The following is a 226,152-nucleotide window of genomic DNA, read 5'->3' as shown; positions in this document are numbered from 1 at the left end:
AAAACATGCAACCTTTTGCCTAGTTTAAAAACAGTACTTTTTATTTGCTTGCTTTTGCACAATTAACATTGGAATGTTGCAGCACTACTTGCTACTATTTCTTGCAATTTGTTTTAAGATCATGGCATTATTGTTTCTTTTAGGAAATGTGTAACATACATTTTTGGCTTAACAAAGGGATCCCCAGATAGCTTCTAAATTTAGAGTAAGGTAAATATTTGATTAAAAAAAGAAGAATATATTAAATATAAAGTAGGTCAGTAATAATGGCCTAAGAAACGACTGATTAAAAAAACACATTAAAAGTATATATTAAATAAGAAGAATGGAGTGCCACAGGGGTTCATTTTCTCTCTCCTCTTCAACATATACTGTACATGAGATTGCTGATTTGGGATTTGGTGTCATCAGTACACTGATGATATCCAATTATATCTTTTAACTGGCCTCGCCAAATTGATTGTTGAGGTGTTGTGGAGACTGTTGGTTTGGATGGAAAGGAACTATCTGACTTGATCCAAGGTCCCATAGCTGTGGGTGTATGGATCACCAAGATCTGGGATATTCCATCTTTGACTTTGAATGGTATATCATTTACCCATTCAAGAGTGGTATGCAATTTGGATATCTTCCTAGATTCAGCTCCTGCTTGATGAGCAGGTGGCAGCTTTAGCCAGAAGGTTCTTTGCACACCTTGATCTAATGGGCCAGTTGTGCCCTTTCCTAGATTGGGGACCCTTTAGATATTCATGACCTGGTCACTTCACAGCTTTACTGCAAAGTACTCCACAAATGATGGCCTTGAATGCCACCTCAAAGCTTCAACTGGTCCAGAATGCATGGCCATTTATTATTTATTTATTATTTATTATTTATTAGTTTTGTATGCCATCCACTCTCGGAAGACTCAGGGTGGCTTACAATAAAAAGGGAAGGGGGATATAAAAATAAAAACAACAGTTTAAAATTGCGACAACATAACTTAGAATGGGGTTGGATAATTCAACAGCCCCAGGCCTGCCAGAACAGCCAGGTCTTAGTCGCTTTGTGGAAGGCCGGAAGGGTAGTAAGGGTCCGGATCTCAACGGGGAGATCGTTCCATGACATACTGAGGCATGGCCGATCGATCGGCCATGCCTCAGTATGCCATGGAACATCTCTCCTTCATGAGCTGCACTGGTTTCCAATTCACTTCTGAATATGATTCAAGGTGCTGGTTGCTACCTATAAAGCTCTACATGGCTTCTGGACTGGTTTATTGAAGGACTACCTGTCTTCCATAGTACCTGCCTGGCTGATTCAATCTATCAGGGTTGGCACAGTTCAGTTTCTCTGATTAAAACAATGCAATCTATTGAGGTCACAGAAGCACATCTTCTCTGTAGCAGTATTCTGGAATTAGGTTGCTCCAGATTTGAATGACACCCACACTGTTTGGTGTTTTCAAAGAGTCTTAAAAACTTGGATTTTTGTCCAGGCAAAGTATGATTTAAGCCCTCTTTCTTCTTTTCCTTTGGTCCCATCTGGATCTGTTATTTCTGCCATTTTTGTTCCTTTTTATTTTGTGTTGTTTTCTTGTTTTTAAATGTTTTTCATAATTTATAAACCACTCAGAGTCTTTGCAAATCAGGAAGTATATAAATAACAATAATAGTGTACTGCTCTCCTAAATTTGACAGAAAGAGTAGGCGATATAATTCTAACAAAATATTACCACCTGTACCTTCCTGCAGACTTTTAAAGATGCATTACAGGGCACAGAGGCTTGGTGGTTAAATGCAGCACACAACAAATTCAGTACAGTAGGAAGTGGCCTTTCAAACCATTTGATTCCAACCCCTGCTTGGACTCAGAAGCATTATCCTAATTTAAATAAAGTATGTGAAATAGGTTCTGTTAATACTATGCAACCCAAGGATCTGAAATAGTTTTTAAGATTTATGCATAGTTATGCACATAACTGGGGCATCAAAAGCTACATACAGCAGGAGGGGCGGAGCTGACATCCGGATGAGATGACATGCAATCTTGTAGCTACAAGATTGCTGTGGATATCTCTGCTGCTGGACGGTTCTTTTGAACCTAAACTGTCCTGAAGATACAATGATAGAGAGGGGCATATTCTGTTGATCTCAGGGATATCACAAAGTCCCTTTGTGAGTAGCCGTTTCTTGCCGGCAACAGCGAGGCAGCCATATAGCTGCTCAAATCAGGACAGCTCCTAAACAGAAGAGAAACAGAAGAGAAGCGTGTCGTGTTGGTGAGATTTTTTCCCCCTATTAACATCTGAGAAAACACCCTAAAAGGCTAAGTTAAAGTTGAAGACAGAAAGTGATTAAGCAGCGAGATTTGACCAAAAAGTCAAATGGATTGTTTTTATTTTCTTCCTTTTTAAAGTGGGAATTTTTGTTGACTTACAATGCCCTTTTTCATTTTTTTCTTTTTGCAAACATCTGGAACCAATTGGATTAGGGCTCATAAGAGCCTGAAGTCCCCTACTTTTTCCTCCTATTTCTGTTTTTCTCTCCATTTTTTTTTTGGTTTTGTTTTTATTTTAGCATCATTGTGGATTACAAATACCCTCCACATAAATGGATTAAGGAATAGAAGAACCCCAAAATTTTGTACTTCCCAGCCAATAAAGCTCATTAACTTGGTGGAAATGAGTAAAAACATAACGACCACCGGCTCTTCAATACCAACTTCCTCCTCTTCACCATCCGGAGGGCAAAGATCAATCCAGACAATGTTGCAGCAGGAAAAAGACAAAGAAGGGACACTACAAATGATTTTGCAAGGGATCCAAAAGATAGAATTAAGAACCGAAAATATTGAAAAGCGAACAGAAAAAACAGATGAGAAAGTTGAGAACATCTACCAAATGATGATGAAATTTGAAGATAGAATCCAGAAAATTGAAGAAAAAGATGAACAAAGAGACAAGAAAATTGGAGATATTGATATCGATTAAGTGTGGTCGAAAAAGAGAAAAGTGGAATATTAGGATGGGAGATTGACAGATCAGAATTCTACCTCAGATTCCAAAACATAGAACAAGAAAAGGAAGAGAACTTGGCAGAGATGATAGAAATTCTCGCAGGCGCCTTGGAGATAACCAAAGAGAAGATGATGGATGGCATAGACGAGGTGTATCAAGTCTTTACAAGATATGCAATGAAAAACAAGCTCCCAAGAGAAGTCCACATAAGTTTTACTAAGAAAACAATTAGGACACAAATACTACAGATGGCAAGAGACAAAACATTGAAATACAAAGACAAAGAGATTGTGATTCTGAAACAGGTACCAAGAATACTAAGAGAGATAAGAACAGAGTTAAGAAGGAGTTAATTATAAATTGCTGATCCCAGAAGGTTTGATGTTTCTATGGCAAGAACAAAGACATAGAATAGATTCAATTGATAAAGCAGAACTATTCTATGCAGAATACTTTAGAGGGAAAGAGGGAGAGACAGGAAAAGAAGAATCATTAATTGAACTACAAGATAATAGCCAGGCTGCAACTGGAAAAGAAGAAAGCACAGTAGGTGGCACTGGGGATACTAAAGAACAACGAGAACCGAGATCTACTAGAGCAGTAAACCCTACCTGTAAAACATAAACATGGAGGAGAAAAAATGAATTTCAATAAATATAAATGGACTTAACTCAGCTATTAAAAGAAGGAAAACGTTTCATAAATTAGATAAATTAAAAGTGGACATAATTTGCCTTCAAGAAGTACACATTAAAAAACAACAGGAACAATTATTGATACAACCTAAACTAGGGAAAATATTTACTACATTGCCACAATGCAAGAAAAAAGGTGTGGTTCTGTATAATAAGGATACAATTTCAGCAGAGCAAATCCACACAGATGACGATGGAAGAATCTTAATGGTGGATATTATTATTATTATTATTATTATTTATTTATTTATTTATTTATTTATTTATTTATTTATTTATTGGTTTTGTATGCCGCCCACTCTCGGAAGACTCCGGGCGGCTTACAATAAAAAGAGAAGGGGGATATAAAAATAAAAACAACAATTTAAAATTACAACAACATACATAACATAGAATGGGGCTGGATAATTCAACAGCCCCAGACCTGCCGGAACAGCCAGGTCTTGGTCGCTTTACGGAAGGCCGGAAGGGTAGTAAGGGTCTGGATCTCGACGGGGAGATCGTTCCAGAGGGCCGGAGCAGCAACAGAGAAGGCCCTCCCCTGGGGGGGTCGCCAGCCAACATTGGCCGGCAGATAGAATCCGGAGGAGGCCTAGTCTGGGCGATCTAATAGGTCTCTGGGAGATCATTGGCAGGAGGCGGTCTCTCAGGCAGCCAGGTCCAATGCTAGGTAGGGCTTTAAAAGTAACGACTAGCACCTTGAAGCGTGTCCAGAGACCAATAGGAAGCCAGTGCAGCTCACGGAGGATAGCTGTAACGTGGGTGTACCTAGGTGCACCCACAATTGCTCGCGCGGCTGCATTCTGGACTAACTGGAGTCTTCGAACACTCTTCAAGGGCAGTCCCATGTAGAGCGTGTTACAGTAATCCAGTCTTGAGGTGATGGGGGCTTGAGAGACTATCCGAAGGGCCTCCCAGTCCAGATAGGGTCTCAATTGGTGCACCAGGCGAACCTGGGCAAAGGCCCCCCTGGTCACAGCCGACAAGTGATGTTCTAATGTCAGCTGCAGATCCAGGAGGACTCCCAAATTGCAAGCCCTCTCTGATGGGCGTAAAATTTCACCCCCCAGGCTAAGAGATGGAATAGCTGGACCATCCTTGAGAGGGAGCATCAATAGCCACTCAGTCTTGTCAGGATTGAGTGCAAGCTTGTTCGTTCCCATCCAGACCCTAACAGCCTCTAGTCACTGGCACATCACTTCTACCGCTTCACCGAGTTGGCACGGGGTGGACAGATACAATTGTGTATTGTCCACATATTGATGGTATCTAGTCTCGTGCCGGCATATGATCTCACCCAGCAGCTTCATGTAGATGTTAAATAGGAGGGGGGACAGGACCAAACCCTGTGGCACCCCATAATTGAGGGGCCTAGGGGTCAACCTCTGCCCTCCGACCAACACCGACTGCGACCTGTCCGAGAGGTAGGAGGAGAACCACTGAAGGACGATGCCTCCCACTCCCACCTCCCGCAACTGTTGCAGAAGGATACCATGGTCGATGGTATCGAAGGCTAAGAGATGGAATAGCTGGACCATCTTTGGGAGGGAGCATCAATAGCCACTCAGTCTTGTCGGGATTGAGTGCAAGCTTGTTCGTTCCCATCCAGACCCTAACAGCCTCCAGGCACTGGCACATCACTTCTACCGCTTATGGACAATTATGGACAATAATAAGAAAATACTTTTAATAGCGATTTATGCTCCTAACGAAAGCCAAGAGGAATTTTATTAAAAATTTCATATGAAAATAATTGAATTGGACATATTTGTATGATGGGAGACTTTAATGGAATTGTAGATCAGAATATGGACTATAAAACACAAAAAACAACAAAGCTAAATAGAAAGATTCTTCCTAAATCCTTTTTTAAAATGACTGATGAAATACACTTAAAAGATATATGGAGAGAAAGAAACCGCACAGAGACAATATACCTTCTACTCAAATAGACATTTATCATGGTCCAGATTAGATATGATATGGATCTCAACAGAAATGATTTGTGATATACAGGAAATTGACATAGAAACAAGTACCTGGGCAGATCACAATCCAATGACAATTAAGTGGAAAGGACAAAGGAGAAGATCTAGATGGACTTTAAATAATACTTTATTAAAAGAAAAGGATTTTGTACAGAAAATGGAGAAAGAATTGGCGTTTTTTTTCCAAAGAAAATAAAAAAGAGGCCACGTCAATGCAGAGTCTCTGGGACACAATGAAGGCCTATGCCAGAGGCTTGATAATAGACTATACAAGAAAAAGAAATATTAAGAAAAGACAAGCTTTTAAAATACTGGATGATGACTACAAGAGACTTGAAAAAGAGCTACAGAAGGCCCCACAAAAAAGGATATTAAAGTAAAAATGGACACAAGTAAACAGAAAAAGGGCCAATGGAAAATGAGGAATTAACACAAAAAATTAGAAGTGCTAAACAGAATTATTTTGAAAATGCAAATAAACCAGGGAGATGGTTAGCGTATAAATTGAAAAAAGAGAGAGACTCAAGAAAAATAATGCAACTATTAGATGACCAAGGGCAAATTGATTATGGAAACAGAATAAAAAATTATACAAGAATACTATGGGAAATTATATGAACAAGAGAAGATAGAGGAGGAAAGAATTAAACAATATGTGCAAAAAGCAAATTTACCCCAGATAATTAAAGAAACTGATGCTAGAAGGTAATATAACGATGATGGAATTAGTTGAAGTCTTTAAAAAACAAAATAATGGGAAAGCTCCAGGTCCAGATGGACTACCAGTGGAATTTTATAAGACTTTACAGGAATCGTTGTATCTCCCATTATTAGAAGTTATGAATGAAGCCATGTTAAAGATGAAGATACCCAAATTTTGGTCAGAAGCTTATATAACATTGTTGTTGGGGGCAATATGCTGACTCTGTAAACCGCTTAGAGAGGGCTGAAAGCCCTATGAAGCGGTATATAAGTCTAACTGCTATTGCTATTGCTATTGCCAAAGGAGGACACTGATCTACAGCAAATTAAGAATTATAGACCAATTTCCCTGCTAAATTCAGATTATAAAATATTTGCCTCAATACTGGCAGAAAGACTCAAAAGATACTTAAATAACTTTATTCATCCTAATCAAAATTGATTTCTGTCAAAGAGACAAATTAAAGATAATATGAGAATAATCCTGGACACTTTGGAATATTATGAGGCACATCCTGAAAATCAAATGGCATTGATATTCTTAGATGCTCAGAAGGCCTTTGATAATGTGAATTGGCGATTTATGTTGCTACAGTTGGAACAGATGGGCTTTGGCAAGAAATGTATTCAAACCATACAAACCATATACCACAAACAAACAGCAAAGATAATGATAAATGGAGAATTGACAGATTCCATTGATATTGGGAAAGGACAAGACAAGGTTGCCCACTAGTCTTAAATAGAAACATTAGAGAAGATAAAGACATAAAAGGAATGGAAATTAAAAAAGAAGAATATAAATTCCAAGCATTCGCAGATGACCTAGTCTTCATTTTAGAGGATCCATTGGAAACTGCACCTAAATTGAGGAATAGAGGAATATGGAAAAGTAGCAGGTTTGAAATAAATAAAGACAAAACGAAGATTTTGACAAAGAACATGCTAGCAAGACAAAAGGAAGCATTGGCGGAAGCTTTGAAGATGCAGGTCATGAACAAGGTTAAATATTTGGGGATATATTTGACAGCAAGATATAGTACACTTAAAGAGAACAATTGTTATAAACTTAAACAACAAATTACAACAGACCTGGCCAAATGGGAAAACTTACAACTATCGCTAATAGGGAGAATATTAACAATCAAGATGAATATACTACCCAGGATTTTATATTTGTTCCAGACAATTCCAATTAGATTAGGGAAAGATTTTTTTGAAGACCTTAATAAAATAGTATTGAAGTTCATTTGGCAGGGAAAGAAAGTGAGAATAAAATTTAAGCTGTTACAAGATGCTAGAATAAGAGAAGGATTTGGCCTATCTAACTGGGAGTTATATTACCAGGCAACAAGCTTGATGTGGGTTAAGGAATGTATAACCTTAAGAAACTCTAGATTATTGACCTTAGAAAGTCATGATTTGTTGTTGAGTTAGCATGTTTTCTTATGGTATAAGGGAACTAAAACACAGGGGTATTTCAGAAGGCATTACCTATGGGAGACCTTGTTATTAAACTGGGAGAAGATTAAAAGGCAACATTATTTAAAAATTCCAGTCTGGTTATCAACTATTGAAGCATTTTCATATTTAATAATATAAAAGAGGAACAAACAATTAGATATGGTGAAATATTGAATGCTAAGGGTGAACTTAAATCTATGCAAAAATTAGAAGAACGAGGTACAAGAATGAACTGGTTTTCATACATGCAAATGCATTCTAGATACAAAGATTTTAAAATAGAAGGTTTTTAGACTGACTTGGATAAAATTCTGACAGGTACTGATGAAAAAGTGATTAAAAAATTATATGGATACTTATTAGAGGTTAAACTAGAAGAAGAACAAGTTAAAGAATCTATGATTGCTTGAGGGAAAAATTTTGGTCATGGAATTGATTTAGAAAAATGGCAAAAATTATGGTCACAAAATTATAAAATGACAATGTCAACAGCATATAAAGAAAACTTGTATAAGATGTTTTACAGGTAGCACTTACCCCCGGCAAAAATAGCAAGAATGTTCAAGGACAAATCACAAAAATGTTGGAAATGTCATTAGATACCAGGTCATATTACCATATGTGGTGAACATGCGTAGAAGTTAAAAGATACTGGACTAAAATCCACACGGTTGGAAAAAATGACTCAGAAACATATAGACTTTAAACCTGAGATTTTTTTATTGGGAATATTACCGGAAATTTACAACAGAGACTTGAAATATTTGATTGTAAACGTGTTAATGGCAGCTAGAATTGCATTTGCAAAAAATTGGAAAAATGAGAAAATACCAACGCAAGAGAAAGTTATTCAGAAAATAATGGAAGGTGCTAAAATGAGTAAATTGACATTTGAAATTAGAGAACAAGAAGATGAACAATTTTATAAGGTATGGGATTTATTTTACCAATGGTTAGATAAAAAAACATGGAAATGAAAAACGTTGGAGAATTTTTATAATATAAGAATAATAGAATAATACATTTAGGATGATGTAATGAATTGTTATAATATAAATGAATCCAATACCTAGAATATTTCATTCAAAATGAAGGAATAATAATTATAGTCAATAAGTAAAATCTTTATTACGGTCAAATACCAGCAATACACATTAGTTTTTACACTATATTAAAAATACTAACATTAAGATATAATTAAAAAGTATTGACATTAAAAGTAGATAATAACACAATGGTCCAGAGATTATTAGAGGGATGTCCAGATAATTGGTACAAGATGGTACTATACTCCTGTAGCCAATTATAGTCAAATAAATGATGTACAATGATAATAATGAATACATATATAATAGATTGATAATTTGTGATTTTATATAAAATTGAAAGTGAGGACTATGGAAATGATGCACAAAAACTGCAACCAAACGACATGCTGTATGTGTTATGTGTTGTCTGTCTTTGTTTGTCCAAAAAAGAAAAATATTCTTTAAAAAAAAAAGAGAGAGAAAAGGAAAAGGAACAAGAAATGATATTCAACGATTTTTGGGTTTTCGGAAATACCACCCCAAGAAAATATAAATTAAGAGCTGGAAGAGACACCTGCAACAATAGAAAAAGAAAAGAAAATAGGAGGAGAGGAAATGAGAGGAAAAGGAGGGAAGGAAGAGAGAGCTGAGGAGAGGAAGATGGAAGGGAGAAAAGGAGAGTGTAGAAAGGGGTAGAGAGAAGTAGGGGAGAGGTAAGGGAAGAAGGAAAGGAGACGAGGAAAGAAGAAAGTAGAGAAGGGAGGGAGGGAGAGAAAGGAAGAGAGGAGAGGAAGAGAAGGGAAGGAAGATAGGAGAGGAAGATGGAAGGGAGAAGGAGAGAAAGAAGGAGAGAGGGTAGGAAGGGGAAGAGGAAGAGAGGAGGAGGGGAGAGGTAAGGGAAGAAGGAAGGGAAAGGGAGAAGTAAGTAAGTAGAGAAGGGGGGAGGGAGAAAAGAAATGGAGAAGAAGGTGGTGTCAAAGCAGACGAGGGATGGTAAACAAAGCAACCCAAATAGAATATTATAATTCTATAAATGGGATGACAGATATATAAGAACCATGAATGTAAAAAAGAATAATAACTATGTGAATGTATACCTATAATCTTATATAGAGAACAAAAAATTAAAAAAAGTTTTTTTTAAAAAAAGCTACATACAGCAGTCTTTATTTTCAAGCAGAAGCAGTTGTGTTTTGTTTTGTTGCAACTAATCAAATGATTTGCCAAATATTAATTTCAGTTTTTGACTAGTCATAGTTACATTAAAAACTTTGTGTCAGCGTTCCAAGTATCATGCAGAATTAAATCAGAATCAATTTCCTACCACCGTCTTCTCACTTTGTCGTAGGTTTCCACTTGTCAAGCCATGCAAGCCCCAAGATTATTTTCTCCGGCATCTCTGGAGCAACAATAAATCTGAGAAGCTCGCAGTGGTGGCCCACTTGTAACTTCACCAGTTCAGTTACTAGCGTGGGTTGGGCCCCTCCAATTAGCGTTCCATCTACCTGTTCACCCCGAATGGGACAGGCTAGAGGTCTTGTGCTTATGCCCAGTTGCTTGATAATCAACATGCTGATTAAGCATCGAGCGCAACTGGTGCTCACAACTGCTTCAACTTCCCCCTCTAACCCTGTCTTAGGCACTTGGAGGTTGACTTGGAAGGCGAAGGGGCGGATGGGTGCATTCACCATTGGGTCATCTTCAGCAATTTCCTCCTCTGAGGCCTCCCCCTTGGTAGGAATCTTTGTCACCTTAAGTTGGGGATCCTCTTCCAGAGGTTGTTGACCCTTTTCCTCCTCCGAGGCCTCCCCCTTGGTAGGACTCTTCATCACCTTAAGTTGGGGATCCTCTTCTAGAGGCTGTTGGGCCAGATGACTCTTTTGTGGTGGCATCTGGGGCCTTCTCTTTTCCGCCGTGGCGGTTGGTGCGCGCACATTTGTGGCAATGGGGCTGGAGCCAAGCACTCTGACACTTTGTGGCCAGGTTGACAGCAAAGGTGGCATTTTGTTGGGCCCCACGAGGAAAGGGACCTAGTTACATCTCTAAACTTAGGAACCGCCTCATCACATTTTTCCATCATCCATTCTGTAGCTAGCCCCTTGGTAATCCCTTCTTCCGTTGTTGAGAACCTTTCTCTGTAGGAAGGTTGGGCAAGAACCTTTTGGGGCATTGCAGAGGAGACTGGAACCGGTGGGGAGGTCAATCCCTTGGTTGGCCACTGCCCAGTTGTCTGCCATGGTGCCATCTGCTGAGGAAGGGCAGGTACCAATTGGAATCCCTTCCATCCATGACCTGGGATTAAGACCCATCCTGAGGGTGCCTGATTCACAGGTGGCAATTCACTCAATGATGGCTGGTTAGGGGGGTTTATTTGCCAAGGGCCTCTCTGCTGGCTTGGAGGGTTTCAGGCCCAAGGGCCCCTCTGCTGGCTTGGGGGACTTTCCCATGTTGATGGCCCTGGAGGTGCCCACTGGCATCTTAACCATCCACACTCTGGGAAGAAAATCCAATTTAGTGGTGGCTGGTAAGTGGAAGATGCTTGCCAAATCTCTTCTTGCTGACTGAGTTGAAAATCCCATCTTGCTAGGGATTCTGTCTTCAACTCAATTACAGGGCATTGGCTCATTTCAAATATCCCCGTTTGGAAAGAGTCAAAATCTCCACTCCAGGGTTTTTTCCAAGCCTTGGCTGGGGGGAAGGAGGGGTAGAATGCACTCACATTTAGTTGTCCGGAATGGTCCGGGATCTCCATCGGAGCTGACTGCATGAGGGTGGCTGGAATCTCCATTCCTCAGATCTGCATTGAGAATAAGTACCTCCATTCCACTTTTTTGTATCCCCCACAGGCTGAACTTCTTGCCAATGGCAATAAATTTTTAAAAGTGAAACTGCTTTTGCCTTTGCAGTCTCATCTCAGCTTCTTATCTCAAAAGGCTTTCTCCTAATTGTTCGCTGATGTTTTACGCTGACCGGTGTGGTTCAGCGTTGGAGAAACAGCAAACCTCATCAGCCCCCCGTGAGGGAGGGGTGCTGGTGATTTATTTTGAAGTGAGTTTATTTATTTTGAAGTGGGATAATGTCAGCGTTCCAAGTATCATGCAGAATTAAATCAGAGTCCAAGGCAAAACAATCCTTTTTGTTCCAATTTAATAAGACAGACATCTTAGGCACATCTGTGTTAATCCCAATACTGGAAATGACTTCAGAATTCCACCCAGTTAAAAGTTCATGATCTTGTCCCCACACCCACAATCCATCACATGGTCCAATCTTCTTCTTCCACGCTGGCGTCGATGCCCACCTTCTTCAGGTCAGGTGTGAAAGTGCGGAGACAAAGGATGACCTTGACTTCTAGCAAAGAATGAAAATAATACATTCCACAATTCTACTCCTTCTAATCCCCACTCCCATTGACTATACTTAAAGAAACAGCATAATGAAATAAGAGAAAGTGTGGCAGGCCAAAATTCTAAAAGGAATATAAATGCAGGCCTAACACATTGAGTGTCTGCACTGCACTAGGTGGATGTCATAGGTTTGATTTGCAAAACAATACTAATTGGATTGTACTTTCTTCCAAAGGATCCTTGGAAAATAGGATTACAATTATATAGTTCCTGTTTTTTTAAATACCTGCTTTTTTTTCCAGCCTTTATTTTCTATATACCTGGTTTCCCCCAAAATAAGATCTCCCGGATAATAAGCCCAATCAGGCTTTTGAGCGCATGCACTAAAATAAGCCCTCCCCTAAAATATTTAACCGCATGTACAGCCGGTCCCTGCCATTTCCTGGGGGGAGGGGATAACATGCCCCACGCATCCCACATACATCTGCCATCTACGCAGAATGTCCTCGCGGAGGCCACTTCTGCAAATCCTAGCTACCGCACCCCTTCTCTTAGTGGCAGCTGCAAAAAGAGCCGCAGGTGCAGCGAAGCTATGGCTGCCAAGAGTGCACCAGAAACAGAGACAGAACTTCCGGCTCTCTCTGGATCAGCTGATCCACGGGCAGCGGGCTAAGGTTAAGGGGTCTCCTGCACCTCAAAAATAATAAGACCTCCCCGAAAATAAGGCCAAACGCTTATTTTGGGGGTCAAAAGAAAATAATACCCTGTCTTGGAATTTTCCAAGAACTAACATTATGTAGCTACTGAGATCTTCCTCAGATGTTCTCTTCTTTGTAGTTCTTAGTATACCAGAATTGCAATAGACACAAGAGAAAGCAACAGTTTTAATGTAGTAGTACATAAATACACTATTGTAACCAACAAATAAGCTGGTTAAAAATAATTGAAGATAATAGTCTGGAAATCATTAATTTGGAAAAGATGATATAGACTGATAATAACTTTGATATATGGAAGATGGTAGAAGAAATGTTTGCTTTTTCTACTTAGTACCTTAACTGGTGTCTTTGTCAGTTGGGAAAAGATATGCAGTTTTCTTTTTTACAAGGCTGACTAGCAGCTGCATCCGGCAGTTTTACCCAGGCAGTAAACATTAACAGGGATGTGAGAAGAGCAGACAGTGAAATAGATTCCTCATCACTTTTTATTAAAAAAGATTCCTGTTAAATATTTCCTCTTGCAAAGTGAACTGGGGGAAAGGAGAAAAATGCACCAGAAGTGGGCATTTATACTACAATAATCTTTTGAGGCATTACTGTAGAGATGCAGTTTTCTTTTTAAAAACTGTTACAGGCACCATGCATGAAATATGAATAGAATAGAATAGAATTTTATTATTTGTATGCTGCCCTTCTCCGGGAGGACTCAGGGTGGCGAACAATTCAAGGGGGAAAAAGGGGAACATAAAAAACAAAATACAAATAATAAAAGTAAACAACAGTCGCACAACCATACATGTCGAGAGGGGAGGGAACTCATCACCCCCAGGCCTGCCGGCAAAGCCAGGTTTTGACGGCTTTTCGGAAGGCCTGGAGAGAGGTGAGGGTCCGAATCCCTGCGGGGAGTTCATTCCAGAGGGCCGGAGCTGCCACAGAGAAGGCCCTCCCCTGGGTAATAGCCAGGTGGCATTGGCTGGTAGATGGCACCCGGAGGAGTGAAATATTGATGCTGACATATTACCAATATGTTGATGATACTCTTCTATATATCTCTGTCCCAGGTGAAATAAACATTGGAATGTATGCATGTATAATCTTTATTGTCATTGTACTTAAATACAACGAAATTGGTTGAAATTAGTATGAAGGCTATAGGGGTCTGGGTGGGGAACAATAGACTTCAACAGAACCCCAATAACACAGAGTGGCTGTGGGTGGGTCCCTCTATACCCAAGAGTTAATTATCTTTGGTCTTGAATGTGGTTGCATTGCTCCAGCCAGACCAGGTGTGTAACTTAAGGGTCCTCTTGGATTCACAGCTCCTGCTCAAAGAACAAGTGGTGACTGTGGCCAGGCTGCCCTTTTCCCAATTCTTTGTTGTGTGCCAATTACACCCTTGCCTGGACTGGGAGTCTATATCTGGTCACTCATGCCCTGGTCATCTCCTGATTGGACTATTGCAACACTTTCTATGTGAGGCTATCCCTTAAAAGTATCCGGAAGCTTCAGTTGCTGCAGAATGTGGCTGCATCAGTCATACTGAGTGCCCAAATAAGGGCATATATAACACCCTTGCCCCGTGAATTGCATTGGGTAACAGTTTGCTTCCAAGTCTAACTCAACGTATTGGCCATCACCTATAAAGCTACAAAACTAGCTTTGCCAAATTTTATCAGCCCATCTGGCTGGTCAGCCATTAAAGGTATGCTACAAACCCCGTTAGTCAAAGAATTTCGACTGGTCTAGGAAGAGAGCCTTCTTTGCCGCTGCCACTGCTTTGCTCCCAGAAGTGAGCAAAGCCCCCAATGACAAAGGGTCAAAACATGGCATGGCCTTGCGTGGGGAGTACAGAGAACCGTACAACTATGGGGCTGGTTACTCTCTTGAGTCCCCCTTCCTGTAATAATCTTAACACCTTATGGCCATTTTAGTATTCCGCCCCCTTTTTTATGTTTGTCATTATTCTTTTTTTAATTTTTAACACTAATTTAACTTTTAATTTCTAATGTTAATTTTTACCCTACCCTGGTTTAGGGTGATGGGTCATTTAGAAATATAAAATAAATAATAATAGTCTGTTAATGGAAACAAAATTTGTTCTGTTTTTTTCTGGTGGTTTCCTGTATTAAATTGGAAGCTTTCTTCTAGCTCACTCAGTTACACATACACTACACATTGTGTCTGTGTGTAACAGTTGTGTAATACAGTATTAAATTACTCGAACGGGCCACTTGATTAAAATATGTTCTTTTGGCTAGTTCAGACCATTCTCTTTCTATTTGGTTTCAGCTCAGTGCATTATTTGAACTTGGTCAATACATAAATGTAATTTAAGCAAGCAAATGTACTTAAATGTCTTTAAATATGTGAATGAGTCATACAATCACAATTTAATCTACTCAGCATTAATTATTGCAAACTGCTTTAAAAAATTCTCGGATGGTTACCAAATAAAAGATAAGTAAGCAGCTGACGGATGTTGTCTTGTTTACCAGCCTGAGTTTTACCAATCACATCCATCTCCAGGCTACTTATAACTGATAGCTAGCACATGATTAAAAATACCGGTTTGGCCAAAAATTATTTTCCTTCTTAATTATACTCCTTAATTAAGCCAAGAGTATTAGGGACATATTTATGCATACAAGTGGATGAGCTAAGATCTAAATGTCAAAAGCGTTTACGGCCCTTCAGCTTAAACTTGCTCCTCCTTTCTTGGCTTCTCGATCCTTCCCGCCCCAAATATAATATACAATCATATTATATAACAATATAATTAAAAAGGGGAAACCAATAAAGTATAATTAAGGAGTATTAATTAAGAAGGGAAAAATAATTTTGTGGCCAAACCGGTATTTTTAATTATGTGCTAAGCCTATCAGTTATAAGTAGCCTGGAGACTGATGGGTGATAGGATCAGCGTCCCGTCCTCAATGTTGCTTCAAATTCGCTTTCTCCCCAAACTTGAGCAGAGACGATCTTCGTACGCCACTTTTATCTGTCTCTAGGGAAAAGAGGGACAGGTACAGAGATTGCAAATGGTGGGATCCACCTTCATCACAGTTTGATGCACATTAGCAGAATCACTTCTTCCTCGGAGTAAGAATTGATAACTTCAAAAGTTCAAATCGCGGCGTTAGAAAATCGATACTTTCTGCTCCCGGGCGCCGCTGCAACAAGAATAACTCAACGACGCCTACAGAGGAGAGCCGGTCGGACCTTTCCCAGGCGCTGTCCTCGGAAATTACCCGGAGCTTCATCACCGCTGCAGCCCCGTCGCGGTGAGTCACGGGAGGCCCCGCCAGCACTGAACGAAGGCGGCGCCTCCCCCCCCCCCCTCTGCGCTTCCTCCCAGGCTAGGCCACCTGTTACATCGGCCGGGGGAAGAGCAGGCCTTCCTACTTTCCAAGATCCCGGGACGGAAGGGGCTTCAAGGCTTTCTTTTCACATATAGATTCAGCCTGGAGATTGATGGATGATAGGAACGGGGTCCCATCCTCAATGTTACTGCCAATCCGCTTTCTCCCCAAAGTTGAGCAGGGACGATTTTCGTACTCCGCATGTATTTGTCGCGAGTGAAAAGAGGGACAGGGATGTGTGTGGCTTCCCACTCGCGGAGAATGAAAGCTTCAGTGTAAAGAAGGCAGCATTTTGCTTTCTCTCTGTGTCTTTCTCCGTCTCCCCCCCGCAGCCCTTCGGATAAGTGCCCTTTTTGCAGCGTGAAGACATTTTTATCGGTCACTCGCTGCCTGGGCAGTTGGCAAGCATCAACACGACCATCCACCGCAGTGCAGAGAAATACTTGAATTTAGAACATTTCCTAATTCCCCGCAGGGGCTAAAGGGTAGACTTAGTCCAATGTACATATTTGTTTATAACGTTTGGGCTCCACGTTTTTGCTGCCTCCGGAGCGGATTGTCCGGCTACCATCGTTGGGCAAAATAGTACCTCTTTGCTACTATTGATTGTTCGGATTTCAGCGCCATATGGTATCCCGAACCGATGTATCTAAATTTCTAGTAGCCATGGAAAACAGTCTTGGTTTTATTAGAGCGCTCATATATTCTAAGTTTCCTGTCCGGCAGAATTCTCGAGTAGTATATACCAAATACATTAAAACAATACCAGTGTAGCCCTCTACATGTGTACTTTGTTGGGATTTCCTGTCTATATTCTTTTTTTTTCTTCCTGATTCTTAAGACTCTGCCAGGACTCCCGCAGTTTTACTTTTATGGGTGGTTTGCAGTTGGCTCTTTCCTAGGACTGAGAAAAAGTGATTGGCCCAAGGTCACCCAGCTGGCTTTGTGCCCAATACAGTACTAGAACTCAGGGTCTTTTAGCTTGATGCCTTCCTTAATCACTACAACAGAGTGACTCTCATATTTGCATTACATCATAGTCATATCTTATTGAGTCCTATGTTCTGTGATTGCATGACTATTGGAACCATAACAAAATCCATAGATCAGGATTTTAGGACACATTGAACACTGTAATTTGCTAATAGGTCTCTACAGAGGGCCAGGACAAAGTATATAATATATGAGAAACACGGGTTTAGGTGGTTTCTGTAAGACACTACATGTGAACTACAAATGTACTTGGAATAATATTTTGCTCTTTGAATCTTGATCTCTGCAAAATCCTTCTGGCTCGGTGTTTTTTTGCCAATATAACCTTTTCCACATATGTTTGTTTGACACAGTAAAGTAGTGCTAGATGTCAGCAGTACATGATGTGGCCATTTTTTCAAGTGCACTGTCTGCTGCCTCTTTAAAGTTATTTTTCACGCATTTGCACAGAACATTTCCACTGAACAAATATCATAGCAATATGCAATACTTTCTTTTTCTCTCTCCTCTTCTCCTTAACAGGCAAGCATTTTGAAAAGAATGCTGATCAAAGATCTTTTGAAGTTTGACCTACTTGTTAGTATTTGCAGGCAGGCAAACACATAAAAAAACGCATTCAGCAGTACCATAATTTGGCAATGTTTAACTTTGAAGATAATAGCTGTCATTAAAGATTAGCAATACCAGCTGTTTTAAGTTTGGGGAGATTTTGGAAGCCAGGGAACAGCAGAGGCAACTGATTGGGTAAACTTTTGGAATTGCACTTTAAATCATCAGATTAATTATTGAAATTCTGCTGAGCCAAACAACCAAAGGTCTAGAAATTCTATATTTAGCTGCTATTGAAGTCTATAAGGCTATCCAGTTTTGGCCGATTTAAAGTAACATTTGCATTTTATCCCTTGATTGCTTTTGGAAAATAAGACAATGTCGTCTGTCAAAGTTGAATGCATTGTGCCAGTGAACTGCAAGATTGGAGAATCACCTGTATGGGAGGAAAAGGAAAATTCCCTTCTTTTTGTAGATATAACTGGCCAAAAAGTCTATCGATGGACTTCTCTCACCAAAGAACTGCAAAGTATTTCTGTGGGTAAGTGAAACAGTTTTATTTTAATAAGCCAAATGTTTACCTTTGTTCTTGAATATTTAATGTTCTAAAATTTAAGTGATAGAAAGAAGCATGTTGATAGTTGAATACCAGTAAAAACCAGCATGGTATTTACTGGATGGAGAGCAGGCTGGCTGTTGTGAAGTACTACATGATAACTTTCAAAGGAAAATTATCAAAATTGTTAGATATACAGTTACTATTTTTGTTACTACCATTTCTTCTCTCCTTAATACCTCCTATTCCCCTTAATATGGTTTCCAGATGCCCCAGTGAGCACTGTATCACTTCGTAAATCTGGTGGCTACATTATTACACAGGGAACCCAGTTTGCAGCTCTTGACTGGAAAAAGAAGTCCATTACCACCATTATTGATGTGGAGAAGGATAAACCCAACAACCGATTCAATGATGGGAAAGTGGATCCTGCAGGAAGATTAGTTGCAGGTAACTAGGTCTTAATTCAATCTATTAAAAATTATTCTTTTTTTTCTCAAGAAATTGTATCCTTTGTAAGATGGTAGTTTCTAGTTCCATGCAGTAGAATCTTTATCTCTGCTGCTCCTTCCATGGGGAGGGCTGACTTGCTGAGGAGAAAACGAGGTCCTACATTTACACTTCCATACTATTAATCATGCGGGTTATTTGAGGGATGGAATGGGCAAATGATGAAGTATGTATGCCAATGTCTAAGTCAAATGTTGTGGCTTATGTATTTGCATCAGACTATAAGACTCAGTCATATAATGGTAGCAATGTCTTTGTGGGACATCATTTTGGTGTCACTGGTTTGCTGCAAATTTCATTGACCATCACACTCATGTTCAGGAGTTGTATCAATCCTGCCCCTATTATAGTTACTTGCTGTTTTGTATGCATATGATCCTATCCAGTTCCAAATGCTGGATATGTGTACATTTTTCTTTTGTCCATAAAAATGTATTTTTAACTGGGATAGCTTGTATTTTGAAATCAGTTGTTTTAATTTTAAAATCTTCCCAGGACATTTTTTCTCAACAAGGGACTATATCCAATCCAGAAAATTTCAGCAAACAACATTTGTTAGGGCATTAAATTGTTAATTTGCAAAGTATTTGTAATTTGTCCCATAGGTAATCTATCTCTGCATAACAAACCCATCTTCCCTTCTCCCCACCATCATCCTGGTTTAAATCCTGTAGTTTATCCAATCCCTGCATATGAGTAAATGAGTTACCATCCATGGGAGCTTAGTTCTTTTAATAAAACATGTCACAGTTCGAAAAAGTATTACAAGACTCCTCTTGTATTTGTGGAATTTAAAATATGTCTCCCAATTTGATTAGGATTAGTTTAATAGCACCATTCCTTGTCTAACAGCTGAATTTTATATATGAATTTTCTTGCTACAGTTATTAAGAGAATCACTGCAGTTGTTAAGGTAGGAACATGGTTGTTCAGTGAATCTGGCTTCCCCATTCATTTTGTTTGTCAGAAGATCATAAAAGATGGTCACATTGCACTGGGACACTGCAACCATCATAAATATGAGTCAGTAGCCAAGTATCTGAATTTTGATCATATGACCGTGGGGATCTTGCAATGTTATGTGAAAAATAGTCATACATCACTTTTTTCCATGCCATTGTAACATCAAACGGTCGCTAAATGAACTGCTGTAAGTCGTGGACTACTTGTATTTGTATTATGGAGAGGCCACTGAGAAGAAAATAAGCTAACTGGTCTCTGTGGTGCTTTGTTATCTTTCCCTGCTAACTCTCTGGTTCTCATAGGTACAATGTCTCAGGAGATTCGTCCTGCGGTGGTTGAGCGGCACCAGGGCTCACTCTACACTCTCTTTCCCGACCATTCTGTGGTGAAACATTTTGACAAGGTGGACATCTCCAATGGTTTGGATTGGTCTCTGGATCACAGAACCTTCTTCTACATCGACAGCCTTTCGTACCACATTGATGCCTTTGATTATGACCTGCCAACTGGGAAGCTTTGTATGCCTACTTTCCATGTTTTGAAATGCTTATCAAAGTTATTTTTCACACATTCACTCACTCACTTTGGAAGACTATGAGTTCTAGCCTTAGGCCCATAGCCACCAGGTGACTTTGGCCCAGTCATTCTCCATTCTAGGAAGAAGGTGGGAGTGGCAAGGCACTTCTGAAATGTTGCCAATAAAATTGTAGGGGCTAATCCAGGCTGTTGACAGGAATCAACATTGACTTGAAGAGGTTTGCACACATAACACACGCATTCTACTGTAGTAGAATGCCTAGAGTGACAAGTCGTTTTATGTAAAATTCCAATTGATTTTACATGTTTAAAGCACAGCTTTAATATTTATTGGGCATATTAGAAATGACTGTAGTTTCAGCAACATAGTTGTCTGTTTTCACAAGGAGAGGGGATGAGATATAATCTGTGTGTATTAAGACACACCACAATGCACAACACACAAAACACAACATTAACATAAAGCACAACATAACACACATCGGTTTGCAACTCCTTAACCCCAGAAGTATGAGGTGAGGTTTCCCCAGCTGTGGTCATCTGGTTGTTAATGCACACAATGGCTTCACTTCACTGGTATCTACAGTAGAGTGTTTTATTCTGTAGTATAAAAGTAAAAAATCTGTACTAGAAAAGTAAAAATGTAAAGTAAAAAAATCAAAACATGTACCAGTATAAACTATTCTGGAAAAAAAATCAAAACATGGAAAACATACGCCCCTTCCTCCAATCCTCTTTTAGGTGGATGGATTGGTACTCTACTGTATGAGCCAGGTATCATGTCTGTAAGCCACCCAGAGTCACTTTATAGGGGAGATGGGCAGCATCAGAATTAAACAAACAAACAAACAAGTAACATGGTTTATGAGGAGAAAACATTCATCTAGATTTCCCCATCTCTGGCCCTGCACAGCTCAATGGATCCACTTTCATAGATACAGCATATCCATGCTAAATTGAACTTGATATCCAAAAATATGTTTCTTATCCATATTTGCTTTCCCAACTATGTAGTTCAGTTAATCTTACCCATTTAAGATAAATATACATGCTGGAAGACAATGTCAGTAATTTGGAGTTGACCTCTAGACATCCTTTTGCTACAATATTAAATTACAAATAAAAGCTAGGTTCCCTAAGACTCCGATTTACAGTTTAGAATATTTTCCAGCATGAACCCAAGGGCTCCTTACAAGATAAATAAATTCATGATGTTTCCCTTTGAATTTCTTCTTGTAAAAATATTACTTGCGAAAAGTGTGGCTTAGCTTGTAATATGTTTCAATGGCTTTTTTCAGGCAACCGGAGGAGCATATACAAATTGGAAAAGGAAGAATCCATTCCTGATGGGATGTGTATTGATACAGAGGGGAAGCTTTGGGTGGCCTGTTATGGTGGAGGACGGGTACTCTGTATAGATCCTGAAACAGGTTAGCAATTGTGAGGAGTAGGCTGGGGAATCCACTTATAGTCCACATTTCTTTCCTGAGATCAAGCTGTTTGGTGTAAGGGATCTGGAGCAAACACAATATGTGTGTTTTATTAGTTCCAGAATTCCTTTGCTCGTGTAGAGATGCTTATACACAGGGGTGGGCTTCAAAAATCTCAGCAACAGGTTCTATGCCCAGTTGCTGGGTGGGCGTGGCCATGGTGGGCGTGGCTGTTGGTCTCCTGCACCATGCCTGGGGGGGGCATATTTGCCTTTTCCAGCTCCAGAGGCTTTCATCGAGCCTCTGGGAGGGCGGAAACTGCTTCCCCCATGCAACGGAGGCCCTCCGGAACTTCCGGGAGGTTCATTTTTCCCTGTCCTCGAGTCCCCACGTGGGCCTGCACTTACCTCGCATCCAAAATGGGCCGTGTGGAGACTCCAGGGAGGGGGTGGGTGGGATTTGGAGGTTCTCTGAACCAGCCATAACATTAACTACAGGTTCTCCCAAACCCGAGTGAATCCATAGTAGCCCAACCCTGCTTATACATTATAATGTATAATGTATAATAATAAGGCCTTATCTTATCTGCATAGCAGCCCATGCTTTAGTTCACTTGTTAATGTAAATGGAAAACCTTCTGTGATTGGTGAAACCTCTGTGATAATGTCATCCCACAAATGGCAGGCCTTCCTGCGTGTGATCCAGAAGCTAGATTTAGGTGCAAAAAGCCCTGGGTTCAATCCCCGACATCGCCAGGTAAAAGGATCAAAGAATTTGAAAGTCATCTCTGTGCCCAATGAAATTCTGTAGACTTTGCCAGATAGGTAAAATACTTTGTCTGTAGGTCTATGACAATTCGTCGTGGCTAATTCACCATGGCCAACTCACTGCAGACAACTAGCCCCCGCCAACACACTATGAAACAACTCACTGTGGGACAAGAGTTACACTAATATCAAATAAATGATGGAGTGGAATCATTAAAGGAAGGATGCAAAAGGAAGGACAGAATAAAATGTTAATGGCAAAAATTAGAATATTTTTTTATTTATTTTAAATAATTAAATCAAATTGTTACATTGTCCTGTGGCAAGTTGTCCATGATGAATTGTCCCATGATGAGTTGGTCACGAGTTGGCTGTGGCGAGTTATTCCATTCTGTCATCTGACATACAGCATACAATATTCCTAGCTTCCATAGTGAAAGAATAATCAGACAACTGGTTCAAAGGTCCTGTTTCTTACAAATGGATCACGTTCATGCACAATGTATCCAATCAGTATTTTGCCTTTGAAAAATTGCATCTAAGACTATGAAGCTCTTTTTTCCAACATTAGGTCCTACCTTTTGTTTCTTTAGGGTGGAGAGTGTAACCTGCAGATTTGCATGCAGACTCCAGCCCGTTATTTGCAGCCCTCACACTCTCATTTTTGGATGACGTGTGTTTACTTTTTTCCAAATTTAAGGAGGGAAATGTACTGGTTCCACTCTGCAGGTCTGTTGCCCTTTGTTAAGGAAACAACCTGATTTATTTTAACAGGAAAAAGAATTCAGACAGTGAAGCTGCCTGTAGACAATACAACTTCTTGTTCTTTTGGTGGATATGATTATTCAGAACTGTATGTCACTTCTGCTGGACTGGATGAGTCGTCTCTCATACAACAACCCCAAGCTGGTGGCGTTTTCAAGGTAATCAGAGAACTGCAGTGCATTTGAAATCATGATATGAATGATACAGTGGTTGGGGGCAGCATTTGATTAATTTAACCTAGGGGATCTGGGGGTCAATAAAGTCAAGATGGCATCTATTCTAATAATTCCCCCTCCCCCAGCATTTTTGATTTAATATGAGGTCCTTAGTGCTCTGAGTTTGGTTGTTTTGTTGCAGACATTTCATTGCGCAATGAGGTGTCATCAGTACATCGATGCAGAGGGCAGAAGGGAGAGCACTAATCATGTTACTAGTTGGGTACTGAATGTTTGCAAGAAAACAACCAAGATCAAAGTTCCAAAGACCTCACAGTTCAACCCTGACTTCCAAATATTTTCTTCTATTGATCTCTGTTTTAACTGCCCGATTTAAGAGCTAAAATTTCACTAACATCTTTAAAAAAAAATCAGCATTCATTTAAAAAAAAAACATACTTTAACAAAAGTAAGGTTCCGATATGATTTTTTTTAAAAATGCATGTAAAATAGAAACAGATAGCAGATTCAATGCTATGTGTTTAAATACCTAACTTGGCTTTCGGGGTTAGGATTAGAATGGCTGGTGGTTACTTTGTTGGAGTTTTAGGGTGTTTTGTGTGGTTCTTTTTTGTTTTCTTTTCTTTTTACTATTTTATTATATGGTGTTAAGCCATATAATGTCATCTGGGAGTCAGAAACTCCAAATCTAATTAAACGAATGAACATATGCAGGCAAATGTTTATTTTTCAAATAAATGCTTATTATTAGGAAAGATGAGACAATTTTGGAAGTATCATGTTCATATCCTCATTTTTTAAAAACAGATTACTGGCCTTGGGGTGAAAGGAATCCCACCATATTCATATACAGGTTAATACATACTCTTGAAGACACAAATATCAAAACAAGGACGGAAGGAAGACAGCATTGCATCACTGCAGAGTTTATCTATCTTGTTTTTTAGAAGCTATAAAAGGATGGTAGACCAACAAGTACAGGAAGCATTTCCCAAGCCTTGAATTCAGATTTGAATTGTGTCCAATTTGCTTTTTTATTATAGCTGACTGAAAAAATGTTTTTACTTTCTATTAAATCAATATTTTAAATAAAGTTTCAAATATATAAATATTGTTTATGTGTGAATTTATCAATCTGCTGATTGAAAATCAAATGAATATTTAGCTATAACATGAGACACATGCTGCCTGTTTTCCCAACTCTGCTCCGTTCTTTTCTATTTCATCCACAAGTCTTTCTCTGCACACTTACAAACTTTTATCTTTCCATCTTATCATCTGCCCCTTTCACTCTGGCACTCAAAAGTGTTTATGTGCAGAGAATGTGTAACCCCAAATAGGTCTCCTGCTGACCATTTACAGAAGAGAGGTAAGAACATGCTGGCGGTAGGGATTCCACAATTCACAAGTCTTCCCCTACATCGTTTTTTGCTTATGTTCTAGCACAGCGATGGCGAACCCTTTTTGGCTCACGTGCCATAAGTGGGGGGAGCACAGGGGGTTGTGTGCAGGCATGCCGCACCCATAATGCAATGTGCAACTCCCTCATGCACACACTAAAAGCGCTCCCCCAATTTTCTGCATGCTTTTTTCACCCTCCCCAGGCTCCAGAGGCTTTATAGGAGCCTGGGGAGGGCGAAAACAGCCTCCCCCCCCGGAAGCCCTCCAGAGGCTTCAGGGACCTTCAGGAGGTTTCCTGAAGCCTCTGGAGCAGTCAAAACAACCCTCCAAGCAAACCGCAAGTCTGTTCCCAAACTTCCAGTTTGCCTGTGGGGCGGGTTTTTGCGCTCTGGAGGCTTCAGGGAAGCTTATGAAACCTTTGGAGGGCAGGCAGGGGGCTCTTTTCACCCTCACTAGGTTCCTATAAAGCCTTGAGCCTGGGGAGGGTGAAAAATGGCTTTAAAAAAGGATGAACTCAGCTGGCGAGCACGCGCATGTGCACTGGCCAGCTGACAGTGCAGCGCCTCACGTGCCCTGACAAATGGCTCCACGTGCCATAGGTTCGCCATCCCGGTTCTAGCAGCTACTATCTATGGTTAGACAGTATCTCCTACGCTGGGGAACCACAGGAATAAAAATTTGAGCTTTCCTGGCTCATTTCTAAAAGGGATGATTATTCACTGGGGACTCAGTGGGGGAGTTCCATGGTGGTGGTGGCTGTTAGGTTGATGTCAGAGTCCACCTCTCCCCTTGTTCTCTGCTCTTCAACCATCCTTTTTGATTATCATATTTATGTATTCTCATTTTCGTTTTCATTGTTTATTTTATTGTTTATTATTTTACTTCTGCTTTATTTGCACTCTTTTCATTTCTTCCTTTTTATGGTTGTAAACTGCCTAAAGCAGCCCCATACATAGTGAGAAAGGGGGCAAATAAATTTAACAATACATAAATACATACCTATACATAAAGCATAGTACATAGTGTGTCCCACTTATTCTTAATTTACTTATCATTTTATTCTATATATAACAATCTTGATGCTATGTTTATCACATTTATATTTCTTACACAAAAAATACAGGAGTATTTTTTATCCATCTCTTGATATTCCCACTCATCTAGATCAGGGGTATCCAACCTTGGCAACTTTAAGATTTGTGGACTTTGACCCCCAGAATTCCCCTCATGTTGGCTGGGGAATTCTGGGAACTGAAGTCCACAGTCTTAAAATTGCCAAGGTTGGACACCTCTGAATTAGATAATAGAATTGAAATATTCCTATTCATAGTTGATAAGGACAGCAGCGTTGAAGTGCAGAGGGCAAGGTGGGAGAAGGAAAGCAAAAGAGATGGTGTTTGTGGCAGCACAATCAAGTTCCATCCTTTATACATACATTGATGTTGCATGCACATAAAAACCCTACTTTATTACCACTCCTAGAAATGCCAAATTACCAGCTTAGATATTCTACATTAGATACTCCCATTTGCCTATGTCTGAATAAAAACACTTCCCCTATCCTATTATAAGTAAGTATAAATACAGATCACTTAATGAAGATATTATTTTAAGTTCTAACAATTATTAACCAATAATTTAAGGAGATTATTAATGTTGAAAAAATCAGTATATCTTATTTTCTTTGAGATTTATACCACTGCAGTAAACTTACGTTGAAAAGAGTCTGACCAAGAATTATAGTACTGTATTACCAAACCTTTTTTTAAATGTCTATTTGCACACCATATCACAAATTACTCAATCACATTTTAGCCTATGATTAGTTTATGGTTCAGTGTATTATTCAATGTATTAACCACATAATTATGAATCAATCATTATTTAAATCATTGAGTAAATCAGAATTATGTTAACCAAACCAACCACTGGCTTGAATTTAAATTACTCATGGCTACTTTATTATTATTTTCTGTTAGTTATCTTAGGTCTTATGTTTTGATATGTTGAATGTGTGACTTTTTGAATATTCTTAAATGTTACTTGTTTATTTATATTAATAAGCTGTTTGTTCTCACAATATCTAAGACTGAGATTATTTTTGGTACCTAAGAGAAACTGTAACATGTATCTCTCTTTTCCCTGGCAGTGCATACAAGACAATAATTACAGTATGGCATATTAAAAACTCATAATTTTCTACCATTTCATTTTTTTTGAAGGAAAGAGTAAAAAGATTGAAGAAACAATGGGAAATCAATTTTAAATAGGGGATTCCCTTAAAATTCCATGAAAGAAGTACTGCAGGACAATTACACATTAACAATTTTGCATGGAATCAACCTTTCTTTTTAGCTCTGTTCTTGAAGGGTTGTATCTAGACTCAGTCTATGGTAGCAAGTTTCCATAGACTAAGTATGCCTAAATAATTTTGGGAAATTTTAATGTTGATTAACATGCATAACTTTACAATCATGGCCTTTCCTTTGAGAAGCGCAATATGTAATTACTATTAACAGCTAAAAACAATATATTGATCTAAACTAGTAAGGGTTTTGTCAGAACCTGACAAAAGTTTCTTCAATGTGCAGTTTTACTTTCAAATTCTTATTGGCAACATAACAATAATCTAAGAGAAACAAGTGATTACAATTTGGTTTTAAAATGGAATCGAATTTTGCTCAATTGAAAAGTCATTTAACAAAAAATATAATTCTATTCTGATTGAAAAGAATTCTGAAGCACTCAAAAGCTTTTGCTTTAATATTTTGATTACATTATATATAATTCTGAGCTAACTGTGGATTTTGGAATGCTCACCTAGGGTCATTTTTAACTAACATGAACTATATGTAAATTTTGTAAATAAATAAGGTTTAGGAAAACTCCCACGGGCCAGATCTAAGCACCCCGCAGACCGGATCCAACCCCCGGACCTTGAGTTTGATACCCCTGATTTAGCATGATCAACCTATAAAATCCTGCACAAATGCTCCAGGTCGAAGCAACTCCCTTTACAAGGTAGACTCGGGATATTCTCTTGAAGAATACGAACAGTAAGACTTTATCAGTAAAACACTTCTTCTCATTTAAGTATGACAGTCATCTTGCAATCTACTGAAGTGGGTGTGGCTCTTGTACAGTGCAACACATTCTAAATCGTCTCCCTCTTAAGCTAGGAACAGAGAGTAATAGACCATTTGGCACATTCCCATTGAATGTTATGCCATCAAGAGGATTTTCTTTCTCTGGATCTATATAATAGGTTTCCACATTGCACAAAGCCAGTATTTGTTTAACTATGCTCACTGGGTGAACTGAGTGGTTGAGCTTCATATCCTGCTGAGCCATAACCCAACAGATCGCATTACCATTTTGTGCAAAGACAATGTATTCCAAAAGTGATATTGGAGAAGTTATATAACAATCTAGCTAATTTAATTTGCTAAAACAATTTGCACACAAACAAAAATCAAGTGTGCACTTCCTCATTTTTTAACCTTTAAATAATTTTGCTCATCAGCATTTTCATAACTGCTTCCGTCTTGTTTTTGATGCTTGTGAAATTAATGTTTGCAACTTTTTCAAATCATTATTTTGCTACCGGAAACCTTAATTCAGAAAGCATTTTGCTTTCTCTTTTCATTTCTTTGGATATACACTTGAAATTGCTAGATAATATCACTTCCGCTAAAGCATTCATAATTATAGCTCAGTCTCAGTGACGTGCGGTGAGCTTCATGGCCAGTGAGGCAAGCGTGAAAGCCCCGCCGAAGCCCCGGTGCCGCGTCCGCCATAGAGCGGGACCTGCTCTATGGCGGACGCGGCACCGGGTCTTTAAAGCCCTGCCGCCGGGGCCCTGCCACGATTTTAAAGCCCTGCCCCGGGGCCCTGCCGCCACTTTAAAGCCCTGCTGCCCGGGACGCGGTGGCAGGGCTTTAAAGTGGTGGCATGGCCCCGGCGGCAGGGCTTTAAAGTTCCGTCCCCGTCCTGCTCTATGGCGGACGCGGCGCCGGGACTTTAAAGTCCTGCCGCCGGGCCCCTGCTGCCACTTTAAAGCCCTGCTGCCAGGGCCTGAGCGGTCATGATTCCCCCCTCCCCAGCCAGCCAGCCCACCGAGCCCATTCCTCCCCAGGTGCGGTGAGCTCCAGCGGGCTGGACGCGGGTGCGAGGGGCCTGGCAAAAGAAAGCAAGTGCCAGCCTGCCACCGCTGTGTCCAACAGGCCAGGCGTCTTGCATTTATGGCAGACATAAATGCGAGATGCCTGGCCTGTTGGACACAGCGACGAGAACGTCCCTGCTGCTGCCGCACTCCACCGCCTCGCCCCCCTCCTCCTCTGACCCCACTGCTGTGAAGAAAGAAACACACGCACGCACACACACACACACAAATTCCTCACAATAAAAAATTACAAATCAAATTACAATATTACCCCCTCCCTCTGTCCGATCCACATACTTTTTCCAGCTGTGGATTTCAACTCTTCTCTTGTCCGCCCGCCATGATGAAAATGTAAAAAATTAAATAAAAAAGCAACTTACTTAGGCAAGGCACGATTTGCTGCTCCCAGATCAGGAGGCGGGAGAATCACGTGCCTCCTTTGCATAAGGAATTTTTCGCCTTATAACCCTTGCTTAACTCTGAGCAATGGTTAAAAGGCGGAAAATTCCTTCTGCAAAGGAGGCCCATAGTTCTCTTGCCTCCCCCTACAGTTAGCACTAAGCAGACTCAGAGTCTCTGTGACTCTGGAGTCTGGCAGCAACTACCTTAGCCTTTTTAATTATTTTAAAAATCCTTTTTTTCCCTCATGACACTGGTGAGGCCCCGCCTCCCCTGCCTCCCCTGCCTGCATGTTCCTGCTCAGTCTGATGGAATTAACCTGAGGTCACCTTATATCTTATTATTTTATTTTATGGTAGAGCATGTTACTCCTGCTGCTACTATTAGCATTTATGTCCAAAATAGACATTCATACAATTCATTGAACCGTAATCTGCATAATCATGGTTTATCAAATCATAATCGGCTTAACCAGGAATTACAGACCATGAAATGTTAACAAGCAAGGTTTATAGTAAAACTGCAATTAATTTCTAAGGCACAAGATTTTTTTTTTCATTTTGCAAAAATGAATCAATGCAATCTTTCTCCTTAATATACCATTTACATTCAGATTTTCTAAATGCTTCTACCTCTCCCAGTCCTATTACTTTAGATACCTTTCTACTAATCTGCTTAATATCATACTTGGGGAAGACTGGCCTAGGGTTGAGAGTTGTAGCACACTCTACTAATGTATAGAGGAACATTTTCTTCCCTAAAATTCTACTTTGACCAGAGTCACCCAGTGAGTTAATGACTTTACAGTTAATTGTCTTGACTATTATGGGTCATTTGTTTCCTGTAATTCTAGCTCTTTAATGGCCTTCTACAGTTTTATAGCATAATATAGATGCTAGTCAGGAAGTTTTGTTGACCATGGCATGACAAGGAAGAGGTTTCTTAATAGCTCTGTGCTGACAACACTCACACCTTGAGAAACCAGTTATTGAGCTGCAGGCAGTTTTAGTATGATTATCATGGCTGTTCTGAATTCTTGTGGGTAAGGAGGCCAGGTTCTTTCCCCCCAGCATCACATCATGAGTTTGTGATTAAAAATCATGAGCATTGAAATTTTTGTCTTCTTTTTCAGGGATAGTTGTGATTCAGCCCTTGTTCCATTCCAGCAGCTTAGAGCTAATGCTAATTTGAATCTTTGCCAGCTCTTCCCCAAAGTCACTTTACTGATTTGTGCCCTCCAGACAGGTGATCCTGGATGATGTAGTACATACTTGTTTTGTGACAGACTGCATTGCTCTCTACTTTTATGGCTTTCTAAAGAACACCAGCTTTACACCTACATTTTTCTCATAAGCGCTGCATGTAGCTTATAGCTCAATAATTCAAACTAGAAATGATGTATGACCGTACAATTTGTTCAATACAATGGAAGTAGGTTCACCAACAGCAGTTTGGAATAGATGCCAATCTAATCTACTGTTTTGGGAAAAGATTGAGGTAGAGGAAATGGCACATTAAAAATGAAGAACCACATCATCGCCCAAGCTCTTCCCACTGTTCCTCAATTCCATCTATTTATAGATCCTTCCACTAGATCTGTCATATCAATTATGATCTCTAAGTTGACCTGCCATGAACTATGTATATAAAAGAGCCATGGTGGCGCAGTGGTTAGAATGCAGCATTGCAGGCTAATTCTGCTGACTGCTAGCAGTTCAGTTCTGACCGGCTCAAGGTTAACTCAGCCTTCCATCCTTCCAAGGTCAGTAAAATGAGGACCCAGATTGTTGGGGGCAATATGCTGACTTTCGAAACCATTCAGAGAATGCTGTAAAGCACCATGGAGCAGTATATACTAAGTCTAAGTGCTGTTGCTACTGCTATTGCTTGTGTCATCAAGTAAAGCATGGGGTGCCTCCCAAGGTCTTCCCACCCCCAAAACACTGCAAGCTCCACTTACCACCCCTTGTGTCCCCACAGATCTTTTCCCCTTCCTACCAGATCCCCTCTGTCCATTGCCTTCCCAACTGGATCTTTGCAGGTCTTTTTGCATTTCTGATATATCAAGTTTGGTTGGTTTTCCAGAGGAAGAGACAGACGATCTGTGTTCACTGCATAAATGCTACCAGGATAAGGCACAGATAATTTTTTAAACTGATTACATGCTATCAAGTTGTTGTTGACTCCTAGCAACCACCTAGATAATGACATGACAATCTCCATGACAATCTCTAACATGGTATTTCAGGTCATTCAATAGTGGAGACATACTGGATGACGTCCAAATGACTTTCAAGCCAATGCTCTTGTCTTCTTGAAGTAGGATACACATTACATACGCAAGAACTCCCCGCCCAGAGGAAAACCTTAAATAATGTGCCAAACTTTAACACACTTTTATAAAGATTTATATACTCCTACTGGGAAAGATTTCAAACCAGACAGTATTTCTCAACCGTGTCAACTTTAACATGCTGGCTGTGGAATTCTGGGAACTGACAGTGCTGTCTGACTCAGATATTTCTAACCAATCTTTGATACGGAATGTAGATTCCATGTTCATGCAAACCATTCAGCCACACTATTACCTTAGAGCATTGCTCAACCAGTAATTTCTTTCGGATTCGGGTCTCAAGCGCATCCCCCAAAATGAGGTCAATTGAAGTGTACCTTGCAAATACAAGCCCTGCCCATTCATATACTATACAAGCCTTGCCTGAAGCTTTGTCAGTAATGGCTCTATGAACTGGCTCTTTCTCCCTCTCTCTCTCTCCCCCCCCCCTCTGTCCCGGAGAGGTTTTCTGTACTTTTCATATACGATCCTTCAGATGATTTCAGCACATTGATTTAGGAGACAGTAACAGTTGCAATGTATGGTTGTGAAAGTTGGACCATAACAAAGGCTGAGCGCCAAAGAATTGAGGCCTTTGAACTCTGGCGCTGGAGAAAACTCCTGCAAGTCTCTTGGACTGCAAGGTGATCAAACTGGTCAGTCCTAGAGGAGATCAACCCTGGCTGCTCTTTATAAGGCCAGATCCTGAAGATGAAACTCAAATACTTTGGCCACCTAATGAGAAGGAAGGACTCACAGGAGAAGAGCCTAATACTGGGAAAGACTGAGGGCAAAAGAAGAAGGGCTGGATGGAGTCACTGAAGCAGTAGGTGAGCTTAAATGGATTCCAGGGGATGGTAGAGGACAGGAAGGCCTGGAGAAACGTTGTACATGCGGTAGTGATGGGTCGGACATAACTTGGCAACTAACAACAACAACAGGTACCGAATCAGCCCCGAAAACACATCCCGAACCGGATCTTCGTGTGTCCCGTTATTCGGAAATCAGCGCGGGATGCTCCCTGCCTGACTTTTTTTTTTTTTGCACTGCAGACGTGCATCCCGACTCATGCGCTCCGCATTTACCCTATTTAGACACACCGTAAACTCACCCCTCCCGATTCTCGCCCAGCATTTCAACCTCCGCTTCGGCCGGCATTTCCCGCCTGGTCCGAGGCGAGGAGGAGGAGGAGGAGCTGCGCTGTCGGAGCAGACCAATGGCGCGGCTGGTATGCAAAGAAGCTCAAGATTCGCGGCCGCGCTGCGGCAGGAGATCCGAGCCGACTCCTCTGGAGGGACTGCGGATCCACTCGGGTCGGACGCTCGCTCGCTCGCTCTTTTTGCTCAGGGTCAGTGACAAACCAAAACAAATCCCAAAGCGCTGCGCTCATGTTGGGGAGGAAAACAAAGATTTGAGGACTCCGGATCCCCGAGGGCATCGTGAGATCTGTTTTGAAAGGAGCGGGTTTTAAAACTCTTCAGGCTGTTTCCTGGAACGGAGTGGCTTTGATTGATTGGTCCCCTCGCTTATTCGCTGTCAGTAAGTAACAGAATGGAGTTTCTTTTTTCCTCTTTTGTTTTAATGATGGTAAGATGAATGAGAAGAGTTGTGGGTCCTATTATCCCCGATGACTCGGAATTAAATTCTTATTGTGGTTTATGAAATGTGTGAATAGGTTTGCCGCTTTATTTTTACAAGGGGAAATCGGACTCTGTATTCTGGGATATTTCACTTTGGCATTGAAGCATTAATATGGCAAGATGATAATAATAGCAAGAATCGGAATACATTACTTAATATTTTCTTTGCAATTTGATGCTTTTATTGGGTTACTCCAAATGTGTAGTGATTCTGTTGAATAGTGTTCAACTTGCCCCTTCTTAGCAAACTTTCTTTGGGGGGCGAGGAGAGCCTGAATGGGCAAAGATTCAGAGAGGGAGGCTGTATACGAGATGCTCTTTGTTAGGGCAACTGCACCATAAAAGACCCCTTGCCATGACCTTATTCAAATTAGCGATTAGAAGCCTCAGATTCTTTGGGTGCTTTCTGAGAAACTTAACTTGAGTTTGATCTGGTTCTCAAATTCTGCTGAGCTGTGATGGTATATTTGATTTTAGCTTAAGCAATTTATTGAAGTGGGTTAAAAATTCATAGTGGTTTATTATGGTTTAATGTATGAACCTCATCCTAAAGCCTATAGCTTTGCCCTGCCATTTGACAGCACTCAGCTGACCCTGGACCTAGCTAACAGTTGAATTAACTAGTAATATGGGTAGCCCTTGACTTGTGACCACAGTAGTACCATAAAATGTATTGTTAAGTGATGCAGTCATTAAGTGTGGCATCAGGGGACTGTACACAATTTTATAAAAAATTTTTTCCATAGTTGTTAAGCAAGATTTCACATTACTGTGACTTGCAGCCTTCCCCACTGGTTTTCCCATTGACTTGGCTTGTTGGAAGCCAGAGGGGAGGGTCACAAATGGCGATTCCATGACCATGGGATATTGTAGCCGTCACAAATGTGTGACAGCTGCTAAGGATCTGAATGATGATCATGTGATTGCTGGGACACTGCAACAGTTGTAAGTCATTTTCTTCAGTTCTATTGTAACTTTGAATGGTCAATAAATGAATAGTAGTAAGTTAAGGACTGCCTGTACTAAACATCTGTCAAAAATAATGGCTATGAATAAACTACCAGGGAGAAAACATTACTCCCATTTACAGTGAAAGGGCAAGCAAGTTTATATAAAGAAAGTGAACCCAAATATGTTCCAGTACCGAAGATGCTACCTATTCAAGCAATGAAACATCTGCATCAAAACAATTCAGCTCAGAGGACTCCACAGTTCAATTCTGAGTTGCATATATTCTCTTCCTTGACAGCTCCCCGCTGACATTGGGGTTCCCCATATAGGCATCAAATGCTTCAGAAAGCATACAAATGAGAGAAATTTGAAAGTAGGCAAACCTCCACCCAGGAACAGTTTTTTTTCCCCCTGCATGAATGCCTACAATAGCATGCCCTGTCCACGAGTGTCAGATACAGACTCCAATAAATGGCACAACTGGATGGAAAATAGCAAAGTGGGCAAAAATAATTATTATAATGATCATGGATGTGCATCATATTAAAACATAATACCAGCACACCATAGATAACACCAAGGACTATGTCCCAGAACATACAATGTTGACAACTGCGATCAAGACTACAATTCTAAGAGCAGCTGGAATAAAGAAAATGAAGCTTCAAGGCAACTGTTCAAACTAAACCCCAGGAAGAAAAAGACACCTGAACTTGACTGAGTTGTCCACTTCTCCAGCTGCTCACTGTCATGACAGAATACCACATCCTACACAAAGGCTTCAACTATAATATACCGTAAATGATGTCAATTAGAACTTTTTGCAGCCTTGGAGGCAGCATTTAAAACCACAGGACTTAGCAAAGAAACCTAAGAGAATGTAAGACAGATGTTCATATCAGAGACCATAAGAGCACAGATCTAGAGCCAATTCAAAGCAGAGGACAGAGCAGCACGCAAAAACCCAAAGCTGGACCAAACCATCATCATCCTCCCAGCAGACAAAGACAGTACCAGTTATCATGGTCAGATCACAAAGGAAACTGCATCTGTATAAATACTAATCCTGTGCAGAAACTAGACAAACTGATCAAGAGAACCCCTAATGAGGTAAATACAAAAGGTCAAATCACAAAAAGAATTTGTGGCGGATGAAAAGCAGTGAATTCATTCTTCCACGCTTCCATGAACACCCAAAAATACACTAGCCCAACATACCTCTTTTGAGGTATCCTTGGTGCTCTCTGAGCTTGGTAATTTTCTTACAGAAGTTTCATTACTCATACTAGGTAGCCTTGCACTGATGATGTTGCCTAGTTTGGGTAATAAAACATCTGCAAGAAAACTACCAAGTTCAGAGAGCATCAAGCACCTCTCATTTCAACCCTGAGCTACAAATCTCCTTTATTGATGCCTCTTTATCCAAGTGTATTGTTATCAGGGTCGCCAAAGTACAACACTGGTAAATAATGGCTTGAACACTTCACAGAAGGGAGTGAATAGTCTATCAAATTCTCACTACAGACTTCCAGACCTCAAATGATGGAGGAAAATGAGATTATGGTTTCATTCAGTGTCATAATACTCTTTACATCTATACACCCAGAACTAATGAAAGAATCTATGGCAGCAGTACTAAACAGCACACCTAGCCTTCAATTAAGGTTGGAATACCACAAACATGGACCTTATCAACATCTGCCTCATTACCTACTTTCAGTTTGATGGGCAAATATGCCAACAAATCAGAGGAACACCCAGGGGCCATAGCAGAGACTATAATGCAGCATCTAGAAACTATGGTACTCCTACACAAACAATAAAAACAATGGGTCTGGAATGTAGATGACACCTTTATCATAATAAAAATGAGACAATTAGAGAAGACACATGAAACCATCAACAACATCTTCAAAAGGATAAAATTTACAAGGGAAGAAGACGAGAAACACACACTCCTTTTTGACATCTCCATCAGCAAAGAGAATGGTGGCAAATTAGAAACACAAGCCTATCAAACAACCACCTCATTAAACAAGTACTCTACCACTAAAATAATAACCCAGCTTTGTAAGAACATTATTCAGAGGACCACAAGCACACTGCAGCAAGTCAGAACACCAGAAGGAGAAAACAGACTACCTACACAACATTTTCCAACAAAATGTATACTCATGCAACTTTATCGAAAAGTCCCTGACTACCCAACCTACTACAGCACAACTAATATAGGCTGTGGAAAAGATAACACTGCCATATATCAGAAACATCTGGGAAACAATCAACAGATTATAACCACAAATCTGTAGCTCACAAACCAACTAAAATCCTCTGAAACATCTTAAGTAATTCAAAAGACCCAATAGCTCAAGAAGAAAAAACACAAGTTATCTACAACATACAGTGTAAGGACTATAACAGCCTCTATGTAGGACAGACAAGCAGAAGACTAGCAGAGTGCATCCATGAACACCCACTAGTAGTCAGAAAACATGATGAAAAGTCTTGAATTTCACAACACAACAGACTCAACCATAGTGTCAACTGGGAAACACTGAGTATTTTAGACTAAACAAAATCAAAAATGCTTGGGGATTCCTAAAGTCTTGGCCTCAGACAAATCAGCGATAAGCAAGTACACAGAATTAAACAATATTTACATACCATTCAAAATAGACAATAAAAAGCTAAAATGGAAAGAATACAAAATAAAAAATCACAACACCATCTGGTCAGTAATCAAGATCCAGACAAGCAGAGATTAACAACAGGATTAACACCACCCAATCAATCAAACAATAAATAACAGCCCAATCAAGGGAAAAAAATCAAGATTATCAAGGAAAAAAACATCACCCCTACCAAAACTGCCAAGTGCAAGCTACTGTATATAACAGGGAGTAAACCCTAATCTCTTCCAGCACTGAAGATGTTATCTAATGGGACAATGAAATATCTGCATGAAAACAACCATGCTCAGAGACCACTTGAGACTCCACATGTGAAAATTGCTTATTTCAGAGAAGAGGATTCATCAGATTACTTGAACTGGGTCATCAGTAACCTGGAAACTGCTGGTTAAGAGGGTTTAGGTGGAAGAGCATCTCCAATACTAGGCATGTTTTTTTTTTTAGAGACCCACAGTAATTCCTCTGTGTTTATGGAAATAGGAAAATAGCTGCTAAGGGTTTAAACAGAATTAGGGGTATACAGAACTGTGTTGACAGGCCACTATAATGCTAATCTAGAATGATCACATTGATTTCACTGGCACACAGGAGAGAAAACCACTATCAATAATCAGAATAAGGTTTGAGAAGCTTTTTTTTAATGGTAAATCTTTTTCCTCTCTTGGGTTGGTATCTCAGACTGATTTGAAAATCTGAAGGCAAGATTAGAGATTGTATTAAATGGCCTTGTATCTGCATATCTATATGGAGAAATAACAGAAGTATATTTCTGATCAGGAATATAACACCCAGTAAATACAAACTTTAAGGTTTCACTAATGCTGCAGGTTGCATCAATATAAATAATGTCTTGAATGTACAGATAAAAAATAAATATGTTTTTCCATATTTAACTATTTTAATTAGTCAAAGTTTCTGCCAATTTGGGAATAGGACTGTTAGCTCTTTGCTAGAAGAGCATTGACTCTTGATCGCTGGGGTGATGGAAGCTGTTGGTCAGCACATCTGGGAGCTGCCAGTTTGCAAAAAACAGTTGTAGAAATTGCTTGGATTCAACTTCTTTGTTTTTTTAAAAACATCATTTTTACAGCTGACAGTTCCAATTGCTGGATCCTCCATACTGAGGATCTGAATACTGAATACTGACATATTGCATGCATGCAAGTGTTTTTGAATGCAGAGTATTTCTTTCTTTTTTTTACATGTTTGGATCCATATTGAGGTGATGTATTTCCAAATAAAACAGTTTTTAGTAATGATTATTATTTCTAGATCAAATTAATTGCATGTGCTCTTATAGTTGTGAATCAAATTGATAACGTTCTTACTGCTTTAACTTAGGTCTCAGTGGAAGAGATTGTCTAGAGTGGAGTTATTTCTTTGGCTCAAAAATTTCATCTAGGTCAACTTTTGGTGCCCACCAAATCTGGTAGATTTTTCTTTAATCTGCAAACAGATGATTCCGTGAGAGTGTATGATAACAGGAATGTGGCACGTTGAGATAATTTCAAGATCAAGGAGGCTGTGCCTCTGTGACGCACTCCTCTAACAATTGTATTTTTAACTGACAGTTTATGGGGGCAGGAAAATGACCCATTTAAGAAACAACAAGCAACACTCAAGAGGATTATATAAAAATAGGTCAATAGAGGAAGGACTTGCATTAAATAATCAGGCTGCATCTGTTTATATCTTGTAGAATCTGATGGCAAAGCCATAAAATATCTATGTGGCATAAGGTTAGATTCAAGTGAGCTTGTTGAACAAAGTGCATGACATAAATTAGACTGCACTGAACAACAGGATGCCTTCTAATCAATTTTCCCCAAATTACAAATATTTAATCATATTGGAGTTTTTAGTATTTAGATGTGAAAATATACAATATTATACAATGTTTTTATTTTGACCTTGGACAACATAAAGTAAAAACATCAACAATATGAAATTAACAATTGCAATATATAGTAATAGAATTTCTACTGAAGGTTGTGACAGATATGAACATCTGTTTAATTTAGATTATTCTGTAATCCTTGGGGATGGTATGTTCAAATCACAGAACCAATTAGTTAAAAGAAAAATCCTAGTATCTTGATTAAGAAACCAAGTCTAGTAGTAGAAAATTGGCTGTGCTTAAGTGAACTACTTTGGTGGCGGGGGTGGGTGGAGTTGTCCTTAGTTTATCATAGAAACCCATCAGTTCACAGAAACCCACCATTTGGAAAACCAATTGAAAATGATTGTCGAAATCTTTTGTTAGAAATAACTCTGTTTTCACTGGATAGCTTATTAGTGTGAATTGGCTTTGGAGACAGCGATACAAATATTGATCCTGATTATGTGGGTTCAGCTTATCGTGATCTATTAGATTGTCACTGAAGGTTATGTCCCCATGTGTATCAGTTATATAAAGAAGTTGGGCCAATGATGTTATTGGGATGATTTGGGATGATGATATTACTTATTCCTTAGTACTCAATTGCTTTGAAAGTCATTGAATTTGGTATTCAACACATTTTGACTTGAAAATTTTGTCCCGGCACTCATCATTTGTTTGGTACTCAACATACAAACTAGAAATTGTCAATGTCACCTGCTTTGTGATTCATTACATTATTCCTTATGGAAAAATGTGTTTGGTACTGATTGTTTTTGGTACTTATCATGCCTCCTGGAACCAATTAATGATGAGTACCGAGGTACCACTGTATTACTTTTTATCACAGCCCACAGGGCAATCCTCTCTACATTTTGTGATACAACTCTCAGAAAATCTAAGGAACAGAGCATCCATGACCATCTGTGTATGTATGTAAAAATCTGCAAGATGGTAAGTGTGGCATCACAATCCACATTCTGCCCCTTTTGGACCTGTATTACACATATAACAAAATAGAAAGGGCTTGAGGCTCATGAGGCTCCCTTACCTGTTTTCACCCCTCCCTTGCACACACACAGCATGGACATCATTGATGCTGAGCCAGAATTGTGTAAAGAGTGGGAAATCTATGGGTTATAGATCTAAAACTGGGAGCAAGGCACCAGAATGAGAGTTGTATAAATGAGCTCCCAAGGTTGCAATTATTGTCCAGTATTACAGAATAGAACCAGTTCGGGGGCATGGCTGGCCTGGGTCACTGCCAGTTCCAGCGGCCACCAAGTTACTATCTATTTGGCCGAACTGGTCTGAACCGGTAGGAACCCACCTCTGATGTGTATGTGCAGTCATTGTAATTTTGAAAATAGGTTGTAAGTACTCTAGGCAGGTTTGTTATAACTTCAATCTCTCTCCTCCCCCCTCTTCCCTTCCCTCCTTCCCTCCCTCTCTCTCTCTGTATCTCTGTCTTTCTCTCTCTCTCTTCCTCCCTCCCTCTATCTCCATTCACACACACACATACACACACACTCCAAACTATTAGTAGCTTGCACATGAAAAACAAGAAACAAAGAACTGGGGAATGTTATATACACCCAGAAGAGAAAGACATGCATAGCAAAAAACCAACAACACATTATTCCCCTTCAAGACCCTTGGAGAATAGCTAGGTTTTGTATAAGGTGACCAGATGTCCCGATTTTGGCGGGACAATCATGATTTCTAACAATTTGTCCCATGTCCCGGGGCGTTTTTAAAAAGTCCCGATTTTCTGGCTTCATGTTGAAAGCCCAGTGGATTTGCTTAAGAAATCCTAACCGGGGCAAGACAAAAGACACTCTGTCTAACCTCTCTCTCTGTCTCAGTATTTTCATTGAAGATATTAAAATGTTAAAGCAAGAAAACTGTGGTGGTCTCTCATGAGGAATAAGACATGCAGGCAAGATGTCTCGGGATGAGAGCTCAGAACAGAGTCCGAATCTCCCTTTTATTCTTATTACACTCATTAGCATACAATGTTATCACTTAGGGCCAGAGCTGGCTTTGGCCAGTTACTTTTATGAGTCATTTATCCTGTTTTCCACATCCCATGCGCTTTCATTGTTTCATGTGCACTACGGCACATCCCGTGGGAGCAGGTCTCTGCAATTATTCCCACATTTCCTCCTTTTTAATATTATCAACGGAGACCTCCTTTAAGTTCAGATGGACCTCGGTTTCCATGGCCAGAGCGTCTGCCCTATTAGAGGGAAGGAGGGTTTTCCACGTTCGTAGCAGGGATGGGAGGCATTGAATACAACAACAAAGTAATACCAGCAATACAATGATGGTTATTATCACAGGAATCAGTGATCTCAGCCAGGAGCCATCAGGTAGCCATGACCACAGAGCCCCCCTATAAGTCGATGGTACCAGAGCCATCACTATGCAGGGGATTGTTACGTACCAAGGACTCCATTTTTTCCACTGTGGCAGAAATATTAGGTTGATTATCATGAATGTGCATGCAACAATGTGAATGAATCAAAGCACAAACACCACCTTTTGCAGCCAAAATAATATCCAAAGCAAAACGATTCTGCAATGTTACACTACGTATTTCCCCCAGTTCCTGATTAATTAATTTTAGAGCAGTAATAGTTTCATTAAACATAACAACAGTCCAATTATTTAACTTATGCAAATCTCTATAATTCATTGCAACACCTAGTGGAGGGAGAATACCTCTAGAAAATTGAGTCCAGGATGATCCTCCCAACGTTAGGGGGGATTTGGAGAAGGTGTCTCATTTATTTCGAATTCTTCCACTAGGTAATTCTTTCATAGCATATATACCCGGGACCAACAATCCCAACGTACATACGCCTTGCCAATTTCGTGGAGTCTGTCGGTAAGCCCTTCTACCACATATGAGCCACATATTAGGTATGTCATAAGTTCCTTTTTTGAGGAGTTGGCAAACTGTACCATGATCTGCATTTGACTGCAAGCCCAGTATTTATTGACTCCATCTGGCGCTGTTGTATTAATGGCATCACAACAAGTAGCCAATCCATTCCATGGAATCAGAGTCTCACAATTAGTGTAGGTGCCAAGATATGTTGCATTCGTCTATCGGCCTGTGCTGGAAAAACAGTAATGAGCAGGTTCCTGCACATGGGTGGCTACAGCATATGTGATGTCGAGCAAACTTTGCGTTCTAGGCCAGGTAGTTTGTTTCCATCCTGTTTCATTAAAGGGAATAGCGTGTAACACCATGCCACCTTTGCTATCAGCCGGGATATGTAAGCAAATCCAACAATTAGTTAAATTAAAAAGGTGTGAAACCTTCTTCAAGTCCTGTAAATAAGAATTGGGCCCCCAGGCCCCCAAGTCATGTGTACTACACCGAGGGAACATCAGCGGGCACCATGTAAGGCTGAACACAGTGAGCAGGTGTCCAGATAATTTCACCATGGTCTTCAACTGCGGTGTAACCACGGCCCCAAGTAATGAGGGAGGCAGAACCTTTCCAGGACAGGTCCGGCAGACGTCGGTAGTACACTTGTGGACGTGGAGTGTCTGCAGGAGAAGCAGAAAAATGCCTGCTGACGGACATGAGACCCGGGGTGCCGGTAACATTAAGAAAGTTGAGAGTGTAAAGAGTAAGATTTAAAACATTTTGTATTCCAGGTAAGCCAGGGTTATTTTCCCCTTTATTTTTGGAGTGTGCAGCAAGAGCAGTTTTCAAAGTTTGATTAGCTCATTCCACAATGGCTTGACCAGTGGAGTTATAAGGAATACCAAATTTATGGATAATGGACCAGCGATGGCAAAACGCCGCAAAGGCGGAACTAGTGTAAGCCGGGCCATTATCAGTTTTCAACTCTGTTGGGTTACCCAAAATACAGAAAGTCTGAATACAATGATTAATAACATGTTTGGTGGCCTCACCCCATTGGGGGGTGGTGGCCATAATAAAACCTGAATGGGTGTCAATAGAAACATGTAAATATTTCCAAGGGGCAAATGGCAAATATTGAGTCACGTCCATTTGCCACAATTGACAACTTTGCGTCCCCCGAGGGTTGACACCTTGGGGAACTGCATGTGCTTGAAGGCTACAGGTAGGACATTGTTGAATAATGGCTGAAGCCTCCTGAGCTGAAAGAGAAAATTGTTTCATAAGAGCTTTTTTATTCTGATGAAAATATGCATGACTATCCCATGGAGTAACCGGGGAAAGGACTAAAATGGAGGAGGCTGCAGAAGCAGCTCCATCTGCCCGGGCATTGCCCTCTTGAAGCATGCCCAGAAAAGACAAGTGGCTACGAATATGGGCGGGGAAGAAGGGACAAACACAACGTTTGCAAAAGGAGTTGAAGGGTAAGAAAAAGGCTTAGGAGAGAGTCATCCAAAGAGGGAGAAACATAGGAATTAGGTAAAGAAATAAGAACACAATACACATAAAGGCTATCCAAAATCAAATTAAAAGGTAAATGGGGAAAAGTCTGAAAAGCCAAAATCGTAGCGGCAAGTTCAGCACGTTGAGCAGAGGATTGAGGCGGGGTGATTTTTGTGTGCCAGGATCCATCCTGTTGCCACACACAAGAACCATATGTTTTTCCCCCATCCACAAAAAGCGTCAACGTATCTGAGAGAGGGGAGGTTACCAAGGAAGTAGACAGGGAAAGGGGAACATTGAGGAAAAGTTGAAAACGGGGATCAGAAGGTAAATGACAAGACACAAAACCCGACCAATCGGCCAAGGAAAGTTGTAAGACATCAGATGTGGCCAAGAGGGGTTCCCAAACAGTAAGAGAAATGGCGACATGCAAACCAGCAAGATCAAAACCAGTAAGGCATTTAGCTCGAAAGCGAGCCTTATTTATTAAAAGAGCCATTAAATGAGGCTGGGAACTGATGGACTTATGAGGGAGGTGTAACCATTCTACAACGTAAACTTTTTTGTCATGGCATTGTATAAGCGCCCCAGTGGGTAACGGAGGAGTAGCAAAGATTGCCAATGAAAGTGGGTGGTTTGGTAGAGCTCGATCCACCCAACGGGTGGTCATTGCCTCATTTATTAAACTAAACGCTTGCTCCTGGGCCGGAGTAAGAATTACAATAGAAGAGGGGCCTAAAGGTCCCTTTAATGCCATAAATAATGGGGCTAGTTGCATGGTGGTAAGAGCCAAAAAGAGTCTTACAAAATTTATGGTGCCTAAAATTTGCTGCAAGGCAACCAAGTCAAAGATGAGGGTATTTTGATGGAGGGTACTACCGGAGATGAGTACGAGGCCAAAACCTTATGGCCTAAGTAGGTAAAAGGTTCATGGGTCTGAATCTAGTCTGGGGCTACTTGAAGACCAAACGTGGCTAATAATGTAACAAGCTCCGATAGCACAAGTTGTACTGTACCCTTTGGGCCAGGGGCCGCAACCAAAATGTCATCCATATAATGGTAAACCAAAAAAGTAGGATGAGATTTACGGAAAGGTTGTAATGCAAAATCCACAAAAGCCTGACACATAGTAGGGCTATTAAGCATTCCCTTTTGTACTTGAATCAAACACCACATACTGGGTTCCATTAAGCAACATCCGAGCCAAATTTTTCCAATCCTGCAGTAGCAGTTGATAGGCACCCGCTAGAGAATTAAGTCCTCTGGAGTAGTGACTGGTAATTCCATAATCCTTTACCGCAGTTTTTAATTCTTTAATCATTACCAGAGGCATGGGTTCCCAGTCAAAAATAATACCTGCTTGTGTATTTTGGTATGTGACTGGAAACAGCTCAGTATCCTGCAAATCGGAGGCGTCTAAACCTCCTTCTTTTATTGCTTTTTGATAAGTTCCTCTAATAATTCCTGGCTGTTGAGCATGGCCAGAGGGGCTGTCAGCAGTAGTCTGACAGCACGTGGGTTGGGAAAAACCCTCAGGAGCCATGGGTTGGCAAACCCGTATGTCTAGAGCAGGAGTTGTTAACATAACAGACGTTGTTGGATAAGGAGGTGGATCCAACAACGGCTGAAGAGGGGATTCAGCATGTGTCTGAATCAATATATAGGCAATTTCCCACAGACAAAGAACATCTGGGGGAGCCCTCGGAACTTGGTGGAGGACTGCACCAATTTTCCTCCATGTGTCGGCTTTTAAGGAGCCATGTTCCGGATAAGATGGACAGTTAGCCCAAACGTAAGCAAGCAATTTGACAGCCTCTGATTTAGAGAGAGGCTTGGTAGTTTTTTGGTCTTGGGTGCTTAAATATTTTTTCCTGCCTAATTGCCTAAGCTCTTCAACATGAACTTTCTGAGCTGCAGACATTCCACCACCCATACTTACGAATTAGAGTCAGTCGCCAGCAACGTCATCGGGTGCACCGAGCCTATTCCAGGTGGTAAGCAGAGGGTTAGCAGGGACGTATCCGTCAGCACAGGATCACGTCGGGGTCACCACGTGTGGTGGTCTCTCATGAGGAATAAGACACGCAGGCAAGATGTCTCGGGATGAGAGCTCAGAACAGAGTCCGAAACTCCCTTTTATTCTTATTACACTCATTAGCATACAATGTTATCACTTAGGGCCCGAGCTGGCTATGGCCAGTTACTTTTATGAGTCATTTATCCTGTTTTCCACATCCCATGCGCTTTCATTGTTTCATGTGCACTACGGCACATCCTGTGGGAGCAATTCTCTACAATTATTCCCACAAAACGGACCCCCCTGCCCTTTTACCTCCTTTTATAAGAAAAAATGACCCAGTACCATAGAGCTCCAGGAAATACTTAGGCTAGAGAAGTAGCGACTGTTCCTTCCTCGATTTCCTGGATGGGAGGGGCATGGAGGTTGGAGGTCGGCTCATGTGGGAAAAAATGGTGGCTCCTCATTTTTCTTTGAAAAATATTTCTCTGGGACTAATTTCACTATTTTAATTTGCTCAGTTCTTTGTATTAACATCTACATCATTCTGGATTGACTTGGAGTGCCTGCCTGCTGGTAAGTGAGCTGGGTTTTTTTCTTTTATTTTTTTAATGTATTTTAAAATAATATTTTGTTTATTGTGCATATGATTTTTTAAAATAGTTTTATTCTGTGTGGATTCTTTTTTTAAATTGTCTTAGACTATTTAAAAAAAGATTCTATCCAAAATAAATTGAAGTGAAACCATTTTGAAAAATTCTATGCACAATACTTTGAAATATATTCAAATTATTCAATTTATTCGGTGTGGAATAGTTTGAAATGTTTTACTTCAATTTATTCTGTGTGGATTCTTTTAAAAAAATTTTTTATTTTCAAAACAAACATACAACTCCTCCTTCTTTACATACTGTAGAAAGTGTATCAGCTGGTTACAAAAGGCTTTTGTGCATCTCTTCCACCGTCATCAAATATAATTCATATTAATTCAAATATCTTAACTCAAATATTTATTATATTAACATCAACATACCTCCACTTTTATTTGACTATAGTTATAGTTATTTAAACATCCTTCATCCTTAAATATACCAAGATTTAATACATAACCACATGCTGGCATTTCATTTGCTTATTTGTAAAATCCTCCATTAACATTAAATCCTCATATCCTGTTTTAGCTAAACATCCATAATATTTAATACCAAAATTACATTTTTCCCCTATTAGTTAAAACTTGACTGTATCTAGTTTTGTTTTTTATTATTATTGTTATTAATAATCTTTATATATAGTCCAAAATATTTCTAACCTTCCCTTCTCATATCGAATTATTACTTATCATAACAGCTCAACATTGTATACATTACTATCATTATCAATTTTTATTTAACTATACCTATTACCACTGGATTTAACTAAGTTTAGCTAATTTTGAATTATACTCTTCCATCTATCAACCTGTATCTCTCCAATAACAAAACAATCTTATATCTACTGCCATTTGTGGATCCGATTCTCTAAACATCTTTTTAAACAAGTCTGTACGAAGTGATCTTTGCACCTTCTTGTTTGTAATATCTCTCATATAGTGTTTACGCCCTCCTTTTGTTTCCTTTATCAGCTTGTCTTCAATTCTCAGCAGTTATCAAATATTTTGCAAATAGTATTTCATAGTCCATAAGTTTTTTAATGTTTTCTTCTCCTTCTATGTCCTGTCCTTTGAAATAAATTTTCTCTCCATTTAATTCCTCTTCAAATATTCCCATCTTTCCTCCCTCAAAATAAACCAATTGCCACAAATATCAACAAGCTCAAACTCTTCCATTTCAATTTTTTGAATTTCCATCTTCTTATTTTGTATTTAATGAACATCCTCAGTTTTTTTCATCACGATTTGTGGACCAAATAGTCCAATTTTCTCTCAATTCTTTCCTCTGTATCAAACACCCTCTTCAAAGCTAAAGTATCGCTTGAAGAGACGCTTGAAGAGACGCCATGTTTATACGCAGTTGTATTTTTTTTAAAAGCTCAGCAAGATTGAAACACTTGCAAGTGAAAGCAAACTACAAAGGAACAGCTGTACAATCTTATCAGATCTTAAGCCAGAACAACCAAGCAATAAAAGTGTTGAGATGAAAACAGTCAATTTGTAGCTTATCGAGAGTCAGAAGAAATGTTAGGGTAATCCATCCATTTGAAAAGGTTTACTTAGAATCAATCCATGTAAATAACATTTAAAAAGTAAGATAACCACTGTACAGAACCGTTACAAAGATCAAAATTGCCACTAAGTTCTTCTATTCTTTGATTTAAGTTAGTTTTAAAATTTTATAGACAGTCCATTTTTTTTAAACAATAAAAGTTTTTCACCAGCTTAACACTTCTCCTCCATATTGCCCTGACTTTGTCAGCCTTGATAGACTGGAATTTTTACTGCCAGCAGAAGACTTTAGCCCTGCTTTTCTCGGAGATTTTGCGATATCCCCGAGATCAGCAAGATGTAATCTTCCTGTTCACCATCTCTTCAGGATGATTTAGGTCCGTTAGAACCCCCCAGCAATAAAAGTATTGAGTGTGATCTCAGAGTTTTGAGATCGCACATCGTCTCGTCATGGCATCCAGGCTCCGCCCCCTGGATTCTTTTTTTAAATTGTCTTAGACTATTTAAAAAAAGATTCTATCCAAAATACAAAATACCAGCTGCAGTTATTCACTTAAGAACTGTGGCAAGAAAGGTGGTATAGTGACCAAAGTTACAATGGCATTGAAAAAAGTGACTGATAACCATTTTTCACACTTAGCGACCGTTGCAGCATCCTCATGGTCACAAGATCAAAATTTTGATGTTTGGCAACAGATTCATATTTATGATGGTTTCAGTGTCCTGGGGTCATGTAATTGCCTTTTGTGACCTTTTGACAAAGTCAAATGGGGAAACCAGATTCACACATATTACTAACTTATCAGCTGCTGTTATTCACTTAAGAACTGTGGCAAGAAAGGTGGTATAGTGACCAAAGTTACAATGGCATTGAAAAAAGTGACTGATGACCATTTTTCACACTTAGCGACCATTTTCAACCATTGCAGCATCCTCATGGTCACGTGATCAAACTTTTGATGTTTGGCAACAATTACAATTTATATTTGTAAATTGTAGTTATGTTGAAATAAAAAAAATATGACAATACTATTTTTGCGTTGTATGAAAATTTTTGTTGCTCCGTATAAAATTTTTAATCACCCCCCCCCCCCCGGTCAAAGGTGTCCCTCTTTACCAATCTGAAAATCTGGTCACCTTAGTTTTGTAGGATATTGAGAATGTCATCAGGATCAGAGACGTGTGAGGATACTGGATGAATTAAATTTGCACCTGCAGACAGTTAAAACCTATTTTTTGTTTAGACCTTTTTCTAGAACATTTTTTAAAATGGGGAAAAGGAAGAAAGAGTCAAAAAAGAAATCCATTAACCTGGGCAGTGAAGCTGATAAGTGGATGTCTGATTTACCCGAAAGTCTTTGGGCTGTACCTCTCTCTAATCTGTCATTACCAGGTAAGTAATGCATTTTGAAACAACATTTGGATAATTGGAAAGAACACAACACAACATAATACAATACAACATAACACAACGCAGCACAACACAACATCATAAAAGCATAATTAGCATTACCTTTTTGAATTCTTAATATCTTTGCAACACATCTCTTCAAAAAATGTAGAAATAAAGGGTAGATTTGCTATATCTGCATGCACTTTAGAGCTTTAGAACATTATATTGTGTTCTGTGCATCTTGTTAAAATGTATCTAAAATAAAAGGATGTTAGTGAAAACCAAGGTTTAAACCACCCATTGAAGAAGAAGAAATCACCAGGGCCACACAAGGGTTTTTTGCAGTTTAGTTTCCCAACCTCTGTAAACCCTGATTTAAATAAATGCATAAGATTTCCCAGGATAGCTTTAATTGAACCCTATGAACTAGAAGTTGCTCTAATGGCTATGCCAACCAAGTTCCATCAATGTCTAAATTAAGGTGTGATGAAAATCATCCCCATTTGGATGATGCTTCAAAAAATACATTAAAGAAGAACCCAGAAAGATCACACTGAAACAAATTCCTGCACCATACAGCCCCCCCCCCCCCCAAGGATGACTGGTGCCAGAAGTACAGCATATCTAATCCATCCGGGGTGGGGTCTTAGGTAGCATTTACCATATTTGATACAGAGATGAAGGAAGGATTGTTTTAATGAAGAGAAGTGTGTTTTACCTTACTTTAAAAAAGAAGTCATCTTTTCTTGATGATTACCTGATCATGTCACCCCTTTGCTCTCAGGTGAGATTTATTACTTGTATTTATTACGTATAATATTTGATGGTTTGCTGGGAATTATAAAAAAACTCAAAGAGCAGACTTTGAGGGACCACTAGGTCTGTTTCTGCAGTCAGTTTTCTCTGGTTTTACATTAGAGTAAGAAGAGTCTTAGAGTGAACTCTGGTGCAGTGGTAAGATTTGAAAAGGCTGACAAATGATTAGGATTAGGTTGACTTTGTCTTTAATCCTATATAGGTAGTCATGATGCAATGACATATTGTCTGGATAAGAAGTCAGAAGTCAGCGCAAATGGATCCAAATTGTTGCAGTTACTTGATAAACATATGCATTGGATAGTGCACCCTATTATTTTGAGATGGTCAATAACACAGGTAAATATTTTTGGACTTCCCACTTTGCATTTTTGGAGCTCTGTTTTTACAAAATTAAATTTGCTTATGCATTTTTTTAAATTTCTGCAATACATAGAATAATACAATATCATAAGAAAGAGCAAAATCATTGGATGAAAGTGGTCTATGTTCCATTTATTTTGTGTTAGAAACATTGTGGGTTTTACCCAAGACTTGTAATCTGCAGTCCAAAACTGTTCTCTTCCTAAAACTGTTTAAAATTTAGGAAATGTATATCATTGATAATTAAATATATCTTTCTTGCAAACATTTTAGAAACTTTTGATTTTTTAAAAAATGTTTCAGGATCTGACTGTGTTGGAACAATTGGATGCTGGAATTAGGTATTTCGATTTTAGAATAGCTCACAAACCTGATGACCCTTCCATGAAATTATACTTCGTTCATATGTTATATACAACAGTGGAAGTAGAGGTACATTTTCTTAACTGAATTCTATTGAAATCATGTGTTGTGAAGTCTGCCTTCTGTCCCTTCTGAGATATTTGCCAATTATAATTGATTCCTTTTCTTTCTGTCACAAAGCCATGTCTCACACTGCATGTTATCAATCTTACATTGATTTTTATAGGTTGTTCTATGGGACATTTTACGATGGTTGAAAGACCATCCTTGGGAGGTGGTTGTTCTAGCTTTCAGAAATTTTGATGGCTTGGATGAGATTCATCACAATCATTTGGTCTCCTGCATAAAGAAGATCTTCAGTTCCAGATTGTGTCCTAGAAATGTGAGTTGCTTAGAAAACTTAGTTTTAAGATTTTGAGACTATGAGATTACTAATTCACATTGGTATGGTCAGATATTATACTGAGGGAATGTGGAGTGATCATATACAACTGAGTGATACTGTAATACTTGGCAAAATTTGAACAATTCCTGGGTAATACTAAATGACCCCTGCAGAACTTGTCCAATAGAATTCATTACAGCTGTATCCCAAGTCTGTTGGATATGAATAATAGAGAACCAGTTTACTCTAGTGGTTAAGGCATCAGGCTAGAAAGTAGTTCTAGTCCCACTTTAGCTATGAAAGCCAGTTGGGTGACTTTGGGCCAGTCATTCTTTCTCTTAGCCCAACTCTCCTCACAAGGTTGTTGTTTTGGGGAAAATAGGAGGAAGATGTGTTGTATATGTTTGCTGCCTTCAATTATTTGTAAAAATAATAAAGGTGGGATATAAATAAATGAAATACAAATGTTATCTTACTCTTCCTTTCAGATTATCCCAACCCTCCGCAATATGTGGTCAAATGGCTACCAAGTGATTGTGTCTTATGACGAAATAATGCAAGTGGTGCATCATAGTGAATTGTGGCCTGCAATTCCGTACTGGTGGGGAAATAAGGATACAGCACGAAAGCTTATTGAGGTTTTGGAAAAAAAGAAGCAAAGTGGTCGCCCAGGTATTTGTCCCTTCTGTGTATATGGTGTATATCCTGAATCAACTCCTGAGTTCCCCTCCATGAGCGTTCCAACATATATCCACCAAAACTCAGCAATCAGTTTTTGTGATGATAGACCAAAAAACCACAAAAGCCAAGCAATCTTCAGTCCCCGCCTTCCCCTCTGTTTGTTAGTCGCCCTGAGTCTCTCGCCCTGAGTCTCTCGGGAATAGGGCAGCATACAAATTGAATAAACATTCAAACATTCAAACAGTTTATGAGGATTTGCATTAGGTCTAGTGATCAGATCAAGAAGAAGTCCACCAATTTGATGAGATTTCCTGCAGCCCATTTTTTTTTTTTTTGGCTGGAAACAAGGTTCCAAAATTTTCACATAATTCAGAAATGTGTTCCCATCTTTGCAGTCAGATGGATATATGTAGAAATGATTTTATATTAAAAAAAGCTTTAATATGAGCAAAGCAACATTTTTATAATGAATAACAAGGATGTTGAAAATACCTGTTTTAATTTGGGTTGATTTGCGGATACTCAGGCAGACATTTCTAGACTGAATTTGGGATTCATCCAAAATAAGATGTAAGAAAGGTATATTCTTTCTGTCCCTTAGTTGCAAGTCACCTTAGGGATGCTCATAATGCATATATTTTGCAAATAAAGTGAGTTATCATACCCTATTAAAATAAATGGATGAGACATTCCTTTCTTTGAAAAATTGTTGGTAATTGTTACAAGAATCAAATGGCAATTCTTATTCCTGTTTTTCCCCTTCCAGATGGATTATTTGTCGCAGGAATCAATCTTACTGCAGATTTAGGATATATTTTGGCAAATATAAACAGCTCTGTTAAAAAAATGACTCTGAAGGCTCTTCCATTACTAAATATGTGGGTAAAGAAACAGCATCCTGGATCAAAAAAGGACTGCATTAACATCGTTGCTGGAGACTTTATAGAAAAGAATAATTTTGTGGAGAATGTGATAAACCTTAATACCAAACTGATTTTACAATAACTCCATTTAGATCATGTTTTGAAAGGAGATGATGGGACTAACTGCAAGGATAAAGTAAGATGTAATACAACAAATAATTCACCTTCATATTTTTAACCTGCAGTTAAGTACTTATTTAAAAACTGTATTTATGCATCACTGTAGAAAATGTCATGTTTTTTTAAAAAAGATCTTTCATGGAATAATTGGTTCTCCTGCAAAATGTGCAGCATCTACAGAATTTTGAAACATGGAGAACTTTGATCATCTAATTAGTTCTGTATGTTTGACTACCTCTGAGCTGTCGCGCTCACTTGCATGCACATGTGACGGTGCTTTAGTAGGTTTATTGATGCTCCTGGCAATTCCCTTCACCAAAACTTCAGAACTGTTCCAATTAAATCCAGCCAAAAGAAGACCTATTTTAGTCCACAGAGCAATAACCAATGAGTCCACAAGGTACTTGAAAGTTTCCCAGGCAAGACAAATCCACCAGGTAAAATTAAATCCACAACACAAGGGGGTTCATGAGGCAAGAAAAATCCAGAGTTCACAAGGCATGATCCAAAGTCAAGGCACGGTGTCAGTCCAATGCAAGGCAGGAATCACAACGACCAGGAAACACGCAGCTAGGAAATAAACATGTTGTCTCCACCATCGTCTCCATCTGCCTGCTATGACAAATAGTGCAGCCCATCAAGAGGGATGAAGCTACCTCCTCATGAGTAATCAGGCTGACCTTCACTGCTCCTGCCTTTTCTCTGTCCTATGTGATGCAGAAGGCAGTTCCTCCTAATCACCAACTGGCTGCAGTTGCATGCTTTCCCCACCTGAAGCCTCAGGGCTGCCATGCTGCAGCTACGCTTCAGCCAAATCCTTCTCAGCAGTTGCCTGAAGCCATTGACCAACTCCCCTCCTAATAGTGCCTGGTACTGGTACATCCTTCTCTGAACTCACATCTGTAAAGGTATCTGGTAACACATCCAGGGATGTCATCATACCTTCCAAGATCATACTTGAAAAGAAGTTGTGCATTTTAGTAAGTAATGCTTTCCTCATATACACTTGTGTCATAGCCCCATTGAATCCTGGTTGAGAGAAGGAAGATAAGTTGGAACCAGGACCATCCGACAGGGATGGCATGTCTCCCCTCGGATGCTTGGAGAGGCCATGGGCTGAGAAAGCTGCTGTCCCAGGTATATCAGGCATTGGAGGAGGTGGTCGACTGGGTGGTGTGCTCCCTGACCTCACAAACATGGGGAAGGATCAGCTGCAGACTGGCAGTGGTGTTGCGAGGCAGTAGATCTCCTCTGATGAAGAACAGCTGCCTCCCCCACTCAATCCAGGGGCATGGAGAGTGGAGCAGAGGCAAACTCAAAGGAGGTCTGTGAGGTTGCTTGCAAGGTCACCCTGCCCCTCCTCACAAGGAACACCTGGCTTGGGTTGAATTAAGCAGAGCCCAGGAAGGAACAATTGTTTGCTTTGGCATGTACTTCCCTGGCCTTGGAAAAATTCTGCTTTGATTTGGATTTCTGCCTATGGATTTTGACTCTTGCCTCTGGACCTCTTATCCTGTGCACCTGGAATTTTGTGTACAACTTGACCTTGCCTTGTGGATTTGCGCCTTGTTTTTGGACTTCCTCTCTGCCTTTGTGATTTAGCTCTGGTGATTATTGGCTTTTATTTATGGGACTGTGAGTGGCTGCCTTCAGGGAAGTTTGGGGTGGAGCTTTGCTGAATGTTGTAGTCAAGTTGTTGTGGACTTAACAGATCAGTAAAGGACACTATTGAAACGTGCTTCTGCCCAAGTGACCTGGGTCATAACAGCTTGACAAATCTGAATTAGTACAAAGAATGTAGACAAAGCTGCAATGTAGTTTTGGTTCAGTCATTGTGATTTACAAACCATAGTTTGGCATACCATGACGTAACATATAGAGCCACTTCTGGTTAATTGACAGTAAGTGAACTCAACCACTTAGTTAAGTCAGAGTTTTTCAAACTTGGCAACTTTAAGACATATGGACTTCAATTCCCCAAATCTCCCAGGCAGTAGACTGGCCTGGAAATTCTAAGAGTTGAAGTTCATATTCCCTAAAATTGCCAAGCTTGAGTATTATTGATTTTTTTAATGCATTCTATCCCAAAACGAGTTGATGTTAAATAGTACCAGTTAGGATTTTAAGCGAGCTTTTATTTGTAGGTTCCAATAATTGAATATGGGATGTAATGCATGCAAAGTTTTAGTACAAATGAGCTACATTTCCTGAGCTCTCATGAGTTCTTAGTAACAAAGAAGGGAAGGCTTAGTGTGTCCTTTTTACATAGAGGATAATTGTAGGCAGAATTGAAAACCTAGCCAAGTGACTTGAATGTAAATATAGTTAAATCTTTAGTGGCAATAACTGTATACTATAAAACTGTAAGTTTTTAAAGAGGCCAGAGACTTAGCAGTATGCAGGGTGCAGAAAGCAAAACACATTGATTTTTAATTCTGTTTTTAAAATTTTCTCAGGTTTGGATAATTTTTTCAAGTATAAAAAGGGTCGGATTCCAGGGTATTTGTTGCTGTATTGGCAGCTGTAAACTATACAATTGTATTCAACTTTCTATAAATGCAGCTATAAAATGAGAAAGAGAAATTTCTGCGGCAACCAGTTCTAAATTTTAAGCATTTCTTTGGCCAGTACTTTTCAGTTCAAGATCACAATTGGTTTTTGGAGTGATATACTGTGAATAACACTGCCCAGAGTTGGTACCAGGATAAATGCCACATTTAAAACCAATTAATTTGTATTAATATTGCATTAGCTAAAGTTCATATTATTACTTCTTGTACATTTAATCATTTTCCTTTTGTAGAGCAGTGAAACATAATGATTCAGTAGTGATTTCTGGAGGAATGCTGAAGCTGCACCTGGAACTCTGGAAGTCATGCCATTATGTTATATGGGTTTCAGTGGTTTAAATTTTCAGTGGGTGAAGAGTGGGGGGCTGGATCAAGGTCAATAAAATTTCCATAGCTGAGGGAATAGCCTAGAATCTTGTTCTCTCCAAGTCTAGTTCAGCACTGCCCTGGGAATTTTGTTTGAAAGAACAAAGAATCAGGACTTAACTGTGCTGGAGAAAGGAAAATGTTTCATGATGGCTGAGGTTTATGAGGTTGCATACTATCTTATTTCACAGGCGATGAATTAGGAATGGGAAGTGGACTGTGAATAGCACCCTCTCTGCCACTTTCTTGATCTACCATCCCAAATAATTGTTTGCTGCGATGTTTGCTCTGAGAATCTTCCACAATACCTGTAGCAGGAGTGACAGCAACAAATTCTGTACCCCCAAAATAGAATTAAACTAAAGGGTAATATTATGCATTGAGACCTCCAACCTATGTGGATAAGCCTACAGCATAATGTCCTAGATATTTCCATTTGAGCTGTGCTTTTCTTGGTTGAGCTGCTTATTTTTTTCTCCTTTTCAGCTATATATTTTTTTGTTTTAAGACTCTGCATCTCATGTAAAGCAATCACACATTATTCCAACAGTTGAAGAGACTCCAAATGACGTTATATTTATATATTATATTTTCCAGCATTAAGCAAACTAACTCTAACTCTCTTGGTCTTGTGAAAGGGCTGGAAACCTGGCTATGCCAATTAGTTGGGGCCCTGATGGAGATTCCCCCGCTATAGGTTGTTAGGAGATTAAGAAGAGAATCTCATCTACACCCCAGATTGTTGGTTTACCCAGTTTCATGCTAATGCCCAATGTTTAAATGCTTTACATTGCTGTATAAAACATGTATTTAATGTTTTTATGATGTTGCAAGCTGCCCAGAATTGCCTGACAATGAGATGGGTGGCATGTGAATTTAATAAATGAAACACCTCAACCTCTATTCAAATATAATTGTCGCATATAAATAACTACTCCCTGTACAAATATTTAAAATTGACCTGGAACAGCTTTCTTCTCATTGTCATCACTAACTCAGTGTTGAAGAGCTGAGAAGCTTTATAGCAGGAGTAACATTTTTATTAACCATGTTTACATTAATTTTTAAGTCCACTGGAGTCAATGTTGTGTCTACAGTCTCATCACTGTGATTGGAGCTCTTGTCTCTTAAAAAATTGCTGGAGGATCTTTCTCCCAGAAGCAAACAGGTTGTGGCTATCAAGACAAATAACTAGACTGAGGAAATAGTCGTTTGCATTTCCACAGGGCAGAGTCGCTTATAATGACCCTTACTTTAGCTGTATTATCTTCAGGAGCAACATCAACTTCTTGTACTACTGCTTCTTTGTACAGCCAGCTGCAATGATACAATACAACTGTTGTTTTATTACTAGAGAAATAACATTATTAATCAAGAGTATCACAAATCCCATGGTTTCGAGGATGAGAAATTTTTTTTAAAAAATTTATTTGACATTTATAGGCCGCCCTTTTCCCTGAGGGGACTCAGGGCGGCTTACAATTAATAGGGAAGGAGTGCAAGACAGAAGACAAGAAAAAAGAAAAATGTGAATAAAAAAATAAACCAGTAAAACACAACATTCATTCAGCATTCGGGTGGGGCGAGGCTAAGGTCTTATCCCCAGGCCTGACGGGATAGCCAGATCTTGAGGGCTGTGCGGAAGGTCTGGACGGTGGTGAGGGTGCGAATCTCCACGGGGAGATCGTTCCAAAGCGTCGGAGCTGCAACTGAGAAGGCTCTCCTCCGCGTAGTCGCCAGTCGGCACTGACTGGCGGATGGAATTCGGAGGAGGCCTACTCTATGCGATCTGATGGGACGCAGGGAGGTAATTGGCAGAAGGCGGTCTCTCAAATAGTCAGATCCACTACCATGGAGGGCTTTATGAATGGTAAGTAGCACCTTGAAGCGCACCCGAAGATCAACAGGTAGCCAGCGCAGCTCACGGAGGATCGGTGTTATGTGGGCGAACCGTGGTGCGCCCACAATCACTCGCGCGGCCGCATTCTGGACTAGCTGAAGTCGCCGGATGCTCTTCAAGGGCAGCCCCATGTAGAGCACATTGCAGTATTCCAGCCTAGAGATCACAAGGGCTCGAGTGACTGTTGTGAGGGCCTCCCGATTCAGGTAGGGCCGCAACTGGCGTACCAGGCGAACCTGGGCAAATGCCCCCCTGGTCACAGCTGACAAATGATGGTCAAAAGTCAGCTGTGGGTCCAGGAGGACTCCCAAGTTGCGGACCCTGTCTGAGGGGTATAAATTTTGACCCCCCAGCCTGAGTGGTGGAACGTTGGCCAAATTGTTGGGAGGAAAACACAACAGCCACTCGGTCTTGTCTGGGTTGAGTACCAGTTTGTTAGCTCTCATCCAGTCCCTAACGGCCTCAAGACCCCGGCTCATCACGTCCACCGCTTCATTGAGTTGGCATGGGGCGGACAGATACAACTGTGTATCGTCCGCGTATTGATGGTATTTTATTCCGTGCCTCCGAATGATCTCACCCAGCGGTTTCATGTATATGTTGAATAGTAGGGGGGATAAGACCGAGCCCTGCGACACCCCATAAGTTAGGGGCCTCGGGGACGATCTCTGCGCCCCCACCAACACCGACTGCGACCTGTCCGAGAGGTAGGAGGAGAACCACTGCAAAACAGTGCCTCCCACCCCCACCTCCCGCAGTCGTCGCAGAAGGATACCATGGTCGATGGTATCGAAAGCCGCTGAGAGGTCAAGGAGAACCAGGATGGACGCATGGCCTCCATTTCTGGCTCTCCAGAGATCATCGGTCAATGCGACCAAAGCGGTTTCTGTGCTGTAGCCGGGCCTGAAGCCGGACTGGAAGGGGTCAAGATAGCTAGCTTCCTCCAAGGTACGCTGAAGCTGGAAGGCCACCACCTTCTCAACAACCTTCCCAACAAAGGGAAGGTTGGAGACTGGACGGTAGTTATTAAGAACGGCTGGATCCAAGGATGGTTTCTTCAGGAGGGGTCTCACCACCGCCGCTTTAAGTGCGGCGGGGAAGTGCCCCTCCCGAAGGGAGGCGGTAACGACCGCCTGGATCCAGCCTCGTGTCACCTCACTGCTGTTGGCAACCAGCCAGGAGGGACACGGGTCCAGTATACAGGTGGAGGCGCTCACAGCTCGCATAGCCTTGTCCACATCCCCGGAGGTAACATCCTGAAACTCAACCCAGAGATGGTCTGCCAAGTTATCCCCCTGTGTCTCGGCTGGATCTGCGGGAGTGGAGTCCAAGTCCGACCGAAACCGAGCAACTTTGTCCACCAAGAACTGGACATACTCCTCAGCCTTACCCTGTAAGGGGTCCCCTGCCTCCCTCCTATTTAGGAGGGAGCGGGTTATCCTAAACAGGGCGGCTGGGCGGGACTCGGCGGACGCAACCAAGGTGGCAATGTGTGTTCTTTTAGTTGTCCTTAGTGCCCGGATGTATTCCTTGGTGCATGCTGTCAAAAGTGCTCGGTTCGATTCGGACCTATCGGACCTCCACAAGTGCTCTAGGCGTCTCCTCCGGCGCTTCATCTCCCGGAGCTCCTCGGTGAACCAAGGAGGCCTCCGGGATCCGCCGACCCGGAGGGGCCGTAATGGCGCAATCCGGTCAAGAGACTCCGATGCTGCCGAGTGCCAGGCAGCAACAAGAGTCTCCGCCGAACTGTGGGCGAGAGTATCAGGAATAGCCCCAAGCTCCGTCTGGAACCTTAAGGGGTCCATAAGTCGCCTGGGGCGGAACCACCTGGTCGGTTCCTCCTCCCTACGGTGGGGGTTTGGCCTCCGGAAGTCTAGCCTCAGTAGGCAGTGGTCTGACCACGACAGGGGTATGATCTCATTACCCCTCAGACCAAGATCACAAATCCACTGCTCCGAGAGGAATACGAGGTCGAGTGTGTGACCCGCTGAGTGGGTTGGGCCTCGGATTACCTGGGTCAAGCCCATGGCTGTCATGGAAGCCATGAACTCCTGCGCTCCATCAGAGTGTTCACCGAGCGAAGGCAAATTGAAGTCCCCCAGGACCATGAGCCTAGGGAACTCAATTGCTAGCTCAGCTACCGACTCGAGGAGCGAGGGGAGGGCTGCTGCAACGCAGTTGGGAGGCAGGTACGTTAGCAGCAGACCCACTTGACCCTTGAGGTCCAGCTTCACCAGTAGGGACTCACACCTGACAAGCTCCGGAGCAGGGATCCTATGAGGTGCTAAAGACTCCCGGACAACAATAGCCACACCGCCACCCCTTCCCTGGGCTCTCGGCTGATGAAGCACCTGAAATCCGTCTGGGCACATCTCTACGAGGGGGACTCTTCCCTCCGTGCCCAGCCATGTTTCAGTAATACATGCCAGGTCTGCCCTCTTGTCTAAAATTAAGTCCCGGACGAGGGGAGCCTTGTGAACAACAGACCTGGCATTTAGCGACAGCAGCCTGAGACCAGGGTCCTGATTACTCGCGCCATCTGGCCTCGGAGTGGGACTCATAGGGCCGGAAGGAGGGATCTCTGTGATGTAGCGAACCCTCCTTCCCCGGTAATGGCCAGCCTTAAAGTCCCCGCCATATCTGCCCCTCCCTGTTACGACCGCAATGCTCCGATCCACTCCCGTGGCCGTGGTCCCCCCAACCACCCCAGTGACCCCCGCATTCCCCGGCAGGTCCTCCGAATCAGACATACTCAGGCGCTCACACAAACAATCCCCACATGATAATTAAAACACAAAAATACAACGATAATAACAGTAAAAGTGGGATCATTCAATTCAAATATATTCCAAGCTTGCATGTTTTCTCTTTTTGTAAAATTGAATAATTTTAATCTGAAAGGATAGTTTGGAAGACTTTTTGAAATGGGTTTCCTGAGGTTTGAGTCTTATAAACGCAGGTACGTAGTCTTCAACGTATGACCATTCACTTAGCAACTATTTGAAGTTATCACCTACCTCAAAAAGGGGGGTTACAACCCAGATCCTAAGTTCAAATAGTTGCCCTCCCTGCAGTCATGTGATTGTTTTTTGGTGGCCCAGGAACATGATGGCATTTATGGCCATTTGCAACATCCTGCAATCCTGTGACCATGTTTTAAGACAGTTTTGCAGGAAACCAGCATCTGGCATTTAATAAAACAGCACCACAGTGAACAGTGAACAGCTTAACAATGTGTGACCACAGCTTTACAGCTAATATCTATAGCTTGGTTTTTTGCTGTTGGCAGGGCAGCAGTTGTGTAAATGCACAGCCAATAAATTAACAGAGAAAAATTATTTTTAGATATTAAATATGCTTAGCAAATAAAAAAATGGATGAGCTAGTAGTATTAAACTTGTCAAAAGAACCAATACAGCAAAAAGAACCAAAAGCAAACTGTTTCTAAAAAGTAGAATTTTGATACTAATTGGCATGATTTTCCAGCCATTGCTGGTGTGTAGTTGTAACTGACCTGAGCTGCGGTCCAGATAAATTGATTTTAATTGTCATAATTTTTTTCCCAGTTCCTTTCAAAACTCTTTCCTCAATTTCTTCTTTCAGCTCTTTTAAACCATGTCCAAGGAGAGCTGAAGTGACTATAGCATTTGTTCTGTAGGTTGATACTAGCAGCAGATAGACATCATAAAAAATAGACCTTGGCACAGGAGACAATTATGTAATAACTGTAGAAATTTAGCCTGCTTACATAACACACGCACACACACACACATTTTATAGGACTATAGATTTCATATTTTAGTTTGTTGTAAATAAGTAAGAAATATTTATTTTCTGATGGGTATTTATCATATCATATTAAAATCACATAGCAGGAAAACAACCTACATTACATACTAAATGTGTAATAGTGTTACATACTAATACAATTTTGTTTGGAAAATAATTTAAAAGTACCGAAGAGAATCAGAAGGGAGAAAGAAGCCATGAATATGTTCATTTGGAGTCTCTCTCCAAAATCTGAACCATTACACCAACTGCTATGTAGGATTAAGTAAGACAGGTAACAATCACCTCATAAACTTGTTACATTGGTTTCTTCCATCCCAGATCCACTCCAGATTGTTATTACTTTCTGCTCTTTAGGTAGAATCCTAGTATTTTATTTTTTAAAAATAAGTCTTAAATGTACCATGTAAACTGATCCCTTTTCTGTATAGAAGAATGTAGCTGACATAAATTTAAATAACGAAATAAGTAATATCATGAGCTAAAGCTGGCAAAATAGCACACTTAGCAATCAGCACCAATTATGCTTCCACAGACTATGTCAATTTTAGAAGCATTTTAGGCTAAAAATGTATCCTTCAGAAACCAATTTTGTCAAATTATAAGCGAATCATTGATCAGATTAATGAAATTCCTGCTGCGCATTATAATGAAAATAATAGCATTTTGAAAGTTAGGTTATCTCTTACCTATCTACTAAATCAACTTTGTTGTGTACTTCAATAATGGATTCAAGTAGATGATTGGGAATATTAAGATTCTTGAGAACTGATAATACAGTTTTCTTCTGGAGGCTGGTTTCTGGATGGCTAACGTCTCTCACATGAAGAATCAAATCCTAGCAGCAAATAACACACAAAAATTACTCTGTGATTTGATGGGAAGGAAAAAAAGGTAGGTTAAAGATAGTATCATGAAGCATTCTACTATGCAAATGATGAATATGATGATTCAGCATGAATAAGTCAACTCCTGGATGAAGGCCTTTTCACTGAAAGTTATGGACCATAATCTACCAGATTGCTCCAATGTATGTTGTACATGTTGTATGTATGTTGTAGTTTTTCAACTTTCCAATCAAGAGTTGAGGTATAGTCATTTTTCCAACCTGAGTCTTCTCTCTCCAAATCCAGCTTCTTAACCATGGCATCATGCCAACCCTCAGGAAGTCAATTCCAAAAATGTGTAGTTTAAACTTATAAAAATATACAATACTAGCGTCTCCTAGGTGTTTGAATAAAAGGTTCTTCACAGCAACCATACATTACAGAAGGACTGGTAATGCTGCATGAGTTGGAAACATAGTTTAACTAAAGATACTGTCATTCAAAGCCGACATTCAGTTCTGCCAAATGATGTTTTGCTACTGTTTGCATTATGTACTTGTTTTCTTTTCTTTTACTCTTAAATTAGAAACAGACCTGTTATTCTTTTTTGAATCAATAAAACGAATGAATGAACAAAGAAATATGCAATTGCTGTGGTACTTACTGAGCAGGCTACATCTTCTAATGTAGCTGAAAACGATTCAACAAGATTGTGGGGCAACTGAGAGAGAAATCCAATGGTATCAACATACAGAACAGTCAATCGAGATGGCAGGTAGCCAGCATGTGCTGTAATGTCCAATGTGGCAAAAAGTTGATCTCGAGGCTGTAGCTTTGCATCTCCTGTGAGGGCCTTGATTAGAGTGGTTTTCCCTAACATAAAGGCAGAAGTGATATAAACTGAACAGTTTGCTTCATGTAATCTTTCGTTAAAAGAAATAAACAATGACAATCATAGAAAATCACTACTGAATGCATATATAAGTACATCACGCTCTAGCTTCAAGGCATATGTTATTTACTTGAAATTCGGAAATTCCCTCCTAACTGAAAACCTAATTTTTCCTGTATTTTCTAGGTGGAAAGGACAGCAAAAGCTACAATTACCATTTGGAATGTGCATGCCAATTTTCCATTCAGGAAATGTCTCATCATATTTTCCACAAATTTAAAAATTCTATACAAAGGCGTATACATGTTTATGTGAATATCCAGCATAATGGTCCTTACCACAATTAGTATAGCCCATTACTGAAATAATTGGAAATTCATACTTCTTCCGTTGTTTTCTGAGTAAACTTCTATTTTTTTAAGCTTCCTTAGAGCCTTTTGAATTTTAACTTCTTTTTCTTTTAAGAGACGAAGCTGAATTTCCATGAAAGTTTCACCTGTCAAAAATATAGAAAGAGAATATTAAGATTGCTGCATTTTTATTTTTATACCTATATAAGAATTAAAAATGCGCTAATCGTATTTTGCACCAATATTTTGGTGCCACCAGTAATCTAATATTTACATTAATCAGAGTAAATGAGCATATGAGGTACTGTGTTGATTTGCAGCAATTCTGCCGATAATGACAATAAACATTCTCAAAATTTCAAAAACTATATATTTCTAAAACTGTACACTTTCTAGATACCAATTCTATCTTATAAATATTGATAATTATTAAAATTGAATGCATACTATGGAAATCAGGAATTTTAGGAGTCAAGGACTCAAAAGCTGATAAAATACAATGGTTCCTTGATAATCAACAGTTTTGAAACTCATTAAATTTGGTACTCCAGGCATTTTGACACAAAATTTTTGTCCTGGTACTCATCATTTGTTTGTACTCAATGTATAAATTAGAACTCATCGGTGTCAGCTGCCTTGTGACTTACTACATTATTCCTTATGAGAAAAAAATATTTGGTGTTTGTTCTGGCCCCCTCCGTCCGGTAATGAACGCAGACACAGGCTTAGCTGTTTGCCATCTTATTCACAGCAATTATAATCCTGTTGGCTGAAAGCCCGGACACGACTCACTGACAAGAGGTTGCAGCAACCCAGACTCCAACAGACACGGAACACAAGGCAGACCAGACAAGGAGTTCTCCAGATTATTATGAATGGTTGTGTCCTGCAAAAGGACTCCTCCAAAGTATCTTCTTATATACTCTCTTGGGAGGGGCCAAGCCACAACAACCTGGGCTTGATTATCTCTTATGAGTCTCCTCTCCGTAACTGCTGCCTCCGTTTCTCTCCGCGCTCTGTTGCCTGGCATCAGGGACAAATTCCCTTTGATCTTCCCACTGCTCCATGCCTCAGGCGCCTCCTGTGTCCAACCAACCTCTCTGGTCCCTTCTCTGAGTCTGAACCCTGCCCAGGGTCCTCCACATCTTCCATAGCAGACTCACAGGGTTCCTCGCTATCGGAGGTCCATCAGCAGCTCCAACGGCTCCTGCTGGGCCACAACAGGTGTTCATAATTTTTGGTACTCATCACGCCTCCCGGAATCAATTAGCAATGAGTACCAAGGGACCACTGTACAATACCACAGAAGATGTATATTCCTTAAATATACTCCCTATACCTTAAGGCTATTTATGCCCTCCTTAATGTATCATAGCTATAGCAATCTCTAAACATTAACTGAAGACATTTTATAATCACCAATCTATGGAAAGAATAAAAAAAATATTTTTGTATTCTTATTTAGAGTTTCTATGGAGAATCCACAGAATCAGATCCAAGCAAATATTTTAATATAAGTTTGCCTAACATTATAAGAAGAGTTCTATAAAAATACATAGTACATAGAAATGACTTACAGTAGTTCTGAATTGTTTTTTTTAGGGCCATACATATAGATGGCCAAATACTACTGACTGTCTCAACCTACAAGTCAGTTAGATTTTAACAAGAATGTTTGCTATTATATAGAGAAAAAAGGCATGTCAGTTAAGTACAAGGTCAAATATTTTTGTAAACAGACACATTTATTGTTTGAAGAAAAGTGAAAGATTTATAGCCTCTTTTATGAGAAATATTTTGGAATGTTTTGATTGGTTATTGAGATATTTTCTTTTCCAACTTATTCATACTACCTGATCCCATAATGTATCTTGAGCCCCTCTCTGTTGATCTAATTGAGCAACCTCATTTCTCACATTGGTTCTGGAAAAGACAGAAGGAATATTTTAAGCGATCTACTAGTCTACTGAAAGTTTATAATACAGTGATAATACAGGCAGTCCTTGAATTACGTTCACAAATTATATTCAGAAAATTTGTTGCAAAGTGGTATGGCCACTAGGTGAGGCATCTTATGAATACAACCAATTTTATAAATTTTTGACATGATCATTAAGCAAATCACCACCAATATTGAGACATCAAATGATATCAATTAGCGACATTCCTGTCAGTTTACCTACTGCTCAGTGAGAAGATAAATGCAACCTGGTTCCCAAGTGCTCAAATTATGATCATGTGACCACAGAGGTAGCATGATGGTCATAACTTTGAAGATGGGTTATAAGTCACTTTTTTCAACACCAACGTAATTCTAACCATTTAAATCGGGTCAGGTTTACTGGAAACATGCACATCACATTCATTTTAAAAATTCCAAAAGTTGAATTAAAATAATTGTCAAATTAATGGTTAAATTAATGGTTGTAATTTGAACACAATCTGAAGCCTTGACTCTGGTAATATATTTATGAAGCTCACTGATTTAAATGAATATAAATTTTCAAATATTCCTAAGATTTGCTGCCCAAATTATGGTACATAAGGGCCTTGTTGCTATTAGAATTATGTTATTGATTCCTATATTTTAATTTAAATCTTGTTAATCTAATCATTTAAGGCACAGTAACACATAAGCAAATACTATTTAATATAGAAAGTAATACATAATAATATAATTATGGGTATGGAACTCCAGTTACTATTAACAATAAACACATCGCAGCCAGTTGACATTCATATAATTTAAAATAAATTGGAATTTGGAATAAAATCTAATTTTGGAGAACACTGACATTCAAATGATGCTTTCAATGTGAGAAATACAGTATATTGAGAACTAGTCCAGAAACTAATGTCATAAGTTATTTCAGGATTTCCAAAAGCTGTCTCTCTCACACACATACATCTTCAAACACAAAGCCATAGAATAAAACAAAATATTATTATGTGGAATTATAATAATCAGGTTCCATGTTTGATCTCAATTTTCTTATGTGAAACATTGTAACAAATATATAGACATATAATCTAATGCAAGTAGGCAACGCATTATTTTAATTATTACCTGAAAATATATTTTCCATATCGTTGATACTAACATTACTTTCACTACTTTGTATACCTTAGAAGTGGCAGTTCAGCCAAAGCTATCTGGAGTTTTGCCTCCTTTGTTTGAGCATTACATCGGAAAATATGAAGGACAATGGTGTATCTGTCAAAAACCTTCACACCCCAGCTTTTCAAGTTCTTTCTATACAAATATAATGGAAATGGACATTTTAATATTTCTGCAAATTTACTTGCATTCAAGCCTCTCTCTAGCCTATGATGAATAAAGCTAAAGTGCATCATGTGGGGATAATTCATCATCATACAGCGCACTCTAATAACAAAGGAACATTTGGGTTGCCTGGTGACCCCTTTTCATAAGTGCAGTATCTGAGGGTGAAAAATTACAAAGAACCCAGAAAGGTAAAGTATGCCAAACTAGATCAAATAATTACAGATGCAAAATTAAATATTTATTTACATACATGAATATACCTTCTCTTATTCTAGGCAGCTAACAATAAAACACGCTATTGAGCGTAATATTTAAAATATATTCAATAAATACAAATAAATCATGTAACCTTTGAGACAGACAAAATACCTACTTCCCAATACTTTCTATTATAATACAAATTCTTTTTCCAACCACAAGGGCCACTGGAAAGCTATGGTCTTCCAAACTGGTAACAGGAAAGAGGCCACTATTCCAAAGAAAATATTGCTACTGAGCAGATCTGTTTACACACTATTCCAGAAGGTACATGACAGAATACTTTAATTAGCCTGGCATCTTATGGAAGACAAGCTGTGCCATGCAGAGCTTTTCTAGGAAATTCCTGACTTATCTTGCAGATGCCCCCTCTCCCCTATGGATGAAAAGAAATGATGGTGGAGAAAGATGCAAGAGGATCAGTTGCCTTAGACCTGATAACAACAGAAAGCGTAGGATTTTTCCCTTTGGTTGATTTAAATTGTTATTATTTTGGAGTTGGCAGAAAATAGCACCAGCATGATTCTGCTTTCTCTATTGGGTAATCTCAATCATGTGAGTATAATATAAATACCTGAACCAAAACCTCTAACTTCAAAAACCCTGAACTCAAAAAGTTTCCTTAATAGCTTAGCAGTTGCAGATGCTGGTTTGCAAGTTGTCTGAAATCAACACTTGTATTTTTAAGTGGTAATTAGGAAGTACCACCCACAAAAACTAACTAGTGCTGACTTCTATGTTATCATATTGCTTATCTCTCTACAACCAGAAAATCTGAGCCATGTCATGGTTAGCATTTGCCATTATTACTGGTCAAGCATTTATTATAAAGATGATGCTATCCATTCAATCATGTTGATTTTTGACAATTCTATGGGCCAAGCCTCTCCACATTTTCCAATCTTATATGGCTTCTTTCAGTTATTTAATGCTATGGCTGGTGTCAGGTTTACTGGAAACATGCACCCCATATTCATATAAAAATTCCAAAAAGTTGAATTAAAAGAATTGATATTTTCAAACTAAAATGTACTTACTTTAGCTACAGGAGAGAGCATTTCTACATTTACGAAGACAGATGATAAAAGGGCAAACTTTAATTTTTTCTGAAAGGAAAAATTAAGATAATTATATTTGGAAAGTAAGATCTAATTATTTTTGTCTTTAGGAATGAAATGATATTGAAAACTACAATTATTCAGTCAAGCAATGGTTCAAATGTTTATCAATCAAATCTCTGATAGCTTAAGCAAGGTATAGCATCACTCATGTTAAAAAAAAAATTAGAGTACAATATCCACTATTTCTAATTTATTTGAAAAAACATTAAAAACATGACAATACTGTATTTTCATTGCAAATGAGAATTTGAAACCAGATTTCATACAAATAGAATATTCATAGGAACTTAATTACAGGTAGTCCACGAGTTACAAATGGAGTGGAGCCTGCCCATCCCATGCGTAACCAGAGGATTCGTAGGAGTGAATCTTGTACCTTGAATGTGATCACTCCTTCCTTTCGCCCATGCATTTGCTAATCAAAAGCACAGCTCCTTAAGTGCAGGTGAGATATCTTGGGGTGGGGAAGGCCATGGTGGGGAGGTAGTGATGAACAGGCCACCTGCTTCAGATCATCCAATGTCTCCCCTGACCCACAAGGATGTCATTCTCCCTTCCCCTGGAGGTCCTTCTGAGCCTCCTTTCTAGCTGCTGCACTACTTGAGGACCACTTGGTGAAGAAAAAGGAGGCACGGAGGGCTGTGTGCGCCATTCCAGTGCTCCTTTCTCACGGACAAACTTGGTTGAGGATGGCTTCAGCAATGAAAAAGGAAGCACGGAGGGCTGCATATGCCATTCTGGGCCTCCTTTCCTCGCCCCAAAACTGGTTGAGGAAGGCTTTGGCAATGAAAAAGGTATGGAGGGCCACACACGCACCCCCAGGCCTCCTTTCTTGCCACTGAGGCACTTGTGGACTGCGTCCCTGTAGGCTTTGGCAGCTATTTGGAAAAAGCCTTTGCCAGTAGCAACAGAGCTTTGGAGGGAGGCATCTGTCCCTCCCAAGCTTCGCTGCTGCCGACAAAGGCTTTTTGCAAGGCTCTGCCAAAGCCTACAGGGGCGCAATCTCCCTGTAAGTTTGGCAAGGAAACGGCAAACAGAGAGAAGGCCTGAAGGACCGAAGTCTTCCGTCCATTTGCAAATATCCAGGCCTCAATTCGCAGAGAATAGAGCCTTACAGTACGAGATCATGAAATTAGTAGCATGAGATTTCGCATTACAGATCTCGCATGATCTCACGGTACATTAGACCTCTGTTCTCTACAAATGCACCGAAACCTGGAAGCAATGAAGTAGGCAAAGAAACTGTGACAGAGAGATCTTTGCAAGGTGAGTCGCCACAAGTGGAGTGGCTTTTATCATGTAACTTCAAATGTTTGCTAAGGGAACGCTTGTAATCCGGGGATTACCTATATAAGTATTACATACATTAAGAAAAGTTTTGAGATACATTCTTACCAGTTAGAAGTTGAAAATTTCCTTTCTGAAAGATAAATTTCTTGTCAGGAATTTGTATAGGCAGAATGATTTTATCTATCACGGTCCAGTTTTGAAGGGTGTTTATTAGAGTAACAGCTTCAGCTAGCTGCAATTCAGCTATAATATTGGGGGGGAAATTAATTGTAACAATAATCACACATCACATACTTCTAACATTTGCCTATATAAAGCAACTGCATTAAAATGGATGTAATAATACCTTATAATATTTATTTTTTTTAAATTAAGGGGAAGTACTACAGAAATATGGAATTTTATTAGCATGCTTTCCATATATCAATAGTACAGACATCAGTAAAATGTCAATTATATTCATTCAAGTTTGAATGCATTAAATGATAAAACACAAATTGAACCCAGTGGTTTCTATCTTTTCCTTTATAAGCACTCTAACAGCAACAAAGATTTCTGAGAATCATCATATAAACCAGTTTGGCAACATGGCATATGATTCCTAAAGATGATGCCCATGGAACACCAACATTCATAAAAATGGCTACATTTAAAACAATGAAAATGGCTGAAATCACAAATTACCAACTTTCATGAGATTTTGATGTTCCTATCCTGTTTATAATAGTAGCAAAAAATAAAAATCCCAAATCTTTAAAATATGACCTCTCAATATTTCTCCCCCTTTTAAAACATGTATATTTGGGTATCAACACTAACTACCTGTAGTAATCTTAAAAAATAAAAATTGTTTTAAAAATGTTACTTTTGGCCAGCCATTTGTAGAGTACCCTGAGAATGGGTGAAGACTATGACCACATTTGATTAGATTAATGTTAAAAAAAGTTTATGCTCTGTCCATTTTGAGAGAATTTGTGACAAATGAAACTATGCCCTTTCCCAAAGACCTTAAGTATGATATGAAATGTTAATGTAATAAAATAATAAAATGATAAAATAATTAATCACAATAGATTAATGTTAACTAGCTTTTTCTTAAATATTAACATTAAATGAAAGCTTCTTTGATATCTCTTTTCAATACTGAGAGATCACTGTAAATCTACTGCAAAAAATTGGGAATGATGACTAGAAAGTATACTGTCTTTTAGGCATCCTCTGGATTTCTACATCTCAGAGGTCATAGGCCCGTGATGGTGAACCTGTGGAATGCGTGCCACAGGTGATATGCAGAGCCTCTCTGCAGGTATGTGAGCTGTCGCCCCAGCTCAGCTCCACTGTGCATGTGCATGAGTCTCCCTCTGGCCAGCTGATTTTCGGGTCTCTGCCGCACATGCACAGGGGACGGGGGGCATGCAGGAGACGTGCACACATGCACGGGGGGCTGGGGCGTGCACAGAGGGTATTGTGCGCAAGCACAGCGTGGGTAGGAAGCATGGGGGGGGTCATGCATGCATGTGTGGGGGCGTGGCACATACAGGGGTTGCACACACATGTGCAGGGAAGGTGGGGCATGAGGGGGGGAGGTCATGCGCACATTGCACTTTCAGCACGTGACACAAAAAGGTTAGCCATCACTGTCCATAGTCCTACCCTTGGTGTTCCTTGGAAATTGCCTCATTTTCTAAACCAGAGGTACAAAAAAAACCTACAATATGCACAAAAACCACTGCATCATCATAGTAACACCATCTTTCTATTACTGGAAATATTATGGATATGCAACTTTGGGGAAAACCCTCATTATGAGAAAGGTTGCAACTTTACTTTAAAAAAAAGAGTTCTACCCTATCACGAATCCCGTGTTACATAACTGCAGTTTATTAAACCCCCTTAGTAGGGCTTTTGCTTCACAGAGGTTCTCAGCATTTGCACAGCATCCAAATGCACCCAGCGTGGCTCATGCATGCAGCCAGACTGAGCTGCACCTGGGCTGGCCCCTCTAAGCAGCCACGGCGACAATCTTGATCACACCTGTGGTCAGCTTCGGCTTGTCAGGTCCCCATTTCACAGCCGGGTGTACAATAAACACTCTTTGGGCCTCCAGCGAGACAAACGGTAATCTGGACTCCTCCAACAGCTTGTCTTCTACATCCAGGTCTTCTTCTTCTTCATCGTCGTTGTCTACCAGGTCCCCCTCCTCGTTGTCTTCCGTCCCCCAGGAAGAGAGCGTACCAGCCCCACTCTTTCCCCGAGCCGGTCCATTGCCGGATGGCGGCTGGCGATAATTGGCAGCAGAGTTGTGCCAGAACCTAACGGGATTTCGCCACTGACAGGTAGCTGGCAACAGGCGAACCTCTGGGCGAAATATCTGAACCAAGCACTGCAGCTGGCGCCATCGGGAACCCATGGCAATCAATACGTGCAACACTCATTACATTCCCCAAGGGGCTCTGCCTCAGTTAAGAACAAGATCTGTGGCGGAACGGAAGTGCCTTCTTTGTTAATCCCACCGGTTGGTGCAGCATGCCTGGAAACCCCGCCCTTCTCCGCCATTCTTCACCTCCCGGCAAAGGAGGGGAAAAAAAAACCTCCGAGGGGTGGGGTTTGAAGAAAGCTTCTCCCTTCCAGATAAGGAGCCGATAATCTTTTCCGGGCGGCTGTCACCACATTCCTTTTTCATTGGGTGGGTCGAGACGCGTGAAGGGAGAGCGACGGGAGGAGGGCGGGAGTTGGCCCTGGCTCTGCGCCAGGGATTGAATCAGCCACAGGGACCGCCCTGCTTCGTTCTTTCGGGTCCGAATCGGCTCATTCTCTGGACCGGCGCAGCCCGCTGGGTAGGGGGCGCGCGCGCGGTCCCTGTCCGTGCTGGTGGCTGGGTTTGGGGAGGGGTGAGCCGGCCGTGGACAGAGCTTTGCTCCCTCTTTGGTTCTCCCAGGGGCTGCAGTTCCCCGCTTGCAATAGGGGCTTGCAATAGGCGCCCTGCAGCTTTCCTCTCTCGGTGTCTTTCTGTAGCTGCTCCGCCGCTCTCCTTTACACTGGATTTACTATCTCGTAATGTATAGCCCCCTCCTTTATGATCCCCCCCCTCGTTTCCCCCTTCCTCTTTCTTTGGCAAACCCAAAACTTCCTTGGCTGAGGCTTTGTCTAATTCCCATTCACGGTCTCAACCTCCACTTGTGAGTTCTTTGCGCTGAAAGCTTAAAAAAGCTGGAGGTAGCGTCTTTGTGATTTGGGAGGTTTTTTTCCCTTTTTGTATCCGACTTTGACAGGGCAGGGTAAACTCCTTCCTTCATGTACATTGCTGCCATATTTGTATGTTTGTCTTTGATTTGCGCCCATGGCGATATGAAATGTCTCCTTTCTTGCACTATCTGCACTATACTTTGTGCAGCTTTGCACAACAGTTAAAGGACTTTATTTTCATGTTACAGAGTCTTATATGGTCTATTGCATCATAACAATATTTAAGTCAAAGTAAACCTTCAATGCCTGGAATGCACTACCTGACTCTGTGGTTTCTTCCTCAAACCCCCACAACTTTAACCTTAGGCTTTCTATTGTCGACCTTATCCCATTTCCAAGAGGTCTGTAAGGGACATGCATAAGCCGAAGTGCCTACCATCCCTGTCCTAATGTTCCTTTTTATTTGTATGCACTTCATGTATTCAAAATTATGTTTATACTTATATATGTTATCTAATACATGCTTGATAAATAAATAAATAAAATAATAATAACGAAGTAATGATCTAAACTTCAGAGGCAAGGAGGTAGAGAAAGAGCTTCCTACCTGTCAGATCTTAGAATACTATATATACTGTAGAATCTATGCTATCTGTGTCAAGCCACCACATACAGTACATAATTTCCACATTCCCTCTATCTTGGAATGGGAAATGCATCTGTTTTTATAGTGTGTCCTGTGTGGCATAGTTTCTATAGTAATCTAAAATGCCGAATGCAAAGATTCAGTTGGGAGTTCAATTCCCAATAGGGTTTGACCATCTGGTTACTTGCGTTTTGATGATTCACAATATAGATGAAATCGGTAACAAGGCATTTTCTGGTTGTAACTGTAACTGTGTTTAAGAGTATTTCATCAAGAACAAATTATTAGAATGTCCCAAAGGTGCTTTTTCAAGAGGCAACTGGATTTTCTGTTTTTTCTTTGAAGATGTTTTGCTTCATGGATGACAAGTGAAACATCTTCAAAGAAAAAAACCCCAGAAAGTCCAGTTGCCTCTTGAAAAACCCTCTTTGGAACAATCATGACCTCCTGGATGATTGAGAATCTCCATAGACAAATTATTAGGATGATTGTGGTAAGAGATTTCCAATAGATACTCACTTAAGAATGTGAGTGCAGGGGAAAAAAGCTTTATATCGGCAATCTGCTGATTTAGAGTTTTGAGTTCTGAGAATATGATATCTAGTGACATCCTGCTTCTAAATGACTTGGAAAAATTGTTGATACTAACAGTGGTTATATTTGTGAGCATTGAGACATTGTGAAAATACTTTACCATTAAGAATAGTACCTTCAATGGAGATATGTTTTCTTTGTTCTGAACATGAATATCTGAGGGGTTGCCACAAAGAAGAGGGAGTCAAACTATTCTCCAAAGCACCTGAGGGTAGAACAAGAAGCAATGGGTGGAAACTAATCAAGGAGAGAAGCAACTTAGAACTGAGGAGAAATTTCCTGACAGTTAGAACAGTCAATCAATGGAACAGCTTGCCTCCAGAAGTTGTGAATGCCCCAACACTGGAAGGCTTTAAGAAGATGTTGGATAGTCATCTGTCTGAAATGGTATAGGGTTTCCTGCATAGGCAGGGGATTGGACTAGAAGACCTCCAAGGTACCTTTCAACTCTGCTATTGTATTGTATAGTATATGTGATCAAATAATTTGATCAAATAAATGATCAAAATAAAATGAGAGGTCAATGAATAAAAAATCTTCATTCATACCATTAGTCTTCTTTCCCCCAAAACTCCAAATATTTTAGACTTTATTCATATGAAAGGTATTAGAGTGTTAGCTTCCTTAGATGTCATATTATAACATCTATCCCATTGTAATTTGATGGCTCCAAATTATAGTGATTTTATTATAGTTTTATCTTAATATATTATCTCCTATATTGTATTATATTGTGTGTATGTGTTTTTGCTGATGCTTTAGTTAAACTAAATTTGTATGTCAGTGGTTGCATGACCTCTGTAGGTGACATATGCTAGTAATATTTTATTGGTCATTGTTTCCTATATATTGGCCAAATTTATGTAGGGTTGAATGGAATATAATATTCCAAATGTTGTCGTGGATTTATATATGATCTTTATATGGCTTATGTTCTAGATCAGTGATGGCGAACCTATGACACGCGTGTCAGTGCTGACACGCGTAGCCATTTGGGTTGACACGCACAGGATTTCATGCGATTCATCCTCGGCTCCTGCACGGCCACCGAGGATGAAAGAATCTGTGCTGGAGGAACGGGGGGGGGGGGCGGGACGTGTGATCTCCCGCGCCCACACTCACTTACTGTATCGCCGCCGCACCTTTCTGAGCGCAGGGGCTGCTGGTAAGGCGTGCGTGCCGTGCGCACACACGTCATCAGCACGGCGAGGGAGGACCCGCAGGAGAGGAGCGCGGGAACAGTGCGCGCCTCTCTCCAGTCAGGCCGGCACAGAGAGTCTACTCCTGGGACTGTCGGTTACGACCGCACCACAGCAGGGAACAGCGGAGTGCCAACGGGAACTGTGAGCGCCATTAGCAGCAACTATTGGGGTGCCATGGACTTGTAATTGCCCACAATAACTGAGATAAGTGAGGGGGAGGTTGTGTTAGCTTGTTAGGCTAGTTAACCCCTAATTGGCTATCTATAATTCTATCTGCTGTCACTGGCCCACTGATGGAGCACCCAAAAAATAAAAAACAAAGGTTAAGTAAAGAAAGTGGTCACTTTTGTCGAAGTGACACACAACGCGAGTTATGCTCGATTTTTTGCCGATTTTTGACACACCACGTCAAAAGGTTGTGTTTGATCTGACGTAGCTAGTTGACCCTACCCTCCTGAAGGCTTCTCCGTACTAATTGCTAAAAGATTAACTGAGGGGAGCACAGACTTTGATTTTTTGGCTCGCTTGATTGCTTGTCTTTTATTTTTATTCTGGAATGGCTCCCAAACCTAAACAGAAGCGCTTCCTTAATAACATATCTCCAAAAACTGCTATGAAGTCGCTACCCTTGTCTCCTACACCCTCCACGGGAGATTTGCTAACACAAGAATTCCTTCTCAAAACGCTTAATGATTTCAGACAGGAGATTAATCAACTGATATCGGATTTATGTGATCAATTTGATGCTAAAATTGCTCAGGCAAAGCAGGATATGATCGGAGTAATGACAGTCATGACAGATTATATTGCTGAAACGGAGGACAAATTGGAACTTTGGAAGAAACTAACCTTAATCTGATATCAAAAATTCAAACGTTAGAACAGGAAATTGAATCTGCCCAAAAAGAACTTGTCATGATAAATTATAACAAGACTGCCTTTGCTATACGAGTTAGAGGACTGCGTGAAAACCAACAGGAGAATTTGAAACAGACATTCTTTGAGGCTTTCAGTCGCTTGGTGGGAAGTCCGGGACTTAACTTTGATTGGCAGATTCAAAGAATTTACCGCCAGAATTCCTGGGTAGCAAAACAGCGACAGCTTCCGAGGGACATAATAATATACTTTACTACAAGGGAATCTAGAAATGAGATAATACAGAGGCTTTACGGAAAGAGGTTGATAATTGATGGGGAGGACTTGATTGTTTTTAAAGAGATACCATTTCAAATATTAAGAACAAGAAGACAGTACGCTTTCTTAACCGAAGAACTCAGAACTCTCAATTCCATACAAATGGGAAGTCCCAGCTGGTATTACAGTTACATTTGGCAACCAAAAACACCGCATTAACTCTGTTTGTGAAGCCCGAAAATTTTACTACGAGACCCTGAAGGCGGGACTTCCTGATTCATCCGGATCTGGGGAGAGCAAGGAGAAGGAGAAGACAAACAGCGAGACACGTGGCTACAAGGCGGAGGGTGTTGTTTTTCTCTTCCGGAAGGGCAGAAGACTAAAGAATAAAGACTAAGCGATGTTTTTAAAGTTTTATGATTTCCGTCTGGGATAAAATGGAAAAGTGGCATATCGATGATGAGACATGGAGACTGAAAGAAGCGTTGCTGATTGTGGACATATATTGTACAGAAGTTTTGTCTGAACTCTAACTCAAATTGTGCATGAACTATTTTCTTAGGCGAGGAGAGCGGAAATTGTGATCTTTTTGAGTTGCGGTTTGGGACGAACGGAGTTGGGAGGTGCGTGGGAGAGGGAAGGGCAGCGAAAGTTTAATTAGATTACCTGGGGCTAGAACGCAAGCTGATGTTTGTTTGAGTTGCTATATCAATATAAAGTTAAGAAAGATGGTCGGAGATCTTCAGGAAAGTGGAGTAAACATGGGAGGAGCAATGAATGTGGATAAAATATATTGTGGATATGGATAAAGGCAGGGTGGAAGGTAAAAAATTTATATGTGGAGGTGGGTAAGGATAGAAAGGGAGGTGTTGGAAATGAAAAATGAAAGAAGTATTTGAGTTTAATGGTGTTATAGAAAGGTTTGGATATTTGGATAAAAAGAGATAAATTAAAGGTCTGAATAGATAGACAAAGCAAGGAGACTTTTAGTTGGGGAATTCTAATTGATCAACTTACCTGGCTCTAATACAGTTTGAAACCCTGCAGTAGCAAAATATCGAAATTTGGAATGAGTCACATTGTTTAAATTTATAGATAATGGAAGCTGTGTTAACGTAGTGGGTTTATGACCCTTTTTGTTTCTTTCTTCTTTTTGTGTGTGAGTGTGGGTGTTTTTTTTTTTTTTTTTTTTTTATTTCTTATTTTCTACTATTTTTCCTTTTCTTTTTGGCTTTACTTTTATCTTATTTTTTTAATTTTAAAGTTAGCTGGCCTTATTATACTCAAATGCTGTTAAAGAATTATGCCGGGCATGGGACCTGCGAAGCCGTAAGGGGGTTAGGGAGGGGGGATTATAGGGGGGGGGAGGGTGGAATTACAGTTTCAATCTTTAGAACAATAAGAATTCACTTGTGTACTGCGGCTCGTTTTTCTTTTTTTTTTTTTTTTTTCTTTTTCTTTCTACTTTTATTGTAAAAACAAATTGAATTGTATGGATACACCAAAGTGAGGAGAAGAGGGAAAGAGAAGGGAGAAGTAAAGAGGGAGTGAGAGGGAATGTAAGGAGGGTGAATGAGGAGGGGGAGATGTCTGAGGGGGTAGGGAAGTAGAGAAGGGGGAATGCTGGAGGGGTGAAAGGAAAGTTGGAGGGGGAGAAGAGAGGGTGTATGGGGAATGAAGTGTTATGTTGGGTTTTTTTTTTCCTTTTTTCTTTTTTTTATGCACAGTATATAAGTGATTGTATAAAATGAAATGAAAATGAAATAAAAGATATATAGCAAAGAAAAAAAAAAAAAAAAAAAAAAGGTTGCCCATCACTGTTCTAGATCATGGGCATCAAACTCGCAGGGTCATGTTGCTGTCACGTGATGTTTCAAGACTTTTTCTCCTTTGCAGAACTGGGGTGGGCGTGGCCTGCACGTGACGCATTGACCCCTTGAGCTGCCAGTTTGACACCCCTGTTCTAGATTTAATCCTTTCCCTAGTGCTAAATATTTTTTATAACAATAGTTAACTTGAATTTCCTTTTTATTCCTCAGAACACACAAACTAATTTAGGTAATTTATTCCTTGACTACTTTATTAACAAAGTGTATCTGGGTTTTCTTATTTTCCATATCTTTTTTTAACTTGGCAAAAACCTTGCCTTACTTTGTATCCATTGGACAAGACTTCCATTGTTGTAGGAAATTGGTTTTTCCCCCTTTTACAGTTTCATTGATTGTGCCTGTTAACCTCACTGGGAGGCTTTCATACCCACTGGTGCCTTTCCTAAAATGTATAGTACCTTCTGGTGGAGCATTTATTACTATGGTTTTAAGTAAAACATATTTTCTTAAAAGATTTTATCTTAGAATCCTCATTGCAAGGTTGTTTTAATTGCTATTTCCCTTTTGAAAACCATTGTTAAATGTGATTGGGCAGAACTTGTAGGACCACTTTTTATGTCACATTTCATTACAGTATTGTTATTGTTTCAGTGGGGTTTACGCTTCATTCCTGAGCAGGAGCATTATCCAGAAGAGTGCTTAAAACTGTTACCTATCCTGTTTTTTAAAATTTTTTACAGATTTGTTTACCTAAAATACTCAATATTTACATGCTAATTTTGATTTTATTAATTCCCAAGGAGGCTTCCTTAATAAAATATGGCAACATCAGTATTCCCCAGTATCTTAATATTCTACTTATCCGGGAATACCTGTTACATAGTCCAGATGTTTTCTTTATGGTTGTCTTGAACCCTGACCTTGTATTACAAGTTAGTTTATATCTGCAAAAAGCAGCCACTACACCTTTTGTGCATCAGAAATGACAGTGAGGGAGGATATGGACACTTTGAAATAATAACATTACAAAAAGTCATTTTTCCAACTCCCTTAATTATGCTTGATTCATGTGAGGCCTGTACATATTTACCAAGATAATCCTCTAACCTAAAACATTGTCAGCACCTGACTAAATAATAGAAGGTCTTAGTGCAAGGATATCTGCAAGGACAAATAATATGTTGATTATGTCATCATTCAGACATTATGTTCTTGTGTCAGATGTTAGGATACAAATACATACTATTAGCATTTGTGTGATGTTGTCATAATGCACATTGTTTTGATATTTCTGTAATTTGCTGAAGGCAAGATTGTAGCAAGTTTGCTACAGTCTGAACATACAATCCCCTATTCCAGTAGTGCCTTTTTGGCACCAGAGACCAGTTTCATGGAAGACCATATTTCCACGGATCTGGGGGGTGGGTGGGGATGGTTTCAATTGCTCACCTCCAGCTGTGTAGCCCAGTTCCTGTACTGGTAGTCTTGGTCCATGGCCCAGGGCTTAGGAATCCCTGCCCTAGTCATTATGTGGATTGTTCTCACATACTTACATCTGAGCAGCTTACTTTCTGATGTTATATGGTAAAGGAAACTTCTTGACAGTAGTGTTTTATGATAACACATCAAATAACATATCAAGTAACTTTGCCCGCAAAAGCTTATTTTAAAAGAGGACTATGATTAGGGACTAAACCTGTGACCATAAAATGAAATGATTTTTTTAAGGGATGTAATAAATAGGGGATCAGCTCAAGTCATAATGTAAGTCAAAAGGTAAAGGACCTTATTAAATGGAGACTGTTTGCTTGTATTTTTGAATGGAGAATTAAACAGGATGTTGTGTTGGCGGCGGGGGGGAGGGTGAGAACTCAACCCATCCTTACCTGGGTTAAGACTAGCAGTTAAGACTAGCAATAGACTAAAAGAAAATCTATTTAAAAAGTGCTAAGATGTGAGAAACCTCTGGAAGGGCTACACTTTGTAAAGATGCAACATGGTTCGAAAACAATAATAGAAGAAAAAGTAAGCAGCTTTAATTCAGAAAGGAAAACCGAGACAGATTGACAGAGGTGGACTGCAGCAGTATTTACTTTCCCATATTTTAATTAAATTCAGCACTGAGAAATATATGTTGCTTATTTCAAAGGAAGAATGTCTCAAACCCCTACGACTGCTGGAGACCCTTGACAAATTGTCATATCTAATGCTTTTTGCATTAGATGCATTGTTCATCTTCAATTATTCAGGAGAGGGTGTGGCAAAACAACTATGTACACAAAGAACTAAATGTGTGATTGAAAGCTGGTATGAAATTTTTTAAAGATACTGTAGAGTAGAGCATATAGTGCCCTTTCTTTCTCTTTCCTTCCCTCACATTCTTTCCTCTTCCAGCCCCCATACTTCAACAAATTACACACACACACACACACACACAGTTGGTCAACAAATTATATACATCAATTGATCGCAGAATCAGAGCATCTTGCTTGAGTATGTTTATAATCCTTGCAAAAGGAGTCTGTTTTTCCTTACAATATTAAATGCATGTTAAATGGGTGTTCCCTTAAACATCCTACGCATCAACTCTATGCCTCAAAGTGTGAGCTACTATATTACCAGTAGTATTTTTCCTCATGTTTGTACTAACTGCTGTCTGCAGTTGGATAACTGGCTTTCATCATAAATGTTGCTAAATTACTTGTGATATCTGTAGGATCGTTGACACATAATGCCATTGATTAAAATGTTACTGAAGTTTCATTTTGCTAAAATTAAATTATACACTTTCCTTGGGAATTGCTACTTTTGTATCTTTGAAATGTTTCATGGGATTGTGTATTTCAGTGTTGAAGTTTTGTTACTGCTGTTCGCAGGGATGCTATGGAGAATAAACTGAATTTTTTTCTGTTTATATTCTTTTTCATATTGAAGTGTCTGCTCTGGATGATTTACTTTCTGCCCTGCTGAGAGGATGTAGTGGTAATGGAAGTAGAATCCGGTCCGGTTGCCAATTTCTCTAACCACAAGTAAGTTTCTAACAATAGCATATAAACATTACCTTGGTATTTTATTTAAAACTATGTTTCATTAAGTTATGTTTATTGTTTTAGAGCCGAGGTGGTGCAGTGAGTAGAGTGCAGTACTGCAGCCACTTCAGCTGACTGCTAGCTGCAGTTCGGCGGTTCAAATCTCACCGGCTCAAGGTTGACTCAGCCTTCCATCCTTCCGAGGTGGGTAAAATGCGGACCCAGACTGTGGGGGTAATATGCTGACTCTGTAAACTGCTTAGAGAGGGCTGAAAGCCCTATGAAATGGTATATAAGTCTAACTGCTATTGCTGTTGCTATTGTTTGGAAATGTGGATAAATGTTCATCTATTTATAGACCTGTTCATTTGTTACACAACCAGAGTTTTTAAGTTAATGTTTCAGATAATCCCATCCATTTCTGAAATTTCTCTACAGTAGAGAAGTTGTGGTGAATAATACTGTGTGTACTTTGGCTTCCAGGTAGTACTTTGCTATTGTAAAGTTGTGTGAATGCCAGCACTCACAATTCCATACATTTAAAGACTGTTCTTTACATACTTCGAGTGTGAATGTCTCCAGGAGAAAGATGTCAGTTCAGTGATGTCAGAGAGGATCATGGGTGAGTACTTAGCCTGATGCCTAAACACACCATTCTATTCAGCTAGGGGAAAAAAAAAAGCTCTTCTTTTAAAAGTAGTTTATTTACTTTATTTTACTTTAAATAGGAGAACCAACCATCCAAAGTTATTGTTTTTTCTCAAAGGAGAAAAGAGAAATGACTTCCCTGCCTACATTCAACACTACACTCACACTGTAGCTGGTTGTGAACATTTGCCACACCACTTAGAATAGATCTCTCAATCCTGAATTTGCAGCAGGAAAAAAGATAGAGGGATGGCTATATGTAGGACACAAGCAATGTTGGTTTTCTGACCTATGGCCAGAAGAAGGAAGAAATCAGAATATATGGGTAGGGACAGATTGGATGAAGGTACGTACACACACACACACACACACACACACACACACACACACACACGGAGCAACATAAACAGCAGTTCAAATTAGATTTTTCTTTTTCCCTGTGAGATATATGGATGAGCAGAGAAGTTTGGTGAGAGGGAAACAGGATTGGAAGGCTAGAAATGATTGTCTATAGAGCTATGAGAAATGTTAATAAAAGTCAAGTGAAAGATGTCCTGTGCCTACCACTTTTCCCACTGAAGACAAATGCATTATAGATCTGGAATAGAAGTAAATCATAAAAGTAGTTGATTTCAACCAAAAATGTTAAGCCCTAGTATCCTGGCACTGCTTCTCCATTGTGAAGTATGTATCTGTTGCCAAAACCTTATGTACAAGTAGTCTTCGACTTACAACAGTTCATTTAATGACTGTTCAAAGTTACAATGGCACTGAAAAAAGTGACTTATGACCATTTTTCACAGTTACGACCTTTGCAGCATCTCCATAATCATGTGATCAAAATTCAAATGCTTGGCAGCCAATTCATATTTATGACCCTTCCAAGGTCATTTGATCACCTTTTGAAACCTTCTGATGAGCAAAGTCAATGGGGAAGCCAGATTCACTTAAAAGCCAGGTTACTAACATTAACTGCAGTGATTCACTTAACAATGAAGGCAAGAAAGGTTGTAAATGGAGCAAAACTCACTTAACAAATATTTCACTTAATAACAGAAATTTTGGGGTCAATTCTGGTCATACGTCAAGGACTATCTGTACCTGTTATTTAATGTATCAGGTAGCTTGATGAAAGACAGGCCTAAATTGAATGGAAATGTGGAAAAGATCCTCAATTTGGCACTGGTTTATTGTAATAACTCATTATTAATTTTCCTGATGCTAGCGAGCAATTCCATTTGCAATAAGAACAACACTGTAAGCAATCCCAGATACTATTTTAAGTTTCTACATAATGGCACTTGAGCATACTGGGAAATAAATATGAAACTTAAACTTATCTAGCACATTCAAAACGATGGATTGAGAAAAATCATTTTGAAGGTGCGTCAGATTTAGAATTATATTTGGTTGTACTCTTGAGATTTTACCATCTGCATACAGATGTCATTGCTTTTGTCTTTAATAATACAGTAAATTAGAACTTGAATAAGCATCAGTTATAATATTCCTACTATCAAGTCAGCTGAATGGAATTTGAGACATTCTAGATGCAAATGACATACCTTATCTTAATTTATTCTGATTGAATGTATATAAGATATACGGTATATAAGGTATATAAGATATTCAGAATAAATAGATAATTGGACAGTGAGACAGACAGTGTTTGGAATTGCTGCCTCATTTTTCTCCCCAAAAGGAAATCAAGCCCAAATTAAAGATTGTTACTTGCATGTTAGTCTATGTTAAATAAGTTCGTGGGAAATTTGATTGAAATACTAATATAACACTGTTTGTAGTTTTATTATGAAAACAATACTATTTATATAATTGGAGTTTATTTTATTTTACTTTATATACGTATAGTAAAAGAAGTGCTTGTTTGATAGATTTCAAAATGGTTTTACTGCAATGACTTTTGAACAGATAATGTGAAAATATTTTCCTGTTTATTTTATGTGCATTTGATTTTCACATAACAGGAAAAGTGCCAGTTGTTTGGTAAAGATTTCTTTCAGATTTTTCATAGAGAGAAAATCACATTCACAGATATTTAGCAGTAGAGGGAAACCTGATTCCAGCTTTCTGTAGTTAATTTTCATTAAAACAAATGTAATACATTTATTTGCATATTCTGTGGAATATCTATTCTGGCTCTATATTTGCTATATATACAGTTTTACGCTAGGCAAATATTGATACATTATTTGTTTTAAGAAATTAGCTTTTGAGTATCGCTTCTAATGTATTTTTTCTCTTTGGTGGATACATTGATTTAGCTAGCAATCTCTTTAATAAGATTACAGAATAGTATGCTCTACTCTCTTAAATGTTCATACCTCATATGAGTTTTTTTAATGTTTTTAAAATTATGTTCAGAGAAAAAGGAATCCAAGATGACGTTGCCCCTGAAACCACTATACCAAATGGAAATTGCTTGAGAAATAGCAACACTGAAGTTTTTGTAAGTGCTATGATTTCTATTTCATAAAATTAGATGGGGAAAAATGGAATTTGATCTTGAACCTCACTGGGTGCAGTTTATAGCTTAAAACCATATTGGGGAGTGCTGTCAATTTAATATATTTAAGTTCAAGAGTATGTCTAGAGTTGACCTATACTATTATTAATGTGAAATGGTTACATTTTGTAAATGCCCATATAGGTTGTCCTCACTTAAGGACACTAATTGGAAATACAACTTTTCTTCAGTAAGTGAAGCGGTTGTTAATGAAACACCTGACTGTACCACTTAGCAATAGCAGTTCTGGCATTGTAACTACAAAAATTCCTGAATGAATGTTTAAATGGGGACTTATAAATGTATTTATTATATCTACATCCCCTCCCAGTGAAATTGAACACTCCTCCAGCTGATAATGCTGGATCAATGTAGTTGGTACCTCTGTATCTATTCTGTAGATACAGTAAAATGTAAAGAAAAGTTTTATGAATAAGGAGAATAAATAATATTTAATCCTGGACTAATCAGAGTTAATGATTGTGGTGTTTCATGGTATATTAGAAGCCATTGTGGACTTTAACTCTAATCAGAGTTAATGATTTCCTGTGTCATGGAGTGGATTTCATCTTTATCATTTTAGAAAGGGAAAAGAAAAGTCCGAGAACAATGTGAAAACAGAAGAAGAAACTCTTCCAATAGTAGACGATCAAGCCAGCTGCAAAATGGAGAAGTGGTTGAAGCCGTTACATTGTTTGAGGTGGTCAGTATGGGGAAGAGATCTATGCAGGTACATCGACATATTTTTTGGATTAACTGGACATCTATAAATCAAACTGTTTATGAAAACCTGTTGCTTTTCTCTCTTTTATTTCACTGTTGTGATATGTCATTTTTAAGTTTTTTATCTGTTGTTTTTTTTTGAAATTTGGTTCAGCCTGTGGTATGATGATTGAAGCCTACAAAAAGATAGAGTGGCTGGCTCTTCTGGATCTCATTAACTTCTTCATTCAGTGTTCAGGCTGTCAAGGTAAAAATCCCTTTTTCTACATTACAAATAGCAATAGCAATAGCAGTAGACTTATATACCGCTTCATAGGGCTTTCAGCCCTCTCTAAGCGGTTTACAGAGAGTCAGCATATTGCCCCCAACAATCTGGGTCCTCATTTTACCCACCTCGGAAGGATGGAAGGCTGAGTCAACCCTGAGCCGGTGAGATTTGAACCGCTGAACTACTGATCTAGCAGTAGCCTGCAGTGCTGCATTTAACCACTGCGCCACCTCGGCGAGAGACATTCAATTCTTGTTTACAATGCAGGATTATATTTGTTGATGATTGGTCCATGTAGACATAAGGGTGGACAGAAACTTGCAAAAATGGGAAGCATCCATTGTTAGACTCGAAGACCACTATTGTACGCATACATGAACAAATGTTTCCTAATCTCAAGGTTGGGAAGAAAAATTCAATATTTCTATTTTTAAAAAATGAAATTTCTTTTTTTGTTCACAAAGTTAAAATACAAACTCCAAATAAAAAGGAAAAAAATATAAGAATGAAACAAAACAAAACATGGAAAATGTTTATAAATAAACCCAACACATACACGTACAAAGTTGCCCTTCGTTGAATACTGATAAATATATTTCAGCAATAATAGTTTCCTCCCCTTGTGAAACAGGCCCACAATGTTATGAACTTCTACAACTCAGTTTACCCAGCTAGTTTGACTTGGCATCTATCTTGTGTATTAACAAAATCAGTTAACAGGTAAACTCAACCACAAGTTACATTACAGAGCCAAGGTGGCGCAGTGGTTAAATGCAGCACTGCAGGCTACTGCTAGATCAGCAGTTCAGCGGTTCAAATCTCACCAGGCTCAGGGTTGACTCAGCCTTCCATCCTTCCGAGGTGGGTAAAATGAGGACCCAGATTGTTGGGGGCAATATGCTGACTCTCTGTAAACCGCTTAGAGAGGCCTGAAAGGCCTATGAAGCGGTATAAGTCTACTGCTATTGCTATTACATTATAAAGTCCCCTTAACAATCTATTATATTTAACTCCAGAAAGCCCACAATGGCTTCTAATATACCATGAAACACCACAATCATTAACTCTGATTAGTCAAGGATTAAATATTCTTTATTCTTCTTATTGATAAAACTTTTCTTTACATTTTAAACTGGGATTTTTCCAACAATTGCATTTCACCAAAGACATAAATCTGTTGTAAATATCTCTACAGCATTTGTTGTTCAAAGAATCTTTTTACAAGTTGAAATGGACATCTCTTGGCAATTGTTTTCTGATTGGATATAATAAGTCCATTCCCCAATTTCTACCAATCTTCTTAAGAAATACCAGTTCATCACTCATCAATTCTGCCATCTCTAAATCTTTTGAACTCATGCCTCTTTCAGCCTTTTTCAACAAGGTGTAATTCTCAAACCAGGTTCCAAACTTCAAATCTGCTAGCAACAAATTAGATTCCAATCTATCTGATTGTAAGTCTGGTTTAACTGCTATTACTTGCATCTAAGTGCCATCTTTGGGTTGATTTAGACCTGTTGTTAATTTATCAATTCTTTTATCCAAGTTTTCAATTAGCGCTTGTATGTTGAAAAGCATTTTTTTCAAGGCTTCCCAGAAGGAATTGCCAAATTTTTATTGACTTAAAAAAGTGGAAGAAGAGCTACAGAATTTACACACCGGAGCAAACAAGTCTAGGGCACTGTCTGGGTTCTGTCATATGCAGCTCTTTTCCACCTGTATGGCTTCTATCTTGTCTGCAATAAAACAAGTTATCCAGCGATGTTTATTGGTGACCTTGTATCATAAACAAAATCCTGAATCCTGAAGGCAAATGTTGAAAACATTGGAAATTCTGAGATGCTAAGCATATTTGAGATATGCTTATGAATATTGTACCAAGGGTTATCAATCCTGTGCGTGTTTCACCTGGATGTGCATTCCAATGAATTATTCATAGATGAGAATACAATTGTAATTAAATCTAATAATTAAATAAAAGGCAACATAGTACAATGGTGCAGGATATCGATTATGCTGGATGCTAGTTTTTTGTTGACTTTTGAATCTCTGACACTGTGACCTCATCATTGTTTTAAAATAAAGTTTATGTGAATACTACTGCAATACATTAAAGGCTCATTTAAATTTCCTATTGTTGTTTCCATAGGAATGGTTACTGCAGAGATGTTCCAAAGTTTACAGAACTGTGAAGTGATGCATAAAATGACAGAGAAATTTGATGAAGTAGGTCCCTCCTTTCCTAAGGCAGGAGAGCACAGCTTCATTGGTTTGAGGGACACATGGGAGGCATGTAGAAGGCTATAGTCCAGAACTGTTGTGAATAATTTTTAATCTGTAATTTAATTTATTACATAGCTTTTATTTTTAATTGCATTTAGGTAAGACTTCAATAGCAGAATAAATAAAAGTAGCAGCTTTGTAATGTCACTGTGACCGGCGCACTGTAGTTTACGTGTTGAAATAAATCTGGGAAATCCAGATTCAACCTTCTGTCATGGAAGCTCACTAGATAATTTTGTCTGTTTTAGGCTAATCTCTGCCACAGGGTTGTGGTGGGAAAAATGAACAGGGAAGCACTATGTACCATATCTCTTTTGGTTTGCTTCAAAAAGAGCATGGTACACATTAGCATACAGACGTTTAAGCACCCTAGTCAAACCCCAATTTTCAATGTTTCTGAATGTTTTATATAACAGCTCATCTGTGTGCTTCTTCATTGACTTAAGTATTGATGGCAGTTTCACTCATGAAAACTGAAGATATAGGTAGGATTTTGCCAATACCTTGGAGGTGATAAAGAAATCCTTACTTATACGGAAATGTCAAAATACACAAAAACTGTTTGAATTTAGCTATGGGTGTTTATAATTGTATTTAATTATTATGAGAACATTGACGTTGTTAAACATCACTGCTTAAGTTTTGTTTTGCCTTTATGTATTATAGGAAACAGGATTGCAATATAAAGGTTTATGGCTTATCCCTGGATTTTGACTGTTACGTGGCCAGTGGACATGGTAAAATAATTATTTAATATATACTCAACCCTTTATTTTGCTGGAATTTATGTAGGGATACCAAATAAGGTTCTTAGACTGCATGCAATACATGTAGTGACAGTAACCAAGATTGCTGCAAACTTTCACAAGATTCCAGAACCTGTTCAATATATAATAAAAAGGTTTGCATTTTCTAAAATACCAGTAGGAGTTCAATTGTTAGTCAGTTTTTATCATGTATTTTAAAATGTAATTCTTACAAATGATATTCTTTATTTCTCTATTAACTAAAAAGAATTATGTTGCTTAATGCACATTCTTCTCCTACCTTAAACCAAAGGCAATTATTTTTATGTATGCTAGCAATATGTGATCGGTTGCTAACAAAATCAAGAAAAATTCATGCAGGCTTCTTTAATTTTATCTTGCTGCAGTGGTGGGTTCTGGATCCCGTTCCAACCAGTAGGGTTGGAATGGGCCCGGCGGCATCCACATGGACGCACTCAGTGCATGTGCAAGCGTCTTAGTGCCTCCGTGAGCCTCTGCAACGCTCCAGCTGCTCAGTGGAGCATCGCGCAGGTGCTGTACGTGCTGAAAACTTAAAAGACCAGTAAGGAACTCAGGCAGATGGGCCCTCCGGAGCACCGTACCGGAACGGTATCCGGTGCTCCGGGCAGGCTCCGGTACGCCCGTATGGGGGCGTACTGCCTGCAACCCACCACTGCCATGCTGTACTATTCATTCCACCTCATATCCTTACAGTTTGGAGAGGTAGGAAAGGTATGAAATGTTGGAGCTGAAGTGAGCCTTCTCAGAGCTAATTGTGAGGGTTGAGGGCACCCCCTGACACAGATAACAACAACCTTCTCCCTAATTGGACAGTGGTAATCTAACAAATAGACTACCGTTCCCAGGCATAGGGCATACATTCAGTTGCTATAAAGGTATCAATCTCATGATATAAAATTGGCAATCAGAAGTCAACCATATGACTTCTTTCTCATCTGCAGTTTAAGCTTAATCTTATAACTCATCTAGTCACAACTGTGAATCTTCTGCTAAACGAAGTAAGGGGCTAAGTTGTGAATAAAAGGAGATCTTCTTTACTACTTAGTATTGGTTGGAAAGCTTGAACTGATTGACAAAGCTGGGTTTAACATTACAGTCATGGTTTACGCTGACTTTGGTGATCACTGTCACTTCAAGAAAGAATTGTATGCTATGTACATTGATATTGCATGTTATTAAAGGCTGTTAGCAAGTCCAACTAGGAGAATCTTCTAAAATTCAGTGTCTATAAAGTTGTAGCCCCATCAGACTGTATACAATTGCTTTCAGATGTGATTCCAGATGTCAAAGCTCTGTGTGAACTTTCATGTCAAAGCATTGTCCTCTGCACTATTCCTGCATGCCTTCGATTCTCTTCCATCAAATTGAACAGCTTTGTATCAAATGTTCTCAGATCATAGTATATTTTTACATTTCTTGCAGGGCAATGAAGACTATCCACTCATCAAACCAGGATCCTATTGGAAGAAGTTCAGAACAAATTTTTGTGAATTCACTGCAGTACTAGTCCAGCAATGTCAATGCAGCATTTTGTATGACAGCTATTTGATGGACACAATCATCTCTCCTTACGGGTTTGGCAGATTCCATGGTCAGAGCATTCAGGCATACCAGTACATTGGCAGGTGTGGACAACAGTATGCACTGTTACTATTTAGTAGTTGGAAGTTTGATACCCTGCACTATTGAGATGGTGAAAACTAGAGATTGTTGGTAAATTTAGAGTAAAAAAACCCCACCTCTGGTGGCAGGTACATAGCAGTTTGAAAAGAATCCATCAAGTGACCCTTTAACAGGAGCATTGTAGCACTTTGTAAATCTGCTTTTCCTTGTGGAGCTTTATGCAATTCAAAAATTAAGGAATATAGTGCTAACATGAAAAATGGTATCACTCTTGAGTTATGGAAGATATGAAAAATTATCTAGTCTTGAACCAAATATTTTTCTAAAATTTGTAATTTGCTGACTTTTTGCAGAGTTACCATTGAATATGAGGCAAATGTTGTGCCTTTTAATACTGGAAGTATGGGAAACTGCTGGCCTATTCAAAACATTCTGTTTGCAAGTGGTTACCCACTGATTCAAACACTGAGGTAGTCTCCCATATTATTTGCTATTATAAAAGAATGATCCTGTTGAACTCAGATTCCATTTGTTTGCGGATTGGAGGAACTACTTAGTGATACATGATCAATAATGTTACTGATGAAACAACTGGTGCTGTCCAGACAAATAGATAAAGTAGAAATATACATAGTCAAGATCATTGTTACATGGAAATGTTTATACTTACTCCTTCAACCATTCTTTGTCTTGGAGTTTATAGTAAGAAAGCCATACCTTCAGGCTACTTATCTGAACGGATTTTTCTTTTTCTCAAACAGCCTTCTGACTAATGGAAGATCTCATACTGCCTAAAAATGTTTATAACCTCAGGTTTAGGCATGAGCTTTAGCTAGGACTCATTGCCATTTTTGATCCTGAAATCTCAGGATGCATTTCAAAAAATTCAGACTAGAGAATGCATCCAGTTGGAATGCTTCACATCCCAGTTTCTGGAGATTTGCATTGCATATGTCTGATATTATTCCAACCAGTGTGTAATTTCCCTTGGCATCTTTGAGGGGTTTATGTCTGTGTGTTTTATTCCAGAGAAAATGAAGTTGAGACTGGTGGCTCAAACTATGGGCCTCAGCTTCATGTGTCATGATTTCACCCACTAGAACTAACACTTAATTAGGAGGTACTTTCCAGTTCTTCCATATTAAAGAAGGCTGTTAGATTTGCTAACAGCCTGTTATGGTTGTTAGGCTGACTGATTATTTTCACGCTCTGTAGACAAAGTTGAGTAGTAGATAAGAAAAAAAAGTTGAAGGTGTAGCCAGAAATGATGCAAAACATCAATCTAAGATGATGGATCATATAATGAAAAATTTGTTCTGGAACTACTGAAAACTATAAAAAAGGAAAACAAAATAAATATATATTAAATTAATAATAGACTTATAATTACAATAACCAGCACGATTATGGGACCTATCAAACATCGATTGCTGGAGAATGTATTGTGATGGTTATGTTATGTTAATTGCAGCAAGGCTTATTTTGGAAAAAGCTTGGCAATCAACCCAATTATCATCAATTGAGGAGTGGAAAAAGAGGTTACAGACTATTAAGTATAGAATAATGTAATAATGAATGATTATTTATTGTAATAATTTCTGAAATAACGACCCTTATAAATACTACCAGGATAAAACTAGGTGTCAACTTCGAACTGAATCTGTCAGAAGCCATTTTCCTATTCTACAGAGTGGGGAGGGGGGAAGGAGGCTGGGATGCTTTGCTAGATACAACACAGAACTTTCTCATGGGAACCAAGGTCATCTCTACAGGCGATGGATAAAGTCGGGGTGGAGTGGGAGAACCCGCCAATTGACTTAATTGGCCAATGTGTCCTGTGACATTTGGGAGGGATATTTCCTATTTTAATTATACAGAAACCGCAGGAAATGTTTAGAGTTGTATACTTAAGTGTGCCAATATGATGTACCCAATAAAGAAGTTCTTTGAGGAAAATCCTAGCCTTGGAGTCCTGATTCGCTTGGGTTCATTAGTCGGAGTCTTGACATTTGGTTCTAATTATTTTTATGACATATGCTTTGCTGTAGCATTAAAATTATTATTAAACAATAATTAATTAGTACTTTAAAATAATTTTAGATATTTGTTAAGAAAATATTACTTACCTAATTTTGGGACTTTGGTATACTGGCTAAGGCAGTATAAAGTAAAAAGTAGGAGACCCCTGTCCCAGTCCTACCTTAGGCACAAATCCAAATTGGTGAGCTGGGCCAGTCATTGTCTCTCAGCCCTAGAAAGGAGGCAGTGGCAAATCTGAAAAACCTTGCCAAGAAAACTGCAGAGACTAATCTAGGGAAATCTCCAGGAGTCAACACTGGCTAAGGCAGAAAAATAATAATGTGTTTTGGGAGGCTAATTTGTGAATGGTTTTTTGTTTTTTTTGCTAGAATTTTATGGGTTTGATACTTAGTGACAAGTTCTTAAATTAAACAATTTGATAGACTCCAGGGTTTTTTTTTACAGCTAAAAAGGTAGTGTCAAACTTCTGTTGAAAAAATAATAATTCAGTGATAGCAAAAACTACAGTCATAGCTAAGGTAAGTTAGCTATGGTGCTTACAGTTAAAGTAAGTTATTCCTGAGCTCTCCTTTTTTTTATTCTAGATTTCTAAATTCGTAATGTTAAGATTCTAGGCTTGATTTTGGTATTGTATTTTTTTTGTTTCCAGCTATGAAGCTTCTTACAGCACTTGTAAATCTAAATCTCTAAATCGAAGTAAGTAAAGATAACCTGGAAAGATTATATGAGGTAGAAAAGAAGAGGATCGTGGGAAAGAAAATCAATTCTAGACTGGACCAGCTTGAGAGAAAAAAGAGAGAGGTGGGGCAATGTTTCAAGGGGAGATAAAATGTAATTCATGAACCTGAGACAATGTTACTAGATTTACCATTCAGTGCCATTAGCATTTAAGCATCTGATTGGGATTGGCCTTCGACAGCCATCCTGGTTACAAAAGCTTCCATTTATTGGAGAATTATGCTCTCATATGATGCTATAAGAGCTGAAGAATGGTTAGGAATGGTGTTAAGATCTATATGGCACTGAGCTATTGTATCTGAAATTAATATCTACTGGGAGAATTGTGACTTTTCCCCTTTTCCATACTATGAAGTGGCAAGTATAAGTTTGCTAAGAGGAAAAAGAAGTTGAGCTTGCTTTCTGCTATAGACAACTGTCCAGGGAGGAAATACTGAACAACATGGTAGCTATAAGAACTTCTTCAAAGTTTCCTGAATTTTTTTTTATATGCTGCTTTTCTAACTAAGTCTATTGCATTTTTTCCTGGCCTGGTAACCCCTGGGAGGGGTGTTGGAGTAAATTCCTGTTATCCTTGGCTAGTAACTGATGTTGATGGAAATTGTAGTCCATTGTATTCAGATTACTATATGACTGCTCTGTTGGTACTAGCAAATTGAATATATCCCAGCAGGGGGGATCACGAGAGATGGAAGGAAGGAAGAGAAAAATTGCCCGAAGAGAGTGTCTGCTTTAAACATAGCTTCCACAATCCATAGATTCTGCCAAATTGTAGCTTTTAAGATGACAGAAAATGAAGATGTGAAAAACTAGTAAAGCATTAATTTAATATAAATTTATATTAATGTACATTTATTGTAAATGTAAACTAAATTAAAAAACATTTCATGGACTAATTTAATGTAATTACAATGAACACAAACTATCCTGATATAACTACATTTTGGGAGTGTAGCCAGTGATGAAATCCTCTGAAGTGAAAGTGTGGCCTGAAAAAAAATCACTGGATTAAAGCTTTTCCTATGTGGGAAAAAACCTCCCTCAAATTTTCTCATTTCAGTATGAACAGAAATCTCTGGAAGTAGAAAATATGATGAATGCGATTTTTAAGGGGACCTTTTTGCCACGTTATCGGTAAGAATGTTTATGTGTTTCCAAGGAGTGTAATTTATTAAGAATAGATTGACTGAGAAGCTTATTTGCATGTAATCATTTGAAGTTGCAATGTAAAATTAACAATATTCAAGCATTAGGATAAATTGTATTGAGAGTTGCAAGACATCCCATGGCACCCGTTTTCAGCTTGCATTCATTCTCCTGATCCTTATGCATTTGAGAGATTAGGTAAAAAGAGCCTTCTCCAGATTTCAGGTATTATATTGAAATACAGTGCCTGAACAAGACTATAGTGTCTGCATATTTGACTGGTTTCATCAAGAATATTCAGAGCACTTCATACAGTTTTATAGTATTTAATAAAGATTATTTATAGCAGATGATACCAACTATAGAATATGTAAGAATGTATGAACCAACTCATGGAAGCTCACACATTTTTTTCCCCATTTGTTTAAAGTGATATTATTCCAGAAATCCGGGCTATTTGCATTGAAGAAATGGGCACCTGGATGATAATTTATCCTGATACATTCCTAAATGATAGTTACTTGAAATATCTTGGATGGATGCTGTATGATAAAGTGAGTTCTTTTATTAACAACTGGAAAAATATCAATCTCCTTTTTCAAAGATTGTTAGTGTTTTCATTTATACATGCTTACATGATGATCTTCCATTGAACAACAAAACTAAATCTGAAGAATGGGGTTACAGACAACACATTTTATGTTATTCTGATTTTTCCTTTTTCCACCTTAGAAAAACCAAATAGAAAATAATATAAATTTAAATCAAAACTGTTGCTGAAACAATTGTCTAGTTTTGTTACAAGACTGATAATATGATTGGTTTTAGGTTGGAGCACTGCTGCTAAAAGCAGAAGGGCATTGTAAGGTTAGAACAGTCCATTTCAAATTCAAAGTGTTCCAAATTCACAATATTTTATTTACACTTCCATGGTTTACTCTTGAGACAGATTGCATGTCCAAAAAATCAAGTACAAGGAAGAGTATAGGCCAATACTGCAAATGCCCCCCAAAATTGAGAATTCAAAGCCACGTGTCCCTGCTGTCCCAAATTTAATGACATTTACATAAATCTTGGCTAAGAGAAATTTCCCAAGCCATACATGTTCGTGCATTAAAAAAACTACCCAGAAAAGTACACATATCTCAATTTGTTACAAGCTGCCTCCCAAATTGTAGGCAAAGAATCATAAACAAAGCAGTATGTTGAAATAGTTTCTCTTTGGTGTGACCAGGTTTTGCTATCAAAAGGTTGGCACTTGAGAAATGAGTTTCCTGCCATTGTCTACTGAGTAATACTGATATCTGTATAATTTCACCCATGCCTATGATTCCCACTCTGTTTTACTTTTCCTTGTAGAATCCTGAAGTACGGCTGAAGTGCCTTCAGGCACTACAGGGAATATATAGTCAAAAAGAGGTTGTTTGTAAAATGGATCTATTTACTAGCAGGTTCAAGGTAAGTTAAAATCAGCATTTCCCAATATGAACTTGATGATATCAGGGGATGATTGTTTTAGAACCAAACTAGACTCACAGGCCCTCAGATTTGTGGGAAGGAGGGTTAGAAACACAAATCCCTTCATTGTGAGTGTTCAGTATAATTTTTTTCCCCATTGCAGAAAGACATATTTCAGGGCTTGGATGCTTACTAATATATAAGCATATTCTTTGCCACCCATCTTATGACTCTGAGTGGCTTACAATAAAAACTTGTCAGAATATAAAATCATAATAAGAATAAACTTAAAAACAGAATTAAAATTAAGCATGCACTCTTAAAAGTGGAGAGAACACCCTCAGAACACCAACCATTTACACTCTTTCTCTCTCTCTCTCTCTCTCTCTCTCTCACGCGCACGCACGCACGCACGCACACACACACACACACACACTTTGACAGAGCCAATTAATAGTTTAATAGGTTCCTGTACATTAACTTTTGTCTGTTGAAAGTACACATTTGGTAACTTTTCTCATTCAATCTTGTTGTGATATGATTCATTTAGTAAAAAAAAAATATTGTTAATTCAAAATCACTTTTTAAATTGTTCTGGAATTTCATCTGGAAAAAAAACTGTTTCTCCAAGGCATTTTTATAAAACTAATTAAGAAGAGTTACCAGTTTTTGTTGTAAGTGGTTCCAATTATTAGAACCAATATCTCTTCAAACATTTCTACAGCAATATGTTTCACCTAATATAGTTGGAATCAATAGCTTGAGATTTGTGTCTATTTTGAATCAGGACGCTGAATATTCCAAGCCTGCAGGGGGTGCTACAAACCATCCATTGCAAATTCTAAACATCAGCATTCAAGCTAAAAGAAATAAAAGAACAGTTGTGGGTTGTTTTTTTTAACCTTACACAATTTAAGGTCGTTCCCCCCTCCCCTTCCCCGATATGACTTAGCAATGAGTTATTTTTCTATGTATGATTCTTTTGAAATCCCCAACTATATATAACTTAATAAAATTGAAGGAGCAGTTAATTCTATTCCAAAGCATTATGTCAAAAGGATACATTTCTGTAGCACAAAGCAATTTGAATAGAAAGTATTCATCTCTCTCTTGCCTTATATCCATTTAGGATCGAATTGTGTCCATGGCTCTGGACAGGGACCATGAAGTAACGGTTCAAGCCATGAAACTCTTGATGGTTATATCACAGTAAATAACTTTTTCACTTAAATATGATGTGATGTTTAATGAGTGTAAGATGCAGTTTTGTAACTAGTTAAGGCCTCATTAGCATGCCAAACAGGCAGTTTGCCTTAGATCATTGTAAAGTTTTACTGCATAATTGAGATTTGCTCAAAATCTGAACCCTAATGGAATAACACAGTTCATTACAATGTTCTCTGCAAATACATTATTAAGTATTATGCCTTGCAGGCAATTTTTTTTAAAAAAAAATGTGCACAAGATTTTGAGCCGAGGTGGCGCAGTGGTTAGGGTGCAGTACTGCAGGCCACTTCAGCTGACTGTTATCTGCAGTTCAGTGGTTCTAATCTCACCGGCTCAAAGTTGACTCAGCCTTCCATCCTTCCGGGGTGGGTGAAATGAGGACCCAGACTGTGGGGGCGATATGCTGACTCTGTAAACGGCTTAGAGAGGGCTGAAAGCCCTATGAAGCGGTATATAAGTCTAACTGCTATTGCTATTTTTGCAATTTATTTTTTTTACTACTTTTTACTACTCTAACTTGCTTTTGTTACTCTTAGATTTCAATCAGATAGGTTGAACAGACAAGTTGCTTTTACCTTTTTTTAGTCTGCAATGATTCTTTACAAGTGTTTTGAAACATCATCTGTATGCTTCTGCTATATTCTGTATTTAGCTGTGTGCATTTGTTACTACACCAAAGGTACCTGAAGCATATATTGCTGCTTTAAACCTCAGAATGAGGCTATCTGAATTTACTACATTGCTATTGATTTTCCCATAGATCAATTGAATATGATCAAGTTGAGTTTTAATTTCTCTAAATAATACCCTGTGGTTTCTTAGTTTGATTCCTATTTTGCTTGGTCAAGCATTAACAAAAGTAGAGCACTTTTAGAAATACAGTAATGAATAATATTGGTTTCTTGCTACAGTTTTTCTTTTTTCTGCTTTGTGGTTGAGACGTGGATAGCATTGTACTGGCAATTTCTACTGGAGACAGAGAACCCGTGAAAATAGCAGCATTATGTCATCTGTAGATGACATTAATTTCTAGCAGTTAGAAACTAGAACAAAATACATTGCACTTATCATTGTACGCATGTTGATCCTGTACTAGGAGGAGTAATGTGCTTTTGTTATCATACAATGTTGTATCCATTAATGTTATGCTTGTTCAACTTCTGAATTGACAAATATTGCATTGGTACTGCAGCTGCTGAGCACTTTTGTCTTTGCATTTGTTCTGTTGTTCATTTAAACAAGTGATTAGCTAATGTCCTGTCTAGAAATAAATCTCGTGTCTATCAGGTCAGGTAAATCTTGTTCAAATTAAAAAGGTCTACCTCTGGATAGGAGTAGACCAGAGGACTGCAGCCTGAAACTAAGTACAGGTAGTCGTCCCTTAACAATAGTAATAGGGATCAGACTTTCCATCGTGAACAATGCAGATGTAAAGTATGACATCACATGACTATGTTGCTTAGTGATGAAAATTCTGGTACTTCCAGTTACTGTCATTAAGTGCATCATGGCAGACCATTAAATGAGGGCAATTACAACCTCCTGCCATCTTTTCCATTGACTTTGCTTGTAAGAAGCTGGCAAAGAAAGTTACAAATAGTGGTCGCATGAGCGCAGGATGCTTCAACTTTGTCTTTGCTGGATCACAGTCATCTGGCCATGGAGACACTGTGATCCATGAAGTACTCTTGTAAGTTCAAATGGTTACTCAACAAGTGATTGTTAAGCAAGGACCCACCTCCGTTAGACCTGTGTGAATTATTTGAATTGATGTTTTAATCAAGTACTGTTACTTCTTGATTGTATCATTCATTATTCCAAAGAATCAAAGAATCAGTCTTGAGAGTCTTTTCAAGCAATGTGCACATATATGTCTATGCACAAAACTTTTCCTGGGGTTTATTTATTTATTTAAAACATTTATATGGCACCTATATTAAATAAAATAACAGATGAAATTAAATAACAATTATAAAAATTTAAAACTCGTACTACCTCCACTTTAGGGGTAAAAACAAGTTTTCACAGCCTTTCAGAAAGCAAAAGAAGTAGGAGCTCTTTACCTTGTGGGGGGGGGAGACTTCCACAAAGTAGGCACAGCTACACAGGAGCATTATGTACAATCTTGGTCTTAGTTTGGGAAGGCTGTTGAATTTCACGAAGCCCAATTGAGTCATTGTGATTGAACATGCCTTCAATAAGTTTCATGGTCCTAATAAATAAACAACACTGAGCACCATAAAGGGAAATAGACACATAGACATTAACAACATCTATAGACTAGGCAAAAGAAATAACCAACCATCCTCAGAGAGAAAAAGACTCCAGCACTTCTCCACCAGTAATCAGCACATAGAAAAATTAGGCTTAAGTTAAAACTTCCTCCCTCCCTCCTCCCTCCCTCCCTCCCTCCCTTCCCTCCCTTTTCTTATCCTTGAAGGATAAGAAGTTATCATAAAAAGGGCACATAATAGAATGTCAGATGCTTTGTTTGCAAAATGTTTAAGTTCTACTACAGAATATCAATTTTGTCATTTTTATAAAACCATGTAAAATATAACAGAATTAAAACAGGACACAGCCTGTTGACCTTTCACTACATCTATAGCTCAGGAAAACTTTAAAAAATTCTTTTCATTTTTCAAAGCAAGTTTGACCAGTGGTGACAATTTTAAAAATTGTGTTTACTTCTCTCAACGTACCCTGTTATTTATTTACTTTTCTTTTTTGCTAACGGTGATGATCATACTCTGCTGTATGAAGTAATTTATCTCCAAATGCTTCTGATTATTATCCTGGGACCATCTCCAGCAGAACCAACCCTGTCAAATATGTTTACAGTCTTGCAACACAAAAACACCAGCATCAAATATATGACAGTAACTGATTTTCAGTGCTTGTTATATAAATCACAGGGGGAAGAATTAAATTCTTTCATTAAATTAATGTACAATTTTAATTATATGGCATACATTTAGCTTATTTTGCAATTAAGTGAATAAAATATGAGACAGAGGCAGAGAAAATATCAATTGTTGCAGTTTTACACTGCACTTCTGCATGCATTTACCCATTGATAAAACATATTGAATATATTGTGACTTGCTTCTGAGAATACATGCATATGATGCAGTCAGAATATCAAACATATGTTTTGGCAAACTGTGTTTAACATTAGATTTCTGTACAGGAACTGTGATGATGCCTTATCATCTGAAGATTGTGAAAACCTGTACCAGTTTGTTTATAGCACCCACCGACCATTGGCTGTAGCAGCTGGGGAATTACTTTACAAAAGGTATTTTATTTATTTATTAAATTCATCTGCGAGACATTTCAGTGACTTTTTTTCGAGGATATCTACTTTTTTTTTGATGGAATTTCAAAACTACTTTCATGTTCTCTTTAAGCAAAGTGCCACTGCTTTTTTCTTATTGAGTAATTCTGTTCCCTTCCATCATTCATTTTTTCGTAATGAGATTGATACCTGTTTCTACAAATACATTTATGAACTAATGCAAGAATCATATCAGTGGTTTAATAAAAAAGAATGTCTTATATTATTTTCTTTAGCACTTGCACTAGTACTGGCACAATTAATCCAGTTAAATGTTAAATCCTTATATCTTGCTCTGGAGAGAGACTGGAGGGATGAGGAGCAAACCCCTGTTCTGTGGACACCTACTTAATTTTGACATCCATGTATGGTGTGTTAAATTTATATTCACCAACAAAGAAATAGAAGGAGACCTAGATATAGATCTATTTCGAACTATTTCAGCTAGCCATACCCTTCTGGGATTCAAACCTGGGCTGCTTACATGTATTAACCTCTAAACCATGGGCTCTCCTAGTTTTGTCGGCTATGCCAGGGGAGAGATTAAGTGTTTTTTATAAAGGCAACCTAGTCTACCCAAATATGGGACAGAGCATACTGCAGAAAGAGGAAGCTGTATGCTCTGTTCCATATTTAGGTAGACTAGGTTGCCTTGATAAAAAAAAACACTTAATCCATGTGTGGTGCAAAAGTTGAGAGATTTGTCTCATTAGAAGCAGGCGTGTTGAATGAAGACATGTTCTTTCCTTCTATGTATGAAAGATGCTCCAAGGCATCTTATGCCTCATGCCGTAAGATCTGAGAAAAATAGAGCTATAGCTACATCAAAAATAGAAAACAAAGACTTCCTGGGCGGGACCTTGCTGATGGTAGCAGCTTAACAGAGCTGCTCCCAAGTTCCTGGTCGCGTTATCTGTCTAGACATCTGATAGGTACCTTATCCTTCAGGCAAGAAGGGAAGGAGAGAGATCCAGCTGGCAAAGTGCCTTTTTGATCTTTGCAGCTTTTATGTCTGCGAAGAGAGGGGGGGGGGCAGCCGAGGCTGAATCATCTCCGTGCCGGAATCTACAGCTGTTTTTTACAGCCCAAAGTAAGATCCTCCCACTTAGAACAACTATTTGAACTATTTGATTTTAATACAAGCAGAGCCCGTATCTGAGAACTTCATTTGCTTATTTAAATCCTAGCTTCATTTTTTACAAGATCTTCCTTCGTTAATTTGGCTATTTAAAAAAAGCTTTTAAAATGGCGACTGTGAATTCTCCGTAACAACGCTCACCTTCTTAATCTTCTTGCAAAGAACAGCTATAAAACTTCAAAGGAAGGGAGTGATTTATCACTCTGCTTTATAGCCGGCCAGCAGATTTTTATTAATTAGTTTCACTTCTACAAGATTCTACAAGACTTTTTTTTATCAACTTTGCTAATATATATTTCTAATATAGAGAAGACTAAAATGGCGTTGAATATGCTGAGCTGTTTCGTTACAATGCTTTTTTTCTGAAACCTTCGGAAAAGCCCTACGGAGCTAATAAAGGGGTGATTTAATACCTCTTTTCGTAGCTGCATAGTGGGCCAGTAGAGTTTGATTAATTGCTTGAAGATAAGACTTGGAACGGCCTCAAAATTACCCCCCCCCCAGAAGTACATCCCCAAACCTGGCACAAAGTCGCAGCCTCCACTCTCTATGCCCCCTACTGGAGATTTGCTAACGAAAGAACTTTTTTTGGAAACTTTTAGATATTTTAAAGAGGAGATAAAAGAGGAGATAAAAGAACTTAAGGCGGACTTGTATGATAAAATTGATACTAGGATTGCTAAAATGAAAGATGATATGCTGGGACTTGTAACTGTACTGACAGAACACGTTTCTGGAATTGAAGATAGTCTAGAGCAGTGTTTTTCAACCTTTTTTGTGCAAAGGCACACTTTTTTCATGAAAAAAATCATGAGGCACACCACCATTAGAAAATGTTTTAAAATTTTAACTCTGTGCCTATATTGACTATATATAAAGTAATTCTCCCACGGCACACCTTACACTATGTCACGGCACACTAGTGTGCCGCGGCACAGTGGTTGAAAAACACTGGTCTAGAGGATCTTAACGAAGCTAATACCAATTTGACATCCAAAACTGAGGTGGTGCAACAAAAAGTTGAAAACGCTGAAAAACAAATTATTATGATACAGTACAGGCAGATGGAGCTGGCATTAAGAGTAAGGGGGCTGCGTGAGGATAAACAGGAGAACTTGAAACAGATTCTTTCAGAAGCTTTTGATTGTCTGGTGGGAAGACCGGGGTCTAACTTTGACTGGCAGATCGATAAAGCTTACCGCGTTAATTCTTGGGTGGCAAAACAGAGGCAACTGCCCCGAGATGTAGTTATATCTTTCACTACAAGAGAGCTCAGAAACATGATATTACAAGAGTCCTATAACACTAGGCTCCAAATAGGGGGCCAGGATTTGACTGTTTTGAAAGAAATACCACCTCAAATGCTAAGAGCCAGGAGAGACTATGCTTTTTTAGTGGAAGAACTTAGAAACCGTCAGATGCAGTACAGATGGGACGCACCATTTGGTATTATTTACATTTGACAGGCAAAGATATCGTCTCAACTCCATATGGAAAGCTCGAGATTTTTATCACAATATTTTGAAGGCGGGACACCCTGCACCATCTGGATCCGGAGAAAGACCACAAGAAGGACAAGACAGACAGCAAACCATACAACTACCAGACAAGATGTACCATCTCCCCTCCCTAGAAGGGCAAGGTGTTATGGAACAAAGACCTAGCCGTATGACTACCAGACGAATGGAAAAACAAGCTAAAAGGCAACAACCTCAACAATCACCGGCCATCGATCAAGGAGTTACAGCAACAAGCTCAGAAGCCGTGGGAGGAGCTAGGCCAAAGGTTAAACAGGCCATGCAGGAGGCTCTAAAAAGCTTCAGGTAACCAAAGATGACAACTAAGATTCTAACATGGAATGTCAGTGGATTGAATTCTCCACAGAAGAGAAAGAAAATATTTCACTATCTTAAACAGTTTAAGAATGATATAATTTGTTTGCAAGAAACTCATATCAAATCAACTGATCAAAAATATTTGATTAACCCAAAACTTGGTCAACATTTTGTAACTTCTGCTATGGAAAAGAAAAATGGTATAGTTGTATACTTAAGAAAAGACATCAAAGCTGAATTAATTGAAGCAGATCCCTTTGGAAGATATATCGCGTTTGATCTAATCTTAGAAGGGAAAAAGACATTACTTTTGGGAATTTATGCTCCTAATCAACAGCAAGATGGATTCTATAGAAATCTTCATGCTAAATTAGTACAGTGGGACTATAGGTCTTGTATACTATTGGGTGATTGGAATGGTGTTATAGACACTAAAAGAGATAAGAAGACTTCTCGCCCAAATACTAAGATGCGAGCAAAGCTACCCAAACCTTTTTTTGACATGATGGACGACTTTGAATTGAGAGATATTTGGCGAGAAAGAAATGCAGAGGAATATGATTTCACTTTCTTTTCTGATAGACATCAATCCCTTTCAAGGATTGATTTTATACTAATCACTAATGATTTGCTTTCTAGGGTGAAGAAGACAAAGATTGTGGCTAGGGTCCTTTCGGATCATAACCCAGTTTGGATGGAATTGGGAAGGGTAGTGCAGGCAAGAAGGTCTTGGAGATTGAATGAAAACTTATTTAGATATGAAAAGTATATTAATGAATGTAAAAAATTGTTATCTGAATACTTTGTTTTGAATATGAATAAGGGTACACCTATGGAATTCGTATGGGATGCAAGCAAAGCATATATGAGAGGAGTGTTGATGAATATAAACAAAACACATAGATATAAACAAGGGCTAAAACGAACAGAATTGGAAGAGGAAATTAAGAGGAAAGAGTTGGAATTAACAATGAATCCAGGCAATACAAAGGTTAAGGAAGCAATCACCATATTAAAATCTCAATTTGACATGTTGATCTTGACCAGGTAGCCACTAGTTTATTATATGCAAAACACAATACTTTTTGTAACGCAAACAAACCTGGCAGATGGTTAGCTTATCAGATTAGGAAAAAAATGAAAACTCGAAATATATCTAAACTGACTTATAGAGGAAGGAGGTGTTTCAACAGGAGGAGATTCAAAAGGCATTTCGGGAATTTTTTACAGAATTGTATAAAGGGGATAAAATTAATGGTTTAGATATAGACAAATATTTAGATAAAGAGAAAATACCCTCAGTTAGAGAAGAGCACAGGCAAAAATTGAACCAACCAATAACCTCAGGGGAAATTTTGCAGGTAATTAAAGCATTTAAAGTTAGGGAATGCACCAGGTACAGATGGTTTGACAGGTTTACTATAAAAATTTACAGTTAGAAATGGTAGAACCTCTTAGAGAATTATTTAATAAGATTCAAACAGAAGGTAAGGTGCTCCATCTTGGAAGACAGCGTTTATATCTTTGATACACCAAGAAGATCAAGATACTACCCAACTAAAAAATTATAGACCTATCTCATTACTTAATGTAGATTATAAAATTTTTACTAAAATACTAGCAAATAGGTTAATGCTGGTTATTCAACAATTGATACACACCGACCAAACAGGTTTTATACAGGGGAGACAGATGAAAAGTAATGTTAGATTAATTATTAATGCATTAGAATATTTGGGAAAGAACAACCAAATTCCTGCTGCGTTCATATTTTTGGATGCTGAGAAGGCCTTTGATCGAGTTAACTGGCAATTTCTGTTGAAGATATTGCAAATAACGCAGTCAATTAAAGCAATATACCAACAGCAAAAAGCACAAATCATAGTCAATGGAAGTTTAACAGACTCCTTTCAAATTGGAAAAGGTACAAGACAGGGCGGTCCTTTGTCCCCACTATTGTTTATTATAACTTTGGAAGTATTGTTGAATAAAATACGGGGCTTGGATGGTCTAAAAGGGATCAAGATTAGGCAGCAAGAATACAGAGTGCGCGCTTTTGCGGATGATTTGGTCATAATATTGGAACAACCGCAGGAATCCAGTATGGTTTTAATGAATACGATTAATCAATATGGTCAAGTGTCTGGTTTTAAAATAAATTTAGGAAAAAAAAAAATATTAGCTATAAATATGAATACTAAACAAAAGGAAGAACTAGGAGGGATGCTAGGATGTGAGGTAGTCAAAAAAATATCTTGAAGTTAATATTTTAACTTCAAATGGGAAACTATATAAGCATAATTATGAACCACTTTGGCATAGTATACAGATAGAGATGAAAAAATGGGAGAAATTGCACTTATCTTTGCTGGGTAGGATAGCGGCAGTGAAAATGAACATCTTACAAAATTTTTATTTCTCTTCCAAATGTTACCTATACTTAAAAAAGATGCGAATCTTTTAGAATGGCAGAAGGGTATCAACAAATTTGTATGGGCAGGAAAGAAGCCGAGGGTAAAGATGAAAATAATGCAAGATGTACGCGAGAGAGGAGGCTTGAAATTACCTAACCTAAAACTATATTATGATGCAGTGGCGCTATCTGTAATTAGTGATTGGACTCATTTAACTAATGATAGAATATTGAATATTGAGGGATACGATCTGGTATATGGTTGGCATGCTTACCTGTTATTCAACAAAAAATTGGACAAGAATTTTAAAAGTCATATTTTAAGAAATGCTTTACTGCGGGTCTGGAAAAAATACCAATATAAATTAAATGACAAGATACCCATGTGGGCAATTCCTAGACATGCAATCGAAAATATGAATATAGCACAAAAACAGGATAGAATTACCTGCAGACAGCTTCTCATTTTGGAAAAGGGGGTACTACAACTAAAGTCTTTAGAGGTATTAAAAGAGGAGAAGGTAGTTCAAACATGGTTCCAGTATGGCATTACAGGCCAGGTGGAAAATAGATCAAAAAAATTCGTTTTATCCAAGTTGAGGATAATCTGTTTAAACAAATAAGAGATCAAAGCTTAATGCATATAAGGAGGATATATAATGTATTAATACAGGGTAGATTCGGAAACAGAATTAGTTAAAGATTGTATGATAAAGTGGGCTCAAAATATTGAAGAACCATAATGTTGGATACATGGGAAAGAATCTGGGTAAGAAATGTGAAATTTACACAAGCTCAAAACCTGAGAGAAAAATTTTTATAAGAGTTCTATAGATGGCATTTAGATCCTAAAAAGCTGGCTTCTATGTGTCCGAATTTACAAGCTAAATGTTGGAGATGTTGGTTGTCTTGATGCTACATATTTTCATATATGGTGGACCTGCCACAAGGTTAAGGCATTTGGATGAAAATATGGTGGATTATGCAAAATATCTTTAAAAGAAGATAAGTTACTCCTCAGTTATTTTTACTAGGGTATAAGTACTGACTTACAGTGGTAGAGGACTACTTGAGTGCTGCACTTATAACGGCAGCAAGACACTTGGTGGCGCAATACTGGAAGAAGGAAGACTTGCCTACAACTCAAGAATGGACATTGAAAGTTACAAATTTAGCCGAGATGGCTAAAATATCGGCATATCTTAAAGATCATTTAAATGAGAGATATAAACGAGACTGGAAAAAGTGGATTGACTATATACAAAACAAATATGGGACTAAGAAATTCCAGATAGCCTATGCTTAAGATCAGGAATGATTTAAACTGTTCAAAGTTAGCGTAGCAAGAAGAAGCTAAGATCAATGTAGAGATGTTTTTAACCCCCCCTTTTTTATTTCTTTTTTTCAATTATTTTAGACTGTGTTTGTTAAAAATCTATACCGTGTACGGGCTCCGGAAAGTCGGGGGGGGGAGGGAGGTGGGGTGTTGGGGGGGAGGGGGGGAGGGAGGGATATATACTAGGTTAGACACGAAGTGTTAGATTTCAATGTAATGCGACTTCACCTGTATACTGTTTTTCTTTAATTTCTCTGTAAAAATAGGATAAGTTAAGTACATTGACATATACTGTGAAATACACCAAGGGGAGGGAGTGGGATAGAAGAAAGATGGGTAGAGAGGGCGGGAGAGAGGATGGGGAGGGAGGGTGAGAAGGAAGGGAGGGAGGGATTGGAGAGAGGAGTTGTAGAGGGGAGGGGAAGTAGGTAGAGGGGGATGATGGAGGGAAGATAGAAAGTTGGGGGGGGTGGAAGAAAGAGGTGTACGGAGAGTTGAAGAGGTATATTGGGGTTTCTATTTTTTGGGGTATTGTTGACAAGAGGAATTGCTACAATTATTGTTTAATGTTGTATGGCTCCGGCTATGCACAGTATATATGTGAGTTATGAAAATGAAAAAATGGAAAATAAAAACCTTTTTCAATAAGAAAAAAAAATAGAAAACAAACAGAACTAAAATCTTTATATATTTCACCAAAAGAACCAGCAGGCCAATTACTAACATTCAATAGATGCAGCAATGAAAATAAAAGAAAAAAATGTTTTGCTAAGGTCAATTACTGACGTCATGGTTACAATGCGATATGACTCAGGGATAGCTTCACAAGAACCAAATATGTTGCATCCACCTCTCTTTATCTGCGTTGTTGGTTGTGTATTTTTTCCACCCCATCAGGCTACTTTTGCTTAACTTGTTTTGAAAAATTTATACTTTGTGATTAATCGCACAGGATTTTTCTTACACATTCTACTACTAATAAAGTAACTGGGATTATCAATGTGAAATGGGATAAAACACCTGTTTCCTTCAACCATGAAAATTCATTTTACCCAGGCAGAACCTTGTAACTGCTCTTGGTAACATAATAAGAAAAAGGACTGTACAAATATTAATTTAAAAGAAGTGTTATAGACCTTTTGTGAATGTTGTGGATTCTTTTTAAATTACAGTGAATTTATTGCCTCTCACTAAAACAGCACTTCTTTTGTTGAAAAGAAGTGTGGTGTTCACATAAAATTTGAAGCACTTCTGAATCATTTTCAAGTGTGCAAAGCCCTAGAAAAAATTATAGTCCATTTGTATGATGCTGAAATTATACCATTCCTTTAATTGAAAATACTTCAAGGCAAGATTTTCTAAGAAAACAAAATTCTGCTTCATTATAATATTGGAATAGTTCACCATACTCTTCAGCTTGCCTATTATATGAAGCCTGCACTGTTGAAATGAAATATAATATTTTAGATTTGTACTCAACCAAAGAGAACAATTTGTAGAGAAAGAAGTCTGAAAGCATGCATGACATCGCCCTCATGTTTTCAAGACTATCTCTAAGATCCCAAGTAATACTTTTCTTTTAAGATTGAAAAATTGGAAGTTTTATTACAATTTTAAACCCACCTACTGGAATTAACATTGACTTGAAGTTGCTTGCTGTAAATCAGAATTTGGGAGTTGCTTTTGATGTACTCTGTTTCTTGACAGATTGATTATCCAGGAAATTGAGACAGAATCATTCACCAAAACAAATGAAAACCAGGAACTTATTACTAGCCAGCTGAAAACACTAATAGTTTTTTTTCTTGGAAAGTGAGGTAAAATTTCCCGCATATATTACAAAGGAGAAACAGCTGAATAAAGACAACTAATACAATTAAGGGGGCAAATGTGAAGATTTGAGAGTAGGAGAATATTAACTGGGTTAATTGTTATTAAGCCAAGTGTTAGAAAGTACTGTCTCATATTGTTATTACCTGTTTAAGATAATTGTAGTAATAGTGGAAGATTTGAAAAATACAATGAATTATAATTTGTTTGAGAAATATGCCTGAAGAAGGTAAAAGATTGAGTTAATAATAAACAATTGATTACATCATTTATTGAAATGAATGTTGAAGGCTAGCTTTTCAACATGTACATTTTCTAAACAGGCAAAGCAGTTCATTTTGTTTGTTAAGGAATGTGATAAATTATAATGTATTCAGACAACTAACTTGTCGCATGAGTTGTTTCACTGTTATTAAGTTAAACTCCTGTTGAACATAATGTCTACAATTTTAATGTGGGTATGTCTATTTTAAGACCTGCTCAAAGTTAGGCTTGTTTATACATTGGCAAAATATGCTTCTTTCTAAATGTATTCTAATCACTGAAATGATGAATGTTTAAAGTGAACAAAGAAGCATTTCTTATTTTTAGCATTGTTGTACATTTTTAACTGCAAAGTAATATGACAAGCTGCAATCATAGAAGGGATATTTCCAGAGCTAAAGAGAAAATATGTTTATAGATCAAATATTGGTGTCATGGGAGTTTCTACTTTTGAGGAGATACTGAAAACATGCAGGTTTCTGCTTGACCTTATTGCTTCCTAGTATCATAATGTAGCTTGTCCTTTTGGATTATTTCTTTTATTTTTTAGCTGCATAACCACGTCACATATCTTATGACAGTCTGTGGGATTGGGCTGTGAGTTTACTGAAAGATTGGGAGTGCATGACAGCTCTGTTACTGGTGGATGCCAGAGAATATGAAAGAGGTAAGTGGGCCATAAAGCTTGCTACCTTCTGGCTTTGAAAGGGCAACCCAGAGTATCAGCAATATGAGCCCAAGTTGAATATGAGAATTTCAGGAGCAGGAAATCTTTGTCATAAAGAGACACTAGATTAAAAGGCTGTGTGCTCTGAAGACCTCCACTTAGAATTTGGCTGAGCAACTTAGCCAATCTTGATTTCTATTTTATGTTAGAACAAAGAATGCAGCACATCACTGGTTCATGAATTCTTGAAAGCAGTAAGAGGATTTGTTTGACTTAGTGTGTTGTGTACAATTATTTGTGACACCATTGTCTGTGTGTATTTATTTAATAAAATGTAGTGAAGCAGATTAAGGCTTTAAGGCTTACCTTGAAGTACAAGACATGTATGTCCACATAGGGCATATCAATGATTATTAGTTTATCTGTCTTACTTATTTGATCTTTTTTTAACATTCTTTGAACCCCTTAGATCTTTGTCTCTTATTTTAGTCTGTATGGTAAGTTCTACCAGACAACCCAAAATAATTTATAGAAGAAAAGAAATAGACCTAGAGAGTATATTTTAGTTACATTTAAACATTCCTAGGTTTAATACCTAAAGCTACTGTGGGCTTCCAGATTCTCAGAACTCTACAGGACTGAATAGATTCTCCATTGTTTGTTTACAGCACTGGAGTGATGTCCAGGAGAATGCCCTCATTGAAATAATGTAGCGACTGTGCGACCAGCTGTTGAAGGTCCTCCCACAGGCAGGGAGGATCAGGAAAGTCAGTAGAGCTTTATTTTTTTACTTTGTTGGTAGCAAAAACCTTCTACTTTATGTTGCCCTTAAATAGTGCCAGCAATTCATTTCTCTGCAATGATAGAACCAAATGGTGGGTGGAGAGCAAATATGATACCTTGACTTTCCAAAGCAGGGGGAAAAAAACCACAGTTACATCCATAGAACCTTAATATTTCTCTATTAATCAAATTTATATAGCAGCCCATCTCACCAAAAGAGACTCTAGGTTGTGCATAATAGTGACAAAATAGTGTAAAAAACCACACCTATAAATATAAAAATCCATATTAATAAATATCATGAAAACCAAAGATGCAAACCTCGGGCAATGAGAGATAAAATGGCCATCTCAACAATACAGTCATCTCAGAAAGACTCTGGTACCCTATCAAAGAGGTGGAGCTAATCTGACTTGTGGGGAAGCATATTCCATCAGGTAGGTTTCAACGGAACACAAGGCATATCTTCTAGGACCCACCAAATGTAGATTCCTAGGTTATGGAACATGCAACTTGTTTTATCTGTCAGATCTGATGATGCAGGCTGATATTACCAAGTAGAGGCAGTTCCTCAGATAGCTCAGTCCTGTGCCATGAAGGACTTTAAAGATTAAAACAAGCACATTGAATTGGACCCGGAAGTCTCATAGAGCAGAGGTGACATGCACTGTCTAGGAGCACACATAATTGCCCACCCCCTATGTTCTAAAGCATCTGAATATTCTTCAGGGGTAGCCCCATGTAAAGCACAATGCAGTAATCCAACCTAGGGCAACCTAATCCAACCTAGGTGACTAGGGCATAAGTGAATGCAAGCAGGGTTGCTGATCAGGAATAGGCAGAACTGGTGCTCAAAACAAAGTTATGCAAAGGCCCACGAAGCCTTGCAGCTTTTCATCGAGCAGGAGTCATAAGGCTAGAAAAACCCCTAGATTGTGCATTGGTGCTCTCTGGGGCAGTGCAGCCCCACACAGCACTAACATTGGCATAGTCCTGGGAGCAGTGGGCTTGTTACTCCTCATTGGAGCTGATCCAGAAGAATACCAAAATCGATGGTATCAAAAGCCGCCAAGAGGTCAAGTAGATCAAGAATGGATGCCCCAGCCTCATTCTGCCCACAGTAGAGGTCATTCAAAATCGTGACCAATGCCATATAAGGATTAGTGTAGAGCAGTCCCCTTTCGTTTTGTAGTTGAGAAAAAGAAACAATCTTAAATGCTTACTCAAAGGGCTGTGTCTTATCCAAAGAATTTGTGGGAATAGGGAATGCCTTCCTTATTCAAGACTGGTGCATACCTTGACAATTGACTTGGATTTATAGCTCCTACTCAAAAAGCAGATGCCCATTGTGGCCAAGAGACTTTTTACTCAGATATACTACATACCGGTTGTATTCTTTCAGGGACTAGGATACCCCTTCAATCAGTCTCCACTCTCTACTCATCTCACAGATGGATTATTGTAATGCAGTCTACATGGGGCTGACCTGGAAGACTACTTAGAAGCTATAGCTGGCCCATAATACAGTAGTGTATTGGCCATGCTTAGTTAGAACTGTCTACAAGCTGCACTGGTTACCAGTTGTTTTCCACATGAAATTTGAGGTGCTGAAATTTGAGGTGCTATAAAGCTCTTTAGGCATAGGGCTTTTTTGCCTGAGGGACTGGATGTGTCTGTTTATCTAGTGAGAACAGGAGGAATGGACATGCTTTGGGTCCCATCAATTAAGAGTGTCAACTTGTCAGAGCTATGAAGGATGCCTTCACTTCTCCTGGTACCCGGCCTTTATCCCTCCATAGATCTGGAGGGGCCCCTCCCTGATCATGTTCAGTAAGCTATTAATGATTTGGCATTCTCCAGGCTCTGGGCAGAGTGATGATTGAGCCCCTATTAGATAGGTACTTGGTTTGGTGAGAGTCAGGCAACTCATACATAGTACAAATAAATGAACAGCTCTATATGTATTTCATGCACCTTTCAAAAATGCATGGATTATGTTTTCAGAAGTGAACAGGTCTAAAATCACATGCATCATTTTTTTGCACAAGTTATAAAATGCTAGGTTACTCTAAAATCTTAAAAATATTTCTGATCGGAGCTTAAGTTGAGGAAAAATATTTAAGTGTAATCAGTTTGGTTATTGATTGCTGAGAGTTAGCTTAATCATTAAATAATGGCAATTATTTGTAATTATATGTATAATATATGGATGGCATTAGCTTTTTGAATTTTTTTTAAAAGTATTGTTTACAACACCTCTTAGATTTTTAAATTTTCCCTGGAGAACAACAGAATTTAGAAAAGGAAAAAAATTACTTTTTGAGAAAAAATAAATCTATTTCTGAAGTCTTATTGGCTGGGAATGTTGTCACTCAACTTAAAGGCACTAAGTTGGGAAGGATATTTTAGAGGATTGGGAACATTTCCTATATATATATATATATATATATAGGTTCCCTCCCCTCTTTGAACTTAATGGAATGCTTCCCAACTGGATGAAATCACAGTTTATTGTTATGTGGAATAATATGCAAGTTTAAGTGCAGGAAACAAACGATGATCGTGTTGCAACTGCAAATCACTCTGACCTTCTAAGATTTGTTTATTAACTACAAGTTCAAAGCAGTTCTATTTTGCTGTTGGGACAGTTTATTTAGCCATGATCTTAAAGAGTACCAACTTGTTGCTATTGAAAGAGTTGTGAGATATGCACAGCTTGTTCTTAGAACCTAGAAGTGCTGAACTCTTTCTAAGCCACTGATATGTTTGGAATGCCTAGAGGTTTCTTTATCTGTGTTCTTGTTCCCGTGCTCAAACATGGACATACCTTAGAATAGAAAAAGGATTCAAAGCAGCTAACTTTCCTTTCAGTACATAGCCATGCTCAAAAAAGAAATAATAACATTTTTTAATAAATCGGCCACAGAATTCAAGTGGTTTGATACTTTCATACCTAACAATTTGCCACACACAATTTGAATCGTGCAGCTCATTTCAATCGTGAACAGTGCATGATTATAATTACAACGAAGTGCTTTGTTTATAGATCTTGTCTACCAAAGAAAAGAAATACAAATAGAAGATTGTGCTAAAATTACTGAACACTTTATTGTGGTGCTTCCTCGACTCTTGGCAAAGGTAATGTGCAGCTGCGCTTGTGAATGCATATTCAATAACTAATTTGAATTTCAGCAGCACACTAATATCCTGTTTTCCTTTGCAGTATTCACTAGATACAGAAAAAGTGACAAACCTTCTGCAGATCTCACAGTATTTCGATTTAGAGCAGTACAGTACTGGCTCATTCAATAAGGTGAATTCACTTTTATGAAAGATAGAGAATTGTGAGAAATGTGGTGAAAAAAAATGTCATTAATTGATTGCTTCATTTTAACTACTGAAAAAAATGCCATTATTATGTTGTTTTCATCACCCTGCTTAAAAAGTGATGCCTTGGACATGATTAGAAAACACGGCCTTTGCCACAAAAGCATTTTCACTTGAAATAATTTTGAAGGGTGATTTTTCAGACTGCAGATATGGAATCTTCCTGATTATTCACCTTTTATTTCTGCACATATAACTATGCTAGATGCTTTGTGAGGTTTGATGATAAACTGATTTGTGAATTAGATCTTATATTTCTTATTTTATACTGTTCGAGGCTTATAATGCATTTATGGATAAACAAATATGCTCCTAAATACAAACTAATTTCAGTACTATTGTGGACTACACTGGTTTAAGTAATTTACTACTGTTTAGGATATTAATAATTCCTTTTCTTGCAGAACCTTGATGCTTTATTGAGAGAGCTAAAAGCCATTGTCATGATACACTCCAACACTAATATCCTAGAGACCTGCTCCAGGGTATACAGTATTCTTTCCAGAGAAGAACTTACCATTCATAACCAAGTGGCTTTTGCTAGAGCTCAATTGATGAATGAATTGGTGGAGAAACTAGATCAACTACTAGGCATTTTTTGGCATAAGGTAAATATGAGCTTTGTATTTAATCAGAAGCAAAATTAGATATCGAGAACAAAATAGTGATTTTTTTCCTAAAATGTTAAATACGCCTTTTATATTGGAGAGAACTGAGGCATAAAGCAAGTGCCATCTTTGTATATGATTAATTTACAAACTAGGAAAAAATCTATTAGGTCAATAGGTAAAAGATAAAGGTTTTGCCCTTTCCAGTTATGTCCGATTCTATGGGCGGTGTTCATCTCTGTTTCTTGGCCAAGAGAGCAGTGGTGTGATTTACTTACCTTCCCTACCGGTTCGCAAATGTGAGTGCTTGCATGCGCAGAAGGTAGTACATTACGTCGGGGCAGGTGGACGGAGCCTCCCGCAGCCACTGCTACCAGTTCACCTGAACCCGGAGAGGACCGGCTGAATACCACCTCTGCAAGAGATCCAGCATTGTCTGAAGAAAGTTCCATGGTCCTTTGGCCAGCATGACTAGACAACAAGGCACATAGAATGCTGTTACTTTCCCATTGAAGTGGTACCTATTTATCTACTCCCATTTACAGGCTTTCGAACTGATAGGTGGGCAGGAGCTGGAGCAAGAATGAGAACTCACCCCATTGTGTGGCACCTGGATGTTGGACCTGGGCTGCCAGCTTTCCAGCAGGCAAACTCAGCATCTTTAACTGCTGAGTCATTGCACCCCCTATACGTCAATAGAAAGCAAAGGTTATCTGATACTTTGTACATATGATTGTTTGCCAGTCACAATACTGAAATTCTTGTCCCTTCTGTAGTTCATTTGTTCCCTTCTGTCCAGTTATGAGGATATCTCAGACAGCCCATGAAGGAATTAGCTACTTTCATTATTGCTACCTGTGTTGCACATGTTAAGGCAAGTTCATGTGATTACATATTTCAGTAGAAAAAAAAATGTTAGAATTTAATTTGCTTCTTTGGAGTGTGAATATCTTGCCAAAATTTACATTTTTAAAAAATATTTTTTATTTAAGACTTTCCTACTCTACTTCTTTCTTGAAAGAAATAGTTTAGTGTTACATAAAATAAAAGCATATTATAAAAATTTAAAAGTATATATAAGAACTGGATGAGAGCTAACAAACTGGTACTCAACCCGGACAAGACCGAGTGGCTGTTGTGTTTCCCTCCCAATAATTTGGCCAGTGTTCCATCGCTCAGGCTGGGGGGTCAAATTTTACACCCCTCAGATAGGGTTCGCAACTTGGGAGTCCTCCTGGACCCACAGCTGACTCTTGACCATCATTTGTCGGCTGTGACAAGGGGGGCGTTTGCCCAGGTTCGCCTGGTGCGCCAGTTGCGACCCTACCTGAACTGGGAGGCCCTCACAACAGTCACTCGAGCCCTTGTGATCTCTAGGCTGGAATACTGCAGTGTGCTCTACATGGGGCTGCCCTTGAAGAGCATCCGGCCACTTCAGCTAGTCCAGAATGCGGCCGCGCGAGTGATTGTGGGCGCACCGCGGTTCGCCCACATAACACCTATCCTCCGTGAGCTGCGCTGGCTACCTGTTGGTCTCCGGGTGCACTTCAAGGTGCTACTTACCATCCATAAATCTCTCCATGGTAGTGGATCTGAGTACTTGAGAGACCGCCTCCTGCCGATTACCTCCCTTCGACCGATTAGATCGCACAGATTAGGCCTCCTCCGAGTTCCATCCGCCAGTCAGTGCCGACTGGCGACTACGCGGAGGAGAGCCTTCTCAGTAGCAGCTCCGACCCTCTGGAACGATCTCCCCGTGGAGATTCGCACCCTCACCACCGTCCAGACCTTCCGCACAGCCCTTAAGAACTGGCTATCCCGTCAGGCCTGGGGATAAGATTCTAATCCGCCCCACCCGAATGCTGAATGAAAGTTGTGTTTTATTGTTTTATTTTTTATTTACGCACTGTCTTATGTTTTATCTTGCACCCCCCTTCCCATGAACTGTAAGCCGCCCTGAGTCCCCTCAGGGAAAAGGGCGGCCTATAAATAACAAATAAATTCTAAATTCTAAATAATAATGTTAAAGCACATTAAATCAGCTAAGACCCTTATGAATCACTTCTTCCCCTTGGTGCTAAAAATAAGACTAAAATGAAAGAACAGATTTATATTTATTTCATTTTGAAGAAGTTATATTTTATTATTGGATTATTTAAAAGCCTGTATTTTGTTGATTGCCTACTTCAATCTACCAAGAAAAGATTAAAAGAATAATTAATTTGGAAATAAAACAGATCCTGTTTCATATTGTGGCTTATAAGAACATTCTCTTGCATTGGTTTAAAAGTTTTGTTGTACGTGTAAATTGGTGGTTGAAAATATTTGTAAGATGTTTTAAATGCTAAATATGGCGTTTGCATTTCCATTTCTGTGCATATGTTGGGGGAGAGGACTGCAAAAATACTTGAAAAGGTTTTAGTTAGTTCTAAGAATATAAGAGCAGCTGTTGGAAATATGAATAGCTTGCAGACTCAGTTCAACAACAGTTGATCAACTGTGCCATGACTAACAGATGTCATTCCACTGGGTAAGAGTTCATTCTGATAGCTTAAAAAAATGTATTAGGCAGAATCAGACACCATATTTATTTTGGCTGTGGATAATAAAGAATAATAAATTTTGCATTAGCCTTGCAGTTTATTCAGTGAGGTCAGCAAACTTTTGCATTGTACATCTTAGTTTCTCTAATCTGATCACGTAATCATTTTGGAATTACAGTTAACAAAGAAAACACAGATAAAGATTTTATAAATAATTTTAAAGTTAGGAGAATTAGCAAATTTGAAGAACTAGAAGTTAAAATTAAATTTGTTTAATTTTAACCTTCTAGTTCTTCAAATTTGCTGCGTCTTGCTAGTGAGGGTATTTTTCTTAAAGAGATGTAGCATGTCCACATATGTCAGCTTTGGGAACCAAGGGCAGAAACAGAATGGGAAAAATAAAGAGGAATTCAATTTTAGTTGTGAAAATTAGATAGCAGTTGGACATTGCTTTCTAAGACTGCAAGAAAAGGACACATTAATAAAATTGCCTAGTTCATTAAGCTATTTTATAGTTGATAACTACTGCATTTTCCATGATCTTTAAAATTCTATGTATATCTGTAATTTTAGAACATTGGAATTCAAAGGCTTCTGTCTGTGCAGCCCAAGTGTAACCAGTCTCTCTTCTAAAAAAGTGTTTTAGGAATAACTCGTATGACTAAAAACATAAGAGTCATACATATTTTGACCAATGTGATTATTCAGCCAAAATATATGATTTGCATCATCAAATGAATGATCTCCTCAAAGGGAAGAAGGATCATTTGTTTTATTTTATTGATGCATAACTTTATTCTTTTCTTAGATGTATTGTAGTTCTTGAGTACAGATCTCCCGAAGGCCTTTGCACCATTCAGATGATAACCGGGAGAGGAAAGGAAGCACTACCTGTCTTGGGATTTAATATTCTCCTAATCAGGGGTATCTCATATCTTAACAAACCATCAGCTGTCTAGGATGAAACCACATAGGAGGGATTTCTGTAGGATTTGACTAGTTTTCCTAGTGCTACTGCAAGAGTACTGCTTCTCTGTTGTTAGAGTTTTGTTTATTTAAGAAAATGTATTGGCTGCCCAAATCACTTTAATTGATTCCTGGTGTCTTACAAAGATAAACATGTAATATAAAAAACAATAAAAAGCAATACCATATCCTCTGGTGAGAACAATCAGTCAATCAAATAAGTCACTTGATGGGTTTCCTACACCTGCTCATTGGAGGTTTGCCATAAATGTCTTTCTATTGCTTGCAGCTATTTAACATTTGAACAAAATGTTAAAAATCTTAAGAGGTGAAATTGCACCAAAGAAACAATAATTATTTGTAATGGGATGTGGGAATATTCTTGGGAGACAGGAGGAAGAGGTATAGCCTAGACCAGTGATGGCTGACCTTTTTGTTGTTGTGTGTTGATGTAATGTGGCCAATCCTGTGTTCCCTTTCCTCCTGCACATGCGCCCTGCCCCCCCTCACCCATTTTTGGCTTCCAGGTTGGTGCAGGAGGCTTTCCAGGCCCAAAATGGGATACCGGGGGGGCTTTGCGCTATGTCTCTGTGCCCCCTTTTGGTTTCTAGGTTGGTGCAGGAGGCCTTCCAGGCCCAAAATGGGGCCCATTTTGGGCCTGGAAGGCCTCCTGCACCAACCCGGAAGTGAAAATGGGGCACAGGGCACTGCATGAGGCCCCAAAATGCAATGTGAGCACCCCCATGCATGTGCCCTGCCCCCACGCATACATACACATGTCCCCCGAACACGGCCCTCCCCCACGCATGCACAAAAGAGACCTGAAGACCAAATGGTTGGCAGGAGGCGCACATGTATGCGTGGTGGAGCTCGGCTGGGGTGATGGCTGGTGTGCCCGGAGAGAGGGCTCTGCATACCACCTGTGGCACGTGTGCCATAGGTTCATCATCACGGGTCTACACAATAGACTGATAAACAAAATCAGTCCAGAGGGGGAATGGGAGTGGAAAAAGGGTCTCAGGAGGAAATTCCCTAGTTTTGTGGACAGTAGTGGGGGGGGAGCGGGGGAGGCGGGAAAACTGTTTCAGATTTGCAATTTTCTGTTACTGTAACCATACAATGAATTGTCTACACATGGTTTTGGTTTCCGTCTGGTCTACCCTGAAGGCCTGACTTTATTAGTACTATTACAATTTCTCTGTTTTTTAGAATTATTTATATCCTCCCTTTCAGTTCTACTAACGCAACTTGCATGTAACATCAACAGTGATTGAAATGAAAAGAATTGGAAGGGGACTATACATAGCTCTGGAGCATGGAGCAAGGATATGGGTGTGTGAGAGAAGAGGAGACACAGATACAGCTAGTCCCTTTCAGCTCTTAAGATTTTTAACATTTTGTTCAAATGTTAAATAGCTGCAAGCAATAGAAAGACATTTATGGCAAGCCTCCAATGAGCACAGGCAATTAGCTATTCAAGCAGAGCTCATCCTTTTCTGTCCTTTCTGCATATGATTCTAGGAAGATGGTGTTTCTGCAGAAGAAGAAGGAATTCAGCATCTGGCCTCCTCTTTGAGACAAATAGCTGCATTTCATAAGTGAGAATTTTTTAAAATTTCAATTGCTCATTTCACATTTTGGTGCCGTGTAACCAAGTATAGTTAGAATTAGGTGCTTTAGCTACACAGTTCAAGAGAAAGAACCAAGTTGTAGCTAGTGATCTGAATTCCCTCTCTCATTTAGGAGATCACAGACTCCCCTCTGGAATGAACAAGGATGAAAAATTTCAGTTTCCTTTTCCCTTTTTGGTTTTGAATTGGAAGAGTGTAAGGGTGTGCGGGGAAATGAATGTTTAAAACCCATTACAACCCTTAAAATAACTTTAGTACTTTTAAAGGGCTTGTCTTCTGAGAAAAAGGATCTAATAAGGGTGGCTTGGGAAACCATTGAAACCAAGGCCCCATGAGGTTATTGGGGAAGAACCAACCTCTCGTATAGCAGTCTAGATTTGGGGGCATAATCCCTATGTCTTTAGGAGTACGGTGATGCAGAATCAAGCATCAAAAGGCTGAAAGAAAAAAATGCACATTGCTGCAGGGAATAATTCTTTAAGACTAACGGGGTACTTGAGAATAGCTCAGGTGTGATTTGCTGTCACTAGAGAGCTCTGGTTTCTAAGGCTAGATTGTCATACCGTATGTTGAAATTCAGGCTAAGGAATGGAGGCTAAGCTTTTCATGAAAAGCTTTTCTTCTGTAAATTTGTCATATGTTCCTTTTCATTGTCTGCTTGGCTTACTTTTTGGCTTGAGCCTTCTGAGACATGGCATCCATTTTCTCCCTTTCAGCACACTGGAAAACTGGGCCAAACATTTTGTCCCCCTCTACTGTGGTGATCTCTTAACATGCTATCAGTGATCCCTAGACAAAACACAAGGGGAGAGGAGAGAGTGCAGCTCCCTGATTCAAATGTTGGTGTTAGAATTAAAATTGCTTTTCAATATGCAAAGAGTTTATGTGAAAAATGTCAAAGGTTTCAAAATTCTGTGTCCCATCGATGCATTAAATTATGAGTGCTTATATTTGTTCTTTGGAATAAATTTAATTTCTTAAAAAAATGTCCTGTTGAGTCTTTCAGTCCCTAGATGGTGTGCTCAACACAATACATTAACTTATTCTAATACAAAATTTTGGTAACAAAAATAATTTAGCAGAAGTTAAATCAAATACCTATACGTGATTGCTGAAATTAAGAGAGATCTTGGTTTTCTATAAATGGTACTGATTAAATAAACCACTTCCATTTACTCCCCTGAGACAAATAGTTTCTTAAACAAAAGCTAATTTAATCTATATTGTGTTTTCAATATTGCTAGCCTGGAAAATTCTGGAGAGTTTTTGCAGATAAATTTAAGTGAATTAACAGACATGTCAATAGGAACATAATATTCAAAAGGAAGCTGTTAAGACTTTTTGAAAGTATTTTGGCTTATGTTTTACTTCTTTCTGGATTATGTAGTGCCCATGATCTCACCAAATGGAACCTATATGACAAGATATATAAACTACTTGTTTCTGAGTTGGAACAGAGACCTTTACCTGTTCAGGTAATTTTAACTGAGCATTGAATATATGTACCCTCCCAAATATATTTCTTGTTTGAGCATCCTTGTTAAATTTGAACATCCCTAATTTTGCATTTTATTAGAGTGAATTTCAGCTGATATATAATTAATGAATTAATTTGGCAAAACAAATTCTTAATCCAGTGATTGAGTTTGTATTATTCATGGTAATCTGTTGCAGCTAAAAAAATAGATTTATTATAATAATACAGGTTTTTGTGGGCTCTAGATGGGACATATTTAAATTATGATCATGCTTTTGCTTGCTTGTCTCTTTTGCAGATTCTTTTGCCTTCTTTACAGTGTGCTTATTTTGCACTACTTTGGCAGCTCCCGTCAATGGCAGAATCTCCGTCTTCCAAGGTTGGGCTCATAACAATGATTAGAAATTACTTACAAAGATTTTTTTTTACATATCTATCTTAGTCAGTTTAGAGCAGGGGTGTCCAACCTGCAACCCTGGACAGCTAGTAACAGAGCCTCACAAAATTGTAAACTTTTAATATTATTATGTGATTAATATACATTTAACTACTGCATTTTTCGGAGTATAAGATGTATTTCCCTCCCCCCAAAAATGGGTGGAAATGTCTGTGCTTTTATAGAGCAAATGTTGATGAAGCCCCACTCGCCCACCAGCCCCACCTCTGCCTCCCAGAAATTTTGGGCCTGCGCATGCCCCTTTTTCACCCCATTACGGGTGGCGGGATAGGAGGGAGCAGGGGCGATCCCGGCTGCCTGGAACGGTCCAAAAACAAGACACATGGAGTCAGAAAATGGGGTGTGCGGAGACGGCAATAGGCAGCGGTGGCGATGGACGGTGATGATCTCCGCAGCCTGGAACAGCTGATCGGTGATATTATGGGAGGCCGATCCAACCTCCAATCAGCTGTTTGTGCTAAATCATGCTGTGCTGAAGCTGAGGTTGTTTGCTATTTGCTGCAGGGAGGCAAATTGCTGGAAGGCAGAGGCTGAGGCAGATTTTTCTTTCTTGTTTTCCTCCCCAAAAACTAGGTTCATCTTAGAGTCTGAAAAATATGGTATAATATATTTTATATGCTGCTCAAGACAATTCCCCTTCACTCATTGAGGCCCAGGCAAGCCAAAAAGTTGTACACCCATGATTTAGAATGATAATAATATTCAAACTCATACTTCTAATACAGGAGGTCGTTCATAGACACAATTGTTCAGATTAGACATTTTTTAGTTTAGTTTTGGTTTATTTTGTACAAAATATACTCTGTCTCACTTTTTCTGTGCTAATTCAATAGAATGATGTTCAATGTATAATATCAGGGCTGATCTTAGTTTGGAGGAGTACTAGTTTATGTATAGATAACTTATGAATTATGAAATCAGTGTAACCTTGATAAGATCATGGTATTTTTTGATTGTACATATACTGCTTGCAAGCTGTGGAAAGTCATGCCAGGTTTGCTTTTTAATATAATCTGTATAAGTATTTTTAAAAAGTATACAGTTTTGGGATATACATTATTAATTTCTTAATTTATTGTTCGCTCTTACAAACTGCTTTAGTTTGCAACATGCATGTCCCAATAAATGGGGTTATCCAGTCTGTAGATGTATAATGGAGAGAGTAAGGAAATCCCATTAAAGCTGTGCTTTATATTTGTACAATTTCTTTCATGTGTCTTGTTATGAGATTGTATCCAAAACAATTAAATATATTGCAAGTGTTGGTGAAATTTTAAATAAATTACTGGTTCTTAGAATGGATACTTTGATTTTCCGAGGAGGTATGTTAATAGGTATAGGGAAGTCTGTGGAAAATAACTAAAGTGGAACTTCTTAGTTCCTTAATTTGATGGAGCAGTCTGGATTTTGTAACAGATTATTAAATATAGGATAAGAAGAAAGGTTGTTGAATTTTTGTACCTATCAAAACAATTTTGGAATGAAACTTTCAGGATATAAAGAGGAATGACATTAATCAGGCTGCCACATATTTCTTCCTAAGATTTCTCATAACCTATATCAATCATTTAATTATCTGAAAAAAATGCGTTTGAGCTTTTTAACCCAGTAATATTCAAAAATGAAGTATTGAATAGTTCAAAGGGAATTTCAAATGGAAAAGATATTGCTTCAGTTTTCCTTTTGGAAACAAACTTGGCATTCTGATATTTAGTTGGTTAGCATGTCTCATAATGATTTGCCGTAATGATGAGAATTCATACAAGTAAAAGTTACCATTTGGCAGGATGAAAGTATCTAACAATGCCTTCTACCCGATTGATGGTATATTTCACATTTCCATTTCTGTTCATTTAAGTATTCAAAAGTGAGAATCATTAGACTGAACTGATTGTTTTTAGTGAAAAGTGTACTTACTATTGTCACTGAAATAGTCAATGAACATCTTGTTGTCTTGGAAGCAATTGATAACAAGAGTTATTTAAATTTAAGCCTACTTGCATGGAGATAAGCCCTCTTGATTTAAGAAATATGTAGCATTTGGGAAAATAGCTTTTTCTTCCATAGTTTGGCTAATATAAGAGGAAAAATCACCAGGGTTATTTTCTGTTGTGAAAAGGGAGCATATAATCCACATACTTGGTTGAAAATGGCTCACCATTTCAAAAATTTAACACTGAATATAGGAGGGTTGTCTGGCTCTGGTAATTTCAATACAAATAAAATTAGGATCAAACTGTCATGAGCATTTGAGAGACTTATATTGATATTTTAGAATTTGAGTGAAGTCTAGATCTGAGGCTTGTAAAAAGCAAGAAGGATGAAACTAAAGAGAAACTTTCCTATCTTACCAATCCTTCCAAACCCCCATGTTTCAATAAACGTAAGGTTGAAATCTCAAGCTTGTAGGAGACATGTACTTCTAACTTAAGCAGAGCCAGATATCTTATTTGCAATAATCTTTGACAAGGTGTCCACTTTGAACTATGTTGGTCATTATCTACTGCAACAATGCCTAGCTTTCAGTTTTGAGCACCAAGAAAAGTCAAATAAAACTTGAGCCTTTCCTAAATTCATCACATTTAATATGGTACAATAATAATAATAATAATAATAATATAAATAATACTTGACCATAACAACATAAAAATATTCTTCTGGTTTCTATTTTTTGAAGGAAAATATATTTCTTTTGAGGACACATTTGAAGCAATACTGCAATATTTGCACAAGCTACCTCAGCCACTATAACAGAGACTTACGTGAAAAGGTAATTGTTGTAAAAACAAACCATGTTTTTATGGTTTCTTTTAAAATTTGTACCATGCCCTGAATTAATGACCGTACGGTTAAGTTCACATACCTAAAAAACAACATCTCCACTCCTGGTTTTGGGATATCTCAATCTATATTAAAGTCTGTAGAAAATTGTGACGATGTCCCATATCAGGCAAGTGGGCTTAGCAGAGTTGAAAGCATAGTTGGCATGGGCTACAATGTATCTTAGAATCAATATTCAACTAGATAATTCAGCAAAAAATCACCCTAAAGAAAACCAGATAATTAGGAGATAATCCAAAAAGTACTCAAGATAACAAATAAGTCATAATCTAAGAAGTCAGTCTGAAGGTCCAAGATAATTTGAGTCAGCTGGGCTAAGAACATCATGATGATGGATGGAGTTATGCAAAACTGATATGTCCATAATTTAAATGAGAGTACAGGTCTACCCAGGAGCACAGTAATGTCTGAATAGGCCATTATTCCCAAGAAACTTTATGAAACTTCTCATATACACAAAGATCAACTATTCTGTAATTGTTGGACTGAGCCAGTAATTCATTGGCTTTTAAAGTCTTTCCTAACCCTCCTTGCTTTTAACTGAAAAACCACAATCGTGGTTATGTCAGTACTCTTTTAAACAGCAAAATCTTTATACAATGTTCTGTGACATTTGATTAGACTACTCATTGTCTTAGATTATAGATGTTATTTACGCAAATTTGTAGTATGTTGAATATAAATTCATACAAACAATATGCATTGCTTAAAAAACTAGCGATCCCTATAATTTCAACTTCAGTTTAGAATTAGTTCACTTTGCATCTTAGTTGAAAAAGAAAGGCAGGCTAATATTATGACCAATATTTTAAAAAGATATGTAAGTCATTTTTTATATTTGTACTTATAGGCTTTTATGTTACTATGTGATCTACTGTTAATTCTAAGTCATCAGGATTCAAGCAATAATGATGCTGCTGGGTTACTGGAGTACCTTCCCAGTACATCGCTTCAGACAAAAATGCTCTTATTTATTCGGGATCATGTTTTTGGAGAGGAAGAAGAAGAAACCAAAGGTCAGCAATATTTTTCAGTAAATGCATTTTGCTGCTGATGCTTGCTTTTTTCACTTTACATTCCAGCATTTAGTATAAGCAGAGAGAGATAGTTAAAAGTACAGCTTAAAAGTTTGTGAATCCTTTTGAAATGTTAATATTTCTGCTTAATATTATCTAAAATGTGACCTGCTTGCCATACAAGTCCTAAGACTAGATGAGGAAAACACAATTAAACAAATGAGTCAAAAACATTATAGTTGTTCATTTAGGACAGGGGTGTCAAACTCACATAGTCATGTTGTCATCATGTGACATATTGCAAATTTCCCCCCATTCGCTAAAATGGGGTGGGCATGGCCAGCACATGATGCATCCAGCCCATGGGCTGCAAGTTTAACACCCCTGATTTAGGATGGTTGCAGCATCTCACAGTCACATGATTGCAGTTTGTGATCTTCTCAGCCAACTTCCAGCAAGCCAGCCTCCAACAAATAAAATCAGTCAGGGAAATCAGATTCACTTAATGGCCATGTGATTTACTTAATCATGGTGATTTGCTTGACAACCATGGTAAAATGGTTGTCAAATCAGCCTGGTTGTGTGATGACTCATCACTTAGGGACTGAAATTCCAGTCCCAATTGTAGTAACCTGAGGATTACTTGTAATAGCAAGTGAAGAACTAACACTATGATGTCTGCAAAGAATATCTCTTATCTAAAAAGCAGAGAAATACTGTGGAGTCTTTCTGAGCTTGGTTGTTCTCTTACAGACATTTCATTACTTGATTAGGTAACATCATCAGTACACACTGATGCAATTTGCAAACAAACCATCAAGCTCAGAGAACACTAAGGATTCCACAGTTCAACCCTCAACTGCATATATTCACTTCTATTGGAAATACATTTAAGGGGATGTGATTGTGATGGTTTAGAGAACTGATGAAATACTGGAGTGTCGGTTGTTTTTTAAATATATCATTCATTATCATTTTAGAATGAAACCTAATCAAACTCCTCTCTACAGATATGAGAGAAAGCGATGTGAAGGTAAAGGAAAACCAGAAACTAGATGCTTTGCATTTAAAGCGATGCCTCCTTGCAGCTTACTGCAAATTGATCATCTGTAATGTTGTTGAGATAACAGCTGCTGCTGAAATCTATAAGCATTATATGAAGGTAATGGCATATTCCCCTTGATGTCTTCCAAGCACTATAAAATTAACGTCTGATTTTTTGGTAAATACTTGAATGTTATTCCATTAATGCATGGGTCACAATATAAACAGATGACTACAGATTTTATGAGAGACCAATTTATGATAACTGGAGAAATGTTTACTTTATTCATGAACTTTTTTGTTGTTTCACTCTGAAACAAATCTGCATGGAAAGAAATCTTAAAATTTCTGATACTGTATTTGGAAAACCTTTGGCATATTAAAGCCTAGAAATCTATTGCTTTTAAATGGAAAGTATGCTCCTTATATCCAATATGAATGCTTGAAAAGGGAAACATATGTTTTTGTACAATAGGAGGGCAGGGAGGCAAAAGGAATAAGTGCAATCAGACTCTGGAATCGGCGGGTGCACGCATCCCCACTTACACGAGCAGTGGGGAAACACACGGTCCATTTGTGTGAGTGGCAGGCGCGTGTACATGCCATTCGCACAAATGGAGCTGCGTGCACGTGCTTCCTGGCTGTATGCCCAGAACCATTCCCTCTCCTGCCCTGGTCCGCAAAGCCAGAAAGGTTGGGGAACTCTGAAGTAAATAATGCAAATTATATAATTGTGTTCTTTGTGTGGTGGTAGCACGAGTTCATGACTTCATCATGACTTCTACGGAAGACTTGTAGATCTTCAGTACAATAGTATTGAGTGTAATATTTTTAAAATCTTTATATAATCATCCAAACATTGTCATCTTTTTCTTCTTTACTCTTCTGTGGGTTTTGGGTTACTTTTAATAAGTTTCTAAACATGTTTTATTGGCAATGTATTCTAATAAAATTAAAATTAATTGAATCTGAAATTAGCTACTTCGCAAATAGAATAAAGTTATGTGCAAAATAATCTAAGGTTGGAAGGCTGTAAATCAGGAATAGACAACTATATGCCTGCCCTCTCTATGTTTTGAACTATTACTTCTAGCTCCCTAACTGTGTTTTCAAGGGATGAAGAAAATTAAAATCCAACACATCTGGGTGCAAAATGTTGGTTATCCAAACCGTAGACATAAATTTGGACATTGCTGTGTACTTTTATCTAGTCATAGGAAAGATTGTGCTGCAAATATTAATAGTATCCAGAACATTACATGCCTGAAACATTGCCTCAAATGTGAGACAGCTGTTCTGGGCATATCGGAAATGTTCCAACACTGTTCAGACCAAATGTTCTCAACAAGCAACAACCCAGTTTTGAGTTCAAAACACCTGTTTTGAAACAGCTACCCCAAGCTCAGAAAGGTCAAACACTCCTGCTAAACTGGGCACAATTTGTTTTGAGTATTTCAGATTTGAAACATTTTATGTGCCTCTAATATTGCCTATTTATAGCTATCAATTAAATAGTATCCCTTTTTTAAAAGAAGACTTCTGATTTCTGAGGTTTTTTGGGACATCGTTCCTTGACCTAAAAAGATATGTTCCTTTTTTCCATTTGACAGGCATATAATGACTTTGGAGATATAATTAAAGAGACTTTGAGCCGGACAAGGCACAACAACAAAATTCAAAGTGCAAGAGCATTGATCCTCTGCTTACAGCAGGTGAGAATATTCCTCTGGACAGCTATGCTTTCTGTGAGAACAGTTCAGGAACATGGTTTTGGTAATGAACCTTAGAAAATACGCTGCATTTAGATTTTATTCCTGGAGGTCTACAAAGGAAAGAGCTTCACTTGCAGAAGGTAGTCTGATTCATGATAGCTAACCGCAATCTTTTTTGATTAAAAGGGGGATTAAAAAAAACACCAGGAAAATGACTTCTCATCCTGCACTCATTATAGCTACCAGATCATAGAAGTCTGTTCCATGCACTTCTGGATCCCACTCTTATAATCACTTGATTCAGAGATTATCAAATATTGTAGTCCTGATATTTTAAAATATTGTTGGAAAGTCCTGGTAAGAGCTAGAGAGGACTGATGAAGAATCCTTGGAAGAATGGAGAGATGAGTTAGAGAACGTCTTTAGCTCTCTAACTGTACATGGCAGAGATGTCAAACGTGATTTCATTGAGGGCCGTATCAGGGTTGTGTTTGACTTTGGGGAGCCGCCGGGGGGGGGGGGCTGGTCAGCTCAACATCAGCTGTGTCGGGGCACCTGGGATGGCCTGAGTGCTCTGCTAGCAAAAACAGACTCCCGAGCTCCATTTTCGGCTGCAATGGCCTCATGCAACCCTCTACCAGTGAAAATAGAGCTCCAGAAGGCAGGCCGTGGCTCTTGTGAGCTCCATTTTCAGCTGTGATCGCCTCCACCCTTCTGCCAATGGAGCTCCAGAGGGCCACAGGCAGCCCTATTGAGCTCCGTTTTTACTGGCAGAGGCACCGTGGGCCGATCCTTCGCTGTTTCCAGGGCAGCCCTGTGGTGTTCTATCTATCTCAGATCTTTAGAAGTAAGCAACCCACAGGCTGGATCTGGCCCACAGGTATATGGGATTGCAGACGATTGAATGTTCCTGGGTCAAAAAGACAAGTCTCTTACATAAACCCTCAAGATTTAATACGGTAACAGGCAGGGTCCATCATAGTCAGAAGTTGAGGACTTAAACTGTATCAGAGCCCCAGATAAGATGGTTCCTGTGAGAGTGTGCACTCCCCAAGCTTCTCCCTGTTTTACCAAGGAGCTTAGGGAACTGAAATATTTGAAAAGATGCTTGGAGTGAGGATTGCAAAATCAAGGAATGAATGTGACCAAGAACTGATGTGAGCTGTGGTTTAAGGCTATAGTTTGCAATAAGAGCAGCAAAGTCTCAGCTCTTCACACATTAACAGCAGATTCCCAACTGCCAGGCCTGCTCAGTGTTACTTGGACCCCTTGGGGGAAGGATGGATGGGATATAGTGGCTGTCAACACACCAAGTACATTTGCTAATTTCTTTGTAGATAATGTCACTCCAATTTGATCTTAATTAGAAATCAATTTGCAGAGTCCGCAGCAATGATAAGGTCTTATATCGGGATTCTTCTGATTTTATAGAACTCAAAGAAGTGGATAGAACTTTCTGATTTGAAGCAATTATTTCACGTCCTTACTGGCTCCTTAGAGCAGCCAGATTGAATGTAAATAGCTATATCTGGTGGATTGTCAAGATTTCTCAGAGGAAGCAGGTGATGCCACCTTTCTCAACAGAGATTATAGTGCATCCTTTCAACTGTACATCCAGCCATTTTTCACATGTTGTACCAAATCATACATCCTTAGCTACAGGAGGTCTTACAGGAAACAGATATCTATGCCAAACTGAATTACACTCAGCCGTGGGGTGGAAGTAGAATTAGATGCTCTGGTAGAACACAGACCTTGATGGTGAATTACTCATTTTTTTTTTGTTAGATCTTTCTTTAGTGTTTCATACCTTTGATTATGGATAACAAAAGTTAGGATCTTGTGTCTTATTTTGCTATTTCATATCACAAATTAAGATTAAATGAAAAAAATAAATGAAAAATGCTCTTTCAACAAAAACTCATTGGGCAAATATATTTTTTGAAAAAAAGGTGACAGCTGACTGTCTCTTTAAAGATCTAGTGAGAGAAGTTTATGATCTCACAGGCTGCAAAACCAGTGGGATAACTTTTAGCAACATGCTTTCCAAGCAAGCTACACTGAAGGTATTGCTTTAGTGTGCACAGTTATCCTACTTAACTGCTCAGAATGAGCTGTGTGAAGCTAATATCTGTGACAGCCTCCAGGCTTCAGAACATCCCTCTTCAGGTGGCTGATATATGACCTCACTGGATTTCACACATATTATCAAAATGAACTTAAGAAGATTCATAAGCTATCCTCTGAAACATAAGAGGGGGCTCAGCATTCAGTAAGTTGTAAGTTCTGCTCGCATAATCAGGAGCCTCTGTTTACATATCACATAGGCAACTGGTCCAGTTTAGACTGAACTTGCAATAGTGGAGATTAAAATACAATAAACCATCTAACCAATCTGCATGGGGTAACGGAGTATGCCTTATCTTTTGTATTGGGATATATAAGTGGATTGATTAGGCACTTTTTAATTAACACTGCACGGTATAATAAAATATTTATATAAAGAATAAAAATATAATAAACCAATAGAAAAGTCTTCCTTATTTGCTTTAATTTGTGTCTCTAAAAATCTTCCTGAAATACATTTTTGAATTAAATATAAAAATACCCTAGTCTTTGATGTGCCTGATCTCTGTTGGAAAGAAATTCCATTATTGTCAGACACTTCAGGAACTATCTTTGCACATTAGCTTTTCAAAATAAGAATAGATTAATACTTAGGCTTACATGCAGGCCTCATTTTTTGTAGGTCCACTTGGTACTTGCAATATGCTGGTCTAAGGTTCATAATGAAATTTACCTATATTGGCAATGTTATTTCCTTACAGCATAGATTTTTCTTTACATGTTTATGAACATGATTGAACACAGATGGTGTTTGTTCAGTGACCGTCTGAACTTAAAATAGTGGTGTAGTATTTATGAGTAGTTGTTGAAATTCAACCATTGCAGAGCCTCTGCAACCACATGATTACAACCCAGACACTTGGCAACTGGCCTGCATTTCTAACCATTGTAGTGTCCTATGGTCACATGATCTCAATTTGTGATCTCTCCTGCTGGTTTCCCACAAGTAAAGTCAATGGAGAATTTGGCAGGAAGTCAGAAATCTTAGATCACATAAATTAAAACAGATTAAAACAATAAAGAGGTATATCAGAATGAATGCATCAAATGAGCAGTAACTGTTTTAGACAAGTATTTAATTAAAGTATTTATTATACATGTAAATAATAAAATGAACTATTTCTAAATAGTACACTTAGGAAAATAATTTGTAGTGAAAAAGTGGCTGCGATAATACCTAATTATTTTTCAATGTTTCATCCCATCCCGGGCGTATGTTTGCATGTGAAAAGAATGATTTGCAACTTCAGATTTAATTTGCAACAAATTCCACTTCCAAAGCAAAATTTAGAAGAGAACAATTTTATCAACTATGTTTTATTTATATACGCTATTCTGTCCGCTACTTTTTAAGGGCATGAACTAAAATTTAAATCTGCAGTAACGTATGCTGTAATGCAATACAGTAAATAAAAATAGAACTTTGTCAAGATTAAAAGAAGAATATACTGGTTTTTAAATGAACAAGCACTTATCAAGAAGTCTTTGTAATCAGCAGCACATAACTCGAGACAAATAATTGCTCTTTCTGGAGTGTATTTTGTGCTTATTACAAAAATCAGAACCCTTGTTTGAAATGGGAACAATTTTTTCTCAGCAAATATTTCAAGATATCTTTGCGTGCTAATGATATCTTGTTTTCTTGTTCTCTTCCCTAAACTTCCTGCTTTTGATTCTCATCTGTGCCATTCATATCCTTGTTAAGCTTGGTTGGATTCTTAAAATATATAATTGGATTATTGTATAAATTGGTGTATGCATGCATCCTGAGCAAGGCATCTGTTGGTTCTATGCCAGGTATGTCCTGTTGGGGATTGTTTTATTGCCTATAAACTTTAAACCAATGTCTGTGATCTGCAGCTGTTTCAGAAGCATGTTGAAAGCCAAGGTGATGGCAGCAATAGCAGCAATAACTTGGATTCCTCCACCACCTCCTTCAACAACATTAAAGAGCTTGCACGGCGCTTTTCTTTGACATTTGGCTGGGATCAGGTGAAAAGTCGAGAATCAGTAGCTATGATACACAAGTATGTGCCAACTACATGTTGTCCCTTAGTCTTCTGTTTGAAGGATGTCCATGTTGTAAATATCCTTTCTGTTTCTATTTCTTTCTTATTCCTGTTGAAAGGGAAGGTATTGAATTCGCCTTCCAAGGGGCAGCTGGAATGGAAGGGAAGTGCCTACCTCCTAACTTAAATTTTCTCATCGTCCTCAGTGAATTCTCCAATAAGCTTCTAAAGCCTGATAAAAGACTTGTGTAAGTGTTATTTTTGATTTTAGTCCTCTGGAAAACAAGTTGAGTATTACAGGAGCCAATATATAAAGACGTTAGTGAGGATTGACTGAACACAATCATAGCAAATTGCACAGAAAAAACAATATATATGACAGTATTCAGCAGTTTGGCCCTGAAATGCTGGCGCATTTACGTGATATTTTATATTTAAAAATTTGTGTAAGTTCAACCATTTAGAAATACCTACATTATTTAATTTTAGAAATCCAGGCATTGTCAAGAATGATGCATTTGCTCTTGCACTATGTGTTTTGTTTAGTGGTCTAGCCAGTTTGTTCATTAGGCTAGAAAGCAGAAAACCGTGAGTTTTAAATCCTGCCCAGAGGTGGGTTTCTACCGGTGTTACTGCTGGTTTGGTGCACTCATGTGTGCAGTTGCCTGTAAATAGGTCTGTGCATGTGCAGAACATTAAAAATGTAAAAAAAAAAAAAATGCCACGGCGACCGGGGAACCGGTTTGGCGGCATGGCGACCCAGTCGCAATTTCCACTACCAGTTCATTTGAACTGGTGCGAACCGATACCAACCCACCTTTGGTGTAGCCTTAGCCATGAAAGCCATCTGGGTGACTTTGGGCTGGCCAGCCACTCGCCACCAGCCCAATCCACACACAAGGTTATTGTTGTGGGGAAAATAGATGTGTTTGATACGTTTGTTGCCTTGAGTTATTTCTAAAAAAAATAATAAAGGCAAGTTATAAATAATAAATTAACACATGTGCCCAAATAAGAGGTATAGCTGTGTCTTATCTTTTATTTGATTTTAATTTTTTTTAACTGTTCAGGTTACATACATTTGTGTTTACTCTGAACAGATGAGCTTTCCATTATTTTAGGCTGACCTTTTGGTAACTCTGACAATGATAGATCAATGGAGATGAACATGTTTCAATAATGACTGTATATCTATATGTATTTATGCATGCAGAGGAGCATGTGTTGATGAGCAAGTTATGAAAAATGTATGTAATGTCTAGGTTAGAATACATAATTAAGCAATTAAATATAATTTGGAACCAGCCACAATAGAGTAAGTTTTCTTATTAATTTATATACCACTTTGTTTAAAAAGTGCATAATGTTTACAGGGAAAAAAAGACTACACACATTAAAAACAGTGCTATTAAAATACAGGACAGTTAAATGTCTATGGAGATTCTCAATCTCCGGGTCATGGTTGTCTCAAAGGTGCTTTTCCAAAAGGCAACTGGACTTTCTTGGTTTTCTTCCTTGAAAACGTTTTGCTTCTCATCCAAGAAGCTTCTTTAGTGCTGACTGAATGGTGAGGAAGTTCCTTGGATGAGAAGTGAGGTAGGAGATTTCAAAAATCCTGCAGCACCGGGGAACTACCAATGATCTGTTGTCACATTTTGGATGAGAAGCAAGGTTGGAGGTTGTCACATTTTAAGTCTAATTTAAATGTAATATCATGAGTATTTGCATCTTTTCTGAAAGAATGTTAATTAAAATAGGGAAAAAGTAACTTAATGTTTTTTCCCCCAATCTTCACATTCAGATATAGTTATTTGCTAAGATATGTACCCGAAACAGCACTTTGTAAAGAAGATACTTGGTACTCACTGGCTTGGTACAGAACCTCTTTGTTGGCTAGTGATGATGATGAGAATTCTGCTATCAGCAGCTCACAAGAGTGGCCATCTGTTAGCATTACTAGGACATCTTCTTTTAAAAGGAAATTATCTGAAGGTATGACATTTCCAAAATATGTATAAAAACTTACATTTGGATCATAGGATTGATGACATGTCAACATTTCTGATATATCACTTCAAGTAGGATGATTTTAGGCCTCAGTAATATCTGTATCTTTCTACTTCAATGTTCAGTGAGATACATGGCTAAATGCTGCTAAAGTATGAATGATGAAATTATCTGTTTCAGGATCCTGGTCTAAAATCAGTCACACAGACAGAGCTCACAAGATTTCTGAGACTCATTATCCATCCTGCCTATCTTCTTTGGGAATGAGAAACAGGAAGAGGCTAAAATCTCATGATAGTTATCACAAAGAATATTCTCTCCCATTGGGTTCTGCAACTCCAAAGAGAAAACATAGGTAAGAAGAGTTTTTGGATTAACTCTGATAAACAGGGTATGTGATCAAATCTAGTTCATTAGATACAGTAGAAGTTGCAGTGTTTTCTTTCCTCAAAATATATCCAAGTTTCTATGGTGACCTGAGATCAGCCTGACTGCAATTTAAATATTATTTGATATTGGGGATTAATTGAAACAATATCCACAGGTCACAGTCCAAAACATTACTTAATATTTTGTATAATTCCATCATGGTTTTCAAACTTATAACAACCACTACAATGCTTCCTGTCTTTTCTGCTGAATAGAAAGCCATTTTTGAAAGTTACAAAGCAGGTGTGATATAGGAATTTTTTCCATTCAGAAAAGTTCTATTTAGAAACATCTAAATACATTAGGTTTGTTTAATTATTTTAAAAGGAGTGGAATGTATGGACAGAAAATATATGACATTTAAATTGAGTCTTTGTTGAAGAACGTAACAGTGCTGTCATATTCTAAATCAGATTATTGATCCATTTACTTTGTCTGGGACAACGTCAAGAGCTTTTGAGTTTCAGACAGAAATGATCTTTTTTGAAAAAGAAACTGATAACACTAGGGGTAAAATTTATGTCTTATATTAAACTATTATATTAATTGATTCCTAAATTATTATGATTAAATATTGATTTCTCAGAATTATTATTGTAAAAATTAACAAGAATCAAGCAAATGATTTCAATTAGAAGAAAATAAATAATTCTCCCCCCCCCCCCCCTGCTCATTTTAGTACCCAGGTTCCAGTCAAGGAAGAGGATTTGGAAGAGGCTTCCCTTGAAGAAGCCGATATTGATGTTGTTGGCGCTGATCAGGTTAGGAAAGATTCTAATATAGTTTTAAAATATATTTTTCTTTCACTAATAGAAAGAATACATCAATTAATCCTTTGAACTAATTTGCTATAGTAATACCTTTGTTTTACATAAATACATTTCTGTGATCCCTGTAATAGCATCTTGCTAGATATTGTCACATGTGTAAAGTGTGTAAAGGATATATTAGAGATGGCTTTGAATTATCCAGATTTAACAGCTTCGTATTGTCTTAATCCCACCGCTCTGACATTGGAATAATAAATAGAAGGGGAATGAAAAAAAATGGTCATAGTTGTTAAACCATCATCTATCATTCTTCTGCCCTTGCTGAGCATGGCTTAAGTTTGGTGCTTTTCCTGTGGCAGAGCATACTTGTTTTCTTATTTACAAACTAATAGGTTCCCTTGGAAATTTTCATAACAAAAGAATGAATCTCTGGAGCTGTATGTTTTCTCAACAAGAGAATTTTTTTTGTGAGAGATGGACTGAATCTAGGGAATTTTAGTAAAAAGAAAATGTAGATTAAATATGCCATTTGGACCTCATGTTATCTAGTGAGTGCAGATGAAAAAATAATTAAAATTGTTTTATAAAATAGGAGAGGTATATACATTCCAGAACGGTATCTTATCTATAAGAGATGATAGTAACTGTAAGAGGTTGTGAGGGAGCATAATTTAATAAATTTGTCTTTTAAAACTTTGTCACTAATTGTCTTATTTTTATATTGTTTAGGATACCTAAAAGAGGAAGCTTGCTGGAAATGGCCTCTACTTTTTATGTAACTAAATTTTTAAAAAGCCAACCAAAAAGGTTTTAAACTATTTTCACGAGAATTACTTGGATGCCTGATTGGTAGAACTCAACATGGATTGGTAAATTTATATAAAATGGAAGCTTCTTCAGCCAGTATTTTCTATATTTTCTGATGTTACCAGCTCACACACAATTTTTGTAAGCACACTTGACTTTATATCCAAAATGTAGTGTTAAGAAGCTGCAGATCAGTATTCTATGGCAAAATGGAAAAGAAGAAACTTTAATGTAGACAATCTGTTTTCAAGAAACAAAGCCAGAAGATTCAAAGAAGAGCAAAATTAAAGAAATTATTGTAAATCAGAAAAAATACACTTGCTTCTTGTGTGCTGCCTTAGGTATCACAACAAAATGTTCACTCTGCTAACATGTTTATCACATTTTTTTAAAAAAGGCATTTCATTTCACATTTTTATATTCAGCTGTTTGTAAAATAAACTGAGCAATCTGTCTTGTCTGTATTTTTAAAGCAAGTCATTTTTTTTTCTTACAATGGGAAAAATGAAAAAGATACTGCATCATGGCACCAGGAAAGGCATAGGTATGGATATGATAGTAACCTTTTCCAAACGGGTAAATTGCAATATAGGCTGCAACTATAATTTACATCGGTAGCATTAGTGGTAAAACAATCTAGGTCTCTTGTATTTGTTGCTTAATTTATATTTCAGACTGTAGCAGTCCTAAAAATATTCACTATTTTATTACAGCACATTTATCCTAAGTTATGTGAAGCCATTGAGCCTACTGAGAAAAGCATTCTAAAAAGCTATCTTATCTTAAGGCAGAGAACTTGCCCATCCAAAACCCTACAGTCTGTGTGTTTCCTGTCCTAAAAGCTGTGGCATATGTGAATTTCAACCCACAGTACCACTGTTGCTGAGAATTCTGGGAGTTGAATTTTGCACATCTGGGAAGTTACTGAGATTGAGAACCACTGGTCTCTTGTGGGCAACAGCTTCTCAGTATTTCAGATTAGATCCTTTCTCAGTTGTGTCCTAACTGGCCAATTAGCAAAACAGATGTTCTACCATTTAGCTCTAACTTTTTTTTTGAAACATAAACGTTCTGTCAGGAAGTAGTTTTGAGTAGTAAGAATGAGAGGAAATGACTTTGGAATTTACCTTGTTCAAAGCTTTTTTCCCCATTATCTAACATTGTGACGTTTCATTATTTAAAATTCATACTGTATCAACACTCTTGGGACCTACATTCCTGGCACTACAGAGTCTGTCTCTGCACATTTAACAGGAACCACAAAAAATATCCAGAAGCAACAAAATATATCTATCACTAGTTTGACACTATATTTGCTGTATTTGCTGCTCCACGAAGATAAATAGATCCATACCTGAAAAACTGCAAATCTTAAATATTTTCCTTTTTTAGTTGATAAGCTTGCGATCCAAGCAATATGTTTTTTCACTTGTAGCCAAAACACTAAAAAGTTGAACATCAAAGGAATCAGTTCAATTCTAAAACTATGTTTGGTATTGATGATGAGCCACATGAAGGAAAAGAACTTGGTAATTATAAACAGATACTGCTGTCAAAAAAAACACATCATGGTACTTTAAGAGTCATTTTGCAGGAAAAGGCAGGCTATAAATCTATTATAAAAAAATCTTTTCTGCTTTTTCCTCAGCCTTGTAATGCCATCTTACAGCACCCCTTAAGTTCTACATAGTTGTATCATCACAAGGAATCTTCACAAGAAAACTTAACAATTCAAAAGGAATACTTTTGAAAACCTGGTATGAAAGAAAAACCTCATACCTAGAAAAAAAATCTTTCAGCCATCCTAATGTGTATAGAGACTCCCAGTCTTCATTAAATTGCACTAAAAGATAAAGGTTCCCCTCACACATATGTGCTAGTCGTTCCTGACTCTAGGAGGCAGTGCTCATCTCTGTTTCAAAGCCAAAGAGCCAGTGCTGTCCAAAGACGTCTCTGTGGTCATGTGGCTAAATGCCAAAGATGCAAGGAACGCTGTTACCTTCCCACCAAAGGTAGTTCCTATTTTTCTACTTGCATTTTTCATGCTGCTAAGTTGGCAGAAGCTGGGACAAGTAACATGAGCTCACTCTGCTACATGGCACTAGGGATTTGAACCACCAAACTGCTGACTTTTCTGATCGACAAGCTCAGCGTCTTAGCCACTGAGCCACCATGTCCCTTAAATTGAAATACTTTGCCATTAATTTTCAACTATAAAAAGGTGGCTTGTAGTTTCACGGCTGAACTATCTGTGCCACATAGCCGATATCAGAATCATATTTGAATTTGTGAAAATGGATATTTTAGCTTTGAGGAATATTGGGAGCTATAATCCCCAATTCTGGAAGGCAAACTGAAGCCACTCTATGTTATAGATCACAAAGTATGAAAAATATGTACATTTACTAAGATATGAAAATGATTCTGGTATTCAAATTGGAAGTCACTTTCAATACCTTCTGTGATGATCTGGTACATAAAAAAAAAAAAAAAATTGCTGAGTTACATGTATGAAAAAAACTTTATTTGAAAATACGAACATCATATTTTAAGTATTTAACAGATCTGCACAGCAAACAAGATAGCTTTTTGTTTATTGGGAAAACCTAACAGCAAAATTGTGCTTCATTATATTTCATTTCTTGTGTGAACATAATAATAATTAAGGCACTACAAACGCTATGCTTTTTAAAAAACGAGATAGCAATATCTATCTTGCCCTATAAGCAGTCTCTCACCTCATATAGGCAAATAAAGCATCAGACTGTTCAGCTACTTTGACACTGTTGGTAACAATATTCATGGAATGTGTCATTAGCCAACCACTGAAGAAACACACTAAATGCCCATACAAGGTTAGTGCACATCACAGATCAAGTAAAACTTATAATTGATTCCCTTGACATGGAATATAATATCCACAACTGTTTAAGTGAGCAATAAAAGCAAGTTTTTAAATTGGAGTCAGTAGAATAAAATGAATGCTAAAGGGTAGAAAATTATAGCCTGGTTTCAGGCAGGATATAATTTGCTACATGTACCGTGTATCTAGCTTATCCAGTGATGCTTTACTTGAGTTCTGAACTGCGATCTCCATTCACAATCATGACACTTTTTTCTTTGAATCTTGACAAAGTTAGTTTTAGCTAGGAGACTGCAAGAGCAAGGACTTCCATTGTTATAGTAATCAAGAAAAAGTTTAGTATTTTGTATAAAAACAAGCCAGTACTTTTACTTTATACAAGATACACTGTAATTCCTTAAAGAAAGTATCTATAAATAATTTATTTTTTCCTAGACAACAATCCATTGAATAAATACATAAAAAGTATCATTCCATACAAATGTAACCATTTAGATATTTTGAAAGTATTAATTTTGCAGCACAAGAAACTCAATTTTACTCTTTTTGGGGGGAGACAGAATTCTACACAGATTTAGCAGACCTGCTGCAGACACAGTCTATACTTCTACAAATATAGTTTATTCAAAATCGTCTTCATAGTCATAATCATCCAAGTCAACATCTGCCAAATGGGAAGGCATATCAAAAAAAGGTCTTTTCTCCATTTGATATTTTAGTATGTTGGTCTTTTGATGGTCACCAGGAATCAGCTCAGCTTCAAAACTAAAAAGAAAAAGAAATGGGAACAAATTCAGACCGACAGACAGTTCGCGACTTGCAGGCACAATTGAGACCAACATCTCCATCACAAGTCATTGTGATTGTAAGTAGAATAGAACCTTATTTTACAATAATTTTATAGCAGTCATTAAATGTATCACTTTGGCTGTTTAGCAAATCAGATGGCTGTTAAGCGAATCCAGTTTTCCCAATGGGCTTTTTTTTTGCCACAAATTGGGGAAACAAAATCCCAAATTGCAATCATGTGAACATAGGATGCTGCAACTATGCATAAATGCTAGGTATTACCAGGTGCTCAAACCTGGTAACTGGGGGAAGGGTGTGTACGAGTATAGGAGCACTTTTTCCAAGGCTGTCATAACTTTAAACCACAGTTAAATATATGGTTGTCAAGGACTTCCTGTATACATATTCGTAAAAGTAATTTGTGTATTTATTACATCATATTCCATAGTCTGAATAACATGAGGAGGAAACAGGCAAATCTTACTGTGCACTATTATCTGAATTTTAAAGACAATATGTATTAGGGTTGGATAGGGCTTTGTATTCAAATGGAGAAATGTGTGTTGGGAGTGTGCAGTGTGCACATTTAATATTTTTTGACAGCTGCTTAAATCAAATGATTTTTCCCAGGGTTGAAGGGCAGTTGTGGAGGGCAACTGTGAGAGCCCATCAAAAGACATAGCTGCTTTAAAGGATTGCCAGCAGGTGTTGTATGAGTGCCCTTGCATGCTTTGAAGCACCTTTCTTTCTCCCTTTAAATAACAAGTACTGCACTCTCTCATATGCATGTTTATGTTACAGTGGGGCAAGTAAATATAGATAGGAATGTATTTTTCTTTGGAAGTGTATGTCCACTTATTCAGAAGTATGGCACACTATTTGGGGAGTTTCTGCCCTCTGAGTTAAATCCACATATGGGAAGCACTTGCAATTTCTAGAATTAATCCTAGATGAAGGTGAGTGTATGACATCAGGTAACATATCCCTATTCCTTATTGTCCACTTTGTATGGGTAAAAATTGTGCACTTTGTGCACTTCCTGGAGGCAACTGGTTACCACTATCTGGTGGACGAAAAGTAATAAATTAAGTCTGATGACAGAATTGCTTCTGTCAGTGAAAGAGGAGAAGGAGATGAAACATCCCTTCTTCTATGTATCTTGAGAATTGTTCCTGGAGCCTGTAACACAGAAAGGGCAGGGGGTTGAGAGCCTTGGCTCTAGCCAGTTCCCACAATACTGGATTTCTCCAAATTATTTAATAATGATTTTAAATGAATCAATCAACAAATCACTAAAATCCCCAATAACACAGACTTTTACCTTGAAAGCTTCAAAGTTAATAACTCTACATTGTTAAAAAAAATCAAGTTAAAATATATGACCTGTCAAAATAGTTAAGCAAGGCTTCGGACACATAGATTTTTCTCATAAATTAAAGCTTTAGTCCTTCCTGGAGAAAAAAAAATTCATAACGAGAAATCAAGAAGTCAGTGTCATTAAAAAATACTGGGTGGTATTGGAGTGTATTTGCACCATCCTGCTCCCTAGAATGTATCGTAGAGAAGTTGAAGGCATTTTCAGTGATTTTTTTTTGTTCATGGAAGAGAACACAGTATCCTTAAATATGTATTTAAATATTTTTGTTGTAATAAAACCAGTCTCTTTCCCCACAAAATATAGCACCAACATTAAATAACTGTGCCTATGTTGGAATAGCAATGATGCTTTAAATAAAAAGTCCAATTTGACATTCCTTTATAGAAAGGATGCTGCTACTTATGTCTCCATTTCAGCCTTAGCAAAATTAGCTAATTGCTTGTGCGATCAGAATCCCAAAAGGAGGAGGACAGCTGGTCTTGATGATTCTCCCCAGACAGATTAATCCCCATGAGACATGGCTCAAAAGGGCTCTTGTGTTAAGAAGAAATAAGTGAATACGGTAACAGCTATTTAAGTGAGGGCAGAAGCAAGCCAACTCTAGCAAAATTTGTCTCCATTCACTTCTACCTTTAATTAACTCTATAGTAGAAATAATTGATGACACTATTTTATAAAAGTATAATTAACATTTTGTTTGGCAGCAAGGCATTTTGGCAGAAAAACCAGAACCAATAAATGATGACCAACAATGATTCAGAAAAATATTGTGCTATTGCATTCAAGATATTGTTTCATTAGTTCCAAAGGTATTGAATGATTTAACTTTTATTTATTTAATTTAGAGGGATAAGGATGTAAACTCTTTGGTGATGATAGCTAAATGATGTCTAGCACTGATGATATTACCTAGTTTGGTAATGAAACGTTTGCAAGAAAACAATCAAACTCAGAGAACACCAAGGACCCCACAGTTCAGCCCTGAGCTACAAATATTTTAACACTAATTGTATAACACTACTTACCAATCATTCCACTGGTCGCTGGCTGCTTCTTCAGCAACTAGGACATCATACTCCTCAGCAGCGTATTTTTCCCAATCAGACATGTCTTGATTTTCATTTTCGGTACCCTAAAATATTATTATAAGGCATTTAATAGTAATTGATAAAACACTGAGATTGACTTTATAGACAAAATCCTTTTCAGCACCAATTGTCCTTACCCTCAGCACAGAAAACTGATCCTTCTGCTCATGGTCTAAATATTTCTCAATATTGAAGAAAGTGTCAAAGAAAACATTTGCCATCCTACATCTCTTTAAATCATGAAGAGTTATTTTTCCTGGAAACAGAAATTTTTTTGAAATGTTTTAGATTGTGGTGCATATTCCCTTTAAATTTTAAATGCTTCTTTTTATTAATAATTGAGCAGGCAGAGACAGATTAGGATTGCCTAAAATTGTAAGTACCTCAGTTAAGATGACTGTAAGGGGTTTGGTTTAAGAATTTCATCAGCTGTTAATAAAAACAACAATTTTACATCATCTTACAAAGACTGGGTATTCATTTGCAAGATAGAAGTGAAAGTTCTAGCATTAGCAAGTTTTGGGCTGAGTTTGATTCATGCACAACTCAATTTCCAGACTGAATGAAAGTTAAAACAGAACGTTAGATGAACAGATGGCTTTTTTACACGCCAAATGCAATAAACAAAACTTGGCTTTACAAGAACACTTAAAGCCAAACACTGAATGACTGTATTAACCTGGTTAACACAGATACTACAAATAGAGATGGAAAAGATCCATCACCTTCATTCTCTGGCTTCACAAGATCAAGCATCTGACAAAGGCAGTCTTCAAATGGCAGAGGTTCAATGGCCATATTATCCAGTTTTTGACACTGTTCTTCATAAAAGTATTGTAGTTCATACATGGACAATACGCCATCACCATCAAGATCCATACATCGAAACCAATATTCAATGCTGAAATGAATCATTAAACAATTTAGCAATCTATTTTATGTTCATTTCTAAGTTGTGTTCTAAGAAGCAACACAAAATCTCATTTGTGAATGATTAAGAATTCAAGACATCGATCTCCAGGCTTTTAGACTAGCAATACCAAAATATAATCCTTAGAAACTTCTTATATGGCTTCATTTTTCCTGAACTCCATTGTGTTCCACATGATTTGGTTATTTTGGGTACTATGCTCTATCCCTGTACTCATATATGAAGTTTTTCTCAGAATATACAGGAAGCATTTCTCCGACCTCACCCACCTAGATGCCTGCAAAATGAAATAAAACTCCAAATAATGCTTAATTCCACAGATCTTAGATGCTTCCACTTGCCTTTTACTCCAATGGCTGGTTAATCAGCATTTTTGTGCTTGTGTATGTCTTTAAATCAAGACTGGTTCCTGACTAGTCCTTCCAGTTTTCTTGGCATGGTTTGTTGGAAGTGGTTTGCCACTGCCTACTTCCTAGGACTGAGAAAGAGCAACTGGCTCAAAGTCACCCAGCTGGCAGAACTAGAAGTCATGGTTTCCCAGTTTCTAGCCTGATGATACAGCAGCAATCAGAACTGCCAAGATTGGCAATTTGGATCAGGACTGTCATCACTAAGTAATGCAGTCATAAAGGGGGATGTCACATCCTGCATTGCTTAGCATTGCCAATCTTGGCAGTTCTGATTGCTGCTGTAACTCCAAAATGTGTGTGTCATTAAGCGAAAAGTAAGTGGGAGTGCCTAGTAAGAAATCGGTGCTATGGGGAAGACCCTGGGCGATCCAATGCAGGCCAGGTACAGAGAGGCAAGGGAAGGATGGTATGGTGCTGTGAGGACAGGCTGGAAGGACTTACTGTAGCGACTTGCGACCTTCCCTGCTGGCTTCACCATTGATTTTGCTGGTAGGAGACCAACAGAGAAGGTCGCAAATGATGATCATTTGATTGTGGGGTGTTGCAATCCATTATAAATGCAAGCCAGATGCCAAATCATGATCATATGACTGTGGAGGTGATATGATGGCTGGAACTTCAAGGACAAGTTGTAAGTAACACTGGTTCAGTACTGTTGCAACTTTGAATGATGAGTGTACAAGTAGTCAGTAGGAGAGGACTACCTGTACCAAACTGGCATTCTATAAACTATATTTCAATTACAATTAATATATTATCACATAATATCTTTGTGACTTAACTTTGACAGCATCATAACATCATCATCTTATGAACAGCATTTTTTTCTTACCTAGTGGCAGTCCTTTTGTCTTCTTCTGATATCAAAAACCACACAAAATCTGCATAATTGATTTTTCCTTCTCTCTGTGCTTTCTTGCCCCTTTGAAATTAAGATTTTAAAAAAGGATTTGGGGGGGGGGAGAAAGATAATACTTAGTTATATATACAGCATCTTAATTTTAGAGTTTCAAATATTTGACTACAAGTTGCCTTGACTGTTCTGTGTACATAAAGACAGTATACAATGGACATAAATACATACTGTTGTATGAAATAACTGTATTCAATTGGTTTTACATGTTCCTCTGATTTTCTACTAGGAAAATATTTTTATTAAAATGTTTTAATTCTTATCACTGCAAAGTATTGAGAAAATGACTTGAGATGCTGTCTCCTTCTGTCAAGAAAGCCACTATAGTACAGAGCTGAAAAGCCAAAACTAGGACTGAGATTTCAATGCTAATGATATTAGATTGCAAGCAGGAGCTTGTATTGCTCAATTATAGTATATACACAACTCTGCATAATTGGTGGCAAGGGGTAATTTAATCAGAGCACGTAGTAAACAACATTCAACTTCCATATATTTTATACATAAACAATGCTAAAAATTTAATTTAAAGTATCTGTTTTACACTAGTATAACTAGTAGTTTTTGTGGTGGATTTTATAAAAATTTGTTAGCTAACTTGAGAGCCAGATTTATTTATTTATATTTATTTGAATTGTTTACACTAAAAAGGCTTTTTATTATAGTACATTTTGCCATATAATTTAGATAGAAAATATATGCTGTATGATTTTTTTAAAAGATACCTTGTTACAGCTCCAGAGAAAATCCTATCTATCATCCGATTAGATATAGCTGTGAAAAAAGGGAAAATACTAACACTCAATTTGGTTATGTCTGAAGTTATTCATTTATACTTTTTAAATTGTGTTAAAACCCCTCTCCCCCATTTTTAAACTGCATCAGCAATTACTTAGGAAAAAAATATATTTCTCTTATTCAATAAGGATAGTGATAAGGATGTACTTTCCCCTGTCCATTAGCAAATCTGAATTTTAAAATGTATCTTGCTTTTCTGCTACAGTAGGAGAGAGAGAAGGGGGGGAGGGAGAGAGAGAGAGAGGGAGGGAGGGAGGGGCTACCATACCAACAACAACCTTTGGATAAGCAGAGTTTGAAAGAACAAAGCTCAATATTTGAACCTTCTTAAGAAGATACATTTTAAGCATTGTTGCTCTTAAAGAGACACATAATAAAGTACTGGTTTGTCCTATCAGTGTTAGTGGGGGTGGTCTGGTAGCTCCTTCATCAGGTTGCTGTTTACTGCTACTTGTTCGTCTCTGTTACCATAGTATTTCCTTGTTTGGATTATTGTTTATATCTTGATTGTTGGTCTGGTGTTAATTTTGATATTAATATCTCCTCATCTGGGTATTGATTGCTGGTGAATAAGTGTTTAGGTCTTTTTTTTGTTTCCTTTTTGGCTTTTTAAATCATACATAGATGTGGTTTATCTCTATGTGCCTGTTAATGACCAATTTATCAGAGTGTCCAGACCTCCAGGAATTTTCTAGCATTTTTGGACTTGGCTTGGTCTAGGATGCTCACACTTTCCCAGTTGAAACTATAGTTAACAAATTGGTCTTAACTCCATTAGGAAATAATGTGCAACTGTACTGAATAAATTTTAATTTTAATTTCTACTTTTTAGAATACTGCCATCTTCCTGAAAAGTAGGAAAAAAGTAGAAAATTACCAAAACTCAGAGTAATTCTCAAAACTAAGAACATCAGAAATGTAAATATGTTCTGACATCTCAGCTATTTGTCTTTACATATTTTGTAGAAGTTTTTAATCATTTTGAATTTTAAAATTTTTTTAATTGCTTTATAGTTTTAGAATTGTAAGCTACCTAGGATCATTTGGTTGAGTTAGGAGGCTACAGAAATTGAATAAATAAATAAAATATGCACATAATCCATGAACATTCATATAATTTTATTTTGAACTAAGTTGATATCATACCATGGTCGTTATGTCGAGCTAAATCCTTTTGGTCGATGTAAAGATCGTGGTCTGTATCTAGCTCCCAAAATTTACAATAAATTACATAAAAATGTTCATAAGAGAAGTATTCTGTCAGCTGGTTAATATCTACTTCCTCTTCTAACAACGTCACATTCTATTGAGAGAGAGAAACATTGAGAAAATTAAGGCATTAAACTCATTGATTGGGATAGGTTATAACAGGTTGAAGTTTCCAAAATCTTAACCTCATTATGAATTTATTCCAGTCCCAATCACTTAATACCAGACAATTTATAATAACTAGTTTACATACTTACATCAACAACTGATGCATAATCAATCAAAATAATATAGCCACTCAACATATGACTTAGGATGGTATAGACAAGTACAAATGACTAATAACAAGAAGCAAAAGAATCAAATATAATAATGCACACTGTGGTCAGGGCAACTCAAACAACAAAAAATCATCAATCAAGATGGACTCATAAAACCTCAAGGCAAGTCTTTCAGGAGGTAGGCAGCATCTGAGCCATCACGGGGAACACTGTTCCATGAAGCAGGTGACAAATAGTGACAAATAAGCCACATCTCTTAGATCCCAACAAATAGCATTTGCTTAAGGGACAGGACCCAAAGCATGTGAAACCTATCAGATGGACAGAGGAAACTAGAGACAGGCAATCCAACAAATAACCAGGCTCTGTCTTATGAAGGATCTGATAACTGATGATCAGCTATCTTAATTAGCTTGGAAGTTTACTGGCAACCTGTGCAGTGTTAAATTGTCATACAGAAGTTGCCTATAACAACCAGTGATGTACTCTCACCACCTACATTTTCAGAGTGGTCTTCAAAGACAGCTTTATATAGTGCACACTGCAGTAATTCAGAGTCATGAGTTACCATAAGGGGCCTTCTGATCTAGTAATGGGACAGTTGGCAACGCTAGATGGATTTGTACAAAGGTCCTCTGAACCACACCAGCACCTGCTTTTTAAACACAAGCTGTCAGTCTAGGAGGACCCTCATATTGTGCACTGGACTTGTGTGGACAGTGTGACACCATCCAGAAATAAGGATGGACAATTACTACTATTTATTATTTTGGTTTTACCGGTTTAAAGCCTATGTTTGCTGTCCAGAGTTGCAATTGTTAGATGGTAGCTATGTAAATCAATGGAATAAATGAATAAATGCATCCCTAGATCCAGACACCCCTTCATGGATTACTGCCTTGTCGTGGCGATTGTGCAAGGTCTCCCAAGATGGATAGATCATAGCAGAGGGCTCTGACAAAACGTGATCCACTAGAGAAGTAAATGGCAACCCACTGCAGTATCTTTGCCATGAACTCCTTGGACAGCGTTGTCCATGGGGTCGTGATGGGTCGGACATGACTTCGCAACTGACAACAACAACAAATCTGGACAGCTCCCAACCCCACAGCCATTAATCTTGCTAGAATTGATCTGGTTTTTTTTATGTGTAGCTTCCACAACCCCCCAGCGACAAAACTTCAGTGGCATCATATGGCTGTCCAAGAGTTGAGATATATACTTATAGGTAACCTCATCCAGTGTCTTCATATAGATGTTTAGACAGAAGTAGGGAGAAACCAGGCCCTAAGGCCATCTACAAAGTGAAATCACGGGCTACCCCTTACTCCATTAATGGGCCATGGAGGAAGGGAACTACGCAATAACGAGGCCTCTACTTTAAATCACCCGCACCACTCCAAAAAGATAATCAATAGCATTAAAGGTCATGGATCAATCAAGGAAGAGTAGGATGGATGCACCACCATCATTTCTCTCCTGTCCTAAGACATCCTAAGGGATCAGCAATGTCCTAAGGGATCAGCAATGTTTTCCTGAGGAAAGTGCAGATCACCTCACCCTTAAATGAAGGAAGAATAACGCCTTCACTAAAGAATGAATTGATTTCTGCTTGTACCTAGTCACACATCACTTCCTAGGATGCCTTAACCAATTAGCATCACAACTTGAGATAAATTTTATACTGATTAAAATCTGTAGAAAAACTTTTAAGTTATTGTTTTGCAAAAGTACGGCAAAAGCTAACGTGAGTTCCCATTAAGCCAAGTTAAAATCAAGTAAAGCCATCAGAAATGTAAAATTTTCTAAGTTCATTTCTAAATAGAAATAATTTATAAAGAATTTTGTAATGACCCACCTGAATAGTTAATCAGTAAAATTTATTTTATTACAAAATTGCATGTCATACCTGTAAAAAGCTGCTTTTTCTGAGTTCATTACAAGTGATTCTTCCTGTCCATGACCTGTTTACTGTATAAAATATCCTTTGTATTACCTACAAGAAAATATAGGGTGTGACTGTTATAGTAATCATATACATTACTACTAAAGTGCTTAAATATTTCAGTAATTTGCCAGCTTATTCATACATATTTTTGGGTACATATATTTAGAATTTACCAATTAGGAGGACTAAATCAATTCAGAGTATTAATATTTGTATCTTTTTCCAGGTTATATCCTTTCCATCTGGAATCAAATAAAACACACCTACTCTGTACATTATTCCAAACTATTTACAGAAAATAACAGCATCTATCAAACTATGGCCATCCTTGAAAATGGAAGACTAAACTGGCTGATGAACTTTTAAGGAACAAGGCTTGTTTAGCCTAATGAAGAGAAAGATTAGGAATGACATGATGCCTGCCTAATGGTAACTGAGGGGCTGTCACAGGGATGAGACGGTTGACTTATTCTCCAAAGCACCTGAGGGCAGGACAAGAAGCAATGGGTGGAAGCTTGTTAAAAAAAAAGATCCAATCTGGAACTAAGGACAAATTTCCTGATTATAAGAATAACTAATTAATGGAATAGCTTGCCTCCTGGATCAATAGATCAATAGCTACTGCATTTAGATGATCCACATGAAAAATAGCTTTGATGCAGAAGACACTTACCGTTGTAATGTACCGTGAATGAAATTCTGATGCTTCCTTTAAGAAGACTAGACTAGGATGACTATTAACCACGTCCTAAGTATGAAGGATGAAAGAGGCATCAGTTCAGAATTTTATGAGCTACTATTTAATGAATTCTGCCAAATCATAACACCAGAGGGGGTACATTTATAACATCATAAGCAAAATATTCAAATTGTTTCAAGATAATATAACTTAAGTTTCATTTTTAAATAAAAATAAATAAAATGCATGCAAAATTCAGTTCCTTTAGAAAAATAATTCAGTATCAAGAGACAAGAAATGTAAAGATATGAACCAGGAACATATTAGGATTGGATGATCTAATGGGAAAGAGAAGAGGAAGGCAAATCTACAATTTAGCTTAGGAATCAAAAGGCACTGAGAAGACTCAGAAAATAGTTTAGAGCAAGGGTTCCCAACCACTGATCTGCCACCCAGTGCTGGGGCCGCAGCTCATTTGGAACTGGGCCGCGGAAGTGGTGGGTGAAAGCATGCATGTGTGAAGCTGCATTTGTGAAAGCAAGGCGCATGAACAAAACTCTCCCCTCCCAGTCCACCTGTCTTCTGAGCTGAAAAGGTTGGAGATCACTGGTTTAGTGAACAGAATTCTCTTGTTTTCATATTTCTCCAGTAATATAATAAGTTTCTATCCACCAGCTCCCATGTCAAGGGCTTGGTAGACTAAATTTAGCCATTTCTGACTTCTTACATGCTAATGAAACATTACTGAGTCAACGAATAGTTCTTGGAAGATGGGTTGATTGGGTGTGCATTTCTATGGTAATAATGAAGAAAAAAAAAGGAATTTACTTGTAAAAATGGAATGAAGTCTTCTTGTACCAGATAATTATATCCAGGACTTTTTAGAAGATGAACAAACTTGGCAGCAGCATCATGGCAGGTCTGTAATATTCTGCAAAACATAATTTGTCTAATTTATGCAGGTATAGAAAATTTATATATCTTATTTTTCAACCTTAAAATGTATTCACAAGTATGAATAACATTTGTGTTGGGCCACTTGGAATACCAGTTCCTTTGAAATAAATAAGGTATATGGCCCTTTTGAATGAACACTATGAAAAGTTTGGAAGAAGAAAGGTGACGGGGGATAGATGTCTGCTTTTAAATTTACAAACTTACTGCAGACTAATGGCTTCCCTTTTCCAGCTTCTGTTTTCATATATGATGATCAACCATGCATAACATAGGATTCAGCACTGAGATGAAAAAAGAAAAATCTCATATGTATTCCCACTATGGCAAAAGGAATTGCCTTGTTCATCACCTGAATTTATATACAATTATCTGACTCTGCTATATTAAATTGTCAGCATTCATTATATATAAAATGGGCAGTCTTGATCCTGTACCACTAGGAACAGGCATGGGTCCTTTGAAAGTAAAAGTCCATTGAAGAGAGGGGGGGGGGGGAACCCTACAAGGGTAAGCCAAATTCTCTTCTCACCTCAAATTTCAGAGATAATTCACCTTTTGTTTCTATTCATTCTCTCTTAAAATTGCTCTCATCCTCCTTCAAAATTAAGCAAGTTTAAAGAAGAACAAATGTTCAGCCTAGAGGACAGTAGAATCCTTAATGTCAAATTCTTTCAACTGTCCTGTATGTTGTCGTAGAATTTAGGAACACGGCACACTGAAAGTTAAGTAAGTTAAATTCAGCAATGTCTTTCCCTCCCCAACTTCTATCATCTGTCATTCATTTTGCCTTAAAAAAAAATCTTTCAAAACAATTTAAATAATCAATTCCAATAGAACTTAGATCCAAAATGTGTCTTCTTAGGATGCGGGCGGATGAAAATGTTAAAAGCTATCCCTCAACTGTCTTTTTCATTAAAATAATAACCAGATTTTCCTTTAAAAAATCTTCAAGTAATATTTTAAAACAAGTTAAGTAACCTTACAGGAAATGTATACTTACTTTCGCCACATAGCAACAAACTTATGAACTGATACAAATCCTGTGCGCTCTCCTCCAGCGCAATAAAATAATGGACCTTTCCAGTAAAGGGGGCAGTCACAGGCCTAGAATTAAGAGGTATCATTAAAAAGCAACAACTGGCATTTATTCTTGCACACCTTCAGGGCCTATTAAGTATGGCAAGAGTTTGGTAAAAGAAAGATGATTCTAGAAAACAGAATGATGATTCTAATTTATCTTTATTTTAATATTTATATCATGTTTCCCCAGGCAAACCAAAATGTTCAGAAAGTGTTGAATGATTTAAAAAAGTTGTCTCATCCAGAGAACCAATGAGAAGTGCACAATGCGCTGAACAAAAGTGAACAAACAGACACTCACCCTGCACAATATGAATGTCAGGCCTTTCTTTCCAAAACCCTGCAGATCATGGGTGGGGTTCTGCCAGCATTACTGTCGGTTTTCACCCCATGCGCAATGTGCGCGCTCACCATATGCACATGCACTGTTCAATATAAATTGTTCTGCGCACATGCGCAGAACAATTTGCAGTGAACTGCGCACACAAAGTCACTAAAATCCAAAATGACGGTGGCCAAGTGGCAGTGAGGGAACTGGTTCGGGGGCATGGCAGGTCTAAGTCGGTACCAGTTTGAACCGGGCTGAACTGGTAGTAACCCACCTCTGCTGCAGATAATACATTATAAAGACTAATGGTTTGAATTCTAACTTGGTCTTATTTGTTTTACAGTGACCTAGTGGTTAAGCCGCCAGGTTAGAAAACAGAAGACCCTGAGTTCTAATTCCGCCTTAGGCATGAAAGCTGGCTGAGTGACTTTGGGGCAGTCACTCTCTCTCAGACCAGTTCATCTCACAGAGTTGTTATTATTGTTGTGAGGAAAATAGGAAGAGGAAGGTGTTGGATATGTTTGTCACCATGAATTATTTGTAAAAATAATAAAGGCAGGATACAAACGAATAGATCAGTAATTCAGAATCGTTTTTCATGTTTCTAAATTCACATCTCTGCAAGAAGTACAGAAAAATGTCAAAACCTCTGCATTTTGCATAGTTTGAGACTTAAAATAAGTAATCAAAAAGATTTCAGCATTAGTTTTTTTATGCCCATTGAAGAAAATTAACTGCAAGTATGTACTATATGCAAAGAGAGCTGCTCCATTCCAGAATGTATTTGTTCAATAATACATGGGGAGGGGAGAAGAAGTGTGATGTATGCCCCCTCCCCCCATGTCTCATTTTTTGGGGTAATATTAATATTGGTTTACTATTTTAGATTATTTTCATTTTGATTTGTTTTGGCTGAGTTCAATTGTTTATCTTATTCCTAGATTATACTGGTGCCATGTACATTTTCTCTTAGCAGAAAAAGCAAAACGAAATAAAATTAAGTTGGCTATGCTGTAATGTATTAAATGTTTTAAGTACTGTTAAATAAAACCAAATAGAACTGAATTGGACATTTCAGAGCAAATAAGGTTCTTAATTGTCCCTTTGCATCTTGTAGGCAAAACAAGAAAATATCTCACTACTCACCTTTGCAACTTTGCCCATATCTTCTAATGTAGCTCGCTCATTGGGAAACTGGGAGAAAGTTTTGTCTATCTTTGCAATAATAGCATCAATGTTGACTTTTTCTTTTGGACACCCTTGAGGAAAATAAAATGTTGGAATGGTTTGGCTCAGAGATGGTGTTAAAGATTCCTCTTTCTTTGACTGAACCTGGAGTAAAAGGAAAGTGAGTTTAAAAAGAAGATTTTCAGGAATCACACAATACTATTGTTTTTTAATCCTCTAAATATACAAAAACTAAACACAAATGGAGATTAAATTGGTCTCAATAGGACTTCTCAGTAGAGAGATGGATTGGATTGGGCTGTAATATTCAAACATGATACTTACATTAAGATTTTAATAAAGCTCAAATCTGAGGGAAAACCTGGAAAATGAAGGTGTTTTTTCCTGATACAAAAGCTTTATTTGCCCTGCAACCACTTGGCCTAGTTTTAGAAACACATTTCTAGCAAATATTTGCACTTTTTAAAAAGGTTATCTATTACTGGAAACAGCATTACCCATCAAGTCACAAGCAAATAATAAATAGCTTAGCTAGAAGTGACTACACTCTAATTTCCACTTTGATATATCCCTATCTTCCCTGAGAGCATACACTTTCCACTCCGAAGTCAGATGGGGAGAACAAGGGGTGGGAAAATACATTTGCCTTCTTGGAGATGTATGTGGCTGCTTTAAAATTAGTCTCCATTTAAAGAGAGAGAGAAAAAATCCTTCTCACAATATCTGTGATAGTCTACTACTCAGAATTTAAAAGCAGTAGTGACATTACTGGAAAATAAATTAATAAAAATTGTGAAGGCAGGCTGTTCTTACAGTCATGCTATATTCTGGAAATATTACTACACACAGTTAATGATAAAAGATGCAATATCTCAAAAATGTAACCTCTGACTAGTTACAATTAAAATGAAAAGATTACCAGGGAACAAATCAAAATGCAGTATGTATAATTTCTAGGAGTCGAAACTCACCAGTACCATTCATCAACTGCTACAATGAAAAATTTAATTAGGTTCTAAAAAAATGTAAAAAGGAAAACATGCTTAATGTTCCTAGAGGTGGAAACTTGTCTGTGATAAGTTAAAGGATAAACTTTTCCATTTGGTTCAGAAGTATAGGCAAGTTTCATTAAGGCTCAATCCTCATGGGAAGCAAAAGGGATATGGCTAGGCATTTTTCATAATAAGTGTTGCAGGGGCCACCTACTCATCAAAAGGCTTCTACCCATTTGACTTGAGTAATTGTGGGCAATGGTCTAGTCTAGGGGTGTCAAACTCAAGGCCCACAGGCCGCATCTGGCCTGTGGGGTGCTTAGATCTGGCCTGTGGGGCCACCCTGGAAACAGCAAAGTACCAACCTGTGGTGCCTCTGCCAGAAAAAAATGGAGCTTGGGTGGGGAGGTGCATGCCCCCCCCAGCTCAGTTTTTGCTGGCAGGAGGCCATTGCAGCCAAAAAATGGGGCTGGGGGGGCGGTTGTGCATGTCCTCCCACCCCAGTTCCATTTTAGCTGGCAGAGGGTTAGCAAAACAAACTAAAAACAAAACAAAAGGAGAAATGATTCCCCTTTTGCATTTGAGCATCCAGGAAAGGAGAAAGGGAAAGACAAAGAAAAAGAAGGAAAGATTGGAAGAGAGCAAGGAAGGAAAAATAAGGAAAGATGGGAAGGAAGAAAGGAATATAAAGAGGGAAGGAAAAAGAAGAAAAGGAAGGAATGAGATTATAATGAGAGTGAGGAAGGGTCTGAGGGAAGTCCTGCCTTAGCACTTGGCCACCACAGGTGCTCCGACACAAGTGATGTTGAGCTGGCCTTGCCCCCCCCCCCCTGAGTCAAACACAATCCTCAATGAAATTGTGTTTGACACCCCTGGTCTAGTCTGATGGCTTTGTTAATGTACCGTATATACTCGAGTATAGACCGACCCGAATATAAGCCGAGGCACCTAATTTTACCACAAAAAACTGGAAAAGTTATTGACTCGAGTATAAGCCTAGGGTGGGAAATGCAGCAGCTACCGGTAAATTTCAAAAATAAAATAGATACCAATAATGTTTTTGAATATTTATTTCAAAGAAAAACAGTAAACTAGCGGTGTATTCAATGAAATACTTCACTCACCTCATGATGCTGATGTCCCGCTGTGATGATGATGTCCCGTGCAGCCGCGGGAGCGATGTCCTGCCTCCTATGACACACGGCACAGTGATTCCTACCATTGGATCACTGTACCAGAGGAGGTGGGACATCGCTATGTGGCTGCTTGCCATAACAAGGAGGAGGTGGGACATCGTTGCAGAGCGGCAGGAGGGGGAGGAAGGGGAATCGTAAGACAGCCCTGCATTACATTAGAACGTGAGGAGGGGGGATGGTGCGGTGCGCGCTGCGCGGCAAACTGACACAGAGGGAGGGGAAACTCACAGGGGCACTGGGCCATTCACGAGTGTCACCCAGCGGCATGGCCCCGCCCCTTTTTCTCCTCCATTTCGGGCAAATTTTTCACTGACTCGAGTATAAGCCGAGGCGGCTTTTTTCAGCCCAAAAAGTGGGCTGAAAAACTAGGCTTATACTCGAGTATATACAGTAGTTTGGTGATGTAGTTACGGCTAACCTTATTTTATTCACTTACCAGAACATGTGGACTGGAACGGTATTTGTAAATTACACACACACACACAATAACTAAAAACATATTAGGTGATATATTAAAAGCAATGTAATATTTGATATCGATTTTACTCAGTAAATAAAATTCCTGAGACTTTCAGAATAATTATTATATCCAGCAATCCCATTTTTTTATTTAGCAACCTATCCTTTGAAAAAAATGTGCAAAACACTCAGTGTTTAAAGACAAGATTTTCATATTATAATTTATTATGGGCTTTAAATATAGTTTTTGCATTATAAATGGTATAAAATTATTAGAAATCTTTTATATTCGTGTGCATGGGTGACTGATAAAATATTACATACTTTTGATAGAAATTTATAATTTTATAAATATTTCTGTGGAAATAAGATACTTCTAAGATCACATAATTTTACATTTTTGCATTTTATATTATATTTTATAACTATCACTTTTTGCACTAGCAGCATAAATATTTGTAATTAATTATTTTCTCTTACTATGGAAATCATTGAAGGCAAGTTTTTTGGTTAAAATATTTTTAAGTTCAAAATACTGATTTTTGGCAACGTTGCACCTAGTAATACAATTTTGAAACAATTAATGTAATTTTTTGTTTGTAGATTGCTGAACTATTGAGCACTATTATCTTATAAAACTATTAGTATCATGGTGGAATGTCACACATGAATATTTTTCTGGACTAATTAAAGTTTATCTGCTGTATATCTGGGTATTATTTCTATTTTTAGCATGTATACAGCAGAAACGGAAACAAAAATGGAACACATGTATAGGCAATATGAATTTGATGTGAGAATGATCACATAAAATGTTCAACATTCCCTTTAATGTATAATTCATGTTTTTGTTTTGTGTCACCTGCTGCTTAATTCAGCTTCTGATCCCTTGCTACCTATGTAAACTATGTGAACAGTGAGATAAACCACACAATTAACATGCGTTCAGTACTAGCTTATGAACTGTTTAGGTAAACAATACTGTTCTCATAATGAAAAACTGACTTGTTCATATTTTGATAGAAAACAAAAGGTGATTAAACATTATGACGCTTATTCAATAGAACTACCTGCTAATAAAACACATTTTTAATAAAAAAACACACCATCAGATTTTACAAAACAGGACTAAATAATCATCACCTTCATTAAAATTTAAGCATCTATTCAGCCCAAATTACCAAATAAAATGTCTTGGGTTGCTCTCAACTATTAGTGGTTGCTTTAATGCTTTCATGATTAATGAAGAAAGTGCTGTACTGACTTTCAGTTTCTTCTTCTGAAATGTGATTAAGGAAAAATGAGGAAAGCATGTTGAACCCACAAAGTCTGCGGTTTGACACAGACTCATGATGACATGCTTGGAAGTACCAGGCTAACTTGACTGGATCATGCCCAGCTATATGCAAAACTGATGCATTTTTTACTCTTTGGGCAAAGATCTAATATATAATTTAGTCGTAATTTGAATCTGTCTTCAGCACTATGCAGAACACAGACATTTTGAGAGCTCAGAGTAAAAGTTTTACCTGATGGATTAATGATAATGTTGAAAATGCTAATTCTATGTGGCATCGCATTGTAAGTGGAGAGTATGTATGACAGAGAAAAGCTAAATTCCACTTTTAGGTGATAAAATGCTCATCTTATAACATTCAACTCCCCCCGCCCCCTTGTTAGCTTTACATTTTTCAAAAGTATAGTCCAGTGATGGCTAACCTTTTTTTCCTTGTGAGCCAAAATCGTGCCCACATCCACAATGCAATTCGCCCCGCCCCCTGCACATGCACACACGACCCTCCCAATGACCTATTCAACCTCCTTAAATATGGGGGGGAGTGTTTTCACCCTGCCCAGGCTCCGGAGGCTTTCCTTGAGTCTCCGGGAGGGCAGAAATGGCTTCCCTTGGGCTCCGGAGGCCCTCCCTGAAGTCTCCTGACACCAAAAACAGAGTGCCCCCCCCACCGAACCCCCTGTGCTTCCCCCTCCCCCCGCACATGTGCGCGTGTTTCCCGGATGCATGGCAGAGACCTGAAAATCAGATGGCCGCAGGAGGTGTGCAGCATGCGCAATGGAACTGAGCCGGGCGACGGCTCGTGTGCCATCTGTGGCACTTGTGCCATAGGTTCACCATCACAGGTATAATCAGTCAGCTTTTTATTTGGTGGAATTACAAGGGCATTTTCTTGTGTTTTATTTTTTACTGCATAATCAACAGTATCCTAATAATAGCTATAAATACTCACACATAGGCATATGTGGAACACAACAGTCAAGAATTCATTATTGATCTAATCATAACTTAAAAAAAACATTTCTAGTTGACATGTCAGCAAAGATAGGCTGAAGGGAGTAAGAGCAATAATTTGAAGGTGAAGTATACATTACTACCATACCTACTAAACAAAAAGCATAGCTCTTCGTAGCCTATTGCCTTAAACTGAAGAGAAAATTTTAAAGAAGTTGGAGGTTTCAATTATCTTGCCTCAGTGCCTTCTGCAAAGAAATTTTTACAGAAAACCTCTTGTGACAACTTAAAGTGAAATTAAAATGTCAACAACACAACATATAATTTAAGCCTACAGGCCTTAATTATTTTCTGTGGAAACCAATTTAAAGACAACTGAGCAATATATTAAGTCTTGGAATTAAGAAATGTTAATTATATTAACATATGTATATCCACAACAATACTTTTTCCTTTCACATTAGACTTTTGATAGTTAGAAAATACCAACAACTGTTTGGCTCACCCTGATTTCAAAGGATAGGTTGCATTTAAGTATACACTTCTTTAAATTTCAGAATAAATGTCATTGCTAATAATTCATTGCTCAAGGTACACTCAAATTATGAGCAAAATGAGTTAGAAACTTTTAATGTTTATTTCCTTATTTATCAAACTTGAATGTAATGCTTTTAAGCATTAAAGCACCAATAGATTGCCCTAATGCCTCATTATATCACATTATCTTGAACCCTGTGCCTGAAAAGAAATGTACCTTAGTTTTGTTTTGAAATAGAATTACAGAAAGAAAATAGGTAGAACTATTCCAATTACATATTACACAGAATTACATGAATTTATTCAATGAATAGAACTGAATATCAATACTCCGTAATACTAGAGCAACAATACACCGAGTTTCCATTCTCTCATGTATTTAGATAAATAAAATGGTGCTTATTAACTGTATGTCTGCAATTTATACTGCAAAGCATTTTGACTTTAAAAGGAATAATTTCTTACTTTTGGTATAAACAATGGTATGCTTGTTTTGCAATTTATTGGAAGTTGCAGTTTATAATTTCTATAATACAAAGCAGCCATTGCTAAAGAAAGACTCTGTGTTTGTGCCTTATTATTGTTATTATCCATTGTGAGGTAACAGAGATCTAACTTGGTCCTCCAGATTTTTCGAACAATTCCAGGAGCTACAGCTAGCATGGTTAATGTTTAGGACAGTGATGGCGAACCTATGACACGCGTGTCAGTGCTGACACGCGTAGCCATTTCGGGTGACACGCACATGCTCCCCAAACTTGTTTCAGCGGCAGCTCTCAGCCTGGGCGGCAGCGTCACACAGGCTGTGGAAGGAGGAGGAGGAGGAGGAGGAGGGAACCAACCAAAGAGAGGCTTTTACCGGGTCTGCGCCCCACAGCCAGGATCGTCCTTGCGCCTCAAGCCGCGTTTCTTCCTGCAAAGCCCTTCGGGCATCCCGAGAGTTCCGCTTGACGCCAGAAGGGCTTTGCAGGAAGAAACGCGGCTTGAGGCGCCAGGACGGTCCTGGCTGTGGGGCGCAGACTCGGTAAAAGCTCTCTTTGGTTCCCTCCTCCTCCCCCTCCTTCCACAGTCTGTGTGACGCTGCCGCCCAGGCTGAGAGCTGCCGCTGCCGCTGCCGCACAACTGAGGGAGGGAGAGGGAAAGCAGAGGTAGCCTCAAATTCCACCGTTGGGACAGGGGAAAGGGCTTGTCCCTCAAGAGTGGGGGGGATAGAGGTGGGAAGAAGGGGCCCGGCTTGTCCCCAGCGCCCCCCACAGACGGATTACGGATCGAACGCTTCTCTCTCTGCAGCCTTTTTCTGCAAGTCCCAGCTACTCAGCGGGGCGTCATCATTTCCGGGGGGTTGCAGTTTTCCAGCTCAGATATCAGGATCCGCCGGGATTAAGTGGGAGAAAACGCCGCTGGCCGAGCGGAACAAACACATCCAAAGGTTAATCTTATTTTACGAAAACACAACTTCCAAAAGTCGATCGTGGCCTCCGTCAAGAAGCTCTTCCCCCACCCCCCACCCATTCTGGGGTCTTGGTGTCCCTCGGCTAAGATCCACCCCGGAAAGCAGAACGGGGGCAGCCCTCCTGTAATTCTGGCTGGGTTAAAGAGCAGGGATGGAGGAGCCATATCACACCTTCATTCAAAGGGTGGGGAGGGGGAGGCCCGATAAAGTCCCTCCCTTGGGGTGTCTGAAGTCCCAGCTGAAGCAGCCGAAGGAAAAAGGATAAGCATCCGTCGCTGCCCAATGGCGCTTGGGGTAACCCCGCTGGGCAGAGCCAGTCGAGGCTCATCCTGCAAATGAGGGTTTCCTTTGGGGAGGGCCAGGTGGTTTCAAGCACCCCAAACAGCCAATCTCTCTCTCTCCGTCCCCCTTCCTTTGCTCCTGGGGCTGCAGAACTTTCCATGGGCTCAACAGTAATTGAGTAAAATTCTAAGCCACTGCAGTAGCTGCTTTTTGGTTTTATTTTTTTTTAATATTTATCAGTCTCTCTTTTAGTTGAAGAGTTGAAGTCCACAAGGCTTAAAGCTGTCAGGTTTGAAGACCCCTGGGGTTTTTTCCTAAAGGGTTAGGGGTGCAAGGTTCTTGTAACTTGACAGCTTTAAGACTTGCACGCTTCAATGCCAGAGTTTCTGAGCCAACATTTTGGTTGCTAAGCAGGACCGTTGGTAAGTGATACTGATAATAATATCAAGGGCAACATACGAAATCGACTGATGAACAAAGAAGTTACTAAGCAGCTATGTTAAATAATTTGTTTTTGGTTTATTAAATACAATTATATTGCAATTATATATTTTTGTAGTTTAAACTATAAATTGCGCAAAATTATGTTTTTGTCGAAGTGACACACAACGCGAGTTATGCTCGATTTTTTGCCGATTTTTGACACACCACGCCAAAAAGGTTGCCCATCACTGGTTTAGGAATAATGGCACCCCAAATATCAGGGAACACTATTGTTGATACTAAACTCAGTTGCCAATTGTCCTTTATATATAAATGCTGTATAAAAAATAAAACAATTCACAGTTATGTTTGTATGTCAACATAATCTACTGACTATTGAAGTTTTGTACTTAGTTAGAAAAGAAATCCTTACTGGAGGCTAGAATGGAATGCATGAAAGCCTTATTCAGGAAGAGGAAGTTCAGAAGAGCCCTGGGGTAGGCACAAAACATTGTGTACGGCTCCAGGAATCCAGTCCAAAATTTAAAAGCCAATAAAGTGACTTACAATTGAAACTCTGTTACTTTCCATTTCACATGAACCACAAAATCAAACAATCATGATCAGCCAATCTAAGTTCTGTATATATTAAACCTTGGAAAACATATCAGGCTATGTACACATAATTGGTTTCCATCTACATTTTGTCTCATTGTAAAACAGCTAAATATACTGTTTATAATATAGGTAACTGCTAAAAGTGCTTTTTAAAAAACCCTTCACAATGCTGAGCTTTAAGGAAAAGTGATAGTACTGATCATTCTTGTCTTATTTCTTGAAAGAGTTGATTAGCAAAGGAAATCAGGAACTACAAAAGGGCTTCTTTAGCAATACTCAGAACACAGGAAAAACAATCAGTACACTGGATATATTCAATGGAGATAGCAAAATGCTAAAAAAATAATAAAAAGTCAATGTATTCAACTTTTATTTTGGCTCAATCTTTTCTGATAAGGAGGAATGTGAACTGCAGACAATTGTGAAATGGACAATGAAGAAAAGGGTACAAGTTTAGGACTGGGAGAAAGATGATAAGGGGATGTATACTATTTTAAATGTGTTTTAATTATTTCCAAGCCCAGGTGAGCAACGTCCTAAAGTACTGAAAGGACTAGTTCATAGTCAGCTTGAAATTTTACATCTTATCTCTGAGAATTCTGGTGAAATGCTAAGACAACTGAAGAAGACAATATTGCCCTGTCTTTCAAGAGGGACAAAGGAATGAATCAGGAATTATAATTCAGTTAGTATGATACTGATATCTGGGAAGATTCTAACGTAGTCAAATGTAGTTGGGAGAGCTGCAGACACAATATCTTGATTTCAGTAAACAGTTTGGCAAAATTATCTTACAACATTCTGCTCTGGGTTAGTTAAGCAAGGGATGGATGATATCACAGTAGATGCTACATAGCTGGTTTAAAAATACTCCAAGGGTGTTCATCAGCACTGTTCCTCATTAAATATGAGGGAGGCAATGGGATGCTCCAAGATTCAGTACGGAATCCCATATTTAAAAAATATATATTTTTATTTATAAATTGGATGAAAAAGGTGGAAGAAATACTGATCAAGTTTGCAGTTGCCCTAAACTGGATGAAGCAGCAATATCTTATTGCAAAAAATAGAAATAAAATTCAAAACAAATATTTTAAAAAACCCAAGAACAATTGAATGACATTCATTTAACAGAAACAGATGTAAAATTATTCACTTAAAAAGCAAATTCTAATGTGCATGTATAGGATATGATACACCTGACTTAATAACAATACTTACAGGAAATATATTCAAATTGAAGTTGACTATGAATCAACAGTGTGATATAGCTACAAAAAAGGAAAGAGCAATTTTGGCTGCAACAATAGGAGTATAATTTCTAAATCACCAGAATCCATTTCCAATTTACAATTCTTCAGTCGTACCCCATATCAAATATTATGTCCATACTTTTAAGATGCATTCAGAGACTGGAACAGGTTGAGAGAAGGAAAAAATGACTTAGGCCATATGAAAAGACTTTGAAGGTACTGGGCATGCTTGGCTATCAGAAGACTGAGACTTTATACAGTAGAATCTTTGAAGCATATGAAAGCATATTACACATAAGATCAAATTTTATTTTGCATAATTCCAGAATACAGGACACAAAATATTCAATTAAAAATGCAGGAAGGCAGATTCTGATTGAATGCCAGGAAAAAAAAAGGAGTCACCTTGCAGCAACTTTGGTGGCACACAATTTAATAAAATACAATAAATAAATAAGAAGAATATGATAGTGGAGGCAAATACCCAGGCAAGTAATGGGCTTCCATTCACTGGATATATTTAGATAGGGGTACATAGCCATCTGTTAGGAATGCTTTAACTTGGGATTCTTGTAGAATCATAGATTGAAAGGGACCTTGGAGGTTTTCTAATTCAACTGCCTTATATTCTTAGTCCTTTTATCATCGTGGACAAATCTTTTCCTGAAAACTTCCAATGATGAAGCACCCACAATTTGTACTAAGCAATCATTTGGGCTCAATCACTAATGGCCCTTCAAAGTCTATGAGTTTGTTCTGACTATTTTATATTATGTAATTAACTACATAGATGAACGCATTAACTTTGTAGTCTAGACAAGCTGCCATCCAATTTTTGAGGCCAATAATGCATTTAATTCCAACTTGCAATATCGGATCAATCACAATCAAGTTCAAAGTATCTTATTTGAAAGTCAGTTCTCATCAACAAAAGAATAAAATGTAACAGCAGGAATTCCACGATCCCATCCAACAGTTGAAGTCAATAGCTATATCAGGGAGCAGCAAAACATGGATCAGATGACAGATACTGGCAACGGTCTCCAAATTCTAGGGGCAAAGTTGGCAGTTGATTTGTGTATGAAAGTTCTAAAAACTCAATAGAAGTCTACAAATTTGCAGGCTGTAGTCTGTCGTATATGATTATGCTTCTCTCGTGAACTACTTCTTATATTTTTATTTGATTAGGGGCTTTGAAGAAAAAACCAACAGTAAATAAATACTACTCTTCTCATTCTTCAATCAAATTAAAATAGCCAGATTAAAATATTCCATAATAGGATGCATAAATAGAAAATATTTAGCAATGCATTTGGAGACCAAGAATGGCCTATTTTTTATTAAATCTTCATTGAGTGGCCAATATTACTGACATTGCATCAATGTATATTTGATATTCATATCCAATGTCTTATAAATCTTTAAGTTTCATTTAGTGCACAATAAAATATTAAAAGAAAAATCATAAAAGTGTAAAATAAAATGTGCATTTTAATATTTAAATGCTTCTTTAAGAGATAGATCTTATAACAGAACAGTTCTCCAATCCAAAACAAGTTTCTGCATCTCTTACTCACTGCTACAAACACCTCTAGCAAAATCTGAAAATTGGATACTTCTAGATTTCATGGTCAGAATTAATTTAGGACATAAAGATTCCAGTGGAGAGGAAGGCAAGCCCCCAATGAGAAGGAATGGCAGCTGCAAAGACATATCCTCTTCATCTATTTCATACGACCATTTCAAGAACCTTAGGAGTTCTTTCTTAATCTATTTTGCTATATATATCTAGGGAGCCGCCTGGGTACATAAGATACACAATATTCATTTCTGAGTGCTGGCATCAAAAGAACTTCAAGTGGTTAGAAGGAAAAGTTAATACTGAAAAGTGCTGTGTACTGTGCTAAAGAGGAAAGTTAAAAAAAATCACAGGAAAACAATTATCTGCTTTATTATTGCCATTGTACTAAATCAGTGTTTCTCAACCTTGGCAACTTTAAGTCAGACTTCAACTCCCAGAATCCCCCAGCCAGCATTAAAGTCACCAAGGTTGAGAAACACTGTACTAAATGGAATCACTAATAATTAAGTTCAACTTCTTATACATGTGGATTTTAAAATGTTTCAACTTTTCTTCTTTAAAAAGTTTTTCATATTATTTCAAATGCACAATCTCACAATAGTGGAAGCTATTGTGCAAAGATATGATGACATCTGGAACAGAAGCAACAATTCTGAGAGAAGCTCATAGTTTGACTGCAAAAGAGGGCATAGCTTAAATCTTTCCCCCCAGGAAGAATTCACTGGATGCCTGACCTAATCTAGCCTTTCCCAACTTGTCTCCTGAGTGCCAGGACATGCTATTAAATTATTGTGGAAAGTGTATTTTGTTGAATTTATTTAAATCAGTAGATTTTATATATAAAGAAAGTTGGACAATTTTGCAATGACAAAACCACCAACAACAAAATCGACAGAATAGTTCAATATTCCTTTTCGTTTGAAAAAAAAGAGAGGATGGATTGAAAACTTAAAACCCACAAATCAAAACATTTTAGTTATGTCCTGTTTGCTTATACTTTTTCATTCCCCCCCCCACCTCTTGAGGAGAGGGAACTAGTCTTTGAGAAATTCAAATCTTTGTTCAGCCTTCAGCCCGTATCCAAATCTCACAAGGAAAGCAGACTGTGGGAGCCTATCATTGTATTTTGAAGAGCCATCGTGTGTATCCCAGCTATATTGATACCATTCCTTCTTTCTGATTGACCTCGCACAATCTATATATTCATAGGCATATAGTGGAAAAACTAGACTCTTCCGGAATCTACCACGCTATGCAAGTTCTCTGCATGCATGAACACGTACATTTCAAAGTCAACTTCTGGGCATCAGGGGATCAGGAAAAACTCTTGGAAAAAAACATTATTTACAAGACTAGTATTTACTACACAACCCTGAAAAAAGTGATGATGAATTGTATAATTTGCTGATTTAACATTTTGCTACTGACAACAATCAGCTGAAGTCAATGTTTTAATTATATTTATAGCTTTAAGAAAGAAATGTAATCTTCTGTCCAACTATGTCCTTATGGAAATTCCCTCATTGGCAAAAGGACAAAATATTGGTATTAGAAAAGCAAGCTGAAAAGAAATTAAAGAACTGAACACTGAAGCCAGTTAATAGTTCTCAGCATGTTCTATTTGGTCACAAATATTATTTGATCTTAAATATACTATGCAGAAGATAATGATCATAAATCAACACTTCTAAAACCTATGATTTCTGCTATAAGAAAATAATGTTCACTCACTTATAACATTCCTTTCAAATGTCCTTTATGTCATTTTACAGTACAAATAGCATCATGTAATTCAGTATTTATTTTCAAAATTGTAATTACTCAATAAAATATGAAAAAAAGAAAAGCCTTGCTTGGCATCAGGTTACATGTTTTCACAATTCTTGGACATACTAAGTATCAGAAGGCTAAAAAACAAAGGGAAAAACTAAAGCAGTTTTCTAAGAATGATTCTGATCTAGGCATATATTTATTCATTTTTATACCAACCTGAACATTTTCCAGATTTTCCAGAGTTCGAATCATTAAGTAGTAAGGCACATGGATCTCATTTCCAGTCAAAGCAGGAATTTTACTCCCCTCCAAAAACCCCAAAAGCCTACTCTAGCCAAATGCATAATAGAAAGCAAACCTGTACTTGTTGGAAAGCTTTGAGCCTCTTCTTGAATCTCGAAGGCAGAACAAAATCACATCCTCGAGCCAATAATGCCAATTCTTTTCGCAGATCAGGGTCTTGTCGTAAAGAAATCTCCTTTATCCTCATGCTTTCAGATTTCATATAATGCTTATGTGTGCACCAGTCCAGGCTCTTGAGTCCCAGTAAACAGCAGAGTCCTATTATCACACAGTGCCACTTAAAGTAGCAGCTGCGTTTTACTTCTGTGTTATTCTGAGAGCGAGTTCAGCGTAGCCTGCTCCATACATTAAAAGGGAACTTGCCAGGACTGCAAACACAGACAGGAAAGCAACTTAGGAGCCTGTTCCTTACTTCACACATTCCAATGTTTTAATGGTATGGTATATACATGAGCTTCTCATAAAAGTGACATTGTGAAATGTCAATGAAATAAACATCTGGTTTAGTAAAAACAATGAAGGAGGAACAATGTCAGAATAGTCTATTTAGTATTAGGTTTGGAGGCCCTTTGGAATTTGCAAAGGTCTTTCACATATTCTTACTGTATATCCTAAAAAACCGAAATATAAGAGAATTTTTTATTTATTTGTATCTGCCTTTATTATTTTTATAAATAACTAAAAACTGCAAACATAACTATTTTTCTCCTATTTTCCGCACAACAGAATACTTATGAAAGTAAGATGCATATATAAAGCTAAAAAAAAACCTAAATTCATTTTCAAGGATGGTTGATATTGACTAACTTTTGATTATTATTATTTATAAAAAAGCAAAAGCATACTTTTTGTTCTACCTCCTTGTCCTTTCACAAACCCTATAGAATACAACCATAAATAGAGGCTTAATAAAGCATTGGGGTTTTTTGCACACTTAAATTAAAATGAAATATCCCTGAAAAGCTTGCATTTAATATGGAATATTGCATTGACTAGATTTCATCAGTGACTAAGCTCTCCCTCATGCAGTGTAGATCTACTTCACTTTATACAAGGAATAAAACTGAAAATCATGTGAATAAGGATCAGTCATGTCAATTGACCCAAATCATCTATATCTTCCCTATAAGACCAGTATAAGATTAAGTATTAATATTTTATGACTAATATCTTTGATATCTATATCAAAATTTTGTTTAATTTTATAAGTTTGAGCTTCTTTAGTTTTTGGTGTTTGTAATTATTTTCTCAAAAGGGAATATATTTCTGTAAAACATACTCGTTTTTGAGACTTGTCAGTTAACAGAATTTGTCCAGAATATATTTATCATTTTACCATATAATTGTGGTTAGAAACTAACTGTAAAGTAAAAGTCGGTTGACCATCCATTCTTAATTAACCACAAGATTCAAATCTACCAATGAAAATTATGTGTATATGTAAATTCTTCTTTTCTATAGCCTAATTTTCATTTGTGGCTTTGATTACCATATGAATCAGAATCCAAAGAGAGAACCAGAATAATATTGATGAGAAGCACATGCTCCTCTTTCCACAAATGGGTAACCATGACAGTCTTTATCTCTTTCAAATCAACTTTCAAATCAGACCAAAGAACTGATTTCATCAGACCCATATAAAGCTAACAATTATAATATTTATTTTATTTTGTTTTAGTGACTTGCTCACTTTGTTATTTATGTGAATTTTGTATATTAACTAAATAGAAGCATATTATTTGGTAATCCATGCATACAGTTTCATCTGCGATACAAGCAACATTTTCTCTTTGCCTGTTAAAAGAAAGAGAGGTAGAAAAGTTTCTTTAAATACTATGTGAAACAGTTTGCATCTATGGAGACCAACTTCAAAGCATGGAGCAGGGCTAGCCCAATCCCATTGGTTCATCCTCTCCCTTGTCAGCAAAGAGCATAACACTCAATAAATAGCTTAAGCAATCAAGCAACTGAGATGCTATTTTCTCATATTCATTTTTAGTATCTGTCACTTTTTAACTTCTCCCTTCTGCAACTGTTGCAAAGTCCTGGGCAGCTGAGGGAGATCAGAAGGATCACTATCAAATGGAATGCAGGGGACATTACCCAGCCAAAGAGTTGCATTTAGTGTGACTACAATTTGGTCCAAATTGCCAACATGCTCTCTGTCCAAGAGCATAGCTGGGACAGATACTTTTGAAATTCTGGCAGCCGGGAGTTGCCTAATTGGTGGAGCCTTGCCAGGAAGAACAGTTTACCTCCCGAGCAAATTAGCAAGGGTATATGGAAAGAGAGGTGAAAGTTATGTGACCTATGAATAAAACATCTAGGAAAGTGGATCTGGTTTGTGTTCTTGCTAAGTTTGTAAAAAGAAAGAATTGACTAACATAGAGAGGACTTAACAAAAAGCAAACATCTGATGCGCAAAATAAATGTTATGCTTTAAGTTTTAACACAAAGTCTTAAGAGGTATAGTTCATTTTGACCTGTGGAACGGAAAATGTACCTAATGGAGCTTCAGGCTTTTAAAATATCTATGCTCATTAACTGGACTTTATAAACAAGGCAAAAAACTATTGCTGCACCACAGATTGTATATGTTATCTCTACCCTTTTAACAGGCCTTTTGCAGAAAGAATATCACAGCTTTTCTCCACTAGGGTTTAACATCTTAAATCACTTTCAGACATTTATTCAGATGTGACAAGGGATCACACCGAGCCACCCACCATCATCAGATAAGGCTACATGTGGCAGTTGTGAAAAGCAATCTTCTCCTAGGTTTTTGATTATTTGTTGAGCAGCCAGCAAAGACCATAAACCCTTGCAAATGATTCCTTGTGCTGGAACATTCTGTGAACTCACTAAAAGAAAGATACATCTTTCTCACCACCCAGCCTTGATGCCTGCCACAGGAAGAGTTAAACAATCCGAAAAGTAGGAGTCCTTGCCACCATGGTGGACCAAGGGAGAATAGCATTTCACTAAAAAAAAATTACAGTAATTTATATAGCCAATACCTGACACCTCATTTGACTGCTGCTTGCAAATAAACTGGGAATCTGTGTTATGCAATTAGTCGTGTTTAACTACCTTGTTAAAACAGAATGTCCTGGGGAACTCTGTCAAATGCTTTTAAAAGACAATGTATATCCTGCCCACAGCATTCTCACAACATATTGATGAACTTAGCTAATGAAAAAGAACATTAGTCTGATTATACTTTTTCCTAATGAAGTCACACTGACTTCTACAATTCATTGCATCGTTTTCAAAGCATTTATGGCTCATTTTGCTATCTGCTCTAGAACTGTCAAATTATATCCTCTTGACCATCTGCGAAGAGGACTGGGAGTCTCTGTCCAGTGGTTCTGTTCCTTTCTTGATGGACAGTTTCAGTCAGTCATTCATGAGGTGGCAGGAGAGATCAACCTGTTGCCTATCCTCTAGCGGGGTACTAGAAAAGGCAATTGTCTCTTCATACCTATTTAATATTTATATGAAACTACTGGCAGAGTTCATCCAAAGGGGTTGGGGCTTAGGATCATCAATGTATTGATGATGCCCACTTTTTACATTACTACTCCAGGACACACTACTGATGTTGTTGAAGTCCTATCCCAATATGTGGAAGATATCAGAGTCTGCATGGAGAAAGCAGAATTAAACTTAATCTGACTAAGACACTAGTTTTATTGTTTATTCCTCAGAACTGTCAACTGTAGGGGTGTGTCTTGAAGGTGTGGCACTATATAGAAAGGGGAAGGTCCATAATTGGGATTCTTCTGGACTCACAGCTCCTCCTAGAAAAGAATCTGTAGTTGGAGGCTACAGTCCAGGGTGGGGTGTGTCCCAGCTCTGATGGATGCACCAAAGCTGTGACATTTTACTTGGAGGGAAAAGGATGAGGCTACAATGACTCATGCCCTGTTATGACTGGCTTAGACATGTTCTACATGGGACTGACTTTGAAGATCACTTGGAAGTTACAATGGCTTTTGCCCTAATTGGCGTTTGCTAGTGGACCACATTACACAAATACTGTAGACCCAGTAGTGGTTATCAATAAGCTTCTAGATGTAATTTAAAGTGCTGGTATAAGTAGTTCTTGACTTACAACCATTCATTTGAAGTTACAATGTCATCATAAAAAGTGACTTACAATAGTTCTCACATTTACAACCATTGAAGTATCGCCTGGATCACATGATCAACATTTGGGTGCTTGGCCAATGAAATGTATTTATGTCTCAAACATCCTGAGTTCAAGTGATACCCAACTGCAACCTTCCTAGATGGCTTCTGACAAGCAAAGTCAATGGGAAACTGAATTTGCTTAACAACTGCAATGATTCACTTAACAACTGTGGAAAAACATGTCATAAAATCAGATGTGACTCACTTTGATTAGCAACAGAAATTCTGGTCTCGTTTGTTGTTGTAAGGTGAGGACCTATAAAGTGTTATGTGGCTTGGTGCCTAGCTATCTACAGTTAATTTACCTAGGAGAAACTATTAGTGGTTCTCCATTGTAGGGAAACTTTTTTTTTTCATTTTTATTAGGGTTTATAGGCCGCCCTTTTCCCTGAGGGGACTCAGGGTGGCTTACAAGGAGGGATAAGGCCTGCTGGTGTTCCTTTTCAGTGGCTCTGATCCTTTGGAATGGCTTCCTACATCTGGCTTCTTTCACTATGACTGTCTTCTGAAGTAGTAATAAAAACAAGACTTTTCCAAAGGGCAATTGAGTCATGAGTCTATCTAATGTACATCACCTATATTAGTATAATAGGTATTTATTAGGACTTCCTTTTTGAATCAGTGTATATTTATATTAATTCATCCCATGATGAGAGACAGAGAGGAGAGGAGAGGAAGGGAAGGGAGAGGATTGGAGAGGAGAGGATGGGATGGGAGGGGAGAGGAGGGGAGGGGAAGAGGGAGAGGAGAGAGGAGAGGGTAGGAGAGAAGAGAAAGACTATAGGTTACAGAAGGTTAGCATAATGACAGGTTTGGAAAATTATATCATATCAATAAAACTTTTACACCACCTCTTTAAAACTGCATTTAGATATTAGAACTGGTTTAAAATTAAATATTAGATTATGAGGTTTGTAGCCCTATGTACATCTATCTAGAAGTGAATTCTATTCAAGTCATTGCAACTTGTTTCTAAATTGATAACATGTACATTTGCAGTGTAAAACTGAGTGTCTCATGTTAATAATCCCCCTTTAATTATAGCTTTGGAACAATGCCTTATGTACTCTCTTCTGTAATTTCCATGAAGTCTTGCAATTTAGGGAATAAAAGTCTGGAATGCAAAACCAGCTTCTTACAGGCAATGCATACACTACAACATCTGCTCTAAATTCAGCTCCCCAGAAATTCAGAACATTTGTAAGGATGAATGCCCAGCACAATCTACAAAGATAGGCCAACTGGCCTTCTCTCAGTGGAATCTGTACTCAAAACCTAAATAAATGACTTTGAGAATCACTTTCAAAGACAATATTTGCAAAAACACAGTATATGTGAAAAAACACCAGAGTATAAAACAAGAGTGTACAACATTTGAGAAGTCAAGGGTTGCAAGTGAGACTTCTGACTTTTAAAGGACTGTATAAGATAGTGACATCACTGAAAGGTAAGAGTTTCAAGTTTTGCAGCCCCTTTTTAAAAAGTATTTTAAGGGTGGAAATAGGAATGGGATATCTCTGAGAAGTAAACTGTTCCCATTCTTACTCATAAAAGTTCTGAAAAAGCCTGAAATTGGCCCCATATCTACTCTCGAATGCCAAAAAGGCCAAAAAGTTTAAACCTAAAGTAATAAGCTATATACCTTCCAGTTCTGTGTTTATATAAGTTTAGACTGCTGGGAAATCTGCCTTCAATAATTCTGAAAACTATTTTCCAGATTCTTTGCTGCTTCTTTAATAAGATGCTATCTGGGATTGCTACTTTTGAAATACTTGTGGAAATTGGCAACTGACTAATTCTCAGTTTTGGGTCCCTGGCTGGTTCGATTTTAACAGTGTTTTTGTCATGCTGGAAAAGGAAGATTGTCTATGACACTGTGGATGCTTAGTCAATACTGATTTTTCCAAAAGGCTAAAGCAGAGGTTAGTCAGTAGAAGCTGAATGGAAACTTTCAAAAAACTTTATGCATATTGTCTCCTCTCAGAATGGAGAGATAGGCAAGATTCTAGATAAGGTGATCTATGGAGAGCTCTTAGATATAATTATTATACAACAGGAGATTGGAGATCTGTCAACAAATTAAAATTGTGATATTAAATAAGACAAAGTGGCAGTTGGATACTCGCCAAACAGAATAGGACATGCTTTTTCAGGATCTATCTGTTTCCTGGAGGACACATATACCTGAGAACAATCAGGCTACTGCTATTGCTAACCTTAGATTTCATTGTGCAACTGACAGGCACATCTCATTTGAACTTAAGGTATGTCACATGGAAACAGTGTCTGTCTATGTTAACTATAACAGGGGTGGGTTCCGGCAGGCACTACTGGCAGTTCGCACATGTGAGTGCCACACATGCACAGTGCAATTAAAATTGTTCTGCAAATGTGCAGAAACAATAAACAGGATGGCGTCGTCACAGGTGCCGCCCAGAGAACCAGTTTGGGGGCGTGGCAGGCCAGGGGCATTGCCGGTTCCAGTGACCCAGGCCCCTAAACCACTACCGGTTCGGCCAAACCAGTAGGAACCCACCACTGAACTATAAGTATTGCATCCCATTAGAAAAGTCACTTCTAATTTTTTTGAGAACTATTTTACTTGTCTAATGATGCATCTCATATGTACTTCGTGTGCAACCACAGCAGAGAAGTGGGACAGTGTCATTTACTAATTTTCTGCCTTTTGTTTATCTGACATTCAAAAGGTCTAATTAATTAGCAATCAATAGGTCATTAATTATTTTTTTTGCCAAGTCTGGTACCTGTAATTCTCCAAGAAAAATTTCAATCTGTCTGGAAAAGGATAATAAAAAAACCAGGTCATATCCTTTTGCCTGGGAATTCATATTTGCTGTGGGGTTTCAAAAAGCCAAGCCCATAATCAACCAATGTGTTAGGGACACAGATCTATAAAGGAATTCATGCATAATGTTTAATTACTATAGTTTTGTCATCAATAGTAACAATTACACTTTAACATCTCTTCTTCCACCTTAATTAGAAGACCTTTATTATGACTTGTTATAACATTTGCCATCAGCCCTGCTTGAGGATATATTTTGACAGCTTTTATATTTTGAAGACGTCTATCTATATAGCTTGGTGGTAAATATGGTGGCCTGTGTATTGCTTTATTATATAACTTTTTGATTATGTTAAACTCACACCCTAGTATTCTCCCCTATGGACTACTGCAATACACTCTTCATGGGGCTACCCTTGAAGACTATTCAAAAACTGAAGCTGGTGATAACACTAGGATTGCACATATAATATCTCTGGTATCTGAGCTGCACTGGATGCCAATTTGCTTCCAATTCAAGGTGTTGGTTATTACCTTTAAAGCCCTTCATGTTATGAGACCAAGTTACCTGAAGAATCATCTTGTCCAAATTACATCAAATGTCTCACCTAGCTAGGCAGAGAGGATATATTATGAACCCATCAATTAAAGAATTTTGATTTCTTCCTATCTTTTGACAGGAAGGTGGGTCCCCACTCTTCTGTCCTTCCAGAAGAGGATCAAGACTTGGCTCTGCCAAATGCCATTGGGATAGTGATATCTAAAAATGGCAGGCGAACCAAGATGTGGTTGAGAACTTGAAAACCTCTGTTTTTTAAAAAGTTTTTAAACTTATTTTTAATTCTGTTTTTAGTTTACTTGCTTCCTACAGTATCTCTCTCTTATGTGTATAAATTTGATACATTAAAAATGTCATAAGAAGTGTCTTACAAAAACTGTGCATATATTCTTTCAATAGAGAACTGACAGATATTTGGAAGCTTAACAAACTTTTTTTTCTTACTGCATTTATTTTACAATTATTGCAATTCTGCCTGTTGTCATGAGAGCAATACAAACCCTCACTAAGACTCACTCATAAAAGCTATTGATATCAGAGCCAATCCATTGTTCATGACATGCACTAAATCAACCTGTGGGACATGCCAAGTCACAAATAAATGGAAGCAGCTTGTAGTCCCCTACTCATACTGTACCAGGCATTTTAATGTTTATACAAGATATAATTAGCTAATAGCTTTTGCTGGGCTCCTGTGTTGTATATTACTACAGGTACATTCTTCAGTAATCATCTTCATTAGTTTTTTTATTCTTCATGCTATGAAGAACAAAGTTAATGAGCAAAGATGTTCTACAATTATTACAATTATTATCTAGAGGCATTTGATGCTTTTCTTTTCCTTGAAAACAATTATTGGCATACATTATGATTTTGAAAGAAAAGCCTTCCAATAGTCAACAAAATCATAGAGTTGGAAGGAACATAAGGAGTCATCAAGTTCAGTCTCCTACATACTACAGTATTCATTACATCTTTCCCAAGAGATGACTTATTCACCCTTTGAAAACCTCTGGTGGAGGGAAAGAAACCACTTCATGGGATAATCTATTCCAATGATTGGTAGCTGTAACTGTCAAGAAGTTCTTCATTATATCTAATCTGTACTTACATGCTTCTATACAAGTCCACATGACAGAAGAAAAGCACAACATATATTAAAATATAAACAACTAGATGGTAAAATATCCTACCAAGTATTAAATTTGTTACCTGCATTCATCTAATAAATGGAGACTTTCTGGACTGCTCAGTCTATTGAGATCAGACAAAGATTTTACTTTTTCTTTTCAGAGCACAATTTATTATTAATTATAATGCTTCATACAGCAGGTGGATTAGAAATGTCGCTATTAATGGCCATAATCTTTCAGAATAAATTTGAGAATCTTCTATTTTTTTTTCTTAACACAATTCTTAACCTATTTATTTTGGCTGGGTTCAACCCCCAGATTTCAACTTGGCAATATTTAAACTCTATGCTACCTCACTAATTTTCACCACTAGCTTCTTCATAAACTTCTATAATTTTCCTACTGAAATTAGCACTACACTAGGTGCTATTAACCATGATGCAGTATGTGAAATTTGTATTACCATGCATTGAAGTTTAAACTATTCTTGATGTTCCATCATCAAAAAATATTAACATGAAGATAACATTTATATGTATGCACTTAGAAGACTATAAATTTACTGTGGATCTAGTCTGTACAAAGTTATCCTAGAACCGTGATGGCGAACCTATGGCACGCGTGCCCGAAGTAGCATGTGGAACCATGTTGCCTGGCACACAAAGGGTCTTCCGTTTTTTTGGCGCACACGTACAAGCGATGATCAGCTGGTCTTTATGCATATTGCAGTGCTGGAAACCAGAAGAGCTGGTCTTCTGTTTTCTGGCATCAGCATGCACGCTGGCCAGCTGATTGGTGCGCGCGCATGCATGACAGTAACCGGCAAACTTGCTAGCTTGCACGCATGTGACCACCAGAAACTGGAAGAAACCCCAAAGACAAAATCCAGCTAGAAAACCAAGGAGTCTACGAAATACTATATGCCCTGCAACATACATAGGACAAAGGAACAGGAGAATGAATGCACGTATAGCAGAACACAGGAACGCAGTAAGAAAAAAAGAAAAAAACTTCCTCCCCTTTTCCAGCACTTAAAGCTACAGGACATGAAATTAATTTTGAAGGAACCAGGTTAATCTCCAAAACAGAATACTTCAACAAGAGAATAATTATGGAAGCTATCGAAATAGAGAAACACCCTCACAACATAAATTAAAGTGACGATACCTCCCACCTACCAGACATCTGGAAACCAGCCTTAGTCAACAAACAAGCCCCACCCACCACCCAGGCCATTACAACACGAAACAACAATAGACACACAGCCAGCACCAATCAGCACCAATCTACCAATCATGATACAACCATACAACCAATCATTCCACTTACTGAAACAAAGCCAGCACTCCACACACCCCCACCAAGATTTATAGAAAGACGGCAGCTCCGATCACACTTTAAGCCCAAAACCCAGCCTGAAGATGGCAAGTGAGACCTTGCTGAAACTTTGCCAAGACAATCTCAATCTTACATGGGAAAAGACCCGAATACAACAAGACCAGCATACCTAAACACACACACACACACACAAATATACATACATACATACATACATAGATACATACATATGTATGTATATGTTTTCATAGATTTACACGGGTGTAGGTATGCTGGTCTTGTTGTATTCGGGTCTTTTCCCATTTAAGATTATCTTACTTACATAATTAATCTTACATGGGAAAAGACCCCAATACAACAAGACCAGCATATATATATTTACTACCATTTAGCTTAAGAACTGCAGCATATGAAAGTAAGATAATTCATATCCTAAAGCAGAAGACAAGTGAGTTGTAAAATAATATGCTTTCTACAATAAGAAAAAAATAGTCATGGCTGTAAAATTACTCTAGATTCTGCAGTTTAAAAAGCATTGACTTACATGAATGGAAGATATGCTAATAAGTATAAGAATGTAATTTAAATAACTTCTTTAAACAGAAGATATTAATGAAGCAATGTCTAAATTTTTCTACCATCAATGTTGCCTGATATGCTATTCATTGGAGAGAAGAAAGGAAGGGAAGAAACATTAAGAGTTGAAGCAAACTAATATGCATCAAAACTAATGTTTGAAATGCAAAAATACAAAAAAGGATCAAAGGAAATGCTATCAGCTTTATGCCATTCTCAATGTTGCCACAACTGTTAAATGCCCTGATTTACTACAACCTAAAAGAACTGAAGTTATCTGACGAGAGAGGAGATGGGACATAAATAGTAAATGATTTTAGCCAATTATAATAACAACAAGGAAATGTCAATGGACATTGTTTAACAATATATACATGCTATGGTATTGGCAAAAGTAACTTGGATATAAATTCTAAACAGTGAGTTGGCGGAGGGGGGGGGAGGTTTAAAAACTTTATTAATTGACTTTTACTTAAAAGATGTCATAAAAGTGTAATGTTATTGGAGGATTTTTTGAAATAGCTAATGAATGCCATTATGTGGTTGTGTCTTTAAGTATGAATATTTTGAAGTAAAAACATGTTCAAATAATTGTAGTCAAATGAGAATTGTGATACATTGATAGTAAGATATACAAAGATTTTTGATTTAAAGTGTATAATCTAATATGAACTATAAGTAATGACTGTGGAAGAAATGCACGAAAGTTATCTGTAACCAATCGACACACTTTCTACAATATGTAATGAAGGATGATTCTTTTTTGTGTTTTTGTTCAATTAAAATAAAAAACTTTTTTAAAAAAAGAAAGAACTGAAGTTCAATTGTAGAAAATCTTTGAGAATGTGTATAGCCCTCAAAAGGTAAATACATTGCATTAGTGTTGATGAGTGAAATACATTCATATTTTCTCCCATGTGGATTATAGGGAAGATTTCTATTTGGTAGACATAGAACAACTACACATATTACATTGGCATTGCAGAAAATAACAATACTGTACAAAATAACATTAAAACAACTGTAAATGATGAAATTAAAAATAAAATTGTGTTTATTACTTGCCAACATAAAAAACGGCATAATCTGAATAGACTACCTCAGAATGTAAATACATTCTGGATTGACAAAATTATGTGCCATAATAGCAGTTTCCTTCTGTGAACTACTTTTCTAATAAGCTTGTGGTTTAACATTACTATCAAAATACAAGAGATTCCATAGTAAGCCATGTAAAATTATTGTTTAAATAATATTTTGATGTTGTTTTAAATGAAGGATAGTCATTTGAAGTGAATAAAATTGCTTATGGGACAGATACCATACTCAACTTATTGTACTGAAATTGACAAATGTATCTGGAACTAGGGAGAACATTTTTAATAACATAACATTTCCGCAGCAACATACCAATCTGTCAAAATAGCTTCGTGTTACAGTGCAAGAAATTTGATCTAATCTGGCAACTGATCACATAATGAATCCACTTACATTTCTGCAACTTGAAGATCTGCGCTTTCCTCGAATACCAGAACAGCTCCTAGGACTTGTTGGGGTACTGAATGGAAGAGTAGTGGAAAGGTGAGGAGGGCTCGTTGGAGTCAAAGGAGATATCAGACTGCCTAACATGCTTTGTTTGGAGACATAGTTAATTTGAGAAAGAATATTTTCATTGTCCCCAGCATCACCGCTACCTATTTCAATCTTTTCTTCACTGGTTATACTTCTTAAATAGTCTTTGAGCATCACTTGAGTTGCTGTTTCACTCAACCAGCACAAAAAGAGCTCATCCACTTTCATTTTTAGTACAGGCTGTAAAACTTTGATATTTGGCATCTTGTCCTCCTCTTAATTTATTTTTTGCTTGAATGAAAGCTGAACTTCAAATCAGATTAAACAGATTTCACCTGAAAGACAAAGTGCCTATTAAAAAGATTTCACTTAAGATTATTAAGATTATTAAATCTGTCTGTCTGTCTGTCTCCACTCACCCACCCATCCATCCAAAATATAAAGATGCAAAAAAAGATACAATGTTATTAACAGTTTTAAATGTTTTAGATTGTGGTATTATAGAGCATGAAGGTTAAAATCTTTCTCTCCATAATTTGTCAACTGAGGTACAAGTTAGCAGTATGCTTTTATAGAACATGTAGAATATGAGAAAGAAAAACAATTTCATGTTGAAATACTAGATCTGGGTTGCAAAATGCCACATGATCAATAAATAATGTTTATTGTACCTCTTGTACCCATTTTGTATTTGTATTTTTATAGCCTAGGTCTAGAAAACCAGATGAAGAATCCACCTTTTTCAATTATTCATTTTATTAGGTTTATTTTTAAATGAAGTGAAGGGTTGATACAGGATTTAACCTGAATATGTGCAATATAAATTAACAGCATAAATTAGAATTAAACAATTAATGAAGTCCCAAATGTATTAACCTACAAAGTTATTTAAGGCAGGGGACCCCAACTCCTGAGTTGCGGACTGGGATTGGTCCGTGATCTGTTAGGAACTAGGTTGCACAAGCAGAAGGCAAACAAGCAAAACTTCATCTGCACATGTGCAGGAGCTAGGTTGGGTGTGGAAACCATATACCCCCAGTCCGTGGAAGACAACTTTTCTTTCAGAACTGATCCTTGATGCTAGAAAGGTTGGGAACTGCTGATTTAAATCATACCATGCTTCATTCAATTGCTTATCATACTCAGCATTAAGAGCCTACCTTAGTAAAGCCAAAACATGCTATTTATAACTAAATCTTATGAAACATGAACCAGAGACACTTGCATGGATTCTGTTAATCAGCTTATCTTTGTAGTTTGAAAAATTTAGAAGAACTGCTTCAGACATTACAGACATACAACAATATATCTCTACTAATTCAAGTAGCAACATCCATGTTCAATCAAACCTGGAAAAAAACAAAACCAAACCCTGTTTTATGGAGACAGCTTATTGAAGTAATTCTTTATGAAACATCTTTTGTCAAACTCATATGGAAATCTGAAAAAAAACTTATGGATGCCTTTATGAATGGCAGAGCAGTAACGTTCTTGCATGTGGTTTGAAGCATTTTTGAATTATTTTTTAAGCATTCACAGTAAATATACTTGTCTTCTGCCTCATTCAACTTTAATAAGAAAATGGCAAAATTTATAGTCCGCATCCTTTTATTTGGGAGTAAAACCCAATGAATTCATTTCTTCCTGACCTGATATAAACGCATACGTCTAAAATACTTCTACTTCACCACTGAGAATTATAAAGTACATATTAGGTTATGTACAATGAAGAGTTTCTAACATTACCAATGAAATATACTGTTTATCTTTTCCTCATTAAGGATAACTTTTTAACAGGTAAATCATAAGTAAGGGAAGCAACAGCAGTGTGGATTTCTTAAAGTCAGTGCAAACAAACATAGGTAGTTCTCGACCTACGATCAGAATTCAGCCCAACATTTCTGTTTTAAGTGAGACGTTTGTTAAATGAGTTTTGCCCCATTTTAATATCTCTTGCCATAGTTGTTAAGTGAATCACCACAATTAACAACACGGTTGTGTAAGTGAATCTGGCTTCCCCATTGCCTTTGCAAGTCAGAAGGTCACAAATGGGACCCCAGAACACTGCAACTGCCATAAATATGGCTCATTTGCCAAGCATCTGAATGAGGCTGCAATGGTCATTGGTGTGAACAATGGTAATAAGTCACTTTTTTCAGCCCCATTGTAACTTTGGTCACCAAACGAAATGTGGTAAGGTCTGTACTTCAATATCTCTTATTCTGGGTAGCATTCAGAAGAACATTTAGTGTTTGTACAACATTTGGTCAGTCTTTTGTGAAAGCTCAGTTTCCTCAGCTACTTAGACCAGATATACTGGAATAGATTGTTAATTACTAGGTGATTTTTGTTTTTGTTTTTAAAAAAGGCCTTTTACTATGTTGGTTCCCTTATCCTAAGTGCTCTAAAGAGGATCCTGGAGCTGGAGTGCTGCTAGCACAAAATTTCCTTCAATTTTCTGCAAATAATTCGTGCCATCCCTGGGCATCCCCCTTCCTCCTCCATTCTAAAAAAACAAAAGTCCACGCGGGGATTTCATTTCTTTTTTAAACAGAGCTAGTCTACAAGCAACGCCAACACAAGACTCTGGGCCTTCTATTTTCTCTTTGTGTGAATAAGAGAAGAGGAAACTTTCCTCAGGTTGAAAGAAAAACAAAAAACAGTTGATGGAATCGTGGCTGAAACGCAGCTGTTCCGCAAAAGGGTCTCCAACCTTGGCAACTTTAAGATTTGTGGACTTCAACTCCCAGAATTCCTCAGCCACCAAAGCTGGCTTAGGAATTCTGGGAGTTGAAGTCCACAAGTCTTAAAGTTGCCAAGGTTGGAGACCCCTGGCCCGAACTCAGCTGCTGGAGCGACTCCAAAAGCCCGTTATTCGTTCCAGAAAGCACAAATAGTGTTTATAAATAGGATTACCATACATCCGGATTTCCCCGGACGCGTCCTGTTTTAGCTCCAATCGCGTTCCGCCGGGCCTGAAAAAAAAAAACCCTAAACATCCGTCCGAAACGTCCACAACGGCGGCTGGGGGCGGGGCGAAAAACCAGCAGCGGGCAGAAAGAAACGGGGCGGGACTTCGCAGCGTCTGAAATAGGCGCGTCACTCCTGCTGCCTCCTAATTGGTGGGTGAAAGAAAGGAGGCGTGACCAGAGAATGCACAGAAGCGCGTTTTGAAAAGTTGCTGCAGTTACAAGGAGTGGTTGTTTGGGGAAATGGCTGGCTGCGTACAACCAATGCGGAATTACCAGCTAGAACCTTGTGATTCAATATACCATTGCGATTTAATTCTGCAAACATTAGCCCTTTGGGGACTTGTGACCACAAAAGTATGATTTTACGGAATATAGACCAGGGATCTCCAAAGTTGGCCAGTTTAAGACACTTTTAAGATGGCTGGCGAATTCTGAGAGTTGAAGTCCACAAGTCTTAAAGTGGCCCACTTTGGAGACCCCCTGATATAGACCGTGGTTTATGTTTCAGGAAAAAAAAAACCAGCAGTAGCAAAGAACTGTATTCCCCCCCCCCCCTTCCGGGAAGCAGTAATTTAGTAAATTGAAAGTCTGGTTTAATGCCGCTGACTCTTCCAGGAATGTTAGCGAACACGATCTCTGGAGAAATGCTTAATGTTTAAATCCAAATTCATTCATTGGAATAAAATCAACTCAATTGATTTATTCAATTTCAAAATCAATATCAATTCTCAATCGCAGCCATTCTTTATGTTAATCTCGAGGAGGAGCATCAACATTCATGGGCAGAGGCTTAGCTTTTCTTTTGTGCTCTAGCTCCTTAAAGGGACAAGTCCCATTTTCTGTTGGAAAAGTATTCGTGGTGCCACTTCCATGGCCAAATGAAACATCCTAACTTCATCAGTTACATTGCATTTAATTGTGCTTGAGGCTCCCACATGGGCAGAGACCTGATTTTGGCCAGGAACAGACTGTCAAGTTCAGACACTTGGCTTTGTGTATAAATATTGATTTAGCAAGACATTTGAGATTTCGAAGAGCAGACATTGGTTTAGTGAGAGTCTGAATTGGTACCATAAACCTTGATAGGAGCTCAAAGACTGCCAATTTTATATTAGAAATGAGAGTTATCTTGCAAAACTTGTTTTTAAAACATTTCCATTAAACTTAAAAAATATTAACAGCTAACATTTCTTGAAAGGTAGTGCTTTTAAACAGTTTACGCATTGCTTTTAAACAGTGCTTGTTTGTTACTTTTAAAGCATTGCTTGTTACTTTGTAGCATTATATATCAAAAAAGTAATATGAGAAAAAGGTAGTGTAGTGTAGTGGTTAAGATATCAGGCTAGAAAGAGGTAAACAGTGAGTTCTAGTCCCTCTGGTTGAAATAAACTCTGACGAAAATTAAACCCTAAGGGAAAAAATCCTAGAGGAAGGCGGGGAAAACATCCCTAAAAGGATAGCAGTTTTTCCTTACAAAAACCTTTTTTTTGAATGATCACTAAATGAATAGTGGTGAGTTGAAGACTACCTATAGTGCTAAAATCAGGAAAATTAAAAGCACAACCTCATGAATTGTAATGTAGAAGAGATGTAACTTTAAAATGGATGTCATGGTTATTTCCCCTTTCATAAAAATTTAACAGTAAATTTATAAATCTGTTTAACACATTTCGGTAGAACCAACATAGGCTTCAAAATGTATATCAGCTTTAATGCAAAATTGATTTCATCTACATTAATTCTCCCCTTCAAATTTCTATGTAACATATGAATTATTCCAATTTATTGCATACCTCGTATTTTTACCATACAGTGAACATTTCTACAAACTTACGACTGTTTTTGTTACAAAAAACAAACAAACCCCAGTGTCATTTGCTTATTTTGATATCTTTTATTCAAGATAAGATGACATGCCAGGGAAGAAGAGACATCACAGTTTGTGAAAGAAGACCGCTCCTACTAATAGTTCCTGGAGTATATGTTTATGGTGCAAATAGTCAGCTTTCGATTGGCAAGACTTGTCTATAGGTTAGGCACAATTATGATAGCATATTTTCTTCACTAATATTAATTTCTAATATGTCTTGGTAACGAGAGTAGTTAGTGGCACTGTCGTCATAGGTTTAATGTGGGCAGGGGTGGGCTTCAAAATTTTTAACAAGGGGTTCTCTGCCCAATTGCTGGGTGGGCGTGGCTTTGGTGGGCATGGCCTAGTTGGCCTTCTGTCCCATGGTGTGTGTGTGGGGGGGCAATTTTGCCCTTCCCGCACAACAGAGATTTTTCCCGAGTCTCCGGGAGGGTGAAAATGGTCTCCCCAGGCTCTGGAGGCCCTCTGGAGGCTGGAAACATGCCCTTTTCCAGCCTTCCTGGATTTCCAGTAGGCCCGTTTCTCGCCTTCTCCAAGCCTCTGTGCGCGCCCTGCACTTACCTGCATCCAAAACAGGCCGCAGGGGGACTCCTAGGAGGACAAGGGAGAGGTGGGAGGGGCCAGCCAGGAGTGGGATTTGGGGGTTCTCCAAACTGCACAGAATCTTAGCTAGAGGTTGTCTCAAACCCCTGCAAACCCTCAGCATTCCCCCCCGAATGTGGGGCGAGTTAAAGAAAATAATTACTTAATGTTAGTGAGAAAAAGGTGGTCAATAGGAGATAGGGATACAACTCAGCTTCTGCTGAATCATGACATAGTTGCTACCACAGCATCATAAATCATTCATAGAGAAACTTGTATTGGGAGAAGATGAAAAAAACCAATTTAACATCAGATTAGATAATATGAGATTAGACATTTTAGGAATGGGGATGAAATGAAATCTACATCATGTGCAAATCTTTAAAGCACAGTGAGTGAGAATGAGTGACAATCAAGGTTTGTGCGAGAAATCCCCAAAAGTGCAAAAATGCTCATTAGCTTTGAAGAAAGTCATTTTAGGAAATCTCTAGGAAGACTGAAAGATTATAATAAATTTTAAGTCTAGGTAGCAAAATGAAAAACATTATTGCAGTAGATGTTTTTGCTTTTATGATGCTAGGTATTACAGGTTAAATTATCACACAAACTGTCTTGTGAAAAAAAGATAGCCCTTAATTGTAAGCGCAAAAATGTAGAAGAGATCAAATCATATTCTTATCCCACATTCTCATAGTTCTGCATGAAAACAATCTTAAGGACATTCCTTAAATTTGATAATGTTATAGAATTGGTTCAGATGTAAGTAATTAATATTTCAGCGAAATAATGTGTCATCAAATTAATCAAGAGTCATACCTAATCAGTGCTGATGTATTTAAAATATCAGGACTTTTAAAAAATATTTGTTGAGAATAGCATTGTGTACAGTAATACCTACAACAATAAATCTGGAAGTTGCCTTCAAGAGGAAGAAGAGGAAAATGTGTTTGCAAACTGAAGTTGTTTAAGATGATGCCTAGCACATATTTTGAACAACTGTGTTCATCATATGGAAAATAATGAATATTGACACTGAGAACATTATTTTTAAATTTATCAATACTTTCATAGTTATAACCAGAAGGAGTGCTGTGGGTTTCTTATTATCAGATAAATAAAGTTGCTTTCTTATTGCAAGAAAAAATGAACGTCAGTATTTGCAGGCATCAGAAAGTGGATCCCGGATGATTACATCCTTCAGATTGTTTTTACTATCCCAGAGCAAGCTGGTCATACAGATTCAGATATTTTCAAGTATGTTTTCACTGAACAAACCTTTATTCATTCAGGAGAGGGAAGACAGGTATACTGTAAATTTGCTGAAAACCTCAATTTTTGTTCATATCATCATTCTTAATTGTATGACCACCAAATCCTGTCCTTGAATGTAAAGAGATTACATCCAAATCCCTGCAAAAGTGATGTAGAGGATGGCAAATTCTGTGAAGTTGCCTATACAGGACACATTTTGGATATTTTAAAAAACTGATTAAGTTTTTGCAAGACTTTTCTTGCTTCATGTTGCTTGTTTTGAATGATACATGATAATGATAATCTTGCACCAAAGGCCTCATAGACAAAGGGGAGGGGAGAGAAGATGCCGATTGATCATACTATATATGTATTATGTTTTGATCAGGTTGGTAATCTGAAAAGATTTATATAAAGTTTTATAATTTTCTAGTATACCAGAAATGGAGTCAAATATTTTAAAATGTTGAATGTCACTTAGAACAGTTATGTTTCCTCACCAATGCCAAGCTAGTAGGATAACAGAAAGTACGTAACAATTTGGGTGTTCAGTTGCTTTAAAAAGCCTCTATTTTGAAGGTACATTTTTATGCAGGTTTCCTCAAAAGACATCTTGAAAAGTAATCCATCACTATCAAGAGTTTAGATTTGATATCACTACATAGCAATGCTAAAATACCATAGAAACAAATATCTGACTTTTGGAAGAGATTGATAAAAAAATGGAAGCTGATAGTTTAGTCTATATTTCTCTGCAAAAAAATAACTTACTCTGATGTTAGTCATTGAGATTAAGGTAGGATCATCCAAGATTAGGGTTTGTGGAAGGTGCTATTGATTTGTGTTAATACGTTGAGCCATTCGCATAAAAGCAATGGTGTATAGGAAGCAGATTTTTTTAAAATTATAAAATAGTGTTAGTTCTAGCTAGCAAGAACAATTAAAAAAACCCTGCAGTGGTCTGAGTGCTGGACAGGTTACAGTCTGGTCCAATTGATCCTCAACCTACTCATACCCCCTTTATATCAAAAGCAACCAAGGATTGTCAGAAAGTTGTTCCACATCAGAAAACATGTGTGTCTGTGTGTGTGTGTGTAATTATGCTGAATCCCCAACATTGTTTTTATCAAACAATGTTATTATATGGGTATCTGTACACAATTTTGTGATACAGAGTGAAAACTGGATGTTAGTTCTTAGAATATGTAACTATTGCATATTCCAAGATCTTGTTATAGCTAGAGAGTTTGTGGTTTAATTTATCAAGGTTGGAGTGATATATGAGGGAAACAAAACAAAACAAAATCCTATCTGTCCATGTCATGTGTTGCTGGCTCTCAGTTGTGTATCCAGCTGTTAAATTCCATTAAAAGGGAGTTAAAAATACATTAAATATTTTCCTGTTGCATTGCTGTATAAACATCTACTGCAGTTGCCATAGGGACAGTAAATTAAGCGAATCCTGGTCAGTGAGATGGCAAATGAAAGGGGACTTTTTAAAAAGGATAATCTTATGACAAGAAATATAATTTATTCATGTTAAAAATAATTTTAAGAATAGTTACCCATTTAATATTCTCTTGAGCTTTAATATTCACGAATTTAGGACTTATCATCCAGAATAAAAGGGCTGCACTATTTCATATGAGTACAGATTCATTTCTCAGCCCATTGCGAAGGAAATTTAAACCTGAGAATCTCCCAGTGGGTATTGCTGGCTGTAGAATGCTCTTAAACTAAACACGGCACATCTGTGCCATCTTTTAATGTAAGGGCTAAAAGGATAAATCAAATAGTTTGGCACCTTGCCCATATCAGTCAGCTATGCCATTTCATTCTCTTCTTGCAGCTGTTTACCAAAAATAGAACTAGAATAGTGAGCTGCAGATCATATGCCATCCAGAAGTAGAATCATATTCAGGCAAGAAATGTGAACAATGTTGGCTCATTACACATGCTACCCACCTTGACAGTAAGGGGGACGGGGGAATGTAATTCAGATAAATTTAAAGTGTCTGACACTTTTTACTATTCTAGTGCAGGACATTTCTAGGAAGGAAAAAGGGACAAAATGATGCAGGATTACATTATGAATTGCTTTTTAGTTTGACAGCTTGCTATGATTATTTATGGCAGTGTTCTTCAAACTTGGAAACTTAAAGTTTATTTATTTATTCATAAAATTTATTGGCCGCCCATCTTACCATAGGGTAACTCTAGGTCGCACTAAGTTAAAGATAAAAAGCTAAAATCAAAACCCAAAGACACATGGGGATGGTGGGGACCGAGTTGGGGGGGGGGAAAGAGGGATCTGTTATTATTCAACCACCTCCATTGAGCTGACTCCCCCCTCCTGGTCCTGCAAGCTGACTGGCAAAGCCATGTCTTTAGGCCCTTACAAAAAGATAGGAGGGTTGGGACCAACCTCACATTGGGAGGCAAGATGTTCCAGAGGGCAGGAGGAACAGCAGAGAAAGCCCTCCAGCTGAAATAATTGGACTGATGGGACCCACAGTATGCATCCTCTGCCAGCACAAGTGGTACAGGCCAATCCTAATGGGGTGAGACATAACCTGGGGCCATGCAATGAAGGACTTTAAAGGTGATGCTGACACCTTGAATTGCACCCGGAAGCTGGTGGTAACCAATGCAGCTCGTGGGCAGTGGTGGTACAGAGGCCATTCTTGGGGCCTCCTAAAATATCCATGCTGCTGCACTCTGCACCAGCTTCTGAATACCTCTCAATGGTATCCCCACATGTAGAGAGCATTGCAATAATCCAGTTGTGAGATGACTAGGGACTGAATAACTAGCGCAGGGAATCCTGGTCTAGGAAAGGCCACAACTGGCACACAACACAAAGTTATACAAAGGCTTTCCTAACTGCAACTGCCACCTATTCATTAAACAAGAGTTGTGAGTCCAGGAGAACACCTCCCTCCCCAAGTTGCAGACTGGGTCTTTCTGGGACAGTAATACCTCATCCAGAGTCAAAGATGACAAAGTCCTGGAGTCCGGAGCCTGCATATCCAAACCTATTTGGTCTTGCCAGGGTTCAGTTGAAGCTTGTTATCCCTCATCCAGGCACCATGAAAGGGTAGCCACAGTATCACTTGGGTCACCAAGAATGGAAATAAAGAGTTGGGTGTCATTAGCATACAATATATATCTCAACCCATGGTGATGGATGATCTCACCCAGAGATTTCATATAGATATTGAAAAGGAGTGGAGAAAGTACTGAGCCCTAAAGTATACCACAAAATAGTGGCTGAGAGCTGGACGCCTCACTTCCAATATGATTGGAACCTGCCACAGAGAAAGGAGCCAAGCCAATGCAGTACTGTGCCACCCAACCTCATCCCCTGTAGCCAGCCCAAAAGGATACCATGGCTGATGGTATCGAAAGTTGTGTGGCCTTCAAATTGTAGAATTCTGCTGGCTGGGGAATTCTGGCAGTTGAACTCTACATATCTTAAAGCTGCTAACTTTGATAAACACTTGTTTACTTTCAAGACATGCGGCCTGCCAAATGTAGCATAGAACCAGTTTGCCAGATATCTGGAATTATTAACACGGCTATAATTCATTTCTACATTATTCTAGTTGTAAAATTTACTGTAATCAATTTTACTGATTGATATTAATTGTGGGGATGAAATCCATTTGGAGTATGCATTGAGCAATGTAAATGATGACTGGTTATTGATTTAATCACATCTGCTAGAATTAGATCAAACCTTTTTGGATAAAATATGTCCCTGGATTATTCAAGAATAAATAAATCACATTTATCTTCTTCGATGTTGGGTCACATTATTTGATTCTAATATAATACAGTCTGTGTAAACCACTTTGGTGTTATTATTGCAGCTTCACTGCAGTAACTGCAGCCATGGAGGTAAGCCAGCTGTATTGTGTAATGTTAGGGAAGGCTTCGACTTCCAAGCTCATATTACTAAGATTGGTGACTTGTTACAGGGTAAACAGGATGCTAATATTGGAAAAAATTCTCAACTGTTTTTAGTGTTCCCCCCCCAAAAAAGAAAAGAAAAAATGCAAGCCTTCTTGTCATTTGTCAGCTCAAAATTATTTTCCCTAGTACTGATTTTCTTCCCCAGGGACAATTAGCTTGGCTTCTTTAGTATCATTCATATTTTAGAATTATTTTCCAAAGCACCAGAAGGCATGACAATGGATGGAAACTAATAAAGGAGAGTAACAAGCTGGAATTAAGGAGAAACTTCCTAACAGTGAGAACAATTAACCAGTAAAAGAGCTTGCCTTCAGAAGTTGTAGGTGCTTCAACACTGGAAGTTTTTAAGAAGAGATAGGACAGCCTCTTCTCTGAAATGGTGAAGGACAGTGATGGAGAACCTTTTTTGGCTCGCATGCCAAAAGTGGGGGGAGCGCAGGGGGGTCGTGCACGGGTGTGCCACACCCATAATGCTACGCGCACGACCACAGCGTGCATGCACACAGGTGCTTTTTTCGCCCTCTCCAGGCTCCAGAGACTTTATAGGAGCCTGGGGAGGGCGAAATAGTTTCCCCCCCGGAGCCTTCAGGTGCTTCCCTGAAGCCTCCAGAGTGTGAAAAACTGGCCCTACTGGCAAACCGGAAGTTCGGGAATGGACTTCCGGTTTGCTTGTAGGGCCAGTTTTAGCCCTCCGGAGCCTTCAGGGGCCTCCAGGAGGCTTCCATGAAGGCTCTGGAGGGCAAAAAATGACCCTATGAGCAAACTGGAAATCACTTCTGGTTTGCTCGTAGGACGAGATTTAGCCCTCTGGAGCCTTCAGGGGCCTTCAACAGGTGACTCCTGGTTTGTCCATAGGACTGTTTTTCAGATATCAGATCAGTTCAGTTCAGTTCAGTTTATTAAACTTGTATGCCGCCCTATTCCCAAAGGGACTCAGGGCGGCTAACAAACCGATAGGGAAAGGGGCAATACAAAGTAAACAAACAAGACAACAGCAAAATACAAAAAACAGATTAAAAAAACTCCTCAACAGCCACAACAAATTCAAGTGGGACGGGAACTCATCAGCCCCAGGCCTGCCGGAACAGCCAGGTCTTGACGGCTTTGCGGAAAGCCTGAGGGGTGGTGAGGGTCCGAATCTCCACGGGGAGATCGTTCCAGAGGGCCAGAGCAGCCACAGAGAAGGCCCTCCTCCGGGTGGTCGACAATCGACACTGGCTAGCTGATGGAATCCGGAGGAGGCCTAATCTGTGGGATCTAATTGGTCGAAGGGAGGTAATTGGCATATCTTAATTGAAATCTGTGTAGGAGGATCCACCAGAATATAGGATTTTACATATATGACATTTACATTTCCCTCTTGCATACTTGCATGAGATTTCTTTGCAATTCAATGTCTGAAAAATGAAAAGTTAATCCTTTGGGGCTGGGTGTGCGTGGCCGGCTCGGTGGGTGTGGCCAGCTTGACACCATTCCCCAAACTGCTGGCATGTTTCCTCTTTGCGCTGGGTAGACTGGGCTGAAGCCATGCTGGCTCAATGTTTCCTCTTTCAATTGTGTAGACCGGGCCAAAGCCACACTGGCCCAATGTTTCCTCTTTGGGCCAAAGCGACACTGGCCTGATGTTTTCTCTTCGTATTGGGTATACCGGGGCGAAGTGACCCGGTATAAGAAGAGGGAGTCAAACTATTCTCCAAGGCACCTGAGGGTAGTACAAGAAGCAATGGGTGGAAACTAATCAAGGAGAGAAGTAACTTAGAACTGAGGAGAAATTTCCTGACAGAACAATTAATCAGTGGAACAGCTTGCCTCCAGAAGTTGTGAATGCCCCAACACTGGAAGTCTTTAAGGAGATGATGGATAGCCATTTGTCTGAAATGGTATAGGGTTTCCTGCCTAGGCAGGGGGTTGGACTAGAAGACCTCCAAGGTCCCTTCCAACTCTGCTATTGTATTGTATTGGATAGACCAGGCTGGAGTGGATAGTAGATAGACCAGGCTGAAGTGATGCGGGCCGGCTCCTTACATTTTCCAGGGTGACCCTGTGGGCAGGATCCGACCACGTTGTGGGCTGGATCTGGCCCATGGGCCTTGAGTTTGACACCCCTGGTCTATAGCATAGGAAGGAAGGAAGGAGGGAGGGAGGGAGGGAGGGAGGGAAGGAAGGAAGGAAGGAAGGAAGGAAGGAAGGAAGGAAGGAAGGAAGGAAGGAAGGAAGGCAGGCAGGCAGGCAGGCAGGCAGGCAGGCAGGCAGGCAGGCAGGCAGGCAGGAAGGCAAGTGAAATAAAGAATAAACATGTTGATACTCACTCCATAGAAATGTCATGAAGAGTACGTTCCTCTTTACTTATCTGACATTTAAGCCTCACTGAAAAACTCTGGGTAGGATTGAACAGAATTGTGCTGCAAAGACAGAGTAACTTTTAGAATCTCAGTGTAACTATCTCCAAGTATATTCTTTCTAGTAAACAGAATAATAAATGGACATCATGTTATAATTTCATTAAGCATGTTTTGTTCAAAGAACGGTATAATGGTACAATGGAACATTTACAAAAAAGCAAAAACCAAAATGCAGAAAGTCTTCTGTAATTCTTTTTCATTTTCATCATTCTGGATTGTTTAGACTGGGGTTGTGCAAAATTATATGATGCCAAAATGGTGGCATTAACATAATATTCTGCCAGAATTGACCTGGATTTGCCACTGTTTATGTTCTCAAGTAGATTTTTTAAATATATATATTTAAGTGAAAATGTGAATCATCATGCCAAACCTGGTATTTATCATTGCTGATGCATAGAAATTTAAAGTTTTTAGTATATATTCATCTGAAAAGTGCCCTCCTCTTGATCTTCTTAGCAGCTGCTGCTTTACAAATGTTCTAACCCACATAAATTCTTAATTCCTGCTTGTACTTTTTGCAATGGAGATAATATCAGTAAGGTAATAAGGAAAAGCTTCCTTTCCCCTGGGTAATGCGCATTTTTGTACCTTACGAGAATATTGAATAGACTTCATTATTTTTTTCAATACAAGTCTGAATTCTGCCATTTGATTACCTAAACTAAAAGCATTTCAATATGCCATCCATCACCCTGACCGGTGTAAAATGCTGAATATTCAGATTAAATTGGAACTTTTTTTCCCTGTGAATAAGGAATTTGGTTCAATTCCATAATACACAATGTCTCTGGAGAGAGGAAATTGAGCTGAAGGTCGCTGAAGGCAAGTGAGAAAATTGTATTATCCAAACACAAAATTCTTTTTCTTATCATCAAAACCTGAAATATAGCCACGGGGAATAAAGGGGTCAAGGGAGGATTCAATTAGAAATGAAAATAGAAAAGGTGCACTTTTCAACATGCCTTTCATTTTTCCAAACAAGTGAGATCCTTGAACTGCAGATTTACAGTAAACTATTTGTCAGGCAGTTTAAATTTTTGCAAAATATGAATAAGAATATCTAAACTTATTCTATAGGCTTGACTGAAATCCATGCTAGTTTGCATGAAAGCTTGCAAATCTCTAGAAGACATAAGTGCCAGACAGATGGGGGCTTTCACAAAGGCAGTTGTTGGAAACCAAATGTAATTCTGCATGGACCTTTACTGTTATCCGGCAAAGCTTTTCTTCGAAAAGGCCATGTAGATTTTTCTTATATTTCTAAATCTGTGAATCCAACTTAGACTGGAATGTGCATAGGAATAGTCTTTTCCTATTTGTTATTCCACATTAACAATATTTAGGAATACAGAAGTAGCCTGAATGAAACAGAAATATCCTTAAGTACTTAACCAGACAAGAGTAGAACTCTAATCAATTTAGCTTGCCCTAATTCAAAATGATCTTTTTGGATCTCTCCCTTATATTAACAGCATTCCCAAATAAATGAAAATATCCAAAGAGCCAATAAAACAAGTATGTGGGAATATGCTATAATTCAACTGAAGTGTACCTGCTGATGGAAAATTTCATTGGTGCAGATTTAGTTAGGCAGAATTCCAACTCATTTGTCTTGGTGAATCTGTATTCCATCAATTGCGAAAACAATGCTTTGTCTGCTTCTGAGCTAAATCAAGGCACAATGCCAAAATGACTTGTATTTCACTAGGGTGTAAATATAACTTCTTGTTTCCTCTTTGCCTCTGCATTCAGAATGTTAGTTGAGGTGCTTTAATATGGGCTTTCTGTAAGAGAAGTGCATGACTGAAACAGTGGATCCTAGTAGCTTCAGGGTTGAATTCATTTAGATCCTAGTTCAAAAATGCTTCTAGGTGCCCAGCTGTTTAAAAACTTAATTCAAGTTCATTTAGGTTGAATTGTTTTGAAATGGTTGCTAGTGTGTTTCATTTTATTTCTGTTTTTTAAATCAATACTTTAATATGTTTTATTGTTTTTATACTTTCAGTTTTATACATTAGCTTGAAAGTCAGTTTGGGAGAACAATGATCAAGATATGTAGATAGTAAAATAGAAGTATTTTGAAACCAGCATTTTGAAATAAAAAGAACACCTTTATTGAGAATCAGAGCCATTTTCAGTAAATATACACTGCTATTTTCACAATCAATATCATAATCAAGTTTAGATAAATCAATTATTACCATAGATTATAATTTGGAAAGCCAATGGTTCTAAGTAATATTTACCATTTCCTATATTTGTGTGATATGTATGGTAGTTACGTATGAGGTATTGGATTCTGCCTACTCTATATTAAATCTCCCTATAGATTCATTAACCAGCATGAATTAATAGCAATCTTAGTTCAATTTATTGTTTGAAGATGATTTTTTTTGTTTACTGGTTTAACAATCAACAAATGTTTCAGGATGTATATAGACAGTAATGTAAAGAGCTGGTAATTGGAAATGTGAAATATTCTGAAAGTTGCCCATGATAGTAATAGTAATAGCACTTAGACTTCTATACTGCTCCATAATGCTTTACAGCCCTCTCTAAGTAGTTTACAGAGGCAGAAATTGCCCCCTATAATCTAGATCCTCAGTTTTCTGACCTCGGAAGGATGGACATCAAAGGCTTGAGCTGTTGAAAATTGAACTGATGAGTTAGAAAAGCTGAAGAAGGATTGGTAGAAAAAAGTCCACACAAAAGTTACTTGCCAATACTAAAACTCTTTTATTAGCTGGATCACAATATTAAAGTGAAGTTTGCATTAAATGGAGTACATATCTCTGTACAATAAATGCATAATCATTGTACATAAATCAGCATAATAATTTGCTTCTTGTACTGACATCGCTATTACTTTTGTTCTTGAACTAAGCTTTTCTTCATGAAAGGCAGCTGTAAAAACTGCAACACTCTGGGGGAATAGGTAAGAAATAAAGATTGATTGCACATGACATTTAGAAACAAAAGCAGAACTGCATGGCATGTAAATCTTTATACAACAAATCCAGATTAGGGACTGTGGAAAACCTCTAAATAGCCTCAGTATGTGCTAGCATGACACTATAAGGAAAATAGCTAGTAAGATTAGAGAGTTGCTCTTGAAATCTAATAGCTTAGAAAATGCATTGATAGGAGAATGTGATTTGATCCAGATACATATTCCAAGCTCTGGGTCAGAAAAGAATGACTGGAAGATAGCTTGGTTGATGCGCTAAGAATAGGAAAGTAGAAATCTGATGATCTGTGAGTTATCACAAAAATCATAACATTATGTTCCTAATAAGTTAGAACCAGAGGTGTGTTCAATGCAGGTGTGTTCGATTTACCCGCTCATAGAGACCCCCCTCCCCTGTGCTGTACAATTTCTCTTGATTCATTTCAGAATGGAGAATTTCAAAATTTTAACAGGGGTGGTAGTGGTTCCATTATTTATTCACATAAGCAAACACCTGCTCTGCCGCAATCAAAGCAAACTCTGTTTACAGTATATATGAAATAAAAAATAAATATCCATGCTCAGGTTCAATGATCTTGTACACAAATGCAACATAAAATTCCCAATACAAAAACAATCAAAATTCAGTTTTAACATTTTCTGAAAACCTAGCAAGAATGGGACAACTTTATCTCTGTTCCAAGCAGAGATAAATCAATGCATCATCAATGCTATCGGAGAAAAGTACTTCAAGACCATCTTGAGGATATAATATGATGCTCCCTGGAGATTCTGATAAGTCCAGCTGATACTGGTTGAAACAGGTGGTACTGTAGATACTGGATGCTGAGACAAGGCTTTTAAGTCAAAACCAGCACCTTAAACCAATCAGTACCCAGTACAGCACTCTGCTTCCAAAGGTGATTGTCTGTGAAGCATATGGATCAATTCAATCAAAACTTGCATTTCTATTGCCTGGATGTGAACTTCAGCATAGTTGGGCATGCATATATACACAAGACTTTCACACAACTTGGGTGCGCTTTAACCTTCATTTGCTTTACTTTTGTAAGCTATAACCAGCTACTACCCATCTGAAGCCCAGCTTCTCCATATAAATCTTTATTATTTTTAAGCAGTATCATACATTCATAGCAGTTGGACAGCAATAGCATGAAGAAGATTCAAGATGGGGTAAAATACTGTAGTCTTTTCTTCTCTTTGGGTTGTGCAATTGGCCAGAATATTCTTTCCATGCTGAATGTGTAACTATGCTAGGAACCCATGAAGCCTCAGAGTACCTGTTTGATTCAATAGGGCCCTGGATGGGGTCCAGATATATCATAGTTGGGCATACATATAAATACACTAGTCAAGGAACGCAGGAAGAGAGGAGAACTATGGGGGAGCTGTTGAATGAATCTCACTGCTACTCAGAAAATGCAGAGACATAATATTGGGCAACTATTGACAAACCTGACCAATCTGAGCACCATTCTCCAAAATGGGAGATGATCTACCTCCTTACATTTCCTCTGGGTTACTCATGTGGCCCATAAGGCAGCAGTCTGCACAACTTACAAAGCCAAGAAATAACAATAGCAATAGCAATAGCAATAGCAGTTAGACTTATATACCGCTTCATAGGGCTTTCAGCCCTCTCTAGGCGGTTTACAGAGTCAGCATATCGCCCCCAACAACAATCCGGGTCCTCATTTTACCCACCTCGGAAGGATGGAAGGCTGAGTCAACCCTGAGCCTGTGAGATTTGAACAGCCGAACTGCAGAACTGCAGTCAGCTGAAGTAGCCTGCAGTGCTGCATTTAACCACTGCGCCACCTCGGCTCCTACACATCCATGACAAAGGCCAGCTTCCTTCTGTATGCTAAAACAGTACATTTAGGCCTGCCAAGGAGCATCCAAAGCCAGAAATGACTCCCTGGCTGCTGCTGTTAAAGAAAGATCATCTGCTGAACAATCTAACAGCTTTTCCTGTAGGGTTGTACTCTTCCACAAACTACACTAAAGAAGCCAAAACATCAGGTTAAACTGCTACCGAGAGCCTTCACAGATCCTCCTGCATTATTTCAGTGAGTGATGTATGTATGTATGTATGTGTGTGTGTGTGTGTGTATGTATGTGTGTATATATATATATTTATATTTATATTTATATTTATATTTATATTTATATTTATATTTATATTTATATTTATATTTATATTTATATTTATATTTATATTTATATTTATATTTATATTTATATTTATATTTATATTTATATTTATATTTATATTTATATTTATATTTATATTTATATTTATATTTATATTTATATTTATATTTATATTTATATTTATTTATTTATTTCTGGCTTATTCCAATCCTGAGAAGTAATGCAGTGTCCAGTCAGAGAAACTAAAGCAAGATGGCAAATGCACACATCCATGTACAGTATATATATATACGTGTGTATGTGTGCATGTGTGTATTTCATCTAGAGCACTGTATTTTTTCTGGATTTCATCTGAATCTAATCTGAAATTGTTCCAGATTGCTGACTGAGTGAAATATGTGGCGCTTACATTATCTGAAATTGTTCTGTGCACTGAGTAATTTGTGCACAGAGAAGTTTGCACATTACCAGTTAGAAATACATTTACATATCTTAATATGGAGACTGGTAAGGGGGGGAGCATATCTTAGCCTTGCATTCAGCTGACCTCAAGCATTGTATCTATGGAGATTCTCAGTCATCCAGGTCATGGTTGTCCCAAAGGTGCTTTTTCAAAAGGCAGCTGGACTTTGTTTTTCCTTGAAGACATTTCGCTTCTAATCCAAGAAGTTTCTTCAGTTCTGTTCAGAACTGAAGAAGCTTCTTGGATGAGATGTGAAACACCTTCAAGGAAAAACAAAGTCCAGTTGTATATTGAAAAAGCACCTTTGGGAACTCAAACATTATAGTGGTGCACAATAAAACCTTTAATGTAGTGTTGCCTCGACTCCTTTTAAATAAAGGTCTTTGTCTCAGGAGAGTGGATTTTTTTTTGCATGTCTCCTACTTTTTGGTTTTTGATTGCAGAGTCTGACTTCCAACGCTCAGAACAAAAATGCTTCAGTGCAGTGCAGAGCTTCAGTGGGCCAGCTTTGCTTCCTGCTGGGGATGCCCCACCCAACAGCCTGTAGTGTGGAAGGATTCCCAATTTAAAAGATTGTCTGGTTCCTCATCAGTTGTCTTGTTAACTGCTATGGTAGTGTGGGAAGTTATCACAAGATGTACTTTTTACATCTTTTTTTAAAAAATAAAGATTGTTTGGACAAATGTAAGACTAAGAAATAAATTTATTGAACATGGCTTCATGTTTAGTTTTATGATATAATAACTCCTGTGAGAAAGCAATTTTTGTGTAATTGTCCTTCCTGGAAATTTCTTTATCTCTTCCTGCTCTGTTTCATACATACCCACATCTATATCCACCTAAACATACACATTCACATGTATACAACAGACACTTGCAATATAATAAGAATAGCCTATAAAAATGAATTAAGCTGAGAATTCATGTGAATATTTCTGCAGGATTCATTGATTTTCACAGAAATCACTTTGAGATTAACCAATCACCCTATTTAAGAGAGATCTGAAAATTAAAACAAATGTTTCACAAAGGCAACAACTTTAGCTAAATAAGGAACATTAAATAAACTGGGCAATATTGAAAATTGCTGCAATAAAGAACAAATTGTTCAAATGGTTGTTTTAAATTGTTATAATGCAATTTATTTTTTAAATATAGTTTTGGAGATTTTGAAAAAACACAGTTAGTTTCTATACCTTCATAAACTATTTTTTCTTGATTTAATATGAAGAGATTTTATATTTATTGGAAAGATTGAAAATGTACATTTTTCAGTAAATTACTACCAAGGTTCTATCAAGATGCAGAAACACCTGGTCACCTATTAAAATTTAAGATAACTGATGATAATTTCTCTCTTGCACTCTTTCTCTTTTTGCAATTGTCCAGATTTTATTACCTGTTGATTTTTGTGATAAAGCTGTTTATCTTTTGAATCAGTTTGTTGGAAGACAAACAGCATAGTTATTTCCATGCTCCAGATCAGAATCCCTGAGGAACTTCCATAGTAATCAGCATATTACTTTAAAACATTCAGACCTGCTTCGTTAAAAATTTACAATAAAAGAATAGCAATGTTAATTTAATGCAAATAAGGATCAATATAGATTTCTAAATTACCTTCAGCCCTTCTTATCTTCTGTTCCTTTATAACATTCAATTCAAAATCTTTGTTTCACTTTTATAAAGTAGAAGACAATACTTTTTTCATCAAAATTAGAAAGATCTATTTTTGTATAGTCATTAATGGGACATCATTTTGCACATAGAAAAATTATCTGTCCGGAAAGCTATTAGTCTGCATAATGCAACAATTAGTTTCTCCATTTATTATCATGACTTGAAAAAGTGGAACTAGTGATTTCAGGAATGAAAGCATGCTTTAATCAAGTCACAAGTTCAGAAGTCTGAACTTTATTATTGATTAAAAATATGAAAAGGGATTTTCTCAATAAAGCAAACCACATTTCCTTCTTTCTTTCTTTTTCTTTTATATATTCATTTAGGAATTTAATATGTCTGGATTTTACTTTATATTGTGCTTCCTTTTTATTACTTTATATTACTTTGCTTTGTTCATAAACTCCATGATATAATTGCCTTTTGCTGGGACAAAGTGTGCTTTGGTAATAATTTGAGACACTGCTCATTTCTCATATTGAAAGAAAAGTTATTAAAAATGCTTGTAAAGTATGGTCCCTTATTCTTCTCTTAAGAATTTACTCCTTATGTAAAAGTTTTCTTTTTCTACTTCACAATTTGAGAAAAATAATTTGGAAATCTGAAAATATAGATGGACATTTAAGCAGATTGATGGCGACCACATACAAACAAATATTATAAAATTATCTGAGTTATATTGCAAGTTGGGGAGCTATAAAAATCAATTTAGTAAATAAACTAATTAACTAATAAACTTTTCTGCATGTTGGTACAAAATGTTACAAAGATATGCTGGGCACATAGCACTTTGTGAAGTATAAGAAAGTAAATCACAGTTAATTTTCTTCCATTAAAAAAAGAAAGAAAATATACAATCCTAACATTTCCAGGTTTCATTTGTCTCATGCTAAGGCCATGGAGTCACATGCAGTCACCTAAAAATGTTGGGTTTGGTTGCCAGAAAACCTTCAAAAGTTGCCAATAAATTAACATTACATATATCTGTGGAATTGTTACTGTGTTACCATTATGGGCTATTTGCTAGAGAGCATGATATATATTTCGCTTAACATTTGATTATTTGGTATGTATTTCTTTTATATTTCAGATCTGCATTTGTATTTTTTGTTCAACTAAAACAAGAGAGTATTTTAGTTTATAATTATATCCATATTGAAGAAGGTTGTGAGTAACTTTTTGTTATGGAGATTCTCAATCATCTAGGTCAGGGGTGTCGTTGTCATGGCAGTGTCACAAGAGACGTATCAGGACTTTTCCTCCCTTCGCTGAATTGGGCAGGGCCAGGGTCAGCACATGATGCATCTGACCCATGGGCCACGAGTTTGACACCCCTGACCTAGGTCACGGTTGTCCTAAAGGTGTCTTTCAAAAAGGTGTCTTTCAAAAAGGCTACTGGACATTCTTGGTTTTTTCCTTGAAAACGTTTCACTTCTCATCCAAGAAACTTCTTCAGTGAAACGTTTCCAAGGGAAAAAAAACCCAAGAAAATCCAGTTGTCTTTTGAAAAGCACCTTTGGGACAATGGGTTTTTTTTTTTTTTTTTGCTATTTGCTTTTTCAGAAGTTCACCATACATGGTAAAATGCCATTTCATATATTTACATTTCCAACATTGATTAGAAGTACCTATAATACATCTTAGATAATTTCTTTGGTGTCATCTGCTAATGGTACATCATTTTGTAAGAGTTCTGCCTTAAATTCTAATGTAATATGAATTCCAGTCCCTTTAAGCACACTATCTCCCGCTGGTTTATACATTTAGCAATCACGTTCATCATTTGTATATAGTCCTGTCTTTTCTTACTTTTTAGAGTGCAACTTATCATGCCTCCCAGCAGTTCATGGATTGCCCATGAACTAGGCTGAAAAGAAAAATCCTTCAGTTCTGAAACTGAGGAGAAGCAGGAGAAGCTGAGATGACATAATTGATCAGAGACCAGATTGAAACACAGTATCCAGCTAAGGTGATTTTTTCCCCTTGTATCGATGACCATTATTTAGTATTTCACGGGTTTAAATAGTATTGTTATCTTATAATATGTATTGCTTTGCTTTTGGAATTAAACACATAACTGAATGTACATGGCACTAAGCAAATAGCACTGGCAGAAGAGGTGGAACCTTGGAAACAGAATTGCATTTAATAGGGACTTCAATAGATAGATTGGGATTGCAGTAAAGAGAAGCAGAAAAAAAGAATTTCAGATGCACAATGGGTTATACAGCTCTACCAATATTTTCTTGGTGGCTGACTTTTTTACATGTATGAAATATAAATAAAGTTACCTGAACATTTTTGAACTGAATTCCTGACAGGTAGTACTTGTTTTATTTTCTTGTCTTGCAGGATTTCTAAAAATGACTGTAGCTTGTGCACAGTCTAAAAACATCAACATGAACATTCATTCTCAAAATAACCAAACCCACCCACCCTCCTGTATCAGAATCATGACAAAAAAATAATGAAGGACAAAAGATGGGTGGTTTTGGTTAGTTTGAAAGAGCAAACTACATATTACATATGGTAATGAGCACCATCTGGTGGATTAGGGAGGGTTTTTAAAATAATAGAATACAGGTCTAGCAGGGAAATATTTGTGAGTTTAGTTCTGTCTAAAGAATTTCCTATTACTATGTTTCATATTGTAGCATTAGCTAAGAATTAGTTAAGAGTATCTCCATAACTTTAATGTCACTTTCTGAGGTTATTTTCATTTTACCTTTCAGTAAACAATATTGCTTTCTTTAGTGGACAACTATTGTTTTATGAGAGACAGAAAAGATACAATCCTATTCATTCTAGAATTTTTGGCAGCTTTTATATCCTATTGGATCCAGTATTGACATCCTATTGGATCCAATATTGCTCTTAGATTTCTAGATGACTAAGATTACAATCTTCTGCATATATTCATAAAAATGAATTCCACTGATTTGTATCCCCAAATATAAAGTTTCATCTTAGGTTGATTTGCCAGTTTTATCATTTTTTTTAAAGAAGCAATGCTTTAGGTATGGCTCTTTAGGTTTCAAAATTTAACTTATACAGGCTCCCTAAAATTAAATCCTGGGGGATGTCATAGGCCAAGAGGTTGTAGACCAGAGCCTACAAAGGTCAAATAGTAAAATAGCCCCAGAAGAATACAGGTGTAAAATTACTGTGAGGTCTAACAGATATATGATCCAGTTTCTACTTCAACTGAATTAATTTGCTATGGTGATTCAAGACGTTCCAATCCTAAAGCCATGCCTAAAGCCAAGTTTAAAGGAATGCAGATAATCCACTAATCCAGATTTAGTGAATGTACTTTAGTGCTCTGTGAAATGTGAAAATTGACCCTTACTAATGATTATTCTAAAGAGTGGGACCTAAAGATACCCTTAAGAGAAAATGAATTACTGTTATATTTATATAGATTGGAAAGAAGACGTGACATCTCTGTGCATCCTTAACAAACCAAGATGGTCAATGTTGTATAGGGATGTCTCTGATCCTAAATCTTGTCCATATCTTCAAATTGAACTGAAGAAAAGTTTTCATCACTAGAAAAGCAACTGCTAACAGTACTAAATCTGGAACGTCAAGGCAGTAGGATGAGAAGAACTAGGTTGGATAAGATACAGATTCATCCAATCTAGCATCTAGTGCAGGGATAGTATACACTTACCTTTCCTACTGGTTCACAAATGTGAGTATGCATACTCGCTCGCTTGCTTTGCTTGGGCACACCACCTCCACACATGCACAGAACCTTCCGCGCATGTATTTTTGGTGAAAAAATGGCGTAACTGGGATGCCATAGAGCTGGGCGCAGGTGGGTGGAGTCATCTGTGATTTCTGCTACCGGTTTAGGCGATCCAATCCGAACTGGTAGAATACCACCTCTGACTTAGTGACAGTTAGTGGCCAACAATTTTTGAGCGGTTATATACACCATGAGAAGTTGAATTCGAATTTTCATTTTTCTTTATGCTACCTAGAACTATTACTATTAGATACACACTTTCTTCTGGAAAAGGTAATGATTTGTTATAGTAATACTTAGCTATCTTTGTGTTTCCTTGAGATTTAAGCTTTAGACATTTAGTAAAACATCTCATATTAGGTTATATCGGTTTTATTTTTTCTGGGTTCTTATCTAAATTAACCACTGCTTATAGTTTGTATTGTTAATTTATAGCCATATAATTATTTATCTTATTCCTCCAGTGACTAGTTAATATAGCTTAATTTTAGCAAAGGTCATTCATATTACATAGCCTGCTGGAATCCAACTGGTCATTTAGTGTTAAGTTTTCTTTAATATTGCTGTAATATGATTTCTGTAATAAGAAATAAATATAAATAAATTAGGAGCATTATTTCTCCTCATGAACTGAGGAAAGAACAAGATAATTTTCTTATATTGTATAAACACAACTTAAAGCAGATCAATGTCTTGGCATAAATCCTGGTGGGTTAAAAGTGCAGGGTGAAATAGGGTTGTAGAGGTAATATGTGAAACAAATTCAAATTCTTATTCTGATAATTCTGTCGTCCAGATAAATTACAATCTTCCAGTATTGGATGATCTACATGATTACAGAGTTCTGAGGTCTATTGCTTCAGAATTTAGATATGATTGTACAATTGAAGTTTTCACTCTATTGGTATGTATTGTTTCTTTTTGAGGTTAAACTATATATTTATAAGAATCATGTGCTTTACCTTGAATGAGAATATCACAAGCTAGAATGTTGCTGCTGATAAATGATTCTGTGGGGACGTATGATCTTATGTCCCTGATTACCCAGCTTTTCAGAGGTCTTGAGGGATCCAGCCTTATGAAGTGCTGAGTTCCATAAGCTCTGTCAGGTTTTCCCCCTGTGTACTCCCTTTCCCATTATTTATATTCCAAGAAGCTAATGATTTGATTAATTAAATATTTACGGTAATCATAAAACAGATATACAATAGAATAACTAGTAATACAATTTATTCCAATATTAAAATAACATTAAAGCTTTCATAAGATTGAATAGAGGGATATTACTGATTTCACATTTTCAGGAGGTTTGTGAGGGCTGAAATAAAAAGTTGCTGCAGGTGCCCCCCTCCTTTTTAACATTGAGAAAGATTTACAAGCCATCTTTGGTTTGCCATTTTTATCACTTCTTGTTTTTGTACAGATGGGGCTGTTTTATTGCTTTATGATTGCATTGATGTTTTATTTGGTTTCATATGTTATATAATCCACCAAAGTCTCAGAATTGTGGCAGCATGGACATGTAGCCAATCAATCAATCAATCTTCATCAATAATTATGTAAAACTATGTTAAACAGATTGTGAATAAAAGGAGAAACGTGAGGAAAGAAGTACCTGATCTAGAGTATTTTCTTTTCATGATTAATCTCATACTTCAAAAAATGATTATTGCATTGTTACAATTTGATTATTCATTTGTTAATTTATATTATTTATATATCATATTTATGTGAATGCCCATTTTACAGATTCATTACTCTGGACAGTGTACAATAAAAAAGAATGATGAAAGACTGACAGTTAAAAAATTCAGCCGTTAATTCACCAATCAAAATTACCAATAAGGACATAGCAGAGTTATTTTTATAGGCCAAAAAGCCATCTCACTAATTCATTACCTCCCTGAGATTCCCAAATCACTAAGCAGCTATTGTTACATTTGGAATGGGTTCATTCCCTCATCTTTCTCTGGCTGCTCAGATACAAAAAAAAAATCTTTTTAAACTGAGCCAGCAGAAAACACCTCTTTCCTCTTTGACAATGCATCGCATCAGGCATGTTGAAAATATCAGAATTCTGAGCTAGAGAGTGCCTTGTGAACCAATATATATCTTACCATCTTGAAAATACATGCAGTGTGTAGAGAGACCTTAAATTATTATCACAATTTAGTCTGAAATTACTATTGCTAACCAAGACATTTGTTAAGTGAATCTTGGCCCGTTTTATGACTTTTCTTGCCACATTTGTTAAGTGAATCACTGCAGTTGTTAAATTAGTAAAATGGTTGTCTAATGGATCTGACTTCCCCATTGACTTTGCTGGTCAGAAGATTGCAAAAGGTGATCACATAACCCTGGGACTCTGCAAACGTCACAAATATGAGTTGCCAAGTGTCTGGATTTTGATCATATGATCATGGAGTATGCTGCAACGGTTGTGTGAAAAATGTTCATAAGTCACGTTTTTCAGTGCCGTTGTAACTCCAAACAATTACTTCTGTTTTTAAATCAAGTTAGCTGCCTTTGAGAGCCACTTTGATATGGTGATTAAAAGCATCAGACTATATACTGGAAATCATGACTTCTAATCCTGACTTGGGTATGGAGCCAATTGTGTGAGTTTGGGCCACTTACACTTTCTCAAGCCAAGCAAGAAATTTGAGGACAAACCACTTAGGAAAATGCTTCCAAGAAAATTACAGTTATGGACACTACATGGCTAGTGCAAGCAGCAATCAAGATTAATGGGAAAGTGGGTATATGTACACACATGCACAAAGATTTGTACATATAAACCTGTCTTGAGTGCTTACCTACTCCAAAAGCTGAGGCCTCAATCAATCAATCAATCAATTCATCAATCAATTAATTAATCGACAAACTAATAGAGTCAGACAGCAGGGGGCAGCCTCTTCTGATATTTGGTGATAATCCATGTGATTCAGATTCAATGTGGCAGGCAGAAATAACAGAAGATGGATGGGGTATTTTGATAATTAAGACCTTAAGCAACCCTTTTTCCATATACAACTCTTCCTTACTTGAGTTTAGAAAATATCAGTGAAACATACTAGAATCACTGATGGGTAAAAAAACCAAGCAAACCATCAGTTGGCCACAAAGAAACCAGAAGACTGGAAGATTGCACCCAGGAGAAAGGCTAAAGATTTCATTACTATAGCAGTGTGGAGGCAGCCTGTGTACTTTAGTTTTATGGTACACCTGGGAACACATCATTTTTGCCATCTTTGTTTATTTAACAGCATTTCATTTTGGGGGGGGGGGGGGGAAGAAATTGGGCAACATTATACAACCACCATTAGATGGCAGTGTGATCTTCTAATAGAATGCTATAACAGTGCAGTTTTAGGGCTGAAAGTATCATGGATTCATTTTATTTTGGAGGGGGGGCTTGGGGGGGTTTAATGATTTACAAGCAGAAGAAATGTCATTTTTAAACTGCCTCTAATTAAATATCTTCCATGACAAAGCATGCATTAAAAGAAGAGCAGCGTAACTGGGATAAGACAGTTAAATCTAGAAAATGACTTGTGCTGGTCCCAGAAGCTGCAGAATATACTTTTAAATAGCTTGACAATATTGCATTCACACTGATTTGTATAATTTGACTGAATTTTCTGTTTCTGTGAATAGACTGATAGCAGAAGGGTAATTGACCAGAACAAAAGCCAACCTGTTGCTAATTCTACAATGACACTTTTCAAGGGGACACTATAACCAGAACTAAATTCTCCTTCAAAGGGATATCTCATGAGCTGGAGAACTGTGCTGATTTGTGTGGTTTCTTGTATACACAATTAACAGAAAATGGCATAAAAGTTGTATGAATATTTTGGACATGTTACACTTGGGGGATAGCATCTTAGCAGCATGCAGGGTAAGACAGAAAGGAGGTGCTCTTAGACTGTGTGGGAGAAACAAAGGCTTAGTCAATTCCTAGCAAGTTTAACAAGCTGAAACACAAAAGCAAGCAACTTTGAATGTTGTTGAGGGATTCTAAGGCATCAACCACATCTGCAAATATGAGAGGCACCTCTGCTTAAAATTATTGTGCTCTATGAAGGAAGATATTACCAGTCTCAAACCAATCCTGCAAGATCATAATCATTCCATATATATATCTCATTTCCATACTACTGGAGGAAAAAGCATTCAAGCACTCTAGAACCCCCTTTGTGCTTTGGGACTTCTAGTTTTCTCAGGTTCTTTGGTGCTTGTATCTTTCAAGTTCTCAGGGAGTAATGAATTGGGCACAACAGAATTTTATACAAATGTAGAGAAGTGATAACGAACACAAAATCAACACAACAGTTCTGCCAATTAGTCTGCCAATAATTAAACTACTTGGATACTGGGATTTCAATTGCCAATGTGCCAAATTAGACCTTGTGTTTCAAGGTGACATACAAAATCAAATCATGGTTTGCATCCAAGAGAAATGAGCAAGGATGATTTACTGCGCAGAGAATATCTTTTGTGTAATAGAAAGAATAGTTCATTTAAAAGATCCTCTACATATCCAATTTAGTGATTTTTCTGATTCTATTTCAAGATCCACATCTTCATTTATGGAGGGAGCACATGCTAATGCACTGAAAAAGGAATGTATTTTTCTACTTATCTGTTATCAATTAACCACTTCCATTGAGCTGATCCCCCACTGGAGCTCCAAGCCGACTGGCAAAGCCATGTCTTTAGGCCAGTGGTACAATTCAACCAGTTCTATCCAGTTCAGGCAAACCGGTAGCGGTGGCGATGGGAGGATCTGCCCACCTGCCCAGACGTCATCACCTCTCATTTTTGATGCTCTGAGCATGCTCTCACATTTGTGAACTGATAGCAAAGGTAAGTTATTTTCACCCCCTGCTTTAGGCCCTTATGAAAAGAGAGGAGGGTTGAGGCCAACCTCACATTTGGAGGCAAGATGTTCCAGAGGGTAGGAACAATAGCTGAGAAGGCCCTCTTCTTGGATGCTGCCAGCTGGAATAATCGAGCTGATGGGACCTGCAGCATACATCCTCTGCCAGTAGGAATGATACTGGCCAATCCTAGTGAGGTGAGATAGTCCTTCAAGTGAACTGGACTCATGCCATGAAGGGATTTAAAGGTTATCACCAACATCTTGAATTTCACCCAGAAGTAGACTGGTAACAGTGCAGCTCGTGGAGCAGTGGTGTCACAGGGATCAATCTTGGAGCTCCAAAGCTACCTGTGCTGCCACACTCTGCACCAGCTATAGCTTTCTAACTCTTCAGGGATGGCCCCATAAAGAGCACATTCTAACAGTCCAGCCATGAGAAGACTAGAGACTGAATGGCTGACTGCAGGAAATCGTGATCCAGGAAAGGCTGCAACTTGCGCACAACACAAAGTTGTGCAAAGGCTCTCCTAGCCATGACTGCCATCTGTTACTTGAACAGGAGTCATGAGTCCAGGAGAGCCCCAAGTTGTAGACTGAGTCCTTCTGGGATAGCACTATCCCACCCAGAGTCAAAATATGACAAATCCATATGCAGAAAAAATGCTTGCTGAAATGAAACAAAGGAAACTGTGAATGAGAAAAAAAAGCACATAAAATGTTCGTGGTAAAAATCACAAGACTTTATAGTGCATATAGAAAAAAAGATAACTATACAGAGTGTATTGAAACAGAGCAAGGAAGGTAAATATTAAAAATGCAAAGAAATTAAAGAATGATTTTATGAAGATTTAAAAAAAAATGTTTTGAGAACAGGTGAAAAGGTCTACCCAGGAAGTCTCCAGGACAGTGAGGAAATTAAAAGAAAAATCACTCATGATCACATGACCTGGGATGAAAATAAAGTCAGAGTACTTGATGGAGTATATTAGAAATGGTGGGTGAGAATGGCATGGATGATCTATACCAGGGGTGGGTTCCTGCCAGTTCTATAGAAGAGGTTCCACAAATCTATAGTGCCATTTAGAACCGGTTCCAGCTCCCTCCCCCCGCCCGTCTGCACATCATCAAGATGAAGAGCGAGAGGAGGAATTCTGGGAGTTGAAGTCCACAACTCTTAAAGCTGTCCTGTTTGAACACCTCTGAGGTTTTTTTCTAAGGGGTGAGGGGGTGCAAGGGTCTTGTAACTTGGCAGCTTTAAGACTTGCGTGCTTCAAATGCCAGAGTTTCTGAGCCAACATTTGGGTTGCTAAGCAAGAGCATTGTTAAATGAGCTTCACCACATTTTACAAGTTGGCCACACCCACCCAGTCACATGGCCGGCAAGCCACTCCCACAAAGCAAGCCACACCTACAGAAGAGGTTCTAAAAAAATTTGAAACCCACCATTGATCTATACAAAGCAGAACTGAAATGAATGCTATAGTTATAACTCCCTGACCAAACTGATGAATCTATGCATTAACTATAGTGACAGCACTGGAAAAAATCAAATCTGTGCTGGTAAAGATATATAATGGGCATTAAAATATAGATATTGTACAATTAATCCTTGACGATTTGTTCAGTAATCCATTCAAAGTTACAATGGCACTGAAAAGAGTGACTTACAACAGGCCCTCATACTTATGACTGTCATAGCATGCCTAATGTCATGTGATCAAAATTTGGGCTATTGGCAGCTGGCATGTGTTTAAGACAGTTACAGCATCCAATGGTCATGTGATCAGCATGATTTCTGACAAACAAAGTCAATAGGGGGGAGCAGGATTTCTTAATGACCTCATCTTTCACTTAACAACTGCAGTGATTCGCTTACCAACTGTTCCAAAAGGGCATAAAATCAAGCACGACTAGATTAATAGCTGACTTGCTTAGCAACAAAAATGCTGGTCCCAATAGTGGTCATACATTGAGGACTACCTCTATACTAATGGAGAGGTTACACAATTTATAAAAGGTGTGAATTCTGCACATGCTTGCCAATTTTAAAAATATCATTACTGTTCCACCATACAAAGGGAAAGAGAGAATGCAAAAATCATATGGAGATTAGTTGATTACATATGCCTTGCAAAATCTTTTGGAAAATGCTTAAAACACTTTAAAAGAACCTCTTGGGTGCCAGAATTTATAAGAGAAACTCTCTTGTTGAATTAGTTTCATCTGAAGATCATAAGTAACATACTTACTACTTTTAAAACTATTAGGCACTGATTTATTAATATGGGATATTCCAGCTCTTCATTGTAATTATTGCAAATAACAATATCCATCTTATCTATGCAATATTTATAAAACTGTTTAGAAACAATACTATAGACTTAGAATAATTAAACACAAATTAATAGGATAGTGTTTGGGGATTTTAAGGAGATGATCATATATCTGGATTAAATTGTTGAAATCAAGAGGTACTGTAGTTGAATAAGCTTCCATTTTCAATTTTGATATGCAATATTGCTCAATCTAAATTATGGCTACCCTACTTATGCGTGACTTCTACCACCCAAAAAAGAAATGGAGTCACAGCAATTTTGTAGGCTTAATCCCTGGCATTGTACATAGAAATTGAGGTTAAAGCATAGCCTTGTGCTAAGGTCAACAGCCATTCTTAGAAATTAGATTATAATAGCAATCTTTTTTACAGTTGCGAAATCACACTATATCTATAGTATCCATACTACTGTATATACTCGAGTATAAGCCTAGTTTTTCAGCCCACTTTTTGGGCTGAAAAAAGCCGCCTCGGCTTATACTCGAGTCAGTGAAAAATTTGCCCGAAATGGAGGAGAAAAAGGGGCGGGGCCATGCCGCTGGGTGACACTCGTGAATGGCCCAGTGCCCCTGTGAGTTTCCCCTCCCTCTGTGTCAGTTTGCCGCGCAGCGCGCACCGCACCATCCCCCCTCCTCACGTTCTAATGTAATGCAGGGCTGTCTTACGATTCCCCTTCCTCCCCCTCCTGCCGCTCTGCAATGATGTCCCACCTCCTCCTTGTTATGGCAAGCAGCCACATAGCGATGTCCCACCTCCTCTGGTACAGTGATCCAATGATAGGAATCACTGTGCCGTGTGTCATAGGAGGCGGGACATCGCTCCCGCGGCTGCACGGGACATCATCATCACAGCGGGACATCAGCATCATGAGGTGAGTGAAGTATTTCATTGAATACACCGCTAGTTTACTGTTTTTCTTTGAAATAAATATTCAAAAACATTATTGGTATCTATTTTTATTTTTGAAATTTACCGGTAGCTGCTGCATTTCCCACCCTAGGCTTATACTCCAGTTTTTTGTGGTAAAATTAGGTGCCTCGGCTTATATTCGGGTCGGCCTATACTCGAGTATATACGGTATGTGAATTTAATTAAGAAGACTGAAAATGTCCAAAAAAAAAACCCCATCAGTTTTTCAAAATAAGATTACGGTATACAATCACCTTTAACCTAATCTCACAGCACATTCACCAATGGTGTTTGGAGTTTTAAATGAGTATATAGATGAGAATAGGAACAGTTTTAGAACTGATTTCAATGGTTGGGGAAAGGGCTTGATATTTTAGTATGAGTATTTATGGCTTAATCTCCCATTTTAATTGTTGCTAATACTAGTAATTTGGGAGCTGAATTTTACCACAGCATATTGATCCATACATGACTGTGGGCTATGCATTCATTTTTAAATTGTTAAGAATACAACAAATTGCTGAAATTCTGAAAGCATATGGTTCTTCGAAACATATCACTCAACCTGCTTGCTTGCTTGCTTGCTTGCTTGCTTGCTTGCTTATTTATTTATTTATTTATTTATTTATTTATTTAGTTAGTTAGTTAGTTAGTTAGTTAGTTAGTTAGTTAGTTAGTTAGTTAGTAGATTTATAGGCCGCCCAATCCCGGAGGACTTCTGTACCTTTTTATTCAGAAGTGATTTATACAAAATTCAAAGGAAGTTTGATGGTTTTACTTTCAACTCATATTTGATTTATAGTATATGATATAATAAATTTGCTATTATGTACAGCTATTATGAAGATATTTGATATCTATATCTGAAGATTTTATCTGAGGAATCACAAAAAAACAATGAACAAATCATACCATAACATACAACTGAAGAAAAGGAAAATTTGCTTCTAAAATTATACACAATGTAGAGAAAATAACAGAATAACAGAGTTTGAAGGGATGTTGGAAGTCTTCCAATCCAACCCAACTGCTCAAGCAGGAGACCTTACACCATTTCAGACAAACTCTTCTTAAAAACCTTCAGTGTTGGAGCACTCACAACTTCTGGAGGCAAGTCGTTCCACTGACTAACCTTCCCAGATAAATATATAAATCTTATATATTAAACTTACTAACCTTCCCAGATAAATTAAGAGGTATACAATAAAATAGGTGGCAGAACATATACTTTATGTTTCAACTAAACTTGAGAAATAACCAAAAAAGTATGTGGCAATCACCTACAGAGATAGATAACCCATAAAGAGTTGGCTTATTTCTGACAAGTACCTATGACAGTGCAACTCCATTTCCATGCCCAGAGGTATCATGCACCAAACAAAAAATTTGGTGAAGGGCAAAATATGGAGGAACTTTGCTATCAAGTAGTGCTTATTAGCTTTTATGAAGCAGTGAAGCACAGAGTTAGTGTTGGAAACATAAGCCTGGAAATCTAGTTGGAAGAGTTGTTTGATCCTAAGTGGCTCTTCTTGCGGTCCTACAGTATATATTCAGCAAATAACTGAACATATCTGCTTGGGTTTTTCCACTTTTTTGTTTTCACAGCTACAGTTCTATGTCTTAAAGTAAAGACATAAATCCTCTTACTCCCAGCACTGTTGCAATAATGTTAAAAGCTGGCTGATCCCACATATACCTGGCCTTGACAAGCCAAGAGCGCAAGTGGGTCAGAAATGATTGAATGTCCCATAGTGCTGAGTGTCATGTCCCATTTTCTTGGTGAGTTAAGAATGAAACTTGTGGATCACAGAGCATGAATGCACGAACACACACACACACACACACACACACACACACACCCCACATATGCAGTCAGTTGCTGACAAGCCTATAATTCCCATTGAAGAAATCATTGTATACCAGAAAATTGTGCTACAGGTTAGAGTCAAAATTCCAACAGAATAAAACCTCTTCAATTGTTTATGTTATGTTATTAGGAATAAATACATGAATTATGAATTATTTGAATTATGGACCAAATAAAAGCAGCATTTAGTTGAAGATGCAGAAGAAGCAAACTATAACTGAAGCACATGCTGATGGTTATAAACACTGGTGTAATTCCAATAAGTATCTGTTTGGTCACTTTCAGAAATAAGGTTTTGATCCATGAGACAGGTGCTAAGCAGTGTCCAGTATATTTTCCAAACAAACAACAAAAACACAGGGAGATAAATATAAAACACCCTATCCCATTTTTTCCTGCCAGGAAAAAACAACCACAAAATATAGCCGAACATGCATTAATTGCAGTGCCTAAATCAAGTTTCAGCTTCCTGTTTGACCATTGATGTGTTGATGGCCCGCCAGTACTTCCTGGCATTACAACTTATGGGATATCCGTCAGGAATAAAGGCAGAGGTCAGGAGTCTGTTCCACAAAATGGCTGCCTTTTCAATGTTCAAGAGAGTGTCATTGTTGAAATATTGGACTGGGAATCGTGAAAGCCAGGGTCAAATTCAGCTTCAGTCATAGAAACTCACTGATATTTTTGATCAGCCACTCTGTCTTGTTCAACTAGATGGTTGTTACATGACAAATGGAAGGAAGGATTCTTAAATTTAGATCATTTGCTTATGGATGAAAATTGGGATATAGACATAAACATATAGATTTACATTACATGAATACGATTATTAATATCAAAATATTTAAAAATAAACAGTATATTATGTGATGTCAGGTCTAATATAGGGAGTGGATAAATAGCTTAAGCATATTGCGAGAACATAGCCCTCAGGTCAATGGCAATGACATTGAAAAGGTTTACTGAAGCACCATCATTAAAAAAAATGTCATGAAATCGTACCTAAGTTATATTCAACTTAAGTGATAACTATCATGGTTATCAAAGAGTTAGAACATTGTTATTAAGGTGTCAACCTTGTTCTTGATACTTGGAACTATAAAGATGAAAGTTGAAGCCACACCATTCAAAAACATACCAGTTACAGTTGAATGAGAAGAAGCCAAACTTAAACGAATTGTTACTCTATAGCTATAGTACCTATAGGAGTACAGAAACGAACAATTCTATCTGCAAACTGGCTACAATGGACTCTAAACTTAATTAGCAAACGTCTGTTTTCCTTCACTGAATAGATAGATCATACAGTGTGCAAATGTTTGGCCTCTTTGTTAAAAGGTAGATACTGAGTACTCAAATTTGGCAGAGATGATACTAAAAAAGCCTTTTCACTAGAGTGAAAATGGGGATCTTCAGAATGGTATCAGAAGGCATGTTAGTATTGCTAAGATATATTGATTTCCTACAACTTTAATGGACATGTTTTCCTAGAAAGAATTTTGGGAATTGTAGTTTCATCTGATTCACACAGAAGTAGATTTCTCTGTTTCCTCCAGAGGGAGGGAGAAAAAGGCATTTAAGCCAGTTTAAGGTTGTAGAAACATTTTCCCTGTAAGTAAGCTTTCTAAATGTCTAAAAAGAGTTGAAGCATACATGTCTTGCACATGAATGGATTCTGACTTTAATTTCCTTCTTGGAAGTTTGTTCTGTAAATAGATATAGGTTCATTTTATCCTTTGTATGACTGTTATCTTTAAGGCTTTTAATTCATCAGCTCAGATCTTGCAATAATGCATGCAAACTGAGTTCTGTACTCCTTTGCAATATGCAGATTTGTGTGCAAATGAGTGTTACCTATGGTGTTCGCACTGAAGTGTTTTTCTTTGATGTACATTTCTGACATTCTGAGACTGTAAAGAAGAAAATAACTTCAAAAATTTTAAGAAACCCTAATTGAAGTTAACATAAAAGAAGATACATGGTGTTAATTGGTCTGTTTCAGGCATAATTTGGGCCTTTGAGACCATGTCCCTTACCCCCTACCAAAGTGTCAAGACTCACATCTTTAATTCAACAATCTTTGTATTAATTACCTCTGGATAAGGTAAGCTTTGATTGGGAAGCCTTTATTGTAAAATTATAGTACATTGCCTGTTTTAAGATAAATAAATTAGGGCTGAACTTGAAAAATCTCCATCCAACTGAGAACTTGGAAGTGCATTTGCGTATCAAATGCCAGATGAAAGAGCAATTTTCTGCAGAAAGTTTAATTGAAGAAAAGTGTTAAGCTGTTTACAAGGCCATGATTCACAAGGATCTGCATCACACATTAGTTGCAAAAGTCATCTTGAAGACAGCTATGATACCTATACAGTAGGGAAGGCAATTGAAATTATATTATATCCATTCATTCAAAAAAATGCAACTCGAGTTTGGTTTACTTAAAAGCAAATCTTAATATTTGCAATGTATCTTCCTTTTGGAATGGTGGGAATAGTATTGCAAACAAACACTCCATTCCTATCTACCTTTGCTGAGAAGGAACTTTAATAAGACATAGATGTGCAACCTTCACACAACCTTTTTCTTTTGGAAGGAGGAGTTCTATGGCTTACGAAGTTTTGGATTGAATGGGGAAATGCTAGTTGAGTTAAAGGGAAAAATTACTCTCACATATTCAAATCCCATAAAAGTTTGGCCACTCTTTTATTTATTTTTGAATGCTCTGGATATTTAAAAACTATTCTCTTTTTTTCTATCTGCTGGTCAATGAATGCAATACAAATAAAATGTTTATACTTCATGACCTCTGTACATTCAGTTATTTTAGGAGAAGGCTGAGTATCATTTAGAAGCTTTCACTCATTGAAGAGTCACACACCTTTAGTAAAAATTGGCTGTATACATGTTTATTAATATACTTTTTTAAGTGGAGAAGAAATAGAGGTATTTTCTCTAAAATGAATACAGTTATCAATATCGTGAAATTTTCCACAATGTTGTGAGTGTTCTGGAGCTATAGTTATGCTTTTCATGCTGGTGTTTTACTTTCATTACAATTTCCTCTGTCTTTCAACAGCCCTGCTATAAAGGCTTTAAGTATATATTTTTCCTTCATAGTATTTTCAATTGCCTTTTGTAATATAAAACTCTCTCAAAGCTCACACAGTGAGCTTTGAAATCAGTACAGCAGTTGAGGATACAATACAGGAACCATCAGCAGCCTCAAGGAAAACATAGCTCAAGTAAAAGGTACAGAAAATTGATACATAAATATTGATCTATTGAACTTTGAACATGACTTTCGGCAGCTAACATGGGGTTAAAATAATCAAAGAAAAATGACAGTGTATCCAAGGCAATTCATTGATTGAAAAACAATAATCAATCATTCAAAAAATGGGTTTATATAGTACCTGGTCCAGGTTTTCTTCCCTGAAGGAAAAACCAAGTTTTCAACCTTGACATCCTTCGGGTAGATGGAATACCTGGTACAATCTCCCTTTGTTTTGCATTTGGCTAAAGGCAAAATGGCTGCTGCCTAGGCTAAGTAATTTTCAGCAACTGCTAGACTCAGTTGTAGTCTTCCAACATATTATCCCATTCTGTTCCTGCTGCTATTCAATGCTTTCATCTGGGTGCTGCACTCTCAAAAACATTGAAATCAAATGTCTCTGAATTTCTGTCACTGCCATAGCTCCTTTGAGGAACACCACAGCCACTGAAATTACTGCTTGCTTCATTACTGCTCCTCTATCTTTAACAGCTGATCAGTGGTACCCCAGCCAAGCAACAAACACTGATGAACAGCTGATTGACAGCATGCTTCTGTTGCTTCCCCACCACTGACTCAACTTGGTCAGCCCTGCAGTCTTGTCTCTTAGAGAATACAAACAAGACTTCTTTCTGGGTCACTTTGGGGTGGCACTGGAGATTCTGCCTGTTGCTATCTCTGCAGGCACTGTAAATCTTTACACCACTAACTCATGATTCAGGGAGGAATCTGAAGACCTTTGCAATCTTCTTCAGACTCTCACAATTCAAACATACCACATCTAACTTACTTCATTATCAAATTCCTATAGTCCATGGCTAGAATTCATCTAGCCTCAGCACAATTATGCAAAAGAAAAGGGAATTATAGTTCTTAATGAGAATTTTATATTTTTACTTTAACATATGGGGAAAATAGACAGCAGTTATCTATGCTTCAAGTAACAATTTTATGTCAATTTGAATCTGACGTAACTGATATAATGAATATGGATTATACCAACACTGACCCTTGTATAATGTATAATCTAACCCTGGCATGAGAGCTGGGAGAACCATAGAACATATGTTACCTCGTTTTCTTACTTATTTAAATCATTTTTGTGAACCTAATGTGAAACCAACAACGCATGGACATTACTGATTAATGGGCAGAGTTTGGCATGTTGGTTGAAGGTACTTATTTCCTCTAATCCTGACTTGGGCATGAAGTTCATTGGACTGTTTGACTAGACTACTCCACAGAGATAAAATTAGATAGCTCAGATATACTAGAGTATCCTAGAGAAAAGCGGAGATCACAGAACTCAGGAAAAGTCAACTTGATTGAAGGAATTTTACAATTATTGAAGTCTTATTCTGCTGCAGACAATTTAGAATGTTCCATTACATTTTGCTAGAGAAGCTGTTCTTAGCCTGCTGTTCCCCAGATGTATGGACCATGCTGTTGGTGGAAATTAGGCATCCCTCCACCCCCTTATTTGGAGGGCACCAGGTTGGGAAAAAGCTGCTCTACAGCTTTTCTTAAGCTTCCCAACAATTTGTATGAGTTTGATACTCTTAAATCAAAGAGTATGTTATGATATCCAATTCCCGTGGGTGACATTACTAAACTCTTTTATTATGGCCTCTCATATCAGACTTAAGATGTATTTGCTGTACATGGAATGGTCTGATTTTTCCTTTTGTGTCTTTGCATCCTCTTCATCAAGAGAATAATTCTTTTGTCTAGCACAATATTTCCAACTGTAACTGTGGATAATTGTTTGTGGTTTTGCTTCTAAACTGAGAAAGGCTGAATGTACAATACCTTCCAGGGATTTTCTTTTTAAGATGAACAATGAATGGAGGCATCTTTCTTCTCTATGGTAGCTTCAGTTAGTTACCAGCATTTGACACAAATGCATAGCAGAAGCCGACTGTCAAATTAAATGAGAATAAAAATGAATAAGCATATACTACATCTGGATCCAAATGCATGCATTAGTCATTTGAAAGTGCAATGCAAAAGGACCTGCATGGCAGACTGTGCTAATCAGAAGAGGCGAGCGTTTTTAACATATTTAAATGAGGATAGGGCACTTGTTAATCAAAAGTCAAAATAGAATCTGAAAGAGCGTGAATGCTACTGAAAAATTCCAAAAGTGGATGAAGGTTTTCTGAAAATCTACTTTATATCCAGATTTAGTATTGTATATGATGGATAATGAGGTAACTAATATATACAAGAAAAGGAAAGCATGCTAAATTATAATTATATTAGATTAGACAACCCATAACCGATTGGGTCAACTTTTCAGAGATATTTCCTTACCAGATTTCTCAGCGCCTTCAACAATGGCAGTACTGCTAATATATTTCAAAAGTTTTTTAAAAAAAATATTCAGGGAAATAATCAGAGATATCTCTGCTTTGAAAATAGCCCATGTTGAAATAGCCCAAGTATAGCACAGTCAAACAGGCTGACCACCAGAAATATTTTAAGCTATTTTGTATTATGTAATAAAATGTTTTAGAAAAGCTGGTCAATTTTCAGTTCGATGGGAGTCATGGATTCCAGATTTTGGGTGCATTTGGTAAGTTAGCCCATTTGAAGTACCTTGGGTTAAAATGTTATACCCTATGGGTCACCATTTCACACAGTTAAAGGTTACAGACATGAGAGTTTTAGTAGTTATATAAATAGTGCTATCAATTTGATTGGGGAAAAATTGTGTTATATTAGGATCCTATATTTTGGCAGGGAGAAATACAGTAATAGATTTGTTTTCATTTTCTTTAGTACAGCTAGACATTACAGTAGTGGAGAAAACCTTACCAAGGTTTCACCATAATGAATAAAAGTGATTTTAGGGGTCCAAAGAGATTTTATTCATGCCAGAATCTCACAAGGCAATATGCTGTACAATCCTGTGGAATTTGCCCACATACAAGTGAAGGGGCAAGTAAATTTGAGAATGCAGGCTCATTAAAATGTGTGTTGTGCAGTTATAAGGAAATTTGTCATTGGTGAAGCAGAAAAAACTAGCAGGTGCCAAATCAAACCCTGAGACACAGTGACCATCCACAGTATTTCTGTTAATTTTATGTGGTTCTTGACTTCTAGATTCCCTCAGATTTAGTCATAAACCTGTCAGAATGTTTCACCAATCTGTTAGTAGTTCATCAAATTCAACATCTTTCCACCAGATATGAAGCATTGTTTAAGGTTTCCATCAGCTGTGTTCACAAGGGAAGGGAAAATATGCACAACAGCAATCTTGATTTTTTTGAATTAGAAGCTCTTTCTCTTTTGACAACTTGGAATATCAATTAGTATAAATTCTATTCACTTTGCCCCCTTTAAAAGCTAATTATGTTTATGGTTATCTGATCATTACTTAAAGTCAGAATGAACTGTGTCATTCAATGTAAGATTCCATTATGCACGTTGGACACTAGAAATCTGTCATGGGATGGGAGAATACTCTGAGAGAATAGGGGAAGAGATACAGCCTAAAAAACAATCAAACAAGACAGGGAGTGCCCAATGGCCTATTGGTAAGAGGAAAATTTTAGGAAGGACTCCCTCCAATTGATCAGATGGTTGAAAGTGGTGATGGGGCGGGGAGGGGAAGTGTGTGACATTAAACACCCAAGAATCTTTTAATCTTAGCCTTAGCTAAGTAGAATCAGTTTATCTAGTTAAGTTTCCTGTCTGGTATACCTGGGAGCACTGACAAAACCTGATTTTAGGAACTAAAATGTGATTTTAGGGACTAAAACCTGATTTTAGGAACTAAAACCTGATTTTAGGAACTAAAATCCGCTCAAAATAATTTCCTGCTGATTTCCCTTCTATCTCAATGTCCTTGATTGTTATGACTTTCATCTCTTCCAGCTACTATCAGTCAACATCTGCATTGTGTTAGATACTCATTTTTTAGAAATACCAGATGAACTTTAGAACAATACTTCTAGAACATGATGTTCTCAATGAATAAACAGTGAAAGACAAAACTTCTTAGGGTGGCCCATCCATTTTTCTTCTACAAAACTATAAGGATTTAGAACTTATAGTTTCAGATATTCTCTCACTTTCTTCTTCCTACAACAGCCCTGTGAAGATACTCATCCAGTGAATTTCAGGCTGAAAGTAGACTTGAATCAAATTGTCTTCAGTCCACCATCATAATCATATGTTGGCATTATATTATATCAGTGTTTCTCACTCTCAGTATAGGACCTGCCCCAACTGATCCCTCATTAAAGCAAAACTCTTGACTCCATTGAGTTGAATCCAAAGAACTTTTACTGAGAGAAAGTAGTTGCAGTAAATTCAGGCGGAATCTGAAGGTCCCATGCGAATCACAAAGCAATTATTCCATTTCCCCAAACCCAATCTTCCTGACCAGACCCCCAACCAATGTGATGCTGCAAGGTTTTTTTTGAGAATGCTGAGGGGCTAGGCAGATAATAGGGCACAATGGCCTTGGAACCAGGCTGGAACCAGCTAAGGTTCCTGCTCCATCTCTGAAGACAATTTCCCTCCCTAATTCCCAAGCGGTTACAGGAAAAGCAAAAGGATGTGAAAAATGCCAGCAAGTCTCCCCCCTGCCCCTTTCAACAAAATGGCAAGACCTGATAGCAAACCTGGCACTCAGCAACTTTAACATGTTTTTCTGGGGAATACTAGGAGTTGAAGTCCACAAATCTTAACATTGTCAACGTTGAGAAATATTGCTTTAGATAAACTTGTTATTTTCACTCACTGAGTTCAGTATAGGTTACAGACCAACCCACAATTATAATAATTGAAAAACATGAATTATTTTGCTTATTTCCTTCATAATTTATCCATTACCAATTCTCGGTTTGTACTTTTTAAAGTCTCATTTCAGAATGTCACTTTATGTGAACTCCAGGCCATTGAAAAGCATATTTTTCTTCTGAGGTAGGATATTATTTATATTTCATGGAACCCAGGGAAGTGATCCTTTTGATGACATCTTTCATTGTCAGGACCGTGACCCGTCAAAACCGCGCTCGACTAAGCCGCACCCGATTAAACCGCGTCACTGACGTCATCAACAGGGCGACAACAGCCAGCGCGGAGAAAGAAGGGCGCTTTAAATAGCGCTTTGAAAGCAAGCCGATTCAACTTAAGGTAAGGGTTAGGTTTAGGGTTAGGTTTAGGGTTAGGTTAAGGGTTAGGTTAAGGGTTAGGGTTAGGTTTAGGGTTAGGTTAAGGGTTAGGGTTAGGTTTAGGGTTAGGTTAAGGGTTAGGATTAGGTTTAGGGTTAGGTTAAGGGTTAGGTTTAGGGTTAGGTTTAGGGTTAGGTTAAGGGTTAGGGTTAGGGTTAGGTTTAGGATTAGGTTTAGGGGGGTTAGGTTTAGGCTTCGGGGTTAATTTTAGGTTTAGGTTTACAGCGTGCTTCTGTCTCTGCGCTGTTGTCGCCCTGTTGATGACGTCAGCGACACGGTTTAGTCGGGTGAGGTTTAGTCGAGCGCGGTTTTGTGGTGGAACCGTCAGGACATCCCTTTAGCCATTCAGTTCAAGAAAATAGGCTTTCTGGTTGAGTGAAGAATTAATGGAAATTTAATGTGAGATATTGTATATCAATGAACTAATAAAGGCAGGGCAGAAGGTGATGTGTGAAAAATTATTTTACTGTATAGTAAACATTTCATTTGGGTGGGGGTGCCTTTGAGTAAGTTTTTGACTCCCAGCAAAATGCTTGGACTGGTCTCTAGAGTTTTCTTGACAAGATTTCAGAAGTGGCTGTCATTCCCTCCTTTCTAGGGCTCAGAGAGAATGATTGGCCCAAGTTTTATGGTGTCACAATCTTATCCTATGGGGTATTAAGGTCTGAATGGAGAGAAATAGCTCAGTCACAATCCCAACTAGACTTGGTGGTGGAAATAACCAGTACAAAATGCTTGAATGATATACATTTTACAACTGAAAAATATTGAACAACAGATGTAGTTTGGCTCACACATAGATTAGAGGCAAGATCCCATATGTTCACCATTTCAAATGGCATTATTTTGTGTTTTGTGGCTATGAGTTACTACTTTAAGTAACATTATGAAAACTTGATTAATAATACTATTTAGAAAAGGTCTACTGTGTATAGATGATAGTAGTTTTGATTTTGTTTGAAACAGTAGTTATATTCAATTTGAGTTTGATGTACTTTTATTATGCCATATGAGAACTTTGCACTAGAGAGAAACACCAGTCTTGCTTTTTATGCCTTTTAGAAACTGATTAAAGAGATTGGAAAAAAGAAATCCTCCCTGTTTAGACTAAGACACCTTAACTGAATTGATTGCTCAATTACTTTTGGATTAAAAGGAATTGCCACATGGTTAAAACACTGCTCTCAAGAAAAATGAGTGTGTCTTTTTATAAATATCAGCAAAAGAAAGAGCCATGAATTTGTGAAAAATACAAAGGGACATTTTATCATGCATGGCAAACTAGTGAAAAGGTGAAAAGATACTGAACACTGATATGTATGGTGATGCAGAGTTTTAAAAATTAACGTTCATATGAAACTGGATTTTAATGGCATTTATGGACAGTCAATTAGAAAAGGCTCATGGATAATTGGTTTTATATATGGGGCTGGTGAGGCTATTATATGCACAAAGACAGAAGACTGTAGAAACTCCAGCAATGGATTATGAAGATGGTTGAATTGGGGAGAATGGCTAAATTGACTTGCTTGATTAAGGAGGGAAGTCCAACTACTTTTATAAAAGACTAGAAACCCTTTATAGACTTTTTGCTGAAAATGGATAAAAGTGAATTTCTTATAAATAAGAATGTATGGATTAAAAAGGTTAGTTTACGGGAAGAGGGAAATGGTGATATGCAATATGAGAACGTGGAGATGTCATTGCTGTTTGTAATTGGCTGCAAAGAAGATTAGAAATAGATTTTTAGATTTCTTTCTTTTTGTGTTATATTTCACTTTTTCCCTTATCCCTTTATATTTTTATTTTTCCCTATTTCTTCTTTGTTTGTGTAGTTTTTACAATCCTTGTAAAATCTTCTTTTACAGAGCCATCTGTTTTGTGTGAAAGAAAAGTTGGTTCTTGACAATCCAGTACTGAAAGTGGCCTTAAATGGGTACAATAGAATTGTACCAACTTAATTCCAGTCAAATGATACCTCATATCCAATATGAGAAAATATTTATAATTACTATGGAATTGTCTGTTCTCGTCAATTCCAGCCTTGAATGTTGTTTCCTGGTCTTTTTAGTTTTGAATTTCCACATATGTACAAAGTTTGTGTTTCCTGTTTCACTTAACTGTGGCTTTTTCACATATATGAATCCTTCATTCAGTCATTGTCGGGCCCCCAGGACCTATGGAATATACATGGAGTTACTTCTGAGTAATTTCCTTTATTGTTCCCCACCGATAGATAATTTCAAGCCAGTATCACATTTAGGTAAAGCTGAGGAAGATTTCTACAGATCTTTCAACTTTTTGCATGTTGTACAAAAGAGACCTAATTCAGTGGTTTACCTACCCTTGAAGATTATGTATTTAATATCTGTGTATTTGAGAAATTTCCTTGAGCCAAGATAGAATGAAAGTTTTCTAGCCCATATGAGTAAATATATGCTATTTGGTTATTCTGTGAGACACAATTTTCCTGCTGTTGATTAAAAATACTATAGTATACAAAATTACAAATGATCGTATTCATCTAATTATCATATGCTATGGGTTTTGGTAGCAGAGTTCCAGTAATTATTCTTCATTAAGTATTCATTGTACTACTTCTTGCCTGGTCTAAAGTTCATGTTGAATCAACTTGCCTGTAATCTTTTTGATATGGGGCTAGATGTAGAGGTCATTGTAGAAGCATTAATTAGGCCTAGTCGTCATAAAATATTTTGAAGCATTTGAAATATACTTCACTTAAGATGTGACTACAGATCTCCATTTTTAAAGTATATGCAGAATGCTAGCAAAGCTGACATTTCTGTGTCCAAAGACTCTAAAATGATAGACAGAAAGCAAGCCAAAACTTCCATACTGTTCATAGTAATCGTTGGCAAATAGAGAAAGTTTCAGGACCTTTTCTTTACAACTAGACATTTGAAAAAGGGGGAAAGCATAACCACAGATAATGATGTGGCCCAATTTTCTCACATTAAATTTAAGTCTTAATTAGAGCTTGCTGATAAACATTTCATAGAAAGTAAAAAATAAAAAAGTATTTATGGAAATGTTTTTCAAAGTATCCCCTAAGTTATTCTCCCATTTTGCTGATAAGATTGAGTTATATTTCAGTGTCAAAGGTACTTAGCAGCAACATCATTTTCACTGAAGAAAAGCACATCTCCAATTTCAAAGAATAAACTACAAACTCTTTGCAACTGAATAGTCACTGTAGCAGAAGTCTGAGCTTCCTTTGTCTTATTTATGGTCTCCCCAGAGATAACTAGCTAGTATCAACCCTTTATGGTAGAGCAGATTAAGAAACAGAGACTGTGCAGACCTAAAACTATTTTTATTAGAACAGTTATAGTAACAGCGTTAGCCGCATTCCTACCTCTTTTATTTTCATGTGGATTGGAATTTTCATAAACCACTTTCTTGGCCTGCATTCAGGCCACGTTTATTTGATTGTTGCATTAATAAGGGGGCTTTCCTTTAAGGCTATCATCAATATTCACAACATGACCTCCCCCATCATTGCCCCTTGTTTCCAGTTCAGAGAATTGGTGTCTGAGACTTTTTATAAACTATTTTCTTGGCCTGGGTTCAAGTATCATTTATCTGATTGTTGCCTTTGCAATGGATCTTCCTTCTCTCCTTTAGGGGTATCCTCTATACCAGGGGTGTGGCCTGAAGGCCGGATGCGTCATGTGCATGCCACACCCACCCCAGCTCCGCACGTGACAGCAATGTGACACTGTGAGTATGACATCCGTGTTCTATACTCTCTACAGCTAGTTACAAAGGGAAACAGGGTGATGCACTAATAAGAGTTTCATCTCATTCAACAGACCTGTTTGCTTGGGTTTTTTATGTGAATAAGTTTATATTAGAAATAAAAAGAATGAAAATAAATAGTAAATGTATATAAAATTAAAATACTCAACTTATTTGCTCCTTTATATATTTCTGACTTTATATATTTCTGAGTATATTTCTTTGTCCTTTTTTGAAAGAGATATTCAACATAAAGCCTTATTTAATTTCCCAATTTCATGATTATGGAATTCACAATATAGTTGAGAAAGAAGTCATTCTTTGAATTACTTTAATAGCATGTAGAAAATAAAGCACTGATGGAAAAGATACAGTACTTTCTGCTATTTGCAGTTATTATGTCTTTTTAAAAGATTAAAAACATAAATGAAATAAAAAACATGTAAAATGGATTGCTCTAATTATGTAGACCAAACATAATTTACAATAACTAATAAAATACCGACTTGCCATCTATCATTGTTGTTTAAAATTATATACAAGTTCTGAACCCAAATGTTACAATGTTTCAGTTTTGCTATTCTTGCAATGAATGAGAAAATACCAATAATTGACATATCAGTTGATTGCGGTTCATTGCTCATGATTACAGGATTTCATGTTTTATGAAACTATACAGCGAGCCCAAACTTTAAGCAGTAAACACTGTGTTAGCAAAGTGGTTATGGCACTTTCCCAATGTGCTCTTCTCTTTGAGGAGTTCTTATTTATATAATATGGGATTATAATATGGAAAGTCGACTTTATAATGAGACCAAAAAAGATGATTTATTTACTATGGATAAGACTTTTTATTCAGCTCTACTTCCATTTTTAAGAATAAGAGTGGTAGTAAAGACAAAAAGCATGTAAACAGGTTGTAGTGATTTCTATCGCTCAGATTCCCTCATGAAGCAGGAAATATAGTTGACATCTGTAGCTTAAGTTTTCATCCTTCTACTGAACTTTAAGTTGATGGTAAATCAAACTTGATGGCCTCTATAGCTTGCTTTGTGCAATTAAATATCTGGGAAACACTTAATGGAGAATTCATTTTATTTTTAATATATAGGGAGAGCCCTAGGCATTTTATTCTTGATTATTTGTTGTTTTATTTTTTAATCTGATATTGAGGGAACTATGTCAGGCTACTGGAAACTTGAATAACCTGGAAATGGTAATAATAGGCTTGTAACTTGGATATTATTTGGTCTGTCATCCTAAGTATATTTCTTATAGAATTTGGAAAATTGTATGTCTAAATATATAACCATCTGATCATACTGCTTGTCTCTAATTGAAATATTGGGCACAACTGCTGATATGAAAACCTATGAGGATGTCAGAAAGAGTCCAAATCGGTTCAACAAAAGTGGCACATACTCTCATATGTTATTAATGTTGTCAAATTACAATGTGGATTTTTTAAAAAGAAAAGTTTGAAAAAATGTAGTCATTGCCGTGTGGATTTTTAGTAAAACTTTCTACAGTATGTATTTTTATGTAAATCACTTCTGGAACCTAGATGCATGTATTTGTTTGCATAATAATGTCAGTTGTTTATAGGTTTTTGGGCAACTTTATCTAATCAGTACGTTGATGAATAAAGTTTTCCACAAGGTGTTTTATTTTAATACTACTAGGCCTTGACATATCTTTCTCTAAAAAAATATGCTGATTTTTATATAACTTTTCCAAAATTGCTCCAACTGTTCTTTCATGAGAATGATGAACTGCAGCTAACTGATTTCATCATGGCCATCACTGTGGATCACTAGATTATTACAGCAGAAAACAATATTTTGATCTGAAAGATATTTGTAATGTATTTTTAATATCCCTTGGAGAATATCTCCTCTTTTCATAAGTTCTAAGAGCCATAATAACAAGATGGATCTGGGCTTTATGACAGAGT

At 37.8% G+C, this 226,152-nt stretch overlaps 5 protein-coding genes and 1 long non-coding RNA gene across 7 annotated transcripts; 4 read left to right on the top strand and 2 right to left on the bottom strand.

The window, feature by feature from the left end:
• The first annotated feature begins 15,942 nt into the window (after nt 1-15,942).
• On the top strand, nt 15,943-24,657 carry RGN (regucalcin). The gene is made up of 7 exons (XM_032226417.1): nt 15,943-16,222; nt 18,218-18,383; nt 18,666-18,848; nt 20,174-20,389; nt 21,707-21,838; nt 23,380-23,528; nt 24,354-24,657. Exons 2-7 carry the CDS (start codon nt 18,221-18,223, stop codon nt 24,402-24,404), a joined length of 894 nt encoding a protein of 297 aa, XP_032082308.1. The 5' UTR covers nt 15,943-16,222; nt 18,218-18,220; the 3' UTR covers nt 24,405-24,657.
• An 8,438-nt stretch (nt 24,658-33,095) lies between these two features.
• Nucleotides 33,096-53,043, top strand: PLCXD1 (phosphatidylinositol specific phospholipase C X domain containing 1). The gene is made up of 7 exons (XM_032226943.1): nt 33,096-33,379; nt 48,810-48,958; nt 49,977-50,113; nt 50,441-50,569; nt 50,727-50,882; nt 51,374-51,557; nt 52,333-53,043. The coding sequence occupies exons 2-7, from the start codon at nt 48,835-48,837 to the stop codon at nt 52,569-52,571; spliced, it is 969 nt and encodes a 322-aa protein (XP_032082834.1). The 5' UTR covers nt 33,096-33,379; nt 48,810-48,834; the 3' UTR covers nt 52,572-53,043.
• Nucleotides 53,044-55,238: 2,195 nt separating this feature from the next.
• Nucleotides 55,239-71,814, bottom strand: LOC116515011 (putative GTP-binding protein 6). The gene is given in 15 exon segments (XM_032226885.1): nt 55,239-56,862; nt 60,960-61,097; nt 61,585-61,599; nt 61,924-62,072; nt 62,726-62,934; nt 63,292-63,372; nt 63,375-63,449; nt 65,157-65,183; nt 65,186-65,226; nt 66,428-66,541; nt 66,959-66,975; nt 67,885-67,953; nt 69,356-69,501; nt 71,293-71,688; nt 71,772-71,814. Coding segments are annotated over 15 exon segments (1,659 nt in total). The 3' UTR covers nt 55,239-56,723.
• A 140-nt stretch (nt 71,815-71,954) lies between these two features.
• On the top strand, nt 71,955-81,002 carry LOC116515054. The gene is made up of 3 exons (XR_004256186.1): nt 71,955-72,095; nt 80,784-80,878; nt 80,963-81,002. It is a non-coding gene; the product is annotated as an uncharacterized LOC116515054 (long non-coding RNA).
• Nucleotides 81,003-81,035: 33 nt separating this feature from the next.
• LOC116515010 (cohesin subunit SA-2-like) lies at nt 81,036-136,242 on the top strand. The gene is given in 41 exon segments (XM_032226884.1): nt 81,036-81,082; nt 81,362-81,500; nt 83,909-83,993; nt 84,634-84,780; nt 84,924-85,020; nt 87,191-87,267; nt 87,991-88,009; nt 88,012-88,061; nt 89,535-89,671; nt 89,673-89,737; nt 92,425-92,576; nt 93,574-93,647; nt 94,090-94,213; nt 95,019-95,117; nt 96,247-96,326; nt 99,535-99,642; nt 108,111-108,215; nt 108,825-108,831; nt 109,048-109,069; nt 109,072-109,164; nt 109,751-109,770; nt 109,851-109,869; nt 109,872-109,931; nt 111,952-111,961; nt 112,564-112,572; nt 113,010-113,085; nt 113,171-113,260; nt 113,739-113,942; nt 118,973-119,049; nt 120,470-120,557; nt 120,858-120,938; nt 123,694-123,786; nt 124,708-124,873; nt 125,884-126,035; nt 127,528-127,629; nt 131,617-131,783; nt 131,885-132,013; nt 133,567-133,757; nt 133,953-134,127; nt 134,881-134,962; nt 135,701-136,242. Coding segments are annotated over 40 exon segments (3,591 nt in total). The 5' UTR covers nt 81,036-81,082; nt 81,362-81,450; the 3' UTR covers nt 135,710-136,242.
• A 3,009-nt stretch (nt 136,243-139,251) lies between these two features.
• PPP2R3B (protein phosphatase 2 regulatory subunit B''beta) lies at nt 139,252-180,953 on the bottom strand. 2 transcript variants are annotated; one of them, XM_032226642.1, is made up of 14 exons: nt 180,832-180,953; nt 177,835-178,250; nt 152,577-152,762; nt 151,023-151,126; nt 149,894-149,996; nt 149,060-149,134; nt 148,348-148,434; nt 146,095-146,251; nt 144,876-144,924; nt 144,070-144,159; nt 142,622-142,797; nt 142,034-142,152; nt 141,834-141,940; nt 139,252-139,406 (listed from the first exon to the last, which is right to left on the bottom strand). In XM_032226642.1, exons 2-14 carry the CDS (start codon nt 178,177-178,179, stop codon nt 139,262-139,264), a joined length of 1,743 nt encoding a protein of 580 aa, XP_032082533.1. In that variant the 5' UTR covers nt 178,180-178,250; nt 180,832-180,953; the 3' UTR covers nt 139,252-139,261. The 2 variants fall into 2 exon arrangements, with proteins under 2 accessions (XP_032082533.1, XP_032082534.1); XM_032226643.1 differs by lacking the exon at nt 180,832-180,953 and adding an exon at nt 165,793-166,105 and having other exon boundaries at nt 177,835-177,919.
• Nucleotides 180,954-226,152: the final 45,199 nt, after the last annotated feature.

This window comes from Thamnophis elegans, chromosome 11 (genome assembly GCF_009769535.1).
Source record: "Thamnophis elegans isolate rThaEle1 chromosome 11, rThaEle1.pri, whole genome shotgun sequence".
Lineage (NCBI taxonomy): Eukaryota > Metazoa > Chordata > Lepidosauria > Squamata > Colubridae > Thamnophis > Thamnophis elegans.
The sequence above is the reverse complement of the archived record's forward strand: the minus strand, read 5'-3'. Positions and strand labels throughout refer to the sequence as shown.

Coding starts and splice junctions, on each gene's coding strand:
- RGN (XM_032226417.1), top strand. CDS start 18,221: ATGTCGTCTGTCAAAGTTGAATGCATTGTGCCAGTGAACTGCAAGATT. Junction 18,849..20,173: donor TGCAGGAAGATTAGTTGCAG/GTAACTAGGTCT, acceptor TGGTTCTCATAG/GTACAATGTCTCAGGAGATT. Junction 20,390..21,706: donor CCTGCCAACTGGGAAGCTTT/GTATGCCTACTT, acceptor GGCTTTTTTCAG/GCAACCGGAGGAGCATATAC.
- PLCXD1 (XM_032226943.1), top strand. CDS start 48,835: ATGGGGAAAAGGAAGAAAGAGTCAAAAAAGAAATCCATTAACCTGGGC. Junction 48,959..49,976: donor CTCTAATCTGTCATTACCAG/GTAAGTAATGCA, acceptor AATCCTATATAG/GTAGTCATGATGCAATGACA. Junction 50,570..50,726: donor ATACAACAGTGGAAGTAGAG/GTACATTTTCTT, acceptor TGATTTTTATAG/GTTGTTCTATGGGACATTTT.
- PPP2R3B (XM_032226642.1), bottom strand. CDS start 178,179: ATGCCAAATATCAAAGTTTTACAGCCTGTACTAAAAATGAAAGTGGAT. Junction 149,135..149,893: donor ACTTCATTCCATTTTTACAA/GTAAATTCCTTT, acceptor CTTCATACTTAG/GACGTGGTTAATAGTCATCC. Junction 139,407..141,833: donor AGCGACCAGTGGAATGATTG/GTAAGTAGTGTT, acceptor TTTTCTTTTTAG/TTTTGAAGCTGAGCTGATTC.